The sequence below is a fragment of the Citrus clementina genome, unplaced genomic scaffold (genome assembly GCF_000493195.1).
Source record: "Citrus clementina cultivar Clemenules unplaced genomic scaffold, Citrus_clementina_v1.0 scaffold_8, whole genome shotgun sequence".
NCBI lineage: Eukaryota > Viridiplantae > Streptophyta > Magnoliopsida > Sapindales > Rutaceae > Citrus > Citrus x clementina.
This window is the reverse complement of record NW_006262022.1, coordinates 2,790,057-3,073,266: the sequence shown is the minus strand read 5'-3', so window position 1 is coordinate 3,073,266 and position 283,210 is coordinate 2,790,057. Positions and strand designations below refer to the sequence as shown.

General features: G+C 36.0%; 35 protein-coding genes, 1 non-coding gene and 2 pseudogenes across 54 annotated transcripts; 20 read left to right on the top strand and 18 right to left on the bottom strand.

Annotated features, from left to right (window-relative positions):
- Positions 1-337: 337 nt before the first annotated feature.
- LOC18033849 (ferredoxin--nitrite reductase, chloroplastic) lies at positions 338-3,538 on the bottom strand. The gene is made up of 4 exons (XM_006422956.2): positions 2,867-3,538; positions 2,236-2,590; positions 1,432-1,720; positions 338-1,342 (listed from the first exon to the last, which is right to left on the bottom strand). Exons 1-4 carry the CDS (start codon positions 3,270-3,272, stop codon positions 605-607), a joined length of 1,788 nt encoding a protein of 595 aa, XP_006423019.1. The 5' UTR covers positions 3,273-3,538; the 3' UTR covers positions 338-604.
- Positions 3,539-6,662: 3,124 nt separating this feature from the next.
- Positions 6,663-11,056, bottom strand: LOC18034233 (glycoprotein 3-alpha-L-fucosyltransferase A). Its single transcript, XM_006422955.2, has 7 exons — positions 10,394-11,056; positions 9,520-9,680; positions 8,777-9,018; positions 8,439-8,543; positions 8,001-8,157; positions 7,593-7,820; positions 6,663-7,268 (listed from the first exon to the last, which is right to left on the bottom strand). Exons 1-7 carry the CDS (start codon positions 10,805-10,807, stop codon positions 7,013-7,015), a joined length of 1,563 nt encoding a protein of 520 aa, XP_006423018.1. The 5' UTR covers positions 10,808-11,056; the 3' UTR covers positions 6,663-7,012.
- Positions 11,057-18,333: 7,277 nt separating this feature from the next.
- LOC112096144 lies at positions 18,334-20,275 on the bottom strand. The gene is made up of 3 exons (XM_024179074.1): positions 19,825-20,275; positions 19,400-19,630; positions 18,334-19,325 (listed from the first exon to the last, which is right to left on the bottom strand). Exons 1-3 carry the CDS (start codon positions 20,273-20,275, stop codon positions 18,334-18,336), a joined length of 1,674 nt encoding a protein of 557 aa, XP_024034842.1.
- A 1,810-nt stretch (positions 20,276-22,085) lies between these two features.
- LOC18033766 lies at positions 22,086-26,266 on the bottom strand. Its single transcript, XM_006422954.2, has 5 exons — positions 26,048-26,266; positions 24,649-24,798; positions 24,266-24,554; positions 22,962-23,068; positions 22,086-22,833 (listed from the first exon to the last, which is right to left on the bottom strand). The coding sequence occupies exons 1-5, from the start codon at positions 26,189-26,191 to the stop codon at positions 22,774-22,776; spliced, it is 750 nt and encodes a 249-aa protein (XP_006423017.1). The 5' UTR covers positions 26,192-26,266; the 3' UTR covers positions 22,086-22,773.
- Positions 26,267-31,819: 5,553 nt separating this feature from the next.
- Positions 31,820-32,727, bottom strand: LOC18035367. The gene is made up of 2 exons (XM_006422953.2): positions 32,237-32,727; positions 31,820-32,047 (listed from the first exon to the last, which is right to left on the bottom strand). The coding sequence occupies exons 1-2, from the start codon at positions 32,607-32,609 to the stop codon at positions 31,956-31,958; spliced, it is 465 nt and encodes a 154-aa protein (XP_006423016.1). The 5' UTR covers positions 32,610-32,727; the 3' UTR covers positions 31,820-31,955.
- A 1,320-nt stretch (positions 32,728-34,047) lies between these two features.
- On the bottom strand, positions 34,048-37,298 carry LOC18035264 (pentatricopeptide repeat-containing protein At4g33990). Its single transcript, XM_024178164.1, has 2 exons — positions 37,194-37,298; positions 34,048-36,864 (listed from the first exon to the last, which is right to left on the bottom strand). The coding sequence occupies exons 1-2, from the start codon at positions 37,199-37,201 to the stop codon at positions 34,410-34,412; spliced, it is 2,463 nt and encodes an 820-aa protein (XP_024033932.1). The 5' UTR covers positions 37,202-37,298; the 3' UTR covers positions 34,048-34,409.
- A 7,484-nt stretch (positions 37,299-44,782) lies between these two features.
- On the top strand, positions 44,783-50,257 carry LOC18033660 (bZIP transcription factor TRAB1). Of its 6 annotated transcripts, XR_002904348.1 has the most exons (8): positions 44,783-44,907; positions 45,840-47,130; positions 48,386-48,457; positions 48,550-48,579; positions 48,940-49,083; positions 49,249-49,319; positions 49,663-49,844; positions 49,946-50,257. XR_002904348.1 is itself a non-coding variant. In XM_006422947.2 (5 exons), exons 2-5 carry the CDS (start codon positions 45,964-45,966, stop codon positions 49,015-49,017), a joined length of 1,344 nt encoding a protein of 447 aa, XP_006423010.1. In that variant the 5' UTR covers positions 44,783-44,907; positions 45,840-45,963; the 3' UTR covers positions 49,018-49,600. The 6 variants fall into 6 exon arrangements, 2 of the variants coding, with proteins under 2 accessions (XP_006423010.1, XP_006423013.1); XR_002904347.1 differs by lacking the exons at positions 49,663-49,844; positions 49,946-50,257 and having other exon boundaries at positions 49,249-49,600; XR_002904349.1 differs by lacking the exons at positions 49,249-49,319; positions 49,663-49,844; positions 49,946-50,257 and adding an exon at positions 48,688-48,799 and having other exon boundaries at positions 48,943-49,032.
- A 1,922-nt stretch (positions 50,258-52,179) lies between these two features.
- Positions 52,180-56,869, bottom strand: LOC18035074 (protein DJ-1 homolog C). Its single transcript, XM_006422944.2, has 8 exons — positions 56,596-56,869; positions 56,178-56,378; positions 55,360-55,509; positions 55,095-55,274; positions 54,810-54,887; positions 53,611-53,811; positions 53,220-53,357; positions 52,180-53,138 (listed from the first exon to the last, which is right to left on the bottom strand). The coding sequence occupies exons 1-8, from the start codon at positions 56,851-56,853 to the stop codon at positions 52,926-52,928; spliced, it is 1,419 nt and encodes a 472-aa protein (XP_006423007.1). The 5' UTR covers positions 56,854-56,869; the 3' UTR covers positions 52,180-52,925.
- A 2,005-nt stretch (positions 56,870-58,874) lies between these two features.
- Positions 58,875-63,264, top strand: LOC18034112 (methylcrotonoyl-CoA carboxylase beta chain, mitochondrial). Its single transcript, XM_006422943.2, has 10 exons — positions 58,875-59,320; positions 59,437-59,556; positions 60,440-60,874; positions 61,094-61,184; positions 61,305-61,546; positions 61,637-61,801; positions 62,051-62,125; positions 62,221-62,352; positions 62,747-62,803; positions 62,872-63,264. Exons 1-10 carry the CDS (start codon positions 59,141-59,143, stop codon positions 63,073-63,075), a joined length of 1,701 nt encoding a protein of 566 aa, XP_006423006.1. The 5' UTR covers positions 58,875-59,140; the 3' UTR covers positions 63,076-63,264.
- Positions 63,265-63,426: 162 nt separating this feature from the next.
- Positions 63,427-63,499, top strand: TRNAR-UCU. Its single transcript has one exon. It is a non-coding gene; the product is annotated as a tRNA-Arg (tRNA).
- Positions 63,500-63,631: 132 nt separating this feature from the next.
- LOC18033628 (thioredoxin M3, chloroplastic) lies at positions 63,632-66,320 on the top strand. 3 transcript variants are annotated; one of them, XM_006422939.2, is made up of 2 exons: positions 63,632-64,043; positions 65,595-66,320. In XM_006422939.2, the coding sequence occupies exons 1-2, from the start codon at positions 63,845-63,847 to the stop codon at positions 65,906-65,908; spliced, it is 513 nt and encodes a 170-aa protein (XP_006423002.1). In that variant the 5' UTR covers positions 63,632-63,844; the 3' UTR covers positions 65,909-66,320. The 3 variants fall into 3 exon arrangements, with proteins under 3 accessions (XP_006423002.1, XP_006423003.1, XP_024034971.1); XM_006422940.2 differs by having other exon boundaries at positions 65,592-66,320; XM_024179203.1 differs by having other exon boundaries at positions 65,589-66,320.
- Positions 66,321-66,481: 161 nt separating this feature from the next.
- LOC18034052 lies at positions 66,482-70,812 on the top strand. Of its 3 annotated transcripts, none has more exons than XM_024179201.1 (3): positions 66,482-66,594; positions 67,230-67,275; positions 68,947-70,812. In XM_024179201.1, exon 3 carries the CDS (start codon positions 68,982-68,984, stop codon positions 70,563-70,565), a length of 1,584 nt encoding a protein of 527 aa, XP_024034969.1. In that variant the 5' UTR covers positions 66,482-66,594; positions 67,230-67,275; positions 68,947-68,981; the 3' UTR covers positions 70,566-70,812. The 3 variants fall into 3 exon arrangements, with proteins under 3 accessions (XP_024034969.1, XP_024034970.1, XP_006423000.1); XM_024179202.1 differs by lacking the exon at positions 66,482-66,594 and adding an exon at positions 66,632-67,081 and having other exon boundaries at positions 68,954-70,812; XM_006422937.2 differs by lacking the exon at positions 66,482-66,594 and adding an exon at positions 66,632-67,081.
- A 742-nt stretch (positions 70,813-71,554) lies between these two features.
- On the bottom strand, positions 71,555-74,073 carry LOC18033632 (subtilisin-like protease SBT1.7). The gene has a single exon (XM_006422936.2). It carries the CDS (start codon positions 73,979-73,981, stop codon positions 71,645-71,647), a length of 2,337 nt encoding a protein of 778 aa, XP_006422999.1. The 5' UTR covers positions 73,982-74,073; the 3' UTR covers positions 71,555-71,644.
- A 6,338-nt stretch (positions 74,074-80,411) lies between these two features.
- Positions 80,412-85,104, bottom strand: LOC112096143 (annotated as a pseudogene).
- Positions 85,105-87,560: 2,456 nt separating this feature from the next.
- LOC112096142 lies at positions 87,561-88,493 on the top strand. The gene has a single exon (XM_024179073.1). It carries the CDS (start codon positions 87,561-87,563, stop codon positions 88,491-88,493), a length of 933 nt encoding a protein of 310 aa, XP_024034841.1.
- Positions 88,494-88,651: 158 nt separating this feature from the next.
- LOC112096141 lies at positions 88,652-89,674 on the top strand. The gene has a single exon (XM_024179072.1). The coding sequence runs from the start codon at positions 88,652-88,654 to the stop codon at positions 89,672-89,674; it is 1,023 nt and encodes a 340-aa protein (XP_024034840.1).
- Positions 89,675-101,136: 11,462 nt separating this feature from the next.
- On the bottom strand, positions 101,137-104,031 carry LOC18035575 (subtilisin-like protease SBT1.7). Its single transcript, XM_006422934.2, has one exon. The coding sequence runs from the start codon at positions 103,656-103,658 to the stop codon at positions 101,277-101,279; it is 2,382 nt and encodes a 793-aa protein (XP_006422997.1). The 5' UTR covers positions 103,659-104,031; the 3' UTR covers positions 101,137-101,276.
- LOC18035446 (60S ribosomal protein L6, mitochondrial) lies at positions 103,855-104,217 on the top strand. The gene has a single exon (XM_024179068.1). It carries the CDS (start codon positions 103,855-103,857, stop codon positions 104,215-104,217), a length of 363 nt encoding a protein of 120 aa, XP_024034836.1.
- A 20,034-nt stretch (positions 104,218-124,251) lies between these two features.
- On the bottom strand, positions 124,252-127,322 carry LOC18034622 (subtilisin-like protease SBT1.7). The gene is made up of 2 exons (XM_024179067.1): positions 127,245-127,322; positions 124,252-126,621 (listed from the first exon to the last, which is right to left on the bottom strand). The coding sequence occupies exons 1-2, from the start codon at positions 127,320-127,322 to the stop codon at positions 124,252-124,254; spliced, it is 2,448 nt and encodes an 815-aa protein (XP_024034835.1).
- A 1,640-nt stretch (positions 127,323-128,962) lies between these two features.
- On the bottom strand, positions 128,963-134,044 carry LOC18035268 (probable receptor-like protein kinase At1g49730). 3 transcript variants are annotated; one of them, XM_024179460.1, is made up of 10 exons: positions 133,742-133,807; positions 133,381-133,495; positions 132,053-132,604; positions 131,350-131,643; positions 130,980-131,241; positions 130,842-130,894; positions 130,448-130,515; positions 130,228-130,317; positions 129,872-129,956; positions 128,963-129,776 (listed from the first exon to the last, which is right to left on the bottom strand). In XM_024179460.1, the coding sequence occupies exons 2-10, from the start codon at positions 133,394-133,396 to the stop codon at positions 129,232-129,234; spliced, it is 1,965 nt and encodes a 654-aa protein (XP_024035228.1). In that variant the 5' UTR covers positions 133,397-133,495; positions 133,742-133,807; the 3' UTR covers positions 128,963-129,231. The 3 variants fall into 3 exon arrangements, with proteins under 3 accessions (XP_024035228.1, XP_006422994.1, XP_024035229.1); XM_006422931.2 differs by lacking the exon at positions 133,381-133,495 and having other exon boundaries at positions 133,742-134,044; XM_024179461.1 differs by lacking the exons at positions 128,963-129,776; positions 133,381-133,495 and having other exon boundaries at positions 129,875-130,068; positions 133,742-134,044.
- Positions 134,045-140,523: 6,479 nt separating this feature from the next.
- On the top strand, positions 140,524-143,647 carry LOC18035028 (PI-PLC X domain-containing protein At5g67130). The gene is made up of 9 exons (XM_006422929.2): positions 140,524-140,625; positions 140,708-140,773; positions 140,874-140,996; positions 141,127-141,264; positions 142,197-142,295; positions 142,417-142,720; positions 142,802-143,025; positions 143,112-143,198; positions 143,338-143,647. The coding sequence occupies exons 1-9, from the start codon at positions 140,620-140,622 to the stop codon at positions 143,497-143,499; spliced, it is 1,209 nt and encodes a 402-aa protein (XP_006422992.1). The 5' UTR covers positions 140,524-140,619; the 3' UTR covers positions 143,500-143,647.
- On the top strand, positions 143,507-145,483 carry LOC18033851 (annotated as a pseudogene).
- Positions 145,484-155,848: 10,365 nt separating this feature from the next.
- LOC18035272 (U-box domain-containing protein 26) lies at positions 155,849-157,540 on the top strand. The gene has a single exon (XM_006422927.2). It carries the CDS (start codon positions 155,996-155,998, stop codon positions 157,250-157,252), a length of 1,257 nt encoding a protein of 418 aa, XP_006422990.1. The 5' UTR covers positions 155,849-155,995; the 3' UTR covers positions 157,253-157,540.
- A 5,966-nt stretch (positions 157,541-163,506) lies between these two features.
- Positions 163,507-166,296, bottom strand: LOC18034648 (transcription factor bHLH95). The gene is made up of 3 exons (XM_024179480.1): positions 165,930-166,296; positions 164,445-164,912; positions 163,507-163,849 (listed from the first exon to the last, which is right to left on the bottom strand). Exons 1-3 carry the CDS (start codon positions 166,248-166,250, stop codon positions 163,703-163,705), a joined length of 936 nt encoding a protein of 311 aa, XP_024035248.1. The 5' UTR covers positions 166,251-166,296; the 3' UTR covers positions 163,507-163,702.
- Positions 166,297-168,412: 2,116 nt separating this feature from the next.
- LOC112096103 (E3 ubiquitin-protein ligase MBR2-like) lies at positions 168,413-176,264 on the bottom strand. Its single transcript, XM_024178934.1, is given in 6 exon segments — positions 168,413-168,825; positions 168,936-169,079; positions 169,158-169,256; positions 169,927-169,977; positions 172,085-174,648; positions 175,924-176,264. Coding segments are annotated over 5 exon segments (2,871 nt in total). The 5' UTR covers positions 174,530-174,648; positions 175,924-176,264; the 3' UTR covers positions 168,413-168,693.
- Positions 176,265-177,776: 1,512 nt separating this feature from the next.
- On the bottom strand, positions 177,777-184,340 carry LOC18035006 (E3 ubiquitin-protein ligase MBR2). 3 transcript variants are annotated; one of them, XM_006422922.2, is made up of 8 exons: positions 183,886-184,028; positions 183,258-183,366; positions 180,987-182,599; positions 180,706-180,887; positions 179,835-179,885; positions 178,606-178,704; positions 178,337-178,480; positions 177,777-178,225 (listed from the first exon to the last, which is right to left on the bottom strand). In XM_006422922.2, exons 3-8 carry the CDS (start codon positions 182,470-182,472, stop codon positions 178,094-178,096), a joined length of 2,094 nt encoding a protein of 697 aa, XP_006422985.1. In that variant the 5' UTR covers positions 182,473-182,599; positions 183,258-183,366; positions 183,886-184,028; the 3' UTR covers positions 177,777-178,093. The 3 variants fall into 3 exon arrangements, with proteins under 3 accessions (XP_006422985.1, XP_006422986.1, XP_006422987.1); XM_006422923.2 differs by having other exon boundaries at positions 180,706-182,599; XM_006422924.2 differs by lacking the exon at positions 183,258-183,366 and having other exon boundaries at positions 180,706-182,599; positions 183,886-184,340.
- Positions 184,341-196,343: 12,003 nt separating this feature from the next.
- LOC18035451 (caffeoyl-CoA O-methyltransferase) lies at positions 196,344-198,206 on the top strand. The gene is made up of 5 exons (XM_006422921.2): positions 196,344-196,505; positions 196,645-196,724; positions 196,843-196,987; positions 197,153-197,284; positions 197,732-198,206. Exons 1-5 carry the CDS (start codon positions 196,413-196,415, stop codon positions 198,023-198,025), a joined length of 744 nt encoding a protein of 247 aa, XP_006422984.1. The 5' UTR covers positions 196,344-196,412; the 3' UTR covers positions 198,026-198,206.
- A 3,920-nt stretch (positions 198,207-202,126) lies between these two features.
- On the bottom strand, positions 202,127-202,876 carry LOC18035602 (40S ribosomal protein S16). The gene has a single exon (XM_006422919.2). It carries the CDS (start codon positions 202,799-202,801, stop codon positions 202,355-202,357), a length of 447 nt encoding a protein of 148 aa, XP_006422982.1. The 5' UTR covers positions 202,802-202,876; the 3' UTR covers positions 202,127-202,354.
- A 6,025-nt stretch (positions 202,877-208,901) lies between these two features.
- LOC18034424 (O-acyltransferase WSD1) lies at positions 208,902-216,318 on the top strand. Its single transcript, XM_006422917.2, has 6 exons — positions 208,902-209,777; positions 214,580-214,652; positions 214,762-214,829; positions 214,933-215,145; positions 215,250-215,387; positions 215,993-216,318. The coding sequence occupies exons 1-6, from the start codon at positions 209,079-209,081 to the stop codon at positions 216,158-216,160; spliced, it is 1,359 nt and encodes a 452-aa protein (XP_006422980.2). The 5' UTR covers positions 208,902-209,078; the 3' UTR covers positions 216,161-216,318.
- A 351-nt stretch (positions 216,319-216,669) lies between these two features.
- On the top strand, positions 216,670-219,409 carry LOC18035369. 2 transcript variants are annotated; one of them, XM_006422916.2, is made up of 11 exons: positions 216,670-216,868; positions 217,201-217,284; positions 217,517-217,591; positions 217,708-217,750; positions 217,867-217,924; positions 218,127-218,294; positions 218,374-218,436; positions 218,529-218,623; positions 218,706-218,787; positions 218,893-219,003; positions 219,078-219,409. In XM_006422916.2, exons 1-11 carry the CDS (start codon positions 216,766-216,768, stop codon positions 219,216-219,218), a joined length of 1,023 nt encoding a protein of 340 aa, XP_006422979.1. In that variant the 5' UTR covers positions 216,670-216,765; the 3' UTR covers positions 219,219-219,409. The 2 variants fall into 2 exon arrangements, with proteins under 2 accessions (XP_006422979.1, XP_024034960.1); XM_024179192.1 differs by lacking the exon at positions 216,670-216,868 and adding an exon at positions 217,041-217,118.
- A 313-nt stretch (positions 219,410-219,722) lies between these two features.
- On the bottom strand, positions 219,723-224,468 carry LOC18034348 (filament-like plant protein 7). Of its 2 annotated transcripts, none has more exons than XM_006422915.2 (6): positions 224,205-224,468; positions 223,579-223,687; positions 223,234-223,381; positions 220,882-223,129; positions 220,723-220,783; positions 219,723-220,563 (listed from the first exon to the last, which is right to left on the bottom strand). In XM_006422915.2, exons 2-6 carry the CDS (start codon positions 223,675-223,677, stop codon positions 220,057-220,059), a joined length of 3,063 nt encoding a protein of 1,020 aa, XP_006422978.1. In that variant the 5' UTR covers positions 223,678-223,687; positions 224,205-224,468; the 3' UTR covers positions 219,723-220,056. The 2 variants fall into 2 exon arrangements, with proteins under 2 accessions (XP_006422978.1, XP_024035441.1); XM_024179673.1 differs by lacking the exon at positions 224,205-224,468 and adding an exon at positions 224,106-224,121.
- A 2,886-nt stretch (positions 224,469-227,354) lies between these two features.
- Positions 227,355-233,930, top strand: LOC18034554 (probable E3 ubiquitin ligase SUD1). 2 transcript variants are annotated; one of them, XM_006422913.2, is made up of 9 exons: positions 227,355-227,839; positions 228,761-229,453; positions 230,492-231,259; positions 231,347-231,558; positions 231,654-232,037; positions 232,376-232,533; positions 232,621-232,784; positions 232,899-233,045; positions 233,149-233,930. In XM_006422913.2, the coding sequence occupies exons 1-9, from the start codon at positions 227,489-227,491 to the stop codon at positions 233,641-233,643; spliced, it is 3,372 nt and encodes a 1,123-aa protein (XP_006422976.2). In that variant the 5' UTR covers positions 227,355-227,488; the 3' UTR covers positions 233,644-233,930. The 2 variants fall into 2 exon arrangements, with proteins under 2 accessions (XP_006422976.2, XP_024034532.1); XM_024178764.1 differs by having other exon boundaries at positions 232,373-232,533.
- A 2,226-nt stretch (positions 233,931-236,156) lies between these two features.
- Positions 236,157-241,058, bottom strand: LOC18034047 (polyadenylate-binding protein 2). Its single transcript, XM_006422912.2, has 9 exons — positions 240,827-241,058; positions 239,589-239,707; positions 238,399-239,055; positions 238,231-238,308; positions 238,068-238,157; positions 237,650-237,787; positions 237,271-237,444; positions 236,973-237,176; positions 236,157-236,610 (listed from the first exon to the last, which is right to left on the bottom strand). Exons 1-9 carry the CDS (start codon positions 241,056-241,058, stop codon positions 236,365-236,367), a joined length of 1,938 nt encoding a protein of 645 aa, XP_006422975.1. The 3' UTR covers positions 236,157-236,364.
- Positions 241,059-251,052: 9,994 nt separating this feature from the next.
- Positions 251,053-255,481, top strand: LOC18033959 (CBS domain-containing protein CBSX1, chloroplastic). The gene is made up of 8 exons (XM_006422911.2): positions 251,053-251,454; positions 251,617-251,704; positions 251,797-251,861; positions 252,739-252,787; positions 253,548-253,600; positions 254,375-254,490; positions 254,880-254,937; positions 255,036-255,481. Exons 1-8 carry the CDS (start codon positions 251,254-251,256, stop codon positions 255,108-255,110), a joined length of 705 nt encoding a protein of 234 aa, XP_006422974.1. The 5' UTR covers positions 251,053-251,253; the 3' UTR covers positions 255,111-255,481.
- Positions 255,482-255,579: 98 nt separating this feature from the next.
- On the top strand, positions 255,580-259,124 carry LOC18035283 (abscisate beta-glucosyltransferase). Of its 3 annotated transcripts, none has more exons than XM_024178766.1 (3): positions 255,580-256,548; positions 256,650-257,456; positions 257,632-259,124. In XM_024178766.1, the coding sequence occupies exon 3, from the start codon at positions 257,652-257,654 to the stop codon at positions 259,026-259,028; it is 1,377 nt and encodes a 458-aa protein (XP_024034534.1). In that variant the 5' UTR covers positions 255,580-256,548; positions 256,650-257,456; positions 257,632-257,651; the 3' UTR covers positions 259,029-259,124. The 3 variants fall into 3 exon arrangements, with proteins under 3 accessions (XP_024034534.1, XP_024034533.1, XP_006422972.1); XM_024178765.1 differs by having other exon boundaries at positions 256,626-257,456; XM_006422909.2 differs by lacking the exons at positions 255,580-256,548; positions 256,650-257,456 and having other exon boundaries at positions 257,566-259,124.
- An 11,822-nt stretch (positions 259,125-270,946) lies between these two features.
- On the top strand, positions 270,947-273,499 carry LOC18034594 (putative pentatricopeptide repeat-containing protein At1g12700, mitochondrial). Its single transcript, XM_006422908.2, has one exon. It carries the CDS (start codon positions 271,085-271,087, stop codon positions 272,894-272,896), a length of 1,812 nt encoding a protein of 603 aa, XP_006422971.1. The 5' UTR covers positions 270,947-271,084; the 3' UTR covers positions 272,897-273,499.
- A 353-nt stretch (positions 273,500-273,852) lies between these two features.
- LOC18035209 (scopoletin glucosyltransferase) lies at positions 273,853-275,823 on the top strand. Its single transcript, XM_024179563.1, has 2 exons — positions 273,853-274,466; positions 274,499-275,823. The coding sequence occupies exons 1-2, from the start codon at positions 273,995-273,997 to the stop codon at positions 275,545-275,547; spliced, it is 1,521 nt and encodes a 506-aa protein (XP_024035331.1). The 5' UTR covers positions 273,853-273,994; the 3' UTR covers positions 275,548-275,823.
- Positions 275,824-280,773: 4,950 nt separating this feature from the next.
- LOC18035159 (scopoletin glucosyltransferase) lies at positions 280,774-282,725 on the top strand. Its single transcript, XM_006422906.2, has one exon. The coding sequence runs from the start codon at positions 281,050-281,052 to the stop codon at positions 282,520-282,522; it is 1,473 nt and encodes a 490-aa protein (XP_006422969.1). The 5' UTR covers positions 280,774-281,049; the 3' UTR covers positions 282,523-282,725.
- Positions 282,726-283,210: the final 485 nt, after the last annotated feature.

Below are 283,210 nucleotides of genomic sequence, written 5' to 3'. Positions count from 1 at the left end.
TGTTTTTTTTATTTTGTCATAAATAGAGATGATCAAAATTGTTTTACACGATTAGACATGGATGTGGTAGTATAGTTATAATTGTGTTAGAAACTAATTGGTCGGTGAGAGGAGAAATTTTAGAATACATTAGATATACTATATCAACCATATAATAAGCAAATAATATTATAATATGTGTGCATTTACTTTGAAAAACTCTTATGCAAGTGGTGGTTATGTTAAATTTAATTATACACAATACATGCATTCATTGATTATATTACCTTTAATGTATTTTATAATTTCTATGGTGAAAGAGTGTTCCAAAGGTGAACACGAAGCACTTACATTAATTGTTACCAATATATATAAAGATAGATTATTTTTCCTACCAAAACAAAATTTCTGAATCAGCCAACGTAATACAACTATTTCTAAAATTTAATTATTGGTTTCACTAAAATTTAAATTGTAACTTGTATTCATATTACATTTGCAAACCAAGATTCTCTACTCATAGCAAACCTATAAATGAAACCAAATTGCTCAAATTGGACCTGAATTTGTAAACTAAACAACAATGAACTACTACTTAAGCTTTTATTGAATGACTCAACTCAACTCAGTCTTCTGCCTCTTCCCTCTCCCTTACTACAGCTCCAAAATGTTCGACCAAAATGTCGGCAACTAGAGGCACCAAATCCTTACAAGGGACACCTTTCTTATAAATATCTCCCAAATGTGAGTCACTGCCAATTCTCCCTCCCAGGAAAACGTCAGCTCCTTCACAAGTTTTCCCATCTTCATCTCTTGTCATGCACCCCATGAATCCAATATCCGCGACTTGAACCTGTGCACAGCTGTTGGGACACCCCGTCCAGTGCATCCTCACCGGCTTTGTCACATCCACCAGCCTCTCCACCTCCTCGGTCACCTTTAAGGCCCTAGCCTTAGTCTCGATGATTGCTTGTCCACAAAACTGATTGCCTGTGCATGCAACTAGACCTTTCATTAGAATGGATGGCTGTGGTGAAAACTTTTCTAACAAAGGCTCTTTGAGTAAGGCTTCGAGTTTTGAGTTGTCAACGTTGGGGATTATGATGTTTTGCTCAACTGTGAGGCGGAGTTCTCCTGAGCCATACGCGTCAGCCAGACGAGCTAGCTCGTCCATATCACCTGCTTGGACTCGACCAACGGGAATATGAAGACCTACATAGTTAAATCCTTCCTGTTTTTGTGGATGCACACCAAGATAGTCTCTCCTGTCCCATTGCCTCTGAACCAAGTCTTCCGAGGATGCTCTATCAAGCTCCTGTCCAGGCATTCTCCTCACTACCTCCGCCCTGAATCCTTCAATGCCCTGCATATGTAAGTTAAAAAATTCGCATGTTATTAACATGAATAAGGCTTAATAAGCATGATTAAGAAGTGAGACTGTAAATAACTCACGAGTTCATCAATTAACCACATCATTCTTGTTTTTTGCCTGTTTCCTCTGGAGCCAAGATCTCTGTATGCCTCTAGTACTGCTTTGCAAACTGGGATAACGTCATCAGCTGCGACCCAGGCGTCAAGAGGGATTGCCTCTGCACACCTCTTGGGACTAAAGAACCCGCCCACCAACAAGTTGAATCCAAACCTTCCATCCTTTGTAGCAGGCATGTAAGCAAGATCATTGATGTGAGGATGCTCATAAAGATCATGTGATCCTACTACACACACATTCCACTTCCTTGGCCTGCTCAAATGAAAAACGAAATGGGAAAGAGGGATACCGGCTAAACGGTACGTTTACATGAAAAGTTAATTCTGTATCCACGACAAAACACGCATAGACTTGATAACTTTCTGTTACCGATGCGTTTTATTCATCATTTGCTTATATTGAAGAGTTCATATGAAGCAGAGCTCATATAAAGAAAGCCAGACAACTTGTGACCCTTAAACTTTAAATCATAACCAAATAAATCTTGTTAGACTAAATCCCGGTTTCATGCCAAGCATTTGTATTGTTCTATTTAAGAATTTCTCCAATAACTTGTTTCACTCAAGATAAAAGTATAACTAAGTGTAAGTCCATTTATCCCTCAATAACAAGGCAATGACAGAACATCACCAAACAGAGTCCAAATTTCCACGATTGCATACAAATACGAAATGTATACAAAATATTGAAACAAATATCAAAAAGCTTCTATTCTAACACTTCAGAAGTGAAATGTGCTCTTTGGGAGTAATGGAAAGAAAACTTACAAGTTAGTGACGGTAGGATTGCCCTGTGCATTTGCAGTGATGAAGTGGGATAACAAGTTGGTATAAGGCCTTGTATCAACAATTTCCTCCGGATCAATTCCTGCAAGAGGGTTGCCAACAGGATTTCTCACATTGTCCATACCACTCTGCAGACTTGTCAAGCCAACTTGGGCAAGACCCTTAAGTATTTCCGGCACATCAGGCAAAACCACACCACGAATCTGCCAGTTTTGCCTCGTTGTCACATCCGCACAACCATCCTTCCCATACTTTTTTATCACACTAGCTAAATACCGTGTTTGCTCACTTGTTGTTACCCCATTTGGTAGCTTCAATCTCATCATAAATCTACCATCTGAACACCACCATTCAAAATAATAACCATTATTCTATTAGATCAAGGGAAACCAAGCAAAAAGAATCATTTGATTCCTTTCCTGTTCAAATATTTGGTGCAAAAATATTCATCCCTTAAAACTTCATTACTTTGAGATACCATCTACGCACCAATTGGAAGAATATTCCATGATGTTTCTACTTCAAGTATAATAACTACATCTATGTACATCAAAAAAGAAACAAACAAAACAAAGATAAGTGGAAAAAAAAACAAAGATAAGTGGAAACTTACAATGATGCTTTCTCCTGTGAAACAAACCAAGCCATTTGAGCCTAACATCAATATCATCTTTAGTGTTCTTGGCTTGATCAATCTCCTCCATTGACAACTTAGCTAAATCTTCAATACCATTTTCCATAAAGAGCTTCATTGGCTCTTTCTCAATCTTGACCTTTTCTTGAGGATTAATGCCTTTTCTGAATTTCTCTTTCAACACAAAGTAGCCATCTCTTTCCTCCACTCTAGGCTCCAGCCTCTCTGCATCCACCTCAGGCGCCGACGACGTCGTCACCGGTGCCACCGTAGGGGTGGTGGCATGAACCCTCCATGTCTTTGGACTAGCTGAGGTGGCTGCTGCTGGAGATGGCAAAAGGGGTGAAGCAAAACGCACTGAAAATGACGATGATGATGATGACATGATTGAAATTGCAAGATGAAAAAGATGAGAAGCCTTGTTGATGAAACTTGTAGTTGTTGTAGTAACGTTATGAGAATTACGAATGAGAGTGTGGCCATTTTTGTAAGGGACACTAAAGGGACCTTTAGATGCAGAGGAGAGGTAAGGATTTGTTCATGGGGAACTCTTGGATGGGGCTAAGGGTCAAGTTTGTTGGTGTTTTTCTACCTTTTTTTTTTTTTTTTCCCAAGTTTTTAGATTGTGAGAAGCTGACAGACAGTTGCCTATTGTTTTATTTATTTATTTACTTATTTATTTTGTCATTCAACTATATTAATTATCTCATTGTCAACTGTTGCTGTCTGTTTTAGTTTTACTTCTCTTTTGCTTTCTAAATTTGGTGGGCAGATGACAACATGCGCCGTGGGAATAACTGGTGTTCAAGCTCTAGATCAAATGAACTTGTTTTTTTCTTTTTTAAAAAAAAAAAATTGTTTCTTTTCTTCTTTTTTTTTTTCCTACTGAAAATTATCAAATTGCATTAAAACTTCAGAACGACCAATATTACAATAAGGAGAGCTTATGGCTCAAGTTCTTGTCATAATAAAGCCTAATAGGAAAAATCAAACTTGTTCACTGAAAATTTCTTATAATAAAAAAGAAAATAATTCGCACATTAAGATATAATGTAGTAGAAATTTTCTAGATATAGTTTAATCTACCCACCTTATTTATTGCAAGTGAAGATCTCGTTCAAGAAAGCACATAATTTGTCAAATTGTATAAAAAAAAAGGTCACCAATCTCTATTAAAATGACTAATTTGACAATATATATATAAATGAGGGATGCAAATGTAACTATCCCACAGCAGCAAATTCATTGAATCGTTGCAACTAAACCCAAAAGGGGCAAACAAAAAAAAAAGAAGACAGCCTTTTAGTTAATTTATTTTTTAAAATAAAAAAATGGTATTTTAGTAAGTATATTGTGTAATAATTAATTGAGGGGGAGATTTTATATCTGTACGGATATATTAATTCGTAGAGAGAAAATAAAAGAATAATTAATTAATTAGTGTTGCATGGCATTAGCCCACCAAGCGGACAAAAACAGTTTGACCATTGAGATATACTAATGGCATATTCTTAAAGTTTCACGCGTGCGATGCGCGTGTTCAATGAAAGTGACATTTGAATTTGAGCTGGTTAGAGCTTTAATCTTCTGAACCAGCCAAGAGTCACTGCACTGGCTCAACTCGCCGCCAGCACGCCACACGCCGCTTCGTCATGGACCCTCCAACGAGTTACGCCCTTTTGCCACGTTTTCCATTCAAATTAGAAGAGACCGTGACGGGCGCGCTTGGTATTCCGTTGGATGCTTCTTTTTTTTTTTTTTTTTTAAATATATATATTTGATAAGAGTATTTTGTAACTAAAAAATTTATTATAGATCAAAATATCTTCATTCTTTTAACTTTTGTTAACAAAAAGTCAAAATTAGAGAATAAAACAAAAAGACAAGAAAAAAAGTTGGAGCCTGATCCACCACTTTTATTTATTTAATTATTATTTTATTTCATTAATATTTCTTTATTCAATTACTTTTTCATCTTCTACGATTATCCATTTTATCCATTCCTTATTCAATTTTACTTTTACTATTTTACATCTTATCTCTTCACTGTAACTATTCACTGCAGCTATCTTCTTCTTCTTCTTCAACTATGAAAATTCAACAAGCCCTTTTCTCTTTAAGTGTAACCAAGATCCAGGTATACTTTTTTTTTTTATTTTAATTTTATGATTTTGTTTATTGTTCATTAAAATTTTGTATGATTTTCTATTATATCAAATTTAAAGATGAAGGCCACTATTTTTTATTTTATTTTAATTTTTTAAACTTAGTATATTATGGGAGGGTTTTCTGAAAATTATTGTTGTTGTATGAAATTTGATTTTATTTTAATTAAAACCATATGAATAAAAGATAAAATGTATAAATAAATTGAAGAAAATTATTTTATAAATAATTCTATAAAAAAATCTATATTTTCCAAAAAACAACTAAATGTATTTTTATCATTTTTTATATTTTTAGATAAACAACCAAGCGCTTTTTATTGTTTTCATTTTTATATGCTGTTTTGAAAATAAATTATCAAACACATTTTCATTTTTTTTAAATCTTACATCAAAAAACACCATTCTTCATTTTTCAGTCGATAACAATATAAAAGCCCGTTTGGTTGCAATTGATTTGATTTGATTATTTTGGTGTGAAATAATTCTAATCCAATGTTTCACGTCAAAAAGTAATTTGAGATAAGTTAATTACGGTGTGCTCACCATTTAATCTGAAATAGTTAAAAAAGTGTATCTTAGAGGGACTTTTAGGGTGCGTTTGGGATTGAGGTTGAGCAAGCTTAAAAGCTACAACACTAAAGTATTTGATAAACACTAACTGTTGTAGGTTAGAAGCTATGTTGATATGACTTTTTACTTGTATCATGAAAAATCTTTTATATCTTTAATAATTTTGTGAAAATTATTATTTAAAATTTATATTTACTACATATTACTAACATTTGTTTCACAATTACAATTTTTTTTTCACAGCAACCGTAATTTAAAATGTACAACACCTCAATCCCAAACGCATCCTTAGAAGTTAGGATTACGATTTTTAAGACTAAAATTATAATCCTAAGCTATTCACGGGATAAAAAAATTCCAAATCTTTTGTCCAGCAATTAATTGGAGATAATTATGATATTATTAGTATATAAGATACATTATTTACTAACTAACCCAACGGCATATCAAATATAAGACATGATTATTTATAATTTAATTTGATACTACACTGTTATAATATTATATCTGATCAACTCACACCTAACCTAGCATGACAAACAAACCCTAAGGGTATTTTAACCATTTAAATAAAGTTGGATCTGTATGTTACAGAATCTGTAACTTAGCCAGCTCGTATCATTCTATTAGAAAAATGAGTTTTGGATGTCGATTTCCATGTGCACCGACAATGTCCACGCAAACTGTCCGAGAGGGTCATCAGCATGATGTTATAATAATCTTGCCAGTTGCTAATGTTGATTTTAATTATCAACAGGCTCGCTTTTTGCAAGAACAACATCAGCTACTACTACACCAGAGAAGCCGCTCCCAGTCCCAGACTATACCTTATTATATTTTTTAATTTTGGTATTAAAAATCATTGAAGCTGGGTGCGCCTCTTTAAAAATAACAACAATATAACATGCAGTCACTAAACTCTTCTGGAATGGTGGATTTTAGGGGAGGACAGAGGACTTACCTGGTGCTGCTACCCTAGGTGAGCAGGCACGGCATGCCACGGCTCCCCAGGAAAATATCAGGAAACTTGAATATGATGTACTAAAAATACATGGTTCGTTCATTTAAACATCCTTTATGCCCGTGTGGGCACTAATTCGAGAAGCAAAATAAATACAGCTGTACTAGTAGCATTATAAAACACAAGTATGGCTGCATTCCTCATGTATGTGAATAATCTGTGCTACTACATACACAACTGGCTTACTCCAAGTAAGCCAATGGTACCTTAGAATTCATGTTCTTTCGGTCTTTCGTATAATCTAGTCGATCCGTACTCGTGTGCACGCATGGGAATACATGCAACAAAGCATGCATGAGATGTAAGTAATACACCCTCGTGAAATTGCCTTGTAAAAACCTTAGGGCTCAAGAGTGTAACTTAAATCTAGACAAATATGACTTCAAACTTTGCACAGGGACTGCTTTCAATGTGTCTCTTGAGGTCATCATCCCCATTGAATTTGAATTCATATAAAGCCTGTCTCTGCGTCAAGCCCACAGGATGTATTCTGTAAATTTTCAGTTCATCTTCACCTCTTATGCTTTTGGGTCTCTCCTGCTTCCAAATTGGCACGTGTTTTAGAGACTTGAACTTTGCCAGCACTGCAGATTCCAAGGCCTTTAGTGTCAAACTGCCAGACCTGCCCATCAAAGAAGGAAATGTTTGATTTGAGCACACAGTTACATGCAATAATCATGTATATGTGATGATATCTCATGCTTAAAATATATGCAGCGACTAGATTGGGAAGAAGACGCCGTGGTAATAAAAAGACCAAGCATTCTCCATTTCTCCTCTACTAGTTAATAATGTATGAAGGGACGTTCAATTTTATTTCTATTGCTTATCTATTTTAAAAGGTCTAGTGTATTACAAAATTTAACTTGGGATAATGGAAATATCATTGAAACAATGAATAAATCAACAATAAGAACACCCCTGGCCCAATTAAAACTGAGGTTACCTTAAGAAAATGGATACCATTTTGAACCTCCCTCTTTCCCTGACATACAAATGATGCACAGTTTCCGAACCTCTGGTGCACTTGCAAGGGCGTTTCCTGAAAGCAGGGTTCGTTTCTTCTCTCTCCTGAATCTTTGTTGCCAGGTAAATACAAAGACGACATGATGAGTGTACTGCAGCCATATCCACAAGTGCCTTGAAAGAATCAGAGGGCCCTTCATACTTCCAACTGTTGAATCAACATCTCATTACTAAGAAGACCCTCATAAACCAACAAGATATAAAAGAAAAAAGCAATAACTCCATGAAAGCCACCCAATTGTTTTAAAGAGCAGGGGGGCAAAAAAGGGGGACTTAAGATAAACCTCCACAACCATAGCGCAGTTAAGTTTCCTGCAGTGAAGCTCACCTTAGTGACTGATTATATGCCTCAGGATTTTCTGCAAGGTATTTCATGGTCTTCGCAACAGACTTGACATCTTCTACTCCTCGAATATGTAAAATTGACTTCAGAGAAGGAGCAAAATCTTGAATATTTGGAGCACCAACAACCACAGGGACCGATCCTACAAATATTTGACATCCATTTTATCACCCAAACCATGAAATGATTTCTGAATTTTTCTAGAATAATCAATTTTTATGTCGTTGACTTTCTGAACATAAAAAATTTAAAAATCATTCACAATACAATTAACATTTGAGAATAGCTTTCAAAAGCTAGAAAATGAACATATACTCCATTTTGTTTCGCCAGGCCAACTCAGAAAAAAAACTTCAGGAATTTATCAATCTGTAATACATCATTTGTTACAAAACAAGTACAACGGAGGTTTAATATCTATACCAGCAACAAGAGACTGGAAGAATTTTTCAGTGACATAATCCTCCTCGTTAGAGTTCTCAAAAGCCAAGCTAAATTTATAGCGCTTCAGAGTTTCCACTTTTTCCACTGCAGATATCATTGATAAGAAAAGGTTGTTAAACAATATTTATCCAGAAGAAAATAAAGCAAGCAATTTACAGGGTTTGTAGCAAATAAATGGCAAGAGGACCAAGAAGAAGCTCTGTACGGTAAAATATAAAATTCCTAAGAGATCATGTTATTGCCAATGCAATCAGATTATCAACTCATACATAATTATTATAAACATCGACAACCATTGTAAATGCACTGGTGCCCACCATTTCCATCACGATTCCGGTGGCAACCACCATATGAATCTATCTTTACATTTTCCTTTTCAAGTGCTTCAAGAGCTTGCAACCGGAAGTTGCGAGCACCACAATTGGAAATGAAAGCAGCCGCAAGGGCACTCTCAGTCTTTGGCTGCACTGGTGCCATGATATCATACTCGGCCCAGGAAAAATATCCAACAGGAACATCTGATGAGAGACTAGTTGTCATTACAATCGTATATCCCCTCCTGGCAAACAAATAAGGTTAACATTTCAGTTTTACCAACATTGTTTGGGCACATGAAGAATCTGCTACTTCAAGTAATCAATTTTAAAAAGGCAAGAAATGCAATTTAGAAAAGATGGGAGAAGGCTACCTCAAGTCTTACAAGTGAAAAATGCATCTTTAGCTCAACCACCTTAGGTTAAAGGAAATAAATTGTTCTAAAATAAATAGGCACCACAATCAATGAGTATCTCTTTCAGCCGGAAATATTTAGTATCCAGATATTCATGAAACACTCAACAAAATTTTATACCAGGAAATTCCTTGGCTGCGAATAGCTTGATAGATATTGACCAAATTTTGCAAAAATGCTTAATTCAGAGCTAAGATTGCCAACCCTTTTATTGTCTAAGTGAGAAGAAAATGTACATAGTCAATCTCTGTCCTTGAAAAATGGCAGAAGTTGGGGACATTTTAAAAGCATAAGGTTGAACTGAAGTCATTTTAGACAGTGCTTACCCACCGTCGTGCTTGAGCAATATTATTCTCAGCGTAGTACTTGGAAGATTCCATCGAACGGAGGACAGTATCTGTTCCAGGTTGTTGAGGCATACCAAATGAAGCATCAGGTTTCCTATCATCATCATATCCAAACTTGCACCGAACATCACAAACTCTCCACTCCTACATAGCATGCAACAGGAAGTTCAGAGATATAGCAAGATAAAACAAAAACATAACATTAAATTAATTGAATTCTAAAACTACTGTAAAAATCAGTAATTTCAACAAGCGATGCAGAATGATTACAGTTTTATAGATGTTCTGTCACTCTAAATGTTCATTTCCTATTTCAGTGAAAACAGACACAAAAGTTACCTGTAGGAAACTAATCAGACTCTCAGTTGTTCTAAAACTACCGTCAAAATTAAACAACTGTGATTACAAAAACGGATATCAGATGATTTGCAAGCTCTGTACAAATTAGGTCTATTCATTCTCTATCAAGATAAGACAGCCTCTTGCTCAAAATAGATAGAATTTATGTACCTATATATCATGTTTACACATGCATAAGAGCTCTTTGTTTATGTTCGGGGACTCCTATTAAAAGAAAAAACGGAGCCTCCTCCCGTCTACAAAATAAATTTTCCGGCTGCAACTTCTATGTAAGTATCAAAAGCAATACTCTTCATTCCGTAACATTATCAACAACAAAATTAAGCTCTCATGAAGCTTAAATTTTACCCCCAAAAAAAAAAAAAATGAATAACATGTCTAGACAAAAACAGTTAAAATCAACATAAATAACAAAACTTTATCACACCTAAACTAGAACACAATGAAAGAACAGAAATCCAATTAAAATATGACAAGAGTTTGAAACTTTAACTAACCTGCTCAGCCCCAGTAACCAAAATAGGATCTTTCTCAAAATCCCTTGAGTAATTCACAGCATCCACTCTCTCCAACCACTCCTCACAACTCTCTGAATCCAAAACCCGTCCTTCAATTTTCCTACCCACCAAATCACCATCAACAATCGCCTCAATTTCAGTTTGAGGAGGTTGCTTGTGGAGAAAATCAGCTAACGAATCAAACATGGCAGCGTTCTTGACCATGTCAAGCCGACCCAAAAAGGAGATCTCTAGAATAACCACAAGCGCCACAAATAAAGGCATCAAATTTGACCATTTCTTTCTGGGCAATGAAGAATTTGAAGATGACCCATTCTCAGAAATTGGTAACTCTTCTTGTTGTGAGTAGTTGTGGCCTGCTCTTGAGCCCCTTAGATTTGATATAATACCCATAAAGAAAAAAAAAAAGGTCAGAAAAATGGTTAAAGAGGGAAAAAGTCTTCTACCTTGGGTTTCAGTTTATCGGGAAAGTGATGAAAAGTGAGAATTAATTTGGGTGTTAATGAAGCTTCACAGGGGATTCGAATTTGTGTGTTGCATCAGTTTTCTGAAAATGAAAATTTCAAGTACGAGACGCAAAGACCGAAGACTCTTGTCACTGGTTCATTTCGAAAGTCCATGCTGCGTTCATTGGCTCTCTGACTAACCATAATAATATAATAAGTGTGCTTTTTAATTTTCCATAAATGCACTTTTTAATTGGTCAAAGTCTTTTGTTATGTTTAATTAAATTAAAATTCCCTATGGTGTCATGGAAAATTACTAAACTTTTGTGTTAAGTAAATACAAGCACCAGGTCGGTCATGCTATTATTTTCGTCCCAGTATAGATCACTTCAGCCAAATGGTATGAGCAAAACACGGGGATAAACATGAGTCAACCAGAGACGAATACCGGCCAGGGTAATATACCGACCAGAGTCAAATACCGAGCCGATATCAATCTCCCAAAAAGCGAGAACACGATCCCACAGAATCACGGTAGTTGCGCTTTTTCCAGAACCGTTGCGAGAGACGCTAGATCCCATGTTTGCCCACAATGTAGCAGTTAAAGTCCCATGAGGGGCTGCCACTACCTGAAAAAGGGGGGATGAAGGGTAAATGGAAACGTGGGACAGCGGCTATAAAAGAAGAAGAAATCGATGGAGAAAGAGACAGAAAAATTGAGAGAGGGAAAACGCTGCCAAATTGCAACCAGACCATTTTCTTACAAACTTCGAGTAAATTAAAAACCATTATTCAATCCAAATTGAAATGTTTTCCCGTAAACACCTTGTGCTAACTTAGGCATCGGAGGGTTTACGCCGGCAAAACCACTGGCGTCTCTGATCCGTTTTCGGTGAACGCAGGTCTAGTAAGAGAAAGGAGGGTGATTCCAACCCCAGTGGTTCGAGCAACATTTGATAACATAAACGTTAGTGAAAGAATCTGGTCGGTCAAAGGGCGAGCAGATTTCAGCATCAACATTTTGGCGCCGTCTGTGGAGAGCTGGATAAAAAGCTACCACCGAATTAGTAGTTACCGGAGGAACAACGAACGGTTAGACATGGATGTGCCAAGGAAGGACGCTTTGAGGGAGGATAACGAAGCTGGGGAGACAATCACTCTTCGGGAAATTGCAAATGAAGCCCGGGAGAGGATGATGCAAGATCGATTGGAGCGGATGGAGAAAAAAATGGAGACTCTCGCGACCACATTGTATGACCTGAGGGATAAGCGGAGAAGGGATTGTGAAACCCCCATGGGGAGAGATGATGTTGGAGCAGAACCCAGCTTCCGGAGGCGTAGAGTCGAGGAAATCCCTCCGCCGGCAGACCAACCTAACATGGTGCATCCCTACAGAAGCACTGGTCGGGTTCCAGGAGAACGAGTAGATAAAGGGAGGGACTAACTTCTCCCCGGACGGGTACTGGAACTCAATGGCCGAGGGGCCAGTGTTGACGAAGGAGAGCTCAGACAGCGGTTTCACAATGCCGAGCTGGAACGAGACCAGATAGCTGCACGTGATCCTGACCGTGCCGTAGAATTGGAGGGGGAGGTGCGCAAATTGGCGTAGGTGATAGAGGAGATACAGGACAAGAGAAAGCCCCCGAGCTTGAGGATAATGCTGGATGAAGAATCTTCGTTATCAACCGAGATCATGGGTACAGTAATCCCAAGAGATTTCCGCTTCCCCGACCTCAAATACTCCAGTCGAAGTGACCCACTGGTGCATATTGAGCGTTTCAATGACATGACGGGAGTACAGGGGTTGGCACCAGCTCAGAGGTGCAGGGTATTCCCATTGACACTCGAGGGGCGAGCCCGAGAATGGTACCGCAAGCTGCCCCGATGAGGTATAAAAGGGTACAAGCATGTGTGCCAAGAATTGGCCGAACAGTTCCGAGGAGCAGTAGCCCTAGAGGACGACATGATGGAACTGATGGGGATGAAACAGGAGGAGCATGAGTCCCTTCGGGATTTTGTAAAGCGATATCATCGAGCCGTGCTAGATTTGGGAGCTTTTAATTACCCACAGGCGTTGAGGGGATTAAAAGAAGGTGTAAGAATCAGCCGATTGTGGTATAATTTAAGAAGACCCCTAGTGCAGAATTATTCGGCGGGGTATGAATAGGCGAGGCGAGATATAGAAATCGAAGAGGAGAAATCGGCAAAGATAAAGAGTGAACAGCTGGAAGAGCTGAGGCGAAAAGAACGGAGAGCCCCGAACGGGAGCAGATCGGGAAAGCGAGCTGGGGAATCCTCAGTTATGGGCGGAACATCAGCTCGGTTCCGCCTTTACCCCATAGCTCAGAGACCACAACAGTTCCAACACAACCGGGCCCAATCTCCCCGCATCCCGTTCCCGGAGCGGCAACGAGAATTCAGGCAGATGGCTGCTCACCCTTATCACAACACTCCCAGAGCGTTACATGCAACTGGTTCCAGGGCTGGACGATCAGATCAGCTAGCGACTATACTAGCCCGAGATGACATTCATGATAGCCGAGCAGTTCAGCTAGTAGACCAGAGCTTGACATATAGACAATACACTCCATTAAAGATCTCCATGGAGGAATTGTATGAAAAGATCGAGGGACGAGACCTGCTGTACCCTCCAGCTCCTATAACAAAACCAGCTCACCGACGGGATAAGAGCATATTCTGTAAATTCCACGACACTCACGGTCACACTATCAGCCAATGTCGTGATCTGAAGATTCAGGTGGAGGATTTAGTGAGGAACTGATACTTGGATGAGTATGTAGATGGAGTGTCCCCTGTCATTGAATCACAGTACACGTGGGATGAAGGAGTTGAGAGGGGTCTGGAACGTGAACAGCCGACCATCTGTGTGATAGCAGGAGGGCCAACATTGGCCGGGGATTCGAACAGAGCACGGAAGAACTATGGGAGATACTCCATGACTAGCAAAGAGGTGCTTCTAAATTTGACAGCAGCCAAGAGGGCAAAAGTGCGGCAAGTTCCCATTATGTAGACGAAGGATGACGAAGAAGGTATTTTGTATCCTCATGAGGATGCACTGGTGATTAAAGTATTGGTAGCTAGTACAGAATTACGGCGAATACTGGTGGACACGGGCAGCTCAGTCGATATTCTGTTTAAGTCGGCCCTAGATGATATGGGGATTTCAGACTTAAAACTAGAGTGGACGAATACATCCTTGAAGGGATTTGGAGGGGGACGGTTAACTCCCATGGGGATCATTGAACTCCCAATTACTGTGGGGACAAAGCCATTTGAAAGAACGATGATGCTGGACTTTGTCGTGGTAGAGGAAAGAAGCCCTTACCAGATGATATTAGGGAGACCGTTCATGAGGATAAGCCAATGCGTTATATCAACGCATTACTTGGCACTGAAATACAGAGTAAATAGAGTGGCTGGCGTAGTAAAAAGGCGACCAGAGGATGGCAAGGAGCTGTTACGCTACAGTAGCCAAGGAGACACTACAGGTTACTTCTCTAGATAATGCTGGAGATTCTAAAAATGGTCGCCAAGAACCTGTTGAGAAACTAGAAAAGATTGTAGTAAGCAAAAGCAACCCGAGCAGAGTGATTAAGATCGGGTCAGGATTGGTCGGGACAGTAAAAGGCGAGTTGGTAAAGTGCCTACAGTCCCATGCAGATATATTCGCCTGGTCTCACGAGGACATACCAGGAATTGATCGCAGGGTAGCTTGCCACAAGTTGGCAATCAAAAAGGGGGCGCGGCAGGTGAAACAAAAAAGGAGATGCTTTAACCAGGAAAGGTATGAGGCCATAAACACCGAGATGGAGAAGCTGTTGAAAGCAGGATTTATAAGGGAAGCCAAATGTCCGAAATGGATTTCCAATGTAGTACTGGTAAAAAAGGCCAACGGGAAGTGGAGAATGTGTGTGGACTTCACGGACCTCAATAAGGCGTGCCCGAAAGACAGCTTCCCCCTACCCAAAATAGATCAGCTGGTGGACTCAACAACAGGTCACAGTCTGCTCAGTTTTATGGATGCCTTTTTCTGGATACAACCAGATACCCATGGAGGAGCAGGATAAGGAAAACACCACATTTATAACTAACATGGGTTTATTTTGCTATAGGGTAATGTCTTTCGGCCTAAAAAATGTAGGAGCCACCTATCAAAGATTGGTAAACAAGATCATCAAATTATTGATTGGACACACTATGGAAGTGTATGTGGATGATATAATTACAAAGTTCAAAGAGCCGAGGGATCATGTGAAACATCTAGAAGAAACCTTTGAATTGCTGAGGAAGTACGAAATGAAGCTGAACCCAGACAAATGTGCATTCGGGGTCAGCTCAGGCAAGTTCTTGGGATTCCTGGTAAGCCACCGAGGGATCGAGGCCAACCCGAAAAAAATACGGGCTGTGACAGAAATGAGGTCCCCACGGACAGTTAAGAAGGTGCAAAGCCTTACAGGAAAGTTGGCAGCATTGAACCGATTCATCTCGCGGGCCACAGATAAATGCCACCCTTTCTTCCAAACCATAAAGAAAGGGAGAAAGATGGAGTGGACATCATAGTGCGAGGAAGTATTTGGACAACTGAAGGAATATCTGACCCGCGCCCCGTTACTATCAACTCCGAGAGAGGGTGACCAGCTGTTTCTGTACTTGGCAATCTCTAAATGGGCTACCAGCTCGGTATTAGTCAGAGAAGAAGAAGGAAAGAAACACCCAGTATACTACACAAGCAAGGCCCTGGTAAACGCAGAAACCAGATATCCATTGATGGAGAGGTGGGTGTTGGCTCTGATAACGGCAGCACGAAAACTCCGACCATATTTTCAAGCCCACCAAATTGTTGTGATGACTAACCAGCCCTTTCGGCAAACACTTCAAAAATCAGATGCATCTGGTCGGTTAGTAAAATGGTCCGTGGAGTTAAGCGAATTTGACCTCTCCTATAGGCCCTGAGGAGCAATCAAGGCCCAAGCTCTGGCAGAATTTATGGTTGACCGAGCTGAACTAGGGGAAGAAATTCGAGAGGAGCAACCAATAGAGCAGGAGAAACCAGAGGGGGTGTGGCTGGTAATGGTTGACGGATCATGTAGTGAGCAAGGATCCGGAGCAGGAGTTGTCATACGAAGCCTAGAAGGAACCAAAATAACATATGCAGTGAAGTTCGAATTTCAGCTCACAAACAACCAAGCTGAATATGAAGCCTTTATCACCGGGCTCGGACTTGCACACGCTTTAAGAGCAGAGAGGGTAGAAATTCGAGCAGATTCTCAATTGGTATGTAATCAGCTCAATGATCAGTTCCAAGCAAGGGGAGAGAAGATGGGTCTTTATTTGAAGAAGGCGAAGCAGATGGTTGGGCTTTTCCAAGAGGTGGAGGTAAAGCAAATATCCCGGAATGAGAATTACCGAGCGGATATGTTGGCTATGATAACTGCAATTGCAGATCCGAAATTACCTAAGTCGGTTCCACTAGAGGTAAGGACATCGCCAAGTATAGGGGAGGTGGTTGAGGTGATGAGAGTAAGCACTGGTAAATTATGGATGGACCCGATTCGCACATATGTGCGCGATGAAATTTTACCAGAGGACAGAAGGCAAGCAAGAAAATTAAAATACCGAGCAACGAGGTACAAGCTACTAGATGGAGTGTTGTACCGCCGAGGGTTCACCTTGCCCCTTTTAAGATGTTTGGATGACGAGGAGGCAGATTATGTACTAAGGGAGATCCATGAAGGAATATGCGGCAATCACTCGGGAGCAAGAACTTTAGCCTTCAAGGCACTCCGGCAAGGATACTTCTCGCCGACCATGCACCAGGATGCGAAAAGGATGGCAAAGAACTGTAAAACCTGCCAAAGCTTCTCTAAGATTCCTACACAACCCCCAGAAAAGCTGACCACTATGACATCCCCGTGGCCTTTCGCTCAATGGAAAATCGACTTGATTGGTCCGTTACTTAAGGGCCGAGGAGCGGCGACACATGCAATTGTGGCAATAGACTACTTCACCAAGTGGGTAGAAGTGGGAGTTCTCAGCTAAATCACGGAGAGAAAGACAACGGATTTTATTTGGAAGAATATCATCTGCAGATACGGGATCCCCTATGCAATCATTACAGACAATGGGAGGCAATTTGACAACAGTAACTTCAGGAAATTTTACCGAAATTTGGGGGTGGACCTGAAGTTCTGCACCCCCGCATACCCCCAGGCAAACGGACAAGTGGAAGCAGCCAACAAAGTGATAAAGAAGCTCTTGAAAACTAGATTGGGAAAGACGAAGGGAGCTTGGGTTGACGAACTACCAGGAGTATTATGGGTCTACCGAACAACTCACAAAACCGCCACAGGGGAAACCCCGTTCGCTTTAACTTTTGGTCACGAGGCGGTAGTCCCAGCAAAAATTGGAGTGGGGACACATCGAACGAAATATTTCACTGAGGAGCAAAACGACGAGCAGATCTGCTTAAGCTTGGACCTGCTTGAGGAGAAAAGGGAAAGGGTCTCGCAGAAAGTGGCCCAATGTCAGCAAATGGTCATGCGTTATTACAACAAGAACGTACGCGTGAGGCAGTTCCGAGCAGGAGATTGGGTACTTAGGAAGGTGAACCAAAACACCAGGGATCCTAACCATGGCGCTCTTGGTCCGAAATGGGAAGGCCTGTACAGGGTGATACGAGCAATTGGACCAGGAACTTATAAGTTAGCGTACCAAGATGGATGAGACGTGAAGAGGTCGTGGAACGCCGAGCATTTGAAGAAGTATTTCCAGTAAGCAAAGTGCTCTACTAAATCCTCATTTTGATAAGTTATCTTTGTTAACTGCATGATGGCTTGTTGCTCATGTATATATTCTGTATTTTTGTAATACATTCAAATTTCAAATAAAGATGAATTCATCATGAAATCCCTTTGCTAGCAAGCCTAATAAAAATTTTGTTAAGGCAAGTAAGTGTCTGTTTCTGCTCGGTCAACGAAAGACCAGCAGCTAATTTTACGAGAATTTTACTAAGGCAAGTAAGTGCCTGTTTCTGCTCGGTCAACGAAAGACCAGCAGCTAATTTTATGAGAATTTTACTAAGGCAAGTAAATGCCTACTCCTGGTCAGTCCACTATGGAACCAGTAGGCAAAATCAGATAAGTTGTCCAATTATTTTGCAAAAACAATCTATAAGCAAAAACCAGACAAGAAAGCCAATAGAGAGCGCCTAAAAATTTATAAACGTTTAAATGTTTACAAAACGAATGAAAATCTAGAGTCTATACAAAAATAGACCTAAGGATTACGAGGGTCAACGGCTTCAGCAGGTGAAGGATCAACTATCTCTAGAAGTGGAAGGTCAGCAATTCCGGGAGGAGGGGGCACGGACCCTTGTCCCACCTCAAAAGCACGTCCCCTAGCTTCCCCCTCCTGCACCCCATCTAAAGAAGTCTCCACCTGATCCTGCTCACCCTACTCCTTATCTGTCTGGCCGATCTCCACCATATACCGCTGCACTCCAGCCTCCAGCTTGCTCATGTCTAGCTCGAGATATTCTTCCTTAAGCACAGACATGATGCATTTATAGGAGAAAGCAACCCCAAAGTCATACTCGGCATCCAACCGATCGTCCACATCAGCGGATTTACCTTTCTCCTCAGCCAGCTGTTCACTCAAGGATTTGATCTCTCCCTCAAGGGCGGTCTTTAGAGTATCTCTTTCACTTTGAGTAGTCTGAAGATCGGACTTCAGGTCACCCAACTCACCCTCAAGTTTAGAGGAAGTGGACTCAGCAACCGCAATTTTCTCTTCTAGCTCTGTAATCTGCCTGCTCAGCTCGGCTAGCTTCTCCTTCGAGCGATCAGTAGACTTAACCCTCTTCTTCAAGTCTTGGTTCTCAGCTTGGAGCTTCCTCTCCTGGCGCGTGATCCTATTCTTGTAACAAGATACTATGGTGGCCAACTTGAAGGAGACCCTTTGGACAGAACCAGCTAATTCATTGATATTCATGCTCTCAATGTCCTGGACCATCTTTGGTCCCACTGACTTCCCATAGTCCCTCTGATACGGGGTCAAGTAGTCACCCTGATCACGAGCCAGAAGAGGGGGGGATCGGTCCCCAGAGCCTGTGCTGACCTCAGAACTCTTGTCAGTAGTTTTCTCCCCGACACTCTTACGAAGTGGAGGAGGGGGCAGAGCAGGAACAGAAGCCTTAGAAGGGCCAACACTGACTTTCTTCGGAGGAGGAGGAGGAGGAGGGTTGCTAGAGCTGCTCGGAGCCCGACCACGCTTTCTGGTCATAGCACTGAGGATCTTGTTATCCATTCCGGCTGCTATGTCCACTAAACCTGAACCGACCAGGCTTGTTGGTGACAAGAGATCTTGACAGGTAGACGCGTTCACCAGAGCAGTCTCCACCTGAAGCAAAGGTCGATCCTCAAGCCCCCTGATCAAACCCCACGACTCTGAAATAGCAAAAAATGTTAAAGAACTCAATAAGTGGCAATTTGATTAAGAATTTAGGCAAAAAATGAACAACCTGAGGTGACAAAATGTGTTGGAAGGTAAATATCACCACCCAACGAATGAGCTGCAGGACACCAACTTCTCCCAGCAAAGAAGAATTTGTTCTTCCAATTTTTGTACGAAGAGTGGAAGCCGGTGATTGATTTCCTCTTCACAGAGCTCGACATGAAATAATACCAGCCTGCTTCCTTCGGGCTGCTCCTCAGCTGGTATAGATGCTTCACTTCAACAAGGGAGAGCTCCTCTGATCAACACCTTTTCCACAGCACATACATAGCTGAGAGAACCCTCCACCCATTGGGATGTAGCTGACCTGGGGTCAGGTGCATACCGCCAGTATCTTAGCAAAATAGCGTTGAAGGGGCAGCCGAGCTCCTAATTTGAAACTCTCCAGGTGCATCGTCACATACCCCCGCGGAGGCCGACTAGGAACATCACCTTTCCTAGGAACCACCAAGAGAACCTCCTCAGGAATGTTGTAAAGGTTCCTAAGCTTGAACATATCAGTTTGGGTGGTGGCAAAAGCTATGTAGTCAATAGGATAAGAATCCGCCTCTACCCTATGACCAAGGTTCCTTCTCCGAGCGGGTCTGCTCGGACCGAAACTGCTCCCCTCACCATCACCAACTCCTTCAGGGACCCCAACCTCACCGAAGCTATGGTTCTCACCAGAGCCCGACGCAGGTCCACCTCTATTCCCTACAAACTCTAGTTCGGGGGAGAGAGAAACAGCCGAGGGGCGTGGGTACTCAAGGGTATTCCTACCATAGGAGGGGCTTACACTACTAGAAGGACGTAAAAAATCAGTGGGTATTGACAAGTTAAGGTCTGAATCCCCTACTTCTTCGTCACTCTCATCAGCAATTAACTTCCTCTTCCGATTTGACATATCGGAATCCCAAAAGAAAACAAAGAAAACTCAAGTATACGGATACAAAAGGGGGCAACACAGAACCCAATCAACAAGAACCAGAGAAGAAATTAAAAGCAATACCTGGATTGAATTGGTACTGATAGCGCGACCGTGATAGAAGAAAAACCCAGCAAGTGGATGCTCCGGACACCAGAAATGTGAGCAAAGTTCAAAGAGGGGGTTGGTTAACGACAGAGAGACGAATAACAAAACGATGAAGATTTAAGTCTATGGATTTGAAACGAAAAGGGAAAAATGAAAGCATTTAAGTGATGGGAATGCCAGCTCACTCACCGAATATCGAGGACAGATAGCCCGTCGTTTCAAATTTCAAATACGAAGAGTCTGGAAATGCCGCGTCACTAACCGTTATAAGAAGCCAGGATAGGTGTAAGCCCAGATATGCAATGGACATGCTCATTTAGGCCCATGCTCAGGTCGAAATCTCCCCAGAAGAAAAATGGTACCTCAGGTCCGTCCCGGTAAACAGAAGACCAGATGAGAAGCTCCTCGAGTTGGTGAGATTTGACTATCAGTTTCTACTCTTAACTCATTTCACTCGCAAGACCAGAAACTGGGGGACTGGTGTTAAGTAAATACAAGCACCAGGTCGGCCATGCTACTATTTCTGCCCCGGCATGGATCACCTCAGCCAAATGGTATGAGCAGAACACAGGGATAAACATGAACCAACTAGAGACGAATACCGGTCAGGGTAATATACCGACCAGAGTCAAATACCGAGCCAATATCAATCTCCCAAAAAGCGGGAACACGATCCCACAGAATCACGGTAGTTGCGCTTTTCCCAGAACCATTGCGGGAGACGCGAGATCCCACGTTTGCCCATAATGTAGCAGTTAAAGTCCCATGAGGGGCTGCCACTACCCGAAAAAGGGGGGATGAAAGGTAAATGAAAACGTGGGACAGCGGCTATAAAAGAAGAAGAAATCGATAGAGAAAGAGACAGAAAAACTGAGAGAGGGAAAACGCTGCCAAATTGCAACCATGCCATTTTCTTACAAACTTCGAGTAAATTAGAAACCATTCTTCAATCCAAATTGAACTGTTTTCCCGTAAACACCTTGTGCTAACTTAGGCATCGGAGGGTTTACGCCGGCAAAACCACTGGCGTCTCTAATCCGTTTTCGGTGAACGCAGGTCTAGTAAGAGAAAGGAGGGTGATTCCAACCCCAGTGGTTCGAGCAACAATTGATAACATAAACGTTGGTGAAAGAATCTGGTCGGTCAAAGGGCGGGCAGATTTCAGCACCAACATTTTGTTTCTTAATTATCGACGACCTTTTTGTTTCATTGTATATGAATTAAAAATATCCTTATAATTATATGTTCTTGGAATTTTGATAGTTTAAATATATTTTAAAAAACAAAAATTAATGTCCATTCTTGTTCTTGGACAAACAGAAATGCTTATAGTTCACATACATATCGATTTCACCTAATTACAATATACTAATGTGATTTTAACTAAAATTTATAAAATCATCATTGCTTGAAAATCCCTAAGCAAAGGAGTAGTGCTTTATGCACTGTTTCTGGACAAAACCAATAATACAAAGACGAAAAAAGATAACTTCAAATCAAGGCCATAGAAAGGAGATATAGCTTAGGCTAACTTTTGGAGTTGGTGGGCAATTATAGCCAACCGGGTTGGTTATATTGATCTGGTAATTAATTGGCTGGTACAAGTACAAATAATGATCCAAAAGAAACGAATCAATCATGAGATAAGGCTTTTGATTGAAGAATGTCTTTGAGTATCCAATATGGGAAGCATTACTTGTAGATTAAAAAATAATACCGTCATAAAAATCACTGTAAAAAGAAAAGGAAAAAAAGAGAAAAGTAATTGCTTATAGCTCATTAGCTACATAGCATACAAATTTGAGTTTCCGGTCCTCTACATCTATGAAGACTTCCATACTTCTATGTACAATGCATTAAAACGTCCATATTTCTATGTACAATGCATTCAAAATACAACAATGGGATGGAAGAACATGAATATAAAAAATACTCTTTCACTCGAATTGCATGCTTGCTGCTAACTAGGCTCTTACCATCGATTGCAACTACTCTAAATCTTACCTATGGCATACATAGTAGACGCTAGCAAGTTCTGAGGCAGACGTAAATTTATTTTCTTCCGACTTGATTCTGTGTCAAAAGTCTTCTGGTAGCAACCCCCCCCCCCCCAAAACAAAAAAAAAAAGTGCTCAAGCAAATATCACCACCAATACTGTCTCGAGGCACTTATCTTGATGTTTCTTCAGCTAGGCACTTGGAGAAAACTATTAAAGATGATTACTTAAATCTTCTTTCTGGTGGTGTATACTTGTAAAAGATTATGTTTAGAACTTCAGTAAAGCATTGCAACTCAGCTTCCTCTCAAAAAGTAATCAGATCTCGGAGAGGCAAAGCTCTCAGGATGTTCTGAAAATAACTCGTGAACATTAGGAAGCTTGGTTGATGGTTGAAACATTAGGAGTATGACGCTTCTCAAACGGCACAACCTGAATGGCATGTAAATAATGAACATGAAAATCTCACAAAATGAACATTCACCACAATCATGTGAGAATTAAATTTAAGGGTATCAAAAACCAACTGACAAAAAAAAAAAAAAGGCTCTACAAATTACTTGATCATCGCGTGCATCAGCTGCAGCCGTTTTCGACCTTTTTGCCATTGGCCTAAAGCTTGAGCTATCTACTTGGTCTTCACCAACAAAATTCTGATCCGAACCCTCTGCAGCAGTTCAGAAATAAGGTCAGAAGATGAGAAACAAGTAGTAATGACTAAAGCATCAACAAAAATTACACATACACAGCTAGCAAAAAGAAGATATATGGAGCAATGACAGATTCTTGAGTCTAGCAGAAGCACTTTAAAAGGTGTCTAGTGTTGAATATGCTTGAAATTAGAACCATCGATTGCAAAGCTGCATGGTAACTTGGTTCATATTCATCTCTCAGAAGGGTATGATTCAAAGAAAGCTGCTTATAGACAGAAATAAGATAAAGGTAACCATATAGATCCGGTTGCGAAGTGGCTTAATTTCTCTTAAAAGTATTAATGGTTCATTGTTTCAGCACAATATTTAGTGCTCAAGGGGTAACAAAAATCATCAAATATTTCAAGTAAATAATTTATATTTTCTTCTTTATTTAGTTAAGTTATCTTTCGCACACCATTTATAAATCTACCAGTCACGTTTGGCAAAAGTTAATAAACTATCAATACAACAGCTTTCTACTCTGGTTAATGACAGAGTTAATTGACACTTATTATTTTGTCAATCACAGTCAACATTCCACTGCAAAATCAACTGTCTATTTGGATTAAAAAGCAGATAAGAAAAAAATAGATAAAAGAAAGTTGAATATTTGCCAAGCCGTTTCATTTGTTAGAATTCTATTCTGGGGAAGATGTATTTGTTTCTACTATTGACTCTTTTGCATAGAAAATTTCGATAAAAACTAGTTCATGCACATAGGCCTACTTTTAAAATGTATTTAAGGTAATTTTACTTAATTCTAGATTGGATCGCTACTCGCTAGGTTAATGGACTTTTTATGCGTCTAGGGTAAATATAAGCCAAATTTTAATTGGAAGTACATTGCTGAAGAATTGTTCAGTCTCCAGTATCCCATTTTACTCATTATAAATCCTACTCTTGTTTGGTCTTTTCTTTTGCCTCCCTTATGTCAGATTCCTCCCTTCAATCCTCTCTCTCATTCCCTCAAACTCTCTTCCTAATTTTCATAATTTGACGAATCCACATATCCAAGTCATTTAGTAAACCAACAAAAAAACCTTACAAGAAGGAGAAGCATGTGGGTCTTAATGGGTATTGTAAGAACTCAAAGCATACAAATGTTGAAGGTAAGTGGAAACAGCAAACATGGTAGAAATTCTACTTGATGAAAAAATAGCCAGAGTTACCTCCAGTGCTTCCAACTGAATTATGGAGGCAATCAAGGTGCCGCTGCGAAGTTCCAGCTGGTCCACAAGAGAAATCTTTATCCTCCCTGAAATAGAATCCCTCATCATAAGGCAAATCAAGCTTCTGGGGATGAAGTGATGTTGCGGTCTGGTGTTTGCCTACAGAGGTAAAACGGCGTATCCGTGGATTTTCTAGCACTGCATGAGAATTAACAGCAGCATTATCATACAAACATTTATTCCCTTTAGATTTAATCTTCTGCCAGCAGCCATCTCGTAGAACCATTAACTGAAAAAAATAATTAAGAAAAAAGTTAGTTTGAAGTATTTAAACTGAAAGCACACACAAAAAGATGGAGATATCTAACAGATAAGGCCCTTACCTGGCCGGATGAAGGAGTCTTGGCTGAGTGGCATCCAACCAAACACATGGAAGCAGAATCATGCAACTTATGCAACTGCTCAACAAATGATGCTTCTAAACAGTCAAGATAAGAATTGTGCTTTTCATTCGTCCACTCTGCAGATTGGCCCTGCAATAAAAGTGACAAAAAGAGGTGAAAGGAAAGTTTAATTACAATAGAATTGCAATGAAACATGTTTATAACAATTGAAGTGTCAACTTTTATAGCATTTGCAGGCCACAACAGCCTTAATGATTACAAGAAAAAAGCAAGTGGTTCTTAAAATACAACATGTAGAGATATCGTCATAACATCAAAATTCCCAAGGCAAAAAAAAAAAAAAAAAAGGCACCAATCAAATGTCCTCACAACCAAGAGAAACAAACAGCAGATGAAGGAAATGCGAATTTGGGCAGTACCAAAACACCCCCGATATGTTTTACTGCTTGCCCATTCTTGTCACTTTCCAAGTAATAATCACCATTCTCCCAGTAAATGTCCAAGATAAACTACAATTCTAAATTCAAAAATCACTTAGAAGTAGGAAAAAGGGAATTAATTTGAAAGTGCGACGTCGAGAATATGCACCAACAATCTCTAATAATCAGTTGAAGAAAGATCAACTAGCTTAACATGACGTGGTGAATCCAGCTGTGATAAAGGGAAAACAAGGGGCAAATTTTAAAGATCTTCTCGAATTCAGAATTGCATAATACCCAAAATTTTGTTCCCACATAAAAGGGGAAAAAAAAAAAAAAAGCCGCAAGAAACAAACAACATCTAAAAGAACCAAGCAAACCACTTGCTTGACCTGTGCCTACTCAGAATAGGTGGACATTTTGCAATAACCTAAAGGAAAGAGATCTCACCCCCAAAAACTTTCAACGAGAGGTAAGATTATATGTCCTTTATATATTGCAGGATTGGAGCCTTCTAAGTAAACATCACAAAGAATCACATGAAGCTTTGTCTCAATCTAATATGTGAAAGATCAAAGCAAAAAGCCGTGCAACTCCATCGAAAGGCTTAATTATTATTATTTTTTAAAAAAAAAAATAACAACACTAAAAGAATCCATTAAACGTTGATTCTAAAAATCAGCAGCTAACTGGCGCCAATAAAAACGAAGCAGCAATAATCTAATATCTAGTCATGTAATTAATTAAATTAACTTTAAAAAGAAAAATATCATCACTCAATTTCGAAACAGTACTTCAAAACCTAACTCAAAATCATAAAATTAACATAAAAATTAAATTTCTAAACATGCAAGCAACCTAAAAATATCCAACACAAGAACTATAAAATATCCAACACAGGAACTATAAAATATCAAAAAAGCCAAAAGATAAGATAATTAATAAAAAATAAAAATTACCGGCGTTGCATTTCCGTTAAGATGCGAGCTTTCAACTGTGACAGCAGAGGATTCCGAGTCAGTCCGAGCCAACTCAGTCCCGCAAATTCTATCCATTGTCTCTTGATCCGGTGATGGAATAATCCGTAAACTGTTCTCTCTCATTCGTTCTTCTTCTTCTTCTTCTTTTATTTTTAATTTCTCTCCAGATATTTTCTTCTTCTTCTTCTTCTTCTTCTTCTTATCGTTTTGATCGGGCGAAAAGTTAAAAATATCAAAAATGATTTTGAAAGGCAGCAAAATGCAAAAATATCGTCGCGAAAATTAAGTAGAGAGAATGAGAAGGAGAGAAAGGCGGTGGGGCTGAGAGCCAATAAAGGCTCCACATGGCGACGCTTTTTACACGTGTCGGTTACGTCAGCGGGTTGCCACGTCATCCTAGGCTGATAATATCTTCGTCTTTTGTCAGCCAGATATTTTTTCTCTCTTTTTGTTCAAATATCTCCTTTCATATCATTTGAACCAACAGATCAGCAAAAGCGCTTCGGATTGCGGAATGTTCGTTGCGGTGAGTTGGGGACGTGAAGGCACGCTCTGTGGTTGCCGCGTGGAATTGTTTGTTTAAGTGATTTTTGGTGGGCGGTTTCAGGATTGGGATAATAACGTCAGTGCCCGCTGATTGTTTTATATTTGCTTAATAGGTCCCTTTTTTAAAAATTTGCATCAAATAGGTCATTACCAAATACAAAGCTTATATGTCACAATTATCTAATTTTATATTAGATTACCGAGTTCATGAAAGTCTAAGTTAGTTATTTTTTTTTCTTACTTTATAAATTTTGATTATTAAGAAAATTATAGATAATCTAATCTCATGTTTAGTATTTTGTTCATTATATACAACATCATCACAATATTTTTATCAATAATATTTTATTAAATGCATACATTCTACTCATGAAACTCATACCACTCTTAACAACATAATCTATCAAATATTTACGTTTTTTTAAATATATATATACAAGTTGATTAATTAATTATTTATTCAACAAATAGAAGCATATTATTTTATAAAGCATATTAATTGTAACTAGCTATAACATAATCTATCAAAGAAACACTCAAGCTTCAAGGAGGAAGAATAAATCAGAGTTTTATTTATTTGTGCATAATTAACTGCATATCCGCAATATTAATGATCATAAAAAGAAACACTCAAATATCAATTGATCTAATTTAAGGCACGTTTTAAATATGTAGTTCTGTAAAGTTGATATCCATTCAATGACAGTACTTTCGAGAAGTTGCCAAGTGTGGATGGTAAGAGCATATACATATAGAAATTGGATTGATCCGGAAAGAAAGGATGCTAATGGTTTTGCTTATTATTCATGTGTGCTCTCACGTGATTGTATTATTAGTCAACGTATGAGATAAGTGCATATATAAGCAGTGCAATTGCTTGCATGTTGTGCTCTATGACAAGAAGTCTAAAGAATTGTCTGGGTGAATTTTCCTTTTGAGGTTTTGGTAAATTATTTCGTTAGTCTTTATACTTTTTAAAATTGCTTGAATATTTTTATGTATAATTACTTTCTTTGTTATTAAATTCGTGTTTTCAAGGGTAAGTATAGTGTTTTTTGTCTAATCTATTTTAAAATTCAGACACATAATTGAGTAAGAAAAATACTAAACGGCCAAAAAGAAAAAAGAAGGACAATAGAAACGGCAACATGTGCTGCCGTTTTATGCGTCATTCTCTCTCTTTTATTTGGCCGTTTAAAAGTATTAAAACAATACTTAAAAAATGATGCAAAAAAGAGAAGAAATATATGCATATCACAAACATTATCTTCTCATCTGACTGTTTCCTATCATATGACCGAACCGCAAAATCGACCATTTTCCGACAGAACTAACAATCTCTTATTGAAAAAAAGGAACAAAAGCCACAACCTTACAATCAACAGTGCCCCCATCGCCACGCTGATGCATCACAAAGCCAACAGAGCCATTGCCACCATGCCAATAATGTTGTTGTCGTCATCGGCGGCACTAAATGCAAATCTCTCTGCTTTCAAATATCAAACCGTTGGTTTTATTATTTTTTTTAAATAGCTATCACAGCACATACTGCCGTTTCTACCGTCTTTCTTTCCTCTTTATAGCTGAATAGCATAAGCCGCATAACTCTGAGTAATTGAATTCAAAGCCCTAAAGACTAAATGAACTTTTACTCAAACTGTTCTTATAAAGTAGCATTATAAGTACAATATTGTCTATTTATAAAAAATGTTTCAAACGACAACACAAAACCGGCTCGCGCCCTACAAGCTATTCATATTAATGAATGGCTCTTTGCTTTTCTTGGGATTGAAGACAAAGATCTTTTTCTGTTACAGCCATTTTGGCTTGGCCCTATACAAAAAAAAAAAACATGTGACGGCAATAACTTCGGTTTGAAAAATCTTGTCTGTTCATCGGTCTCTGGTCTCTGCTATGTCACATGGAGGTGTCATACTACCCATAAAGAATCTGACACAAGAAATTGAACCAATCCTTCCCACGTGCTAAATTCACATTAATCACACGATGAAGCCAAGTCATGGTATATTTCACGTGCCAATTCACTCGCATGTTATATACAGCAATGAAGCATGCAGTCCAAATCTTTAAAGCAAGAAATTTTTGAGAGAGCACAACTATTTGAATAAAATTCTGATAAGAACACCTTTCCAACGTTGTTGTTTCTGTTCTTTTTATTTTTTTATTTTTTTAAAAATACATCTAAAATAATGTACGTAATTTTAAGTGAGTTATTAGTATCTTTTTTTTTTATTAGGGTTTAATTCACTTCACTTAACATTTTCCTTTTAGTATTGATGTTTTTTTTTAATGAGATATTTGTCTAATCAGATTCTTGGAAATGGAATTATCAAAGCACAATTGGGGAAGCAAAAAAGAAATGTATGATTAATATTCAGCTTTCTATTGGGCAGAAATTATTCTGAGGCATAAGGTAGTTGATGCTGCACGTTGCTGATGTGACATTTCATATGATAAATTGAATCATACGTTATAACTATAATTGTTGGTGTGGAGCATGAATTCATGGCTCATTGCTGACTCATAATGATTCAGTATCTCACTAATATCGGCGCATATTAATACAAGGACTCGTGATGATTTAATATCTCACTCATAGCACGCATATTAAATAAAGAATAGGGTTTTTTTTTTTTTCTTCTTTTAAACCAATGTAAATTTTGCCACCGGGCAAATGGGGCAATATTGTGATAAGCCACCTCTATTATTAGGAAAAGGGGTTAAGGTTACGTTTAGAATTGAAGTGTTGTATCTTTTAAGGTACGACTGTCATGAAAAAAATTATAATTATGAAATAAAAATTAATAAAACGTAGTAATTATAAATTTTAAATAATAATTTTGATAAAATTATTAAAAATATAATAAATTTTTCATAATACAAGTGAAAAATAATATCAACATGATTTTTAAGTTGCATCAACTAGTGTTTACCAAACATTTTAATGCTTTAAAGTTATAACTAACTAACTTCAATCCCAAACGGATACTAATTCTCACCTACAAACTCATTTTCTTCTTTAGAGACATTAAATTTTCGAATTATATTAAATGCCAATGGTTATGCATTTTTTAAGGTGATGGTAAATATTATTAAATAAAATTTAAAATATGAATTTTTGTTTAAAAATAACAAACAAAAAAAAAACTACTGGGAGCAACAGTCTGTAAGTAGATCCCTATACTATAAAAAGGGGTAAAAGCTTGTTTAGTCCCTATATTAGGAGGTTAGTGTCCATTTAGTCCCTGTATTTTAAAAACACCTCAAAACATCCCTGCTACTAAATATTGACACTTATGCCATTATTTTTTTTATTTTTAACTTGCTTTTACAATATTACATTTTTACAATAATGTTTCTTTTTTTGATATTAATAAAAAATTAAATTATCAAATTAAACTCAAAAATAAAATAAAAACAAAAAGGTATATATTAATTTTTGTGGAAGCTCACGTATGTCTAAAAAATTAATATCGTAAAAAATTACATTATCAATTTTTTTAGAAAAATTAATATTTTAACTCAAGAGTGTGTTCCACAAAAATTAATATATTTTATTTATTTTATTTTATTTTTTGGTGTTAAAGTGGTAATTTATTATTATTTTTTAATAATGTCTAAAAAAATTATTATAATAGGGTTATTTTTTTCTTTTTAATAATGTCTAAAAAATTATTATAATAGGGTAATATTATAAAAATAAGTTAAAAGGAACAAAAGATAATGGCAAAAGTGTCAATAATTTAATTGTAGGGATGGTTTGAGATATTTTTAAAAGGGTAATTTTTAAAAAACTCCCCTGAGGTTTGGGCTTGTTGCAAGTAGATGGCGAGAATTGATTTATTTGTAAAAAACCCCCTACCGTCAGTTAAGTTTAACATTGACCGTTAGTTGACCGTGCAAAGACAATATTACCCTTAACAATAGTTTGTAAACGAAAATAACTAAAAAAAAACTAAAATTATTGGTGCAAAAAGCACAAACCCTATTTTTTGATAATTTTATCCTTGTCAATTCTAAAAATTTACAATATCATAGTTAAAGATTATGACTATTTCATTTTTAAATTTTAAATTTTAAATTTTATCTTTCTTGTAGGAATTTTAAGAAAATATCAATAATTTAAAGAGGATTTTTTAATTTTTTAATTTTAACTTTTTTATAGAAACTTTAAGAAAATATCAATAATTTAAAAAGTGTAAAATAGCTAATAATTTTGGTTTTTTTTTTAGTTATTTTCGTTTATAAACTATTGTTAAGGGTAATATTGTCTTTGCACGGTCAACTAACGGTCAATGTTAAACTTAACTGACGGTAGGGGATTTTTTACAAATAAATCAATTCTCGCCATCTACTTGCAACAAGCCCAAACCTCAGGGGAGGTTTTTAAAAATTACCCATTTTTAAAAATATAAGAACTAAACGGGCACTAACTTCAAAATATAGAAACTAAACGAGTTTTTATCCCTATAAAAAGTATTAAAGTTATTATGAATTAAAAAAAAAAAAAGAATTAGATGAATCTTTATGTACTAAAATCTAGAGTTACTCTCACGAAGAGAATCTTACTTTAACAAATATTGTGCCTACAAAAAATAAGATTTCTGGTATAGACACTTCCAAAACTCTTATGGTAAAAATCTTCAAGATTTAAAACTTAGATATGTTATGAATTTAATATTCACTCTTTTGATAACCTTTTTTTAAAATCTAAAATCTGTAATCATTCGTAATTAAATATGTTGTTTGTGTCATAAAAGATAGTCCAATTGGTTAGTCTCTCGCTTCCAAACAGAAACGTTTAACTTAAGGTCTGACATTAATCTCAATCATAGGTTATAATTCTCAAATGTACTCTCTGAATCTTTGCATTTTTACTTTTTTTAATAAGCTTCAACAAGATTTAAATAACGTAACTTGTACCATTCAAAGACTCGACCCTGTCTTCCCGGACACATCAAAATTGAATGTTTCTAAAAACAGAATAATGTATTACTTTTACCCATAAACAAAAAATAATAATAAATCTCTTCAAAAAAAAAAATAATAATAATAATAAATAAATAATATCGAATCTATATAAAATCCACATTTTAGTGTGTGTATTTATATGTAATTATATATATACACATACAAAATTCTAACCAATGAAAATGATGCAGGTGCGACTGAAATGAAGTCCTATTTGTAAAGAAAAAGAATTGTCATATTTAATTATAATCAACATGTACATCAGTAGCATCACAGAATTTTGGTATACAACAAATTTCATTTAAATTTTTTTCTTTTAAGACCAAAAAAAAATTAAAAAAATAAGAAGTTAATTTAGTTCCCCAGAAAATTGTCTAACAGAACAAGCAACCACCTGCGCCCACTGCTTCAATCTCATCTTCACCGTCTCCGGTCCATCGCCTACACCAAAATTAACGACCGTCAGATCGCGTTTCAATTATAAAGTGTCCCTAAAAAAAACAATTTTTTTTTTATAAACTCCCCTACGAAGAGTCGTATGATTTGATTAATTTCTCTCGTGAACTATGAATCAAAATTACAAACTAAGCAATAACGTACACTAGATCATTTCATTAAACAAAAGTTTACCTGGGTCGATTATGGAACTACAGCTAACGGAATCGTTATCAGAACAGATCGACGACGATGACGAGCACCGCGACAATCGATCGTTGTAGTGTTTATTCACCGCACAGTAAAACCCTAAAGCGGGCAAGGTATCCGTCAACTTCGGATCCAGTTCGGGCGAATCGGCCTGGAACCCGAACCCTAACTCGATTGACCCCTTCAGTTCTTGCAGATCCTCGTCCGTTACGCTCTGGCTACGGCGGCGCCGGATTTGATGGTTTCCTTTTCGTCTCAGCCACGCCTCCTCCCGCTCGGCGTCGGGGGCCCATGACCGCTGCTTGTATAGCGGGCGCGGCAGCGGGAGCGCTGTCGGTGGTGCGTTGGGATTCGCCATAAGCCCGCCGCCGCCTTGCGCCGCCGTGGAGGCTAGGGTTTTTTTCTCAAATGGGGATTTGGGGGATTTCTCGACGCGTACGGCGTGAGGTTTTGTTTGGTCAATTAGTGGGGGCTCTTTAATTTATACAAGGGGTTTTCTTCTGTAGCGGGAGGGGCTACTTTGAAAATTTCTACTTTTTTTTTTTAATTTTTTTTCCCCCGCCTCTTTTGGAGAGTGATTTGGCAGGTGGGGTCAACGTGAGGCAGGCTGGCCCCTGGGCCCTTCTTCTGGGTCCCGTGTGTTGAATTTCTAGTTTACTAGTCAAATTGTGCCACGTCGTTTTATCTGGAACAACCTGTCCGTTTCTAAATAGATTCCCAGTTATAATCGACATTATCTGATAAGTCGGTAAGTGATGTCATTATCACTTTTATTTTTTAATACTTACATACTGTAATTAAAAATATTTAGTGAACACTTATTAATTATTCATTTAAAATTATATGATGCACAGTTTAAGCTGTCATGGATTATTATTATTATTATGTAAATTCACATTATTTCAGGGTTTATTTAATATCATTTTATGGAAAGATCTAGAGAGAGAAAAAAAGAAGAAGATGATTTTCCACTATACGATAAAGATTGAAATAAAAAAATAGAGTTGTTTCGTATTTATTATAATTTAGATTTGTAATACTCTAATGTATCGTTAATCATTTTAATGTTGTGTGTATTAGATTGGTTGATTTTATCATCAATTATTAATCTATTATCTTTACAACCCACTCAATAAACGACACATTAGATGCTACATCATTAAGTATCTTAATGAATTATCTAAAGCGAGTAAGTATATCATTACTTATTTAATATTGAGATGTGGTAGAAACAATTCTAGTGGTAAATAATTATTGGATAAAATTACCTTAAAAGCCATGGTTACCTAACATTTTATAGTTGCTTTTAAAGACTACAACTCTCTAATTGTAGTATCAATGAAAGCTCAACTCTCCAATGGTAACACTAAATGAACCCTTAATCGCAAACCAAACGAGTAATGTGATCTCGTAAGAATAAATAAAATAGATATTAACATAATCTAATAGTAGAGAAATCACTCGAATGCAGGTTATAAATCTCAATTATTACGGGAGGAAGATGGAGGAGAGTCCAAAAGTTATTACGTGTGCTATAAATCATAATCTATGTTGGGGACATGTAGATGATGGGTTAAATTGAAAGTTGGTGCATAATTGCTTTTCCAGATAAGCACCTGAGCATCTAAAATTCTTCTTATGAGCTGCCAACTAGTTGGTGAAACAGAAAAGGGCAGCATTATAGCATATTGATAATGGCATGACACTGGAGGAATAAGGGTTTTGCACAAGCTTTTTAGTAACAGGAAGCCACCATTATAGAGACTAATTGAAAACGCTTTTTGTGAGGAGAAAAAGAGTGTGTTAACAGATATGTTTTCATATGCACTTTTGTAAAGAATACCAATTTCCGCTTGGTACACAAACATTACAGCTGTTTGAAGAATACCAATTTCTGCTTGGTACATAAACATTACAGCTCAAACAGCATTAACTTTCAAGAAATATGAACATCTTTTCTATTCTTTCTTGTGGTCTTTTTCTGATTCAGACCAGCTCTACTTTAGAAATATGCTTGACTTTGGTGAGCATTAGTTGCAGTGCCAGCTAAAGAGCATAAAATATATTCATCCAGACATGGTGCTTAACAGACCAAATCAATTCTTTATGCTGCCGAAGTTCAACATTCAGCGGGGTCTGTGTTATTTTATGGCCAAAATTACCAGTAATCTCCACAAGAGCAGATTCCATCTTTGAAGCGATGAAATCGGTTTGAATCTCTAACAATAATCTCCCTCTCAGTAATTTGTGATATGAATTTAGTCCAGTTGTGGCAATCACCACAAACCCGCAAGTTTTTGAATATCTGAATAGGACTTTTAGGAGGGGAGCTAATGATTCCAAATGCAATTGCCAGTCTCTCGCTATGACTTGTGAGGATATGCTCCTTTTCATCTTCTTCAACATCCTGCAACACAAAACTTTTGTCCGGAACATAACCAAGGCTCTTCATTTTTGCAGTCAAATTCCTCAACTCATCGTATATTTTCTCATACTTTGGATGGGTTCGATTCCCAGTGTAGAATATATCAACCTTATTGTTTACTTCAATTGAACTCCACCCAGGAGTCTTCTTCAATCCTCTGTCTCTAGCTAGTGATCTCACTTCATCCACTCCCTCCCACTTCCCTACATTTGCGTAAATATTTGACATCAGAACATAGTACCCAACATTCTCCGAATCAACTTCAAACAAACGATCGGAAGCAACTGCTCCCAACTCCATATTTCCATGAATTCTGCAAGCACCAAGAAGAGCACCCCAGATAGAAGCATCGGGCCGTACTGGCATATTTTGTATAAAGTTGTGAGCCATTCCTAAATGCCCAGCCCTACCAAACAAATCTACCATACAGCCATAATGCTTCAAATGAGGCTTGATCCCAAATTCTTCTTGCATCATATGGAAGTACCTTTGACCTTCACTAACCAAACCTGAATGGCTACAAGCCGTTAATAGAGATACAAAGGTTATATGGTCTGGTCTCACTCCCTCATCTAGCATTTGTCTAAAAAAATTCAAAGCTTTGTCACCCTGCCCGTGGATGCCATGACAGGATATTATGGCATTCCAAGGAACCGAGCTGCTCCTTGGTACTTGGTAGAATAACGACATTGCATCATCTATCCTCCCGCATTTTCCATACATGTCAACAAGGCAAGTTGCCACAAAGACATCAAAGCAGAGACAGTTCTTAATCACCCGCGCATGAATCTTAATCCCCTGTCGCAAGGCTCCTACGTGGGAATAAGCTGGTAGAATGCTTACATAAGTCCCTTGATTTGGGTTTATCTCATTGCACTCTTCCATCATCTGGAATACTTCAATTGCCTCACTTGCAAGACCATTTTGAGCATAGCCAGTGATCAAAGTATTCCATGAAATCACATCTTTTACAGGTAGCCCCTCAAAAACTGCACAAGCAGAATTTATAATGCCCAACTTGGCATACATGTCGACAACAGCATTTCCAATGATAACATCTTCCATAAACCAATCTCTCCTCATGATAAATCCATGAACTGACCTGCTATTTCTACAATCATTCAATTGAGCAACAATTGAAGTCAAACTCACTAATGTCAACAAATCAGGCTGAATTCCAGCTTGTTGCATCGTGGTAAAAAACCCATGAGCAGTAATTGGATCATTACTTTGCTCATACGCAGCAATTATTGAGTTCCAAGAGACAACATCTCTCTCCATCATTTGATCAAAAACTCTGAGTGCATGCCTCATCATACCAAATTTTGCATACATGTTAATCAAGTTATTGGACACAAACAAATTGAATTCCAATCCATGCTTTACGATATACAAATGAATTAGCAGCCCGCTTAAAATATTATCTGACCGTGCACAAACAGGAAGAATACTAGCAACAGTAATTGGATCCATGCTAACTCCTTCCAATCTCATTTCATCAAGAATATCTAAAGCCTCAACAGCATTGCCACTTTGACAGTAACCAGAAATCATTGCATTCCAAGAACCACTATCTCGGACGGGCATATCATCAAATAACTTACGAGCAACGTTTGCTAATCCGAACCGGCAATACATATGTAACAAGGAAGCAGCCACAAAAACATCCCATTCAAATCCCAGCTTTAAAACCGAGCAATGTATCTTCTTCCCATCAACTAGATTTCTACAAGCTTTCAACACGGGAGGAAAAGTATAGAAATCAGGTCGAAGGCCAGAAGTCAACGTAAACTGGTAGAAACAGTCTACAGCTTCAGAGAGTCGGCCACAGCGGACATAAACAGATATCATCGAATTCCACGTGTATACATTCCTATAAGAGATGTGATCAAACGTGTAGCGAGAAAATGAGAGATCACCCAAGTTGGCATAAAAATTAACAAGCTTGGTGGAGCTAAACACAGTCTTGATCTTCCCTGACACCACAAGAAGCGCATGCAGGCGCTTAACATGATCCAATTTAGTGCAGGATTGGAATAGAACATCGAAATCAATCTCCCTGCTCTCATTTTCAAGACAATCTGGGCTAATTTGCAAAGAATTAGCAGCTGCTGAAAACAATGGGCGATGAGCTTGAAGCAATGGCAATAACTTGCAAAGCCGCCTATCTTTGCAGCTTGGCGCCAATCTAAGTATACAAATAATAATTGAAAAAAAAAATATACAGCAAGAGTTAAAGCCCAACAATGCACAATTAACAAATAATCAAACAGAAAAACAAACATAGTTAATTCCCAAATTAAATAAATAAACAAATAAAGCATAAAAATGTGAACTTTTGCATAGTTACAGTCTCTACAGAGAAACCCCAATTTAGAAAATATGAAAAGATGAAAAATACCAAAGTGAGGGCTGTGAATTTCATTTATGTCCCGCACTTCAACAGCATTCAGAAAGCGTTTTTTTTTTTTACATTTAAAAAAATTGAGATAGAAAGAGAAAAGGGAGTATTTCTACCTGAACATACATGTAAATTTCAGTGTGATATAGTAACCCAGTATAAAATGGCTCGCATTTGATTAGATTGAGCGTGGAGGTTTTAGGGGATTAGGGTTTTACAGAGTGGAGTAGTGGACGGCTTGTTAGAAACTGTTAGATGGGCCGGGATGTGTGAAAGGCTTGATACGACAGCGTTTAGCAATTTACCCATAAGCCGTCCAGATTAGTAGATGGGCCGGGATGTATGTGAAGGCATTGATACGACAGCGTTTAGCAGTGTACCTATATAAGCCGTCCAAATCTGATTCATTCTTTGAAATAAAGGCTTCTCCAAACGCACTTTTATCATTTTCTAAATTTACCCGATTTACAAGTGCATCGAGTAATAAAAGGGTGCATTTAGGTTCACTCGATTAGAACAGAACGCGTGTGTGTATTTCTTTCTATTTGAATTTAGGGGATATCAAAATTCTCTACAGGACGGACTCGACAGATTTTTTTTTACTTGGAGATAATTTTATATTTAATTTTTTATTCAGAAAAGAGGAGAAAAATTTAATACCTAATATCTTATTTAGGCTGAAATCTCTATTCCCTCCTCATCTCTGTCATTTCTATCTTTAATTTTAATTTTATTTCTTCTAAAACTTTAGTAAATACATTTAAATTTTAAATTGTAATGGTATGGATGTAAATAATAAATATCATAATATTTATAAAAATAATAACTAATATAATATTTATAAAAATAACATAAATAATAGCTAATATAAACAATTGAAGTTTGATGAAAATAATTTTACTTATGATTTATACAATATGACTTTTATGAATTTGTTCAACTTTGAGGTTGTACTTTTGCTTAATTTTATAAACTATGACGACATTCACTCAGTTTGATGGAAATGATTTTGATTACTTTAAATATTTTTTTTTGTGTAGGTAATAGAGTCTTATACTTTTATTTTAATATGATTATATCAAATTAAAAAATAAAGAAAAATTATCTACCGTCCACCCATTTTTTCCAACTTTTTCAAAAATACACAATTTTTTTTTCTAGAATCCACCTGAAGTTACATTTTTTTCATTCGTCCACTTCCGTTTGGAGACCGTTAAGAAAAGTAATAGAATATTGCGTAAATGACTTTTTTACCCTCAAATGTAAAAGATAAATTATCCACTGACTACCTTTTTTTCATATTGTTTCAAAAATACACAATTTTTTTTTTTGCTGAACTCCACTTGAAGTTATATTCTTTTGCACTTATCCACCACTGTGTCGTTATGAAATGACAAATTTACCCTTATGATGTCAGCAAATTTCTAACGGTGTTATAACGAGAGTGGACCAATGAAAAAAAATGTTAACTTCAGATGGAGCGCTGCAAAAAAAAAAATTGTGTATTTTTAAAAAACAGTGAAATAACGGGTGGACAATGGATAATTTCCTAAAAATAAAAGTATAAGTTATTCCGACATCAGGTATGCTCAGGTATCTCCATCCCTACCGCTCAAGTAATTTTGAATAGAATGAGGATGATATCAATATATAAGCAGAGCATCGGAGATAGGCACAAGAATATTGATCTCCCTCCCATCGGCATCCCTATCTGTATTTCACCAATCATACGTTTGATATAAAGGGTGATTTGGAAAAGGTCAGGAGGTACCTTGTAATGGTGTTTTTTGTGCATGTATACCTTCGATTTAGTAAAATATGATCAACTATATATATTTATACATTGAAATGGTGTGTTGTAATCAAATTTAAAGTTCAATGTTCTAATACATATATGGTATGCTTGGGAGCTGGAACTAAGTGTGGAATCATACTAATTTTAAAATTAAATATTTATCTCATGTTTGACAAATTTCTTTGGATTGCATTAGGGGGATTAAATTCAAATTTATTCCTTATATCATGGGGATTAACGATATCAATTTAGAAGTGGGTTTAGACGGGATTAGAATTTAAAAAAAAATTATCCATTTATAATATTTCTTTCATATATATAACACCATTTTTTTATTGCTTAAATTTTAATTAATTATTTTATTTATGATTTACTTGAAATTTACTTTTTTTTTACTTACTTTTATAGTCTAATTAAGTTGGTATTTTTACTTAATAAAATTAACTATTTAATTATATATTCTTTGCTAACTTTTTGACAATATTAAATATATCTAAAATATCATATCAAACATTAATTAAATAGTTTTATTAATGTATCCTTGTTTATTATAACTATGATTACCTAATAACTAATATACCATATATTTAATGTTCTTATTAATTACCTTTAAATTAATTTTAATTATTACTCTTAAATATTCATAAATAGTGTTTTATTTAAATATAATTTAACGTTGTTCAATCTAATCGAATCTAATCCAATCTGATCATAGTATTTAGATCAAACTAATTCTGCATACCAAACACAACCATATTGAACAAATCTTATTTATGTTGATGGGAGAGAGATTAAACCTCTCGTATTAAACTTAGCCCCCATAAATTATTGAACAAAATTAAAAGCCAAACTCTTTGTTTCAATACGATTAATAAAAGAGCGATGTTAGAGTTAGAAATTCTTTGGGTACAATATTTTTAAACAAATTAAAATGTTGAATGAAAAATATAAAACATATGAAAATAAATCACGTGAGCTAGTGGCATATCAAAAAAGAAAAATATTGGATTTACGAGAGTAACATTTTTTTAACAATATAAAATGCAAATAAGGAATAAAACGTATAAAAATATTAAAAGATTTTTACTGTAACATTTTCATGTCAATATTTGATACGTCCGTAGTTGTCCACGTCATGGTTTATTAACGTCTTGAAGCCGGGCATCTAAAACCATATAAAATACTTCAAGCCCATCATCCTACAAAAGCAAAGTTTCTAATTTCAACTGAATAATAGAACTTATCTTCTAGAATTCTTTAGCCAAGTCCTTGGTGGCTCCGCCACTGATGCAAGTTACATCCATACCCTTGGGATATGTTTAAGGACATGAGTTCTAATCCTATACGGATCATTCCTTTTGAATAATGATAGATTTTTCATCAAATATCAATAACAGTGAATTTCAAACTATTGCTTTTGGATATCAACTATCTATTGCTCATGATAGATATTTCATCAAATATCAAATATCTATTGCTCATGGATATCAAATATCTATTGCTTATGATAGATATTTCATCAAATATCAATAATAGTGAATTTCAAAAAACTTATGGTTATACTACTATATAGTATATATATCTAAAATCTCGATATATTTTAATTCAAACAATATTTGTAAATGGTTAACAATTGAAAAATCAGCTTAATTATACGATGTTATCATCCAACCACTATTGTCAGTTTGAACAAAATAATTTATTACTTTTATAACGAATTTGTCGTTCTATATTAGTAACAAATATGCATAACAAGAGTTTCAATAAATAGGAGAATTTTTCTTTGATACATTCATATATTATAATCAAAATTCCACGAATAAATATGAAAAATCTATTATAATTATATTTAATAATTTTATTAAATACAATCCGAATTTTTAAACTCACGTGATACTGAAGGAATATCTATCCGAATTATAAAAAGACAATTTTTATTTTTATACAATTTCATTGGAAGGAGACTTGAATTTGTTGGGAGTTGGACACGTGCTCTTAAATAAATGCACAAATCTTGAGTCCATGGATCTACCAATGAGCTACGAGCAATTTAAATTCCGGAGCAACGCTTCCGCCTTGATGAGAGCATATTATTGGGCGTGCAATACCAGGCTACGTCGGATATCCGTATCTTTATCCCTATCCCTATCCCTATCCCTTCATGGAATTCAACAATCTCTGTACCAAACAAAAGCCGAGGCGTACCTACTCCTGACGCGTCAACAGTCAGATTGCAGAAAAAGTCTCAAGCATTGAACGCTACCAAAAAGACGGGGCCCGCGCATTGGAGGGAATCATGGGGCACCACGTGGCGCATGGTACCCCACGATGAGTGCCCTCGATTGTCTGTAGTCAAGACTGGAGAAGAAAGAAGAAGAAGAATTGCTTTATCCTGATTGGCCATTGGTGGTGTCGTGTTCTCATTTATTTATTCCTTTCATCGTGGAGATGCCATCATCATCATGATATAAAAACAAATTTTTTTTAGCGTGTGATTTTGAATTTGACGTTGATTTGGTCCACGTTGGCCACTCAACCACATGGGGTGCGGAGGTGATATTTATTATGGACTTACTGTACCGTTTTGGCATTACGCGGTGTCGTTTTAATGAGTGCTCGTACGATTACTCCCCGTTAAGAAGACAAGCAGTGAAAAAAGATAACCCCATGTGATAAAGGGCACTAAAATACAAATCATCTAGGCAACAAGAAATTACGGGGAAGAGCGTTCGTCAATGGATAAACACATCGCGTGATTTTTTTCAATGTGTTGAACGTTTTCATTTTTGTACAGGAAAATTAAGGCTAAAAGAAAATAAAATAAAGAGATTTCAATCTCAACAATAAAACAAGGGTTCGGCTACCTTGGAACTGATTCAAGATAGAACAGTGCTTAGAACTGTTAGATATACGTGGTTACAATTATGGAGAAGAGTGTTCGTCAATGGATATACACATCTCGTTATTTTTTCACTGTGTTGAACGTTTTCATGTTTGTACAAGGAAATTAAGATTAAAAATAAAATAAAATAAAGAGATTTCAATCTTAAGAATAAAATAAGTGTTCAGCTACCTTGGAGTTGATCCAAGGTAGAGCAGTGCTTAGAAGCGTTAGATACACGTAGTCACAATTATTTTAAAGTCAAGCACATAAATCCAATAATTTTGAGCGCTGCTCTATCTTAAAGTTTATCCAAGGTAGCAGCTGTCATAAAACAAATATCGATTTTATAATATATCAAGTCGAACAATTGAAAATTAAAATTGATAATAAAAAGGAGAAAAATGATCTGCGGACTTATATATTGGGTGCGTTTGGGATTGAGGTTGGGCAGCTGTAGCTTAAAAGCTATAGCACTAAAGTGTTTGGTAAACACTAACTGCTGTAGCTTTTAAGCTATATTGATATGATTTTTCACTTATATAATACAAAATTTATTATATCTTTAATAATTTTATCAAAATTATTATTTAAAATTTATATTTACTATATATTATTAACTTTTGTTTCATAATTACAGCTTTTTTTTCACAGCAGCTGTAGCTTAAAAGCTACAGCACCTCGATCCCAAACGCACCCATTATCTTTAGAATTTGGTTTTAGTGAATAGTTGTTAAAAAAAGGGGAAAAAGATAAACAACGCTTAGATTTATGCCTATTGCAATTTATAGTATTGCACATAAAATTACAAGACTCAAATTATTTTTTCACTTGTATGTGTCAATTTCACAAGGAAGATATTAGAGTACATACGCCTTCTAAGTAGAAACTTTAAAGCTTGATATAGAAAATATTAAATAAGCACAAAGAGAATCACAAATACAATTAGAGTCAATAAAATTTATAGTAAGTGAATGAATATGGAAAGACAATTAATATAGTCTTTTGATGAATTAAAAATAGAATTACCAAGGCTCCATTTGGTACATCATTTTAAATAAAGCTTATTTAAATAGAGTTTTTACTCAAAAAATTATAGTTGTTTGGTTGTTGATGAGAGCTATATATATAAGGAACGACATAATATTGTGAAATAAATAATAGAGTATTTTAGGTGATTTAACTTTTAAAAAAGCACTCTAATGTCTACTTCCAAAAGCTCAAAATTTGAGTTATTGCTAGTAGCGACATAATAACTTATTTAATTCTTAAAATCTCTACTCAAAATAAACCAAACACTAGGAAATTTTTTAAAAAGAACTTACATAATTAAATAAAATATTTATGGCCATTAAATAGGTTGTACCAATTACTACCCCACAAGGTATGATCGCTAGACTTTAACTTAAGGCTATGTTGTAAATATATTTATTCAGACTCCTAATAGAATTTAAGGGCCAGTTTCGGATTGCGGAGGTTAATAAAATAGGCTGCTTGTATTATGCAAATAAAATAAGATACTGATTAAAAAAGTAGCTTGGTGTTTGGTGAACTACACTATTGCAATTGTTGTGAGTTTAAAAAGTAATGTATATGCGTTTGGTAAATTATATTACGAAAGTACAGTTTTATTATATAATGACTAAAATAGACATAAATTTTAATTATTTTTTATTTTTAGAGTATGTTTAATAAATTGTTTAAACATATCTTTTTTTCTTAAATATGTAAAATTACATAAAAATTCAATTAAAAAAAGCTAAAGAACTTCATAATTTGAAAAAAAAAATACCACAAATTTTTCTTTTGAAAATAGATTGCCAATGGATTTGAAACAATTAATTAATGAAAATGAAAATGAAAATATACATAGATTAAGCTTTAAAAGGCATAGTTATGAAATTAGAATATGATCTTACTGGATCAAAACTGAAGAGAATGTATGTGGTTATAACAGTAACTAAATTATAACAGTAATATAATATCTAATTATTTATATATTATGGTTTATGAATAAGTAAGATACAATTATATTTTTATTAAAATATTTTAAAAAAGAGTGATAACTTATTGAATAAATTACTTATGAAAAACAACTCCCTACCTGCTTTTAAAAGCTACTAACAAAATAAAAAAAAAAGTATGAAATAAGTTACTTTTATAAAATTTATCAAATATTATTTTTATAAAAAATTATAAAATAAACAGTTTATTAAATTTCAACCGCAATCCCAAACCGACCCTTAATTATAATATAATTGTACATCATAAGAGATTGAGCGAGTGAGGATTTTTGCCATTGCATAAAACCTGATCATTGCCAACCGCTAATTTGATAAATAATAAGATACGCCACAATAGGGACAGAAAGTAGTTTTCACTTTTCAAAGATATGTTTTAGCTCATAGGCTCCATCAAATCATTGCACCAAGTTTTTGTCGTCCCAACAAGTCTCTTGAACTTTACAATATGCGACCGAAAATTGAAAAATATAATGAAATATTTTAGATATGTAACAAAAAAAAAACTTAAAAAATAAAACGAAAATTTGTTGTGACATAAGATTTATTGAGTTAATTTGACTCTTGTAGGATTCTAGTTGAAACAAGAGCCAGAGAGTTTTTTTTTTTTTTTTTTTTTTTATAAAAAAAGAAAAGAAAAGAAAAATAAAAATTCTAGGTTTATCTCAATGGGATGGACGCACGGAATCTCATCTCAACCAAACCCCAACACATGTTGCATCACATTCACGCCACGCCACTATCTCTTCAACCAATAATAAAAGCAATAGTATTCACCCATCCAATCATCCATGTCGGAGGGCGCACTTCAACGGCGCAGATCATCCCACTTTCCTTTCCCTCATTGGCTAGACGTCACATCGAGTTTTCAACACCTCCACTATTGCTCCACGTGCCGCAACCTCCGTGGCTGTCTCCTCTCTCACATCACCAATTTAATTACAGAAAATAATAAAAAAGTGAAAAAAAAACCCAAAGGCCATCTCCTTAAATTGCGACTCGTGTCGAGGCCAAGATAGACACTTGTCGCCTCCACGCTGCAAAAAGCTCAGAGAAACGACATCACACACTCTCTCTATGCTCACTGAATTTTCCACAAATTCCGAAAAAAAATAAAAAAATAATAAATTAAGGTAAAATTAAATCCCCCTCAATTTCTATTTGTATTTTGTACCGCATCTGTTTTATTTCTTTTTATTTTTGTCTTTTTCTAATTATATTTTTTAGTTTCAAAAAATGCTTTTTCTTCGCTAATATTGTTTTATTAAATAAATTATAACCAAAAAATTCTAATAATGTACTGATCGGATTAGCGGAAGATTTTCTAATAATGAAGATGAAATTATTATGCAGTTTGAATTCTAACTTGAATTTGTGTGATTTCTGTAAAGGTCTTAAATTTGGCTGAAATGGTTTTGGGGGTTTTTTTTTTTTTCTGGGGATTTTTTTAATTTTATGGCTGCTGAAGGTTTTTGATGGGGGTTTACTAATGAATCGAGATAATTGGTTAGTTTATTTATCTGGTTTGTTTGATTTTTCTGTTAAGATGTGAAGTTGCAGTATAAGGTTGAGGCTTGATGGGGTTTGGAGAAAAAGTAGAACAGTTGGATTACTTATTACTGTGTTGGGTGAAAAATTGGATCTGAACTGTAGTATGTTACATGACAAAAGAAGCTGCGACTGGTCTGGTCTAGTTCAGTTTGGATGGTTGTGAAGGACACTTTTGTTTGGTGGTTGTTAATTGAGAGCTTTGTACTATTAGTTGATAAGATTCTTAGAAATGGAATCGCTAGAAGTACACTTTGTTTTTTTTTTTCCATGGTTGTAATTTTCTTCAAGCTGTGACTGTTACATTTTTTTTTTTCCTGTTTTTGTGCTGTTTGTTCTAAAACTTGGAATAATGGGATTGATTCTTAATGGTTGTAGTATGAGGTTTATGTCATATTGTTTAATTTTTATGGCTATATGAGTTTTGAGTCTTTTGAAAGTTTTTTCTGTAATTGGTATTAATATGAGGATTATGTATGTGATTTACTAACCTTTCATTAATTTGGTTAACTTTTAGATCTTAGGTTAAAGAAAGGAAGTTAAGGGAAGTGGAGTGATATATTTTTCTGATCTACTTCACTTACATGGAAGTATAAGACCTTCTAGATTGGAGCAAGCTGTTGCCACCGCTTGAAACAAATATGGGATCTCAAATGAACTACAAGAATGTTGGTGATACATCATATGGGGATGGAAAGCAAGCTGGGAATTTCCCATTGGCTCGACAGCCTTCCGTGTACTCATTGACATTTGAAGAATTCCAGAACACCTGGGGTGGACTGGGGAAGGATTTTGGATCAATGAACATGGATGAACTACTGAAAAATATATGGACTGCTGAAGAGAGTCATGCCATGAATTCTTCAGCAGGTGCTGCTGGAGAATCAAATGCTCCTGGTGGGAATTTGCAGAGACAAGGATCATTAACTTTGCCGCGAACGTTGAGCCAAAAGACAGTCGATGAAGTTTGGAGGGACTTGATGAAAGAAGGAAGTGGTGGCGCTGCTGCTGGTGGAGGAGGAGGATCAAATGTGCCGCAAAGACAACAGACTTTGGGAGAGATGACTCTAGAGGAGTTCTTGGTGAGGGCAGGAGTAGTCAGAGAAGATGCTCAACAGATTGGTGGAAGTCTGAACAATGCTGGATTCTATGCGAATAATAATACTAGTTTAGCTCTTGGGTTTCAGCAGCCAAGCAGAAACAATGGTCTGATTGGTAATCGGATAATGGAGGATGGCAGTTCAGTTCCTAGTCAGCCCCCAAGTTTAGCATTGAATGTAAATGGCATAAGATCCTCTCAACAGCCGCAGCAGCAGCCACAACAACATCAATACCAGCTTCAGCAGCAGCAGCAGCCACAGCTGCAACAACACCCATATCAGCAGCAGCAAAGACAGCAGCAGCAGGCACCACTGTTCCCCAAGCAAGCGACTGTGGCCTTTGCCTCTCCTATGAATTTGGTGAACACAACACAGCTTTCTAGTCCTGGAGCAAGGGGTCAAGTTGTTACTGTCACTAATTCTTCTATGAATGGCAACTTAGTTCAGGCTGGTGGTTTACAAGGTGGAGGAATGGGCATGGTTGGTTTAGGAGCCGGGGGTGTTACCCTTGCAACTGGATCGCAGGTTGCTCAGGTCTCTCCTGATATGATCGCTAAGAGTACTGCTGATGTATCTTCACCATCACCAGTTCCTTATGTGTTTGGCCGGGGAAGAAAAAGCGGTGCTCTGGAGAAAGTAGTTGAGAGGAGGCATAGAAGAATGATAAAAAACAGAGAGTCGGCTGCAAGATCACGGGCACGCAAGCAGGTGAGTGTGTTGGTTGAACCATTATATATTTTTTCAGCTGCTATTTATTATTTCTTATTGTTCATTATGGAATTGATTTACCTTGTTTGCCAGAAATCTATAATTTCAAGCCTTCTTAAGGATGCATTTTATGTTTTATACAGTTAGCCTTATGAATTGCAGCTTTTATGCTCCACTCTCTATTTAGAAAACAATTTTTGGCTTTACATGCTGTAAATTATAAACTAATGTTTTGAAGAAAAGTTGTGCTTATGACAATAACAAAATTTTTGAAGCAATGGGATTGACTGAAGTCAGCATTGAGTTCCTTTTTTTTCTTTTGGTTGAATGGACTAAGTGGGAAGTCTCTGCGACAGAATTTTGCACTCTGAAACATAATGCCTGTTACCAATTCAGTTTATCTGTGAAGAATATTCCTCTTGTTCCCTGTGATTACAGTCTAAAAACAGAAGTCATGACTGTACTTGATTCTATTGTGTACCTGCGGTTGATATGTTCATGTGTCTGTTAAAGAAAATTGACCTTTCTTTACCTTTTTCTCCCTTTCAGAAAGATTTGTTTTTCTATTGGTTATGATGAATTTGCAGAATCAAGATCAAAGGAAGTTACAAATTCTCCTGTTAGATTTTTGTATTTTTGATGTTTTATGAATGTACTATAACCTGTATATTTTCATATTGGTGCTGCTAGAACTCATCATAAATTGTCATTGCTCTTATAGACAAACTATATTTAAGCACAATTTACTGAGCATGCTTGTGTTTATCTGGAAGTGTTATATTTATTTTTGAGGGGAAGTCTTCTATTTGATAACCCTAGTATTTAGAGGAAATTTTGTGCAAATCTTACAGAAATCACGCCACTAAACGAAAAAAAGGCTGCATATAAAGACTCCATTGATAACATTTCTGTGGTATCCATAATTGTGAGTCAGAAGTTGGTTTCAATAATTATTTTGTGCTGGAAAAGCTGTAGGACAATTTTTCTCAGCTATTTCTTAGAAATCCATATGACTGGTTTTGCTAGTTTCCTTGTGGCCAATCAGCACAGCATGTGTCATACTAATCAATACATAATCAGTGAGGAAAGATGTCTAAACTCTGTGCAACAGATAGCTATCTTTGAGTTATGTAAAGATTTCTTTTTGCTGAGGATCATTTATATCTTATTTACAAAACTTTATTGGCTATTGAATATTTGTGTTAAGGTAGAAAAACTGATCTGCAATTCTTACTTTCTTTCGGGATTCTGGCAGGCCTATACATTGGAACTGGAAGCAGAGGTTGCTAAACTAAAGGAGTTGAACCAAGAGTTGGAGAGGAAACAGGTTTTTTTTTCTTAACAAAGTCAAATTCTTATTTTCTTAATTAAAAATTTGGGTTGTTGCAAATGCCCTTGACTGAAGTTTTGTTGTTGCAGGCAGAGAAAATAGAAATGGAAAAGAATAAGGTATGTGCCCTTTTACTGCTTTAATGCATTCAAGTAAATTCCAGTGTTTGGTCATTTTTGAAAACTAAGATAAGCACCTCTCTTATATTTTTCATATGATCTCCGTAGCTTCTCTGATAGATGTTCAACGAAAAAGTCTGTATATTCAGTGACTGTGTACATGCCAAAAAGCAACTCATCTGCTGCTTTGGAAGTTTGATTACGTAACCATAAAGCAAGAGTTAATTAATGTTCCTTTGATAAAACTTTGTGGATTATGAATCAATTTGATAAAACTTTGTGAATTATGATAATTGATTCTTGATGAAGAAAAGGAAGTCTGTTTGCTTTTTTCCCCCCTTATTTGTTTCTCTGTTGTAGCAGATTATCGAGAAAATGAAGTACCGATGGGGAGGCAAAATACTGTGCTTGAGGAGGACACTGACGGGCCCTTGGTAGAGTCAACCAGTTGAGCTGCTGATAATAGAAAGTTTGTTTGAAAATGCAATCTTGGCTGTTGATATGGTACGAGGATTGGTGTGCACATCTTTGATCTATTTCTCATACCATGGAGTGTAGGCAGCTGCATGTATAGATACCAAGTGTTGTAAATTATTAACCGAAATTAGTTTTATACTGTGGACCAAACGTCTAATCTGTAAGACTTCTGTTTGCTTCTGGTTTGAACAGAGAAGTATTGTAGGATGGTTAAGCAGAATGTACGCTTTTAAGTGTGTTTTTACCGGCTACTTGCAGACTTGGTTAGTCTCTAACCTTCTCTTTGGAGTTGAACTTTCAATAATATAGCATCTATTTGCATTTCTTATGTTCCAAGCTTAGGTCATCACATGGGAAGCTGTCCCGTCTATTTATTTTTCGGTTTTGTCCAGTCTATTTTTTTTGTTTGTCTGCCTGCCACTCAAGAAAATCTCTGAAAGGCTGATTCATTATCTGCATCTGGAAAGTTCTGGAATTACCTTAATTTACCATGTTGTATATGGACTATTTAACTACTACTATGAATAATAAGCTTTGGTAATCAGATTTTCTGTTTTAGCCGGTGTTATAGACGTGTCATTTCGGATTTTCATTTTTCAACTTTAGGATGTAATCTAAGAGGTACGTGCATTTCTGGGGCGTTCTTCAATTTACTAGCATATATTTTTAAATCTGAGAAAATGGGAGTTCCCCAGACACTTGAGGTGTATAAGTCCAAATGAAAGGAACAATAATTGCGGAGCTTAAAACGTCAAGCCTTGACCCCTGTGAAGTCGCCGCTAAAATGGGTAAGAAAAGTCCTCCCAAGGGTTTGTGATAAAACCAATTACAGAAGGCCATATATCAAACTGGACAATAATATCCTAACACATGGTATATTTGTATTCAGATGTATTACTTACGTGGTGAGTACGGCACCTTACAAGCAAAACAGCATCGTTTTCAAAATAGTTTAATGAAGACACGTGAGAGGTACGATACTCTTAATGTCTTAAACGGCATCATTGAAAGCGTTTCGGCTTTAACTGATTTGCAGCTGTCAATGAGAATGACTCACATAAGGTGAGGTGTATATTTTGATATAAGCTAAACTACTCAAAAACTTGAGTTGAAACTCCCAACACAACTTGTTATCTGGTGAACTTGAACTTTCCACTACTATTGAGTTTAAAACTCTATTTGAGCTTTGATTTGGAAAACTAGCCAATTATGAGACCTAAAGGTGTTTGGATGTTAGGCTCGTGCTCTTATAAGTCAAGAAAAATTAGCTCCAAGGGCTTTAAAATGTATCTTCATTGGATATCTTGATGGAACCAATGGGTATAAACTTTGGTGCACTGATTTGTCTCCACCAAGGTGCATAATCAATAGAGATATAATATTCAATGAAGAAAAAATGGTTGCCAAGTTTCATAGTGACAAAAACAAGCAAGTTAGTCAAGTTCTTGATGTACAGTTTGAGGTGGAGTCATCTTCAAAGAGCAATTCAAATGATACGAATCAAATGAATTTGGTGAAAATGCAAGCAAATATATAACACTTCAAGATGATACTTTAGCTCAAATTTAAACTTAAGACTATCAATTAACTAGAGGCAGATAGAAAAGATGGATTAGAGCACCTAAAAGGCATAATTATACTAATTTGATTGCATTTACTTTCCACTCTACACATGAAATAGATGCTGAAGAACCAAAAAGCTTCAAAGATGCTGTCAACTATCAATATGTAAATGAGTGAAAAAAGGCAATGAATGGGGTGATGAAATCTTTACGCAAGTACTGTACTTAGGAGTTGGTTAAAAGGTCTGAAAATAGTAGGATTGTTAATTGCAAATGGATATACATAATCAAAAAGTGTATCACTGTGGTAGAACTAAGAAGATTCAAAGCAAGATTGGTTGCTAAAGGATTTACTCAGAAACAGGGGGTTGATTTCAAGGAAATTTTTTCACCTGTTGCAAGACATGCATCAATAAGAGTATTGTTGGCTTTGACAGTAGTTTTTATATGAAGAACTTTGAGAGAAAATCTTCATAATTCAACCTGAAGGTAATGAAGCTCCAGGCAGACAGAATCATGTATGTTTGCTAAAAAAATCCTTCTTTGGCTTGAAGCAATCCCCTAGGTAGTGATATCTCAAATTTGATGAATTCATGGTTATATAGCGATTTAAAAAGTGTAGCTATAATTGTTGTATATATTTCAAACAATTGGACCTAAATAAGCACACATATCTACTTTTATATGTAGATGACATATTTATTGCTTGCAAAGAAATGTTTAAAATTGATGCTTTGAAGACACTCCTTGGTATTGCTTTTGATATGAAGGATTTAGGAGGTGCAAAGAAGATATTGGCAATTTATATCATCAGGACAATAAGTGAAGGCTCAATTTTTTTGTCTCGATAGGAATATATACAGAAGATATTAGAGACCTCTAATATGGAAGATTTAAAGCATGTTCAAGTTCCATTGAGCTCATTTCAGGCTTTGCAACCTTTACTATCCTAAGACAGAAGATGAAAAGCTTGAGATGTTACATACTCTATATACAAATGATGTTGGTTGTCTAATGTATGCCATAATACTGCAAGGCCTGACATCTCACATATTGGAAGTGTTGTCAATAGATACATGGCATTACCAAGCAAAGAACATTGGAAGGGAGTTGAGTGGATACTTAGGTATCTCTGGGGGACTCTGAGACTTGGATTGCTGTATGGAAGGAAAGATAGAGCTGTAAATGGCTTGTGAGGTTATGAAGATTCTGATGATGCAAGAGATGAGGTTTTTTAGAGGTTATATGTTCATGCTTAATGGCTGCCTAATCAACTGGAAAGTAATCTTCTGTGACAGCTCCAGTGCACTGCATTTGTGCAAGAATTCTACTCACCATGAGAAGACAAAGCATATTGATATTAAGCTCCATTAAATTGTTCGTTTGGAAATTTCCCGAAAAGCTTATTAAAAATGAGGTTTCAAAAGGGATGATTAGGATGGTTAAAATACACATTGATTGATCATCCCGCTAACATGCTCACAAAAGTTGTCCCAGTAGCTAAGTTCAAGAAATGTCCGGACTTATTTGGTGTATGCAGTTCCTCATATGCTTGTTTTGGTGAATGAATTAGTTGCAAGAGGTTTGATTCAAAGTGGAGAATTGTTATTCATGTGGTAAATGCATACAAGCACAATACTATTAATGCCTTAAACGACATCAATGAAAGCATTTTGGCTTAAACTGATTTCCAGCTGTCACGCGAGCAAGCCCGTTGCCATCGGATGAGTAAATTTGAGCGTTCCGTACTTCCGTGACAACGTGATCACTTAAATGAAGCCGAGTTCACTACAATGGCCTCTTGTATACGTGTCAAGCACCTGTGCTTTCTCGGTTGTTAAAGCTCATATGAAGCTGGTTTATAAGCTTGAGTTTTCGTGCAGTTTGCTAGATAGTTTTAGAGAGAAATTGGAGAGAGAGAGTGTAATCTTGTTCTCTCTGATTTCATTCATATAGCTCTGTAACTCAACCCTTGAATCATCAATAAAAGCTTCCCTGATGGATATTGTCAACGTCTTGCGGCAAACCTTGAAGATGCTAATGGCAGCATTCTCTTAGAAATGGCATTAACCAATGAGCATGAGCAATAGATCTGGGCTTGCAGGCAAATGATTATGACTTTTCTGTGCTTTTTGGTACAAGGAAACAGCACTCTGTAGATGAGTGTTTGGAAATTGAACACGACTGCATGCCTGTAGAAGATTTGATCTTTTCACTGGCTGATTCAAGTTAGGAAACTTTGTTATTTATTAGATACGGCAGCTTGAACACTTGCTTTCCTCCACTAGGAATAAACAGTAGATCTCCCTAGCTCCTGGGGTACTCAAAAACTAGGCCCTCTGCAACACTTCTTGTCCTTGCATGACCAAAAAACTTGCTAACAATAGCCAAGGCAAAGTCTATAACATTTGCAAGGCCCCTACTTGTGATCACTTTTCCATCAACAACTACTTTGGTGCCATTTACTACTTCATTGGTCAGCTTGCCAATGACCGAGGGATGAGCCGTGGCTTTCTTCGCCTGTATTTGCCAGACGAAGCATGAGCTTCAACGTAAAAGTAATTTTTTTTGGAAGGAAGATACAGGATTATTATACTTTACCTTCAGTAAACCATGTTTATGGAGGACTATTGGTGAAGAACAAACTGCTCCGTATATTCTTCCAGCTACTTTTTGTTCTTTGAGCAGCTTCTTCAAAATCCTAGATTTCTGCAGCCTTTCAGCCCCAGCAACCCCTCCCTGAAAGTTGGATGCTAGTCAAAACTCTTCAAAAGTAACATAGGATGAGGCCAAAAGTAATAAACTGACATTATAATTTCTGATATTTTATTCTGTTTTCAAGCTACCCAAATATATAGTTTCTATTATGACAAACTGAAATATAAGAACTAAAGCAGGCACTAAAATCCTTTTGAAAATCTCTAGATCCTGATACTTCAATTAAGAAAGAGAGCATGAGGAAATGCTAGTACTAATATTTTGTTTGACTCACCGGAAGAATGATTAAATCATACACTGACTCAGCAGCATCACTAATTGATTTATCAGCAATAATTTTTATGCCTTGAGATGCCACAATCTGTGTGGATCTTTCAACTGAAGCAACCACAACATCCACTTTTGCTCGCCTCAAAATATCCACAATAGTCACTATTTCAATCTCTTCAGAACCATTTGCAATTGGAATCAGAACCTGCACGACATATGAACGATGGAAAACATCTCAAGGCAAAATATAAGGGTTGTAAAACATATAGCTTGGTTGTAGGTGTCAAACTGGCCCTACTTCAAAGATAAGGGAACTCAGGAAGGAGGGGCAGTACATTTGTAGTGCATAATACAAAAAATAATCAAGTTGTAAAAAAACTCCATATGTAGTTGCAGGCAAGAAAACAGGAAACTGAAACAAGTATTTGCAGATAAAAAATTTTCAACAAAGAGGACTTGATAGATAATAAATTTGAAAAAATATTTGGAGGACTTGATAGATTACAAAATTTGAAAAATATTTGACTCATCACCTATTATAACATTTCTGAGGTTCAATAAAGTGCAACACAGCTAGAAGGTAGGTGTCCAAAGAGAACTAGTTGTAAGCAGCCATAACCATATTTTAAAAACATGGATTTTAACAGAAAATAATTTTCAGAGGCCAGGAAATTCTTAGTTTTTGTTTTCTGGCTCTTAAACGGCACGTTACATCGCTCGGTAAGTTCATTATCTGATAATTATGGGAGATTAGAAAACACAGACAGCTGCTAGTCAAAAGTTCCTCTTCCTAACCACAGAAATATAATTGCGTTTGAATGTTATACAAGTAGGAAAAATAAGGTAGAAGGTGAGAAAGCTATGAATGTTGCGTACAGATACAGACTAATAGCTAACTAGTAAAGAAGTAATTATTAACAATCATCACCTTCTGACTAACTAATTTTCCGGGGAGGGTGGTTTCAGTATATTTCTAGGATCTAGCACCATTATGGACCAAGAGACTATTTTTGGAAGGTAAATGATGCCTGGACGGAGATCGTAAAAATGAAAGTGACAAGCAAATGAAGGATTTGAGTATTGTTCTTTTCAATCAACGGATGCATTCAAAATAAAACTAAGAGCTGATAACTAGACAAGCTGCTTGTCTATTGATCAAACAAATAACAATTATTTACTTAAGCTGCAAGTGAAGTCACTTACGCGAGGCATGCAGTCAAAGAACCATTCAACTTCATTGAATTCTTCCTTTTTGAGAGAATCATCAGCATTATGCATCAGCTAGCATAAAAGAATAAAATTTATGCTTACTGGCAATAAAACATATAATAAAAAGAAACATAATTATAAAAAAGAAAGAATATGGGCTTTAAAAAGAGTATGAGAAAAAAAAATTGTTAGGAAAGAAAACACAAATGATTCCTAGTTCTAGATGATAATTATAAACAAGCAATCAATGTTTTTCAACAGTAAAGTTATAGGCCTAACCAATAATTCTCCAATCTCCTTGGCAACAGACTCTCCAAACAGCTGTTCTACCAAGCACAAAGCAAATTCAAAAGAAGTTCCAGGACCACGGCTTGTTGTAACCTCTCCGGAAACATGGATATTTGATTTTACAGCCCAGAATGTTGGAAGCTTATCTGTGAATGCTGGGTGGCAAGTTATCTTGCATGACAAACTACATCAAGTTTAGCCATGAAAAATATAGAATCTTCACATTCATTGAAATTTAACAAAACCAGTGGTCCACCTGCTTTCTTCTCAGAAGGCCCCATGGCAGAAGTGTGACTGCTGGAGCAGCACATATAGCACCATAAAGCCTTTTTTCCTCCGCTTGTTTGCTTGTAATTTTCTTGAGAATTTCACAATCTCTTAACCGTACTGATCCAGGCATTCCTCCCTTAAAGCGTGCAAGTGAGATTAATCAAATGTAAATTACATTTTCATACCAACTTCCAAGAAATAATAACAATTCAGGGAAAAAAAAAAGAAGGCATCTTTTGTTGCTTCAATTGAGATTTGAGAGCATTCCATCTCAATCATTTTTTAATACTCTTATTACCCAAATCTAAATGTTCATCCATACTATATGCCCCTCTAACTTTGGAAGTAACGTTTGACATAGGAGCTTATAATTAGGATAACAATATTTTTCATGCATCAGTAGAAATTCAGTTAATAATATCAATCACTCACAATATATTGTACAAATAAAATAGTTTGCCAGTTCATTTCAGAGTGTGAAAATTTAACATTTTAATATTAATATTTTGAGCAGATCATGCCCTTGTTCACAGAACAGTTTGTATTCAAGCAAAACCCCCACCACCTGATTCCCACTTCCTTGTCTTTGCCACAAAGGTCAGTGACCCTTAGAGTACTAATATTACTCTCCGCTACCAAAGCAAATAGAACTTGTCATGCCAACTGCCAAGTCACTAAATTGACTAACCACTCTAAAGTTATCAAAATATCATGGATTTCCTAATGCATCTAACAATTTAGTAATTATTCAGAAATGGGCATGAATTTAAGCCAATATGTAACCTTGCTTATTAAAGAACTAACCGGCAAAGCAATGAGATCAAAAACTTGGTGACTACAGTTAGATATGGAGGTATCAGCCACCAATCTAGTACCACTCGAAGCCTCAACCTCAAGCTGCGGCTCCACTGATGCCATAGTCACTTGTGCACCAGCTCGACGCAAAACGTCGACTATAATCACAGCTTCCATTTCTTCGGTACCAAACCCAACTGGAACTAAAACCTGCACAAACAAAAACCCACAGACAGCAAAGTTATCAATCCCTTAGCCTCCATTTAGTTGCAAGAAAATGTATAAGAAATGAATCCAAGATAGAAACTTTAAGCTAATTTTTAATTTTATTTTTAAATCAAAATGAGCGTTCATAGAAAAAGGGTACAGGGTTTAAGCAGAAAAGGAGACATGCGTAGTATTTGACTGTTAAAAAAAAAGAAAGAACCTTTTTAGGAGGGACAGCGGAGTTAGTTGCTTCTGGTGTTGTGGGTGTTGTTAAAGTGAGGTTTTTGGTGGGTTTAGAAGAGCGTCTCCTGGTGGGTGCACTATTTTTAGGCTGTGGGGAAGCAGCGGCAACAGAAGCATTGGAAACAAATGATGAAAAAGAAGGCAGAGAGAATACAGGAGAGAGCTTCAAAGGGCATACGTTGAGAGCAAAACTTGGAGAAATAAAAGATGACACCGTCACTGACACAGACTCCATTGAAGTTTTTTCCAAATTGCAGTTCTACCAAAATCTCTTGTATCTTCTTATCCGGCTTTTGTTTAATTCTTGGGCCTTGCCTGCTTTAAACGACGCCGTTTGATCCCGAAACATGCAATGCGAGATTTGATTTGATTAATCATACAATATTAATTTTTTTTAGGAAAATTATCTACCCAACAACTGTTTTTTCAAAATTTTAAAAAAATTTATATATTTTAATTTTTTTTTGGTTGAATTCCACCCAAAGATGCATTTTTTTGCACACATCCATTATCGTCGTAACTCTGTTAAAACTTTGCTGATGTCACGGGAATAAAATTGTTATTTCACCCAAACAACAAATAAATGACATCGTTTAATGGTTGAACTTAAAAAAAAAAAGTCAAAAGCACATCATTGCCTCCAGCAAGTAACCAAAAGCACGCCATTGTTTTTCTAATTTTCATCAAAATTCATGTTTGTGAAGTGCTTGAGGACCTTTAAAATCCAGCCATTGTTTCTCCAAAAGCACGCCATTTTTTGTCCAAATTTATTTGCTATCAAGCTTATACATTTCGATTTGTATGGTAATTGTTGTTAATCATTGTTCTTAGAAACCCTAGAATATGGGTTAAGTTGATTTGTAATAAATTTTGGGAAACATCCTCCTCTTGCTCCGCTCAGGAAACGAAGAAAATATCTCTGAAGATGATGGACAACAATTATTCAAGGTGGAAGAGCAAGGGTGTTCGAGATTGTGATCATTCTTCGACGAGCGATGGCACATCAGAGGACATGGTGGTGCCGTAGCTGCCGTACACAATCAAATTTTGTAAGGCCCATGGAGTTTCGAAAGAAAATGTCACCGAAACAGGGGGTGAAGACGTTCAACTAGGAGTTTGGGAAGGGCAAGAGTAATGATGAGTTGAAAGAGATGTTATTGGTGGCGAATTATTTGAATATCACAGAGATGTTGGATTATTTGACAGAGACTTTGGCCAACAGGATCAAGAATAAGAGTGTCGAGTACATCAGGAAGTTTTTTCGAATTGAAAATAATTTCATGCCCGAGGAGGAGGAAGCAGCCAGGAAGGAGTATGAGCTTTTAAGGGTGTTGATTTAGATGATGATGATTAAGCTTACGCTTTTTAAATTTTAATCCTTATCATTATTTAATTGAAGTAGTTTTATGTTTAATGTTTTACAATAATTACCGGCTGGATATTGATTAATGTTGAATTTAATCATATCTAATCACACTTAAGCTCTTTCAATTTATTAGTGTTTTTTAAATTTTTTCTTATTTATTTATTTTTTGGCATTTATTTAGGGTAAAATAATAATTTTATATTTGTGGGTAAAAAAATCATTTGACCAATATTTTGTTAATTCTAGTAACAAAGTTAAGACAAGAAAATACATTTTTAGGTAGAGTTCGGCCAAAAAAATAAGATATGTGTATTTTTAAAAAAATTCGAAAAAATAGGTGGTCGGTGAATAATTGTTTTTTCTTTTATCTAATAAAAATTTATGTTAAGCTTATCATATTTTATATAAAATTAATTAAAATTTTTTGAATAGGATGTGAACAAATATCTTAGTTTTAGACAACAACACACTAAAAAAGTGAATTTTCTTTTAAAATATTAAACTCACATTATTAAAGGGGTAACATAACATTTAACAATTTAACATGACATGATTTATAAACATATTGAATTTAGGTTGAATTAAATTTGAACTATAAGAACACCAATATTGTCACCTCACCTCTACGTGTAATTTACATGTCATAAGTTTATGTAGTAAACTTAGGTTTGTAATTACCTGAATTATTGTATTTGAAGTAATTATTTATCATTAGGTAAATCTTAAGTTACATGTAATATAATTTACAACTACTCACATTATCAGTACGTGAAACCCCACGTATTACTATTTATATGAGTGGTTGTAAATTTCCTGTACAAGGAAGGCCCTTTTCTTATTCTTTTTTTTTTTTTTTTCCGCGTAAATGTATGAATATACAGACAAAGCTGTACTACTGGATGTATTATCTTGGTTCTATTCTAACTCCAATCTCGAGCTATTATCAGCCCATCACAGGCAAAAGTCATATATATATATATATATATATATATTTATTTATTTATTTTCACAAATTAATAATAGATATTAAAAATTTCGAAAGGAGGATATGAATTACACACAAGCAAGCAGCGGCGGCAAGCAAGGCGATAAGAGTGAAGCTAACCGAACCAAACTGTGAGAAAACAGAGGAGTCGGATAAAACACGGGTGTCAAAATGCTGGGCGCTTTAGTGAGGAGAACAGCGGCTTCAGTTCTGAAGGCAAACTCCATTCGGACAAGAGCCTTGCATCTGTCTGTCCTTCCTGATGCCGTGGACAGAAACTCGGAGGCATTTGTGAGAAACTCCCAGGTGATGCAAGGGTTGGTCTCTGAACTCCAATCCCACATCCAAAAAGTAAACATTCCCCTCTCTCTCTGTCTCTCTCTTTATTTTCTTTTTCTCTTTTTCTATTTTTATAGTGAAATGGCGTGTGTTGATGTGATCTTTGCTGGGGGTTTGTTGGGATTAAGGTTCTTGGTGGAGGTGGAGAATCGGCTGTGAAGAGGAACAGGAGCAGGAACAAGCTTTTGCCTCGAGAAAGAATTGATCGCCTCACTGACCCCGGTTCTTCATTTCTTGAGCTTTCTCAGGTTTATTATTTATTAGTCTTGTAGGTGCTGGATTGTAGTAAAAATAATCAATTCTAGAGTTTTAATTGGGCATGCCTAAGGCTTGAAGTTTGTGTTGATAACACTGCAAATTCCAATTTTGGTTGCCATCTTGGTGGGGATCTTTCCTTGGGATTGTTTTGATTGTTAAAGTGCAATTACTGTTTTGTTGGGTTGCTAGTTTTACTTTAAAAATGCAATACTTTATTAATTAGAATTGTATAATTGGTTTAAACTTGGAGACAGTCGTAAGTCTGTTGATTGAATCAATTACAGAAATTGTTAAATGAGGCATGCACTTCTGTTATCTCTGTTGTAATCTTTCTTATGCTTAATTCCTGTATTGATAGAAAAATGGATTAAAGCATACCGTATAGGTGCCTGGAACTTATAATGAATTATCTCAAACCATCTGCCTGGATCTATATAATTTCTTTTCTGAGGTGAGTGTTCAGGGAATTTGGACTAACTAATTAGCAAAGCCATTTGTTTTATCCAATTGAATGCAATTTAGAATATACATATACATGATGTGGATTTGAATAACAGAATTATGAATCGTATGAACTAGCTAATATGTATATTTCTCATGGCTAGTCAAGAGACTGAGAGACATTGGGAGCATGTGTTAATTTGATGCAAGGGCTGATTTCTGTTTTGAAACACTCTGGTCCAATTAAGTACAGCAGGCTATTAACACTATTAGCAGTGGTATGAATATTAAAACAAGCTTGCATTGTCGACTCATGCCAAGAAACAATTCGCATTAAATGAAGACTAGTTCTCACTATTAGTTGATTCAACAAGATATGTTGCTTGCTATTTGGTACATTGCAGTATCTTATCATATACACCGTATATAAAGCTTGCAGGACATGAATTATATGAAGAAACCTTACAATCTGGAGGGATAATCACTGGAATTGGCCCTGTACATGGACGGCTTTGTATGTTTGTGGCTAATGACCCTACTGTCAAGGGAGGAACATATTTTCCCATCACCATTAAGAAGCATCTTAGGGCACAAGAGATTGCTGCGCAATGCAAACTACCATGCATATATCTTGTGGATAGTGGAGGTGCTTACCTTCCCAAGCAGGCTGAAGTATTCCCTGACAAGGAAAATTTTGGGAGAATTTTTTATAATCAAGCCATAATGTCAGCTGAAGGCATCCCTCAAATTGCATTAGTACTGGGTTCCTGCACTGCTGGAGGTGCTTATATTCCTGCAATGGCTGATGAAAGTGTTATGGTAAAAGGAAATGGTACCATTTTTCTGGCCGGACCCCCCCTTGTAAAGGTTAGTTCCCTACTTTGTGATGTTTGAAATGAGTTATGCAGTAATTCATAGATCAGTTTCATGATTAATTTGTATTATTTATAGATTTGCAGTATCATGTATCATAAACATATGCAAGTCAGTTTTATGTCTGTGTGCATGCATATAAAATGAATTATTATACGTATGCCTATTAATGTTTGCAAATAGATACCATATCTAATGGAGAACTTTCAGTAGGCTGCTACCGGAGAGGAAATCTCTGCGGAGGATTTGGGGGGTGCTGCTGTGCATTGTAAGACATCAGGGGTTTCAGATTATTTTGCTCAAGGTATTACTTTGGTCATGCAGAGTTTTACACCTCTTCTGTGTGTACCACTTCTGAAGTTACTGTTGTCTTTGCAGTGTCCGTAATTCCATGACTATACATGTGTAAATTTATGTTTGATAGATGAATTGCATGGACTTTCTCTTGGAAGGAACATTATCAAGAACTTACACATGGCTGGGAGACAAGGAGAGATAAATGGATTTCAGAATATAAACCCTGAGTATAAAGAACCTTTATATGACGTAAAGGAGCTTTATTCTATTGCACCAGCAGACCTCAAGCAGTCCTTTGATATTCGATCAGTTATTGCTCGCATTGTTGATGGAAGTGAATTTGATGAATTCAAGAAATTGTATGGCACTGTGAGGACATTCAAAACACTTGAATTTTTAAGCCAGTTACATTCTAATATCAATGAGTTTGTAACTCCATTTGGATTTGTATCTGTGCAGACACTTGTGACTGGTTTTGCTAAAATCTTTGGTCAACCAGTGGGAATCATTGGAAACAATGGAATATTATTCCATGAATCTGCTCTAAAAGGGGCCCATTTCATTGAACTTTGCACTCAACGGAAAATTCCATTGGTCTTTCTTCAGAATATTACTGGATTCATGGTATTTGATCCTTCTCTTTCCATTAATTTGTTAATGAATATTTCTGACATGATTATGTCCTTAGATTATAAGAAGAGGTGAAACTAAACCTAGTAGTAAGAAATGAATGAACTTGATTGTTCAAATTTTTTCTACTTCTTTTTGTTCTTTTTAAGAAATGCCCCACTTCCTTTTAAGAAACTGTGTGAATTAATTAGGCTAGTAGTTCCTGATAGAATTCTGGAACTGTAATAGTTGTTTATCTGTTAGGTTGGCTCAAGATCTGAAGCAAATGGTATAGCAAAGGCTGGAGCAAAAATGGTGATGGCAGTTTCTTGTGCAAAGGTCGGTGATGAAAGTCTGTGCAAGTTAATTCTTTTGGTTTCAGCAAGAAAGAGAAAAACAAAACCTTCCACCTTCTCTAATCATTCCTTGTGCAGGTACCAAAAGTTACAATAATTGTTGGAGGTAGTTTTGGTGCTGGAAATTATGCGATGTGTGGGCGTGCGTATAGTCCCAATTTCATGTTTCTTTGGCCAAATGCGAGAATATCTGTAATGGGTGGTGCTCAGGTAGCCTCTCCTATCAATACTTTCTTGCACACAACTAATATGTCATCATGCATTTCCTTTGAAGTGAGGGGCATATAGATTTTATGATTCATGAATCTGAGTATTTCGATTAATACGTAGTGCTTCTTGCGAACAATCTACAATCCTAACTACAGAAGGAAGATCACATATTGCTTTCTCCTCTCAAAATAAATATCCAATGATTGTTCTTTTTATTACTTCATGAAAATTTTGGTTAATTTCCCTGGCCTCTGGACTTCCTCTCTTTACATTTTCACAATGTTTTCCCCATCCTTGAAACCTAATGAACCCGTTCATTACATAGCAATTACTTGACTCCTAAATTTATTATTTGTTTTAAGTATGATTGTTTACTTTCCTTGGCAAAACTTAGGCTGCTGGAGTGCTGTCTCAAGTAGAAAAGGACAAAAAGAAAAAGCAAGGAATTGAGGTAAGCCCTTTTTTCTCTCATTCCAAAAACTCAAATATAAGTATCCATGCCGTGAACTTGTATCACAGTGGACAAAGCAAGAGGAGGAAATGTTCAAGGCAAAGGTTGTAGAAGCTTATGAGAAAGAAGGAAATGCTTATTACTCCACAGCAAGACTCTGGGATGACGGTATCATCGACCCAGCTGACACAAGAAAAATTATAGGTTTCTGCATTTCTGCTGCCTTGAACCGCCCTGTGGAAGACACCAAATATGGTGTATTTAGAATGTAACTCACTCAACAAAGAAAGTGATTCTATAGGTTTTCTGCATACGAAGCTTTGGCAGGCCAATGCTTACTTTCAATAATCACCCCAAAGTGTATTTATTAACAATTTTTATGCAGTTATGTGAACGTTAGAAAGTTCTGATGGAATTTCAAGGTTTCAAAAAGCTATAATAACTGATGCATCTGATCCAAATTTTCTTTGAACATGTTAGTTCAATTCTATCTTTTAAAATCAACGCGATAGGGAGATTAGTTTCAAGGAAGGGGATAATGGAGGGTCTGGCGGCGGGGTGGTTGGAGTTTAAGACATTTTAGATAGAAATATTATTAAAGTACCGACGCTGACCCACCGAAGGCGCCCGTGGCCTAATGGATAAGGCGTCTGACTTCTAATCAGACGATTGTGGGTTCGAGTCCCACCGGGCGTGACCTTTTCCAATGGGGTGCTACTCTTTGATTCGATCATTAGTCATTAATCGTTATTCACAATGGAGGGGCCCGCCTCCGTCCGATTTGCCACCCTCAGCCAGATTAGATTAGATAATAAAAAACACAAAAGAAAAACGTGCCGCTTTCTATTTCCCCTGTTTTCATTACGTTTTGCTGTTGAGGGGTCGCAGGTGCTGGCCTGGTGCAGTATCAGCATTACAATTTGCAATAAAGAAATTAAGAAATAAAGGGCTGACAATTTCACTCTTCCACTTCTCCCACCTAACCAATAAAAACACACACGCACACTTATTCTCTGATCAAACAAACACTCTTCTTCAGTTATGGCTTCTGTTTCTTCTTCATCGTCATCATCTTCTTGTTTCACTTCTGCCCATTTTGCCATTCCACGCGTCTCTTCATTTCCTTCTCATACGCCCAACAAACTCTCATTTCCCTCTCATTTTTACGCCAAAAACGCTACCTTTAAGGCTCCAAACAGGTCTCTTTCACTTAAGGTTCTCTGTGTACGTGAATCTAGAGGTAAGGTTTTAATTTTTTTGATCATTTTTAATGGGTTTTTTTCTCGTTTGATTTGATTGGTTTTACTCTTTATATTTCTGGGTGCTGTATTTGTTTTTTGGGATTTGTGCTTATGTAACTTCTGTTTGGTTAGTTAGAAAGATGAATGAGGAAAAAGTAGAAGAAATAGTTTCAGAAATGGATTTGCTTGACAGAACCCATTTTCCATTATCTGTTGTTTAGTCCTGGGAATATCAAAAGATTCTAGCTGAAATGACTCGTAGAATGCTTTCGTCCAGTTTTATCTTGTGGATCAAAGTGTGAATTTTGGCTTTTATATTTTGGATTTTAATCGCTGAAAAATTTAGGTAATTGACTTGATCCTACTATTTTTAGCTTTGAAAAGAGATATCTTAAAGATTTCGCCTTGATGAGGTCATAAAGCTTCTGTTTATGTGCTTGGACGCTGGGATCTGAAACTTGTTTTCATTTTGATTTATCAGTGTCGTACATTTGTTCATTGTAAACTAGAAAAGCTTGTTAATGGTTGATGTTTCTGGGGTTTTAACATCTTGAGGGTGTAATGCCTACTCCTCTAGTTTGCAAGCATAGATATTTGCATTGTAGGTTGAGTGAAATCCTCAGAGTAGGATCTTGATCATGGTAGTTTCATGGGATATATGGAAAATGAATCTTATATAACTGTGGCATTGCCATTGTTTCGTTGATTGGCTTGTTAAACATGGAAAAAATTGCAATTATTGTATTGCTCTTTTGAAGGCATAGGTGGATTAGATTTTCTTGTTAAATTTTAAAGATAAAATTTAGATAAAACTGGTGGATGGATGAAAATTGAAAAGATTTTACCATATGTAATTTTGGAGTTAAACCCTTCAAAATACAACTTCTAGCCGGAAATGATCTCTGTTTGAACAGTCAAAGTTCTTATTATGTTAAGTTGTACTTTTGAAGAGGTCTTGTGTTCTATTGTTCTAATTGCTTTTAATTGCCTGTTAAATTCTCTGATGAAAACTACCATTTTTTTGGTATGTGCAGTTGTATATGTGTGGGGATCATTGTGTGTAAATTTTTCAATTTATATTGGGGTGTTCTTATATTGTTTAGACAACTTGCATATTGTTGTTTTTTCTGCATTCAGTTTCAACTCTTCTTTATATTTGTTGTGATGACTCACTTCCTATGCCGTATAGTTCTGCTCAAATGGTTTTGATATATGACGAATCAAAGATAAGGAAGTTTAAGTTCCACAAGCATTAAAAGCAAAACATATCTCTTATGATTCCTTAATAATATTGAAGCCTTGAGACAGTGGTGGTCTTATACTAAGAGATAGAGAGACAATCTGTAGATTACAGAGATGGAATGCTTATGAGAAAAGAGAAACAATGAACATTTTTGTTGAGAAAAGCTTCCCTAGATGATAGACTTTCTTAAAGTGTAACTAAATTGCTTCTTGGCTTGTATTCTATTGAGTACTAGGTATTCGTGAGATATGTGGGGTTTGTTAATGGGCAGTATCCTGATCATAATATGTTGCTTGTGTAGCAGCAGTGGTCACCAAAGACTCGTGGGAAAAGTCGATCCTGAACAGTGATACCCCTGTTCTCGTTGAATTTTATGCGAGTTGGTGTGGACCGTGCAGGATGGTTCATCGGGTGATTGATGAGATTGCAGGAGAGTATGCTGGGAGACTTAGATGTTTTATGGTCAATACGGACACAGACCTAACAATTGCTGAGGACTATGAAATTAAGGCTGTGCCTGTAGTTTTGCTCTTCAAGAATGGAGAGAAACGCGAAACTGTGGTTGGAACCATGCCGAAGGAGTTCTACATTGCTGCTATTGAGAGGGTTCTGAAGTCATAAACATGATCTAATGGCTTGAAGATCCATTGAAGTCGATCAATTCGTTTTAGGTGTCAAATGACCAGTATTGGCTGAATTTTCCATTGGGTCATGATTACTTTAGATGTACATCATCTAGATATTGCTTCCCAGGTACCAACACCACTGGTGCTGGACTGTTAGTGGTTTTACCTGTCTTTGTTTTTGCTATGTTATCAGCTGAGATGAAGGTTTTGTAAATGTGTGCTTACTTTTCTAGCCTATCAATTGTGTATTTAAGCTGCCTGCATCATGTCCTTGGAATAATCTTTTTTGGATCAAATCCATGGCACTAAGATTGGAATCATTTTAAGCAAACTCCCAGGTTTCTCCATCTTAAGGCGAAGTTTTATACCCTAGCATGTTGATTAGGCTTTTCCCCAATTCCAAAAAAAAATAAAAAATAAAAAAATGAAGCAAGGGCGTGTTTTTAACCACTACCGGTGCTTGGTTCCAATTTGATTCAATTTTGTATCCCCTTTCCACTAATTTTATTCTGAAACGTGGCCCCGTACTGGCTGCAGCTTTTTTCCAAAGGTGGGAAAAGGGACTATAAAAAACTGAAAATAGGAGGCAACGCAAGATATTTGAGAAGATAAGTCTACCCAAAAGAGGAATGCTAAAAATCAACCGAAAAAGAAAATCTACAGGCTCTGTTTACAGGGGCGGTGAGTAGCACAATTTTAATTTAACAAACAATTGTCTCTTTTGACAAGCAATCATGCATTGAACATTTACCTTCAAAACTACGGAAATATTCAGATAATTAAACAACAAAATAAATCCGACCGTCCATCAAGCTGGTTCCCACAGTAAGTTAGGTCTACAAATAACTGGACTTCTAGAATAAGCGCATGATCACTTTCTCAGTCGGTTTAGACTTAAGATTTGATTTGAAAATCAACCCATTCTCATACAGAGTCTCTTGGGCTCTGATCTTTATAATCTCAATAGCCCAAATTTGCACAGCACTCCCTCTCTGAGTCTCTGTCAATTGTTACTGAGCGAGCAAGGCAGAAACATGAAGTAAAAATCTTTCAGTTCAAAGCTTAAAGCTCAGGTTTTGTTAGAATAAATAAAAATCAAACTAAAATCCAATATCCCCAACAACCGTCATCAATATTCAATAAGAATAGAGCCTTCCATCATCCCTAGGTTTGGATTCTTCTCTTTTCTTCTATTATCAATAGCACAAAGAAAAGCAGTTTTCTTTTGAGTTTAATTTAATTTAAATTATGGGGTTTAAATTTGGATGTTTTTGTGTGATAATTATTAGATCTTTTGATCATGTGTTGTTGCTCAGGATCTGGGTGGATTCTAGCGAAAGGAAGTGGTGGTTTCAATATGAGGTACCCTTTATTTTTTATTTTTTGCTGGGTTTAGTAATGATTTGCGTGTTCCTGCAGTTATTTTTGGACTGTGATTTGGTTTGTTTGGTTGCTGAGAAAACGCTAGGAATTTGGATGGAAATTAAGTTTTTGATTTCTGGGTTTTTATTCCGAGTCAATGGGCAAAAGAAGAAATTTCAAATTTTTTTTATTCATATTCCCTGAACATAAACAATACAATATTTAGAATCCAAGTGAGTGATGATAGTTCAGTTAATTATCCAATAAGGATTCAAGAGAAGTGAAGTTTTTAAGTTCTGAGGCAGTGAGCAGAGGAATTGAAGATGTTCAAAACAGTTTGTATTTGTGGAGATTCTTGAATTTCTTGGCCAGTTCTTAATTTGTCAAGTCCTTCTACTTTGTGTTATATTTGAACTCAGTCAAAATGGATTTAATTATCCCCAAATATTTGCCCATATTAAAATTTATTGTGATTGATGCCTTCTCTTTGGTTTCACAACTTGTTCTGAGTTACTGGAGGGAAATTACAAATTCCATTTTATCCTGTTCTGTAGTTTGTCCGTTTTGAGGAATGGTTGTTAATGATCTTTTTTATTCTCTTTTGTTTGTAATATATGGAATCTGTTATTGATGATCTTTTTTGTTCTCCTTTGGTTGTAATAGAAGGAATTTGTTATCAACGCAAATATATAGATTTCTTTTGTGAATGTCAGTTTGTTCTGAGTTCTGTGCGTTGTAGCAGAATCATTTTGTGGCTATGTTTCCTTCTGGATGCATTGACGTGCTATCTCTGCCTATTTCGTAATTGCTGCATCCATTATGATCTCCATAAGATCGTATTGTCTACCCGTTGATTGCATAGTAATAATTCATTTGAACACTTAGCATTCCAATATCGATGGTGGCATAAATCTAGTTTTTGTTAAAAGTGTTAGCTTTTTGAATTTTTTTTTTGAATTTGTTATTCAACAGATAGAATGCACAAATGGAATTTTTAGCTCCTCAGGATTTGAACACGGGTGGTCAGCCAATGACGCTTGAAAACCACTTGGCTAAGCCCCTTGGGGCAAAGTTAAAAAAAATTGTGGGCGGAACCTCATCAGAAACCATCCGAAACATCATGTGTATAGGCAAGATCAGATATATTTGTAGCACATTCTTAGAATGTTGCAAATTCTAGGAATTAAACTCCCCTACCTCCATCTGATAAGGCAACAACAGAATAGGGGTAGAGAAAACATATATGTTGATGTTGTGTTGTTTATAGTCCTTGGCTTTTTGTATAGATGTAAATTCTTAAATTATTCTTATCTTCAGATGATCTGAAATTATAGGGTACACAATGGGCTTCTTTAGTGGATACACTTCTGTTCTCTAATGAGTCTGTCATTCTTCTTGAAAGGAAAGAAAAATAAAGTTGCACCTTCCTTATTGTCTTGGTGGTCTTCCATTACGTTTTCTTTTCCCATTTTTCCATGTCATTATGTGTTTTTCCGATTATCTTATATTTTATATTGCTGAAAAAATTAATGTCATTAAGTGCATAGTATTTTTTACTGGTCTTCTGTTTTATACACACACACACTTTTTTCTGCTTCATTTTGTTTATTATAATAGTATCAAAGAACATCCTTCTGTTATGTACTTAATACTTTTTTCTTGCTTTGGCAGCCTTTAGGATCCTTTGAGTTGGTGATGAAACAGTGATGGCTAATCTGAATAGATCAACATCAATAGTTCCTTCAGATTCCTTAGAACCGAAGGGAACTCTTATGGTCGACTCAAACGTGGATATGCATCAGACTGCAACAAACCAGCAGAACCAGAACTTCTTAGATGGTCCTGTGGCTATCCTCTGGGACATTGAAAACTGCCCTGTTCCAAGTGATGTCCGTCCTGAAGATGTGGCTGGCAATATACGAATGGCTTTGCAGGTGCACCCTGTGATTAAAGGAGCTGTTATGTTGTTCTCTGCCTATGGGGATTTTAATGCCTTCCCCAGACGACTCAGAGAGGGATGCCAGAGAACTGGTGTCAAGCTAATTGATGTTCCCAATGGGAGAAAGGATGCTGCCGACAAGGCTATCTTGGTTGACATGTTTTTGTTTGCCCTTGACAACCGTCCACCTTCTTCCATAATGCTGATATCAGGGGATGTTGATTTTGCTCCAGCGCTACACATACTTGGTCAACGTGGGTATACAGTGATTCTTGTCATCCCTTCTGGAGTAGGTGTTTCATCTGCCCTTTGCAATGCTGGTAAATTTGTCTGGGACTGGCCTAGTGTTGCTCGTGGTGAAGGCTTTGTGCCCCCCATAAAAACCTTGATGCCTACTCGTGGAGGTCCAGCTGATATTTCTGGGTATTTAATGGGGTGTAACATTAATGACAACACGGATGCCCAAAATGAAGAAGAAGCAATTGTTTATAGGGGAATCTCCCAAAGCTATTACAAATCTAGAGACTTCTCAATTGTGTCTCGATCCTTATCTGAATACACCACTACGTCTTCGATGAACATGCCTTGTTTTCCTTCGAACTTCAGGAGCCAAAGTCTGCCATCTGGTCTTAATGAAGCTTCGGCAGGTCATGTTTCTTGCAGTGATCAGAATGATTCTACCTTGTGGGTTCAGCCTGGGGACATTAATGGTCTGAGGGCACAGATGGTGAGATTGCTTGAACTGTCTGGAGGATGTCTGCCTCTCACTCGTGTTCCTGCTGAGTACCAAAAATTATTTGGAAGGACGCTGTATGTGTCAGAGTATGGGGCATACAAGCTAGTAAATCTTTTCAAGAAGTTGGGTGACATGATTTCTGTGGAAGGAAGAGGCCAAAGGAAATTTGTCTACCTAAGAAACTGGAAAGCAAATCCAACTGCCATTCTGACAAAAAAGGATAAGAGGGGAAAGGGTACTCAGGAAGAGAGTATGAATGCAGGTTGTGCATCATCAGATGAGCTCTCAGATGATGAAAGAGTGGTTGTTGAAGAAAATGAAGCGGGAAGGGAGCAAGGGAAACCTAATACTGGGATGGCAGGTCAAACTGGGATCAATGAAGAAAATCTGAGACAGTTCAAGCATGAGCTGCAAGAGATTCTAGTGAGCTATTCTTGTCGGATTTTCTTGGGTTGTTTTGAAGCGATATACAAACAACGATACAAGAGACCTTTAGACTATCACAGATTTGGCGTGGATCAGCTAGAGGATCTGTTTGACAAAGTACGGGATGTGGTTGTCTTGAATGAAGAACCAGTAAGCCAGAAAAAGTTCCTGGCTGCGGTAGGTGGCTAGAAAATCGTGGTAGTTGACGTTCTAGTAAACCTTTCAATGTTTTAACTTAAATGTAGATGAGCCGATTGAGGTATGCTTTTTGGCCTCTGAGTCGCTCAATCCATTTTCCTTTTTTCACGGAATTTCCAATTGAAAATATGTTGATACGTCCTGCATGGATTTGAAGGTTTATTTTGAAATTTCCATGTAAGACTCTTTCCCAGTCAACTTACAAATGTTGGTAATGTGAAATCTGTAAGTAAATCCAGGGTTCTGTATCTTCCAGTTTTTGCAGTTTTTTTTTTCTCTGAATGAAGGTTTATTTGTCTGGGTATGTATATTTACCTGTAATGGTAATTTAATTGAAAACGTATAGTTAATCAAATGCAGTGTATGTGTGACTGCAGCTCTGATGTTTGTATTTTCATTAATCATTTCTTCGGTCAGCAGCTTAAGATTTAGGAAACATTTTAGAGTATTTTTAAGATGTTAGGTCAGTCACACAATAAATAAATAATATTATGACATAACTAAATAGGTGTATTTATTTTGAAGAATATGTATGTAATTAATAGTTATATAAAATTCAATTATATATGTTTTATATGTATTAGTTAATCGTATTACGTGAGAGCTATTTTATCATTTTTCAGGAGTCACTAGTGTTTGATTGGATTGCAAAACAATCTGAATCTCTTTCACTTGATAAAAAAAATACACAAATAAAAGTTATAGGAAATTTATACTACCCTTCTGAGTAATAAATTAGTTTAATTATACAAGAAACTTGTTTTAGTACCGGCTAAAGCTTTTCTCAAAGTTTGTTTGGACGAAATTCTCGATGACACTCTGAAGGATGGACGCACTTAGTTAATTTTGACCAAAATTCTCAATGATACTATGAAGGATGGATACGCTGTTATTTGCTCAATGACCCGAAGAAAAGGACACTAGTACGGCAAACTCCACAACACGTTAATTTTATTATTTGATAAAAAGTCTTTCCTTGCATTAACATCCTCTTAGCATTGAGTTACTTGTTTTAATTTCCATATCCTTTTGTCTATGCCATATTCGCCACTACATGGCTACACCTGGATTCACGGCCAGTGACCGGTAGAATTAGCAAATGCAGAGACAATGGGGCTTCTCACCAGATGTTTCCCATTAACTTCATACCAGGTCAAGTACCCAAAATTGCCAAGAAAGTTACTTTTGGGACTAACCGCAGACCCAAGATTAATGTTCACTGTCAGACTGAACTCGGCTTTGCTATATTTTCCGGCAAAGGATAGTGTTGCTGGTTGCACTTTTACCGTCATGCCAGCTGGTGCCTTCACTGCTGCAGTATAAGCAGACTTGGTATCAGCTACATTCGTCAATACCCTCTTGAATGTGAAGCTTGCAGTGTTGGTGTTGTTTAAGATGATTATGAAGGATGGATAATTAAGATCGAGATTAGCATATTGACACGTATAATCTGATGTCCCTGTGAGAACTCTAATCTGTTGGCTAGTGTAGTTCAATGCACACAAGTAGTTGATATAGTCCTGGACCTCAATATCATACACAAGTCCCGGATCCATGGCCTTGTTAGGATTAATATGCCCTGCACCGAAATCGAGAGGGGTTCCTGCAACTCCGGTCGATTTGTCAGTGATCATACCATAGGCATTGTCAAGAACATCGGCAGTTGTCATCAATGCTGAACGGATGGCAGCTGAACTCCAGTCACGGTGAGTGGCTTTAACCAGTGCTGCTATGGCAGCAGCATGAGGGCATGACATTGATGTGCCTGATAAGAGAGTATAATCAGTGAGTAGATAATCATCGCGAATGGGTTGCAAAGGATTGTTGGGAACCCAGGCAGCCAAGATATCAACTCCTGGAGCCAGTATATCGGGTTTTAGAATCCAAGGTGATCGAAGAGAAGGCCCTCGGGACGAAAAATTGGCCACTTGTGGAGCTGGCTTGGTGCCCAATATTGTAATCTGGAACTTGATACTTACCGTAGCATTCTCCACATTGATTATGTACTTCTTCACTAACTCTCCATCTTTCAGGTTTACCGCCACAAAAGGCATATTAAAGACGTAGGGAGAAAGATGTTGCCTCGAGTCTGCACTGAAGATAGCCCCGGCGGCGCCAGATTTGCCCACTTCCTCTAACTGCTGATGTACCGTTACATTGCCGTTATAGTCAAATGCACAAAAGACATACTTGCCTGCAACAGCTTTAGAGTCAGTTGAGTTGGGTTCACAAATTTCTTTGGATCTATTTCCATATCCGAAGTATATAGGTTCTCTGGAGACAAACAGATTCTCTGGGTACACAGATTTTCCAATGACTGTTAGCTCTTCATTGCCAAGGGTGACGTGAGCTGCAAACTCTCTATCAACAGTTCCTGCACCAACGGCCGTAATCCACGGAGCTCCATTTCGAATGGAGTACGGACGTGGTCCTGAATTTCCAGCTGAACACGCAACAAAAATTCCTCTCTTCAAGGCTGCAAAAGCTCCAATGGCTATTGGGTTCTCATCAAATGTTGTCTCTGAGAATGCCAAGGACAACGACATTATATCCACCCCGTCAGCTATCGCTTGATCCATGCCGGCGAGAACATCAGTTTCCGCTGCAGCAAGATTGTCATTGGAGAACAGAACTTTGTACATTGCAATCCTAGCCATTGGTGCAACTCCAATTGCTGTTCCTTTAGCGTATCCAAAGTGATCAACATCTTGAACACGACTGCCACCTATTGTTGATGATGTATGAGTTCCGTGACCGAAAAAATCTCTTGGAGAGTCATAGTCATCTGTTTTTGATATGTTCAGGCCGTTCTGCCGAATCCCTTTGCTGAATGAGCGTGCCCCTATCAGCTTTCTGTTGCAGTGAGAAGTATTAAACTGAACTCCAACTTCACATGCGCCGCGCCATCGCTCAGGCACCGGCGGCATGCCTCTATCGTCATAGCTCTTACTCTCCGGCCAGATTCCGGTATCGAGGATACCGACAATTATGTCGCTGCCAAAGCCTGCAGCCGGCCATACCCCGGCATGTTTATTTAAGCCAAGAAATTGTGGGGTGCGGGTAGTATGGAGGTGGCCAAATGATTCCAGGTATGTGGCATGGTGACCTGGCATTTTCTGGAGCTGCTCGAGTTGGTTCTTGGACAACACAGCACTGAAGCCATCCATGACATGGTTGTAGGTGTAGAGATGGGTTGGGGCATCACCATCACCATCATCAGATGATGATAGGGATGAAAGTACGGACATGTACCAGTGATGGTGGTGGGAGAAGGGAGCCGGCATTGCTGCCTTGTCCATGTGGATAATGTAAGTCTTCCGATCTCCTGACATGGACAATGAGGTGGCATACGATACATAGAGGAATAGCAAGAGGATCATGAACATGAAAGGATTGAAATTTGCCATGATTTTTCTCACAAACTTGGAGTTGAGGGGATATGACAATTTGAAGTTCTTAAAGCATCAATTCTATATATACACATGTTGTGTTCTGGGTTATGGGGATGAAATCAATAGATGTCATTTCATTTTTTTCGTTAAACCTATTAGGAGGACTGATTTGCCAGGACTCTTCAATGAAAACAAGGGAAGCTTCGTCTTGCTTCTTTATTATACTGTGATATTTTGACCTTATTATATCAAGCTTCTTCACTACTAAACCGCTCTTAAAATTAAAGATTAACAAGAGGAATGACCAAGTCATATTATTAAAAGCAGGCCCTGGCCCCAAGTTGTTTGGGGAGTTGATGCTACTGTACAAAATAGCTCTTATTTTATTTTATTTTTTTAATTTTTAGCCTGAGGATCTGGTCATAGCTAGGGTGAACTTCCACATGAGTCATTCATTATTAGAACAAAGAGTAAAGCAAACAATATTTTCTAAGTTAGAATTTGAGAATGATTGTCTTCATATTACAAAGGATCTTTGAGGCATATGAAGAAGAATTGGGAATAGATCCTTAATTGCCTGTTTCTATTTGGCATCAAGACATTGTTCTTCTCTCACTTTTTGACATTTTATGGCTCGGAAGGAATCCTTTTGACTTGTTGCAATAACACGATATTTCTCAATTAAATAAGTGAAAGAAATATGGAGTTATTCTTCACATTTCTAAAGAATTTCAACGAAGCATGCATAATAAACTGAAAGAAAACTTGTAATATGGCTAAGCTTCCAAATTACTTTAATTACAAAGTAATAACCTCGAGCCATTGATGTTCTCTGTAATATGATCAATTTTGTTCACTAGTTGACTAACTATGCATACATGCCAAATTCCATTGAAAGCCCCTAAAAATTTTTAAATTCTCATGAATGCCCTTAAGAAATTTCAAATGCTTGAAAAGATCCTCAGGAAAAAAAAAATCGAAAGCTCATGAAACTCCGGGGAAAAAAAGGGATATTACGTATTTATCTTATATATACAAAAATTAATTATTACTGGTTACTGTAAAGGTTAACAATTTTTCTTTATTCAATAATATCATTGAAGCACATTGTATAAACTACAAAAAAAAAAAAAAAAGTGGCTTATGTGATCGTCCTTGGCCGTCACCAATGAGCTTTTATGACTGCTATATAACGGCAAATAATCGCAATGCTTAACTCGCTGCACGCCTGGGTATCCTTATATTTTCACCGTAATAATGTTGATTCTCAAAATGAACTACCAATTGATGAATTTTATATAGAAGTAAAGTTACATAAAGGATTTTCATAAATATTTTATTCTTATATCAAACAAATCTATGGATTTTATTGATGTTTCACACACATATCACTTATCGTTTAATAAAAAAAGAAAAATGACAAATCATTTATTACAGATGTGAAAAATGTGCAATCAGGCCGAGTGATAGAGTTATATGGGATAAGACCTAACTTAGAAATAAGGCTAGACCAGACTTGGGCTTCACTTGATAAGTCCATAGTCTGGCCTAGAAGGCCATATTTTATGAAAAAAGTATTTAAAAAAATTTATGTTATTTTGAATAATTATATTTATTTGGCCTGCCTATTATAAATATTTGAAATTTTAAACATTTAGAGCACATATTTTCAAGCCTAGTTTTGTTAAATTAAAATTTTAAAAATTATAGAATTGTAAGATAAGTTAGAGAAAGAAAATATATAAGTAAATAAAGAAATATATGTACAATTATATAAAACATAAAGAGTGGGACTATTGGCACCCTTCTAAATACCTCTTAACACCTCTTTAGTTATTTTATAATTTTAACTTTTATTAAAATTACATAATAAGATAATTTCTAATTAAACCCCACTCAAAATCAAATAATTTATTTCCCTTAAAAATTCTTTATACGACATATTTTCATTTAAGATTTTTAAATTCCTTATACGGCATATCTTTTTTCATTCTTAAACCCTAATCTAAAAGTTTCAAATTTAGAAGAAAATAATCATGCAACCAGATGAGAATGATAATAAAAAAGTAAACCAAATTAGCAGATGAGGAATTATTGGTGACAGCAGCAACTCATCATCAACAAGCTTCTGAGAAAAAACCTTGAGACCCCATGAGGGAAATTAAGATTCAGAAGCTTGTGCTCAACATCTTCTTCAGTAAACCAAATTAGAATTTTGGCCTTAGAATTACATGTATGGTGCCCGAGTGTTTGCCAGGTGTCATCATCAATTACAATGCATTGTCATGCATTGGAGTAAAGTGCTTGCCATTTAGGATACCGTCTTGTTTCGATCAGGTATGGCGTACTACTCTAGTCCTGACTTTTAATGCAAAATGACCATATATAAATAAATATGATTACTGAAAATTTTAAAAATCTAACAGCATCATGTTATTGTTTATATTACCTTTCTTAATTGCTTGGAAGTATTTGTAATTAAACATTTGAATTTGATATTTCATGTTTGTTTGTAATGCATGATTGTGTTGCTAAAGTTAAAAGCTAAAGTTATTTTAACTTTAAAAAAATGCTTTCAAATTCAAAACAAATTAATATGAAGATTTTGATCTTCTATATCAAGTAGTTGTTACCTGTATAGAGAGCGAGAATGTCAGGCACGGCCGCACGATCACAAACGCAGAGAAGGAGAAGGAGCAGGAGCAAGAGATTGCCGGTGGAAAACAAGTTGATGCTGAAAGCTGCATGCAAGATCGTGCCTGACATTTCAGTGATTTACCACATAAAAGAAGTAGTTTCGTGGAGCAAGTTTCTTTTTTTTTTTTTTAACTCTCTTTCTTTCTTTTTTAATAGATGATTAGTTATCTCAAAATCCACAATTAAAGAATAAAAAATTAAAACATGGAGTTTATATTAATAAATTTAAATTAAGGGTATTTTTGTCATTAAAGAGGTGTTAAAAGAATTTTATAATATTTTAATGAGGTTATTAAAGAAAAGAGGTGTTGAGAGATATTTAAAGGGATGCCAATAGTCCCACTTAAATATAAAATATGTATCTTTTAGACCCGAATAAAAAAGTCCAGCTCAGATGTTTAAAAAGTATGCCTGGGCTAGATCTAAGCATTACCATACCCAGAACTAGCCTATGTTTTTGCAATTCCTAGATGTAATGGCATTAAAAAATAAACAACTCATCATTTCCGTAGAGAAATTTGATAATAGTCGTTCTTTAAAATATGTTGATTGGTAAATGATATTCGTATCATTTTCATAATATTTGGCTCTCAAAAGGATTTCTTACTTTTTTTTTTCATTTTGCACTCAAAGCTAAATGAATGACTTAAATTTAAACTCAAGTGTTGGGAATTAAATTTAAACTCAAGTGTTGGAAATCAAATTAAAACTCAAGTGTTTGGATTACTTGTATTACTTTTAGTAATTACAATTGTAGTGATTATTATATCATGTAATTATTAAAAAACAAACAATCTCTTATTTTTACTAAAATCATGTGGAATTCTAAATAATAGATGATGCATCATTTGTAATGTAAAATATAAAAATGGCATGTTGGCTATGTGTTATGTTGATACAGAAATTTAGTCGAGTTGTATAGCAACCAGACGCCTGCGACAACTCTTAAATTCATTTTGGTTAGGGAGAGGTTTGCATTCGCACCTTTGACCCAAGCACTTCATGTTAAACCACCTATGTTCGTAAAGAACAATTAGGGGACATCAGAGGTTTTATTGGCATGAACCCTTCGACGTTCAAGTCAGTTATTTGAGTTTTCTAAAAAAGCTTTATCACAACTCACGTGGCTCGTCTATTATTGCCTTAAACTCAAAACTTCGAAGAAAATCACAAAAAAAAAAAAAGAATAGAAGAAAGAATTTCTAAAAAGAAAGGTAAATTCTGAGTGAGAGTAAGTTAATTCAGTGGTGGAGAGAGAAAATGATAACTTATCTTATTTGAATTTTCTGGGATTTTTATAAACAACCAAAATGACTGTCCCAAGTTTGCTACATGACTGTCCGTGGATCAACCATCTGTCCTGATTTTTCGGAGGGAATCCACGAGTTGACTTCTAACCAAGTCTTCTAGTTGACTCGGTACAAGCCTCTCCTCATGAGTCCCTTTATCAACCACACATATTCGATTATCTACTCGCACTGTCGAAGAGGTTCCTTTGTACCTTCACATCCCTAATTATTTACACACATTTGTAACAATTAAATTATATTTCACATACCAAATAAAATTTATAATAGTGGATGTAAATAATTAGGGATGTGAAAAATGCTTGGCTCTGGCTCTGGCTCGAGCAATGCGGGGTATATGGGATAAAATCGGGAGCCTTTCTTTTGTACACAATTATTTATACACATTTGTAACCATTAAATTATATTTCATCTAATGGTGAAGATTGAAACAAACCTAATTATATATTTTTTAAAGAATTGATTAATAAGCTAGTGGACCCGTTTGTAATATTTATTTATTTTTCCCTCTCCTTCCTCTCTCAACTTCTTCTTCCTTTGTTTCTGTCTCTTCCTATTTATTTATTTTTCTATCAATAAATTGGATAAAAATCTTAATTTATAATTATTTATCTCTATTTTGTCTCTTCTTGCTCTTTATGATCTATAACCTCTTTGTTTTCCTCTCCCTGCAGATCCTAAAGCATAAAACATCATAAAAGGCAGCTCGTCCACAGGAGTAAGGGATAGATTCGGAATTGGTGCAAGAATTACGTGCTGATATTGATAGTTTGGCCCTTATTTGAAATGCTCCTCCATTTGTTTCTACTAATGGATTTCTTATAGTTTTCAGAAGATTTTATTCAATTGTTCATTTCCTGAAAAATAAATTTGAAAAAAAAAGTTTGATTCAAGTTTAAATCTTGACAGGGTACTTAATATCATTGCAATATAAAAATTTTCTATATGCATTTCTTTTAACATTGATAATTATCATAGCAAGATTCGTATAGTTCTAATTTTAAAATTAATCTAATTTCAAGAAGACACAATTAAAAACAAAATAGGAACATTCTTGGAAGAGAAAAGGAACAAAGAAGTCGGAAGGAGGAAGGAGAAAAGAAAAGAAAATTAATTATTATTAGTGGGGTCAACTATTTTATGAAATAGTTCTTTAAAAATATAATTTAGTTTTAATTTTGACCGTTAAATGAGATATTGAGATGTAATCTACTGGTTAGAAATATGTGTAAATAATTATGTAAAAAAAGAAGAAATCTCAATCCTATCCCTCTATATATGCGTGTAAAAAATAATATGAAGCACAAAATCCTGATTTTATAAATAAACAAGAATTGTAGATTTAAAACATGAATGACTTGTCATTTACAAATAAAATGATAAACAACGAGTCACTTGACACCTACATGCTGACAAAAATTTAAAGTATTTAATGTAATATCATATAAAAAAAAATAGATGACTATTGTCTCTGAAACAAAATTTTGATAATGATCGCCTAACTGTTATCATTTATTAACTAAGGTATTTATTTATTTTTTGTAATCACGGTAAGTACCTGCCATAAACTATCCATATGATTTGTAAAAAATTCCAAAAAGATGAAAGAATTAGTCTGGACTAATCTTTAAAAGCTTGAAGAATAAAATGGCATTTTAACTCGAAAAATAATCTTCTTTTGATTTCCTAATTACAATAAAGGCCTATTTTATAAATTCTGCCCAACTCCTAATGCATCACCGAGCCGGCCCTGGGTTCATGTAACCTTTTTTTCTATCCTTTAACTTGTTTAGATGGGCCTATAAAGGTATGCTTTACGGACTCTGGGGTTCTTAATCAATTTTAACTTCTACATTTTCTAACAGAATTCAGAAAAGATGACATGAAAGTTTATGATTCCTGCATGGATTTGAATTTTTACTTTGAAAATTCCTAATTGTAAGACTCATCCCCAGTGAGGGTAACCGATCAAATACGTAATAAGTGGTCTTTAAGTAAACTCAGGGTTCAGTATATGCCTTTAAGTTTCATCCGAAAAGTGGAAGTTTTCTTTGCTGTGCATATATATATATGTGAATGATAATTTTGTTGTAAACACATGATAAATCATAAATCAAAGACTAATGTGACTGCTCATGGTTAGCTCTGATATTTATTTTCATTATTTCGTTTTCTGGATAACGGCGTAAGATTTTGTGTCTCTGTTGTTTGATCGGATTGAAAAGGAAGATCAAAAGAGCTTCCTATTTCAAACATAAAAGCTGCTTAGTCTCTTCTGATGTCATTTTACTGAAGAAAATGTGTGCCCAAGTTATTATTAATACTTTCCGAAGGCAAATTCTTTTTTTTTTTTTTAATAAAAAAAATGTTATCAATGTTTATTTACTCGATTCATTTTCCACATCCTATTGTCTTTGATATATTCCCAACAACACTTAAGTTTACTTGGTAGAATTAGCAAATGCAGAGACAATGGGGCTTCTCACCATATGCTTCCCAATATTTTCATGCCATGTCAGATATCCAAAATTTCCAAGATAGTTACATTTTGGACTCACCGTGATTCCCAGATCAATGCTCAGAGTCAAATTGAACTCAGCTTTGCTATATTTTCTATCAAAGGTTGCTGTTTCTGGTTGCACAACTTTCATACCTGCTGGAGCCTTCACCGCAGCTGTATTTACCGAACTAGTTCATCTACACGTCAACACCCACTTGAAGGTGAAGCTTCGGATTTGGTGTTGTTCAAAATGATCACAAAAGATGGATAGTTAAGATCCAGATTAGCATTTTCACATGTAAAATTTGATGTCCCCGTAAGAACACTAATTTGAAGACTTGTGTAGTTTAAAGCACACAAGTAGTTGATATAATCCTGGACCTCAATATCATACACAAGCCCTGGATCCATGGCTTTATTAGGATTTACATGCCCTGAACCAAAATCAAGTGGGGTTCCGCTAACTCCAATTCTTATGTCTGTGATCGTACTGTTTGCATTATCAAGCAAGTAAGCAGTTGTCATCGTTGCTGAACGGATGGCAGCAGAACTCCAGTCACGCTGCATTGCTTTAAGCAGCGCGGCTATGCCAGCTACATGAGGGCATGATATTGATGTGCCTGACATGAGAGCATAATCACTAAATAGATAATCACTCTTACGAATTGGCTTAACTGGCCTATTGGGAACCCAGGCAGCCAAGATATCAACCCCAGGAGCTAAGATATCGGGTTTCAGAATCCAAGGTGGTTGGCTATCAGGCCCTCGCGATGAAAAATAAGCCACCTGTGGAGCTCGTTTAGTGCCCAATTTTGTAATTTGGAACTTAATACTAACGCTTGCATTCTCTGTATTGATTATGTACTTCTTCACTAACTCCCAATCTTTCGGGTTTACTGTGACTAAAGGCATGCTGAAATTACTGGATGAAAGGTATTGCCTTGGATCTGAACTGAAGACAGCTCCTGCGGCTCCAATCCTCTGCACTTCCTTGAACTGCTGATATACTGTTACGTTACCATCATAGTCATATGCACAGAAGATTTACTTGCCTGCTAAAAATTTAGCGTCTAATGAATTAACATCACAAATTTCTTTAGATTTATTTCCATATCAGAAGTATATACGTTCTTTTGAGACAAAAAGATTCTCAGGGTAAACAGATTGTCCGGTAACAGTCAGCTCCCTGTTTCCTAGAGTTATTCGAACAGCCAACTCTCTGTCAATAGTTCCGGCACCAACCGTTGTAATCCAAGAGCTCCGTTGAATATAGAGTATGCGTCAGGTCCTAAATTTCCTGCTGAACATTCAGCGAAAATTCTTTCTTCAATGCGGCAAAAGCTCTTGTGGCAATTGGGCTGGTATCAAATGTCGACGCTGGGAACCCTATGGACAACGACAAGACATCTACACCGTCAGCCATGGCTTGATCCATGCCAGCCAGAATATCAGTTGCCATTGCCTTAAGACTGCCATTGGAGAAGAACACTATTTTATACATAGCAATCCTGGCCATTGGTGCAACTCCTATCGCTGTTCCTTTAGCATATCCATATTAATCAACCTTTTGAACGCAACTGCCAGGTGCTGTTGATGATGTATGAGTGCCATGACCCAAGAAATCTCTGGGAGAATCGTAGTCATCTGTTGTTGATATGTTCAAACCATACTGCTTCATCCCTTTGCTGAATGAGCGTGCCCCTATCAATTTTCTATTGCAATGAGAAGCATTAAACTCAACACCAACTTCACGCGTTCCGCGCCATCTATCAGGCACTGGGGGCATGTCTTCATCTTCAAAGCTGTCACTCTCTGGTCATAATCCAGTATCAAGAACACCAACAATTATGTCATTGCCAAAACCTGAAGCTGGCCATAACCCTGCATCTTTCTTTAGGCCAAGAAATTTTGGGGTGTAGGTGGTATGGAGGTGGCTAAATGTTTCTATGTATGTGGCATGGTGACCTGGCAATTTTTGGAGCTGATCGAGGTGGGTCTGCGACAACACGGCACTGAAGCCATCAACGACATGGTTGTAGGTGTAAAGATGGGTTGGGGTATCACCATCAGGTGATGAGAGGGATGAAAGAGTGGACATGTACTAGTGATGGTGGGCGGAAAATGGAGCTGGCATTCCCGATTTGTCCATGTGGATAATGTATGTTTGACGACCTCCTGGGATGGACAATGAGGTGGCAGAGGAGACAAAGAGAAAGAGAGAGTGGATAATCAACATGATAGTAGTGAAATTTCCCATGATTCTAAATTTCTAATCACCAACTTAAGGAGTTATGACATTTGAAGTTTAAAAGCATCTTCTATATATAGACATATTATTAACGGTGTGTTTGGGATTGCGTTCGTTTCTTTTTTTTTTTTTTTTTTGAAAGAGAAAGTAAAGCTTTCATTAAGAATCAATAGTGAGTAACAACAAAATCTCATCTGGGTAATTTCCCAGCCAAACAGCAGAACTTACATACTCTAAAGCTTTCTTTGCTAGTCCATGAGCAATACGATTGAAAGATCTTGGAACATGCTGGATTTGCACCCTACCTAGCCTCTTTAAGCTATCTTGAATTGTGGCTATCTTCCAGAAGATTTCCGTTATGCTTCCTTTTCTGGATTGCGTTCGTTTCTTAAATAATTTATTTTGTGGTAGATTTTAAAAAGTTCAATTTTTTAAATAATTTGGCCACATATTTTGGTAATGTTAGGTTATAACCTCCCCAGTTACTAAATACTTTAGCATGTATGCTTGGTAACGTATTTGTAAACAGAAATATGTAAATTGAAATTACCATAATGAATAAATTAATAATAGTTATAATTATTATCTATATCTTTCACATTTAAAACATGACAAGAAAATTTTGTTTCCTGTTGTACTATTATAATAACAGAAAATTATTAATATAAAAATGTTCATTAACAAAAATAAAATTAAATAATTGAAATGGGAAAATGTTGTTGATGTTCACAACATCGCCGGCGCAGGTGAATAATTGGTCTTATTCAAGCACTACAGCTACCAACGGATTTGAATTTCTCTGATCTATGCAAGCATGGCAGTCACACTGGCCAATTAAGGAGCTACGATAGTGGCACAAAACCAACCAAATTATGGAAGCCTCTGTAATGTTGTCGTCAAATGGCGACTCAGTAGGGTACATTGCCACTAGAATCAAACTCCACTGTTTGGGTAATTAAAAGAGCACCAGCTGTGCATGTCCTCATTACTTGGTCGAGGAAGAATCTCTTCGGCTTAACAAGCTATGAGCAGATATCTTAATCCCAGAGCACTCTTTGGGTGCAGTTTCGCCTGACCAGATACCAATTACTTGAAAGGTGGGCGTGATCCCACATCAACACGGCAATTTCGCCACGTCCAAACCGTTTGGGGAAGCACAACAACTTACGCACGGTTTTCGCAGTCCATAATGACCCACGATCACCCGAGTGTGGAGGACGTGGGGGAAGGGTCTAGATGTAGGGAACGACTGCCTATAAAACCCTAAAAAAGGTAGAAAAAAAGGGAAAAAAAGAAGGGGAGGGGGGAAACTCTGTCATTTTCAATTCAGAATTCATTTCCATTAAAACCATAAAAAAATACTCCTTTTCAATTTAGCAATTATTATCTTGCATAATCTAAGATCTAACGTTTTTCCCGAAATTCCGCATACTGACTTAAGCATCAGAAGGTTTTTGTCGGAAAAACCACCGGCCCCCTTGATTTATTTCTGTGAGTGCAGGCAAAGAAGGAGGGAGGAGGCAAATCCAAGTTGTTGGATTTGTTTAATCGGGTAAGTACGTGAAGCGTTGTGTTCCAATAAGAGTCAGTGTGAGCGTTAACGAGACAACCTGGTCAACCTCATAGACGACCAGATTTCTGCATCAAAATCCACAATTACCGCAATGCATAAAAATGATGGTGGTGCACTCAAATTACCACTGTTACGTGCAGGTGAAACGGGAGCTTTCGATATTTAGGTGGCTCGTGCACTGCCATATGACCTCTATAGCCAATTTCGTTAGTACCTTTGAAGCGATTGAAATAACTAAATTAACTGGTGTTCGTCGGGTATCTTCTAGTTCACATTTTCTTTTTCGTGGATGGCTTCTACCGGAGCAGTTACCTGGGTGGATAATAATCTTCCCTTGATGGTGCCAGAATTTTTTTTTAAATTTTAAATTATAAATAATTAACATTTGTTATTTAATTATGTTGTATGGGTATTACCAATAGCAAAACCCAAGTTCGGGCTTGGGGATGGCAATGCCCGAACTCGGTCTGGATATGTTTGTTAGACAACCGAACCGGGCTTAAAAACATTGGGCTATGTTTTTTAATCCAGATTTTTTATTTTATAATATTATATGTATATGTTTTTAATTTATTTTATATTTTTATAATTTTTAAATTTTTTTAATGAAATTGGACATAAAAATATGAACTTTAAATATTTAAGGTTTTAAATATATGTAATAGATGAGTCAAATAAATATATTATTTAAAATAATATAATATTTAATAATTTTTTTTATAAAATTCGGGTTCCAACCTGGACCTTGGGCTTATCAACTGATGGCCAGGATTGGCCAGCCTCATCCCAGGCCGAGTAGTACCTCACCCACATTGCCCCGGTCTTGCCTGGATTCAAGCCGGGTGGGTATTTTTAACAACCCTAATGGGTATTTTAAAAAATATGTATAACAAATAAGGTTATTTTTGGTATTGTATATTATAAAATTATATTATCAAAAAAATCTAATTTCTAAAAGTTATTTTGGGCTATTTTTCTTAGGGTCAGTTTGGTAATGTTGTAACTTTGAAAATAATTGATATTATCTGTGTTGTAAAAATAATCAGTTGTGAAGTTAATCAGTTAAATATTTGATAAATTTTAATTTTAAAAGTATTGTGAGTATTAAAAGCAATCATATTTGTTTGGTGAATCTTGTATATTGTTAAATTGTTGTAAAAATAAAAATGACTGAATTAGATATAATATTAAATAAAACTTATTTATACATTTATAAATAAGCATATAAAATAACTTTATGTTGTGTATCTAAAATAATTGATAACTAAAATAAATATTTTATACTATTAATTTTATTTTTATTTTGTTATCTTAATATAATTGGTAATACAAAAAATCTCTTTAAAGTTAATAAGGATAATTTTGGTTTAATAAGGATAATTTTGGATTTTTATAATATTTATGAGGATATACATGAAATCATATAAGATACAAAACTAATTCTCAAAATCAGATTTTGAAAGTTACTCATTCCATACTTTTCAAATCCATTGTAGGATGAGATACTTTTACTAAAGTGATTTAAAAAAAATACAAATATCAAAATTAGTTTTTATCTTTTTAAAGTCACTTTTGAGCCTCCTAAAAGTAATTCCCATCTACAACATTATGGGATAGGATTTGAGAGTCCTTTTTTTCCTATAAATTTTGACACAAAATCTCAACCTTTAAATCCTAATCAATTCAATGGTTAAATTTATTGTACATGTGGATTTCTTTTTTAAGAAAAATTACTAAATTTTAGCCCCACCAAAATTATATATTCCTTCTATTATATTTTCTCTCTTATTTTTGTCTTTTAGTATTTTTCCTTACTTCTCTCTTTCCTACTTATTCTTCTCTCAAGCCTTTCTTCTGTAAAAAAGGAAAAGAAAAAATAATAATAGTGTTGAACTATAAATTAAAGAACAAGGAAGGTAAAAAAGTGTTGCTCATAGTATATAAATTTGAAGAAAAGCTTAGGCATAATGTTGATGCTTAAATCTGCTCGCCTTTTGACCGACCAAATTCTTTCACCAACGTTTGTGTTATCAACTGTTGCTCGAACCACTGGGGTTGGAATCGCCCTCCTTTCTCCTACTAGACCTGCGTTCATCAAAAACGGATCAAAGACGCTGGTGGTTTTGCCGGCGTAAACCCTCCGATGCCTAAGTTAGCACAAGATGTTTACGGGAAAACAATGCAATTTGGATTCAAGAATCGTTTCTAATCTATTCGAAGTTTTTTTAAGAAAAAGGCCTGATTGCAATTTGGCAGCGTTTTCCCTCTCTCAATTTTTCTATCCCCTTCTTCATCGATTTCTCATTCTTTTATAGCCGCTGTCCCACGTTTTCATTTACCCTTCATCCCCCTTGTTGCGGGTAGTGGCAGCCTTTCATGGGATTTTAACTGTTTCATTGTGGGCAAACGTGAGATCTCGCGTTTTCCGCAACGGTTCTGAGAAAAGCGCAACTACCGTGATTCTGTGGGATCGTGTTCCTGCTTTTTGGGGGGTTGGTATCGGCTCGGTATATGACTCTGGTCGGTATATTACCCTGGCCGGTACTTGTTTCTGGTTGGCTTATGTTTATCCCCATGCCCTGCTCATACCGTTTGGCTGAGGTGATCTATGCTGGGGCGGAATTAATAGCACGGCTGACCTGGTGCTTTTATTTACTTAACACCAGTCCCCCAGTTTCTGGTCTTGCGAGTGAAATGAGTTAAGAGTAGAAACTGAGAGTCAAATCTTGCTGACCTGGGGAGCTGTTCATCTGGTCTTCTGTTTACCGGGATGGACCTGAGGTACTATTTTCCTTCTGGGAAATTCCGACTTGAGCGTGGGCCTAAATGAGCATGTCCATTGCCTATCTGGGCTTACGCCTACCCTGGCCTCTTGTAACGGTTAGTGACGTGGCATCTCCAGACTCTTCGTATTTGAAATTTGAAACGACGGGCTATCTGTCCTCGATATCCAGTGAGTGAGCTGGCATCCCCATCACTTAAATGCTTTTATTTCTCTTTTCGTTTCAAATCCCTAGACTTAAATCATCGTCGTTTCGTTCTATTCGCTTTCTCTGTTGTGAGACAACTCCTACGAATTTCGTTCATACTCTCCGCGTCTGGGACTTTCGTTTGCAGGTCTTTCCTCCATCACAGCGACGTTATCAGTGCTAGTCTATTTCAGGTACAGCCTTTAACTTCTTCTTTGGTTGTTGTTGCTTGGGTTCTGTGTTGCCCCTTTTTGTATTTGTATACTTGGATTTATTTTGGTTTCCTTTTGGGGTTTCGATATGTCAAATCGGAGAAGGAAATTGATTGCCGATGAGAGTGACGAAGAAACGGGGGATTCAAACCTTAACTTGTCGATACCCACTGATTTTTTGCGTCCTTCTAGTAGTGTAGGGCCCTCCCATGGTAGGGATACTCTTGAGTACCCACGCCCCTTGGCTGTTTCTCCCTCCCCCGAACTAGAGCTTGTAGGGAATAGAGGTGGACTTACGTCGGGCTCTGGTGAGAACCACAGCTTTGGTGGGGTTGGGGTCCATGAAGGAGTTAGTGATGGTGAGGGGAGCAGCTCTGGACCGAGCAGACCTGCTAAGAAGAGGAATCTTGGCCATAGGGTGGAGGCAGATTCTTACCATATTGATTTCACAGCTTGTGCCACCACCTCCACTGATCTATTTAAGCTTAGGAACCTCTACAACATTCCCAATGAGGTTCTCCTGGTAGTTCCTGGAAAAGGTGATGTCCCTAATCGGCCTCCGAAAGGGTATGTGACGATGCACCTGAAAAGTTTCAAATTAGGAGCTCGGCTGCCCCTTCAAAGTTATTTTGCCAGGATACTGGGCGGTATGCACCTGGCCCCAGGTCAGCTACACCCAAATGGGTGGAGGGTTCTCTCGGCGATGTTTGTATTATGGGAGAGGTGTGGATCAAAGGAGCTCTCCCTTGTTGAAGTGAAGCATTTATACCAGCTGAGGAGTAGCCCAAAGGAAGCAGGCTGGTATTATTTTATGTCAAGCTCTGCGAAGAGGAAGCCAATCACCGGCTTCCCCTCCTGGTGCAAAAATTGGAAGAATAAATTCTTCTTTGCTGGAGGAAATTGGTGTCCAGCGGCCCGTTCGTTGGGTGGTGATATTTACCTTCCAACGCATTTTGTCACCCTAGGTCGTTCATTTTTCGCCTATGTTTTTTCTCCAATTGCCACTTATTGGGTTCTTTAACCTTGTTTGTTTTTTTAGAATCGTGGGGTTTTATTAAAGATCTTGAAGACCGACCTTTACTTTAGGTGAAAACTGCTCTGGTGAACGTGTCTACTTGCCAAGACCTTCTGTCGCCAACAAACTTGGTCGGTTCGGGCTTGGTAGATATTGTTGTTGGAATGGATAACAAGATCCTCAGCGCGATGAGCAGAAAGTGTGGTTGGGCTCCAAGCAGCTCCAGCAACCCTCCTCCTCCTCCAAAGAAAGCTAGTGCCGGTCCTTTCAAGGCTCATGTTCCTGCTCTGCCCCCTCCCCCTCTACGTAAGAGTGGTGGGGAGAAAACTTCCGACAAGAGTCCTGAGGTCAGCTGGCAGTCTTGGGACCGATCTTCTCCTCTTCCATCTCGGGATCAAGGTGACTACCTGAGCCCGTATCAGAAGGATTACAGAAAATCGGTGGGGCCCAAGATGGTGAAGGACATCGAGAGTATGAACCTCTCTGAGTTAGCAGCTTCTGTTCAAAGGGTCTCCTTTAGGCTGGCCACCATGGTTTCGTGTTACAAGACCGAGTCCGCCCGCCATGAGAGGAAGCTTCAAGCTGACAACCAGGATTTGAAGAAGAAAGCTGAATCTGCTGATCGCTCAAAGGAGAAGCTGGCCGAGTTGAACAAGCAGCTTACGGAGCTTGAGGAGAAAGTTGCGGTTGCTGAGTCCACTTCCTCCAAGCTTGAGGGTGAGTTGGGTGATCTGAAGTTCGATCCTCAGGCTACTCAAAGTGAAAGAGATACTTTGAGGACCGCCCTTGAGGGAGAGATCAAATCCCTGAGTGACCAGCTGGCTGAGGAGAAAGGCAAATCCGCTGATGTGGATGATCGGCTGGATGTCGAGTATGACTTCGGGGTTGCTTTCAGTTATAAGTGCATCATATTTGTGCTAAAGGAAGAATACCTCGAGCTCAACATGAGCAAGCTGGAGGCTAGGGTGGGGAGATATATGGCTGCGGCCGGCCAGGGAGATAAGGAGCAGGGTGAGCAGGAGCAGGTGGAGGTTCCTTTGGATGGGGTGCAGGAGGGAGAAGCTGGGGAGCGTGTTTTTGAAGTGGGACAAGGGTTCGTGACTCCTCCTCCCGGTATTGCTGATCTTCCACCTCCAGAGATAGCTGATCCTTCCCCTGTTGAGGCCGTTGACCCTCTTAATCCTTAGGTCTATTTTTGTAAAGACTCTAGATTTTCATTTGCTTTGTAAACATTTGAACGTTTATAAATTTTTAAATGCTCTCTATTGGCTTTCTTGTCTGATTTTTGCTCATGGGTTGCTTCTGCAAATTAACTTGACAATTTATCTGATCTTGTCTGCTGGTTCTTCAGTGCACTGAGCAAGAATAGGCATCCGTTTGCCTTAGTAAAATTTTTGCAAGTTTGCCCGCTGGTCTTCGGTGACCGAGCAGGAGCAGACACTTATTTACCTTAGTCGAATTTCATGGAATCATCTGATGGTCTTTCGATGACCGAACAGGAACAGACACTTACTTGCCTTGGGGAAATTTTGTAAACTTGCCTACTGGTCTTTCGTTAACCGAGTAGAAGCTGACATTTTCTTACTTTAGTAGAATTTTCGTAGAATTAGCTGTTGGTCTTTCTGTGACCGAGCAGAAGCAGGCACTTACTTGCCTTAGTAGAATTTTCGTAGAATTAGCTGCTGGTCTTTCTGTGACCGAGCAGAAACAGGCACTTACTTGCCTTAGTAGAATTTTCGTAGAATTAGTTGCTGGTCTTTCTGTGATCGAGCAGAAGCAGGCATTTACTTGCCTTAGTAGAATTTTCGTATAATTAGCTGCTGGTCTTTCTGTGACAGAGCAGAAACAGGCACTTACTTGCCTTAGTAGATTTTTCCAATGGGCTTATTAGCCAGGGGATTTCATGCTGAATTCATCTTTATTGAAATTTGAATGCGTTACAAAATATATGCACGTGCACCAAGCCACCATGCATTTGACAAATATAACTTATCAAATTGAAGATTTAGTGGAGCGCTTTGCTTACTGGAAATACTTCTTTAAGTGCTTTTGTTGTAATAACGCATGACCCTTTGCTGATACTGGACCACTTTCTGCGAGACCCCTTCCCTTTTCTCCTCAAACAGGTCCGGGCTTAAGTAGATTTGCTCGTCGTTTTGCTCCTCAGCATAATATTCCGTTCGATGTGTCCCCACTCCAATTTCTGCTGGGACTACCGCCTCATGACCAAAAGTTAAAGCGAACGGGGTTTCCCCTGTGGCGGTTTTGTGAGTTGTCCGGTAGGCCCATAATACTCCTGGTAGTTCGTCAACCCAAACACATTTCTTCTCTCCCAATCTAGTTTTTAAGAGCTTCTTTATCACTTTGTTGGCTGTTTCCACTTGTCCGTTCGCCTGGGGGTGTGCGGGGGTGCAGAACTTCAGGTCTACCCCCAAATTTTGGCAAAATTCTCTGAAGTTGCTGTTGTCAAATTGCCTCCCATTGTCTGTAATGATGGCATAGGGGATCCCGTATCTGCAGATGATATTCTTCCAAATAAAATCTGTTGTCTTCCTCTCCGTGATTTGGCTGAGGACTCCCACTTCTACCCACTTGGTGAAGTAGTCTATTGCCACAATTGCATGTCGCCGCTCCTCAGCCCTTAGGTAACGGACCAATCAAGTCGATTCCCCATTGAGCGAAAGGCCACTGAGATGTCATAGTGGTCAGCTTTTCCGGAGGTTGTACAAGAACCTCAGAGAAACTTTGGCATGTTTTACAGTTTTTTACCATCTTTTTTGCATCCTGGTGCATGGTTGGCCAGAAGTATCCTTGCCGAAGTGCCTTAAAGGCTAAAGTTCTTGCTCCCGAGTGATTGCCACATATTCCTTCATGAATCTCCCTTAGTACATAATCTGCCTCCTCATCATCCAAACATCGCAAAAGGGGCAAAGTGAATCCTCGGTGGTAGAGCACCCCATCAAGTAGCGTATACCTCGCTGCTCGGCATTTTAATTTTCTTGCTTGTCTTTTGTCCCCCGGTAGAGTGTCATCGCGGATGTATGCGAGAATCGGGTCCATCCAGGATTTTTCAGTGCTTACTTTCATTACCTCTACTTCCTCCCTTTTACTCGGCGAGGTCCTCACCTCTAGTGGAACTGACTTAGGTAACTTTGGGTCTACAATTGCTGCCATTCTTGCCAACATATCTGCTCGGTAATTCTCATTCCGGGATATCTGCTTTACCTCTACCTCTTTGGAGAGTCCAACCATTTGCTTCGCCTTCTTCAAATAAAGCCTCAACTTCTCTTCCCTTACTTGGAATTGGTCACAGAGCTGATTGCAGACTAGCTGGGAATCGGCTCAGATTTCTACCCTTTCAGCTCGTAGTGTGTGTGCAAGCCCGAGCCCAGTAATGAAGGCCTCGTATTCAGCTTGGTTATTTGTAAGTTGGAAATCGAATTTTATTGCATAGGATACCTCGACCCCTTCTGGGCTTCGTATTACAACTCCTGCTCTAGATCCTTGTTCATTACGTGACCCCATTGACCATCACCAGCCATACCCCTTCTGGTTTCTCCTGCTCTATTAGTTGTGCCTCCGGAATCTCTTCCCCTGGTAGAGCACGGTCAACCATAAAATTGGCCAGGGATTAGGATTTGATTGCTCCTCGGGGCCTATAGGACATGTCAAATTCGCTCAGCTCCACGGACCATTTGACTAACCGACCAGACGCATATGATTTTTGAAGCACTTGCCGAAGGGGTTGGTCAATCATCACAACGATCTGGTGGGCTTGGAAATATGGTCGGAGTTTGCGCGCTGCCGTTATCAGAGCTAGCGCCCACTTCTCCATTAGTGGATATCTGGTTTCTGCGTCTACCAGGGCCTTGCTTGTGTAGTATACCGGGTGTTGCTTCCCTTCTTCTTCCCTGACTAAGACCGAGCTGGTAGCCCACTTAGAGATTGCCAAGTATAAAAGCAGCTGGTCACCCTCTCTCGGAGTTGATAGTAACGAGGCGCGGGCTAGGTATTCCTTCAGCTGTCCAAATGCCTCCTCGCATTCCGGTGTCCATTCTATCTTCGTCACTTTCTTTATGGTTTGGAAGAAAGGGTGGCACTTATCAGTGGCTCGCGAAATGAATCGGTTCAATGCTGCCAATTTCCCTGTAAGGCTCTGCACCTCATTAACTGTTCGTGGGGACCTCATTTCTATCACTGCCCGTATCTTTTCCAGGTTGGCCTCAATCCCTCAATGGCTCACCAGGTATCCCAAAAATTTACCCGAGCTGACCCCAAATGTGAAATACAAGTAAGCAACCCAAGAGGGGGGGTGAATTGGGATTCTAAAAAATTATTCAATATTAAAGTAAATCTTAATGCAATTATAACTCAAATTCAAAGCAATAACAATTAAGATGATCACAATATAAAAAGATAAGGGAAGAGAGATTCAAACACGAGATTTTTACGTGGTTCGACCAACCTTGCCTACGTCCACGCCTCCAAGCTTTTCGGGCTTGAGGATTCCACTAAGCAAGCCTCCAAGGCTTCAAATGCTTACACTTGACTTCCAAGGTGTCAATGGACCTTTACAGCAAGAGATTATCCCCAATCTCTTAACCCAAGTGTATCCCAACACTTACAATCACTCAAAGTAAAAGATTACAAATTGTTTTGCCTCTCACAATATATAAGATTACACAATGATGCTTAATATATGAATAGATGAAGCAAGAATGTGTTCTAAGCTCTATGAAGATTGTAATCTCGAATATTAGCTCAAATGGTCGTATTGTGATTTTTTTTTTTTTGAATTTGAATGAGCTTATTTATATTTGAAGCAGAAAATCTAGCCGTTACAAACTGTCGGACAGAAAACGGTTCGCCGTTAACAATTAACGGTTAACCGTTTAGGCTGGTCAAAGTTACCGTTGGGCCAGATTTCAAATAAACGGTTTGCCGTTTAGGGTTGCCCTTTCGCCGTTAACTTCCAGAGACCTGCAAGATGAGCATTTGTTATCCATTTACACTAAACGGTTAAGGACTTGCATGAAGTAACGTTTTTGGATATTATCAGTTAACCGTTGGAAATAAACGGTTAGCCGTTTGTCTCTAGTAACCTGCAAAATGAACATCAGTTAATTCGTTTCATTTAGCGGTTAGGGGATTGCATAAAGTTGCTTCTCTGGGTATTATCGGTTGACCGTTTAATAATAAACGGTTTGCCGTTTGGCCCCAGTAACCTGCACAACAATTCAGCCTTATCAGTTTTCGTTAATCAATGCCAAAGGAAGACAAACGTCAATTCTGGACGTTATCGGTTAACCGTTTAAAATAAACGGTTCACCGTTAGGTTCCAGTAGCCTTCCCATCTTGGGTGTTTTCCGTTAAGCATAAACGGTTAGAGCTTAGGTAATATGTTGCTCTCTGGTGTTAATCGGTTAACCGTTTAAAATAAAACGGTTTACTGTTAATTTCCAGCAACCTCCCTATCTTTTGTGTTTTCCGTTTTTCATTAAACGGTTAGAGGTTTAGGAAATGTGTTACGCTCTGCCTTTAATCGGTTCACCGTTTAAAATAAACGGTTCACCGTTTATGACCAGAATTGTAATTTTAAACAAGTTTTTGCAGAGAATTTCTTTCTAATTTGAAAATCCATCTTTTATGAAGAAATAAGGCAATGATTAAAAGGGTTTTCGTTTATTCAGAAATAGCTCCAATATTTTTGTCAAAATACATTTAAAATTTGTTATCATCAAAATCAATATTATGTTAACAATGCACATTTCTCCGGGTTAAGCTTCATTTCATACTTCCTCAGCAATTCGAAGGTCTCTTCCAAGTGCTTCACATGATCTCTCGGTTCTCTTGACTTGGCGATCATATCGTCCACGTATACTTCCATAGTGTGACCAATCAATGGTTTGAAGACCTTATTCACTAGCCTTTGATAGGTAGCTCCTGCATTTTTCAGGCCAAAGGGCATCACCCTGTAACAAAACAAACTCATGTTAGTTATAAAGGTAATGCTTTCCTCATCCTGCTCGTCCATGGGTATCTGGTTGTATTCGGAAAAGACATCCATGAAACTGAGCAGACTATGACCCGCGGTTGAGTCCACCAACTGATCTATTTTTGGTAGGGGAAAGCTGTCCTTCGGGCATGCCTTATTGAGGTTCGTGAAGTCTACACACATTCTCCACTTCCCATTGGCCTTCTTTACCAGTACTACATTGGAAATCCATTCCGGGTGCTTGGCTTCCCTTATAAATCCTACTTTCAGCAGCTTTTCCACCTCGATATTTATGGCCTCGTACCTTTCCTGGTTGAAGCACCTCCTTTTCTGCCTCACCGGCCTTGCCCCTTTCTTGACTGCCAGCTTGTGACAAGCTACCCCGCGATCAATACCTGGCATATCCTCATGAGACCAGGCAAATATGTCTGCATGGGACTGTAGACACTTCACCAGCTCGCCTTTTATTGCTTCACCCAATTCTGATCCGACCTTAACCACTCTGCTCGGGTCACTCTTGCTTACAATAACCCTTTCCTGCTTCTCAACATGTTCCTGGCGACCCTTTTTTGAATCCTCTCGGTTATCTAGAGAGGTAACCTGCAGCGTTTCCTTGGCCGCCGTAGCATAGCAGCTCCTGACCATTCTCTGGTCACCTTTTACTACACCAACAACTTCATTTATTCTGTACTTTAGCGCCAGATAATGCGTGGACATTACACATTGGCTTATCTTCATGAACGGTCTCCCCAATATCATCTGGTAAGGACTTCTTTCTTCCACCACAACAAAATCCAGCATCATCGTTCTTTTGAACGGTTTTGATCCCACGGTAATTGGGAGTTCGATGATCCCCATGAGAGTTAGCCGTCCCCCTCCAAATCCCTTCAAGGATGTATTCGTCCACTCCAGCTTCAAGTCTGAAATCCCCATATCATCTAGGGCCGACTTAAATAGAATGTCTACTAAGCTGCCCGTGTCCACCAGTATTCGCCGCAATTCTGTACTAGCCACCAATGCTTTAATCACCAGTGCATCCTCATGAGGATATAAGATGCCCTTTTCGTCGTCATCTGTCCACATAATGGGAACTTGCCGCACTTTTACCTTCTTGGTTGCTGGCAAATTGAAAAGCACTTCTTTGCTAGTCAAGGCGTATCTCCCATAGTCCTTCCGTGCCCTGTTCGAATCCCCAGCCAAAGTTGGCCCTCCTACTATCACACGGATGGTCGACTGTTCTCGTTCCAGACCCTCTCAACTCCTTCATCCCGTGTGTACTGTGATTCAATGACAGGGGACACTCCATCTACATACTCATCCCAGTATCGATTCCTCACTAAATCCTCCACTTGAACCTTCAGGTCACGACATTGGCTGATAGTGTGACCGAGAGTGTCGTGAAATTTGCAGAATCTGCTCTTATCCCGTCGATGAGCCGGTTTTGTTATTAGGGTTAGAGGGTACAGCAGGCCTCGTCCCTCGATCCTCTCATACAATTCCTCCAAGGAGATCTTTAATGGAGTGTACTGTCTATATGCCAAGCTCTAGTCTACCAGCTGAACTGCTCGGCTATCATGAATGTCATCTCGGGCTGGTATAGTCACTAGCTGATCTGGTCGTCTAGCCCTGGAACCAGTTGCATGTAACCCTCTGGGAGTGTTGTGATAAGGGTGGGCAGCCATCTGCCTAAATTCTCGTTGCCGCTCTGGGAACGGGGTGCGCGGAGGTTGGGCTCGGCTGTATTGGAACTGTTGCGGCCTCTGAGCTATGGGTTAAAGGCGGGACCGAGCTGATATTCCGCCCATAACTGATGATTCCCCAGCTCGCTTTCCCGATCTGCTCCCGGTCGGGGCTCTCCGTTCTTTTCGCCTCAGCTCTTCCAGCTGTTCACTCTTTATCCTTGCCGATTTCTCCTCTTCGATTTCTATGTCTCGCCTCGCCAGTTCATACCCCGCCGAATAATTCTGCACTAAGGGGCTTATCAAGTTATACCACAATCGGCCGATTCTTACACCTTCTTTTAATCCCCTCAGCGCCTGTGGGTGATTAAAAGCTCCCAAATCTAGCACAGCTCGGTGATATCGCTTTACAAAATTCTGAAGGGACTCATGCTCCTCCTGTTTCATCCCCATTAGTTCCATCATGTCGTCCTCTAGGGCTACTGCCCCTCGAAACTGTTCGGCCAACTCTTGGCACATCTGCTCGTACCCTTTTATACCTCCTCGGGAGAGCTTGCGGTACCATTCTCGGGCTCGCCCCTCGAGAGTCAACGGGAACACCCTACACCTCTGAGCTGGTGTCAACCCCTGCACCCCCGTCATGTCGTTGAAACGCTCAATATGCACTAGAGGGTCACTTCGACCGGAGTATTTGAGGTCGGGAAAGCGGAAATCTCTTGGGATTACTATACCCATGATCTCGGTTGATAACGGGGATTCTTCATCCAGCATTATCCTCCAGCTCGGGGGCTTTCTCTTGCCTTGTATCTCCTCCATCACCTGCGCCAATCTGCGCACCTCCCCTTCTAATTCTACAGCACGGTCAGGGTCACGTGCAGCTACCCGATCTCGTTCCAGCTTGGCATTGTGCAACCGATGTCTGAGCTCTCCTTCATTAACAATGGCCCCTCGGCCATTGACTTCCAATACCCGTCCGGGGAGAGGTGGTCCCTCCATTCATCTACTCGCTCTCCTGGAACTCGACCAGCACTTCTGTGGGGATGCACCCCGTTAGGTTGGTCTGCCGGCGGAGGGATTTCCTCGACTCTATGCCTCCGGAGGCTGGGTTCTGCTCCAACATCATCTCTCCCCACGGGGGTTTCATAATCCGTTCTCCGCTCATCCCTCAGCTCGTGCAGTATGGTCGCGAGAGTTTCCATTTATTTCTCCATCCACTCCAATCGATCTTGCATCATCCTCTCTCGGGCTTCATTTGCAATTTCCCAGAGAGTGATTGTCTCCACCGTTTCATTGTCCTCCCTTAAAGTATCCTTTCTTGACACATTCATATCCAATCGTTCGCTGCTTCTCCGATAATTACTAATTTGGTGGTAGCTTTTTATTCAGCTCCCCACAGACGGCGCCAAAATGTTGATGCTTAAATCTGCTCGCCTTTTGACCGACCAAATTATTTCACCAACGTTTGTGTTATCAACTGTTGCTCGAACCACTGGGGTTGGAATCACCCTCCTTTCTCATACTAGACCTGCATTCACCAAAAACGGATTAAAGACGCCGGTGGTTTTGCCGGCGTAAACCCTCCGATGCCTAAGTTAGAACAAGGTGTTTACGGGAAAACAATGCAATTTGGATTCAAGAATCGCTTCTAATCTATTCGAAGTTTTTTTAAGAAAAAAACCTGATTACAATTTGACAGCATTTTCCCTCTCTCAATTTTTCTATCCCCTTCTTCATCGATTTCTCATTCTTTTAAAGCCGTTGTCTCACGTTTCCATTTACCCTTCATCCCCCCTGTTGCGGGTAGTGGCAACCTTTCATGGGATTTTAACTGTTTCATTATGGGCAAACGTGGGATCTCGCGTTTTCCGCAACGGATCTGGAAAAAGCGCAACTACTGTGATTCTGTGGGATCGTGTTCCCGCTTTTTGAGGGGTTGGTATCGGCTCGGTATATGACTCTGGTCGGTATATTACCCTGGCCGGTACTCGTCTCTGGTTGGCTTATGTTTATCCCCGTGCCCTGCTCATACCGTTTGGCTGAGGTGATCCATGTTGGGCCAGAATTAATAGCATGGCCAACCTGATGCTTTTATTTACTTAACAGGCATACTCTGTAATTTTTTTTATTTCTTATTAAAAAAAACTTACTCAAAAATGTTTGCAGTCATGTACACTTGTTTGTGGAGTGATTACTCTATTAGCTAATTCTTATTATTAACAAAAAAGAAAAAAAGAAAAAACAGATAGGATTTTGCAATTTTTTTTTCTTTTAAGAGAGATCAATATACATATATCAAGGCATATCAGCGGCCGCTTAAAATTACACTGTTGTTTACACTCCTTGTGAGTTGTTAGATTATAGATAAATGAACGGTGGAGATTAATGGGACGTATTAAATATTCTATTAATTTTTTTAATCATCTTTTTCTCTTCAACGATCTTCATGGCTAGGGGTGGGCAAAATCGGGTTCGGGTCAACCCGATCGGGTTTCGGGTTATTCGGGTTGTGCAAACATTGATCCGAATACAACCCGAACTTACAACCCGACTCAATTCGATCCGATATATATTCGGATCGGTTCGGATCGGGTAAAAAATCGGGTTGAATTCGGATTGAATCGGTTCGAATTAAAAATGGATCATATTAAATTCGGGTCAAATTAAACCAATTCGGGTCGATGAAAACGGGTCAATTCAAAACATATATACCAATACACCATGAAAGCTTCAAAATTCAAAACACATAAGGGACTAAGGGAGAAACTCGGGTCGGGTTGGAGCTTGAGCCTTGGAGCAGCAGATCGGCGGCTGGGCTTTCGGCAGCAGATCGGTGGGCGTGCAGCAGCAGCTTGCGCACGGCTGGACGCGCAGCAGTTTCCTCGTGATGGCTGGACGCAGTACGGCGACAGCAGATCGTGGACGCAGCAGTAGATGGCTGGACGCAAGACGGCAGCAACATGACAACATCACGGCAACAGCAGATCGCTGACGCAGCAGCAGATGGCCGGACTCGCAACACGGCAGCAGCAGATTGCGGGAAGGAGAGAATGTTTTCTTGCTTCTTGAGGGTGGGTTCACGGGTTGGGTGTTGTGATTTTTTTGTTTGTGTGTGTTTTGTGTTTGTGTAAACTGTAAAGTGTAACCTTTTGAGTATGTGATTTCACTGATTTGTGTGATTATGTGTGGTGTGCTATGTGCCGTGTGTGTGTGTTTGGCCATAGATTTTTTTTTTTTTTAGCAACCCGATCGGGTTTTCGGATCGGATCGGGTTTTATCCGATCCGATCACAACTCGATCGGGTTTGCAATATTTCATCCGATCGGGTTATATTAACAACCCGATCCGACCCGAACCCGAAATTTTTCGGGTCGGATCGGGTCGGGTATTTTGCCCACCCCTATTCATGGCCATCTTTACATTTTTTTTTCCTCTCGCCTCTACTCATAACTCTTTCTGGGCCTGCTTAGCGTATCTAAGCCCTTAGGTGAACTTGTTTTATGGGACTTTTTTTTTGTTCAACAACTTCAAAACTCAAATAAATAAATAAAAGAGCTCAAAATTTATTTTATCTTTATTTTTAAAATTTAAAAAATAATCAAGAAGATCCTAAAAAATTTCAATAAAAAAAACCTAAAATTTACTTGCTTCAAATGTTTTACAAAAATAAACAAATAAATAAATGAGAACAATACTATTTTAAAATAAAATATTTAGAATAATAGCATATATAAAGTTAAGATGATAAATTGATGATCAGATAATGGATATGAACTTTGTATTTCAAGAATTTTTTTTTTAATGAACTAATGCATGTAATAATTTTCCTTGTAGAGTAAGAAATTTTTTCACCTATGATTTTTTTTAGATTATAAGGTTTTTAATAGAAATTAAAAGAAATGCTAAAAGTCAAAAATTCTAATGTTAAATAATTAAGCTTATTTAAGAAACCGAAAAGGTAAAAAATTTATTTATTTTTTGTAAAAACTAATAATGAATTAATTAATTGTTAGACAATATTATTAATTATATCGCTTTAACAATAAGGTTACTAAATACAATTTTTTTAATTTAAAAAAATCCTAATTACAGATTAATTATTAATTAGAGAGATATCCAATAGATTTTCCTAAAATTTGGGACCTTAAGCAATCGGCTTATTCGTTTCTACTTCAAGCCAGCCCTAATTACTCTTGATTTCCCTTAACTATATTATAGTTGCTTTGAACTTGCATAAATTTCTCTTGCACAATTTTTTACCAAACCAGAGTCATCAAATGAAATTAAAGTTTATTTCACCTTAAAAAATTAAAGAAATATGAAAATTGATTGTTCCCTCGTCGACAAACATTCAAATCACACGTCCCTTTGTCTATGGTCATGGTAAAAATTAAAGAACAGAGGGAAAGTGAGACGGAAGACCCAACAAGAAAAAAAAAGGAAGTAGAGGAGAGAAAAAAAATAAATAGAAGAAACAAATGTTACTTTTTATTTAATTAATTTAATCCTAACCATTCATTTATATATAATCTAAAGACTCACGTGAAATGTGAAAAAACATCAATCTCTTTCTTTGTCTTATCTGCAAGTAAATTCAAGTGTCTTCTAGTTTTGCAGTTTTTCCACCTGATAAGTGGGAGCTTTCTTTGCCTGCATGTGTATGTATGTACATGATGTTTCAACTGAAATACATAATAAATCAAACGCTAAATTGATTGATCATGGCTAGGTCTGATGTTTATTTTCATTAATTCATTTTGCTGGCCAGCAGCCTAAGATTTAGCTACTATTGGTTGATTCGTTTGCAAAATGATCTGAAATCGTTAATGATACAAATAGTAAAGTTAAAAAAAAAAAAAAAACTCTTTTACTGCCATTTTGACAAAAATATAAGTATATCCAAATTATTCTAAAAATATTGAATATCACAGCAACCTTCCTTAATATTTTCCTCAAACATTTCTTACTCGAAATATTTTGGACGAAATTCTCAAGATTATTATGAAGCATCTAGTCATTTCTTACAACATTAACAGGAAGTCCTAATAACAAACTCTGCATAAGATGGATTTCTATTTGCCAAGAGTCGTTTATTACTTGAATTCTTTCTACTGTTGTCTATGCTATATTTTCAACTATTGTCACTCCTCTAGAATTATTAGCAAAAGCAGCGACAATGGGGCTTCTCACCGTATGCTTTCTTTTAACTTCATACCATGTCAAATACCCAAAATTTCCAAGAAAGTTACTTTTGGGACTAAAAGCATTTCCCAGATTAATGTTCACAGTCAAACTGAACTCAGCTTTGCTAAACTTTCCGGCAAAGGATAATGTTGCTGGTTCCACAGTCACTGTCATACCCACTGGAGCCTTCACTGCTGCAGTATAAGTTGACCTGGTATCGGCTACATTTGTCAATACCCTCTTGAAGGTGAAGCTAGCAGTGTTGCTGTTGTTCAAGATGATGATAAATGATGGATAATTAAGATCCAGATTGCCATGCTCACATGTAAAATCCGATGTCCCTGTGACAACTCGAATCTGTTGACTAGTGTAGTTCATTGCACACAAGTAGTTGAGATAGTCCTGGATCTCAATATCATACACAAGTCCTGGATCCATGGCCTTGTTGGGATTTATATGCCCTGCACCGAAATCAAGAGGAGTTCCAGCAGCTCCGGTTGATATGTCAGTGATCATATCATAAGCATTATCAAGAACATCAGCTGTTGTCATCATTGCTGAACGGATGGCAGCTGAACTCCACTCACGGTGGGTGGCTTTAAGCAGCGCGGCTATACCAGCTGCATGAGGGCAAGACATTGATGTGCCGGATTTGAGAGCAAATTCGGTGAGTAGCTTACCAAGATCACGAATTGTAGCTATAGGCCTGTTGGGAACCCATGCCCCCAAGATATCAACTCCCGGAGCCAATATATCAGGTTTTAGAATCCATGGAGATCGAAGAGAAGGCCCTCGTGATGAAAAATTGGCTACTTGTGGAGATGGCTTGGTGCCCAATATCGTGATCTGGAACTTGATACTAACCGTTGCATTATCCGCATTGATTATGTACTTCTTCACTAACTCTCCGTTATTCAGGTTTACTGTAACGAAAGGCATGTCAAAGTCGTCGGGAAACAGATTTTGCCTTGAGTCTGCACTGATGATAGCTCCGGCGGCTCTAGTTCTGCGCACTTCCTCCAATTGCTGACTTACGGTTATGTTACCTTTATAGTCAAATGCACAAAAGATATATTTGCCTGCAACTGCTCTAGGGTCTGTTGAGTTACCTTCACAAATTTCTTTGGATCTATTTCCATATCCGAAGTATATAGGTTCCCTGGAGACAAACAGATTCTCCGGGTACACAGATTTTCCAAGAACTGATAGCTCTTCATTGCCAAGGGTGACGTAGGCTGCAAACTCTCTGTCAACGGTTCCTGCAGCAACTGTAGTAATCCAAGGTGCTCCATTTAGTATGGAGTATGGACGTGGTCCTGAATTTCCTGCTGAACAGGCAACAAAAATTCCTTTCTTCAATGCTGCAAAAGCTCCAATGGCTATTGGGTTCTCATCAAATGTTGTCTCTGGGAAACCCAGGGACAATGACATGACATCTACACCGTCAGCTATGGCTTGATCCATGCCAGCCAAAACATCAACAGCTGCTGCCTTAAGAGTATTATTGTAGAACGCTATTTTGTACATTGCAATCCTCGCCATTGGTGCAACTCCAATTGCAGTTCCTTCAGCGTAGCCGAAGTAATTAGCATTTTGAACACGACTGCCGGCTATTGTTGATGATGTATGAGTCCCATGACCCAAGAAATCTCTCGGAGAATCATAATCAAATGTTGTTGATATGTTCAAGCCATAGTGCTTCAGCCCTTTGCTGAATGAGCGTGCTCCTATCAGTTTTCTGTTGCAATGAGAAGCATTAAACTCAACACCCACTTCACAGGCACCGCGCCATCGCTCAGGCACTGGAGGCATGCCGTCATCTTTAAAGCTCGGACTCTCTGGCCAAACTCCAGAATCAATAACACCCACAATAACGTCACTACCAAAACCTGCAGCTGGCCATAACCCAGCTTGTTTCTTTAGGCCGAGAAATTTTGGGGTGTGGGTGGTGTGCAGGTGGCCAAATGTTTCCAGGTACGTGGCAAGGTGACCTGGCATTTTCTGGAGTTTGTCGAGGTGCGTCTGCGATAACACGCCACTGAATCCATCCATGACATGGTTGTAGGTGTAGAGATGGGTTGGGGCATCACCATCAGGTGAAGAAAGGGATGAAAGAATGGACATGTACCAGTGGTGGTGGGTGGAAAATGGAGCTGGCATTGCCGACTTGTCCATGTGGATAATATACGTTTTACGATCTCTTAACATAGATGCTGAGGCGGCAGACAAGACCAAGAGTAAAATAGAGAGGATCATCAAAATGATGCCTGTGAATGCTCCCATGATTCTTGTCACCGACTTGAATTGGTATGACATTTGAAATACATACTAAAAGCTTCTTCTATACTTATATAGACATGCTATGCATGTACATTGGCATTGAAAACATCATTGTCTTTCAATTTTTCTTTTTTTTGGTAAAGCTATTGTAAGGACTGATTTACCTGGGGTTCCGAGCACTTGCTATGACGGCTATTGAGGAAATTTACACGATAAATTTACTTTAACTGGGATGGAAGCCAATTTTTTTTGGCTTTTGAAGATTGTAGGTGTTGGCTACAAAGCCAGGGCTGAAACAGAGGGGCTCTTATATCTCAAATTGGGAGATGTACATCATGCTGAACTCACTGTTCCCCTGCGCATTTTCTGCCTAAAAAACAGTGTGGTTTGCACTCAGTTTGCTGCTTCAGTTCACAGTCGCAAGCCTAATGAACCTCTTAAACGCAAGCGTATAATGTACGCTGATGAAGTTATCAAGAGAAAAGTTGGAAGAAAAGAACAAATTGATGGTGGAGATCAAGAGAAAAATCGAAGGAAAAAAAAAGCAAAAAAAAAAGGACCGACTTGCCTGGAATGTTCGAAGAAAACAAGGTGAAAATAATCTTGCTTCCTTTTTTAATACTCTTCATTTTGGGAGCATCAATCCTGCCTCACTACTGAAATTCCAATTGGACGATGGAGATCAATAGGAGCAATTATTGACTGAATCAAACAGCAGCCTCTCAAATAATTCTGGGAAAAGTAGGCCTCTCAAATAATTCTGGGACTGAAAGCTACTCTTGAAACTTTTTTTTTATTTTTTTAACCTATGGTAGCAAGAGGATCGTCAGGTGAGAAAGAGAGCAACTTTCCAAATGCATTTATATTAAGGACAAAGCAAATATTTGCTGAATTAGAATTTGAGGATGAATGTCTTCGTATTACAAAGGATCCTTGGCTTGCTAATGCCATTTAGCATCAAGAAACTGAATATTGTTTTATTTTCTATGACTCATGTTAGATGCAAAAATCTGGTCCATGTTGTTGCGGGCAGGTGTCTACACCAATACTTAAATTTGTTTTTATGGGAGACGATACTTGCTGGCACTTCCTCTCTTCGAGCAAATGCAAGCAACCACAAGCACTTGAAATACACTTGCGTTCACAAAAACAGTTAGTGGGACATTAGATGTGTTTTCCAGCGTGAATTCTTCGACGTTCAAGTCAAAAATTAGGTCTTTTAGGAAAAAACTTATGCCACAGCTCCTGTGACTTAATTCCAAATGCTTTCGAAAATTACTTTTAAAGTAAATATGAGAAAAAGTTGGAAAAGAGAGAAAGTCCAGAGGTCCTGTGAGTAAGAGAAAACTTACTTGATTTTAAATTTTCTAGAGTTCTTATAGAGGATCGAGATGTTGTGAAAAAATTTAATATACTCGCAAGCGCACGAATCTAGGGATAGAATAATGGTAATGAGGTCGAATCCACAGAAATTGTTACGAATTGAAAAGTCTAATTTAAATTTAAAATTAATATTAATATTAATCCTAACCTAATTGGACAAATTGAGTTTGTTCAAGAAAATTGAACTAATTAAACTAAGAAAACAATTAAAGCAGATGAGAATTCAATAAGACAAAATTACAAAGATTTAAGAATCCACCACTATTCAACTAATAATTATCTAATTATTAATTAATCTCCAATTTTAGAGTGACAACTCAAAATCAATCTATATCATCTCATGGATATAATAATTAAACCCAAGTAATTAAATCTAATATAGGTTCTTTTTCTACTTAATAGTATGACATCTAAGCATCTCATGTAAACATATTGAATAACAAATAGTCAAAGTTTTCATAAGCATTATATGTAAACAATTTAATGAAAGACAAAATCAAAGATAATCATGTATAAACTTTATAGATCCAAGCATAGATTTAATCAAATATTAATCTTAACAATCAATAATGCATGACAGAATTGATGAAAAGATTTTAATAACATCCAATTAATCATGTGAAACAAGAACCATAAATATTAAAGCACATATATAGGGAATTAATTTAAATAAAAAGATAATTATTTCATTAAATATGGTTTCATCTTTAATCTCAGTATAAGAAAATTAGCTAGACATACTTGAATTGGGAGTAACAAATAAAATAAACTCAGCCATGGGAAAAATTGAACAGTTGCTGCCGCTCCTGTCTCTCCCGAATCGCGTCTGCTTCTTTTTCTTCCTGGCAGCTGCTCCCCTTCTCCAAAAGCCAAAAGCTTGCTTTTGTATTTAGGGTGTGTTTGAGATTGAGGTTTGATAGCTGTAACTTTTAAAGTACAGTACTAAAGTGTTTGGAAAACACTAGCTGCTGTAGCTTGGAAGCTATGTTAATATAATTTTTCACTTGTATAATGAAAAATCTATTATATCTTTAATAATTTTGTCAAAATTATTACTTTAAATTTATATTTACTACATATTTTTAATTTTTATTTCATAATCACAGCTTTTTTTCTACAGCAACTGTAGTTTAAAAGCTACATCACCTCAATCTCAAACGCACCCTTAGGTGGTGTTTGGTTAGGAGGAGAGAATGTAGGAGATGAAAGTAATTTAAATTCTCTTTTTATTTCCATTGTTTGGTTTGACAAAATATATAAGAACTTAATTTCCATTAGAATTTAATATCCATCATAATATAGAATTTGAATTCTACACTAAGTAGTGAAGAATTTAAATTCCTTTTATATTAGAAACTAAAGTTTTCAAAATTACCCTTCATTTTTTTAACTTATTTAATGTCATTAATAATTATTATTTATAATTTTATTTTATTGATTTAATATTATAAATAGACCTCTGCTGGAAAGTCGCTGGACCACCGCCGGTATGTCGCCGGTCCACCGCCAAATCTCGCCGGAACTCTGCCGAACTTCCGCCGCCGGCCACTGGACCACAATTTTATTATATATATATATATTTATTTATTTATTTATTTATTTATTTATTTATTTATTACTAATATAAATAATTTAATATTTAAGGTAAAAGATAAATTTGTCCAAAGAAAAAAATTACAATTCATTTTCCTATCAAATTTTATGTCAAACCAAATAATAAAATTTAATTTTACTATTCTCTTTCACTCCTCTCTTCTCATTTTCCCTCCATTCCACTCTATTCCTCTCCTCTCTTTTTTTAAAACCAAACACCACCTAGTCTTTAAAATTGGCTCACCGACTTTTCCAATTCTAAAGCCAAAAGGTTTGGCCTTTTAATTTGTTTTGGCTTCACTCACGTGCTCACCAAGCCACTTTTAAATTGTTTCCTCATTAATGTTTGAAAGCAAGCCACTTGTTTGACTTAAAAGCACAGGGCCAATTAATAATGTCTTTTAGAGCTTTAGCTTTACACGTCTTCTTGGTTTGCATGAGCATGACTCATTTAATTTATTGGCTTCGGTTTCTTCATCTTGAATATCATGCACATCTGCTTAATTGCTTCCACAAATTGATTTGATCTTTAATATTATCTAATTATTATTTTTTATGTATTTTTCATTCATAATCTCCAATTAATTTCTTATTTAAGAAAATAATTCAATTAATTAAAAATAAAAAATAAAATAACTAATAATTATATAATAAAAAATAAAATATGTATATAAATTATGTTCATCACAAAACCCTAGAATTCTCGAGTTGACTCACGATGAGTGTTTAGGTTGACTTGGTTTGAGTCTCCCCTTGTGAGATCCTTCTGCGAGCAAACCTGTAGAGCGACCTACCTGCTACGTAATGACTAAAGCAGATTGCTTAAGAGCTTCTATCAATCACAACTCGAGGAGGCCAGCTGTTAACTCTAATGTCGAGGAGAGCATGATTTGCACGAAATCGTATTCAATCATGCTGCCTCTTTTACCCCCCAAACAACTCATCCACAAATTTGAGTATGATTGTCTTCATATGTAAATTTTTCATAGGATTCTTTAAACTTGTCATGATCGTCTCTCCTAGTAGATTTGTACTATGATGAGCCTTTTTTTTTTTTCCCGCTTATCTGAATAGGAGAGAATTGGGAAAACTAAGGAAGTACTTGCTTACATCTGACAAGTTAATATCTTCTGCGCTGGACCACCAAATTAATATTATTAGAAATTTACCAAGCTCCCTCATTCGTCAGTTGATTGAAAAATTTGGTGGCAAAAGACAACGACAAGTCAGTGGCAGCAATTAATTCTCTGCGTAGACCCACCAGCAACATGCGTGTAGTTTATACATACAGACAGAGACATCCCAATCCTGCACGTCCTCGACTTTTCACCCTCATAATAGAATACAGTGGCAACAAATTGAGGTTTTTAAGCCAGCCCATCGGCGACTTTCCGTGGCATTCATTCATTTGAATCTAGATCTGTCGGTTGGACTGTTATGCCCAAACACCATCTAATAAAACTTCATAAGAACCAAATGGTAGGAAAGAAGCTTGTAGCTTGATGTTCATATGCTGCATCGGTTACTCTTTGTGTTGTTTTTAGGTATGTTGGTTTTTGTGAATGTGGATTGTCCGTACTGGCTTATATGAACTCAGGAATACAAATTCGAGATTAACGGTCCTCGGGATGAGGCCAAACTCTGTTTTGATATAACAGATTGAGAATATTTGTGCCTCTCTTTATCTGTTTAGTGACAATTTTAAGATTAACGAGTTCAATTTTGTAAACCATGGATTCATGTGAAATTGTTAGCTAATGTTTTTCGTATGGATTCATAAATTTAGGTGGATGTTATAGCTGCTGAACTTTCATTAGACTTGCCAAGTTTTTACCTTTATTTCACTAGTTAGTTGCTATTTTTCAAGCCCCTCACAGATATTTCTTCCAAGTGGATCTTTCCAAAGTACTATCGCATTCCAATATTATCAAAAATTTCTCGGGCGACACTATTTGTTGAATCTCTATGTTAATTACTGTTAGCCAAGGTTCTTTCAAGCATGAAGTGTGATATGATCATGTAGTGAAACATTTATTTATTGAATATTCCATTGACCTTAAAAATAAACAAATGATGCTTAAAGTTGCATTCAAATTTTGGTTATCTAATAATTCTCCAAGGATGAATCAGAAACATGCATAATAAGTTACTTGCAATGATGAGGATTTCATGAATTCCATAATCGAGATCTGGTGGTATAACGTAGGGTTTTCCAAAAGTAGAACGGGGAAAGGGGGGATGATAGAATAAGGCCAAAGAGGAATTTGAGGAAAAAGATCCTTTAGATCTCTTTAAAATTTTGTAAAGATGTATATGAAGGACAACATTTGTCCATGAGGTTCCTAAAAACGCAACTTTTGTGCAGTAAAATTAAAACGGATGGTGGAAGCTCTATAAACCTCGGATCGGCTTCATTCAAAAACGAAAATCAAGAGGAAAGATTGAAGTTTAATTTCCTCACTTGTAGTTTCAAAAACGACTTTGTGAAGTAGGAGAAAATAACTGAAAACAGCAAGCTACGAACACTGTCCAGAAAATAGACCTCTGCACGAACAGCTTCTGTTTTGCCACGATTTGAGATCCTTAAAGCACCCCAATTGTGATGCCTCTAGTTAGTCCACACTTAGAAATGTTCTAGGAGTTCATAGGATTTGGAATCACGAAATATCGTTTAGAAATGAGAGAGATAATGAAGAAACATGAATGCTAGTTCATGATGATTCATTCCACCAAATAAAGCCACCATTATCTTCAATAATGGCACCAAACATTATCATGTGCTAGACCCACCCACTAAGCCATTATTTATTGAATGTGATCTTATCACTTCAATAATTTATTTAATCAAATAAATAAATAAATAGCTAAATTAATTAATTTTGTCTTTAATTAATTAATCCCATTTTGATCAAATCAAATGGTTAAATGTGGGCTTCTTTTGTGACATGTTCTAATGCTTTCTCTTAATCCATATTAGGTCCAATAAAAGCCCAAAATTCTAAACCTAAAATTGGTCTAGAAGTCCATAATTATATATGAACCGGAACATGTCCAAAATAGTCATTTTACGTGCTTGATATTATACATAATGGTTAATTGAGGATTTATGAAATTTATTTTGTTCCTTAAACTATTTATGGAACATCTAAATTTCTATCTTAAATCATATTTAAGATATATATATATATTCATTCTTATGAATTATAATATAAATATCGATTTTCCTAAAATTAGGAAATTTAACTTCTCATTTTCTAGTAACTCCTTTTTCATTTCTATTTGATGTGTGACCTTTTAGGTTCTTTGTTATAAGGTAGTAGAACTATTTTAATGATAACCCTTTATTCATTAAATGATGCTAAACTCTTTAGTCATCAAATAGATATTTTCTAATGAGCTTAAGATGCATTGCTAATACGCTTTATCAATATTAATCTTAATGTTTCTACAAGTCATGAGTGACACCTAAATGTATTTCACAACCATCCAAATAACAAGAATTATTGGATCTATAAAATCATATTCCATTGTATCTCTATGTCTTGGTCTCTTCATCATCCATGTTCAGAGAAAAGCACGGCTTATGGTTTATTATGTTAAGCAGTTATGCTTTATCTCAAAATAAATCTAAATGAACTTGGCATGAAAATATAATTTGAACTCCTTCAAACATATTTCACCTTGGCCAAGGATTTCTCATGCCAATTCATATTATCTCACATGGACATCTTTTTTGTATATTACAAAGTGATGAATTCCATATTGGTCATACACTTGTCTCCATACATAGCCAACCATGACAGCTATTGCTAGATCTCTTCCTTGATTAGGAATCAATCATTATGCTTTCACATATCAGAGATGTCTATGTATAAGACATCTGTTATGCCTTGGGTCTAAAGACCATTACTAAACATAGTGTCTATCACAATGTATAATAAGCCATTAACACTCAAAACCATATGGCTTACTATATTTGGTCAAGTTCAGTAAACTTGTTCTCTCAACAAGTACCTATGTGTTTGACTTGACATCTCATGTCAATGATATGAAACTCACCATCCATTTTAGTATCACATACCATAAGGAGTCATAACACATACTATTGTTTATAGGAATTTATAATGTACAATCATAAATCCACCACTAGGAACTATTTTAGAAGTATAGTACAAAGGATGCACGTTTCATATTCTCGACAAACTCGAGAATGTGTTCCTTAACTATTTTACTTCTTGGACTATATTCATTAAATTAATTTATGAATGTTGATAACTTTACCATTTTATAAATATCAAAATGCTATTCAAATACAATAATTTCCTAAACAAACAAACACCATTTGATTGGCCTTTAGGGCATATTACTAATAGTATAATGATTGGGGCAAGCTTAATTATAGCAGCATTGAGGGGATAATCTTGGATAATTCATGTAGTGAGAACCTCTGAGAAGTTGTACTATTCAATTTATTTGTTTTAAATATTTATAATGAAAAACCATTTCCCAACCTTGATAAACAAAAATGGAACCTCAAATTTTCTAACCATTGCAAATCAAATTGTAATAGTTCAACTATCAATCACCCCAATAAATCTTCATTACTGAAGGTTCAAGACCAACATTACATTAGCATTTTTCACAAGATCGAATAGAACCAAAAGCTCATCAACACATTTAATTTTTTTAAAAAAAAATGTGTCGGCTGCAGGCACTTTTGAAGCTAAAGTGATAGAAGAGTATCCTCATCCGTTAATCATTGCTGGTTTCCAATAATTATACCATATGAGGTTATTATTATTATACGAGTATTCCACCTCCCCTGACACTTCATCCACTTTAAAGTTCTGTTCCCAAAAGAAAAAAGAATTAAGTTATCACCACAAAATCATGCATGCATCTCAGAAAATTGTAGTGTTGAGTCTGACATGACAATATAGAAACATAGACAACCAAGCATATTTCAACTTTATCCAATCAACAATAGGCCCTGCTCGCACGTTTTCAGTTGAAAATTTTCTCAAGGTGAAATGGCCAAGGCTTTGGTATCCTACACTTCTTTCTTGAGGGATTCAGAAGAAACCTCAGCTTTACCGGTAGACTGGGTTACACTAGCTTTGGCCTCGGCAAGAAATTTAGGATCTGGCTCACGTTTGTCTGAAGGTTCCCTCATTGCCATATAAATGTAAAATGCAATAACTATATTTACAGATATCACAGCAAGAAATCCACTGAACAAAGTTGCAGAGTAAACAGTCAAATTGGTTGAACCTGTTAGAAATGTGAAAACACGTCGAAATCTTATCATCAAAAAAGAAAAATGATGATGCTTCGACAAGAAGCTCTCGTTAATTGCATCAGAGCACACATCAGGCAAAGTATGATAATTGATATCAATATTCAATTCGGGTTGAAAATTTATTTTGGTTCGGTTCAGGTTTGTAATTCTGTTCAGTTTCGGGTTGTTAATTCGGGGTCAAATACCGTCTGGGTTGCAGAACAGTTTTTGTTGCTAAATTCGGGTCGGTTTGTTACTTCGGGTCAGGTTCCTAATTCCATTTACAACAACCATTATTAAAAACTCCACCTATTCAAGCAAACATCAATTGAAGCAAGGGCTAATAAATGTCAGAAGAAACAAACCATAATTATTTCTTAATATCCAACAAGCAAATGAAAATGCTTTACACACTAGAACAATTCAAAGCGATCAGTTACTATCATAATGTTTCATAAACCCAGCGATAGGGGTGGGTATTTCAATGTTCAGTTCGGTTTAACGAATTGCTACCCGTTTGGTTTAGAGAAATTATTTCGGTTTAGTTAGGCTCAGCTTCAAGTTCGGTTGCGTTTGATTCAGTTTCAAATTTGGTTCGGGTTCGTGTCATACTCAATTACAGTTTGGGTTGCAATTTCAGGTTAAAAAAACTCGTAACAGTGTAATTGTAAAATCTGCTTCTGTTTATATGAAAGCAAACATTAGTGCTATTCAACAATAATTTTATGAAAACACATAACAACAATGTTGAGTACATAAAGGCACCAGGTCGTCCATGCTACTGGTTCCGCCCCGGCACGGATCGTTTCAGCTATATGGTACGAGCAGAACACGGGGTTAAATAGGAGCCGACCCGAGATGAATGCGACCAGGAAAACATACCGACCAGAAGTATACGCCGAGCCGATACTCATCCCCAGGAAAGCGGGAACACGATCTCACAAAATCGCGGTAGTTGCGCTTCTCCCAGAACGGTTGAAGGACACGCGAGATCCACGTTTGCCCACAATCTAACAGTTAGAGTCCCATGAGGGGCTACCACCACCCGAAAAAGGAGGGATAAGGGGAAAACGAAAAACGTGGGACAAAGGGCGGCTATAAAAGAGAAAGACATCGAAGAAGACAGGACAGAAAAACTGAGAGAGGGGAAACGCTGCCAAATTGCAACCAGGCCATTTCCTTACAAATTTCTTAAATCCATATTACCATGTTTTCCCGTAAACACCTTGTGCTAACTTAGGCATCGGAGGGTTTACGCCGGCAAAACCACCGGCGTCTTTGATCCGTTTTTGCTGAACGCAGGTCTAGTGAGAGAGGGAAGGGCGATTTCAACCCCAGTGGTTCGAGTGACAGTTGATAACACAAACGTTGGTGACAGAATCTGGTCGGTCCAAGGGCGAGCAGATTTCAGCATCAACATTTTGGCGCCGTCTGTGGGGAGCTGAATAAAAAGCTACCACCAAGTTAGTAATTACCTGAGAAGTAGCGAACGATTGGATATGGATGCGTCAAGAAAGGATACTTTAAGGGAGGATAATGAAACGGTGGAAACAATCACTCTACGGGAGATTGCAAATGAAGCCCGAGAGAGGATGATGCAAGATAGACTGGAGCGGATGGAGAAACAAATGGAGACTCTCGCGGCCGTATTGTTTGAGCTGAGGGACGAGCGGAGAAGGGATTATGAAACCCCCGTGGGAAGAGATGGAGTTGGAGCAGAACCCAGTCTCCGGGGGCGTAGGGTCGGGGAAATCCCTCCACCCGCAGACCAACCTAACGGAGTGCATCCCCACCAAAGTACTGGCCGGGTCCCAGGGGAACACGTGGATGAAGGGAGAGACCAACCTCGCCCCGGACGGGTACTAAAAATAAATGGCCGAGGGGCCAGTGTTGATGAAGGAGAGCTTAGACAGCGGTTGTAGAACGTCGAGCAGGAGCGAGACCAGATAGCTGCACGTGATCCTGATCGCGCTATAGAATTGGAGGGGGAGGTGCGCAGATTGGCGCAGGTGATAGAGGAGATGCAGGGCAAGAGAAAGCCCCCGAGCTGGAGGATAATGCTAGATGAAGAATCTCCGTTATCAATTGAGATCATGAGCACCATAATCCCAAGAGATTTCCGCTTCCCTGACCTCAAATACTCCGGGCGAAGTGACCCGTTGGTGCACATTGAGCGTTTCAACGACATGACGGGTGTGCAGGGGCTGACACCAGCTCAGAGATGTAGGGTGTTCCCGTTGACACTAGAAGGACGAGCCCGAGAATGGTACCGCAAGCTGCCCCGAGGAGGAATAAAGGGGTATGAGCAGATGTGCCAGGAGTTGGCCAAGCAGTTCCGAGGGGCGGTGGCCCCAGAGGATGACATGATGGAGCTGATGGGGATGAAGCAGGAGGAGCATGAATCCCTTCGCGATTTCGTAAAACGATATCACCGAGCCGTGCTGGATTTGGGAGCTTTTAATCACCCGCAGGCGTTGAGGGGATTAAAAGAAGGTGTAAGAATCGGCCGATTGTGGTATAACTTAAGAAGCCCCCTCGTACAGAATTACTCGTCGGGGTATGAGCAAGCGAAACGAGATATAGAAATCGAAGAGGAAAAGTCAGCAAGAATTAAAAGTGAACAGCTGGAAGAGCTGAGGCGAAGAGAACGGAGAGCCCCGAAAGGGAGCGGGTCGGGAAAGCGAACTGGAGAATCTTCGGGGATGGGCGGAATATCAGCTCGGTCTCGCCCTTACCCCATAGCTCAGAGAGCACAACAGTTCCAACACAGCCGGGCTCAACTTCCGCGCCCCCCGATCCCAGAGCGGCAGCGAGAATTCAGGCAGGTGACTGCCCACCCTTACCACCGCACTCCCAGAGAGGTAAACGCGACCAATTACAGGTCTGGCCGACCAGAGCAGTTACCGGCTATACCAGCCCGAAGTGACGTCCATGACAGCCGAGCAGTTTAGTTGGTTGACCAGAGCGCGGCATATAGACGATATACTCCTTTAAAAATCTCCATGGAGGAACTATATGAAAGGATCGAGGGTCGAGGACTGCTGTATACTCCGGCCCCTATAACGAAACCCGCTCACCGGCGTGATAAGAGCAGGTTCTGCAAATTCCACAACAGTCACGGTCATACTATCAGCCAATGCCGTGACCTAAGGATTCAGGTGGAGGATTTGGTGAGGAACTAATACTTGGATGAGTACGTAGATGGAGTGTTCCCTGTCAGTGAGTCGCAATATGCACAGGATGAAGGAGTTAAAAGGGGTTTGGAACAAGAACAGCCGATTATCCAAGTTATAGCAGGAGGGCCAACATTGGCCGGGGATTCAAACAGGGCACGGAAGAACTATGGGAGATACGCCCTGACAAGTAAAGAAGTGCTTTTCAATTTGCCAGCAGCCAAGAGGGCAAAAGTGCGGCAAGTTCCTATTATGTGGACAGAGGACGACGAAGAAGGCATTTTATACCCTCACGAGGATGCGCTGGTGATTAAAGCATTGGTGGCCAGTTTAGAATTGCGGCGAATACTGGTAGATACAGGCAGCTCAGTAGACATTCTGTTTAAGTCGGCCTTAGATGATATGGGGATTTCAGATTTAAAGCTGGAGCGAACGAATACATCCTTGAAGGGATTTGGAGGGGGACGGTTAACTCCCATGGGGGTCATTGAACTCCCGATTGCTGTAGGGACAAAGCCACTTGAAAGAACGATGATGCTTGACTTTGTAGTGGTAGAGGAAAGAAGTCCTTACCAGATGATATTGGGGAGACCGTTCATGAGGATAAGCCAATGTGTAATGTCAACGCATAATCTGGCGCTAAAGTACAGAACAAATGGAGTTGTGGGTGTAGTAAAGGGCGACCAGAGAATGGCCAAGAGCTGCTATGCTACAGCGGCCAAGGAAACGCTGCAAGTTACCTCTCTAGATAACCGAGGGGATTCAAAAAATGGTCGTCAGGAACCGGTGGAGAAGCTGGAGGAAGTTGTTGTAAGCAGGAGTGACCCTAGCAGAGTTGTTAAGGTCGGATCAGAATTGGGTAGAGAAATAAAGACAGAGCTGGTGAAGTGTCTACAGTCCCATGCAGACATATTTGCTTGGTCTCATGAGGATATGCCAGGTATTGACCACGGGATAGCTTGTCACAAGCTGGCGGTCAAGAGAGGGGCAAAGCCGGTAAGGCAGAAAAGGAGGTGCTTCAACCATGAAAGGTACGAAGCCAAAAATGCCAAGGTGGAAAAGCTGCTGAAAGCAGGATTTATAAGGGAAGCTAAGTACCCGGAGTGGATTTCCAATGTGGTATTGGTAAAGAAGGCCAATGGGAAGTGGAGAATGTGTGTAGACTTCACGGACCTCAATAAGGCATGCCCGAAGGACAGCTTTCCCCTACCAAAAATAGATCAGCTGGTGGACTCAACCGCGGGTCATAGTTTGCTCAGTTTCATGGATGCCTTCTCCGGATACAACCAGATACCCATGAACGAGCAGGATGAGGAAAGCACCACATTTATAACTAACATGGGTTTGTTTTGTTACAGGGTGATGCCCTTTGGCCTGAAAAATGCAGGAGCTACCTATCAAAGGTTAGTGAACAAGATCTTCAAACCATTGATCGGTCGCACTATGGAAGTATATGTGGACGATATGATCACCAAGTCAAGAGAACCGAAAGACCATGTGAAGCACTTGGAAGAGACTTTCGAATTGCTGAGGAGGTACAAAATGAAGCTGAACCCGGAGAAATGTGCATTTGGGGTCAGCTCGGGCAAATTTTTGGGATACCTGGTGAGCCATCGAGGTATTGAAGCCAACCCAGAAAAGATACGGGCGGTGATAGAAATGAGGTCCCCACGAACAGTTAAGGAGGTGCAGAGTCTTACGGGGAAGTTGGCAGCATTGAACCGATTCATTTCGCGAGCCACTGATAAATGTCACCCTTTCTTCCAAGTCATAAAGAAAGAGAAGAAGATGGAATTGACACCGGAATGCGAGGGGGCATTTGGACAGCTGAAGGAATATCTAGCCCACGCCCCGTTACTATCAACTCCGAGAGAGGGTGACCAACTGCTCTTATACTTGGCAATCTCTAAGCAGGCTACCAGCTCGGTCTTAGTCAGGGAAGTAGAAGGGAAGCAACACCCGGTATACTACACAAGCAAGGCCCTGGTGGACGCAGAAACCAGATATCCACTAATAGAGAAGTGGGCGCTAGCTTTGATAACGGCAGCACGCAAACTCCGACCATACTTCCAAGCTCACCAGATCGTGGTGATGACTGACCAGCCACTTCGGCAAGTACTTCAAAAACCAGATGCGTCTGGTCGGTTAGTAAAATGGTCCGTGGAGCTGAGCGAATTTGACCTGTCCTACAAGCCCCGAGGAGCAATCAAGGCCCAAGCCCTGGTAGATTTTATGGTAGACCGTGTTGAACCGGGGGAAGAGGTCCAAGAGGAACAACCGGTAGAGCACGAGGATTCGAAGGAGATATGGCTGGTAATGGTTGACGGATCATGTAGTGAGCAAGGATCCGGAGCAGGAGTTGTAATACGGAGCCCAGAGGGAACCGAGGTAACATACGCGGTGAAGTTCGAATTTCAGCTCACGAACAACCAAGCTGAGTATGAAGCCTTTATCACCAGGCTCGGACTTGCACACGCTCTCAGAGCAGAGAGAGTAGAAATTCGAGCAGATTCTCAATTGGTGTGTAATCAGCTCAATGATCAGTTTCAAGCTAGGGGAGAGAAGATGGGTCTTTATTTGAAGAAGGCGAAGCAGATGGTTGGGCTTTTCCAAGCAGTGGAGGTAAAGCAGATATCCCAGAATGAGAATTTCTGAGCCGATATGCTGGCTAGGATGGCAGCCATCGCAGATCCAAAATTACCGAAGTCAGTTCCACTAGAGGTAAGGACCTCACCAAGTATTGAGGAAGAAGCAGAGGTGATGAGTGTAAATATTGGAGAATCCTGGATGGACCCGATTTGCGCATATGTCCGCGATGGAGTTTTACCGGAAGACAAAAAGCAAGCAAGAAAGTTAAAATGCCGAGCAGCGAGGTACACGCTACTAGATGGAGTGCTATACCGCCGAGGGTTCACCTTACCCCTTTTGAGATGTTTGGATGATGAGGAGGCGGATTATGTGCTGAGAGAGATTCATGAGGGAATATGCGGCAATCACTCGGGAGCAAGAACTTTAGCCTTCAAGGCACTCCGGCAAGGATACTTCTGGCCAACCATGCACCAGGATGCCAAAAGGATGGCCAAGAATTGTAAAACATGCCAAAGCTTCTCCGAGGTTCCTGCACAACCACCGGAGAAACTGACGGCCATGACATCCCCATGGCCTTTCGCTCAATGGGGAATCGACTTGATTGGTCAATTACCAAAGGGACGAGGAGCGGCGACACATGCAATCGTGGCAATAGACTACTTCACCAAGTGGGTGGAAGTAGGAGTCCTCAGCCAGATCACAGAGAGGAAGACAACAGATTTTATTTGGAAAAACATCATCTGCAGATATGGGATCCCCTACGCCATCATCATAGACAATGGGAGGCAATTTGACAACGGCAACTTCAGGGAATTTTGCCAAAACCTGGGGGTGGACCTGAAGTTCTGCACCCCCGCACACCCCCAGGCAAACGGGCAAGTGGAAGCAGCCAACAAGGTGATAAAGAAGCTCCTAAAGACTAGATTGGGGGAGAAGAAGGGAGCTTGGGTTGACGAGCTACCAGGGGTACTGTGGGCCTACAGGACAACTCACAAAACCGCCACAGGAGAAACACCGTTCGCTTTAGCTTTTGGTCATGAGGCGGTAATCCCAGCAGAGATTGGAGTGGGGACACATAGAACGGAACATTTCGTTGAGGAGCAAAATGACGAGCAGATCTGCTTAAGCCTAGACCTGCTGGAGGAGAAAAGGGAAGGGGCCTCGCAGAAAGTGGCCCAATGTCAGCAAAGGGTCATGCGTTATTACAACAAGAATGTACGCGTGAGGCAGTTCCGAGCAGGAGATTGGGTACTTAGGAAGGTGAACCAGAACACCAGGAATCCTAACCATGGCGCTCTTGGCCCAAAGTGGGAAGGCCCATACCGAGTGATACGAGCCACTAGACCAGGAGCATATAAATTAGCGTGCCAAGACGGACGAGACGTGAAGAGATCATGGAACGCCGAACACCTGAAGAAGTACTTCCAGTAAGCAAAATGCTCTATTAAATCCTCACTCTGGCAAGTTATTTCTGTTACAATGCCTGATGGCCTGTCGCACATGCATATATTCTATGTTTTTGTAATACATTCAAATTTCAATAAAGATGAATTCAGCATGAAATCCCCCTGCTAGCAAGATCAATAAAAATTTCACTAAGACAAGTGCCGCTTCTGCTCGGTCAACGAAGACCAACAGCTAAAGCTTCAAAATTTCTACTAAGGCAACAAAGTGCCAGCTTCTGCTCGGTCAACGAAGACCAGCAGCTAAAGCTTCAAAATTTCTACTAAGGCAACAAAGTGCCCGCTTCTGCTCGGTCAACGAAGACCAGCAGCTAAAGCTTCAAAATTTCTACTAAGGCAACAAAGTGCCCGCTTCTGCTCGGTCAACGAAAGACCAGCAGCTAAAGCTACGAAAACTCTACTAAGGCAAGTGCCTACTTCTGCTCGGTCAACGAATGACCAGCAGCTAAAGTTACGAAGATTCTACCAAGGCAAGTAAGTGCCTACTTCTGCTCGGTCAACGAATGACCAGCAGCTAAAGTTACGAAGATTCTACCAAGGCAAGTAAGTGCCTACTTCTGCTCGGTCAACGAATGACCAGCAGCTAAAGTTACGAAGATTCTACCAAGGCAAGTAAGTGCCTACTTCTGCCGGTCAACGCAAGACCAGCAGCTAACTCTACAAGAAATCTACTAAAGCAAATGCCTACTTCAGCTCGGTCAACGAAGGACCAGCAGTTAATCCTACGAAAATTTTACTAAGATACTATCTATGAGCAAAAACCGGACAAGAAAGCAAATAAAGAGCATTTAAAAATCTTTGTATAAATGTTCAATTGTTTACAAAACAAATGCAAATCTAGAGTCTATACAAAAATAGGCTCAAAGCTTAGCAGAGTCAACGGTTCCAGCGGCTGAAGGATCAGCGAGCCCGGGAAGTGAGGGATCAGCAACATCAGGAGGTGGGAGATCAGCAATACCGGGAGGAGGAGGCATGGACCCTTGACCCACTTTGAAAGTGCGTCCCCCAGCATCCCCCTCTTCCACCCCATCCGAAGGAACCTCCACCCGATCCTGCTCACCCTGCTCCTTATCTCTCTGGCCGGCCCCAGCCATATATCTCTCCACCCCAGTCTCCAGCTTGCTCATATCGAGCTCGGGGTATTCTTCCGCGAGCACAGACATGATGCACTTATAGCTGAAAGCAACCCCGGAGTCATACTCAGCATCCAGCCGATCGTCCACATCAGCGGATTTGCCTTTCTCTTCAGCCAGCTGGTCACTCAGGGATTTGATCTCTCCCTCAAGGGCGGTCCTCAGAGTATCTCTCTCACTTTGAGTAGCCTGAAGATTGGACTTCAGATCACTCAACTCGCCCTCAAGCTTGTAGGAAGTGGACTCAGCAACCGCAACTTTCTCCTCCAGCTCCGTAATCTGCTTGTTCAGCTCGGCTAGTTTCTCCTTGGAGCGGTCAGCAGATTCAGCTTTCCTTTTCAACTCCTGATTGTCAGCTTGAAGCTTCTTCTCATGACGCGCGGACCCGGTCTTGTAGCACGAGACCATTGTGGCCAGCCTGAAGGAGACTCTCTGAACAGAAGCAGCCAACTCGGAGAGGCTCATGCTCTCGATGTCCTTCACCATCTTAGGCCCAACCGATTTTTTATAATCCTTCTGATATGGACTCAGGTAATCACCTTGATCCCGAGATGGGAGAGGAGAAGATCGGTCCCCAGATTGCAAGCTGATCTCAAGACTCTTGTCAGAGGTTTTCTCCCCACCACTCTTACGAGGTGGAGGAGGAGGCAGAGCAGGAACAGGCGCCTTGGAAGGACCGACGGTAGGTTTCTTCGGAGGAGGAGGAGGGTTGCTGGAGCTGCTCGGGGCCCGACTACGCTTCCTGCTCATCGCGCTGAGGATCTTATTATCCATGCCAGCGGCTATATCCACTAGCCCCGAACCGACCAAGTTTGTTGGAGACAGGAGGTCTTGGCAAGTAGAAGCGTTCACCAGAGCAGTCTCCACCTGAAGCAAGGGTCGATCTTCAAGCCCCCCGATCAAACCCCATGACTCTGAAATAACAAACAAGGTTAAAGAACCCAATAAGTGGCAGTTCGAAAAAGAATACAGGCAAAAAAATGAACGACCTGGGGTGACAAACTGCGTTGGTAGGTAAAGATCACCACCCAACGAACGAAGTGCTGAACACCATTTTTCCCCAGCAAAGAAGAATTTGTTCTTCCAATTTTTGCATGAGGAGGGGAAACCGGTGATTGGCTTTCTCTTTGCAGAACTGGACATGAAGTAGTACCAGCCCGCCTCCCTTGGGCTGCTCCGCAGCTGATACAAATGCTTCACTTCAACAAGGGAAGGCTCCTCCAACCCGCACCTCTCCCACAACACAAACATAGCCGATAGAACCCTCCACCCGTTCGGGTGTAGCTGACCTGGGGCCAGGTGCATACCTCCCAGTATCTTGGCAAAATAACGCTGAAGGGGCAGCCGAACTCCTAGTTTAAAACTCTCTAGGTGCATCGTCACATACCCCCGCGGAGGCCGACTAGGAACGTCACCCTTCCCAGGGACTACAAGAAGAACATCGTTGGGGATGTTGTAGAGATTCCTAAGTTTAAATAGATCGGTGGGGGTGGTGGCACAAGCCATGAAATCAATAGGGTAGGAATCAGCCTCCACCCTATGGCCTAGGTTCCTTTTCTGAGCAGGTCTGCTCGGTCCGGAACTGCTCCCCTCACCATCACTAACTCCTTCAGGGACTCCAACCCCACCAGAACTGTTATTCTCACCAGAGCCCGACGCAGGCCCACCTCTATTCCCTACAAGCTCTAGTTCGGGGGAAGGAGAGATAACCAAAGGGCGTGGGTATTCAAGGGTATCCCTACCATGGGAAGGACCTACACTGCTGGAGGGGCCTAAGTAATCAGTGGGTATTGGCACATTGAGGCCCGAGTCCCCTGACTCTTCATCACCCTCATCAACAATTAACTTCCTCTTCCGATTTGACATACCGAAATCCCCAAAAGAAAGCAGAGAAAACTCGAGTATATGGACACAAAGAAGGCAACACAGAACCCAATCAACAACAACCAGAGGAAAAGGTTAAAGACTATACCTGGAATAGACTGACACTGATAGCGCTGCCGTGACAGAGAAAACACCCGGCGAATGGATACTCCGGACGCTGGAAGTGTGAGCAAAGTTGAGAGAAAATTTGGTTGACGGCGAAGAAACGAATAGCAAGATAAGGATGACTCCAGTCTAGGGATTTGAAACGAAAAGGGGGAAATGGAAGCATTTAAGTGATGGGATATGCCAGCTCACCCCCCCATATATCGAGGACGGATAGCCCGTCGTTTCAAATTTCAAATACGAAGAGTCTGGAGATGCCACGTCACCAACCGTTACAAGAGGCCAGGTTAGAAGTGAGGCCAGGCACGCTCAGGTCGGAGTCTCCTCAGTAGAGAAATGGTACATCAGGTCAGGCCCGTCTCAATAAAAAGAGGATCAGATGAGAAGCTCCCCGGGCTGGTGAGATTTGACCATCAGTTTCTACTCTTAACTCATTTCACTCGCCAGACCAGAAACTGGGGGACTGGTGTTGAGTACATAAAGGCACCAGGTCGGCCATGCTACTGGTTCCGCCCCGGCACGGATCGTTTCAGCTATATGGTACGAGCAGAACACGGGGTTAAACAGGAGCCGACCCGAGATGAATGTGACCAGGAAAACATACCGACCAGAAGTATACGCCGAGCCGATACTCATCCCCAGGAAAGCGGGAACACGATCTCACAAAATCGCGGTAGTTGCGCTTCTCCCAGAACGGTTGAAGGACACGCGAGATCCACGTTTGCCCACAATCTAACAGTTAGAGTCCCATGAGGGGCTACCACCACCCGAAAAAGGAGGGATAAGGGGCAAATGAAAAACGTGGGACAAAGGGCGGCTATAAAAGAGAAAGACATCGAAGAAGACATGATAGAAAAACTGAGAGAGGGGAAACGCTGCCAAATTGCAACCAGGCCATTTCCTTACAAATTTCTTAAATCCATATTACCCTGTTTTCCCGTAAACACCTTGTGCTAACTTAGGCATCGGAGGGTTTACGCCGGCAAAACTACCGGCGTCTCTGATCCGTTTTTGCTGAACGCAGGTCTAGTGAGAGAGGGAAGGGCGATTCCAACCCCAGTGGTTCGAGTGACAGTTGATAACACAAACGTTGGTGACAGAATCTGGTCGGTCCAAGGGCGAGCAGATTTTAGCATCAACAAACAATACACATTATAGACCAAAAAAGACAAAGCCCCAACAAAGAAACCCAAAACTTTGTCTAAACTGCAGCGCATAAGAAAATTAATTAATTAATTTATACATGGAAATTTGATTCATTTTTTGCATGCTTTAAAATATGCAAGACTGCTTTGCCGGCAACATCACTCTCATAATCAGCTCCATGGTGCAATTAGACATATTTTTCTTAAAATTAACCTTATTAACAGAAAGAGAAAATAAACAGAACATCCTTACCAATTACTGTCAACATTAAGTGGAGAGCTGCGAGCCTGCTACGCCGGCGATTGACCTCTGGGTGCTGCAACGCCAACGGCCGATATATGCAAATGTGCACATCTACCATTGTCGTTAGTCCAAACCGTAACTATCTTGGTAATGCTCGATTTCTCGGCTTCCATGGAAAATGATAGCCAGAAAATCATAAGAGAAATCAGAAGCGGAATGACAAGATCAAATAACCAGAAATTAGCTGATAAATCTCTTTTCTACAGTTCCATTTTATTTTATTGGTGTGACATTGAACAATGGAGCTTCTGCTTCTGTACCAAGATAAGTATTTTTTTTTCCCCAGTATTCCATTGTTGCTAATAGATGGTAAACTAACGCTGCTGAATTTGTGAATGAACTGATTATATCCTACATTTATATATTTATTTATTCTTTGATTTTCTATTGTGCTGATTTTCCATTTCTATTTCAAGGTCTAATGAAAAAAACAACACAAGTTTAATTTCATGGACGTGATTTGTGCAAATAAGTAAAGGATCCTGAACTTTACTATTCCATAAGACTCATTCCTTGAAGCTACACGCTTTCAACATTTAGCTACTAGATTTGTTATCCAATCCAAATAAAATGAATTTATCATTGCCCATTAGAAACAGAAAATGCAGAGACAATGGGGCTTCTCACCAGATGCTTCCCGTTGACTTCATACCATGTCAAATACCCAAAATTGCCAAGATAGTTACGTTTTGGACTAACATCATTCCCCAGATTAATGTTCACTGTCAAATTGAACTCGGCTTTACTATGCTTTTCATCAAAGGATAATGTTACTGGTTGCACAGCCACCGTCATACCCGCTGGAGCCTTCACTACAGCAGTATATACAGACCTCGTAACAGCTACATTTGTCAATACCCTCTTGAATGTGAAGCTTGCAGTGTTGGTGTTGTTCAAGATGATTATAAAGGATGGATAGTTTAGGTCCAGATTGTCATTTTGACATGTAAAATTTGATGTCCCTGTGAGAACTCTAATCTGTTGACTTGTGTAGTTCAACGCACACAAGTAATTGGTATAGTCCTGGACCTCAATATCATACACAAGTCCTGGATCCATGGCCTTGTTGGGATTTATATGCCCTGCACCGAAATCAAGAGGAGTTCCAGCAGCTCCGGTTGATATGTCAGTGATCATATCATAAGCATTATCAAGAACATCAGCTGTTGTCATCATTGCTGAACGGATGGCAGCTGAACTCCACTCACGGTGGGTGGCTTTAAGCAGCGCGGCTATACCAGCTGCATGAGGGCAAGACATTGATGTGCCGGATTCGAGAGCATATTCAGTGAGTAGCTTACCAATATCACGAATTGTAGCTATAGGCCTGTTGGGAACCCATGCCCCCAAGATATCAACTCCTGGAGCCAATATATCAGGCTTTAGAATCCATGGAGATCGAAGAGAAGGCCCTCGTGATGAAAATTTGGCTACTTGTGGAGATGGCTTGGTGCCCAATATTGTGATCTGGAACTTGATACTAACAGTTGCATTATCCGCATTGATTATGTACTTCTTCACTAACTCTCCGTTATTCAGGTTTACGGTAACAAAAGGCATGTCAAAGTCGTCGGGAAACATATTTTGCCTTGAGTCTGCACTAATGATAGCTCCGGCGGCTCTAGTTCTGCGCACTTCCTTCAATTGCTGACTTACGGTTATGTTACCTTTATAGTCAAATGCACAAAAGATATACTTGCCTGCAACTGCTCTAGGGTCTGTTGAGTTACCTTCACAAATTTCTTTGGATCTATTTCCATATCCGAAGTATATAGGTTCCCTGGAGACAAACAGATTCTCCGGGTACACAGATTTTCCAAGAACTGATAGCTCTTCGTTGCCAAGGGTGACGCGGGCTGCAAACTCTCTATCAACAGTTCCTGCACCAACTGTTGTAATCCAAGGCGCTCCATTTTCTATGGAGTATGGACGTGGTCCTGAATTTCCTGCTGAACAGGCAACAAAAATTCCTTTCTTCAATGCTGCAAAAGCTCCAATGGCTATTGGGTTCTCATCAAATGTTGTCTCTGGGAAACCCAGGGACAATGACATGACATCTACACCGTCAGCTATGGCTTGATCCATGCCAGCCAAAACATCAACAGCTGCTGCCTTAAGAGTATCATTGTAGAACGCTATTTTGTACATTGCAATCCTCGCCATTGGTGCAACTCCAATTGCAGTTCCTTCAGCGTAGCCGAAGTAATTAGCATTTTGAACACGACTGCCGGCTATTGTTGATGATGTATGAGTTCCATGACCCAAGAAATCTCTCGGAGAATCATAATCAAATGTTGTTGATATTTTCAAGCCATACTGCTTCAGCCCTTTGTTGAATGAACGTGCACCTATCAGTTTTCTGTTGCAATGTGAAGCGTTAAACTCAACACCCACTTCACAGGCGCCGCGCCATCGCTCAGGCACTGGGGGCATGCCGTCATCTTTAAAGCTCGGACTCTCTGGCCAAACTCCAGAATCGATAACACCCACAATAACGTCACTACCAAAACCTGCAGCTGGCCATAACCCTGCATGTTTCTTTAGGCCAACAAATTTTGGGGTGTGGGTGGTGTGGAGGTGGCCAAATGTTTCCAGGTACGTGCCATGGTGACCTGGCATTTTCTGGAGGTTTTTGAGGTGCGTCTGTGATAACACGGCACTGAATCCATCCACGACATGGTTGTAGGTGTAGAGATGGGTTGGGGCATCACCATCAGGTGATGAGAGGGATGAAAGAGTGGACATGTACCAGTGGTGGTGGGTGGAAAATGGAGCTGGCATTGCCGCCTTGTCCATGTGGACAATATATGTTTTACGATCTCCTGGCATGTATGCTGAGGTGGCAGACAAGACCAAGCATAAGATAGAGAGGATCATCAAAATGAAACCAGTGAATGAACCCATGATTCTTCTCACAGACTTGAATTGGTATGAGATTTGAAATACATACTAAAAGCTTCTTCTATGCTTATATAGACATGTTATGCATGTACAATTCATTGGCATTGAAAACATCAATGTCTTTCAATTTTCATTTTTTTGGTAAAACTATTGTAAGGACTGATTTGCCTGGAATGTTCAATGAAGACAAGGTGAAAATAATGTTGCTTCCCTATTTTACTATCCTGCCTCACTACTAGAATTCCAATTGGAGATCAATACGAGGAATGACTAAGTCAAAAAGCAGGCTTCTCAAATAATTCTGGGACTGAAAGCTACTGTTTAGCTTTTGTTTTGACCGGAGCAAGAGGATCGTCAGGTAAGAAAGTGAGTGATGATTTTCCAAATGCATTTATATTATTATTAGAATAAAGGACAAAGCAATAAACAGCTACTGAACAACTCCAAAATGATGACTAGAAAATTGGGTTTTGTTTCATATATGATCCATTTAACCCGAGGTCATTTGAAGAGAAACATACGGTTTGAGAATTACTAAAGAATGAGCACTAAAGAGGCTACTTGTTAATGAAACGCGAGGATTTATAATTAGCTCAATAACTCAGAGACGACTAATAAATGAAGTGGGTTTATACTGATATAGTAGACTTTAAATCCAATACCCCTCTTACATTGTCAAAGTAGAACTTATTAAGTGTAAAGACAGATGATAAAGGAGTCACACTCGAGAACAGAGTCAGGTTTATCATTTATGTGGGGTTTCAAAATGATCCTGTTTAGAAGCTGATGCATAGCAGATTCCAGAGACAAACAGCATGAGTATATGAGGTAAGACACCGTGAATAAGTGCTGATTTTACATTATAGGATAAGCAGTGTTTGCAGGCCGTTTATTGGAAGTAACAGCCTCCATTGAGCATTATCATTTTTCTAATTTACGTTGATGCTCTTCTCTCATTCAAGGACTAAAATTGCTAAAAAATTGCAGGCACAACCTGTAGCTAGTCTTTAGCAGATTCTTCATTCTGGCCTGAAAGGAGTCAATGCTTTCTTCGTATTAGCCTAAGCTTTGATATGATCAATGCAAGAGAGAAAATCATAGCATAAATTAGCAAATTTCAAATCTGAAAGAGAATGGCACACAACACCAGTAACATGTTTAGCTGCAAAAATGAACATCAACAGAAAGATCATTTATTTAATTGATCAATCTACTGTTGTTGAGCGACTTGTTTTCCCACCTTAGCATTTCATTTACAAGTTCGCAACAAATATGAAGGTAGCATTTGCTTCATTCCTCAAAAATTCCTTCCTTCAAGGCTGCAAAAGCTTCTATGGCTATTGGGTTTATGTCAAATATGGTTTCAGGGAAACCGAAGGACAATGACATGACATCTACACCATCAGCCACGGCTTGATCTATGCCAGCCAAAACATCAACAGCCCATGGCTGCTCCTACGTAACCGAAGTAATTAGCATCTTGAACACGAATGCCAGCTATTATTGATGATATATGAGTTCCATGACCCAAGAAATCTCTCGGAGAATCATAATCAAATATTGTTGATATGTTCAAGCCATAGTGCTTCATCCCTTTTCTGAATGATCGTGCTCCTATCAGTTCTCTGTTGCACTGAGAAGCATTAAACTCAACACCCACTTCACGGGCACCGCGCCATCACTCAGGCACTGGGGGCATGCCGTCATCTTTAAAGCTCCCACTTTCCAGCCAAATTCAAGAGTCAATGACCCCCACGATTACGTCACTACCAAAACCAGCAGCTGACCATAACCTTGCGTGTTTCTTCAGGCCAAGAAATTTTGGGGTTTGGGTGGTGTGGAGGTGACCAAAAGTTTCGAGGTACGTGGCCCTCATCACCTGGCATTTCCTGGAGTTGCTCGAGGTGGGTCTAGGACAAGTTGAACAACAGAGCACTGAAGCCATCCATTACAAGTCTAGAGGTGTAAAGATGGGTTGGGGTATCGCCATCAGGTGACGAGAGGGATGAAAGTGTGGACATGTACCAGTGATGAATGGTGGAGAAGGGAGCTGGCATTGCTGACTTGTCCATGTGGACAATGTATGTTTTACTATTTCCTGACATGGACAAAGAGGTGGCAAGCGATACAAAGAGAGAGATAGAGAGGATCATCAACATGGAAGGTGTGAAATTTCCCATGATTTTTGGTCACCAACTTAAGGTGGTATGGTAAAAAATCTAACAGCATCTTGCTTACCGGTAGAATCTTACATTGGGACCACCAAAATTCTGCTTCAGTACTAAACAATTGGAGATCAAAACAAGGAAAGGAACGTCTTCATAAAGAACAAGGCAAATATATGCTAAGTTACAATTTGAGGATGATTTCTATGAAGAATAAATGGCAATCCTTAATCGCTGATGCTAGTTAGCATCAAGGCAATTTTTTTTTTTATTAAGTGACTCAAAATTAGTCCCAGTGAGTATCATGATGTCTACCACTTGAACAGGTGAAAAAATATATATATTAATGCCTCAATTTCCAAAAGTTCAAGAAAGCATAACCAAAAACATGTGAGACAGCTATGCTTATATTCTTTTCTGCCCTGGAGCAATAACCTAGAAAAGCTCTATAATAGGAACATTTTTGCTCCATGACCGTAAAACTTGATTGACCTCAGAGCGAGAGCAAATTAGGAGGAGATTGAGGAGAGCCATTTTCGAGTAAAAAGCTTCGACTACAATATGACCTGGATGTACTTGACGAAGAGGCAAGATATCTACCATCACCACTATAAAAAGTCGGGTCACTCCTATGTGCTTTCCGTTGACTTGTTCTTGGCCTCCCATCAGTTTCTTCATACTCTTCATCTTCCACAGCTTGTACAAACCCACTATGCATTGGGTCTGAACTCTCATACAAAATCCTCAGGACCTGTTTAATTGAAGGCCTAGCCTGACCTTCTCTCTGGGTGCACCATCTCACAATAGTGACAATCGTTCGAAGCTGTTCCATATCAAAGGAGTCCTTGATACGAGGATCCACTAGCTCAGCTAGTCTAGATTCTGAGGCCATGCACACTTGGGCAGATTCTACCAAATTCTTGCCATCTTGAACTGCTCTTCTTGCAGTCACAATCTCCAGCAATACCACTCCGTAGCTGTATACATCGCTTTTCTCAGTGAGCTCTTGAGTAACCACGTATTCAGGATCCATATAACCTGAAAGCCCCTAAATTTCAGATGTCTTTGGCGCCGAAAAGGAAACAGACCATTAAAATTCCAGAATATTTATTCAATTTTTCTTATGGCCTAACCTGGAGTTCCCCGTATATCAGTATTTACTGGTTCAAAGCAAATAGAACCATCTTTTGAAGCATGTGCAAGGCCAAAATCTGCAAGCTGGAAGAGAAAAGGAAATATTTCAAGGATTCAAGCATCAGCTGTGAATCCACTAGTGCAGGAAGAGAGTACTTTGAACTTTTAATATCAACTTGTTTCTTCTCACTGAATTCTAGAAAGTTCAAGAAAATATAAGTCATGCATTTCAAAGTTACAATTTCATCTGAGCTCCAAGGAGAAAACCACACAAGTAGTCGTTAAATGCAACTACCGACAAAAGGAGATAATCTCAGATTACACAGATCAATGAGCATTTCTATCAGAAAATTACCTTGGCAACAAAATTCTCATCCAATAAAATGTTGCTGGACTTGATATCTCTGTGGCATAAAGGTGGATCACAATAAAAATGGAGGTACTCCTGCACATAAAAGACTTAAATGGGTAAGCGAAGCTAATTCTGCAAGAAATATTTCAATCATAAATAAAGTGGGAAATTCATGAAGTTGAACCAGTCAGCTCCATGGATGAGCATAATTCTACATATTTACCAAAGCATTAGCCACATCAATGGCAATTTGGATTCTTGTCTGCCAGCTCAGAGATGTTCTTCCAGGGGCTGCCAAAAAAATGACGTAAAAAATATTCAGAAAATGCAGCAATCAAATAAAGGAGCTTCAAGAAAGCAGAGAATGGTCATTTTGATTATTGTCTTCTGTAGACATATCAACTGAGTGATGCCCAGCAGATAATGCCTGCATTGAGTCCAAATGGTACCCAAGCCAGCCAGCGTGTTTAGCATGCATAGTTGCCTTTGGAATTTTAAAGTACAACTTACCAAGACCTCACCATATTTCAAAACCAACCCCCTCTTCAATTCCAACCAAAAAAAAAATGTAAAAACCAGAAAAGATTATCTAATTGAGGAGTGGAGACGCAGCATACAGTGAAGGTGGTCCTTTAAGCTTCCATTTGCCATATACTCGTACATGAGAAACCTGCTATGAAACAAGAGAAAGTATCTGATGGTGCTGATACATGAAGTCGATCACAAATGCAGACATGTGTGCATAAATGAAGTACCTCTCACGTTTTTCAATGCAAAAGCCCCTTAGGGCTACTAGATGACGATGATGCAATCTAGCAAGAAGCTCTATTTCTCTGCAGAAATCACCCTCCCCTTGCTCTGAAATTTTGTCCATCCGCTTCACTGCTATTAGAGAGCCATCACTGAACTGAGCTTTGTAGACAGTACCAAATCCCCCTTGTCCAATGATGGTGCTAAAATTGTCAGTTGCCTTCTTTGTCTCCTTGTAACTGAATTTTTGGAACATTGGCGAAGGACCTGCACTTCATCAATCCCACCATCCCCAGAACACCCCAGGGAAATAAATGTTCAGAATAATACCAGCGTTAGAAGGGAAGATGACTGTGGAAGGTATCACAAACAAACCTTCTTGAAATTTTCTTAGAGACCGAGGAGGAGGGAAGGGTTTCAGAGAGGTTTTATCCAGATTCTCAGGATCCTCCAGCCCTCTGCTTTTCCGACGGATAAGAATTATTAAAACCATCAACAATATAACAGCAACAGCTGTAACTGCAATGCCTATGCCAGGAATAAGTGTCAGATGATATGGATGGTGGTTTTCATTTTGAGGTACGGCCAACATGTGTTGGCTTGGGCTCACAGCAACCAATGGACTTGGTGATGCCTTGGGGGCCAGCATAGATGATGATGGTTCTGAAACTGTCATTTCCAATTTCCATAAACTTATTAACCAAATGATTAAATACAGGAATGAAAAGATCGAGAAAAAAATTTACTAATAAAAATAAAATCTACCATCGCATGACAAACACAATTTTATAAGGAAAAGAAGTGATGATAAACATTCTTCCAGCTTATATGTGTAGAATGTCCTTTAACATGTCATAACTGATAAGAGAAGTACTGATTTCACATAACTGATAGGCAGACATCTCCTAGAAGACGGTATAAGATTTTTTATGCAGGGATTCCAAGCACCAGATATCAAAACTTGACTCTGACAATAACCCAAAATTAAAAGAAGGGAAACAAAGATAATTTGAAGAACACATGCATACCACTTCATCAGATATTAAAATTCCTCACTTTCTTTCAAAATTATGCAAACCTGGAGGAATGTTAAGCCTTCGAACTTGAAAAAAACAGCTTGCGATCTCAATGGCTGACACATTATCAAGTTGGCTCGCAAGTGCAGCAAAAGTTGCATCACGGCAAGTACTCAATGTCATGTTATCTTCTGCTCCAACCACATGATGGAGGTATAACATGCCAGCATTTATACACTTCCTGCAATCAGTTTCCCTTGAAAGTGGTAGTTTGCAATTTTCTGTGACATTTGCAAATTGGGGAGACTGCAGCATCTGTGTCACAGTTGTTCGACCCCGACAGTCATAATTGACAGGAATTTTCGTCCCAAACCCACAGAAAGCTGTGGCATTTCGTGGAACGCCATACAGTTCCATAGTTTGTGATATGGAGTGGAGGCAGATGTCAGATAAATCCAAAGGAACCCCGAGGTTGCTTGTTGCATTTGCATACCGAGCAATAGAAACTGCAACAAAAGCATTGATATAGCGGCAGCACTTTCCTCTGTCATTTCTATCAGAGCACATAGAGGCCACTAGGGTGAAGTTTGATCCACTCAAATCTAGGGGGCAATCTGAAAAGAATTAAGAGCATTAATTAATAGTGAGATAACCTATTTTTGATAGTTAAGTGCCTGATATTTACGATATGAAAATGCTTTGGCCAACTCAGAGATCATTTCTCACTGTAGTCTGTGTTCAAAACCTAGTATCTATTTCTCAGACCAAGTGCGTTTTAAGGAAGAGCTTTAATTCTGAGAAAAATTCTTTAAGCAAAGATTTGCTATGGTAAGGAGAACTGGCATTTAGAAGGAATTTGGCACAGCTCGAGATCACATACTTGGACATGTTAACTAGGCAAGAGTAAATATTTAGAAATTAAACCAGTATATCATACATTAACAAGTGAAACTGGTTTAAGAAAATGTTCAAAAAAAAAAAAACTCTAGGCATGGAGAAGAAAGGGAACTAGTGGACGGCAACTGGGCAAGGAACCGAAGTTAAGGAGATGATGCGCGCCAACCCTTGGTGTCATTTGTTCTTGATTAGTAAATGCAAACAGAGTGCCTCAAGTGAGGTTTTAGTGCTTTATTTCTCATTTTTCTAAAGATATAAACAGGTACCAATTTCTATCGCAGTCCTAGATACCATGTTACCATAAATTTAATCATACTCATCGAGTGCCCTTAATTTTGAAGATTTTTTCCAAAACCAAACCATCACCGGATTAAAGAAGCCTTGTTTTGTTTGCATTTACCAAACGAAAAAAGAATCAAATCACACATTACAACTGGCAAAGTCAAAACTTATGCATATAATCTCAGCGCGAGTAGCATTACGAACTACCCACTACTGCAAATAGACATATTTCACTGGGAAGATTTGTCAGTTTAAAATTTAGAACCCAATAATCCAAAGAATAGTTGTTTCCATAAAATTGCAGAAGCCAGGGAGCGATGCTCATTCTGAATGCAAAATAAAAACAAAAACAAAACAAACAAAACCAATCAATCAAGGAACAACTCAGAACCGTCCAATTACAAATCAAACCCATTTCCAAAATTTCACCTTTACCACATAACAACACCTATAAAGGAAAAAAAAAGCACAACTTGATTGAAGAAGAAATAACAACACAAAAACATATAAAAGAAAAATGAATCCTTTTTCTATTATTCAAGCAAACAGCAAGAACCCAGATATGAACTGACCTGCCACTGCTAAATGAACCTGCATTCCAAGAAATGCAAACAAACCCATCAACAAAAAGGCCTGCGTCGTAACCTCCATGGCCAAAAAATGAAGAAAGAAAATGCCTTATAGTCACAAAGAGACAAGAAACAGAGATGGGCTTGTGAGTGCAGGAACAGAACAGACGTGTGCTTAGTGTTAGAACAGAAGGGACCTTGTTGTAACAACACAGTGCTGCCGAGGCACTGACTGAGAGAGACTAATGTGCGTGTGCGGCTGTTGACTGTAGTAACATTGAAACAAACAAGTCTCTCCTTCGTTGTTTCTTGAGAGTTTCTAAAAACTAATATCTGATATAGTGCTGTGCTGCACATTTGATGACAGAATGTAGGACCCACTTTGTCACACTTTCGATTTATTGTAAGATTCTATTTCTCTTTCATATTTCAGTGACTTGGATTATTCACTGATGTGATTGGGTCGTCTATCCGGTCTTTATTAGTCCATTTTGGTAGCATGGCATCAAAATTTCTGTGATTTAAAAAACATTTTTCGTTTCAGAAAAATATTATAATATAGTATAAACTAAATTCATAACCTTTTTTTTTTAATTTGTAAAGATAACTTTTCCCAATAATATTAGTATTACAACAATACAAGAGTATTGATCTATTAATAATATTGAGATTGAACAAATTCTTTAAAGTTATAAAAGAAATATGATAATCAGTTCTCAACTTTATTTAGAGTTTAAATTTTAACTTCTTTAAATATATCAAATATTTAATTCAAATAAAAATCTCATCAAACATTTTAATGGTTGGGCTAATAGTATGGATATGTAAAAATGCATCAATTTTCCTTTTGTTAAATGGGGTTTTTTTTAATGTAAAACTTTTCATATTTAAGTGAATATGAGTTAAATTATACAATCAATTTACTAAACTACGTATAAAAACAATTTTTCTTCAACTTTTACAAATGAAATTTTTAATTTTTAGTTACCTAAAAAAAGGAGAAAAAAAAAAAGAAGAAAGAAAAAGGATGGAAGGCGAGAGATTGTTTGCTATTGCACAATATGTTCTCAATTTTTTTGTCTTAACTTCTAACCAGTAGCGACATGCTTACATTTATTGACACATAAAATATCAAAAAACAAATGAAAAATAAAATTAAGAAATACAAAATGTGAAGGAGAGGAGGAATGGCCCCAAGTGGTATATAATAAGACAGGAGAAGATATAGGCCATGTAAATTTTTTTATGCTTTTTTTCTTTCAATTTGATTATCTTTATTTTAAATTTTTTCCCGTTTTAATTATTTTGTCCTACTTCAAACTAAACCCATCTTGCTTCAAAATTGGTAAATTAAGTTACAAACCGAAAATATGCAGTGGTTCATGGCTTCTTCAAGTTCCAAATCCTACAAGAATGCTTTAACATTTATAATTTTAAAAAATAAATGGGAAAAGTGTATGAGTTGATCATGAGTGTACAAACTTATTACATATTTGCAAATATTTTTAGTCACAGTTAGAAGTCATTTAATTACATTTCAGTTGGATTTATCTTTGTTCGTAAACTAGCTTTTAATATTAAAAAAAATGCTTTTAATTATATGATCATTTTATATTTTCTTTGGCATGTGCAACCCAATTTTATATTTTCATCTACATTGGAAGGAATTTAAAATTTTGCTGACATATCACTTTTTATTATTTACTGTTGCAATTTTTATTATTTTATTATCAAACTATTAAAAATAACAAAATAGTTGATGCTATTTGAATCCATTAAATTTTTCGTTGCACTTTTTTGAATTAAAAATTTTATTGTGAAAATATAATCTAATCAATTACTTATATGATCTTAATTGATATGATCTTGTTTAGTCTCCCTTCATCTCTTTTGTTTTATCGGAATCTATCATAATATATGAAGTAAATATTGCATTTAATTAAAAAAAACTATTCAAAAATTAACAAATTTAGTCTTATATACTGTATTCTAAACAAAATGAAAGAATCAATACTCATCACATAAAAATAAAAAATAAGTTTATGTACCCATTTAGATCTATTGGAATTTTTTTGGTCAAATCTCAGCAACGTAAATTCTAAATGATAATAATAAGTAAAAACTGATAATGTTATAACGAAAACTAAGAGAAAGATACAATTGATTTAGCAAAAAAGAATAAAAAAAGAAAATTTGAAAGAGATAAAAACTAGTTTAGGTTTTGACCACTATAAAATTAGAGGGAGAAAGTCACTAATCAAGGGCAATTTTGTGATTTTTTTTATAATTAATTAATTAAAATAATAGGTTATAATTTGATAACAAATTTAATTAAAAAAGTGGGTGTAGAAGGAAAATTAGTGAGTTTAAATATCCCCATCCTAACAGAAATTTTTACAAAAATGAGAATAAAAGTCTGTTTTATTCTTAAACTATGTAAATGCAATTTAATCATCTAAGTTTAAAACAATATAAAATTAATTATATAAAAAGAGATAATGCTCTTATCAATTGATTATTTGTATATTCAAAATAATCAATTGATAAAATACTGATTATACTAAAATTCTTGAAATAGAGTTAACGTTTTGGTGGTAAATGATAAAAGATAAAATATTAAGTAGAAAATTCAAGTACGATAAAATTTTGATACAAAAAGTGATATATCAAAAGAACATTAGGTTGATAAAATGATAATCCCATACTTAAAATAATCCAGTCTATTTTCAAATTCCAATCTTGCTTTAGTGTAAACTATACTAATCTTGTAAAGTTCGAAATTTTAATTAATATACCTGTTTATCAAATAATGCTCTCTCAATTCTATTTCTATTTTTTGCGTTAGAAAATTTTTAAGATGGGACAAGAGCTTTTGGCAGTTTAAACCCGGATGCATAGATTCAAAAATTCAATCGATAGACAACATTGACAGCTGCAACAAAATGACAAGAAGATTATAAGCTACTCCTCATCATGACGGGGCAGTACTTACAGTCCAATTTATGCAGTTGCAAATTGTTAAACTTTCACGCAAATTCATAAACAATAACAACGACAATCCATTCGCCACTTAGGCTCGTGGTCCAGTGATAAATCATTATTCTTAAAAGTTAATATGATTATGGGACAAATGATTCGAATTATCACGTATTTAAATTTTTTTAATTAATTATAATTTTGGAGGAAGTGTTTATAATATTTTTTTTTTTATAAAATACAAGTAAAGTAGAGATATCTTTCTTTATAAGGGGTATTTGACTGTACATATATTTCATAGGATAAAAATATAATAATGACATCCCTCTCTATGAGAGATATTTGGTTGAATATATATTTCATAGAATAAAAATGTAATAATATAAATCTCAAGTATATATTTGATACATTCCTCTTTTATAAAAAATATTTAACTGAACATATACTTTATAAAATAAAAATATAATAATATAAATGTAAGGTATATATATATATATATGATTAATCCGTTTAAAAACAACAACAACAATCCATTCAAATGGACAAAGATTTCAGGCGTAATTTTCAAGGATTTAAAAAAAAAAAAAAGTGCCTAAAAATTTCTGACATAAAAGTATCATTAAATATTGTCCTTATTAGTTGGCTTTATTCTTAACGATAAAGACACACCACTTTTGCTTCACAGTTCACAGATTATAAAGCACCGGGAGGGGGGGGCTGGGGCTACTATTGCAATCTAAAATTGAAGGTCTACACCCCCATATACATTATATAAATCACATGTCAACATCTATATCAATTTTTTTTTTTGTCCATTATTGGTCAGATACTCTTTTACCTTTGAAAATTATAAGGTTACCCCGTGAGGAGTTAGCCGCACCCATGAATATGATATAATTACTACCGTTGTTGCTTTAGGTTCGCTCCCGTCGCCACTTCGGCCTTGGTCGGAGTGGTGGGCTGCTGTCCTCACAAGCATTGTGAGGGCAGCGGTTCAAGCCCCCACAAAAGCATTTGTGGGGGCTAACGTGCTTATTTGTTTAATATTTCAAAAATTTCCTCTTCCTCGTGCAATACGAATGGAGTATGGACATCCCTCTTCTGTAAGGGATTATTTGTCTGGGCATGTACTTCACAGAATTTAATGTAATAATATAAGTCCCAATCATGTATTTCTTATTATAAATATCAGTGTAATATATCTGCTATAATAGCAGTTGTAACTATCTGTGTAATGCAGTAATATGATGATTAATCAGTATTAAAAAAAAAAAGGTTCGCTCCCGTCAATAGTGTACTTGAAAATTTCACAATATATATTTTGGGAACACTCTATTCTATTGCACAATATATATTTACTCTCATTGAAGACTGATAGTACAATCATATATATAGTACAATTTATTGCACAATTTATAGCCTGAAATGATTCCTTTAAATGAGTTTTAGTAAGTTAGATAGGGTCGAAAGTGGAGTACTAATTATGATGTACAATCATAAAAATAAATATTAAATATGCACTTACTGTTATAATATGACGGTCATCATTAATGCTCTGTAGTAAAGCTTATCCAACTTAGTCAGTGCCTCTTTAAATTTATACCAATATAAATAAAAAGAGATAACTATAGTTTTCGATTAAGTAAAAGCTTGTTTAATCCCCTTACTTTGGGCTTAATGCATATTTAGTTCCTATAGTTTTAAAAACACCTTAAAATATCCCTTGCATTAAACTATTGACACCCTTACCTTTACTTTTTTTTTTTAACTTGTTTATACAATGTTACCCTATAATAATAATGTTTTACTTTTGGACATTAATAAAAGAAAAAATTAAATTACTAATCTAATCCAAAAATAAAAGAGAAACAAATATATATATTAATTTTTTTTTGGAAGCTTACTAAGTCCAAAAAATAATATTGTTAAAAAAATAATTTTTTTGGATGTTAATAAAAAAATTAATATATTAAATCCTCAACAGAATGTTTTACAAAAATCAATATATTTTCTTTTTGTTTATATTTTATTTTTTTGGTAATTTTTTTCTAATGCCCAAAAAAAGACATTAAGAAAAAGAAACATTATTATAAGAAGATAATATTGTAAAAATAAATTAAAAGAAAAAATATCAATAATTTATAATATGTTAAATTATATATAGATTAAATGAGTTTTTATTCTTTTGAAACTATTGGATAGTTTCGCAATTATTAGCATTCAATTAGCTAGTGAGAAATGTGTTTTCTTTTCCCTTTTTTTTTAATGTGTGTATATATTATGCTTTTACATATTTAGCTTTTTTTTTTTTTTTTACTATTTATTTATTAAGCAGATTGTACCTTCCGAGCAATATATTATTATTATTCAGCAGTTGAAGTAGTAATAATGGATGGGCAGTTGAAAGCAGGATTCTGAAACGAGCCATGGGCTGACATTAGTGGCTATACGTGCCATCAAATCGAATGATCCTTTTAAGCAAATGGATTTGGGCATTTGGCAATACATTAGTTATCTTATTATATATAATATTTATCCTTAATTATACCTATCAGATTATCAAAATACAAATCGAAAAGAGTCCTGCTTTTAGAACAAGTTTATTTGCGTGGGATAATGATTCCAAACTAGAGATTTTCAATGTCATTTTCTCAATCTACGTATGAATGAATAAAGTTTCTTCAGAATTTGCCTCAAATTCTGAAGAAAAAGAAATGATAAAAAGTCGGAATGTGCTTAAAAACGTCCATATAACTCTTTGTTTTGGACATTAAGCTAATGCGACTGATGAACAAAAAGCACGAGCTCACGGGATGACTGGTCTAAACTCCTAAGAAAAATAAAGCTTATGTTATTATTGTTATTAGTTGTTGAAAATTATGTTTTAAATTATATTGATAATCACAATAAAAATATAGTAAGATTTACTTAAATAGTTTTATTTAATCATTCTCAAGAGTGAGCCATCTCATTTTTTTTTTAAAATACAGACACGTTGCTAAATTACGCAGCTTAATAAAATTAATTTTTAATATATTAACTCTATTAAATCATACAGCTTAACAGTATGTCCACGTATAAAAAAATAAAAATATTTACACTAGAGAAATACGGTAGTTTTATTATAATATAACTCAAATATCCGGTTCAAAACATTTTAGATTCGCTATTGAAAAATCTAAAAGTATCTTCCAATTCGGATGCCTAATTCAAAACACTGAAAACAAGCCGATTCGGCTTTAAGAAAAATCTAAGAGAGGACTCGAAATCCCTACTCAACATACGTGGGAAACAAAACCCAACTATAGGGAGTTCCCATGAAGCTATTACGTTTGTGTAACAAAAACTATTTCTTTTACCAAATAAGATACGCCAAGGAATTATTAAATTAATTATACATCAAACGTAACGCATTTCTTTTTTCTTTTACAAGATGACTTTCTTTGATAGTGACCCCAAAAAAACACAAAAGTCTATACGATATTCAAAATAACTTGCTTGTTATGGCAAGTAAATTTCGCAGATTAGTTTCCTTCCAACTCTTTCAAGAATTAAACACATTATATTCGGCCATAAATCTAATGCAAGACAAGACTTCCAAGCAATAAACTTTTGCTATGTCATTGTGTGCTCTTAGGAATATATATATATATATATATATATATTAGTATAATCTCATGAGAGAAGAAAATTTTATAGTATAACCTCATGAAACTTTTATTTTGTATGTGAAAACAATTTTATTTCATAAAACAACAAACAAATGGAAGTTTCTTTTAAAAAAAAAAAAAAAAAAAAAAAAACTCACCTATAAATATACCCATGATATGACAAGATACATTTATATCCTTAATAGGAGGAGTTGCAGTTATATTGTCAATCCACAACAACAAACCTAATCAACAATGCAGGCAAGTCACAACTCATCATCAATCTTCTTTCTACCCAAACATACTTTTAATACTCTCTTTAACACATTTTAATCACTTGCAGAAACTCATATGTGTTCTCACTGCAACAACTCTACTGTTCTTCTTCAGCCTTTCCTCTGCTCTCAAGGTAATTAATCAAGAATCACCAACTTTGCGTACAGTTTTATCAGTTTCTCTTTTCTGGGGGGGTTGGTGTGTGATTGTGGAATGATTGAGATTTGAAACAGGAGGGACAAACATGTGTAGCAGACAGCAGCTGTGACAATGGCTTACACTGTGAAACTTGTGTGGCTAATAAAAATTTTCGGCCAAGATGCACCAGAATCCACCCCGTGGATCCCATTTCAAAGGTTTAATTATCATAACCATATATACGTATACGCACATGTAGATATTTCAATAACTATGCACAAATCTGCATGTAATACGAGCGTCTGCACCAACTGAGAATGACTCTGTACTGATACTTATGTTGTTTAGGTGAAGGGACTGCCGTTTAATCGGTATTCATGGCTGACGACTCATAATTCATTTGCAAAACTAAGAGCCAAGTCGCCAATTGGATCTGTGATTATTGCTCCAGAATGTCAGCAGGACTCCATTACCAGCCAGCTCAACGTACGTCGTTCTTCATTTCACTCTTCTTCTCTGCTCTGATTCATAAATATTTGATACTGAAAATTGAAAAATTGAGGCGGTCTGGCGATGAGTACTGTTGGTATTTGTTAAGACACATTAATCGTGTTTTGGTATCTCATCTTAATGTTTAGGTTGCCTTGTTAAATCTTATCCGTATGGGGGATAAGACCGGTATGCCCATGGTGCTTTTAGTCTTTTTGAGTACAATAATTCCACCTCGTAGCTGAAAGTATAATAGCACCCAGAAGCATTTCTTGACTCTTTGAGTCAAGTGAAATAATATTTGTTAACTACTCCTATCTGCTAGAATATTATTTTTGGCCATGGCGTTTGGAAACACTTTTCACCCACTCTTGGTTGATCAAAATGGAATGTGTTAGAGGTGCATTGAGACTTTTATACTACCTGGTCTGCACATATTTTCTAATTGGAAATCTGTTCTTTAGCAAATGTGGTGAATGGTAATAGTGGAGTTCTGATGCAAGCCTCTGCCAATTCATGTAGAAAAGTCTCCTCTTAGTGGAAATAATTTAATAAAATTTGGCATTGCAGATTAAAATATTAATCTTGGCTTATAAAGCACTGCCAGCATGCTTTGTTTATAATATAAGCATCACATTCTTGTTCATTTCTTTACCAATAATGATAATTCTATAGGAGCTTTCTAACAATGCAACCCCATTCTGTTTTGCTTTCAGCAAATACTCTCTGAGAAAAAAAAATTATAATAAAAAGAGAAATAAGATTTTCTAACATCAAACAAGTGAAACAATCGAGCAGTACTTTTATCGCATTGGTTAGGCAATGGCAGAATGGACAGACATCATAACAAATTTTGGTTGATTAATTTGTTCTTTGATCCTCTGTTATTTTATAATAAACTCAGTTCAAAATTTTTTTCTCTCTTGCAGAATGGTGTTAGAGGTTTAATGCTCGATACATATGACTTCATGAATGATATATGGTTGTGCCACTCCTTTGGTGGGAAATGCTATAACTTTACCGCTTTTGTAAGTGAAAAGGACTCTTGCAACTTCATTAGTTTTTTCAGAATATCAAAAAATTGAGATAAAATTTTCATGCTTTCATTTCCAGAATGCAATTGCTTAATTAATAATCTGAAATTTTCAGCAACCTGCTATTAATGTTTTGAAAGAGGTTCAAGCATTTCTTGAAGCCAACCCAACAGAAATTGTCACCATTATCATTGAGGATTATGTCACATCTCCAAATGGCCTGACTAATGTATTCAATGCTGCTGGCCTGAAAAAATACTGGTTTCCAGTATCTCGCATGCCCAAAAATGGTGAAAATTGGCCAACGATTGATGACATGATCCAGAAGAATCAGCGGTTAGTGGTTTTTACTTCCAAATCAGCTAAGGAAGCGTCGGAAGGGATTGCATATCAGTGGAGATACATGGTTGAAAACCAATGTGAGTCCTACTAATAATATTCCCACTTTGAAAGACCAATTGGACTAAAAAGAATCTTATAGGAGTGTGATGATATTACAGATGGGAATGGCGGAATGAAAGATGGTTCGTGTCCAAACCGCGCAGAATCATCCCCTATGAACACAAAATCAAAGCCATTGGTTTTAGTGAATTACTTTCCTGATACACCCAATTTTGCCGAAGCTTGCAAGCATAACTCAGCTCCATTAGCTAGCATGGTGAACACTTGTTACGAAGCTGCAGGCAAAAGATGGCCTAATTTCATCGCAGTTAACTATTACAAGGTATGCACTGCATAAAGAGTCTTTTGGGCTGAAGCAACACAGTGAATGACGAAACATTGCTGAACTATTTCTATGTGAAATTTCAGAGAAGTGATGGTGGGGGAGCCCCGGAAACCGTGGACGTGGCCAACGGTCGTTTGGTTTGCGGGTGTGGAAACATTGCCTATTGCAAGGTTAGCAACTTCTAGGTCAACCTTTCTTATCCAATCTTTCATTTGCTCCATGTATTACTATACTCATTCCATTATTGCATTTACTTTTCTAGTATAATTTGTGCAATGAATGTAAGAAGTAGGAGAATTTTGCTTGCAGGCGAATATGACTTATGGAGCATGCGATCCGCCAGAGCCTGGTGTCACCCCGGCTTCACCAGCACATCAACCCAACTTTGCATTTTCAAGTAGAAAATCAGTTCAAGTATGGACACGGTGGTTGCTTTGTGCAGCCCTGGGGACAATTCTTTGGACATTGTAAATCAGTTGTGGTTTTAGTGCTCCTTAAAACAAACTCGAGGTGTTTTGCCATTTTAACCAATAGATAAGTTTTGTGGGATGGTCTGAAAGAAACACGTGATTTCTGAATTGTGTCATCTTTTATGCATTCAAGAACAACTACTAAATAACTCCCCTCACTGATAATATATAAGTATGTATTCGTATATCTTAGGATTGTGAAAGGAAAAAAAAACTATGGTTATGGACTGACAATATTATTTATTATATAATATTTGCAATAAATTTACAGTATTTAGACTTATAAGTAATATATAGTATTATTATTTAACTAAATTTTTTAATAAAACAAAATTATAAAGAAAGCTTATGTTGATTAGCATCTCTCCAAATGAAGATAGTTGGAGATCAGGTAATATCTCTCCAAATGAAGCTCTTTATTTCTTTGATTGCTTGATTAACATGAACCCATCTGTTCCCATGCCATCCTTCAATATTTTGTTTACTGTGCTCTGTAAGAATAAGCAGTATGATAGTGTTGTTTCTCTTTAGGAGAGACTAAATTAGAGTGGGTTGTTGCCTGATCTTATTGGTTCCAACATATTGATTAATTGCCTTTGCCAGATGGGCAGAGCGAGTGGTGGTTTTGTGCTTCTTGGGAGGATTCTGATGAGTTGTTTTACACCAAATATGGTTACTTTTAATTCTTTGATTAAGGGTTTGTGTACGGAGGGTCGAATTCTGGAGGCCGCCAGGTTGTTTAAGAAACTCAATGTATTTTGTTGTGACCCAAATGTAATTACATTTAATACTTTGGCGCTTGTTGCTCTTAATTTATTTGAAGAAATGGTTAATGAATTTGGTGTTATTTGTAAGCCTGATGTTGTTACTTGTACTAACATTATTGATGGTCTCTGTAAGGATGGGTTTGTAGACAAGGCAAAGGAATTGCTTTTGCAAATGATAACCCCAATGTTTTCACTTATAACTCTCTAATTCACGGTTTTTGTTGCATTGACGATTGGAAGGAGGCTAACTGTTTATTATTGAGATGATGGACCAAGGCATGCGGCCTGATGTCGTGACATTAAATGTGATGACTGATAATCTTAGCAAGGATGGGAAGATGGAAGAAGCGAATTGTTTGTTAGAAGTAATGATCCAAAGAGATGTGAATCCCAACACATGTACTTACAATACGTTGATGGATGGTTTTGCTTGGTGGGTAGAATAAGTCATGCAAGGGAACTCTTTTGTTTCTATGGAGAGTAAGGGATGTAGACATGATGTTTATAGTTACAACATCCTGATAAATGGATACTGCAAGGATCGAAACGTGGAGGATGCTGTAAGTCTCTGTAGGGAAATGCTTTCAGAAGGAATTAGGGCAGATGCTACGACATATAACACCTTGTTTGTGAGTTTCAAAGTGGTATGGTTGAGCATGCAATGAAACTTCTTCATGAGATGGCTATAAATAATGTGCCACCTGATTCACATGTATATACTACTTATATCGACGGGCTCTACAAGAATGGATTTGTCTTGGAGGCAATGAAAGTGTTTAGTGCCATTGGAAATCACAAGTGTGTACTTACTATTGAAACCTGCAACTGCCTCATTGATGGATTATGTAAAATTGGCAGACTCAAAATTGCTTGGGATATTTTTCATATGTTGATGCAGAATCCAGGCCTGACACCAGATGTTGTAACGTATAACATCATGATCCATGGGTTCTGTAAAGAAGGGCAACATCAGAAGGCAAATGGGTTATTGCTTGACATGGAGGAAACAGGTTTGGAGCCAAATGTAGTTATATTTGATACAATACACTTATGCGTGGTCTCATCCGGAATGATGAACCCTCAGTGAATGAACTCCTTCACATAATGGCTGAGAAAAAAGTTATGCCAGATGCATCTATAATTTCCCTAGTGCTAGACTTACTTGCAAAGGATCAAATCAGTTTGAAGCCGATTCCATCATTTCCTCCTCGAAAGTGAAAAGTAAGTTCATGCGTTGAATTTTGAGTAGTAGCATGTGCGATTATCCTAAAATCAGGTCTGAAGGGTGCTGCAATTGACAGCGCTGGCCACTGGAGTCATTTGTGGTTCCTTTCCCTGGCTCAATTCAAACTATGAGAACAGTCCCTGTTTCATCATAAACTTTAGACCGGCACCTATGTTTCATCACATAGAAGGCAAAAGTATGACTTATTTAATGCTCAGAAAGTATGTAAATGAGAAATTAGCTTTTCATGCAAATAATGATTCGTTAGACTATTTAGTGTACTTATGACCTGTTTCCTTTTTCTTATAGATAGTAATTTTGACAGATTATGTTTCTTGTTGGAAATGTTTATTTTTAAACTCTGTATTCGACAACATTGACGGTCTATGATACATGGAACTCTATTTGATGATCATTTGAAAGCCTGAAATGTTAGGTATATTTATGACTTAGATTTTTTTTTTTTTTAAATAGTGTACTGCAATCCCTAGCCCTTCTAGTGAACGAATTTGATTGTAAAATCTCTTGTACCACCACCAAGAGGGCCATGCTAGTTCAATTGCTGGTGGCAGACTATTGCCTAGCAACTTCCACTGTAAAATGACAGTGATAAAATAGGAGAATAGCTGTTAATGTTTCTTCTCTGTGCGTAACTCTTTTAGTTGAATTCTTGAAGTCACATTCGACTGTAGATTGAACGCCGCATCCAGGCCACATAATTTCGCGTAGCATTTTCTAAAAGCCCAACTGAGTTTTTATCATGAAGGTTGACATTTGTTTGCCTTCCCTTCTCTCGTCGAATCCTACAGGCAACCCATCCTTACTTTTCTTCTTCACCATTATTCTTGTTTTTCCTTCCCAACCCAAATGAATTTCAAGCCCCATTGCAAGCTTTTTTTGGCTGAACACAAATGAAGATGGCCGTACTTCCAAAACAAATGTGAAGAACAGAATTGCAGTTGAGCTGCTTCGATGGTGAACCAATGTAAGAGATGACGATCAAACTGGGATTTTGGATAAAGTTGGTGATATTATTATTGACCACTTTATTGGATTAGGAGATTATAACGTCTAATTATAATCTATTACCCCGACATTTTCATCTGAACTGTTAATGTTATACTCAAATACTGATGAAACTTGTAAAATCACTTAGTGCTTCGTTTTATCATTCACTAGATGCTGGTCATATTACCCAAGATCTAATTATTAGGATACCAGATGGAAAGTGTATCATTACTCTTTCTAGCAGATAATCATTTTTTTAAAAAAACAATTTTATTGCAGATTCTCTATGATAAAAAGTATGGTAAATTAAAATAAAAATAAAAATTGCATTTTGCTACGGTGACCAATTATGAGCGTGACCCTAACCTTAGCTCAAACCCAAGCCCATATCTTTCTTCATTTCTCTTTCTGTATTAATTTATTTTCCTCATCGTATATCTAATTCTACCATCTTTGGCTAAGAGTGAAGGGTTTGCAGACCTAAAAGATACATTGTGCATGAATCAAGGAGGCACCTAAGATTAAAAAAACATATCGTAGTCGGTTAATGCACAGCTCAAGAAACCTTAAATTTATTTTATTTTTGAATAGTGGTTCAAGAAAGGCCAATGGTACATTAACATGGACACAAACTCGGTTAAATTCTTGTGATTAAGTGCTTGGATCAATACAATTTCATCCAGTTATTTAATCAATCCTTCGAATATCAAGTGGGAATATACGTTTTGTAGGTTGGTAGGGGGAATCCAACCGAGTTTGTCATATGGATAGGGATAAATATTAATTAATTTTATTGTAAAAGATGCCTTATTCTTCTATACAACTCACTTGGGTAAAGTTTTCTCTTGCTGAATTGATGGAACCCATCAAAATTCGTGATCCTTATTTTATTTGCAGGTGTGTGTCTTTTGAGATTACTGATAATTTATAGCCAAATATTTGTAAAGAGACGTCTCTGTGAGTTTTACAGAGTTTTTTTTTTTAATATCATATCTTAAATTAACTGATATTATAATAAATTCTGAGTAATGATACAGCCACAAACTCTTGTACAAATTTATTTTGTACAAACTGATGTGGCATGATAAGATTGGTTGAATTAAATATCATTTGGCCCACATGATTTGTTTTTATTAATTTATATTTTTATTCAACCAATGAATTAATGCCACGTCAGTTTGTACAAGAGTTTGTGGCTGTATCATTACTCATAAAGAATTTGTCGATACCAATCTATTAGTGCATAAATAAAGAGTAGAGTGCAAAAATATTAGGAAACTACTCTAATAAATAATAGAAAAATATACTAATGTTTTTTTAACTAGCAGCTGGGATTGAACTACTATATCAAAATACCTCGTTTACAAGTAAAATTCTCATTTAGTCGAAATTTATAAAAAACCAAAAAGACCTCTCATAATTAAATAGCATAACATAAAATATAAAACCCCAATTAAGAGTCGATACTGTTACTGCACGTACAAATTTTACTATACACAATTAAAATATACACATTGCGGTCGCATATTTATGATGTTGTTGTGTAGTTTAATTATTCACAAATGACAAAAGGTGTAAAAATATTCAAAGCCAGATCTTAATTAAGACTATGACACATGAACATTATGTATTTATCCTCCATTATTAATTCTTGAACCTAACACTACTCAATCTGTGATAAACAGATAATGACATTATTAGGGTTTGAAAATTCAGTAGAGCTAACAGTCGCCAATGTTGAAAGCTACACTCCTTGTATTTATCAATGTTTTTCAAATTAAAAAAAAAAAAACTGTATGAATTGTTAGGCTATTCATAGACTTTTGACTGCTGAGATCACAAGCCACGTAATTCAATTATTGCCATCAAAATATTATCCAATATTATCTGCCACGCTCACATTCTACACATTTTTTATATTTATCCATTTACTTTGCTCTTGCATTAATTTGCACTTCAAGGGGCGTATTTGGTGATAGGGTCTATCATACCATGTAGTTGATGAGTGATTTAGAATTACATCTCTTTGCGCCTACGGTATAACTAATTATAAAAGAAAATTTATTCTATGGGGACATCAGATTACTCTTACTTAGAGAGTTATGATAGACATCTTAAATTTTTTATCTCAAATTATATGATATTTATTGATTGGTTGATAATTCTTTATAAGATTTAAGTGAATTAATTGTGTTATCATCACCAACTAATTGATGAATGTCACATCATTTGGGATAATTCAATTCTATTCTATCCTATTATATTATGCATACCAAAGATATAATTAAAGGGTGATTTGAAGTTATTTTGGTATTATAAAGAATTCTTTCAAAATCAAGTAGACGATGTCGTTACACCTTTTATATAGTTTTTCACTCAAATTGATGAAATGAAATAAAAATAGTTGGATTTTTTTTTTCATTTTAAGATATAACACTTTTAGAGCAAATTTTCAAATTAGGCTTCATCAAAATTGGTCTTCCATACATTTGATGCTATTATTAGTAGACATGTATAGTAATACTAGGTTAGGTTCATCGTTAATGGATCTAATTAGAGTCATTGGATTCAAATCCAATAGCTCTTAAAATCTACATATGATGGATTCTATGATGCGCAAGTTCTAAAATTAAATAATAATAATAATAATAATAATAATAGGAAATTTAGTGGTTCAAATTAGAACCCTGCACTTTAATTAGCTTTATTGGAATCTAACAAATCTTTTTTTGCAATGAATTGGAATGACGTGTGTATTTTTTCTGTAATTTTTTTAAGGGAAAAAAAAAGCTTAAATTATATATGGTGCTCTTAGTGACTTCATCTCTATGCTAATGCACATTCTCAAGAATATGAAATCTTCCTTTGAATAAGGAAAATGCTACTTTGACAAAAGTATTAAATTTAAAAATAAAAAAAAAACTTTTACAATTTCTTCAAAAGTTCCACGTGGAGAACTCTCCACTGCACGCACACACACAAAGTACGGTCGAAAACAATAGACGTGAGTTTATGGACCACGTCAGCAAGACAACTGGACTGCACAAGTGTGCGGCATCAGCACATCACACGTCGAAAGTGAGTCCAATTATTTGATTTGAGGACCACCCGAATAAAAAATAAAATTAAAAAAAAATAATCTTTTATGCCGAATCACAGAGCCAACTTCTAGACTTTCTTCACTTTGAGCTCCAATGGGTGCCCCCTTCATTCTTCATTCCACCAAAATAAAAAAAAAAAACAAAAAACAAAAAAATAAATTATATATTAAATAAGCAAATTGATAATTTATGTTAAGGCTTAAAAAGTAGAAAAATAAAAAGTAATTTTTACTCCACGAACAACTCACCCAGTTCAGAGACATGAATTAAAAAAAAGTCTAATATCATAGATTTGTTTTCATCCCACCAATGAAAAAAAAAAAAGAAATTAACTTTTATAAAGTACTCAAGAATTATATGCTTTTAAGGTGGATACCAAATAACCAATTTTCACCAATAACTTTACTTATAAATGACTAATTAATGAGCATCAATCCATTTAATTTAAATAGTCTACCAAATTGGTTGAGTGGAAAGATGAGGCTCAAATATTCTATGAAGATATGCCGAATAATCTTAAAAGCATATAATTCCCTCGTTATATTTAAAGATGTGCTAAGCACCATGTCAACAAAGCATTATCAAATTTTTTAATCAAACTTTCTAACCCTAAAAGATGTTAGCACGAGATTATTAATCTCCAATAAATTATTTTCAAGTTCTTTTTTTTTTTTTCCTCTCTACGAATGTCTCCACCGCATATTTAAAGAGTATGTTAATTTATTGCTCTAATCCAAAAAGATTTAGCTTAACTTTATATAACTTATATTCTTCTTACCTTTGCGACTCAGAGTTAGTTAGTTAGTTAAACATTTATACAAAACAATGTGATAAGGGCATCTTAGACTTTTATCAAACAATTATCAATTAAATTATTTTCTTTTAAAATAAAAAAAAGGGAAGATGACTTAAAAGATGATCAAAGGCATCAATGGGGTGTTGGGGATGAGTATTTAGTAGTAATTATTAGTTTAAAGCGTTGAAAATAAAAAAAAAGAAAAAAGAAAAATGCATGAAGAGTAGTAGTGGAACTAGGAATGAAATTCTTTCTTTGGATTCTAGATTGACAATTTGTTGATTGTTTTTTTTTTTTATCCACTATATGATGATGAACTATTTAAAACAAAACATCATGCTTCTTACATTGTCATCCACTTCGAAGCAATGTCATAAAGTGGACAGCATGTCAATCGAGCTAAGTGGGAATAAAACAGAGAAAATTGAAAGAACTATATATTCTTCTTAGTTGTAAGCTGATGTATGCTGTAAATTTATTTATTTGTAAGTGCTTTGAGATATGCATTTTTCTAACTAAAATTCTTTACAATGACATAATCATTCTATTTTGGCCTTAAAAAGTCTCCTAACTCTATTTTCAACATGAAAAAAATAATGTTTGAATGTGTATAACTGACTATCAAGATTATTTAATACAGACATTCATATTGTACATGATATAGTTGTCTGCGTTATTGCTTCATCATAATTCGTTGATTTTATTTTTTTTAGTTTATTCCTGTAAGATCCGAATCAATCCAAAGCTAATCTTGAAATTAAACCGATTTGTATTGAAATTTATATTTTTTTTTATCGTTTAACTTATTCATAACTTTAATATAATTAGAAATCTTCGGAAATATACACACACACACGCGATGAAAGAACAAGAATACCCCAAATGGGAAAGATTTGGTGGGGAATCCACAAATTGACTATAAGGAGACATTATGGAGAGAGTGGTGATCGTCCAAATTTGTATAACAAAGTGCTCATTTTTTGTGCAGAAACCTGAACCTTCCTGGATTGAAGCCTCCCCCAGTCAGATTCCAAAGATAATAAATAAAAGCTTAATGAAGCAGCTTTCATAAAATAATTAAATAAATAAATAAAAGGTTAATAACTTCGAAGCAATGGCATAATCCAATTATCGATTTAATACAATATGGTACTTATTTAATTAACCATTTCAAACATATGCAATGCAGCAAAGAAAGCTGTTCCAATATTTTTCATTAGATCCGGCTCAGCCAATCAAATGCAAACAAACCATTCTATTCACGTGTCTTTTTTTTTTTTTTAAAAAAAAAAAGCTAAAATACATTATTCAATGGATTTGATTTGTCCGAAATCTAATGTCTTCAAACAATAAAAGTAATAGCCGACAGTTGGTTCCACTGCTAATATCTTTTAAGATAGTAACAATAAATTTGAAACTTGTAGTAACAAAATCATGGAAGAGTATAGCTTAAGTTCATATCGACATTGAAGATAATTGTAAGAAGAGAAAACTGAAAAAAACGAATTTTTCTTTTCCAAAAATATGGAATTTATTTAGAAATACATTCATAGTGCAACTCATGGATTTACCAAGGTTAGGGCGTGTTTGGAAGTGAGGTGCTGTAATCTTTAAGTTGCAGCTGTTATATAGTAAAAATTACAGCTGTAGGGTAAAAGTTGAAAAAAAAAATTTGCTAAGTTGTCAAATCCCAACTACAAGTATTATCAAACATCTTAATCGTTGGATTTTGATAGCTCAACTATTTCACCACACTCCCAAATGAACTATTAATTAATAAAATTTATTTATATTAGTAATATTAAAAAATAAAAGTACTCATATTTTATATTCGCGGAAAAAGTCGGAATAGTGCCCCCATTATAATTATTAATAGACTATAAGCTAGATGACAAAAATGTATATAGTCTTTACAAGATACTTTCTTAAGTGGAATGAAATTTGCTTGTTTCTGTCAAAGAGCATACGAATCCTTGTACTCTCTTATCTTATAACTCGCAAGCAATTAACATTAATTTTTCGACTAATTAAATAATTAATTAATTTCTTTGGATAATGTTGAGACCTGATGCGAACAACAAAGAATTCCGTACTCGGGGGGCATAAATAATTAAAAAGAAAGACAAAGGTTAAATAGCTGGAAACACGTGCGAGTGTGGGGGAGGTTAGCAGCACGTGCATCGGGGGGAAAATACAAGCTGTAATCGGCAAGCCTTTGCCCGGTTGACCAACGACAACGCGGTCACACTCAGGCGCGGGCCCCCCACCAGCTTTTGTCTATGTACGCTACTTTAACCATGATACATTGATACAACTCTACTGCTGCTGCTACTTATACACGCACGCACGCACGCGTGGGTACGTGTGCATTTTGGCGCCGCTAAACGACATATCGTCTCTCGCTCCTTCTTTCGTTCTGTGCTGACTGCTCTGTATGTTCCAATGTGGTACAGCTCTTGTTTATCCTCTCTGACCGTGCCAGTGCCTGACTCAATTCGGTGTCTTTCGTTTTGTCAAGTAAAAGTAGAGCATTTCTTTTTTTTTTTTTCCTTTTTTTTTTTTTAGTACTATGTTTAATTTATACACATGCATATTCTTTTTTCTTTTTTTTTTCTTTTTTCCTGGGGTAATATCCAAATATCCATCAATGTATTCAAATCGTTTTCTTTTTGCTGATTATATTACATTTAAGTTAGTAAAAAAAAAAACTATACTATTATATCATTATGCTTCAAGTTATTTTATTTTTTCTCTAATAACTACAAATAAATATAAAAATAAGTAGAGAGAAATTTCAAACAATAGTAGTAGATCTGGGGCGTGCGAGTGCAACTGCAACTGCAAGGCATGTTTGTGGTACGTACAATGGGATGGTCCACACGTTAACTCTCCTCTTGTACGCTCCCATCAGCGTCAACTCACTCGTACAATCTTCGCTAAGCATGTGAGAGATTGATTCTCTGTTTCTCACTCAACATCTACAGTAGCAGATCTGGGGCGGGGTTTGCCTATTTAAGGAAAATTGGAAGAATTTTCAAAGGGGGGCCCCGCTTAATCAACAATCGCCTACTAACTCTTGTTATTATCCACGATGATTGAAAAGGGCCAAAAAAAAAATATTTAAGAATTTTTTTTTTTTTTTTTGCAGTTTTTTGGATTTTGTTCAATTAGCTCGAATAAAGAGGAGGTGGAGAGACAACCTGGACCCGCACATTCCCTCGGTTCATCTTTGACCTTTGACTCTCCCCCAACTACTGTCATAACTAGTAAGCAACCCGACGATTGAAACCTAATTATTAATTTTCATTGCTATCTTCCCACTCGTGTTCCTCAGTCCTCACCTTTTTCTTACATTTCTACCTCCACCCCTCTACTTCCTGTTTATTCTTTCTTCCACCTCCAGCATATGAAATCTTACTTTGTATATACCTTGACTGTTCTTCAATGCAACCCACTCTGACACCTTTTCTTCAAATTTCTGGAAAAAGTTATGTTCAGTCCAGACATATTTAATTTTTAATTTGTTGTAAATTTTTTAATACAATGCTAATGTTGTACAGAAAGCGTTTTCAGTGATATTATATAAATATTCATCCACCTAGTTCTTGCCACCTACACTTTCATGTTTAAAATTTAGAATTAATAAATCATAATATAGTAGCTAGGATAAATGAGATAAACATCCTACTTAAGATTCTTCTTTTATTGCCATTATGAGAATATAAAAAAGATTGACATTTGAAAGTCGAGTCAATTTAGTTATTTAATAAATGCGAAGAGTATTTTCTAAATAATTTCATTCTTAAAAAAGACAAATTAAATACAAGCAGTTTGATAGAAATAATGTCCAAATAAATAGTTTATTTGTTTGATCATCCCAATGAAAATAAAAAATTAAGGGAACAATTTCCCTTTTTATCAATTTTAACGGAAAAAAAAAACCTTAAATTCCTGGGTAGAGTGGGGTTGGCATATTTGGAAAATTTTAAAAAAAAAGTGACATAAATGTTAATTTTTTGTTCTTTTATTGATATATTAAGCAAGTATATAGGTTGAAGTCTAATTTAAGGTTCTTATGGATAAATACAAAATGAATAGCGTTTGGCACCTTTACTTGTATCTAAAGTTTTATTACCGTTCACCTAGCAAAGAATGGAAAGCTATTGTCACTTTTTTTTTTTTTTTTTTTTTTTATGCCCATGCAAAAGTTGTAAAGCAAAGATACTTTAGAGATGAAGATTAGCATCTGATCCATCGTTTACTTCCTTTTTATGAAACAAAGCAAAGATTTGACACCCCACCAGAGTGTAAAGCATGTAATAACTCCACCAGCACAATTCTGTTGTTGCTCTCACTACTCTCAGCATGTATGAAGTAACTACGACAACTATGTTGCATTTCTAACGGGTAAAAATGACACAACAACCGATCACTCCTTTTTTTTTTTTTTTATTTTAAAGGCATAGTAAACAACTAGATGTAATAAAAATCAAAATTTACAAAATCAGTCTGAAGAATGGATTTGCTTTGTATAGGATGTTTGTGAAAGCAATTATAAATTTATACCAATATATAGTACTATAAGCTGAATTATAAGAAAATAGAATGCATATATATATATATATATATATATATATATATATAGTAGTTTTTTGGTCTATGATCTTATAGTGTAGGAAAAGTTCAGAAAATCTTTAAAACTGCGGGGTTTTAAAGGTTTAAAACTTGAAGTGTTTAAACCTTATTAAGTTATTATTTATGCGTTTTCTCGCACTTTAAAATTTTGGATTTAAAAACTCATTGATAAATGTAATTAATTATGCTAAGACATTGAAGGAAATAATCATAGACTATAAAAAATATTTTTTTCATAAATGATTTGAGAATTTAGCTCTAAATAATAGAGATGAGCTATAAATCAATTAGACATAGGAGACTAATTATATATGAGTTGGTTTCAGTACAATAAAGAATAAATGTATTGATACATCCAAATGTATTTAATCTAAGATTAATAAAAAATTTCACAAATATGCATTTACTTGAGAATTACACATATAACTAAATATTGAGACATTTATATCTTGGATAATTTATTGCACAACCAATTTTGTTAAGAGTGAGGAATGACCAAGAATATTTGGATAACAATTACAAAAGGAAAGAAGAGGAGTTATAGAGTGGAAATAAAGAAAAGTTGAGGGGCAGAAATAAAAAACCTACAACCACAATTATTATTAATGATGCTTCGATCAAATCTCTAAAACAGTAATAAAGGCCAAGAAGTCACATTAGTTTGATGTAAACAGAAGTTAGATTTTTGTCTGGCGAAAACCATGGGACCCAACTCTGGTCGCAAATTTTCAATTTGACCAAACCACCTCTCCCAACTCTAGTTAGGTTCCAAGCTATAAATGCCACACGTGTGGCCCAGACTCAGATAAGCCCCCCTCTCCTCTTTCTTTCTTCATTCATTCATTCTTCCTGTTTCATTTTATAAAAACGACAGCCCCCCAAACCAAGCCACTCTCTTAAACAAAACAAAATCCTAAGAGAATTTTCAGACACCATCACAATTCACACGCACACTGACTAAAAACATGCCCGGAAGCTTAGAGCCGTTGGATTTGAGCGTTCAGATACCTTATCATTTCCGCTGTCCGATCTCCCTCGAGCTGATGTGTGACCCCGTCACGGTCTGCACCGGTCAGACCTACGACCGGCCCAGCATCGAGTCGTGGGTCGCCACCGGCAACACCACCTGCCCTGTCACCCGCTCCCCACTCACCGACTTCACTCTCATCCCCAACCACACCCTCCGCCGGCTCATCCAAGACTGGTGCGTCGCGAACCGTTCTTTCGGCGTCCAACGAATCCCGACCCCGAAGCAACCGGCCGAACCGAGTCTGGTCAGAACTCTCCTGAACCAGGCCTCCTCCGAGTCGAACACTTACGGCTCCCGCATGTCGGCCCTCCGTCGACTCAGAGGTCTCGCGCGTGACTCTGACAAGAATCGTTGTCTCATTTCATCTCACAACGTTCGAGCGATATTAAGCCAGGTCTTTTTTACGAATATAAATGTAAATACGGCGTCGTCTCCAGAGTTGGCGCACGAGTCATTAGCTTTGCTGGTCATGTTTCCGCTCACTGAGACGGAATGCATGGAGATAGCGAGTGACGCGGATAAAATTACAAGCTTGTCGAGTTTATTATTCCACTCCTCGATCGAAGTCCGGGTTAACTCAGCGGCTCTGATAGAGATTGTCTTAGCTGGCATGAGATCTCAAGAGCTTCGGGCTCAGATCAGTAATCTTGACGAAATTTTCGAAGGAGTGATCGACATTCTGAAAAATCTATCTTCGTATCCGCGTGGCCTGAAGGTCGGGATAAAGGCGCTGTTCGCCTTGTGCCTGGTGAAGCAGACGCGGCACAAGGCAGTGGCGGCCGGAGCGGCGGAGACGCTGGTGGACAGGCTGGCGGATTTCGACAAGTGCGACGCGGAGAGGGCGCTGGCGACGGTGGAGTTACTGTGCAGGATCCCGGCGGGCTGCGCAGAGTTTGCGGAGCACGCGCTGACGGTTCCGCTGCTGGTGAAGACGATACTGAAGATATCGGACAGGGCGACGGAGTACGCGGCGGGGGCGCTGGCGGCGCTGTGCTCGGCGTCGGAGAGGTGCCAGAGGGACGCGGTCAGCGCGGGGGTGTTGACCCAGCTGTTGCTGTTGGTGCAGAGCGACTGTACGGACAGGGCCAAGAGGAAGGCGCAGCTGCTGTTGAAGCTACTGAGGGATTCGTGGCCTCAGGATTCTATTGGGAATTCCGATGATTTTGCTTGCAGTGAGGTGGTGCCGTTTTGATGATTTTTTTTTTTTGAATTTTGTGGTAAATTCAAAAAGAAAAGTAGAGAGAGAGAGAGAGCAAAAAAAAAAAAAAAAAAGAATCATTGATTTTTCTGCTTGATGGTAGAAAAAGAAAAATTGGAAAATGAAAGTTGATAAAGGGTTTTTAGATTGGTATAGGGAGGGAGGATTCAGTATTGTAATTCTGTATGTAATTTTTTGTATGTAAGATTTTTTCTTTTTTAATTTTGGAAAGTTTCAGAAAATTTGAAATCAAATGAAAAGATAGTTTCTTTTTTTTTTTCATATTTATTGAGTCATTTGTTCAATTGTATGAAAAAAAAAAAACAATATTGAGAATAATTCTGTTATAATTTTGTTATTAAAAAAGTAGAAGGCATCTTAATGAAACTTTTACAGACATAAAAAGATAACATTCGTTTGATAATGATAAAGTGAAAATGCTACTCCCACCCTAGATAAACCAAATAATCCCTTTGGTTATGATGGAAAAATGGATTTTGAAGGCGAAAATAATGCATAGATTCAACGATCCTAAATTGGAGAATGTGTTTTTGAGTAATTTGATGCAAAATCGCATTGTTTATGATTTTTAGGCTCTTGCTCTACAAAACTTTTTAACCCCCAAGACCAGATTTGGATGCTGGATTTTGGGGGAAGTTGAGTAGAATTGATTCTTTGCATGAATTTTTCAAAATGAATATAGAATAGATAAGGGAACACGAAGGCCAAACTGGTTGATCAGTTTGAAGATTTGGCCCTCGACTCCGGACAAAATCCTTGGAAATCAAACGAGTCAATGACTCTCATTGGAAATTAAAAGTTGAGGATCGTTTAAATTAAAAAAAATGCCTTCACAAGCTAAGCTAGCGTCTTTGTTAATTCGTTGCATGTTTTCAGAATCGATCCCTGGGCATAAGAATCCAAACTTCTGAAGAAAATTTTGCACTGCCCAGTACTCTTTTTTTTTTTTTTTTAATTTGATTTGATGCCTAACCCAATCTTTCTTTCTTCTGCTTTTTCGGAATTTGAAAGCAACTGTGTAGGCACAAAACAAAAGCATCCAATTTTAACAGAAGTGGCTACTCCTCTGGTACAGTGAGAATGGGACAATTTATAGCTCCTCTCTTTTTCCTTTTCGTTTTTCTTTTTAATTATATTATAATCTGCTTGCATTTATAATTAGAACTTAGAAGTCAATAAAAAATTAAATCAGTTCTGTGATATCTAGGCCTGCAATGGATTGAACCTAATGAAAGAAAAAATAATTTTTATAGTACATACAGAAGAACTCAAAACACACCACATTTTATCCGCAAACAAATACACATGATAAAAATCCAAAAAGAGAGAGAGAGAGAATGTACACTAAAAATCACCGTAAAAATTTCTTAGATGGGGAGTGAAAATTGGAGTGGAAGCAACTGTTGATGAATTATGAGTCAATATCCTCTTTTTGACTGAAGAAAGATGGAGACATGAAATAGTATTGGAGATTACGTTAGAAGCATGGACGGTGGAACGTAACATCGTTTGACCACTCGATTTAGACAAGCATTTTCAGCCCAATATCGCAATGCTCGCGTGCATGCAAATAGGTCCCCACAATGGAAAGGAAAAGAAAATCATCGTGCATTGCCCTGTAAAATCTGCAACAAGAACACGAAGAAGAAGAAGAAGAAGAAGAAGAAGAAGGTGGTAGGGTTAGTATCATTTTATTATTATTTATTTCTTCCTCATAATATTATTGTGGCTTACAAATGTTGGAGCCAATATTCACATGTTGATGCATGGGAATAACGTTAAAGCATGGATCCACATGGCTTTGCTCTTTATTATTTTTTAAATGTATTATGTGCAGGTTCACATGCCCCTCAATGACAAATCAACTTTGTTTCCCACTCTTTTGGTCACGACAACAAATGGGAATTCGTCGTTTGTTTTTGTACCCCTTGATTTGGGGCACTTGGGACCCAATTCATTTATGCCCACCCTCCAACTCCACTTTTGCCTTTTCTGAATTACTCATATGCTGCGTTGTCAATTAATCTCACTTTTTAACCGTTTGCATATATCAATGAGCTGTTGAAGAATATGCATTTTTTTTACATTAAGACGATGAGTTTATTATTTCTTACTTATATTTACGTTCAAAAAGAGCCATTTCACTGAAAAAATCAATGGCATCTTTTCCAGCTCATTGAGATTTGAGTCTCTACATGATGAAAGATGGGTTGACAATATTGTTATACTTTTTTTTTTTTGATTACATGAGACTATTGCTCAAATTACAGTTCAAATTACAACTCATATTACATGAGAGTATAATTGATATGTACAATCATATATTTATACTGAGCCCTATTGATATGAATGCTGATATGACACCTCTGATATGACACCGCTCAGATTTTTAACCCTCTCAAATATTCGAGGGATGGCTGATATGACACCGCTCAGATTTTTAACCCTCTCAAATATTCGAGGGATGTCAAACTCCCATCCTGGGAGAAAGACTGTCTTCACTCGAGCTCAAGGGCTCCAAGGAAGAATATTTAAATTAAACCCCTACAATGCGACTGCGGAGGCTCGAACCCCTTCCCTCACATTTGTGAGGGAGGGGCTCTAGCCACTTGGGCTAAGCCCAAGTGGTTCAATATTGTTATACTTATATATGCTGAATTATACAAAAATCACTTGTATGCGCCGTATTAGTTGGAATACAATACAAAATTTGCATCTTAATTCAGAAAGTGTACATACTATGATTCATGAATATGAAACACGATTGGTAAGGCCTCGTTTACAGGAGTATTGAATAAATGAGTTTGAGGATGTGTGATATATATAGCTAATCCTTAATATGAATTATTGCATTTGTCACTCGTCAACTTTTAAAGCTTAATTGTTTTTGTTTTCTACATGATATTCCAATGCCCTAACGGTTGTACGTTTGAATATTACAATATAATTCTAGTAATATCATGATCAAATGTCGTCAAGCATTGATATAGTCTATTCGAAACCCAATTCAAGAATCTTCTCCAAAGAAAAATGGAGGTATTAACCACCAGAGTTGGGAATAGGTGTCCCCAAATAATTGTACTTAACAGAAAAATAACTCCATAAGCATTAAAAATTTTTTTTTTTCAATAATTCAAGGAGTTGTATCATTTCACTTGGCGCTATGGAATCGGAGAGAGACAGTCTTGTTTTAGTCAAAAGATATGAAAAAAGAAAGAAAGAAAAAGGAAGAGGAAAAGGAAAAACTTAGGAAGGGGGTAAAGACATGTTCTTGTAAGACTTTGCTTCACAACATGGGCTATAGTTGGGCATTGGCCCAAAACATTTTGGGTTGAGATTCATCCAAGTAGATTTGACTTTGAGCATAGCATACACCCAACAGAAAAGTAGAAAATTTACAAAAATAACCCAAAAATTTAAGGATATTTTAGAATTAGCTAGTTAAACTTTTTCTACCCTATGTAGCCAATTTCAACATTTTTGGATAACAATACCCTTGTCATTCCAAAACCTAAAAAATTGAACCTTCTCTCCTCTCCCAAATCCAGCAGCATGGTCTTGACTTTTTCGGCAAAAATCGACAATAGTTGGACAGGCGTTTGACGACATATTCATCTCCAGCATCACGCGACTTTATTTCCAACATTTTGTCGGTGATTGGACAAGTGATTGACGGCAGCTTCATCTCCCAAAGCAAGTTCCTTTTTTTTGTTCATTAAAATTGGACCGTCATTTAAATGTAATTAAATGTATATTTTATGATAGATGAGTATTAAGGTTAATTTTCTACGAATTTTGAAAAGTATTTAATGAAATTATGATTTGAGAAAAATGCCATATGAGATGTTTGTTGAAATGCCTATTAGACTTGGTTATCTCATTTTTGATAGATTGTGTTGTGGGTTGATTGTGGATGGTGTGAATCTGTGTTCGACAAAGTAGAACAAGTGATTTTAGTGTGATGGGTGTTGCTTTGATTTAGTGCAATGGGAGCATATCACATGGGCGATAGGCACCCTTCGCACAAAATCACAGCAACAAGCTTGTTGTGATTTTGAGTGACAAGTGCCTGTCCCTTGAAATCACAACAAGCGTGTTAATATGATTTGAAGCGACATGCACCTGTCTCCTGAGGGATAAGGGCCTGTCCCACGAAATCACAACAAGTATATTAATATGATTTTAAGTGACAAGCAACTTGTCTTTAGGGTGACAACGCCCATCGCTCAAAATCATAGCAATCATAGCAAGCAAGTTGCTATGATTTTGAGAGACAGACACTTATCTCTTAGGCGACAGGTGCCTGACACACTAAATCAAAGCAACACCCGTCGCACAAAAATCCCTTGCTATGCTTTGCTGAACATGGATTCACACCGAGCCACAATAAGCCCACAACATAATCTATCAAAAATGACATAACAAAATCTAATGTGCATTGTAGCAAACACCTCATATGCCATTTTTCTCAAATCATAATCTCATTAAATACTTTCCAAAATTCATAGAAAATTAACTCTAATACTCATCTATCATGAAATATACACTTAATTACATTCAAAAGACTATTCGATCGTAATGAAACCAAAAAAAAAAACTTGATTTTGGAGATGAAATTTCCATCAATCGCCCGTCCAACTGTTGTCTAAGTGCCGGAAATACAGCTACATGATGCCAAAGATGAGCTTTTGTCAAACGCTTGTCCAACTGTCATCAATTGTTGTTGGAAAGGTAAAGATCGTGCTGTTGAATTTAGGAGCGAAGAGAATGTTTAGGTTTTTAGGTTTTGGAGTGACAAGGGTATTGTTGTCCAAAAATGTTGAAATTGACTACATATGGTAGAAAACATTTAACTGGCTAATTTAAAAAAACCCTAAAATTTTTGGGCTAATTTTGTTAATTTCCCCAAAAAAGTTTGTCTTTCAATTGAAATTAATTCTAATAATTAATTGAAATGAATATGTGTGTGTGTGTAGAGAGTGGTCCAGGATCCTGGACTTTGTTAAAGTCCGCGAAAACTATTAAACTATACGGTTTAATAGTTAATGTCATTACATTATTGAACTATGTGGTTTAATAATTTTCCCAAATTTCAAATATATATATAGTGCAAGTACCCTCTTTTTTTTCTATGTGGACATTCTTTTAAGTCGTGTGGTTTAATAGTCAAATTTTAATGTTATTAAACCACTTGCCTTTACAGTGCATTGCAAAGTAACTCTATTACGCCACATGGCTTAACAGTGTGTCCGTATTAAAAAAAATTAGACCGCAAATTATAAAAAGGAGAAGAACTTAGCCCCAGCTGATTTGAATGTGACTTGTAGCATGCACTTTAAAGTTTATAGAACAAATAAATTAATAATCTAAAGGATGAGTTTATTTATTAAAAGTTTCTTATGAGTTTATATATTTGGACAAGGGATGAAACTTCTATAATGTGGCCCCGTTTGATATTGAGATTGGACAACTATAACTTAAAAGTTACAGTACTAAAATATTTGATAAACATTAGTTATTGTATTTTAGAAGCTAAAAGTTGGTTTGATTTTACACTTGTATGATGAAAAATCTATTATATCTTTAATAATTTTATCAAAATTTTTATTTAAAAATTACATTTACTACATACTATTAACTTTTATTTAATCATTACGGTTTTTTTTTTCACAATAACTTTAGTTTAAAAGCTATAGTACCTCAATATCAAACGGAGCCTATACAAAGATGATTATAGGAGTTCCTTTTTCGCTTGTAATTCTCTAAACAGCCACCACAAATGAGAAAACTAGCTTCATTGAAGATAAAATATTGCTTGTTCATCATCTAGTATGATAAACAAAAATTTTGCACTATCTACAAATACATTTTAGGTTCTTCTTACTTTGATCGAAGCTACACTTTCATATAAGCAAGGCAGAGCCGTACAGAGACAAGCGTTGACAACTTTTTTTTTTCTTTTTTGCATTAACAAAACTTTTTATTAATGCCAGCTGATGAGGTCAGGAAAACCACAAAACATTAAACCAAAAATTATATTTTTCCATGACATAAATTCACATTAATATATATACTCTTATATGGGGGGAAGAGAGAGAGAGAGAGGGATCTAATTATTGGGATTAGAAATAATGTACATTGAAATTTCCACTTGTAACATTCCAAAATTGAGACAAACCAAAATACAAAATTTATATTTATAGTTTAACAAACTTGGGCGCCTTAAATATCAAATGGAGCTTTAGAGAGTATATTTCAAGTTGTAAGTAAAGATATGATGATGATGATGATGATCAAGGCAAGCTTACAGGGTTCCTAGCTAGCTAGCTAGTAGCAACAAGTATATATCTTGATAAACTTGATGCAGTATACAGCGGATATATCCATTATAATGGCTCTCCTCTTGGTGGGAAAACTTCGAACTCATGATCTAAAAACACATGTTTGCTCTGGTCGATTTCCGGCCGGAGTAATGCAAGAAGAGATCCAGAACATAAGCTCACTTGCAGCTTGTTTATACATTTCTTCAACTGGAAGTGCTTCTGAGAACTGATCCGAAGCTCCATTCACCTGCTTGCATGATACATAGAATTAATTCAAGACAAGTTTTCCGAAACGTGATGGAACCTAATCTAATTAAAATTTTCTCGTATGGGAGTCATAGTATCAGTGTAACTATTTCATGCAAATTACGGCATGAATTTGTAACTATTTCATAGTATCAGTACAATTTCTAAAATGTGACGAGGCTTCTATATCTACGACTTTCACGTATAGAAATTACGGCATCAGTATTGTAACCTTTTTTCTAAGCTCTGAGCTTCATGCAAATGTAATCAGTGAAGCAAGAAAATTACTATATTGAACACTGCCAAATGAGTGTTATTAGAAACCCTAAAGCCATAATCTCCCAGTATATTCCTAGCTATCGATGTATTTCTAGTAATAAATAGAATTCCTATTTCAAGTTAAGTTTTTCGATATGCTTTCCCATTTACATTCAGCAAAAGAACTTCATAAGATATAATCCTAGCTAAATGGCCATCCAGCTTTGAAGCATCGCGATTCATGAAAGACTTCAAACTACAGAGCCAGCTTGCAACATTCTTCTCTAAATAAAAATTAATGCAATAACAATTTTTAAAGAGAATTTTATAACACTTACATGTGCTTGAATCATGTACATTCTTCGAGTTAAATCCGAAGAAACTTGAGCAGATATCACCTCTATCTTATGCTTCTCCAATAAATAGCAAATGGTGCTAAACATCCCAGGCTTCTTTGGAGAGCATATGCTTATATGTGCTTCATCTCCACAAATGTTCAAAACAACATTAGATGAAGACCACGTTTGGAAGATTACAGGATAAGTAGGCGATACCGAAAGCAAATTTGAAGAGTTATTAGTTGCATCAGTACTATTGGCACCCAGCAGGTTACTAGAAGATTCTTGTTGACGATCGTGAGCTACAATTGCTAGCTTATTTTGTGGGGTGATTGCAGCAGACGCCTCGAAGCCAAAACTTGCAACACCTTGGAGCCTTTCTAGCTTTTGCTTCTGTAGCTTTCGGAGAGTCTGCTGTAGGGTTTTGATGTAGCTCACTGCTTCATCAACAATGGAGGACTTGTCAGCCTGTACAAAATTCAATATAGAACTAAGTAAAATATATACGATATTTAAGGAAAAAACTGTTTGTCCTACAATTAACTATATTATTAAGCTGGTACATTACATTTATTATTTGTACTGAATAAAACAAAAATTTGTCGACGCATCAATCATGTTTGTTATTCTGTTATAAAATATTTCTGATTTGGAAAAAAATAATGAATTCAAACTTACCATGAATGACTATTTAACCCTAAAAAAACATTAACATCGTTTGGATACATATTATACTTATCAAGCGTTGATTTTAAGGTATTAATTAACATTATTTCAAGAAAAATGAAAAGAAAACCGAACAGAGGGACTTCATGACTTTCAATCTCATTATAAATAGGGTTTACGTATGATATCATATATTAATCAAAGGCAAGGGAGAACTGATGAATGATGATATTGTTTATGGGTAAATGATTTGAAAAAAAAAATGTTGATAATAATTTTTTTGAGGATCAAATCTTATGCATCCTAGCTACTAATTTCTACACTTTAAAAAAGAATAGAAGGGAAAAACATACTCATCATATATATTCGAATGTTTGATGGATAAAAAATTAGAAGTTCATATTTTGCTTATTTAAACATTAAATTCCTGTTAAATATTATCATAGTTTTCATGGGATCAATTTATTGGATGACATTAAGTTGAAACCTAATTATAATTTCCCCCTACTGTTGTAAAGTACTCAGAAATGAAAAGGGGGAAAAAGAATTATGAACAAATGTGAAAGGACAGAGCCAAAAATGGCAATTTGATAAACAAAAATACATGGGCATGTCTAAAAATCCGAATTTCTCACTAACTGCCCAAGAAGCAGACAGGAGAAAAAGCTTATATAGAAATATTGACATATGATATACCTCTTTTCTCCAAAGACCACTCATGAATGTATATGGCCCCCCCAAAAAAAAAAATCAACAAAACCCCATGTAATAAGAAGCTTATATATACACGTATGCTAATCATTGATACAATATGTATACCTTAGGAGGAAGCTGAGGAAGCAAAGAATGAAGATTAGCAAACATGTTTCTCATCTTCTTCCTCCTTTCTCTTTCTGTCCATATATGTATCTCATGCTCTGATTCACCTTCTTTCACTTTCACCGCCTTCTTGTCATCGCTTCCCTTTAACAAATTCCCATCTTTGCCAACTTCTCCTCCTCCTTCTCCACGGGCTCGCTTCTTACTACTTCCTTGTGATGTCTCTTGTTTCTTATTCAGCTTCGGGATTTTAGAACTCGAAGGCTGAGGTGGCGCCAGAGTTGTATCAGAAACCAACGGAGCCCATGCTGGATTTTCCATAAAGAAACCCTCATGTAATAATCCTCCCTCTCCTCCTCCTCCTCCTCCTTCGTCCTCCAGCATCGTATCAACAAATAGATAGATAGATAGATAGATAAATAGATATAGAGCAAGTTGAACAAAGAGAAGAGAAGAGAGAGTCGGTGATACAAGAAAGGGAGGGGAAGGAGGCGTTTTAAAAAAGGTGGCAAAGTGTAAGAAGAGCACAAAATACAATCATAAGGCAATGCCGTTACTATACATGAAAACAAAAACGTATGACTATATATAAGCTGGCTAGCTAGCTAGCTTAAGACCCTGTAGCTAACAAAATATATCATATGAATGATAGACCCCACCTTGTCAGTTTTGCCTACCAAAGTTATTTTTGAAACGATGTTCGCTTGAAATTACTAGAAACTCCAATGCCATCATGCCCTAATTTGGACGAGAAGTATATAACTTGTTCCTTCAAATTCTTTAATAGTGTTCTTAGGCACTTAGTTATTAATTTAAGCTTTTGGGTCAGAAGTGGCTTCTGTAATATTGTTTCAATATCAATATCAATAACAAAGTAAGGATGCGGTTACTAAAGAATAATTAAATGTATATATTAATTACATATTGGGACTATATAAGTATAATTTTTTGTTTTTTTTGTTTTTAGGGTCAATACGGACAATTTTGGCTGAATAATGCACTTACTTAAATAAGGTAAGTAAATCCGAGTATATCAATATGTTAAGCTCAATAACACTACCACTACTATTTAAGCATTTGTCAAGCAACAACAGAAGATACATTTATTCTTGGATTTAAAAGCTGATGAGATTCATTTTCTCCCAGCGAAAATTATTGATTAATAACTTGGGTATGTTTCAATGGACACTGTATCTATACGTAGACGACCAACTAAACTTTCTCTCAACTTCCGTATCTCTTTAGTTATGCTCTCCAAAATGATTATTTAGATGTCACACTTTTATTTTCTATTAAATTTTTTATAAACAATAATATCATGCTTGCTTAGTTAGGATAGTTAGTTTATATTTCAATTAATATCACAAATTACATTTCACCATCTCATTAGTTAAGTGATAATTAATTATTAAAGCTTATCGTTTCTAATTCAAACAATAAAATTCTATTAATGCATTTTCTCTTAGAGAAATTATTGATTAATTACTTGAGTGTGTTTAAATGGACCACCACTACATTCACATGTACACAAACAGCTAAACTTTCTCTTAACTCTCGTATCTCTTTAGTTATGTTCTCAAAATGATTATTTAGACGTTACACTTTTATTTTCTATTAAATTTTTTTATAAACAATTATGTCACGCTTATTTAGTTGAAATACTTAGTTTATATAATTAGAGTAATGATAGACATCCCAAATTTTTTATTCCAAATTTCATCCTAAATGATATGTTATTCATTGACTAGTTGATAATTCTTTACAAGATTTAATAAATTAATTGTATTATCCTCACTAGCCAATTAATAAATATTACATCATTTCGAATAAGTTTTTAAGATAAAAAATTCAGGACGTCTAGTACTTCTCTTTCAATTAATATGACAAATATCGTTTCACTACTTAATTAATTAAGTGATAGAAAATTATTAAGCTTTATCATTTCTAATTCAAATAATAAAATTCTATTGATTAACAGAGATACTAAATATCTTAACTAAATAAGCATGGTATCACTCTTTATCAAATGGTTGTTTTTCCATTTCTAACAATTGGAAATTAAGACCAAAAAGCATACGTTTAAGTAATGAGTACTAAAAACAAATATTTGTTGTAACCAATTCTTGGTAGTGCATGGCCTCGTATTCACAAATTCTGAACCCATAGACTTGGGGAGGTGATGAGCAAGCACCGACCAAAGGGGGAGGGGAAGAAAAAAAAAATGAAAAACTGCAAAGTGCTTCTCACGCAAGAGAAAAGCAGCTTGTATTTGGAAGTGCTTTTGATGAAAATAAAGAAAAACGTGGATTCGTCATCATATCATATCCAACAGCACAAGCCATTCTGTGGCAGTTATTTCATCAGCAGAATAATAATTATTTATTTCAAATGAAACTCTCCCTACCGAAACCGCGGGCTTCTGCTTTCAACTTTATAAACAAAGGCCACCACAGCTTCTAAAAAAATCTAGCTAACTGTTCAAGTTTTCAGATGAAATAAAAAATAAAATACTAAAAACTCTTATCATTCCAAGAGCTTTATATAATTTCAAATTTATGATTTGTCATAAAGCTTAAAGGTACTCATCTCCCGACTCATGCCACGGCTGCTTAGCAGCAGCATTTCTTAAACTAATGCCAGTACATAAGCAAGAAAAAAAAAAAAAAACTGGTTTTTGACCCAAATGAGGGTGAAAAAAAAAAAAAAGAGTATTGAAAATGATATCAAATTGAACTCCTCGCTCCAAAAATGATGGTCTTCCCTCTCATGTAGGAAGGGCTGTTGTCTTACAAATGGGACACAGGTTTTTCTGCATTAACCACAGTTTAATGCAGTCTGTATGGAAGTTGTGTCCACAGTCCAGCACCCCAAGATCATCCCCATCGGTGTATTCCTCCTGCCGCAACAAGTTATTAAGCAAGATAGACAATGTTAATATCAATATGTCAGATGAATTTTAGCTACCTAAAGCTGCTATGTATGCTTTTCCTTTTCTCTAGCTCATACCTGACAAATACAGCAAGGCTCCAAGTCTGTTGGGGATTCTGTTTCAGTGGACACGTATTTTTCCCGTTTCATTATCTTCATAATGGTTTCCTCGCTCAATCCAGTACTCACATCTCCTATACGTTCTTCAAGTGCCAACAACTCCTAACAGTCCAAAAGTTTACATAAGCAGAAAACCTTCAAAGTGAAAATGACTAACAGGGACACAACTGCTTTTCTTACCTCATAGGACATGTTATCAACATCAAGGCGCATGTCTCTGTGCCTGTCATGCATTTCGGCCAGACCATGATATACGAATGGCTCAAAAAGCATAAAATCCTAAAAGATAAATAAAGATCAAATGCTATAAAAAGTAATTATGAAAAAAAGAAGTATACATGGTTAGAAAGCCAAGATCTTCTGTAGAAGTTCACTAGGGGTATCTGCTTGCAGCTTAGTTCCATGAAACCAAGTGATGGAGAATCATTTACAATGCATTTGGAAAAGTAAAAAAGCTAGTTTTTTCTTTCCATCTAGGGTGCAGGATCATACAATGTATTTTTCCTGGTTTGAATTTTTGTTATATCCATAGGAGAAGAGTTGGCTACTCTATTGTTTTCCTTGATGAGCAACAAATTAATCATTATTTAGTTTTTATTTTCTATAAGATACAGTCCCAACGCCCTGAAATGACTAAGATTTACAAAGAAAAAACTCCATAGAATCTGAGGGATACAGCCATTACTATGGCTATTTAACAGCATGTAGAGTGAAAAAGGAAACTAATTATTTTGGGGGGGAGGGGATGTGGAATTCAGCAACAGGTGAGATAGCATAAAAATTTGTGTGTAAATCATTTGACCTTTTGTCACCATAGGTGGTGAGTTCTTATTACCCTCAATCAAACTTTAGCCAGTTAGCAGTCATCATTGAAAGTAACAAGATCACATCGCAACATGATAAAATGACAAGAATGTAAAGCATATTTCAATAAAATTCAAATGCAAACCTCAATTCGTAAGTTCTCCCCTCGACGCATGGCGGTCAAAACTTGACGAATCTGAACCACAGAGAAGAAGATCAAATTCAGTCCTCGTGATTCCTTGCTAACATTACTAGCTAATGATCATAATAGCAACCAACATAACATAAAGAGTATAATAGATACAGTAACTAGACAGTTTAAAATGCCATGAACAATAATAAACAAGCATAATGTGGACTTTTTCTCAATGCCCCTAGTCAAACGCAACTTTTCCGTTTTAGGAAATAAAATCATTATAGCTCAATAACCAAAACAAAACTCAGAAATCGGGAAAGAAAAGAAATATTCAATTTTCAAAATCAATAAATTCTTTAATCAATGGAATTTATATTCATTGCAACTTCTACTTCCAATCAACTTAATATATCACTGATATGTAGTCATAATGCCTCTAAAATACAAAAGTTGAACCTAAAATGCATGGCAAACAAAAGTTGAAAATCAAAATCAAACTAACACATACCAAACAGGGGAGAGATCAAAGTAAAGATGTTTCATGTTAAAATCCGCTCTGCATAAGCCTTGGGTGTAAAACTCAAATTCATAATGTATTGAAGCATTTATAACCCAAGTTGCATCAGCAGGAAACTTAAATGAAAAGCTACTTGAGTTCTCAATATATCCAATACTATTTCTTCCTGCATGTAATTTTATAACTGAGACGCTATTTATCATGCATGAACTATCCGCAGGTATCCATAAACAATATATTTTTATGGAATTTATGTGCTGTAATAGGTCCCATTCTTCTACTACTTGATGAATATTCAGAAAGCTATTACCTTGACACTAATGAAGAATTCGACTCAATGCTTTGCTTCTATATGAGTTGAACCTGGTTTGAAATTAGAAGTATATATATTTTCCCCAATAACCAAATACTCCTGTTCATAGATACGGCATATCATGATTCCATAAATCTAATTTTCTTCCCTATGAGTTCTAGTCTCAATAAGAATGCTAATTAATCAATTTCATAACTATTGCTAAATTTTAAAATACGACTTCCATTCAAAACATAAAGTTCATGCTACCTGTTCATTTCAATGGCAATATCAAGCACTAAAATTTACCTCATCCTTTCAAAAGGTTTTTTTCATTGATGTGAAGCCCATATCTAGGTCATATATTCTTAATCTTCAAAAGTTATCCTATCTTCAATTCAAAAATGCAAATCTAACTTCATTTGGGAAACATCTAGGCCTAGATTTATAGTATCTCTCACAGACATGAATATCACAACTAATTTTCTTTTAGTCAACAATAGCATAACCTAATTGTTAAGAGTAATAGGAAAAAATGATTAACCAATATTTTAATTGCCGACAAATCTAGGTAAGCGTGAAGTTGAGGCATTTTTCATGCACAAGCGATTAAAAGACTTCCTTCTGAGGTTTTTAATATAGGAGCATTTAAGAGGCTTCCAGAAGATAATATTGTATATGGAAATTTGTATTAGATATGACATTGAATATAAGAAATTATATCTCTTTCTTACAGCTTCTTAAATGAACTTATGTATGTGCTTTCAATGTTATTAGAAATTTTTCTTAAAATAGCTTTGAATCAGTACATCGCTTAAGGAAGTCCAATAATATGTTTCACTGCACCCTAGAAGAGATTGCTCAGTATATCCCTAAATTATATCCAAGAATATATTTTACTAAGCCCTACAACAGAGAGTTTAAAATGTTTTTGCGACCAAAAATATACCAATTGAGTCAAGTATCAGAGTGAATATTTTCACCTGCATAAAGTGCTTCATATAACAGTATACTTACCCTAATACACATTAAGCTCCCACAAAATAAACTAAAAAGATTGTTCGCTAAAATAAGGAAATTGATGACAGGAAGGTCAACTACTCAATGGTGACATGAGAACTACATTCTATACATGAGGTTAAACTCAAATCAGATATACAACACCAAAATAACTATAAAAATAACATATATATATATACTGAGTAATAGTAAGCAAGAAATCAAAGCACATTAATCCAGAAACACACAGCTCTGCCACAATGATCGAGAAAATTCCACCTCCAGTAACAAAAGTGGAAAATAGCAAATGTATAGAAACAATAAATTGACAAAGAGAAAAAAATAACTAAAACACAAACCTCAGACATCAGGCGGTGACTATGTGTTGAGGGGATTGGGTGAGGAATCCAGGCAGAACCAGGCAAAGGATGAATGCTAGAACTGGATCCAATTCGAGCAGAAGAAACATCCCCAGAGGAGCTTCTAGTGACCAAACCCCAATTTGCTGGATCTTGAACCATGTTTCTCATGCCAGCTGAAGAAACATACATAGGATGCTCTGCATTGTTTCTTGGGATGCTTCTTGCATTTCCTTCCTCTCGCAATGTAGCACCTCTCTCTCCAGAGGTAGAAGAAATTGATAAACTGCCAGCTCTTGAACTGGAAGCACCTCTCCAAGGAAAATGATGCATGTTGCGTGAAAAAGAAGAAACGTGCACAGGATGAGGCTGGATCTGGGGTGCATTTATATTTGCATCTTGTGCTGCTGCCGATCTAAATCCCAAAGAAGCACTATAGGGAAGAGGTATTGCTGGCGAATGAGGGGAAGCAATATTTGGCTGCCTGCTACTCCCCCTTGATAATAAACTGAATGGTACAGATTCCTGCCGATGTCTTGGATTCCCCCTTCTACCAAAACTTCTCAGGCAGTTTTCAGAATTTCCAGTGATCCCAGGAGGAGGAAAACCGTCTTCTACTATTCTCATACCAACCCCAAATCTAGGATTTGACTGCTCAAGAGGACAAGCAGTAGGGGAATCTCGCAAAGGCAGAGACAGACTTAAGCTGCTAGACGGGTCATTACAAGCAGAGACACCATTTTCCGCTAGTGGAAAACAACTTGAACTTCCTGCTGAACAAGACTGTGCAGACGTACCTTCAAGGGCCTTCCTCTTGCAGGATAAACCCCAACCACCCAGGGATGAACCTGCGTTACCATTGTTTTCCTCCACCATAAAACCAGAGCTTCTAGATGATGTCCCCACTTTATCAGAAGCAGCACTTGCAACAGATTCCTGCTCTGTTTCCAGTCCACTTGAGTTACATGGATTTTGGCCTAAACCTGTGCCCATACCCTGTCCACCACTTCCATTGTTGCCCGCATATCCTGCATTTAGATTCGGATTTTGAGGGGCAGATGGAAATAAAGGCCAAGAAAATTCTGATAATCTTTGCTGACTATGAGTTGAGTATTTGTGGTGAGGACTCATGGCAGGAGGGGGTGATGGTTGACTGCTTGAATTGGAACCGACTTGAGCGGTCAAATAAATGCCTCCAGAAGAGCTTCCAGTGGCCAAACCCCAACTTGTTGGATCTTGCGCCATGTTTCTCATCTCAACTGAACGAACAAACATGGGATGCTGCTCTGCATTGTTTCTTGGGATGCTGCTTGTGTTTCCTTCCTCTTGCAATGCAGCATCTCTCTCTCCAGATGTAAAAGAACTTGATAAATTGTTAGCTCTTGGACTGGAGGCACCACTCCAAGGGAAACGATGCACATTTCTTGTAAAAGCAGAAACATGCACATCTTGAGGCAGGTTCTGGGCTGCATTTGTATTTGCACCTGTCGATCTCAATTCCAGAGAATTACTAAAGGGAAGAGGTATTTGTGACGAATGAGGGGCAGCATTATTTGAGTACCCACTGGTCCCTCTTGATGACAAATGGAATGGTACAGATTCCTGCTGATGTCCGGGAACCCCTATCCTACCAAAACTTCTCGGGCAGTTCTCTGTATTTCCAATGCTACCCGAAGAAGGAAAACAATCTTCTACTGCTCTCATACCAAATCCAAGGGAGTTTTGCAAAGGTGGAGACAAACTTAAGCTGCTAGATGTGTCATAACAAGCAGATGCATGATTTTCACCTTGTTGAAAGCAACTTGAACTTCCTGCAGAACAATACTGCCCAGACGTACCTTCAAGAGCCTTCCTCTTGCAGGATAAACCCCACCCACCAAGAGTCAAACTTGCATCATCATTGTTCTCCTCCACCATAAAACCAGAGTTTCCAGATAAAGAGCCAACACTACCACTGTTACCCATATATCCTGCATTTAGATTCAAACTTTGTGGAGCATGACTAGAGCTAGAGCCTAGCAAAAGAGAAGGCCCACTTCTGTCCCGATCCCCGCTGTGGCCAAAATTACGCCTTCCAGGAAAAAGGGCACTAGTTGGTTCTAATTTCCTTTCTTCTAACCTTGGACCAACCCCAGTATGATCACCATAGGAGGTAGTCCAACCTTGTTCCATTTCCATAACATCGTCATTCATTTGATTCTGTGAACTCAATCTGGAGCTAGGTTCACCCGTATTCCAGCCGCTCAAGCTCCGAACATCATGGGTAACAGCATTTACACATGCTGCACCACCAGAAGCTACTGCATAATCTGATATACGGCTTTCCATAGGATGCAGCAAGCTATGCCAAGAAGTCTGCTAATTCATACTAGTATTATTGGACAGTCCCTGATCAATATTAACAGATTCAGGGAAGGAATCACTGGTGATCCCTTGACCTTGCATGAGGGCCAACCAGAACAAGTGTACACAATGTTAAACAGTGATCCAAATTTCAGACATGAATGCCAGGGGAATTTTCGTGCAACCAACAGAAGAAAGGATGATCATCGACTCTTTGATAGCTGGAAAACCGAAAATATGTGAGCAATGTCAAATTGCTAAATAATTAAATAATAAAAAGGACTAAAACAGTAAAAAAATAAATTAAAACTAATTCAGAATTGCAACATGCTGTCTCCCCTCATCATCATGGTTGCAACACTCCCATGATATCTAGCTTCAAATGGGATAAAAGTATGCAAAATTTTATTCCATGCAATATTTGTTCCAAACATTTCTAATTCTATCACAAAAGTTCATAACTATTCACATAATCTTGGCTGCACCATCAGGAAGACCAGCTTTCTACAGATAACTTTCTATGCATATAATTTGCATTCTATTCTTCACTCAAAGTGGGATCTATTACAAATCCTTCATATCCTTCATTTACAAACCCTCAATATCCTTCACATCAAAGACCAACTATTATGACCATTTTGGCTAACATTTTGTGTGCACTTGGCATAAAATTTCAAACAATTTGATCAAAATCTAGCTACATTAAAACTAAAGATCAGCATATAAATGAGATATTAACATGACTGAGCTATGAACTCGCCAACAAATTCCATAACACAACATTTTTATGACTCCACCACCACTTCAATTTAAGTCTAGATTGTTTTTTTCAACACAATTTGCAAGCTGCCACTATAACAATATACATGCCAATATCAAATTGTAACCGTACGAAGCTCATTATGCCAAAAATTATTTTCAACAGACAGAAGTATATAAGCTAAACATCAAAATTTAAAAAAAAAAAAAAAAAACCTGCAATAACAAATGCCTAGCAGCAAGAATATATTGTAATGTCCATTAAATTGACCTGAAACCCCAAAATATAAACATCAATATGAGCTAAATTAAACACTTACATTGTCAAGCGTGAAACTTTTGCACATTGAAACATCCACAGACATCCACAGAACAAACTCAAAACAATGAGAGATTAAAACCTCATAGAAAAAGAAATTGCCAAAAGAGTCAAAGTACCCAAAATGAAAAGGAACAAATTCACCATGTTATTGGGAAAAAAAAAAACACTCCAATAAGTTATGTATCAAATAAATTGATATAGACGTTGTTGAAATCAAAACATTACATAAAAATACGAAATTTAAAATGAAAAACCGATGAAATTCGAAAAAGCAACCTGGGTCAACTCGATTCCTCACAAAAAGGCACAAAAACTAAAATAAAATTAAAAAAAAATCCATGCAGTAACATGATCATATAAAAAAATAAAAATAATCAATAGAAGACATTAAAAAAAAAAGAAGAAGAAAAATTACCTGACAGAGAAAGAGATGATCGGTGAAACCAAGAAATGAAATGGGGTTAGAGTAAGTGATATGAACACAAACACTAGCTAGTAGTTGAAAGAATCAGAAAAACCCAGAAGCGTTTTCATTGATTTTTTTTTTTTTTTTGGTTGGATTTTTGCGGGATATTTTGTTAAAATAAAATTTGACTTGGCCTCTTCTCTCTCTCTCTTTCAGTTACTTTTTTATTTTTCATTGTCTTTTTAGCAGAGAAATAGAGGAAACATGTGATAATAGAAATGGGAAGCGGACAAGCACCTGAGCCATGGATGACATGGGAGAAGACTGACGAAATTTAATATTAAGAGAGAGAGTTTATTCGTCAATAATGTTAATTTATTTTTCATTTTCATTTAGATTTAAAATTACCATTTAAGTAATATTATTTTATTTATAAAAACACCAATAAACATAATTAATAATTATAATCGGTTCAAACAGGTAATAAGATGAGGAAAGTAATTGTTCTCTTTCTTTAAACACTACGTATATTTTCACTTTGATACATAAAGAAAATTCATTTTTCACTTTTTGTCTGTATACCATAATCGCAGTCACAGTCTATCTCTTACATAGGAATAATTTTTGGTATAACGTAAACTTTCTAAATTTTTTTTTATTATTTCCCAATAATTTAAATTTTAAAGTTTAAAAAAAGAAGAATATTTTAAAATAATTGTTTGATATTATTTTATGAAACATTACTTAAATTTTTTTTAAAAATACAATTAGTTTTTTCATTTTCATTTTTCAAAGAAAACGTCAAAAAATTGTAAATGAGCAATTAAAATTAATTGGTGGTGCGTTTACTTCTTATATTAAGGAATCAGAATCTAGAATAAAAATAATCTCGATAGTTTTTATTTATTAAAATAGAAGTAAGAATGAAAATAAAATATGTTGGGCCACATATTTATGAGATTAAGGAATAAAAACTTAATTCCCATGAAAAGAATAGGGAATCAAGTTTTTGTTTCCTGAACTCTTCATTTTATCCTACATAAGTTTTATCATTCCATTCTTTGTTCTTAAATAAAATATTATTATATTATTTTTATTGTTATTATTATTATTCTTACTTTTTAATTATTATTGTCGTTAATAATAAAAATAAATCATATGAACCAAGAGATATTTAATTTAATCAATTTTATCATATTACATCAATTTATATAAAATAAATTTGTATAAAATCATTACCCTTTCAATTCTAGTCAATTTCCGAAACCAACCCGTTCGGAGTAGTGTTTATTCAAGGATGTTTTTGCCTAGCAGCACGCTTGGTCTTTCACATTAATGGGGCCGACATTTTATGATGTTCAGCCCACAAAAGAGATGTGCTTAGCCCGCTGGGCCCAATTAACCATTTTGAGTGTAAAGAAGAAGATGCACGTTTTGTTCGACGTACAAGATCAATAAAATAACAAAAATGATGCGCGAATTTTGTGATGTTTTAATCCAATATAACTTGTAAAAAAAAAAAAAAATCAAATTCACTTAATTCACTGAATTTGAACAAGAATGCATGACTATTCTTACAAGATAAGAAACATGATGGTAAAAGGTTGAAATTCCTAACAATCTTTCATTTTTAATTCACTTGTAACCGGAGAATAGGTGAATAAATTAAGCAAATGACCTATCAAATCAACAACTAAACTGAAAATACAATGACTCAATACAATTCTTGACATATCACATTGCGAAATATAATTGGACAAAAACACTCCTGTTGCCGCCGGGACAAAGGGGATAACAAAAACAAGCCAAAAGAAATAGCAAAAATTGAAGTTTTAACTGAAATGCTTCAACATTCTAGGAGCTTGAAAATGTCATTAATATTATTTTCAAATTTGTAACTGTCATAATGCTTTAAGCATACCCTTTTTCCCACACATGCTGTAATTTCATGACACTTTATCGGCTGCTTGGCCGCTCCACTTCATAAACTAATGCAGTTCATGAACAAGAAAAAACATAAAGAGAGAAAGAGGGGGGGGAGGGGGGGTTTGGAGAAGGAAGGTTTCAGACCCAAGAAGAGAAACAGGTAGAAATATGATATCATCCACCTGACTATCTGATTTAATATTCAATAGGCATGAATTTGAACTCCTCGCTCCAAGAATGATGATCTTCCCTCTCATGTGGGAAGCCCTGTTGTCTTACAAATGGGACATAAGTTTTTCTGCATTAGCCACTGTTTGATGCAGTTCGTATGGAAGTCATGTCCGCAGTCCAGGATCCCAAGATTATCTCCATCAGTATATTCCTCCTGCCGTAAGAAAGCACGAGCAAGATAGACAAAGTTAGTACCAATTAGTCAGGTGAGTTTACATCATCTAAAGTAGAAGAAATATTTGTTTTTCTTTTCTCTAACACGTACCTGGCAAATACAGCAAGGCTCCTGGTCAGATGGGATTTCTATTTCCAAGGATGTGTACCTTTTCTGTTTCATTATGTTCATAATGGTTTCCTCATTCAGTCCAGTGCTCACATCTCCTATGCGTTCTTCAAGCGCCAACAATTCCTAACATTCCAACGTCTTATGTAAGCCAACAGCCTTCAATGAGAAATAACTAACAGCGACCGCCTGGGCGGGGGGAGATTAAAAAAAAAAAAAAAAACTAACAAGGACATAACTTCCTCTCTTACCTCATAAGACATGTTATCAACATCCAGGCGCATGTCTCTATGCCTGTCATGCATTTCTGCCAGCCCATGATATATGAACGGCTCAAAAAGCATATAATCCTGAAAGATAAATAATAGTCATTTGCTATACAAAAGCAGAAAATATGGTGAAAGCCAAGATCTTTAGAGCATCTCATATGCCCTCAAGTTTGCAATGAGTATCTGCTAGCAGCTTAGTCAAATCATGTGATGGTAGAAAAGCAGAAAAGCCAGATCTGTAAATTTTTCCTTTCTTCTAGGGGTGCCAGATGCTAAATTACAATTTTTTTTTTAATTTAACCTTAAGGATCCTTCCAAAAAAAATTCAGAAAATTAATTTATCTACATGTTCCAGGCACGAAAATAGGACACGTCACCTAGCTTTTAGCATGTTCAACAATTGAAGCAGCCAGCTGTTGGCCTTTGAAGGTAGGACAAATACACAGCACCATAAATTGATGAGACCCCGGTTTGACATTCATCTCCAAGTCATCGAAGTTATCCATAAACTCATTTCATAAATAAGAATACTGTAGATACTGCATTACTAAAAGAACTCTTTGGCCTTCATCTAACAAAAACCCCACTTAAGAGGAAAGTATAAATCATGCTCGGTAGAAGGTCGAGGAAGAGAATGACATACATCCACCAAGAGCAGGTCACATGTTTTCGCTACACAGACACATTCGTGTGTCCACTCAAAATTCATGCAAGTTATGTTTACGGCACGGAGAAATACTTTTTTGACATATTATTCAAGTCTCAGCGATAAGCTGAATAACGTCCACTTTATAATAACAAAAAACTAGATTCCTGGATCATGCCCCAAATATGATCATGTGAGATGAAAGGACTTAAATATTCAGCACTAGGGATTGTCATCACCTCTATTGTTTTCCTTACAGGGTAAGACAAATTAATCACCTTTTCCTTTTTATTTTCTATTAGAAATATAGATTTAATTGTCTGAAGCTACTAAACTTTAATTAAATTTCCACAAAAATCAGTTTCACTGCCATTTGATCTTTGATCATCATCGATGGTGAGTTCTTGCACAAGACATCGCTTTGACCTTTCATAACCATATGTCATTATGGAAGAAACATGACTCTCAACTAAATTTTAGCAAGATAGAAGCCATCATTTCACAAAAATAATGAGTTGGAGGAAGAGCATAAAATGACGACAAGAATGTTAATTCAAATGCAAACCTCAACTCGTAAGTTCTCCCCCCGACGCATGGCATTCAAGACTTGACGAATCTGGGCCACAGAAAAGAAGATTAACATTTAGTCCTTATGATACCGTGCTAAAGTTACTAACTAACAATCATTATAATAATCAGCATAATCCAAAAAGTAATTTTGATATTGGAACTTGATAGTCTAAATATACCATGTTAATAATAGACAAGAAAACAGTGGACACTTCCACAATAGCCCAATGCAATCAATGCAAAATTCATTGATCTAATCAAAATCGCACAATAACCCCCAAAAAAAAATATCAGCAATTGAGAAAGAAAATAAGTATTCTGTTTTCAGAATTTATATCTACTTATTTTGGAATTTATATCTACTTATTGCAACCTATGCTTCCAATCAATGCAATATTTCACTGATATGTAGTTACGATGCTTCTGACAATACCAAAAATGAATCTAAACACACAGCCAAACAAAAAATGAACATAAAAATCAAGTCAACACAGACTGAAATAAAAGAAGATCAAAGTAAAAGAGGATTCAGAAATCTGATGTGCATAAGACCATAAATGCAGAACCCAAGATTGCATTAAATAGTTTATATCCAAGTTGCATCTGTATGAAACTTAAATGGAAAAGCTATTTGAGTTATCAATAAGTTCAATACTATTATTTCTTCCTGCATGCAATTTCATAACACATATGAGAGCTATCTGAAGGTCTACACAAATATCTATCTTTATGGAACCTATGACTATTCAAAGAAATTGTTACAGCCAAACCACAATAGAGAAAATATTTCCTATCCAGTCCCAAAGCCTTAACACAGTATATATACAGACAATAAATTTGAAGAAGAGAAAATAAATAACACCAACCTCAGATATCAACCGGTGTCTCCCTTCAATGTCAGCAGCTAAAACCTGCAAAGAACGGGGCAAACCAAGAACATTGTCACCTTGTCTCTCCATCAGAAATGATGACCTTCGTTGTGTTTGGTGATGGACCTGGCTATTAGAACTAGATGGCATGACTGGTTCCTGTGAGGATGAGGAAGGACCTGAAGACAAAGGAGGAAAATGACCAGTACGAACTCCAGAATCAGAATTGACAGATGGAAATAAAGACCAAGGAGAATATTCTAATAATCTTTGCTGACTATGTATTGAGATGTTGTGGTGAGGAACCCAGGCAGAAGCTGGTGAAGGATGGGTACTTGAACTTGATCCAATTCGAGCAGTTGAGGAAACGCCTCCAGAAGAACTTCCAGTGGCCAAACTCCAACTAGTTGGATCCTGCACCATGTTTCTCATCTCAGCTGAAGGAACAAGCATTGGATGCTCAGCATTATTTCTTTGTATGCTTCTTGTGTTTCTTTCCTCTCGCAGTGTAGCACCTCTCTCTCCAGAGATAAATGAACTTGATAAATTGCCAGCTCTTGAACTGGAAGCACCATCCCAACGGAAAGGATGCGCGTTTCTTGAAAAGGAAGAAACAGGTGCAGAGTGAGCCTGGTTCTGGGATGCATTTGTATTTGCAGCAACTGCTGCTGCCGCCCTCAATTCCAGAGCATCACTAAAGGGAAGAGATATTGGTGGTGGATGAGGGGGAGCAATATTTGAGTGCCCGCTACCCCCTATTGATGATAAATTGTATGGCACAGATTCCTGCTGATGTCGGGGGTCCCCTCTCCTACCAAAACTTCTCAGGCGGTTTTCTGTATTTCCACTGATACCTGAAGGAAAACCATCTTCTACTATTCTCATAGCAACCCCAAACCTAGGATTTGACTGCTCAGGAGGACATACACTAGGGTAATTTTGCAAAGGTGGAGACAAACTTAAGCTACTAGACGCCTCATAACGAGCGGAGACACCACTTTCAGCTTGTGGAAAGCGACTTGAACTTCCTGCTGAACAAGACGGTGCAGACGTGCCTTCAAGGGCTTTCCTCTTGCAGGATAAACCCCAACCACCCAGAGGCGAACCTGCTTCGCCATTGTTTTCTTCCAACATAAAACCAGAGCTTCCAGATGAAGTCCCAACTTTATCAGAAGAAGCACTGGCAAGATATGCCTGCTCTGTTTCTAGTCCACCAGAGTTGCGGAGATTTGGGCCTAATCCTACTTCCATACTCTGTCCACCAAAACCACTGTTATCCACATATCCTGCATCAAGATCCAAATTTTGCGGGGAATGACTGGAGCTTGAACCTAGCGAAAACGAAGGCCCACTTCTGTCCTGATTGCCACTGTGGCCAATACCATGCCTACCAGGAAAAAGGATACTAGTTGATTCACGCTGCCTTTCTTCTGACACAGGCCCACCCCCAGTACGAGCACTACAAGAAGCAGACCAACCATGTTCCATTTTCATTTCATCATCATTCTTCTGATTCTGCAAACTCAATCTACAGCTAGGTTCACCCGAATTCCAGGTACTTAAGTTCCGAACATCATGAGTAACAGCATTTACACATGTTGCGCCACCAGAAGCTACCGTGTAATTAGACAAGCGGCTTTCGACAGGCTGAAGAATACTATCCACAGAAATCTGCTGACTCATACTGGTGTTACTGGAAACAGAATCCTGATCAATATTAACAGATTCAGGGAAAGAATCAATGGTACTCCCTTGACCTTGCATCGGGGAAAATATTCCAACCAGAACGAGTGAACACAATGCTAAACAATGATCCAAATTTCAAACACAAATGGGAGGACAAGTTACAGCACCCAAGGGATGAAAGGATGACCGTCGATTCAAATGATAGCTGAAAAACAGAAAATTGTGGGAAATGTCAAGTAGCTGTATGATTGAAGAAGAAGAAGAAAAAAAGGCCACCAAACTAGATAGACAAAATAAATAAAACTTATTTAGTAGAAAATTTCAAAAATTGCACTATCCAGTTATGGTCATTGGTCCAAGGTTTCCACGTTATCTATCTTCAACCACAACCAGTGAATAAGATGATTATTTCCATGCAAATCTTATTCCAAATGTTTCTAGTTCTATCACAAAGATTCACAATTATTTATTTACCACACTGACTCTCTATCCATGTACTTTTCACTCTATTCCTATATTAAAATGGGGCTCTATTCCAAACCGTTTATTCTCAAGTACAGCATTTGTTGCATCTAGGACCAATTGCTATCGCCGACTGGTACACTTGTGTGCACTTAGCACAAAAGTTCAAACAGTTTGATCGGAATCTCACTACACTGAAACTTAAGAACAGCGTACAAAAACTGAGATATTGCAACAAGTGAGCCATTAATTCGCCAAAAAGTTCCAGAACATAACATTTTCATTGCAAACTGCAATTATATCATAGAATAATATATGATCACTAAAAACAGCATACAATGTACTTGCGAATATTGAATTACCAGTTATCAACACAAAAAGCTCATGATACAAAGTATTACCTTTAGCTGACTGAACAATAGAAGTTAAATATCTAATTAGAGAACACCTGGCCTCTTATACCAAATGCCTGGCAGCAAGAACTATATTCATAAAGCTCAAAAATTATACCTGAAACCCCAAATCAAACAGTGAAAAACAGGATTATTAAACATCAATAAGAAATTATGAACAAAATTAGATATCTACATTGTCAACCATGAGACTTTGGAACATTGAAACATCTACAAAACAAACTCAAAACATAGAAAAAATGAAACTGTGTCTGAAAAAACATCAGAAAAATCGCCAAGGCCAGTCCTTGGACAATCAAAGTACCAATTTAACCAACTTATTTTGATTAACCACAAAAAGAAGTTCAGCATCAAATGATTTGATAATCACGATGGCCAAATCAAACTAGTACATCCACAAAAAGAAAGATTAAAGAAGAAGAAGAAGAAAGAACCAATGAAATCAAAAAACCAACATCGGTCAACTCGATCCCTCACAAACTCTTCAAAGAATAAAGATAAAAAATCAAGAAAAGAAACCCAGAAAAAATACATCAAAACAACAGCATAATCATCCAATACAATCAAAGATCAATTAAAAAAATAGAGAATTAACAAAAAAAAAAAAGATAATCACCTGAAAGAGACAGAGAGAAGATCGACGAAACCAAGAAATGAAATGGGGTCACTAATTCCTGAAAGAATTAGAAACCCAGAAGCGTTTCATTGAGTTTTGTTGGAAATTTTTGTGGGGATTTGTTTCTTTTTTTTTTTTTGGTGTGTTGGGGGGGGGGGGGGGTGTTACTCTCTTTCAGTTACTTTTTTATTGTAATTTTTTACCAAATAAAAGAGAGAAGAGATGAAGAATAATGATAATGGAAATTAAACAGAGACCAGAACAAGAAACTGGGGAGCCATCAGCCATGGACGAGATGAGAGGAAAGGAAAAGACACAGAGAGAGAAAGAAATGAAATTAAATGTAAACAAAAGTAAAATTTGTGATGGTCCAAATGAATGTAATCTGTGAAAAAATTAAAAAAAAAAAAAGAAAAAAAAGAAAATTGATTTTAAAGATTTTGTTGTGAGTTTGTGTTTAGTGGCCGTGTTTGCTTAGCTTTGGTCTTATGTCTCCTTACAGCCATGTTGTTGTACACGTAGCTTTCATGCAATGGAGCGGGTCCCATTTTCTTTTGTTTTTTCGCTTAGACTCAATTATCACTATTTTTAGTGATTATCTTTCACTTAAATATCTACACAAAGATAAAACATAATTCAGATACTCGATATGCAATTAAAAATAAGATTTTTTAAATATATATATATGGAATTGCAGTCACTTATTAATTGGGTAGTAAGCAAATCACGCTTGGATGCAAGGTTCTAATGCGGTAATGCCTATTTTAAGCTCAGATATTCAAGCCATATTGCTATACCGTATCAAATTAAACAGTTTAGGTAGATTATAATGTAATATTAAAAAAATCACTAGTCTTTTTTAGAATCTTACTCTCACAGTTCCGAGGATGGGGTTCGAGTCCTGCGATGTATGTAGAGATTTATTTCTTTCCTTAATTATGGTATATAATTAAGTGAATATAATATGAGTTGTAATCTGAATATTAGTCTCGTGTAGTCTAAAAATAAATAATATAATATTAAAAAATATAAGAAGTATTTTTTATTTACACAAAATAAATCATTATTATTTTTATATATCATAGTTCAGTACTTATTAGATTTTTTTTTTCTGAAAATCCTGAATCTTAATGAACAAATAAATTAATACATACCCATATCCATATGCAGGCAGGCGATTCAAGCTTCCGGAGGAGGGAAGGAGGTGCCCCCACACATTTCAAAGAAAAATGTGAAAAGTGACGAAATTGAATATGAGCCTTTTTTTTGGAATTGGTTGGGTGTTTTGAAGTTGATGGGCCGACTTTTTTGTGACTACAGACAGGAGACAGCCCATACAAGGAGATTATGTGAGCGCGATGTTTATTTGAGGAGTTGGGCTCCTGACGTCATTTTAAAAATTTTATGAAGTCTCATTATTATATTTTGTAACACTTGGTTTTATGAAAATTACGAAAAAGATAAAATAATATAACACAGGTAATCAAATTTTAAACATACTTTTTTATAATAAAAATTTTATCATCAGGTAACTTTTTTTTTAACTGTCTCAAAGTTATTTTGAATTAAAAAAAAAAGATGTATATATGGGAGGGCTCGTAAATTATTTATTTTAATTGTATGAATTGGAATTATAATAAACTGTATTACCATTGATATATTTACTTTATTTTGAAATCAAAATAAATTGTTACAAGTTACTAAACTAACATTTGTTGATTATTATCATTATTTATTTATAATAATAATTAAAAAATGAAAATTTCAAAAATTAAGTGGGAACGATGTGATCACTTTAGAGATTGAGATTTCTATTCCAACCTCTCCCATGAAATAAGAACTCTACTAATAATTTCAAATTTTAGATGGGGCCTATCATTTTAATTCTAAGCACGCCATCAATGTAATTTCTAAAATAATAGAACTATGATAAAAAAAAAAAAAAAAAAGAATGGAAAGGGTGGGGGTGGGGAGGATTTTATAAGGATTTTAAAGAGGTGTCAAAAGCATCCAAACAGGCTACTAGCAAGTTGGCCATGGGGAGCCAACAAGATTTGTAGGGTTTAGAGTTTAGAAAGATGAACGTTTCCGTGATGTGAATTGTATACAACATGTAAAAGTGAGGGTTAAAAGAATGAAAACAATAATTTATAAAAGGTGAAATTACCAGTGATACGTCTTTTTTGTTTCTTTAACACTAATATTTATAATTAGAACTACCGGAACCAAACTAAAGAACTATTATTATGAAACAATCCAATTTTTTTTTTTTTTAAGTTTTTGCAATATGTCTGTCCCACTAATATTTAGAAACATATTTATTTATTTCTAATTTTTCAGAAAAAAAAAAAAATTGGATTCACCCGTATGAAACATGAGTTACTCCCTCTACAATGAGAGGACATGTTGCTTTCTATTCAATCAAAAGACAGTAAGGCCAATAATTTTTTTTTGTTCACTAACAAAAAGATGGCTAGGTGAGGAAATATCAAACTCAAAATTTATTGTAGTATTTGAAGGTGGCTGGATTTTTTTACCTTCACACGTATTTGTACCTTGTGAAGAACTTGTCACGACCGTTGGCCTCGATTTCGAAGGGATGAATAATTGGAAAAGGCACTCCGACGCCTAAGTTATTGTTTGATTAAGATTAAAAAAATAAAAAAATTGGAGAATATTAGTTTCTCTCTCTAGATATGAATAATACTTTTTTTGGAGGCCAAAGACCCATTTTCTCTTAGAGATAAGTGTTTATTTATAGATGATGAGTGATGTGAATTTATGGTTTTTCTTTGAACCCTCAATCGAATGACATGTGTCACTCATCATTCTTGTACACATGGAGGTGAATATGATCTAAGGAATTATTCTGGCTCTGTATGTTTCCTTACTCATATAACTCCGAAATAACTTAAGTATTGTTTATCCTAGAATAACTCAAGTGTTATTTATCCCAAAATATCGTAGATATTATTTATCCCATAATATATTATGTTATCTGATAAGACGGACACGTTGCATGGTTATGTGCCTTTTGGAATACAACACCTACAGTATTTAAGAAATCTTAGCAAATTAATTGACTATTGCTCGCAAAAAAGGATCACGCTAGGTGTCAAACATATGGATAAAATTTAAATATATATATATAATAAATTGATGGTTTTCTTTTCCACGGATATGACAGATAAGATAGTAGTTTGGACTACTTGAAACTTTTTCGACCTCCTATAACTTCATAAATAAAGTTGTATAGGATAAAGAATTTGAGAATTTAAGTCCTTTCGTGTGACGGTAAAAATATTTTCTCCAATATTTTTCCATGTTAAGCTCATGTGAATTTCTACTTATATCTCGAAGTTTTATTATGTTGGGCTTTACTGTCTTCCATGTCGGGTTTTAAATATGAATTTTTCATATATATATATATATGGCAAAACTACGTTGCATCACGGGTTTGATACCCTTTTCTTTTGTCTTTTTCAAGGTCAATTACAATAAAGTCCTGCTGTTAGTTATAAAAACAAAAACACTAAAAACTTTTAAATTTTCACACATTAGTCATGCACCTAAAGATTTTCAATTGTATTAATGCTTCTGGAAGCCATGATTTGTTTAGAATTCAAGCACTTATTCTCTATATACACACAAACACTAGTAAATTAAAAGATTTTTTTTGAATTATTTAAATTATTTTAAATAAAAGAAAACTAAGGAAATATTTAAATTATTTTCAAATAGAGTAATTATTTAGAATTTTTTTACTAAAAGATCTCAACCATATGGACGTGTGCTAATAACTATTTAAGTTGTTGAGGTGGAGTAACAAATATTAATTTATTTAAGTGTGCAATTAAATTTATTATTTTATTTAAGGGCAAAAACTCAACCAAAAATGCAAACTCTTTTTTCAAACAAACAAAAATTATTTTACAAATTCATAAACTAACAGTTTATTATTATTAGTAAATTAACATATTTTTACTACATAATTAAATAATTGATAATATGTTAAATAAATCTTATGTTACCAAAAAAAAAAAGTAACTACATTGAATATCAAATTAAATTTATTTTCATATTTTGTACATTACATTTGCTTTAGATAGTAAAATCTCTTGTGTTGGAATAAAAAAGATTATGGGGTTTGAACCTTGGTCACATGAGTGAGAGGAAATTAGTTGCCGTTATGTTAAATTAAAAAAAATCAATTTTATATTTATCATTAATTATGGTTCGTAAATAATATACATAGTTTAACTATATAATAACTAGTTAATTCTTTAATTAATAAGTAAATTTATTAATTTAAATAGATATTAATACATGTAAGAATAAGTCATTTAATTGGAAATCTAGTTCAATAGTGTAAAATATATATATATATATATATATATATATATATATATATATATATATATATATATATATATATTGTGGACTTTTATGTCATAATTATAAAACTTTTGATTTTTCTTATTTTACATGAACAAGAGGGGCCTTGAATGTTAATATCCTAGAATCAAATCTAAGCCATTATGCAAGTCTTGCGTTGTATCCAACGGTGAGTTTGAAAAAGATAAAAAATGGGGCACCAAACCCCATAGTAGGGTTGGCAATGGGACAGGATGAGATGGGATTTACTAATTTCAGTCTCATTCCGTATATGTAAATGGGATAAAAAAAAGTCTTAATCCCGTCCCTATATTTTTTTTAGGACAAAAATATGTCACAATCCCGTCCCAAAAGAGACGGGATCCTGCGGGATCCCATTCCAATTGGAAAAATTTTCATTCTTAATCGGTAATGAGATGGGATGGGATGAAATTTATCAATCTCACTCCCGTCCCGCATATGTAATTGGGATAAAAAAATGTCTCAATCCCGTTCCTAAATTGTTTTATGAGATAAAAATATGTCACAATCTCGTCTCAAATAGAATGAGATCCCGCAAGATCCCATCCATCGAAAAAAATTACCATCCCTACCTCAGAGGCAACGTAGCTGGACCCATATATATAGATATATATATATATTTGGCAAACTGAAAGAAAAGAAAAGAAAAGAAATAAATAAAAAAGCGAAGTTGACCAAAAGCTGCAGTGAATCTGAATCCAAAATTAGAGAAAATCAAAAGTCTCCAAAATAGAATAATGCAGCAGATTACTCACGTGCGCCGCGCCCAAAAAGAAACTTCCATGATTGTAAAATTAACACAAAGACAAAAACATGGCCAGGTGCCTCTTTCTGTTTTGTCTTCACAGATTCACTCTGACAAGAAAACTCTGACACAACGCACAGCTCTTTTCCCAAGAACACAAAAATCCCAATCAGATTCAGGACAAAGATCATGGATTCCCAGAAATTGTCAGCTTTTCTCTCTTCCTTAGTCTCTCAATTATTTCTCCTCCTCCTCCTTTTGTTCCCGGATTCTGATGCCACTCAAAGGACAAACCTTTTCCCTCTAATTTCCCATTTTATTTCATCACAACAGGTCGCTGCTTCTTTGACTTTTCTTTCGATTTCCAGGAAAAGAAAGCGAACCCATTCGTCGGAAGAAGAGCTTGAGCCGACCCATGATGACAAATCCTCCAGACTCGGACATGGGCTGAGTCAACTCGGTTTTACTCGGCTACCTGACTCGTTCAGGGGCTCTTTCAAAATGAGCTCTTCCACATTCAGATGGCTATCTGGTTTGCTCGAGCCGTTACTGGACTGCCGTGACCCGGTTGGTTTGCCCTTGAATCTCTCGGCTGATATTCGCCTCGGTATTGGGCTCTTTAGGTTAGTTAATGGGTCAACTTACAGTGAAATTGCAACCAGATTTGAAGTCACTGAGTCGGTGACTCGGTTTTGTGTTAAACAGTTGTGTCGCGTCCTTTGCACCAATTTTCGATTCTGGGTTGCGTTTCCTGGACCAGAAGAGCTTGGATTGATATCAAAATCCTTTGAGGAACTCACAGGGTTGCCTAATTGTTGTGGTGTTATTGATTGTACTAGGTTCAAGATTATTAAAATTGATGGATCAAATTCTTCAAAAGACGAAGATAGCATTGCAGTGCAAATTGTTGTTGACTCATCTTCAAGAATATTGAGCATTGTTGCCGGCATTCGTGGTGATAAGGGTGATTCAAGAGTCCTGAAGTCTTCAACTTTGTATAAAGATATTGAAGAAAAGAAGTTATTGAATTCTAGTCCAATTTGCGTTAATGGGGTGGCCGTGGATCAGTATTTGATTGGTGATGGAGGGTACCCTTTGCTTCCATGGCTAATGGTGCCATTTGTTGATGCAAATCCAGGGTCAAGTGAAGAGAATTTCAATGCAGCGCATAATTTGATGCGTGTTCCAGCATTGAAAGCCATTGCTAGTTTGAAGAACTGGGGTGTTTTGAGTAGGCCAATTGATGAGGATTTTAAGACTGCAGTTGCTCTTATTGGTGCTTGTTCAATTCTACACAACGCTCTACTAATGAGAGAGGATTTCTCTGGTTTGTTTGAGGAGTTGGGAGATTACTCATTGCATGATGAAAGCTCTCAGTATTATAGTGATGCTAGCTTGGAGGAAAAGGCTTCTGCTATACGAAGTGCATTAGCTACCAGAGCAAGAGTTCAACATGACTCAAGTTATCATAGGGATCCCAGCAGTTCGGTACAATGATTGCCTTTCAAGTAAGAGATCAGACTTAATTTTAGATAGTCAATAGAGGATTATTTAACAACTATCATGAAGTCCATTTGAATTCATTAATTTTTCCCCTCCCATTACACTTATGCCCCCTTGTCCTAGCAAGTATTGTTTATACTTCAACCTATTTTTTATTTTTTATTTTTTTGAAATGTAACCATTTTAACGTCCTATTAATGTAGACACCATCAATTTAGCATCGGTTGTTCATTGCTTAATCAAGTGAAAGCTTTTTCTTTCCTTTTCTCCTGCAATTAGTCCTCAAACTTAATATCTTAACTTCCTTTCTGATAATAATATAAAATCTGGATTGTGACTAATTTCGTACCACACCAAAATGAAATTTTATCAGAATTCTTGTGTTAGTGATGCATCCATGTCATAAAGAACATAGTAAGTGATTTATTTTGTGGATTTGATGTGTTGTTCTCATATTTATATAAAGGCTATTTCCAAAAACTCCCAGTGAGACAATCTTCCTAAGAAATGGTATAACATTCATTTGGTCTGAATGAGTGTTGACAAGTATCTACACTGATTGTGTGCGGACTATAAGTGTTGAGTCTCACTTTTTAGATAAAAATAGTGAGTTTTTGGGTTGAGGTGGTGTCCACCTTTAGGTATAGAGGCCTTTTCAAAGACTCTGTAAATAAGCACCTTCCCAACAAATTCTCCTGCAACTTTTGGTTTGGGTTGTTATCCATCTGTGTATTAAGACCTTTTTCAGAGGACCTTTAAGGTGAAAATCTCTCCACCAAGTCTTCCTTGGCTGCCATTCAATCTACAAAGTGATAGATTTGTGTGTGTACTGATATATGATACTAGGAATCTCTTAAAAATTGCTTAGGATGATTATCATTGCTTATAGGTCCCTTTTGCATGGGCTTTGGCTGATCTTTGGATGACGGACATGGTTTGCTAGCTGCATTTAGTTTTTCTGACAATCAAAGAAATGTTCTTTTGGGGGTCTGGAGCAGCGATTCTTTATATGAAAAATATTGGTTCCTAACTTAAGATTCAACCTCGGATGAAATGTAAGACTAACAAAGTTTTGTAGAACCAAGTTAAACCGAGTACAATATGTTTTTGAGCAGTGGAGTTGTTCTTGTTCTCCTTTGTATGCATAAAGTATAAACATACATTTGAGTTGGTTATTGTTAATACATGGATAATATCATGTGATGTTTTCACCACCCATTCAAGGAAACGACTTGGAAGGATATACCCATTGGTCATATCGGGCACTAGAAGCATAGCATGCAATTCTAGAAGTTTGACAGCAGATATTAACATAATGTTACTTCAGTCAATAAAATCCACTTTTTTTTTCCTTTTTCCTTTTCGTTTTCTATCGATTTTGCAATGAACAGAAATATTGAAAAAAGTCTATAATAAGGTTAATAATTATTATGCTTTTTTTGGGTGGTTTTATTAGATGTTAGAAAACATTTAGATTTATTTATTTATTATTATTATTTTAATGATACTCAAGACACATTTGAGTAGTATATTTGGTTCTTGTTCTTTTATGAAGAGAAATGATCTAAATATATATGAATAGCTATCGTTACAGTTGATGGGCCTGCATTCTCAAGACCAATATACTGTATAACTGCCAAACTGAAATGTAATCAGATTTCAAGTCATCAGTGAAGCTGTGAGTTCTAGTCTCAAAGCTGATTCTGATATACTAGTGATGCAGTAAACAGGAGTAGCTTGTTGCATCAGACTCGGACCATAGAATTAGTTAATAAAAATCTAACTATTACTTGATCCATGTAATTCAGGAAGAATACTCTTGACCTTTTTTTAAAAAAAATCAAAATCAAATTCTTTAAGAGAGAAGGGTTACTTATGTTTGGTTTAATGCCCTTAATTCTGTTAAATAACTTAATTTAGAAGTTCCATATGGAATTCCAGGATAAAGAATTATACAGAAGCTCAGTGATGCTTCAGTGAATGCAGGAAGCGAACTTTCTTTTTTGAGGTGTCCGAGCTCCATTTTTATCTAACTGCATTATAGGTTCACTTGTATTCTTCTTTTGCTGCATCTTTCTGGTAAATATGACATGAGAATTTTACATTGTCGTGTCATTAACTTCTAAAAACCAACAGACTTCATTGACGGCCTAAAAACTTTATGTTTTATGGTCCTTTTTGTGAGCCTGTTGAGAAACTTGTTTTCTGATCATATGATTGTCTCAGATCTAGAAGCATATGTTTTGTTTAGACGGTAGAGTTAGCACCCATATAGGAGAAAAGCATGAGAAACTAACCAAGAGCTATTGCCAGCTGAAGGAAGAGAGCAAGGCAGGGGTGGATACAGTGGCGGAAGTTATTTTGGCCTATATTTGACCCAATTTTTTCCTCCAAAAAAGATATAAGGGTGGGCAAAGTTTAAATAATTTTTTTTTTTTTATCTCCCTACCTCCCCCATGATTCGAACTCGGGTGACTAGCCGTATAAAACTGCTTCAAAACTACTTGGCCAAGGCCCTAGGGGCATCAATTCACTGAAATATGATTGTTGATAGACTGGACAAAATAAAATGCATCATTCCCCAATTTGCTATGATATGGTCATGTTTGATATGTTTGTGTTTTTCTTTTCTTTTGTAACAAAGATGACAACTGAATGTTACAGTGTGACATTATTCAGTTTTGCAAACGATAGACTTTGTTACGGCCTAAAATTCTAAAACACTATATTTTCTATGGTATCTATTCACATTCCTGTCAAGAAACTTGTTTGCTGATTTATTATAGTTAAGTGAAACTTTGAAATGGATGAGTTTGAGACATGTACAGAAGTAGGAATGCTAGTTCTACTTATACTGTACAGGTACCAGCAATAGAGGACAATATTATATATCACTGAAAACACAGCCAAGATCAAAGAAGCCATCGGCAGATGAAGTCATGGAGTACACAGAATAGGATGTATATCAGTCCTCAAATTGCTTGGACAAGGTTACGTTGAACCGAGTTGGAGCATGCTGTGTGCATATGTTTGTTTCTCTTCTTCTCTTTCCGGCCCTTTGTTCAAGGAATAACTACCCATGGCCTCTTTCTGCTACCAAAAGATCTGTCCATTTCAGATTGGTTAGTGGTCATGCTCTTAAGTTATATGCATTCAGTGTTAAAAAATGATGTGCACATGAGACATTTCTTCAATTTTCTGAACATTTTCCAAGCACATAAGGGGCAACAGTGAACTGGGCATGTAAATGTGCAAAGGAAAATATTCTAAACAATAGATAGTGTCTGCAATTGAGTGACAGAAGGCAGTCCAAATTGTTCAATAAAGCAAAGTTACTTTAGTAGCAGCCTTTTATAGTTTTATTTCCAGGTGCACGGGGACCAAATAAAAATTACCTAGAACAAATACTAAATTATTAGAGAAAAATTATCATCTCCAATGGCCAAAAAGACACAAGAGTACTAAATTATTAGAGAAAAATTAGCATCTCCCATGACCAAAAAGACAAAAGAGTAAGTGATACTGGAAGAGTCAATGATAAGGAGGGTGGGTGAGGTTCTAGTGGATGTCGATGTGGACCAACCAACTCTGAGTAACCAAAGTGGAGAAAAATTTGGCAACAACAGTACCCACTATCACCATATTTGCACTTTCTTTTATTGGAGTTGTTAAGCTCAAAATCTCAAGGCTTTGATTCTAAGAAAATATGCTCTCTCAAACCCTCAACAAACTTTGAAGTTTCCTTCAAGAATATTTTGGGTAACCCTATGTCTCATTTCCAATGATTTATGCTACTACTTAAATCACAATCGCCCACTAAATTAATTAGTCAGAGATTTAAACATTAGTATCTATTAATAGTTATCTTCATATTCATATTTAGTTAAATCCTATTATTATCAAATAAAATCATACACCATTATACTGATTAACTCAAATAATCACACTAGTCATATAATACTAAATAGTCAAATTGAAATTTACTTAGCTACCCCTTTCTTATTTTATAAGTGAAGAGAATTAAATCCAAAAGACATGTAAGGTATCTCTTATTATCAAGAAAGGTGACGTAATGAACAAGCTTGTGGCAATAAGCTGCCTAAGAAGGCCAGCGTGGCTTGGTGACTTTGAAACATCCAGCTCCTGCTTCACCGAGTAACAGCAGCATGCTTCATCAAGTTTCCCACTAGTGAGCTTAATTCGGTGAATGAAAATTTTTAATTTTTTTTTTGGGTATTAGATAATTTTTTTTATCAAAAGCTGTTTCTTTGTTAATTGGAAGCAAACGTCAGAGCAGTATAGGAGAGTGAAAGCCAAAGTGAAGAGAGAAAGAAGAATATAAAAGAGAAAAGTAATTGAAAATGAGAAAAGAGAAAGAAGAAGAGTGAAGACAAGCCGGAGAAATTTACATACCCAAGATCCCTATTCCCTAGCAATAAATATAAATATAAATAATATTCCGTGAAATAAACATAAATAATAGAATAGCCTAGTAATATGTTATGATTATATATGTGTATGTTATATGATTAATTATGTCATGAGATGTGATTGTGAATCACCAAATATGTACCATTCTCATTAGGTATTCTGTATATACATATTAACATGTGTAATTTACTTTATTCATGCGATAATGTTAATTTTTGGAATATAAAATGATTTCGTGGTTATCATATATTATATTTAGTATAAAGTTTGTGTTGCACGATTATTTCCTATGGGCTAGGATTTATGCATGTCACTATTTAGAAGCACCCACCGTATATATCTAGTCATAATAGATTCAAATATTAATATCTATGTAGTTATATTTCTATTGGGAGTTCAATAAATCCAATTGAATCTATTCAATAGTTCTAATAAAATCAAGCACCATCATATTTATAAATTCGTCCATGTATCAACTACGCAGAAACCTTTACAAACACTAAAAAATCAATATGAATAATAATGTAGTTTACATATTATTAAGCACCCACCAAATTAATCATAGATTCAAATTCTAATCAATAGTTCGAATAAAAATCACACACCGTCGTATTTATGTACTCGTCGGCCGTATCTCACTCAACTGAGCAAAATCTCTTGTAAATACCCAAATAATCACTAAAAATAAGACCAACTGTCAAATTGAGATTTTACTGAACGAACCCCTTTCTTATTTTTTAAGGAAAAGAATTGTATTATCTAAAAGACATGAAAAGCGTCACTCTTATTTGTCAAGAAATGTGAGGTGGCCACCAACTCTGCTTTCTGCATATACCGAACCAACATGGGGCCATGTGTGAAAATTCTAATCTTCTTCCCTTCACCAACCCTTTACCAACTTTCCTTAGCCACATTTTTTTTAATTCTAATTACAAAATAATATGCCCCCCACCACCCTCAAAGAGAGCCTAATCTTCTAGCAAACGTACCTACAATCACCTAATTACCCCCAAGGTAATCTCATAACGATATACATAAATCCCAACTTAAATAAAGAAAAAGGACGACTAAAATTTTAAAAATATGCTAAGAATTTATGTTGATTAAAGAAATGAAAACATTTAATTGACGAGAAAATAAGTCTAACGCTGGCTACAATTAATTATTATAAGAGAGAGTGATGAAATAATGATGAAAAAAATGTTGGGGAACAAATATTTGAGCGTGGGCCACGAAGCCTGACGCGAACAAAAAGACTCATGCTGTCTAACTTTGGACTTCACCAACCCCCGACCGGGTTTTCCATCCAGCCCGGGCAAGCAAACCGGCCTCTCAATTTCCCATATAAACCCCATCACAGCCTTCAGATTTTCCAACTCAAGTTACTCTTTAAAACTCCAAAATCCAACATCAAAAGAAAAGACTTGCGTCAATGGCTTCCAACGCAGAAGATCAACAAAACCAACAAGGCGGACACAAGGAAGTTGGCCACAAGAGCCTGCTCCAATCCGATGCCCTCTACCAGGTGACTTTTAATATATATATATATATATAATTCATACAATAATTTAATTACCCTTTACACAAAAGGCTTTCCGTCATATTCTTGTTCCTGGTTCGAACTTCTAAATTCACCATTTTTTATATATTTTTCTTTCTTGCAGTATATTCTTGAAACCAGTGTGTACCCAAGAGAGGCTGAATCAATGAAGGAGCTTAGAGAATTGACTGCCAAACATCCATGGTTGGTATTTTTAAATTCACTATTGTTTTGTATCACTTCCAAAAATAAGAAAAAATAAAAATTTACCAGTTAAATAAATCAACAGACGGTCACAAAAGTTTTTGAGATGATGAAACAGGAACGTTATGACAACGTCGGCAGACGAAGGGCAGTTCTTGAACATGCTGTTGAAGCTGGTCAATGCAAAGAACACAATGGAGATTGGAGTCTACACAGGCTACTCTCTTTTGGCCACTGCCCTTGCCCTTCCTGATGACGGAAAGGTAATATTGATGATTTTATCATCCACCTATATGTTAATTTTAGTAACATCCCCAAAATGGGATGGATAAATGAAAAGGTGTAATAACTAGCAATAATTGTGCCATTATTTTTATTCCTTTTTTTTTTTTATTTATATACATATATTTCCTTTGCTTCGGTTGCAGATTTTGGCCATGGACATCAACAGAGAAAATTATGAATTGGGGCTGCCAGTTATCCAAAAAGCTGGTGTTGCTCACAAGATTGACTTCAGAGAAGGCCCTGCCCTGCCTGTTCTTGACCTACTGATCCAAGATGTAAAAAATCTCACCACACTCACCATTCCAAAAACACAAAATTGTTTTCCATATTTTTGCTCTCATTCTTTAATTCATTTCTTCCTCAAAAAAGAAAAAAAGAAAATTGTGAATGTGAAAATGCTACAAAACGCATTTGATAGTCTGTTAAATATATTAAAAAAAATGTGAATCATGTTTAGTAGAATTATAAAAATTGTTTTAACAAGTTTTAGGCCACCCATGACCCATCCTACCTAAAGTTGGGAGAATAATAGGAAAATTTATTATTACTACAATTAGATAAACAACCAACATGATCTTTTCTTTTTTTAAAAAAAAAAGAAAAAAAGAAGAGCACCATTTCCATTAAAACGTCTGGCAAAAATAAAACATAAAGAATGTCCTTTATTTTATTCTTTTTTATTTGATGTAAATTAATTAGTGACTGCGTGTGGTGAACCTCAGGAGAAGAACCATGGGTCCTTTGACTTCATATTTGTGGACGCTGATAAGGACAACTACCTAAACTACCACAAGAGGTTGGTTGAGTTGGTGAAGGTTGGAGGGGTGATCGGGTACGACAACACCCTATGGAACGGATCCGTCGTGGCGCCACCTGATGCTCCCCTTAGGAAGTACGTTAGGTATTACCGAGACTTCGTCTTGGAGCTCAACAAGGCCCTTGCTGCTGACCCCAGGATTGAAATCTGCATGCTCCCCGTTGGCGATGGAGTCACTATCTGCCGTCGGATCAAGTGAAATGCCTAAACCAATTCTCTGAGGGGGTCCGCCGCAGATGACCGGTACCTCGAAGATAATGCTACATGTGATTTTACCATTTTTTTCCCCTCTCTCGTGCTTTTTTCTTTTTAATGCAAATTATTGTACTTTATTTTATCGATGCAAAATGGACTATTGGCTAAGGCTAGTTTAAAAATAATCAGTTGTGAAGAAAATCAATTAAATGTTTGGTAGATTTTATTTTTAGAAATATTATGAGTTTTGAAAGCACTGTTAAACTGTCGAGAGAAACAAATAACTGAAATGTACATTATGTAGGATAAAGTTTACTTCTACATATAAAAATATGTACATACAATGTTTTTAATTGTGTATTATAATAATGTTAACCTAATTTTTTATGATATATTGATTTTTTTTGTCTTAAAACAATTGATAATTAAATTTATAATATAGTGAAACAAGTTTAATAATAATTCAACCAACAAATTGATATTAATAAATTTATATTGATGAATTATAATAAAAATTTATTAAAATATTGATTTTGTTTCCAATTTGAATAAGGATAATTTTGGGCTTATGTAATAATTTTGGAATTGTATTAAAGGATAAAATTGATTCTTGAAATCAGAATTTAAAAGTTATTTCCTTTCTTATTTTTCAAAATCAGTTGTACGAGGGATTTATTTTGACAAAAGTGATTTTAATTTTTTTTTTTTAACAAACACTCAAATTAATTTTTAAAATTTCAAAATCACTTTTAAGCCTCCAAAAAATAATCTCAAACGGGCCCTAAATCTTATATGAAATTATCCCGATTTAATATGGGATATTAAAAAAATATCACGGCTAGTGCATAGTGAGATTTGGACTCTTCTCAAGAGATTTATTTATACTGTTAGTTATTTGTGGAAGTAAATCAGAAAATTTCCGAAAATGGAGAAATTCATTTTGTGATATATTTTTATTTTAGATAAGTTCCCTGTGTGGGTAATTGAAGTTTCATTGTCAAACATGAACACATCGTTAGTTAAGTATCATCTCATTTTACCTGCATCAACTTGATAATATGCCCTTTTTCAGGGAAAAAAATGAAAAAAGAATAAAGACAGAAGAGGACATGTAACGCGCTATCATTGTATGCTTGCTTTTTATATTATACAAGTCAATTTATAGAACTACATTGTGATTGTGTTTAATTCTGAGAAAGTAAAAAGCATAGTGTTGAATACTATGTCAACAAATCCCATGATGGTGGTGGACCTCGCATGGCCCGTTCCTTGATTCTGGCACCTCACCTACCCAGCCACGTACCTTAATCTCAGGTAATTTTATCATTAATAAACGGGTTTTATATACACACCATGGAACAAGTACAAATAATGGTATGCAATGAAATGGTAAATCCGCACCACCTAAGAATGAAGAGAATGAAAAAAATACTTTCAAAGTGTCTCTATGGCTTTAAGTTTTCACTCTAATGGTTTCAAAAAGGAGTCGCTCGTTGTAAATATAGATAAAAGAAACCCACCGTCCATCCACCGAATTAGACTTTATTTGGAATTGAGATGATGTAACTTTTAAATTATAGCTGTTGTGAAAAAAAAAAGTAACTATGAAATAAAAATTAATAGTATATATAGTACATACTATTTTTAAATAATAATTTTAATAAAATTATTAAAAATATAATAAATATACTTTAATATTGTATCTTTTAAGTTATAATTGTTCAATCTCAATTCCAATGGATCTTTAATGTCGAGTGCAACCCGTTGTCCTGTCAACACGAGTACTTGTAGAAAATGTTGCTTCAAGAATGGAGTTTGGCCCACTCGCGATATCACTCATTAATAAAATTGAGAACGACGTACCGAGACTTTCCGATGTGCCCATGATTTCCATCAGTAAGAGACCTGCCTAGTACGAGCGAGACATTTGATGTCGTCATTGAATGCAAATGCTTATTATGGCCGCATTGTTTGGTATTGTGATTAGGCTATATAGCTTAAAAGCTGATAAAGCAACCACAATGCCAATTTGAAGCAATGCTTATTACGGCCGCATTGTTTGGTATTGTGATTAGGCCATATAGCTTAAAAGCTGATAAAGCAACCACAATGCCAATTTGAAGCAACGGTGGCTCTCCTTAACTCCACAACCTACAAGTGATGCCAATTTGAAGTAACGGTGGCTCTCTTCGACTCCACAAGCGATTAATGAACTAGAATGCATGCGAAGGACAAATGCATGTGGAGGATAAAACCCCTTTCACTTCAACAGCAACAACTTTACATCGACTTCAACAGCAACAACTTGACATCGATCAAACTTTCCTGGTATATATCTCATAGTTTTCACCTATGGGCCAAAGAAAAAGCGGTATCAATTTTCCGAATTGATGGAGCTTTGACTCGACTCCATTCCTGGCTTGTTTGGAGAGAAATACCGACCCAATCTAAAAATTCCCAACCCAAATACATACACTAGATAGAAATGTTGATTCTCAAGGTCAAGGAGGTACCTATTTAAATTGTGCAGAAACTTGCAAACTAAACTCAATCTACATCATTCCGCAAGGGAAATTGGAAATGCAGCACAATGGCTTATCTGTGAGACTGCGACAATGCAAACTAAACTACAATGAAACATCCAATGAGAAACAGAGCCGTGTTGGAAACTCGCAATGCATCAAGACTTCACTAGTTGAATAGTCTGCCATAACATTTTTTAACAAGCCCTTGTTGTACTTCAAAAATATTCTACTTGGCAATCTTATATGAACTTTCTTTCTACCAAGAAAGGAGCAACAATCCAAGCTAAAGTCTCAATATAAATCATAGAAGTGAATAATATAACTTCAGTATACTTGGACAAAATTAATTCACTAATAGCAATCAAATCCAATACAAGCAAAAAGCATTATTTTCAAGAAGTAAATATAAAGAAACAATAATCGATGAGGATAATATTATTACATGAACATTAACCTCCCAACAGTAATAAAACAAACAGCTGAAATACCTTCTTGAGAAGGTTTACCCAAAACACTAGACCAATGAAGCATGAGACAAAAGAAATGTGCATCAAACATACAAGCAATCGGTAACAAAATAGAAGAAAAAAACTCCGGGTCATATTTCAAGTGTTACAACATATTAGATTCTAAAGTAGAGAGCTGGGGACAGCTAAAATCTAGAAAGGTGAATCAGAACAACGAATGCAACAAACCTTCAACAATGAATAGGTTATAGCATATTCCAAAACAGATAAATTGACAACAAACGAATGTCAGACAATCAAACAAGAGTTATTAATCATACCAAGGTGGACTAACAAATATAAAAAGGCGAATCAGAAGAAAAATAAAATTTGGTCTAATGTATTAAGAGAAAAAAAATTGTCAGAAATAAAAGCACGGGGAATTTCTACTAACGCAATGGTTGCAATAAACCTTCAACAATGACTAGGCTGCAGAAACAAACAAATTCTAGAAGGTTTGATTGTTAAAACCACAATAAACCACATTATATCCAGATAAACACTTCAAGAATAAGGATTCTTGACATTGGTAAAACGGGCAAGATAGAATTCATCCACTGAATTACTTCAAATTTGAAATCACCAAAATGACGAAAATCAACTAAAATGCAAACATCACCAGACCATTCTTTTTCTTTACCCCTTTTTTTGTTCCTTTTTTCTTTTAGCAAGGAGCAAAGCAGTAGCAATCAAACTACTTGAAATTATAGCCTAATTACCATATCACTAAAGAATCACCATGATGTTCTCAAAACCATGCCAGACCAGACAAAAGCAAGAGATACAGCAACATATCAATCAAGCAAAATAAAAGTGTATTAGACATTATTTATATAAATTAGATACTAACATCGTTTGAAAAAAATTACTCTAGATGGATCTACTTCCCGTATATTGATGAAAATAACATTCAATTGACAACTCTTTAGGTCTCGTAGATAAATAAAAAACCAATATTATGCCTCACAAGATGCCTAATCTTCGACATAACAACCAGTCATCACACATTCAATAGAATTAAACCTGAACATTATAATAACAATTAAACTAAATTTAAACTAAGAACATCCCAAATGAAAATTAATTGACACTAAAACATGCATTAGACAACCATATCATCCATTACAAAATTTAACCTTCAACAGTAATTCATTACCGCCTCACCAAAGCCTTAATATCTCATAAACTACTAACATTTAATGATCCAGTCTCAAAATAACCAAAATTTCATAAAAAAGTAAAACAAACAAACTAAAATAGCAAAACGAAAAGCCGTTTCGTTTCGCTTCCTTGCATTCCCGCTCAACGGTAACTCTTCTGGAACCGAGCCCTAGCGCCACGTCCACCGAACTTCTTGGGCTCGCACCGGCGTGGGTCTGCCACAAGCAGGGTCCTGTCGTACCTAACGAGAATGTCCTTAATCTCCTTCTTGCTCTGCTCGTCAACATACTTCTGGTAGAAAGCCACGAGAGCCTTGGCGATGCTCTGACGGATGGCGTAGATCTGCGACGTGTGTCCCCCGCCCTTCACGCGGATTCTCATGTCCACGCCGGCGAATCGGTGTCGCCCGAGCAAGAGAATTGGCTCGTATGCCTTGAAGCGGAGGATCTCCGGCTCGACTAACTCGATCGGGCAGCCGTTAATCTTGATCAACCCACGACCGCGCTTGCAGTAAGTCACGGCGACCGCAGTCTTCTTGCGGCCGAAGCATTGTACAGATTCCACTGGACCTGCTTTTGCTGTCGCCATTTTCTGTTAGGGTTTGCTATGAGGGTAGCGCGCGCGCGACACACAGAGAAACCCTAAAATGACTATCAGTGGAGGAGCGCGAGGGACTACGTGGGGCTTATATAGTTAGTGTTTAGGGTTTTCTCAGTTTTTGGAAATGCCCTTAGGGTTTTGGATAATTACATTTATGCTTGAAACGGTGCGTTTCAATATAATTTTTATAATTTAAAACTAAACAACTATGAAAAATGCTAAATAAGTAAATAGCCGTAAGGACGAGGGAAGGACGACCAAAATGGTAGCACTTGCTGCTGTTTCATGCGCCATTCTCTCTCTTATTTGTGACCCACAATAACTATTAAAATTATAATTAAAAAAATAAAAAAGTAGGAAAATCGAGCTTTTTTGCTAAACCTTATCATCTTCGTTTAGCAGCACTTCTCTCCTAAAGCTCTGCACATCTATTCTGTTGGAAAAAAAAAAAAGGATTATTTTGTTAAAAAACGACTGACGATGATCAACTAATGATCTCTTATAAAAGAAGAAGAAGAAGAAGAAGAAGAAAAGCCATAACCTTGCATTCAATGGAGCTGCCACCATGATGCTGATGTATAAAGAGCCAATAAAGCCACCGCCACCATGCCAATGCATCACAGGTCTAACAAAGCCATCGCCATAATGCCAATACTGCCATTGCTAAAGGTCTCATTTATCTCTCTCTCTCTCTCTCTCTCTCTCTCTCTCTCTCTCTCTCACTTGTATACGATCAATTATCTGTCAAATAAGTAAAAATAATAGTTCTGTGGTTTATGATAATTTTGTAAAAAAATTCAATTAGGCGATTTATGATAATTTTTTATGATAACTTGATTTGGAAAATATTGTACTGATGCATAACAAGCAAATTGTAAAAGCTTGCTAATGGCCTTGACCCAAATTGCAAGATGTAAAAGTCTTTTCAATTTGCTACTGTCAAATGCACCAGTTTTAATTTTACATATATGTTGCCTTTTTGTATTGATGCAATACTTTATAATTGGGAATGCAAATATCAATTTGGGCTTATAATATCAATTTGATGCAATACTTTTAATTCTCGCACAATCACTCATTTTAGTTTGCTTTTTTACACTTTCACTAATCTACAATTGCAAAGGAAGTGTTGACATAACCATGACATTGATTTTGATAATAACAAACTAGATTAAGAAAGTTAGAGTCTTTAAGTTTGGATAATTTCTTTAGACCGTATGATGTTTTCGACAAATTCAAGTTTCTGAAAATAAATGGATAACCGTTAAGCTTAAAAAGGGTAAACCAATAACTTGTAGTTGAGTTATTAATAGCTTCTGGAAGTTAATGGTTAACTGTTAGTGAGAAAACGGTAACCAATAAAATACAAAAAAAAATTATTTGAAAACAGCAAACCGTTATTTACAAATAACAAGCCGACTTCGCAGAGGTGAGCTTCTGGAATAAAACGGTAAACTGAAAATGGCAAACGGTGATTTGACTTTGATTAGTGAACTTTTTGGAATTAAACGGTAATCCGACTATACTAAATAGTGATCCAATAATTTAAAATTCAGCATAATGGTTACTAGGAACAAGTCAGAACAACAAACCGATTGAGGTTAACAGTGATCCAATTGTGTCCAAAAGGTCTTCTCCAATTATAAAAAAAAAAAAAAGCTCAATCAAATTCAAATTATGACGGATTCAATAATTATCATTGAGCTTGTTATCGAGTACTCAATCTCTCGTGTGCTTATAACTTATGACGGATTCAATAGTGTTTGCCTTATTTCAATGTAATTGGAGAGAGAGAGAGAGAGCTACCAATTAACCAACGACAATTTCATAATTTCGTCAACTTAGAAGCCGCCTCTGTTGTTGGCGCGGTCGTCATCGGCACCGTCAGCAGATCCCGTACTTGGGGATAACGGCTGCTTTTTTATTTAATTTAATTTTTTTCATTATTTTGGCTCATTTTTAATTATTATTATTATTATAATAATAATAGTGCTAGTGGGCCATAAGTAAGAGAGAGAAGAGTGTATGAAATGACAACATGTGTTCTGTTTCCATCGTCCCTCCCTCACCCTTATGCTCATTTAAAAGCACTCAACAACTATTCACTATTATCAATACTCTTTATCAATAATATTATGTGGAGGAAAAGTTTACTTATAACAAGCGATTTATTTGTTACATGTCACATCTGTTTGTTAGATAATTATGTCAAACGATCAGCTTGTCCGATGTTAAAGGTCAAAAAAAAAAAAAAAATTTATAGGATGAGGGAAGAAGTATTCGATAATTGCTATTCCACATCTGTTTTACTTATAATTGCTATGCCTATACATGTTCATACTTCATCACTTCATATGAAGTTGTGAATTCTTGGCTCGTTTAATGGTTATTTTGAAAATTTTAATGTCAAAATCATTTAAAATACGTTGCTGAATTATCGTCGTTATTATTATTATTATTATTATGTTAATAGAAGAAGCATTTGATATAATTAGAAATACGGGAACAATATTTTTAATTTTCTTCGAACAACTTGGTAGGTATGCATTTTGGAATTCACGCATACAGTAAAGACTGAAGGTATGTTTGGGATTGCATTAACTTTCCAAATAATCAATTCTTTGTAGATAGATCCTTATAAAGTCAATTTTGTAAATAATTTAGAAAGGTGTTTGGATAATCAAGATCATTTGAAAAATCACATTTCAAATAACTTGCATTACATGTTTGGTAAACTAATGATTAGTGTGTTGACTATATATAGGTATAATGACCAAAATGATAAATAATTTATCATTACAAGCAACACTTATTATGCCAAATTTATTTATAATTGAATGAATAAAATTTATTTAATTTCATATTTATTTATAATTTAAAATAAATGAATGAACATTTCATAAATTAATAAAAAAATCCGTTAAAATTTCACAAATAAATTGAAAGATGGAGGGACTTGAGCCCCCATTATTTTTATAAATTAATAGGACTACTTTAATAGATTTAACTTAAATCAATTTCTCTTTTTTTTTTTTTTGAAATTATTTTCTCCAGCAGCAGGGACGCGCGCCCCCATTAATCACGAGGTGTATCCGCCTCTGCTAGCCCCCAACTACACTGTTCTTCTTTATATTCATATTACTAGTCTGACGTTATATGTTACAAATTTTTGTCTTATGACACTATTATATGTTATTAATTTCTATATACACAGAAGGAAAAGTGATTTGCAAATTGCACAAAATGATTGATTCGTGGTGGGTTTATGTTAACATCACACAAATGACTTTATGCCGGCCTTGATAGATGCCATTTTTGCAAGGGTCCTAGCTTTTTTTTTAATGAGAACTATTGTTCATGATATTTATAATCATACAAATACTGAGACCGTTTACATTAATTATGATATGACACCGCTCAGATTTTTAATCCTCTCAATATTCGAGGGACGTTGATATGACACCTCTAATATTTTTAACTCTCTCAAATGTTCGAGGGACGTCACCTTTCTTCTTATGAGAAAGATTACATTCACTCAAGTTATGAAACTCCGAGGAAAGAAATTTAAATTAAACTCCTACAATACATCTGCGGGGGCTCGAACCACTTTCCTCACATTTGTGAGGGAGTGGCTCTAGCCTTAGCCCAAGTGGTTGCAAGGGTCCTGGCTAGATTGAGTAATCCCTTCCCTCCATCTTATTTATGTTATTGAGCTCTAAAATCTGTGGTGGGAATTAAAGCCTTGTAATACTGGGTTATTATTTTGTCTGAATTAAGTGGTACCATGTGGAAGCATCCTTACATTTGCGTCCACAGCCTTTGACGAATCGTTTCGTATAGACATTAAACGCTTCAATTTTGTCTTCTGTTACTTTACTTCTTCGGCTTTGACTCGAAAAATGAATTTTAAGGTTCAAATGTGGCTTCGTTCTCAGCCAGTCAGGAAATATTTGTAGACTGTATCACCATATTTTGCTGAAACCGAATCATTGGTGTATTAATCAGACATTATTGGATTAAGAATCGGATTAAAGATCTCCTCACCAATCACTTCTTGTATGATTCGACTATTAAGGGTTGAAGTTTTTTCAATTTTTTTGAGAATTTGTAAATTTTAATTTTCATTTTACTTAACTTTAGTGATTGGTGCTTGAACATAATTTGAAAGTGTGTCTGATTAGTGAGTTATTTAATTAACCAGCTTGAAAATAATCTAATACAAAATATATACTACATCCTTAGGACACGTTTTGGGATTACTTTTAGGAAGTTCAAATGTGATTTCAAAAACCTAGAATTTAATTTTGATGTTTGCTAATTTTTTTTAATAAATTACTTTTGATAAAATTATCTCATCCTATAACAAATTTGAAAAGCAACAAAATTAGTAGTTTTTTAAAATCTAATTTTGAGAATTACTTTTATACATAATACAATTTCATATATATCCTCATATATTTTATAAAAATCTAAAATCATCCTTCTTAATTAGGAAATAAAATCATCAACTTTAAATAAATTATTATTATTAGTAATTATATTGAGATAAAAAAAAATTTAATATTATAAAATATTCATTTTATTCGTCAATTATTTACGTACACAATCAAAAATATTTTATATTCATACCCATAAATGTTTAAATAAATTTTATTCAACATTATCTCCAATTCAATCATTTATGTTTTAACAGTAATTTAACAGTAAAATTTACTAAATACATCTATTTTTAAAAGTTATAGTATTTTTAAAAATAAATTTGACTAAATGTTTAATTAATTCTCTTTACAGTTAATTATTTATACAGTATAATTAATAAATTAATTCAAAAACTACAATATTATCCAATTGTCCTTTCTTACTCGACGAACGTCCAAAGAAGATATACATTAATGAATACGCTAGTTAATATGACTATTGTTGAAGGAGCATCTAATGCGCTAATGACTAAAACAACCAATCAATTTAAAAAGTAATCCTCCATCTTTCAAATTTTCCATATATATATATATATATATATGTATGATGTATGTACATATGTATACACATGTGTGTATATACATACATACATACATACATACATATATAAATCATTATTTTAATCCCCTTATCAATAGAAGTTTGAAAGGAAAGCATCGGTCCTCAACAGCTAAACCCAAGTGGCATAATTAATATTCCCAACTATTTATTAATTATCTAAACAAAGTTTGTAATACTTGTTGCCTAGACCATCAATCAATTATCACCACTTTGGATAATATTTTATTCTTTACGGGTCGATCCGGTATAAGCAGGAATTAATCTAAGTTGTGATATGAATTTAAAGATACATCTCTCAGTTGGAGTCCAATTAGGACCACCTCATGATTCAAGAAAAAAAAAAGTAACAAAACAAATTCTTTGATCATCAAAATAAGACAAATTAATGGAACGTATGTTTTGTTTTGATGATAAAAAAAATTAAATCAAAAAGGAAGAAAAGTCCCCCCCCCCCCTAACTATGACTCTATGTTCATATAATAATAATTTTAAAGTTCATTCTTTTTTAATACTTTGAAAAAGTATTATATTCTTCACGGTTTAGATATTGACATTTATGACCATTTCTTTTTATCAACAATACCAACCGTCTCAAATTTACCACTACGTACTCACACATTTTTCATATTAAAAAATATTTAATATTGAAGATATCATCGAACCTTGTAAAAGCATGCAAGTATAATTGAAAATTCATGAGGATGAACTTGTGCATGCTTAAAATTGAGAGTATGAGCTACTAACAAAGTGTTGTCTCCACTGGTAATGGAGTCCCCTTAAGTGGCTTGACTGAGTTTACTCCCCAGTTTGAATCAGAGGAAAGTCATTTTTGTTGGGAGAACTTGTGCCTCTCGGTTCGAGGAGATACTTTTAATCTGGGTTGTGGTACAAGTTTAAAGGTGCCTCCCACAGTTGGAGCCCTCTCCAAAATACTTCGTGGTTAAAAAAAAAAAAATTGAAAGTATGAGTTAAATCAGCTAGTTAATCAATCATTATTTAAAATTATAATTATAGTTAGTTATTGCGATTCAATTAAAAAAAAATCCACATTCTTCCTCAGACAAAGACCCTCCGGAAAGTGGACTTTGACCTATTAAAAAAAAAAAACCGACAAAACTAAGCGGACGTGAAATAAAGGCAAAGGTTAAAGCCAGTTAGTTGGATGGAACCGGCGTCATAAAATTCTCTGTACGACATCTTCAATAAGGAACATACACAGCTACAAATGGGGTCCCACCCCGACGAGCCACTGACCCCCGCCGGCCGCCTCTTCCTCCAGCCGCACATGAACACGATAATCCACTGCGTCGTCGGGTTCGAACGCCCCATTGACGTGCCCAAATCGAAGGACGCCGTCATGAGCTCCATCATGGTCCGGCACCCGCGCTTCCGGAGCGTCCTGGTCAGAGACAAGCGCGGCCTCGAGCACTGGCGCGAAACCGGCGTCGACATCGACCGACACTTCGTCGAAGTCCACGACTCCACCTCGGTCAACGACTACGTGGCCGGCCTGTCGTTCAGCTCTCCCCTCAGCGAAGACAAGCCCCTGTGGGAGGTTCACGTGCTGGCAGAGCACAGGTGCGCCGTGTTCAGGATTCACCATGCCTTGGGCGATGGGATTTCGCTGGTGTCGATGCTGCTCGCGAGTTGCCGCCTGGCGGACGACCCGGAGGCTCTGCCGGCTGTGGCCGGCGGGAAGAGGACGGAGAGTGCGGGGAGGATCGGGAGCTTGTGGGGTTTGTTGAAGATGGTTTTGCTTAGTATCGTATTCGTTTTCGAGTTTTTGTTAAGGGCTCTGTGGGTTTCTGATCGGAAGACGGCGATTAGCGGCGGCGCTGGGGTCGAGCTCTGGCCGAGGAAGCTGGCGACGGCTACTTTCTCGATTGATGACATGAAGGCGGTCAAAAAGGCTATTGCTGGCGCGGTAAGCAAGTAAATAATAATATTACTCCTTTAAGAAAAATTAAATTCTATTATTATTACTAATATTCATTTATTTATGATTCTTAGTCCAGTAGATTGAGTTTTTTTAAATACTGATCACGCATAAAATTATTATATTATATAGATGTTTATAATTATTATTATAATAAATATTATACTGATATTTATAATTAAACATATATAATTAAAATTTATAAAATATATATCTAAATAAATAACTCTCACCGACGATAAATGTCCGTACTCTATTCACTTTTTGTAAAATAAAAAATTAAGTAGATTGAGTCGAATGTTGATGATTAGCAGTTGGTCTATTCTGAAGGCTGCGAGTTCAAATCTCCCTGACGACGTAAAACTACAACGTCTTTTTTTATTTATTTATTAAAGTGTTAGTGATATAATATACATAAAATATTATTAGTTTTGATGATATCGCATTCGACAAACTGCACGCGATCACGTGAGTGTAGTTGGACACTTGGACCGTGTACTAGTCAAGATTTTAAGAAATGGTGCAAATAAATATGGCCGTTCACCTTAGGACACGTGGCTGAGTTTGTGCACCAAGTCAACAGGAGGAGCAGAAAGTCAGTAGAACAATACTGGAACAGTCAGTTTTCATTTTTGTGGTCCACTTCATTAATTCCGGCGACTTTTCAATGGATGTATTTGAGTTATTGTTTGGTAATATTTTAAAAAATCTTCTAGAATTTTAAAGTGGGGAACGTTTTGAAAATATATATAAATTTTAAGTCTTTAAAATTTTGTGGTTTTATTTATTTTTTTGATTTTTTCTGTATTTTAAAATTTTGGATTAAGAAAGTACTCTATATTTATGTATATTTATTTATAAAAGCACTTAAAATGCTTTTTTTTTAAAAAAAAAAGGTTAAGAGTTCGTTTGGTATTATTTTTACTTTATTGTTTTTCGTTTTGTGAAAAGGAAAATGCAGAAAACTAGTATGGTAGAAAACATGAACGCTATATTAGCATTCTCCTTTTTGTTTCACTTCTTGCTCTCTGCTAATAGCCCTACCATCTTGACTATAGATTACGTTAGCCTTGTGAATAAAGAAATAATGGAAGATTCAGTTTTTATTTTTGTGGTCCATTTCATTAATTCTGTCAACTTTTAAATGGAAGTATTTGAGTTGTTGTTTGGCAATATTTTTAAAACTTTTTTCTTTTACATATATATGTGTGTATTTATAAAAGCACTTAAAATACTCTACAAAAACTCTAAGAGTGCATTTGGTATTATTTTCACTCTGTTGTTTTTCGTTTTGTGAAAAGGAAAATGCAGAAAACTAGTATGGTAGAAAACAAGGACACTATATTAGTTAGCGTTCTCCATTTTGTTTCACTTCTTACGCTCTGCCAATAGCCGTCCTGACTTTATAACATAGTGTAGTAGATTATGTTACCCTTATGAATGAAGAAATAATTTAATAAATAAACTATTATAACAAATATTTAACATAACAACAATAACAAGAATTTATTCCATACCTTATAGTCTAATCACTTAGGTAGTGTTTACTTTCTGGAGTGGGAGTGTGGAGTGTGGATTCCTCCCACTCCAGTGTTTACTTACCTTAAGGTAGCGTTTATTTTTTGGATTGGATTGGGAATCCTGGGGAGTGGGAATCCTAGGATTGGGAGTGTGGAGTGGGAGTGGGAGTATGTTGTTTACTTACACTGGAATGGAAGCATGAAATAGAGATCAGAATCCAATTTATGTGTTTACTTTGTCTTGGATTGAGAGTAAATAGTTTCAAATTACAATTTTATCCTTATTTAAAGAATTATAATTTTTAATTACAAAATTAATAAAAATATATTTAATGAATAATATTTATTTTATTATATTTGTAAATTTATTATAATTATTAATATTCTTAATTATGAACAATAAATTATTAATTGTAATTTTAATATAAAATGAAATGTTATTTTATTTTATTTAATATAATTATATTAAATTTATTATTATATAAAATAATAATATAATATTATTTAGTACAAAATTAATATTTTCTTAGAATAAAGTATTTATTATTATTATTAAATAAATATAGTACTATTATTTTTAAAATAAATATAATAATATTATATTTATTAATTCTCTATTAATGTAATAATATTATTTTAAAATAATTTTAACTTAGAATCAATGTAAATTATTATTTAGTTAAATATAATATTATTATTTAAATAAATATAATATTATTTATTTTATTTTATTAATTATAAAACATAAAATAAAATAAAAAGGGTAGAAATGGGAGAGGTGGGAGTGTATTCCCACTCTACACTCCAAAAATGGGTGGGACTCACGGAGTGGGATTCCCAATCCCTCCCCATTTTAAGTAAGTAAACACTGGAGTAGGAGGAATCCACACTCCTCACTCCCACTCCAGCAAGTAAACACAACATAAAAAAGGAGGTAGTGTGAGTGAGAATCCGTGGGTCCCACCTAATTTTGGAGTGGGGAGTGGGATTCCCACTCCCATGGGGGGAGGTGGGAGTGGGAATCCACTCCCCCCTCTTCCCATTTTAAATAATATTTAATAAAATAAATAAATAATATTTATTAAAAATAATAATTATATCATATTTATTTTATTAAATTTAATAAAATAAAAATAAATAAATATTATATTTAAATTAATAATATTAAACATTAATTTTAATAAATATTAATTATTTATTTAATTAATAATAATAAATATTTTATTCTAAAAAAAATTAATTTTGTACTATATTATCAATAATAATATTTCATTTGTGTTGCTATTATTAATAATTTTTATTCACATAATTTAAATTTAAATTAATAAAAAATTATGATTTACATAATTAAGAATATTAGTAATTATCATTAATTTAGAAATATAATAAAATATTTATTTTATTTTCCAAATATTTTTTATTAATTTTTTAATAACAAATTATAATTCTGTACATAAGGATAAAATTATAATTTAAAACAATTTACTCCCAATCCAAGACAAAGTAAACAAATAATTAGGATTTTGATTGACAATCCATACTTTCATTTAGTCTAAATAAACACCCTACTCCCACTCCCACTCCCACTCCACACTCCTAACCCAAGGATTCCCACTCCTCAGGATTCCCACTCCAATCCAAAAAGTAAACGTAGCATTAATGTATTACACAAACTGTTTTAAATAAAAAGTAATATCACATAATTATTATAGCAAATCATTATATTGTTCGACCAATATGTAGCTATTCAAAAATGACTATAAACCTTTATATATACCGATGAAAATATATCAATAAAAAATTTACATCTTTGGAACTAATATAAACAAATATGTAGACTTGGCAAAATCCGGGTCCGGTCCGGGTTTTGGTGTTGCCCGGGACCGGACCGGATGAGAGAAATGCAAGCCCGGACCCGGGTTAAAACCCGGTTTTTCCGGGTGCGGTCCGGGCTTGAGCCCGGCACCTTCCGGGTCCGGGTTTTGATCCGGGTTTTTAAAACCCGCATGTGATAACTTCAATTTTTTTTCAATTTTTTTCTTTAATTTTTTTTTTCATTTCTCTAACAATGTAAATTTTAAAAAAGAAAATAATCAAATAAACTCATTCAATCTCAAACTTTAAAAAAGAAAATAGTCAAATACAAATATATAACACATTAACAATGCAAATTTTGCACAAATGATAAATAAAAATTATTTCAATCTACTTTCTAATACCTAAATTCATCTAATTTCTAACTTAAACTCATTCAATCTATATATAAAATAAATAAATTAAATTCAACAACACAATAAATTTAAATAACATCTAACATATCATAAATTCATAATTATATATTTATATATAATATATTTATTTTTTAAATTTATTAAAAAACCGGGTCCGGTCCGGGTTCCGGGTTTTTTGTGTTGAACCCGGACCCGGGCCCGGAAATGTCCGGGTTTGAGAATTTCAAACCCGGATCCGGTTTTTATATGCATGCGGTCCGGGTTTTGCCCGGACCGGATTGGCCGGGTCCGGGCCGGGTCCGGTCCGGGCGGGCTTTTTTGACACCCCTACAAATATGTGATAATTATAAAGAAATTTAAGATTTTCTTAATTAATATTATCTTATAATTACATTTTATTTACATAATTAAAAGTTTTTAAGAAATCAGTAAAATAACCATGTACCTATATTCATCTATAGTAATATATAATTTATCTAAATAGATAAATTATTTAATGATAAAAAATATATAGTTATATTCATTGTATTATATTACTCTTTTGTAAAGGTTTGATTAAATAATCCATCTACTAAGAAAATGTTTCATTAAATAATTCTCTACTCTCTTTTCCTGTCTTCATTTTTTGAGACAAACAACTAAACACGTTTTTGCTTTTTTTTTTAAATAATTTTTAAGTACTGTACTTCAAATAAGTTACCAAATACATTTTTATTTTCAACAAAAACTAATCATTCTTATTTCATAAAACAAATTCTATAACACCATTTGAAAAATAATACCGAACGCATTAAATTCTTTCTTTTTTTAAAAAAAAAAATCAAAATATTCTTTGCTATATAAATATGTATAGTCAGAAGAATAAAAAAGAAAGACTTTTGGTTCCATATACATTTTAATTAAATATCAATCTCCTTAATTCATAAACCTTGATTAATTCGGTAGCATGCTTTTACTTACTACCATTATTTTTAATACTTAAATTATAGTTTAATTGTGTTTTGCCTATATTGATACTTCAAGTTATTCAACAATGCAGACCATTAATGATGTTCTCTTTGGGGTTGTATCATCCGGATTATCAAGGTACTTGGATCACCGATCCCCAAATGGTAAGTTTTGATACTAACACACACCTACATTTGTACATTTACATCAACATCAAACTTCAATCACATTGATCTTAAATCCTAAACTTAAGTTCAATTTTGATCACATCAGCTCTGCCCGAAGGACTTAGGATTACAGGTCTGGCCATGGTTAATATAAGACGGCAGCCAGGACTGCAGGTTAGCCACGGTGCAGTGTACATTTATTTATTTTAAACAATTTCATTTAATATGTGACCTTAGACTACACGTTACGTAGTGGGATTGAATGGTTTTGGTTCAGGATCTATCAAACTTAATGAAAAGCAATTCAGGAACGCGCTGGGGGAACAAATTTGGCATGCTTCTGCTGCCAACTTATTATCACAAAGGTGGAGATGATCCCTTATCTTATGTAAAGAGAGCTAAGAAAATGATTGACAGTAAGAAACTAACTCTAGAGGGTCACTTCTCATACAAAATTGGGAATCTTGTAATGTCCTGGTTTGGAGCAAAGGTGATTATAAAAAAGAATTTTGTCAGTTTTCTGTTAAAATTTTCAAATTTTACATTCCTCGCAGATTTGTAACTCTTTTTTTTTTCCCCTTCCCTTAATTGTAGGTAGCGTGCTTGCTTAATTACAGGATTGTTTGTAATACAACCTTCACAATCTCAAATATTGTTGGCCCTACAGAGAAGATTACCCTTGCAGACAATCCTGTGGCTTACCTCCGGGCAAACACTTCTAGCTTGCCTCATGTACAGCCTCTAGCTCCAGCTTTTTCTTCCTTGATTAATTACTCAATTAAGATTTTGTGTCTAGTTAGTAATATGTTACTATTTATTCGTGTACATATTGCATTAACACCATTCATCTTGTTACTAGTATGGTAGCATATATTTATTGTTGTGTTGTGTTCTATATTAGCTTATAAAAGGAAGATACTTGGGTTTTATAAAGAGGGTGAATCACTCCTTGGCTCCACCATGGACTAGTAGTCTTTAGAGTTATAGACTGAATCATAACAAGCTGAAGCCAGATCTTAATAGTTCGAATATGGTGGAACAACTCAAGCACATTGGATGAAAGGGTAGAGGCCGGTGATGCCTCTCCACCTGTGGAGATTTTATTTGAGGGTGGAATTTGACTTATAAGTAAGATGAGATAGTCTACTTTTATAAGCTAGTCTTTTTGGTGACCTCGTGCACAATATTTGCAATTTTCAATCTCCTACATGTCCATTGTTTACACTTAACGTTATTGGTAGATTGTGTTGTTTTTTTTTAATAGATTTTATTTTAATATCAATACACTCAGTGAAACATAAATATTCACCTTGGTTGATAACTTGATATTTATGCAGGCGCTGACAATGCACATGATGAGCTATGCAGGAAGAGCTGACATGCAAATTCTAGTAGCTAAAGACATTATCCCTGACCCGGAATTGCTTGCCAAGTGCTTTCAAGATTCATTGCTGGAAATGAAAGAGGCAGCTTTGACCTCCAAGAAAACATTGAAGGATAATTGATTTCCAAAATGTAGATTGAATCACACAAAATGATTCATTATGATGGATTTTATATACAAATCTCATTCACGCTGTAAAATTAGTGTATACTTGATTAGCTCCCACTTTTACTCCCCCATCAACAATATGCAAAAGCTAAGGCCATAGCAGATTCTGTATTTTTTCTTCTGTGTTAAAGACCAGTTTTTCTAGCATAAATTACGATTATGTGATTCAATAAATAACTAAACAAGAAAGAATGTGAATAATAAGATGTCCCTTCAAAGATAAAATGATAACTAATAATAAGGCGTTCATTTCAATATTTGAACTTGGATTTTCTTTAACCTTTTTGGCTTGTTTTTCTAAACAGCAATTTTAAATTAATTTTAGTGACTTCTTTGTGTAAAATTGTAACATATTTGGAAATTTGCCATTTCTGGGAAAAAAAGGGGGTCTTTCTTAATATTATTATTTTTGTATAATAAACAACAAAATGAGACCACGAATTGCCCTGGTTCTATCTATCAAGTATGTTTGGTTCTTATCCTCTGTTTTTAGCGTCACCTTGAGAGATACAAAGCTTAACGTAGTGTGGCTGCTGAGGTAGAAGCGGCAGCAGCAAAATGAAGATGGGTGTAATGGGAGCAATCCACAGAGCTCCTTGTGCCGCTGCACTGCCTCTTCGCCACGTCAGAGCTAGGCCCATTAGATGCTCTTCCTCTTCTGGTAACTATATATATATATATATATATATATATATATGCACACATAGCCTATGTTGTCATCACTTTAGTTAAAAAGAAAATATGTTTAATCAGTTATTTAATGAGTCTAGGCCAATAAAATTTGAATTTTTTTTAACCCATTTTCATTTCGATTGAATTGTACTAGAAGTTTGGTTGAAAATAGATGATGCATAGCTGATACCACGTCATTGTCATGCTAACCCCATTATGGAGTTTTGATCTCAATTTTGGTAAATTCATCCTCTGTGATGTTTGTCATTGAGTAGTTTTTTTACGTTGGGGTTATCTGACAGTCTGTTGGTCAAAACGCAGGCCATGTATCGTTCATCAAAGATATAGCAGTGGCGAATCCTCCTGAACATCTTGATGAGTTGCTAAAAGTGCTTCGGACTAGAGGTGGGCAGTTTCTGATTTCTTGACTTGTTAATTGAAATTTGAGATTTCTGCAATGTATAGCTCGGCCATCTTAAGTTTTTATTATGAGGTAGTGGCAGTTTTTTCATTTGCAATTTTTTTATCCAATCTGGAACAGTCACAACTTATTTAAAAATTTGAAAATTTGGAGCTGTTTCTTTTCCTCTTTTGGCATGTTCCTGAACTATTATTGTGTTTTTTCACTTGGTCACAGGTGATACCATTGTTTCTCCAGGATCCAGGCAAGGGATCATTCCCCTTGCTATACCTCTTTCAGAAAATAGCTCAGGTTTGATGACCATTTGAATACTGCATACAATTTATTAGTAGTTTATATTGGGAAAAAAAAAATTGATGTGGAGTTCCTAATATAAATGTGGCACATCTATTGTTCATTGACAATAGGTGCTGTAACAGCATTGTTGCGGTGGCCAACAGCTCCATCTGGGTTAGTGATTTGAACTTTAACAATTCATGCTATAATGATTTTTGCTGTTACAGAACACTTACCTTGGCAAATGCTTTAATACTTAAATAATCTTCCTACAACTATTGCTAACACAGAATGGAGATGCCAGTTGTGGAAGTTCGCAAGCATGGGGTGTGGCTTTTAGGCAAAAATGTAATGCATTAAACCGAAAGCATGCCGTAATGTGTGTAACTAGTTGAGTGTACTTGACATTTTAAGATCTGGAATCTCAGAAGTTTCACTTCTTTTTCTCGTTCCTTTCCCCTAGTTCGTAAAATAGAGTTGAACAAGCCCTCATAATATTTATCTTATTTTTACAAAAATGACTAATCTATTTACCGCTTTTGAAACACAGGTAGATCAATATATTCACCGGCTCCTTGTTGAAGAAGAGGCCCATCACTTGGAAGAAAATAATGGTGAATTATATGATGCATCTTCTGAGGCTGGTAAGAAACTTTATCAAAGGGGTGATTTTGCTGAATCCAATATAACGAACCTTGACAGTTATCTACTGAGTAAGGTAATTGGACAGCTGTGTGAGCTGAGGTTTAGCACTGACTCTGCTAAATCTGTGGTAACATTTTATTGTTGTCTTTCAGGTTGGGCTGTTTCCAGATGTTTTAGAGCATAAAGTGACACAACACTTTGAGCAAGGGGATCATGTAAGATTTTCTGAATTTTTATCTTTAGTTTGAGATTTTTGCTCCTTTGAGGCTTCTATTAATTTATTTTTTATTGCACCGGTAAATGGAAGGTTTCAGCTCTAGTGACTGGGGAGTTTTATGCAAAGAAGGACCTCTTTCCAGGATTTGGACGACCTTTTGTTTTCAATGCGGAGATTATGCTGAAGTTAGTTGAAAAATCCTTTTCCTGATTTGGAGATGTGCATTGCACTTTAAAATCTCTCAAGAGAATTTTTAAATCTCTGTAGAGTAGGGCGTATCTCAGAAGCTAAAGATTCTGCAAGGGTGGCTTTGAAATCACCGTGGTGGACCTTAGGCTGTGCATACGAGGCATGGGGAATTTCTTTGATCCATATGCATTTTCCTTTCAGGTTCTGTTCTTAAGTTTCTGCTGCGGTGCTGCCTTATGTGGTAACATTTGCTTTACCTGACCAGGCAGTCGCCAGCATTGCACAATGGGAGGATGAGCAAATAGAGTACATTAAGGAGAAGATAACTGAAGAGGGTAAACAAGAGGATTTAAAGAAAGGAAAGGCACCTGCCCAGGTATTATTGCAGCACAGTTCGTTTTAGAGTTTTATGCAAGGTACAAAATGTTTCATTCTGATACCTCGGTGCAGATTGCATTAGATGAGGCTGCTTTTCTGCTGGATTTGGCTTCTATTGAAGGAACCTGGGCCGGCTCTCTGGAGCGCATAGCTGATTGTTATAAAGAGGGTGGACTGGATGAAATTGCAAGATTTATCTTGTATAGAGATTGAAAACCAAGAATGAGAATAATGGTTGGAAAATTGACTGGTACCTGTGGTTCTGGGATTCTGAATTTTTCTCAGGTGGCTTTCAGAAGTAGAAGGAAAAGAGAGAATGATAGAGAGAGAGAGAGAAATAGAGAAGCAGTTCTTGTTCATTTTCTCAGGCATCTTTTAAATTTTCTTGTTAACCATAGCCTGTGTGAATTGTAGAATTTAACAGATTTGATTTTGAGAATATAATGCAATTTCATTTCATCTTCCATGACACAAGGCATCATCTTGAGGCAATAATGAATCCAGATAATTTGCTTTGATACGGTATCAGTATTTCTAGAACCAAGGAAGAGACGGGCCAATAAGATTTGTTACACCATTAAGAATGTAGAAGCTGCAGCTACAGCTGCTTTATTGGAAGAAGAAAAATGACCTCTTCACATCAAATGACACTCTAGGATTCCAATCAAGTCTTAGTCTAGAACCTTCATATTCAAGCCTTACAAATGATAAAACTCTCCACAGCCATCTTTCATTATAGGAATTATTTAAGCTCTTAAAAGTTTTAAACCCAGTTGTATTTTTACAAGCAACACTTCGGACTCACTGCACAATTGCACATTACAAAAGAACTATCTGATGATCTCTCTCGTTTAAACAAAAGCAGGAATAGCAGTCATGTTTTCACTTTATCCGATCATCAAGGTGGGAACTATAAGCACCAAATGTTAACAATCAACGCATGAAAACTCCGGGAAATTAACTCCTCCAAGATGTGTATTGCTGCTCTCATGAGACCAGGAGTTTCTCTTTAAGCTTAGGCTCTTAGCTTTGATTGTCTATCTTCTTGTACTCAGACCTTGGCTAAAGATCTAGAATTCTTGCTACTCCCTTTCTTCCTTCTCAGAAATAGTTTCAAAAGTAAACCAACTCCTCGTTTTTTACTCGGCACAACAGCCAGAGATGATCCAACTGCAGTGTTACTGGCTTTATTCTCTAAAGCAGTATGTGCTTCTGGAGTATGGACCTGGACAATAGGGGCATCTACACCATTACAATCATCGGAGTGAAGAAGTGATGGTTTTGGACCATCTTTAATACTCAAAGTAGCTTTACTATTTGAAGACTTGAAAGGGTCTGTTTTAGAGCTATCGTCAGCAAGCATTCGATCACGTAAGGAGAAGCGCTGGTTTAATCTCCTGTTATTGGTTGCAGTGATGGCAGGATTGGTGGTTGAGAAAACCTTGTCAAAAAGTACTGCTTCCCGTGGTGAAGCCAGTGCCTTCAGCTGTTTTCCCAGGTTTAGAATGGTTTCTTGGCACTCCGCCAACTTTATAGAAGCTGCTGTCATCTCCCAACCCTGAATAATCAAACAGCAGCATTTATGTCAATGCATTGTCCAACAATTATTTTCCTTTTTTTTTAAAATTTTTTTTGATGTTGTTGACTGGTAGATTTATAAGTCTGCTTCTATAAGCGAAGGCAACATGATAATAACAGATAATGATGTCTAACTTACATTCTGGGATTGCTTTTCCCCCTGATTTACACCATAGCTCGGTGGTTCCCTCTTTGCAACACTGTGAGTCAACATGATGAAAAGTGTAGACTTTTTTTAATCAAGGAACAATTTTTTAACCAGTTAATACAGTAGGAAAAGCAAAGAAATCGGTTTTACCTCTCTAACTGGAGTTGAAGCTCGAGACATGTTGCTTCCAGTTCTTCACAAAAATTATTTCTGTACTCCAATTCAACTTCCAAAGATGAGAACTTCTGAAAGCCCTCATTCAGTTTAGCTTTGGCAACTGTTAGCTGGGTATCAAGATCTTCATTGATAGATTTTTGATTTTCCATCTGATCCTCAATCATCTCCTTGGATTCTTTCAAAGCTTTGACTTCAGTTTCTAAATTTCCAATCTGTTCTTCTGATTCATGAAGTTGTGTCACCAAGGCCTCACTCCTATCAGTTGCTGACTCCAGCCTGGCTGCCATACTCTTCAACTCATCTCTTAGTCTCCTGTTTTCCTCTTGAAGATTACTTTGGGATAAGACATTTTGGCCTTGCAAAGAAGCTGAAGGTTGCTCTTCAGGGATATGAACCTCATTTGATTCCACAAGTAAACCAAAATGCTTCTTTACTTTATTCCTTGCTCTCGAAGCATCTTTGTGGGCAATGCAGTTGTTCATAATCCAATCTAAAGCACTTGAAATTTCCTCAGCAAATTTTTCGAGGTCAGCCTTCCCACCCAATAGGTCATTACAAGCACATACAAACTTTTGCAGAACAGCATGCAATTCAGAAGGATTCCACTGAAAAACATGGACAGAGTAAGGATGACTTACTGAAGATGTCACATTGACTCCTTCAATCAGTTCAATGATTTTACAGATTGACTTACTGAGATCAGATTCAAGATGTTGGCTGCTTCTTTCTTTGCCATTTCTGCAATCTCCAGGCAACGAATGTGCAACGTAAGATGTATTAGGAGATTTTGATTCTCTGGGTTGCGTTGAGGCTGCCACTGAATCAGCTGCAACACCAGTCGGATAATTTACATACCCCAAAGCAATTCTAATATCCTCAAGAAGCTTATCTAGACTTTGTTTTGAAATTCGCCTTTGCTTCAACATTGCATTCAAAACAACCTGAAGCCAATCAAAAGATTTTTCAGTTGCAACGTCTTTTGAGTGGATCTCCTGTTTCATCTCACTAAGCCTGGAATCACTTCGTACAAGTGGAACTAATTCCTTGCTAGTGACATCAGACTGATAGCCACCTCCTGAAGGTGTTTCCGCAGACACTATAGCTAACTTCTCAATCTCAACAAAATCATCCATTAAGCTCATGCCTGAAACTTCAATGCCTTTGTGTTCCAGCTGATTCTTGATTTTCCCATCTCTGAAATGTTCTAGTTCTGAAATTAGAGCGTTGGCCCAAGATCCTGATGAGCTCATCCCATCATCGCTGGCATTGTCAACTGACATTATAGAAAGTTCGCTGGATATAGGTACACAACCTGTCAGCTCCATGGATTTTTGACCTGTGCATATCTCTCTAAGCTGAGATTCAACATAAGATAATCTTGAAGCTGTTCTTGAAAACATCATCCTTGAAGCCTGAAGTTCAGTGCTCTTTGTGATCACAATATCTTTAAGAGTTCTGTTTTCCTTCTCCATATCATGCAACCGCGCAAGCAGACTGATGTCATGAGAGCTCTCCGTGGTGGCGTGTCTTACAATCAAATCTCTAGTAGGACTCAACTTTCTTCTTCTCATATCCATCTGATCTCTTCCCTGCATTTCGACTTCGCTCTTCATCTTTGCCGAAGCAGCAGACCCAGGCAGCTTTTTTCGCACCAAAAGGCGTAGCCTCTCACACTCTGCTTCTAACTTTGCGACTTTCTTCACGCTCTCCAAATGCTGTTTATGCGTTGCCTCAACAGATCTCCGGGTATATTCCATCTCCTCGTTTCGAATCTCAAGCTCTTTCTCAAGAATACGAAACTCATACTTCAAAAATGCATTTTCCTTTTCAGTGACATCTAATCTAGTCATCAGGGTACTGAATTCTGCTTCAGCCTGAGACTTGCGTTTGCTTAGATCTTCGATCATTTTCTCTTTGACTAGAAGTGCTTTACTCAGATGGCTATTCTCAGCAGCTAACTTAGTAACTCTTTCATTTGCCTCTCTTAAATTCTTTTCCAATTCCTTCTGCGCCTTCTCAAACTCACCTGATGTTTTTACGACAGCGTCATGGACCCTTTGCTCTTGTTCTGCTTGATCAAAGTTTAATTGTTTCACACATCTCATTGGTGCTGTTGCAGCACCTGCATAAGGTAAGTTTTCATTTGCAGAAAGTGGAGGCTTCAGAGCCTCATCAAGTTCTTTTTTCACCACTGCCGCTGCCACTTCTGGCTTTTCTTGGCCTAAGAGAAATATTTATCGAATCAGCCAATTGAATCATCAGAAAAACTGTGGAAGTGATAAAGAAGAGTCAGAAAAGACTGATAATCAAATAAATATAAATCACCTGCGCCAGCTTCTTGCACCAGCTTTGCTTGTTTTGCCATAAGCTCATCTTTAGGATGACAATCAAAGATCACTGAAGCTAACTTCTCATTAAGATTCTTCATGGATCTCTCTGATCCTACTCCTTTAGTCGTAGGAACTATGGGTACCTAACACAACGAAATAGCAGAAATTCTTCAAAAAGAAAAAAAAAGGACAAATGAAAAAGAAATGTAGAACGAAGATTTTAAGGTCTATGAGATGACCATGGAACCTGAAATATTTTCTCGAAGAGGTAATAATAATCAGCATACACTAGAAAACAAAAAAATGAGGGCGAGGGGAAGGAGAAGTAAATTTCCACTACCTGTTCATCAATTTGATTGAATGTAACGCCAACTTTGTCAGTTGCAACAATTGTCTTTTCTGAAGATTTTTTCCTCCAAAGCCATGCCTTCTGGTCCATCACTCAGATTCTGTAAACATGCAGCAAAAGTGGGAAATGTGGATTAATATAATTAACTTCTATCAGTGACAATTAATGAAAGCATTCAATTAAAAAAAACTGATACATGCTAATGCCTACTTAATGTGTGAACTGAAGACAGCACACAAATTAATTTGCCTCTGCTTGGAATTTTGGTGCAACTTTCAATGATTTGGTGTAACAATTATAAGTAAGTTAAAAACTTAAAAGTGGCATATCCCACATTTCCTGTAATATTACAACTCTCATGTTGGTTTTATAACCCATAAATTAGTAAAATTTTAGCATCAAAAGCATAAACAAAAGAAACTCTAAATGATAAACAAGCCGCTTCTGTATACTGATCAGTAAACAGATAAAAATTAACTAATGAACACTGCCTTAAATGCACAATAACACTGACACACCTTGATTTAGAACACAGCGTATAAGAACAAATGCAAGCTTTTGAGGCTCAACAGCAAAATCCCACTAAGAAAAAGAAGCAAATTGTTCACAGTACTGACCTGCACTACCTAGTTATTGCTTTGGCATATGCAATGGAATGAAAGCGAGAGCGAATGAGAGAGGGAGCTTTGCTTGAAGAAGTTGAAAATGCGGTGAAAGAACAACAAAGGCCACAAGATTCATGCAAACAATGCAGAAGCTGGGAAGGGCAGGCTGTAACATTGGATGCCACTATGCCACCGACAGCTCCTTAATTGCTGCGATTGATAGTAATAATTAACGATTCCACAAAAGCGAGGCACAGAAATGAAACAAAATTATTGACTCACCAACCCAATGGAGCATAAAGCAAAAGTGGAAAAAATAAATAAATAAATAAATAATGTGAATTCATGGCCATTGGCCAATGCTGTAACAAAGTGAGTGTGTGACAAATTGACAACGATCTAAAGGAGCACAAAGTAGAGAATTGTCATAAAGGAGAGTAGATTAGGCGCACTAAAGACAAAAGAGAGTTGCTTTGATCATGGAAGGAAGTGAAAGTGGCCTTTGTTAGATTCTATTGATTTAAGTATAATTTTATATATAAGTAAGTAATTTATCATTCAATTAGTGGATCTAGCAGTTCCTAATAAGCTTTTACGGATGATAATTTGTGCGTATCATTATCAGTTATCTTAATTATTCTTATGATTAGTTAATTATATATTTAGAAAACAAGACCTGAAAAAAACAAAAAAGAAAAAGAAAAAGCAGACAGATAGCCGTTACATTTTTGGTGCACGCCCGTGAAGACCGAAGAGGGAATTAAAATATGAAATAATGATTACGTGGATTAGACTATTGCATGCAGATCTTTTTTTTTTTTTTTCTTCTTTTCATCTTTATTTTCTTTTTAAGATCACGATTTTATTGGTAGATGACGTCTACTCTATGTCTCCCCTTTTTATATGTATTGAGGGGCTAAAAAAAAAAAACTAAGAAATTTTAATATATTATTAGAATTTATTTTATTTATTGGGTTAGAAACAGTAGCCTAATATAATTTAAGAAGAAAAATCCTTTATCTTCATAATATAATGTTACCGACAAAGAAATCATGTTAAAACAATGAATTAAGGGTTTCATTTTCAATACCATTAAATAATAATAGCATGGTGCTTTGAATACGATATGAAAAGATTATTTATATCGATATTTGACAAGATTATTTTATCGGGCAACGGTAATACATATAGTATCCCATTAATTATGTATCAACATTTAAATAAAAATACTTGTATGCATCAAAAATCCAGGTTAAGCGGGGCAAATGCATTAAAAAGGGCCAAGTTTTAGCAGATGGTGCCGCTACAATTGGCGAACGGTAGTATGAGATTAAAAAAAAAAGGAGTATTTTGAATTTTTCTTACCCATCGGAGGTTTATTACAATGCCACAAACCTTTTTCGTGTGGAAAGATTCTTAACAAGATTTATGATATGAAAAGTAAAAAGATTAATTTTTCTTATTTCTTTTTTATTTAAAAAAAAAACTTTGGAATTGCTAAATCACAAACGAAAAAAATATATTCACGTTGAGCTATAATGACTAGTAATGAAGGTTTTTCTGTAATCATTGGAACTGGTCCATTTAACAAGATATTATAAATTACTTACATCTATAATTAAGAGAATATAACTAATCATATTGCTCATTAGGGGTGGCAAAAAAAGCCCGGCAGTCCAGGGCTTAAAGCTTGGCCCGTAAAGGGGTGGGTTTAAATATGGGCTTAAAAATTACAAAGCCCATATATGTTAGGTCTGGACAAGGGCTTAATAAAAGCTCGGACTTAGTCCGAGTTTTTTTAATTATAAATTTAATTAAATAAAAAAGAAAAAACTCAAAATATTAAATTTGTTTAGTTTTTTATATTAGTATTTTTTATTTTATTAGGTTGTATTACTAATATTTTATGTATTAGATTATTATTCTATTATATATTAGATGATTATCTTTAATTTAAATATTATTTTTTTAATAAAAAATATTTTATAATTAATAAAAAAGCTGATGCCCCGGCCCAGCTCGTCCAATTTTGGACGGGCTTTTGAAAGGCCTGGATGATGTGGGCTTGGGACGAGCTTTTCGTAGCTCGGGCTAAGCCCATTGCTCCTTACCACTTAATACTCTTTTTTTTTTCATTTTTATAGTCGTTTTTAAGAAATTAAATTCATGTCCTCTTTGGTATTGAGGTACGCTGTACTTTTTAAATTACAACTGTTATAAAAAATTATTATTATAAATAAAAATTAATAGCGTGTTGTAAATATGACTTTTAAATAATAATCTTAACAAAAATAATAAAGATATTATAAATTTTTCATGACAAAAGATCAAATCAATTTTACTTTCAACTCACAGTATCAAATGTTTACCACACACATTAATAGTGTAATTTAAAAATTAAAATTATCTAACTTCAGTATCGACCGGTCTTAATTTTATCATTTTCAATTGTGGGTATGCACAACAAAAGGTAACGGTGTGTTGCTAGATTAGTGTATGGGTTAGCCTAGCCCAAAAAATTAAAGTCTTGTTCTTAGGCCCATAGGAATCATATATTGAAATTTTCAGCCAATGCGAATCGAAAGTAAGTAACTAAGCTTGAATTGTATTCTCTTTGACCAAAGGATATGACTTCATTTTAACTACAATAAAGCAATCCTGAGGATGAAGGAAAAAAAAAAGACCTACAATTAAAGCAAATATATATATATATATATATATATATATATATATATATATATATATTTGTTTTGCAAAGAGCTTTTTTTTTTCAACAAGTGCAAACTGCTAGGTTCAATTGATATAATTTTTTAAATAGAGGTTATTTAAATAAAATTTTTTGATAAAACTTTAATTAAAAAATTTTATTTGTTTGATTTTTAATGAAAATTTTTATTAAAAATTATAAAATTATTTTAAAAGATAATTTTTTAAATTATATTATTAAAAAATAAATTTATTAAATAAGCAAAAAATATTTTAAAATAAAAATATTTCAAAAATTTTTTTAACCTTTATTCTTAAAAACATAAAATTTTAGTAAAAAATTAAAAAACTGAAGAACCAATTCCTTACCTCCACGTCATGTCCAGTCAGCCGCATACATTGTAACCGACAAAACCGTAATAAAAATTGGAACCCGGGGCAATTCTGGACTCAAATTCTGTACCCAACAATTTCCTTCTTCCTAGCAACCCCCGTTTTAATTAAGATCCCATTCGGCATCACCATCAGTCCACCACCATTGATTCAATATTGCCTCGAATACAGAGAGACAAAAGTCAGCTCTCTTTCCTATGGACGTTTCCACGTCACCGCGGGGTGGCGCCATGGCCTCCTCCTCCTTCTCCTCCTCCTTGCCGGCCAACTCTCCCGAGCCATCTTTGTCGACGCCGTCGATGAAGAGAGGAGAGGAAGAATCGGCGTCGATGGGGGCGGAGGATGATAGAGAGAAGACTAGTTCGACCGGCTTCGATATCGAAGAGGAGGAGGAGGAGGAGGAAGAGGAGGTGTGTCGGATCTGTCGGAATCCTGGAGATCCCGAGAATCCGTTGCGGTATCCGTGTGCCTGTAGCGGAAGTATCAAGTTTGTTCATCAGGATTGCCTCCTTCAGTGGCTCAATCACAGTAACGCTCGTCAATGCGAGGTTCTTTTTCTATTTCTTTTTTTTTAATTTAAAATTTATTAATGTGTCATTTTTCTTTTAAAAAAAATTCATTTGTTGGGGATAGAAAATTAGGAGAAACATATGTAACTTTTGAGGGGATTAATGATATTTGAATTGTATGATTTTCTTGGCGAGTAGATTTTATTATTCCTCTTTGGATATGTAATTTATGGAAGAAGAGGGGGAAAAAAAGGTTTATTTCAATTAGTTGCAGTTAGGATTTTTAGTGGGTTGGTGTTGGCTGTTATTTTATTTATTCGAGTTTTGAGATTAATGCTTAATTGATATGATATAATGAAAGGGGACTGAGTACCATAATGAGAGAATGAAGATAACTGCTGGAGAAAGTATAGTGTAGAAATGTGCAGCAGCAAATTCTTTATGTTTAATTTACTATTACTGCATAACATTTTAATTGTGTTCCTACCATTGGTTCTGGCAATGTGATTTTGATGATTAGACGGGCTTTCCCTTTGGGTCTCATATCAGCTGATTATTGAGATTTTAAGATCATGATTTAGGGGTGAATAGCATCATACAGACCAGTATATTGCATGACTTTGATAAATTACATTGCAAAAGTGTGTATGATGTATGTGTGTATTTCAAGAAATTTAGCACGTTAAATGTGTCAGTAGGGAGCCTGTAATAGGTCTGTAAATGTATGCAAAAAGCCAAAGACAACAACCAGAATGAATAGAGAAGTTTTTATTTTTATTTTTAAGTCATGTTTCCTGTCACTGTGCAACCATTAATATCATTTATTTGGTTTGCAGTTTCCAAGTGCTGGAAGTTGTCTGCTGTTGCTTTTAACTCATCTTTTGATTCTGTTTATGACGAGTTCTATTTTCTAGGTGAAGATATTAATCCTGTAACTGAGTTTACTTGGTGCTTTTGTAGGTTTGTAAACATGCATTTTCCTTCTCCCCTGTTTATGCTGAGAATGCTCCAGCAAGACTTCCGTTTCAGGAGTTTATAGTTGGGATGGCGATGAAAGCTTACCATGTCCTGCAATTCTTTCTACGGCTCAGTTTTGTCCTTTCTGTTTGGCTCCTCATCATACCATTTATCACATTCTGGATATGGCGGTTGGCTTTTGTGAGGAGTTTCGGAGAAGCTCAGAGATTATTTTTGAGTCATATCTCCACTACAGTTATTCTCACTGATTGTTTGCATGGTTTCTTACTTTCTGCGAGCATTGTGTTTATTTTTCTTGGAGCGACTTCTTTAAGGGATTACTTCAGGCATTTACGAGAGATTGGGGGACAGGATGCTGAGAGAGAGGATGAAGGGGACAGAAATGTTGCTCGTGCTGCCAGGCGACCCCCTGGACAAGCTAATAGGAATTTTGCTGGTGAAGGAAATGCTGAAGATGCGGGTGGAGCACCAGGTATTGCTGGAGCTGGTCAAATGATAAGAAGGAATGCAGAAAATGTTGCTGCACGATGGGAGATGCAGGCAGCTCGTCTTGAGGCTCATGTTGAACAGATGTTTGATGGGTTGGATGATGCTGATGGCGCAGAGGATGTACCCTTTGATGAGCTTGTTGGCATGCAGGGCCCTGTTTTTCATTTGGTTGAAAATGCTTTTACTGTAAGTCTGCCATTTGTTCTTTATCATTTTCTTGTTATCATTATAGATCAGTAATTCTGTCTTCTTTTATTCTGTTGCGCAATTGATTTGTCTTGATGGTTTTTACCGTAAACTCTTTCTCCTTTTCTTTCTGTCTTTTCTTGGGTTCTTTCAAATGTCTGGGAATGCATATTATTGAAAGCATATCACGTTTGTTCTCCTATTAGAATGAATTGCCGCTGTTAGGTTTACTGTTTGATATATTTTTAGTAGGTGTTAGGCATGATGAAAGCTGCATTATTTTACTAGCTCCTTTTTCAATGTGTAAATGGCACTCAGACCTCTTATACCTGACCTAAATGTCAATTAGGTTTCTTTTTTAAGATTTTACCGTTATCACCCCTTGCCATCAGCTCTTGGTGTTATATTTGGAAGTTGACTTCTTTAGACCAACCAATATCTGCTTGACAGGCTTCTGAACTTAACGCCAAAAAAAAAAAAAAAAAGCAGTTGAAACTGGAAAAATTGGACTTAACTGACATTTACAAAGGTTTTAGCATCATTTGCTCTATTTCAAAAGTAAAACTAAATTTGATTGTGGAATTAGAGTTTTGAACTCCATTGGGAGCAAGCATTAGGATAAAGATATTGCTGAAGGATAGTCCAGTTGGTTGGCCTTTTGCAGTGGAAGCAAGAGGTCAGGCGTTCAAGTCCCAAGGGGAAACATTTAATTTACGGGTGGGGAGGGGTGTGGTGGATGGTAATTAATTAAAAGAAGAAACCTTTATAATAAAGTCACAGCAGTATCAATTAGATAGAACAAATCCCCATTATCTAATTTAATTTCTGTCTATTTTGACTTTGGTTCATTACCTCATAATTTTGTTTTCAGAAAGGTATTAATTACTTTTGCTTGGATATTCCATTTAAGATGGATTATTGCTTTCAGAACTATTTAGTACTTTTCGTATCAAGAGAAATAAAATATGTATTTAGCCTCTTTTGACTACCTGGTAGGAAAATTTTCATTATATGATGAGTGATTTTACTCCTTTGTAGGTTCTCGCAAGCAATATGATATTCCTTGGCGTTGTGATCTTTCTGCCCTTCTCATTAGGTCGGATTATTCTATACCATGTATCATGGCTTTTATCCTCTGCTAGTGGTCCAGTGCTGTCATCAGTCATGCCACTTACGGAGACGGCCCTTTCCTTAGCAAATATCACATTGAAGAATGCACTAAGTGCTGTGACAAATTTAACAGCCGAAGGGCAAGAAGGTGGTCTTCTTGGCCAAGTTGCAGATGTGTTAAAAGGAAATGCCAGTGAAATAACTGAAGCAGCAAATAGTACAAGTGCCTCACTTTCAGCAGATCTGTTGAAAGAGGCAACGATGGGAACATCACGGCTTTCTGATGTTACAACTCTTGCTATTGGATACATGTTTATATTCTCTCTAGTCTTCTTCTACCTTGGCATTGTTGCTTTGATTCGGTATACCAAGGGCGAGCCTTTGACTATGGGGAGGTTTTATGGTATTGCTTCTATAGCGGAGACAATTCCATCTCTCTTTAGGCAGTTCTTGGCTGCAATGAGACATTTAATGACCATGATTAAGGTAGCTTTCCTTTTGGTCATTGAACTTGGGGTTTTCCCTTTGATGTGTGGTTGGTGGTTGGATGTTTGCACCATAAGGATGTTTGGGAAGTCAATGTCTGAAAGAGTTCAGTTCTTCTCAGTCTCTCCTTTGGCAAGTTCATTGGTTCATTGGGTTGTAGGAATTGTTTACATGTTACAGATAAGCATATTCGTCAGCCTTCTTCGAGGGGTACTACTCCTTGCCATCTCATTTTTAGTTCTGGATTTGTTGTCTGAGTGTGTTATTCTTACGACCTTTCTTCACTTGCATTGACAGGTTCTGCGTAATGGAGTTCTGTACTTCCTACGGGATCCTGCTGATCCAAACTATAATCCATTCCGTGATCTAATTGATGATCCTGTACACAAGCATGCTCGCAGAGTTCTGCTGTCTGTTGCAGTTTATGGGAGTTTGATTGTGATGCTGGTATTTTTGCCAGTCAAACTTGCTATGCGCTTGGCTACTTCTATTTTTCCTCTTGACATATCGTAAGCAGACACTTTACAGTGGCATCTTTTGCTGCAGTTTCTTTCCTTGTTGATATATCATCTTTTATATGCTGAATGCATAACTGTTTATGCAGTGTATCCGACCCGTTTACTGAAATACCAGCTGACATGCTTCTCTTTCAAATCTGCATTCCGTTTGCCATTGAGCATTTTAAGTTGCGCACAACAATCAAGTCTCTTCTTCGCTATTGGTTTACAGCTGTTGGCTGGGCACTTGGTCTAACGGACTTTTTGTTGCCCAGACCTGAGGACAATGGTGGCCAGGAGAATGGAAATATTGACATAAGGCGTGATAGAAATATTGAGATTAGACGTGATGGACTACAGGTAATACCATTAGGACCTGATCGAGCCCTGATTGGAATGCCAGCTGTTGATGATATAAATAGAGGCGCTCTTGTATCGGGAAACTCTAATGTTTCAGAAGAGTATGATGGTGATGAGCAATCTGACTCAGAGTAAGTTTCAGGAACTTTGTTTTTTCACATTACGAGTGGGTATATGTTACAGTGAGCAACATTCGACTGAATTTCTTCCTGGCATTGGAGTTTTGTCGAGTGCACCCTTGAAAGGCATTTATAAGTGAAAATAATTTCCTAAAATTAGTTGTGTTCTTATTTTGATAATTGAAAAGTTTCACTTGTCATTGTAGGACCATGCCTGTCGCCTTGATCTGCCATAATCCAGTCCCAGACTTCTTTTTTAATTCTTTGTATTTTCAATATTCTTGTCATAACTGTATTGATTGGTTTCTGACACTTCTGCTTACCCTCTATTGTTTATTGTATTATAGCAGGTACGGCTTTGTTCTTCGCATCGTGCTCTTGTTGGTGATTGCCTGGATGACTCTGCTTGTTATTAACTCCGCCTTAATAGTTGTACCAATTTCACTTGGGCGTGCACTCTTCAATGGCATTCCCCTGCTTCCAATTACTCATGGCGTCAAATGCAATGGTAACATTGTCGATTGGGTTACTTATAGTTCCCATGCTTCATGCTTTTTGATGAAAATGCTAACATATTTTCTTGTCTTTCCATTAGATCTATATGCTTTCATCATTGGAAGCTATGTTATTTGGACTGCTGTGGCTGGAGCCAGATATTCCATTGAACATGTTAGAACAAAGAGGGCAGCAATTCTGTTTAAGCAAATATGGAAGTGGTGTGGTATTGTCGTGAAGAGCTCTGCATTATTGTCAATATGGGTAAGGGTTATTCTGGTCATTATTCTTTTAAAAGATTTTATTAATTGATTTTTTTTTTTTTTTTAATGATTGGAGTTGTAACTCTTCAATCCGTTTGCCGCTGTTATGTTCCAGATTTTTGTCATTCCGGTGTTAATTGGGCTTCTGTTTGAACTCTTGGTAATTGTACCAATGCGAGTGCCCGTGGATGAGAGCCCAGTTTTTCTCCTTTACCAGGATTGGGCTTTGGGTCTCATCTTTCTGAAGATCTGGACTAGGCTGGTGAGTCTTTTATTGCTTTTTGTTTCCATCACACTTTTGTGATACATTTTAATATGTCTTCTAAACAAGGGATTGTGGATTCTTCCCAATGTTATTTTAACAGGTTATGTTGGATCATATGATGCCGCTTGTAGATGAAAGCTGGCGAATAAAATTCGAAAGGGTGAGAGAAGATGGTTTCTCAAGGCTGCAAGGTCTTTGGGTGCTCCGTGAAATTGTGTTCCCGATCATAATGAAGCTACTGACAGCTTTATGCGTACCTTATGTCCTAGCCCGAGGTGTATTCCCCGTGCTTGGTTACCCACTAGTTGTAAATTCAGCAGTCTATCGGTTTGCATGGTTGGGATGTCTCTGCTTCAGCGTATTGTGGTTTTGCGCAAAAAGATTCCATGTCTGGTTCACTAACCTTCACAACTCCATACGCGATGACCGATATCTTATCGGCCGCAGACTCCATAATTTTGGGGAAGATCTACTAGAGAAGCAAAACGATGAAGGGACTTCCTCTGAAATGCAAAATTCAGGTTCGCACGGCACTGGTTTAATACAATCCGACCGAGAAGCTGACGTAGGATTGAGGCTGAGGCGGGCTCACTGAAGCAAATGGTGGCAGCCAGCTTGTAATAGGGTATTAAGTCTGTGCGTCCTTTTGGGGCCATGGCATTATGAGATGAATATTGGAGGATAACTTAGTTTTAAAATTATGTTGATAGCTTTGTTTACCCTCAATAGCTCTCTAGATATGGTCCATCTTGTGCATATAATACATCAATCAATTAGAAAACTATTAACTTAGAAATTAGCATATAAAACAATTGTTGTGAAATGTTCAATATTCAATGTCTGCTTATTTTTGCCTACCATAAAGATTTCTTGCAACCTTTATGAAGATTGTTTCCGTGTTCTCTCGAGCTTCTAAATATTTCTTACCAAACAGTTAGTAGTTGTGTTGACTATATATATAAAAAGAAAATAAGTCTCTGCTTTTATTGCGTCAAAATACCAAAATCAAAATTTTGAATAGAAAGCTCAAAAAGTGTACAAAATCACAATACCAAAGAACAAAAAACACAAGACACAGAAAATGAAATAAGTAATCAATGTTTTAACATCATATGCTTTCAAAGAGAAATAAATGTACATCATTTACTTTTCAAAGAAAAATGTTCTAACATCACAAAATTCTCCGACAAACATCTTTCGTTATGATGATACTGGTGGCTTTCCACCGCTTGCATGCGTGACCTCATCTTACTAGATTCATCAGCCCACTAGCTTACATTAGCTAAATTAGAACCAAAACTACCAGAACTGTTTTGCTAAATCAGGCGGCTAAGAACAATCAGATCAAGTGTTGGCGTCTCGTCCTTATCCCTACATATGTGGCTCAACTTCCATTAGTCACAAAATGATCACTCAATTTTGTACAATTATTTGGCACCCGTAAATTCAGACGAAGAACTAAAATATTATTATTCTTACGGCTTACCCTTTCCTTTAATTCAGTTATTATTTATTTTACACTTCCAATATACTCTCACCAATTATAATGCTTGTTTAATTATCTGCATATAGGTTTTATTTTAAAAAATCACTCGAGCGGAACTTCTAACTGAGGCTGCCTACTTCAATGTTGGAGCTCCTGGGTTGAAGCCACCCCACCCCTTTACCCTTTTCCTAATAGGGTCAGCTTCATCTGCTCCCACCGATACAACAAAAACGAGGTACAAGCCAAAACCAGCCGAGGGAAGGCCCGTCATATGTCAGACTCAAATTAAAAACCGAAAGGCAACTTATAAAGTAGTTAATTTGATGTCTTGCGCTTTATTTTTTTTAATTAAAAAAAATAAAAATTTCAACCTACCTCCAAATAAATGGATATTTTACACCGCATTCCTAACAAATTTAATTTGTTGTACCATGCACCCAAAAAAATTAACATTTTACACTGTGCCCCCAATTCCGTTAATTTTTCAATTATTTCTAACGGCTCCGTCTAACTTTTGATTGAATGACTAAAATACCCCTCTATGTAAAAAAATAAAATTTTTAGCTCATTTAATTTTTTAAGGTTTTTTTTCAATTGCAATAAAAAAAATTTCTTCTTACATGTTCATTGTCACCGCTATTATTTTTTCTTTAATTTTTTTAAAAATTTTTATTTTAACTGCAATAAAAAAATTTCTGATTACATGTACATTGTCATCACTATTATTTTTCTTTTAATTTTTTAAAGATTTTTTTTCAATTTTAATAAAAAAAATTCTTGTTACATGTATATTTGTCACCACTATTATTTTCCTTTAATGTTTAAAAAAATTTTATTTTAATTACAATAAAAAAAATTTCTTGTTATAGACACATTGTTACCACTATTATTTTTCCTTTAATTTTTTTAAGATTTTTATTTCAATTGCAATAAAGAGAATTCCCATTAAAATTAATTTAAGGAATAAACTTTTAATTTTACCCCTCCACAGTTAAACTTAACTAAGAAAATAATGGAGTTGGAGACTGCTGCAAAATGTCAATTGTTTTAAATGTACAGTGTAATAAGTCAAATTTATTGGGAATGCGGGACAAAATGTCAATTTATTTAGGAGTAAGTTGAAAATTTCCCTTAAAAAAAAACCAATGATTATGTTAATGAGCTAAAACACAAGTGAGATAATAATGTTAAAATATCAGAATCCACCCGATTTAGTTGGACCCAACAGCCATTTCTATCGTGTGACTCAACATCTGGCTTCTCGTTTCAAGTTTCAGTTACCAAAGGATCTTGAAACCATGATCATGTCCAAGTGAGACCAGATTACTGGCAGCTTATTGGTCTTTATCTAGACTACTGCCAATGATCCCAGCACTTGGGTTAGGTCCCAATTGATATGGCTGCAACTGCCACATCTCATATTGAGATAATAACCAGGGCAATACTATGTTGCAACAGTGGTATGGTACCACAGTTGCAACCAGCCATTAAATCTATAGTTGTACAGTTGTATTAGCAAGATCCAATGACTGAAAGCAACAATGATACCGTACCACTGTTGCAACATAGCTGGACGCTAATAACCAAAACACAGCAAATAAAATATCGCACGCGCACACAACAATCGTAAATCTTCAATGTCACAAATCCTCAAATAAATCCTGAAACTCTCAACAGTTAAACCCAAAAAAATAAAAATAAAAATAAAAACCAAAACCAAAACAGTAACCTAGCCTATAGAATCATCCACTCCCAAGTCTTATAACCGTAACCAAGCCACATCTAGAATAAATTCAAAACTAGCATTTTTGAAATACTGCAGCTCGCAACTTAAGAAACCAAGTTATCATTCAATGATAATGAGGCTAGTTGATCAGCCGGATTACCAGCCTGCTGTTGCTGAGCAACATTCCTCAGAACCTCCATTGCCTCAGCCACTTTCGCTTTCAGAGCTTCTGGTGACTCGAGCAAGTGCAAAACCTCAGTCTGATCCATCTCCAAAAGCATTCCCGTAACCTTAGCTGCAGCATCAGGCTCCAGCTGTTCTACAAGTGGGTAGAGATTCTCTCCCAGCATCTACAAAATTGGAATGCCAAACAAACCTCAGTTATTTTAGTTGGTAAAAATGAATTAAAATATTATCTAGGCTGCTCTAAAGAAGTCATAAATATCAGACTTCCCCGGACTATTACAAAGTGCCAGAGAGGATTACTCAGAAAGAAAGCAAATCCTAACATTTTTCCCATTTGGAACTTTTAGAAATAGACAATGGCAAAAAGGGCCCCCTGGTTGCAGAAAAGGTTGGAATCTTTGATCTAGAGATTTTGGCAAGCATGCTTACAGAAACTTTGAAGGCATGAGGTACAAGTTTTTTTTTTTTTTTTTTTGGGTTGAAAAAGAAAAGGGAGTAAAATCATTAAGAGAAAGTTAAGCCCTACCGTCCTCTGCTGCTCAGGAGAAGCATTTGCAAGGGCAGAAGCCAAAGCCCCAATGGGAACTGGCTGTGAAATAGGGGCATCACGCAGCGGCATAGCAGCCATGTCACCATATGGAATAGGTAGCATCCCTCCGACACCAGGCATGGAAACATCTGGCATGCCACGGCCTGACGGGTAGCGGTAGACACGCCCCCTTGGAAGCATCTGTTATTCAAACAAAACCATCATACCAAGGTAGTAGAGATGGCACACATATAAGAAATTAAAATGGAGGAACAAGTGATACAATATCACCAACCTGTGGCTGCATCATTGGAACATGCTGCTGGTTCTGCTGCATGCCTGCTGCCCGTCTGCCACTAGGACGCTGACCCTGCTGCCCTGGCTGAGCTATCGGCACAAAGAAATTTTGCATGGGACCCCCACCTGGCCTCATACCAGGAACAAGCTGCTGCTGATAACCAAATCCAGGCTAACAGAAATATAAACGCATCATAAGGAACAGCAGTTTAAATGTGATAAGTCACTTAAAAATCCAAATGATAAGAATGAAGACCTAAATTAACCTGCAGTGAAAATACCTTAAAAAAGAAAAGAAAAAGAAAGAAATCCAGCAAATAAAGCTTCCACAACTAAAATGTTGATAAAGAGAATATCCAGAGGTCAAAAAAGGTTACCTGAGGAGGAATCATAGCAGGCGGGCCTTGACCATAGAATATTTGTTGCCCAATACCTGGACCACCAGGAGGGTACATCGGCATTCGAGGAGCGACTGTAGAAGCCATTGCAACTGGCCTCATTTGTGCAAATTGAGCCTGTATAAACAGCAGATAACAATACAAAAATGCATACATGTAATTATATGACTAAGATAAAATGAGAACAAGCATGGGCACCAAAAGGATCATTATTGAAAGAAAAGAAAAAAGAAAATATATACAATGAAAAGCAAAACTCAATCTGTCATAAACACCATGAAAGGAAAAGTGGGGACAAAATCAAATATGCTATGTTTCCATCATCTGACCTATACAAGAATAGTGATAGAATCACCAACAACATTGAAAGTACTTATCGACATTGGAGTAGACATACCTGCAACCTAGCTCTTCTATCTTCCTTGCGTTGGGCAAGAGCAACATAAAGCGGTTTGGAGACAACCATCTTGCCATTCATCTCCAGAAGCTGTCAAAATTGAGAAAATTTGATCAGATTATGTTAAGGTCCTCACTTATGCGTAGAAACAAAAACAACTTACAGCTCTAGATGCCTCTTCAGGAGTTGAGAACGCAACAAACCCGGATCCTCTACTAATTCCACTTGGGTCTCGCATTACCTATTTCAAATTCAAGATAAAGCTTCAGCCATCAAAGAGAAAGAGTTAAATTATGCAAGCACTTCATCACATCATAAAGATGCTACATACCTTGCATGATGTGATGCTACCAAATGGAGAGAACAGCTGCTTAAGTTTTTCATCATCTATGCTATCATCTAAATTTTTAATATATAAGTTTGCTCCCTGAAATTTGTCAGCTGCTTCCTTCATATTCTGCTCAAATTGATGTTTCAATTCAAGTTCTCTTTCAGATTTCTTTTGGGCTTTCCCAACATACCACTCCTTATCGTCAAATTTCTTTCCATTAAGAGCCTCAACTGCTCTAGCAGCATCATCCGAATTCTCAAAGTTGACAAATCCAAAGCATTTTGATTTGCCATCCCCATCCCTCATCACAACAGCACTTGTGATTGTGCCATATTCACCAAAACTTTTCTGCAGATCTTCTTCAGTTGTTGACTCTGAGAGGTTCTTCACATAAACATTGGTGAATTTGCTCTTGTTGATCTCAGTATCTCTCTCCTGCTTGCGGAGGAAATGTCCAACATAAACTTGCTTGTCATTCAATAACATACCGTTCAACTTCTCAATAGCTTTTTGGGCAGACTCCTCATTGTCAAATTGTACAAATCCATAGCCCTTTGACTGACCATTGAGGTCTGTAGCAACCTTGCAAGAGAGAATGTTCCCAAAAGCAGAAAAGGTATCGTGCAAAGCTTTGTGATCAATGGCCTTATCTAGGTTCTGTAAGTTCAAAACACAAGAACAATCAGTAAATTACTACAACAAAAAGTGAAAAGGAGACTGCATACTAACACCAACAAAAATGATTTGCCACCAATTTGGTGGCATCTTCATTATCCGAGCTTATAAGTTAATTTCAAAATAATTGATGCAGATATACTGTAAAAACCTCTTTTGAAAACAATGGCAAAGGTTCCCCATAAGATACAGCTGATTCAGAGTTCACATCTTAACACCATGGCTGTAGAACTAACAATAACATGCACTACTCTCACATAAATAAGATTAAGATGCTCCCCCTTAATAGTTCCAATGGTTATCTATCAAATTTTTTCTTACCCTTCTGAAAGAAAAATGAGGGATTTTAAATACAAAACAATTTTCACCAGATTGCATTATGTTCAACACATATTTTTCACCAAAACCAACCAAGTATAAATGAGAAATAAAGGGTATAATTTCTCCGTTCCTTATCTTTCTGAAGGCAGGGATCGAAAAGATTCAGAAACCAGATTGTACTGACATATGAATACCTTAATGAAAATATTCCCTGCGCCACTTTTGCGAAGACTTGGGTCACGATGAGAATACATAACCCTAATGGGCTTTCCATTCAGAGGTGTGAAGTTCAGCATCTCCAATGCCCTTGCAGCTGTCAAAATTCCAGAAAACAAACGATAAGGTGCATGCACAGATATTAATTCTTTAGATTGAGAAATGATTTACATGACTGACAGACTCAATTCAATCCAGGAACTGCTTTCATGAATAATTAGAAGTTGAGAACCAAGCTAGACTTTGTCATGTTTTAAAATCATATTATATGACATTCCATCATCATGCTCTATCTACATATTCTTGTCATGACTACGGTTCTTTTAATCTGCAGCCATACCATACGGACAAAGCTTCAATTCAATAAATAAATAAAACAGATTGAGGTCAAAGATATTTTATGAAGAAACATTGGAGAGCTGCCATCACGCAAATGTAAAAGTTAATCGCATTAATGATGAACCCTTTCTCTCGCTTAGAGGAATTGACGCAACACATCTAGGTTTTTGCTTGCATTTTCAGACTCCAAACTTCTGGAACAAAAGGAAAAGTCCCTTTGCTAGCCAAATACATTTATGGCCTAAAACAATGATAGGAAACTCAGATCGGTACAATGCTTAAAAACTCAGGCTATTGGCTACACAGAACTACATGTACTCAAGCAGACGAACTCATATACAAGTACAATCTTAAATTTATATCAATATTGTGATGATAGTATGTCTAAAACGGGCAGAATACTAAGAACAAACTTTAAAATTTGCCATTTCTTGCATATAAATTGAGTGAAAAAACAAGAATAAACCGACAGCCATCTTTTCCATTTGATTGCATCTTCTGCCATGCTTGCATCAGTAACTAAACTATGCAAAAGATACCTACCAACCTAGCAAACCACTAAAAAAGACAATTTTTACCAATTTGGTGATTCTCAATAGAAGAAAATTATGTGTTCAATAAGTAAAGCTCAACAACCACCAAAAACTGAGGCTATGACTCAGCTTATATGTCATGCAAATCACTTACTGACGTCTAGTGTATACACTACCACATCTCTCACATCATCATCATCATCATCATTTACTCCATGTTTGTACATTTAGTATTATATTTTAAATAATCAATTTCACAATAAAATAATTAATTAGTAAAAAAAACAGAAAGCAATAAACCCTTGCAATATCTACAATTATTTTGATAAGGCAAAAAATCTAACCTTCCTGTGCGTTACTGAAGTTAACGTAGCCGTAACCGAGAGATCGTCGGGTCGACAAGTCCCTACAAACCCGAACCGAAACCACTTGACCCATTTGATTAAACAGATCGTACAGCTGCGAATCCGTCACGTTCGCCTCCAGATCCCCGACGTAAAGCGACGTCGTCCCGAATTGATTCGCATTGGCCCCACCTCCGTTCACGTTCTGCCCCTGAGCTTGAACCTGAGCCATCTCAAATACAGAAAGAAAAAATCCCTTTTTTTTCCCTCGAAATTTTTTCCTTTTTTCTTTTTTTCCTTTTTATGGGGATTTTTCTTCCCTCTCCTCTTGTTATTCTTCGGGACCCAAAGAAACCCTAAAATTGATAGTAATAATAAACAAAAGACGGAATTAAAAAACAACTCAAAGCTTTTTTTTTTTTTTTTGGTTTTTGCCTCTCAGATAGATAGAGAAAGGGGAGGAGAGGGAAGCGGAAAGAAGGATAATCGAATTGTTGGCGCCGGCGACGATGGCGGCGCGTGAGAGATAGGTAAACTAGTTGGTGGTCGGTTTTTTTTTTTTTTCACTTTTTTGGAAATGTAAATAAGAGAGGGCAGCTGAACTGCACTGAAAGGAAAGCCTGGGAGGCTGTCCGGCTCTTATAGCTAGTGTTTTAAAGTGCAAAACCCTAAGATGATGAAATCTACGAGATCTTCGCCGTTGGATTTGATTTGTGGGGCCCACGTGACGTGTTTTAAACTAGGTGGGGGGTTTAAAAGGTTAAAACCGATGAAGATAAGATCTGCGGTTTGGTTTGGTACAGAGAGTTGCCGTAAGCCACTCGCTGTAAGAGAGCGCGTGATGTGCACAGTAAAAGTTTAGATGAATGAGAACGCGGTGGACTGGATTAGTGACTGGACTAGAAGGGTAAAAATGATGGATTTTACTTTTACCTTACCCGCTAAAATGGGTTTGAAATGTTGACCATGAAGAATTAGGGAGCTATTGAAAGGAGATTAAAAGCTTGCCTAAGGTTGTGAAAGCATGAGTAACACAGGAGAAGAAGAGAAATTGAGAGGATTGTGAATCAGGAAAGGGTTTTATAAATGAATGTGGTGTTGATTTAAAGAAAAAATTTTGGTTAGATTTGTTTTGATTATGACATTGAATGCAGAATGACACTGTGGGCGAATGAATCACAGATTTATAAAAATTAATGGGCGGTTTAAGTAATTATGTATGTTTATTTTTAGGGTTATTCTATAATTTCGTGATTAAAATATCGCAATTAAACATAAATTGTGTAAATGAAACGTAAGTTATGTAAAATTAACATAATATACGTAAATCAACATCAAGTGTAAAATAGAACATAAGACTTATAAATGGAAAATAAAATAAGTAAATTAATATAGGAGTGGTAAATTATTGTATTACCAGTGAACAAGGCAAAAACCTATAGATGTAACAAAAAAACTTGTAAATCAATATTTAGTGTAAAATAAAACATAAATTGCGGAAATGAAACATAAGACTTGTAAATAAAAGGTAAAACAAGTAAATCAACATAAGAGTGGTAAATTGATGTATCATCGATAAATAAAACAAAAATTTATAGATATAACATAAAACTTATAGATCAACATTAAGTATAAAAATAAAACATAAATGATGTAAATAGAACACAAAACTTGTAAATGAAAGGTAAAACTTGTAAATAAACTTTAAGTATAAAATAAAACATAAACAATGTAAATAGATATAAGACTTGTAAATGAAAGGTAAAATAAGTAAAATTATAAATGAGTGGTAAATCGATATATCATTGGTAAATAAAAAAAAAAACTTATCAATATAACCTTAAACTTATAAATCAATATTAAGTATAAAATAAAACGTAAGACCTATAAATAGAATTTAAAATAGGTAAATTAACACAAGAGTGGTAAAATGATGTATTATTGGTAAATAAAACATAAACCTATAGATGGATCATAAAACTTGTAAATCAACATTAAGTATAAAATAAAACATAAATTAAGTAAATAAAATATAAGACCTGTAAATGAAGGTAAAACAAGTAAATTAACATAGGAGTGACAAAATAATGTATTATTGATAAACAAAATATAAAGTTAAAAATGTATTATAAAACTTCTAAATCAACATTAAATGTAAAATAACACATAAATTATGTAAATAAAATAGAAGACTTGTAAATGAAATATAAAACAAGTAAATATTATAAGAGTTACTAAAAAAAATTAAAAACTTACAAATGTAAAAAAAAACACTATAATATTGATTACCTTATATATTTACTATTTTTATTTCTAAGTTCAATAATTTTATGTGTATGTAACACATCTGATGAAACATGTGAAATTTAATTAAGTATAAACTTATCCTCAAAATCAAATTTTAAATTTGTTTTTATATATTTTTCAAAATTGTTTGTACGACAAGTGTTTTTGCATCCTTATAAATCTCCTCGATAGCAACCCCAAATGATCTTTTAATACAAATAAAAAGTAAAGTTTGAAACTACATAAAATATGTACAAAACTAAAAATTGGATCCACTTTTTTGATATTTCATATACGTCTAGAAATAAAAGAATGTCTTTTTATTTTGTTTGAGGTTGATCCACGTTAAGAAAATTAATTTTACTTAATTAATTTATATAGTAAACAAATACTATAATACAAAATGAGAAATAAAAGTTTTTAAATGTCCTAGCATGGATATGGAATTTATGGTTAAACCAATTTATTTGTTTTATATATTTTCAATACAAACTTTTTGTTTTCAATTGTTGAGTAATTTTTTTCTTTACTTAAATAAATTAATTATTTTTAAATTAAATATTAATATTGATTTACTAGTTGTATGTTATTCTTGCAAATATTTGTCTTATTTACAATTTTAAAATACTAATTTACCACTCTTATATTAATTTACTTATTTTGTCATTCATTTATTAATATTATGTGTAATTTACAAACTTTATATTTATCATGACATTGATGCTATAATTTTAATCACGGCATTATAGAATTTTTCTTATTTTTATTATGTCTAAGACATGCTTTTGCTGGGTATTAATTAGTTTAAATTGGGGTAGATATGAACTTTATTCAAAGGGGACAATTTTCAAGTTTAAGCACAATAATTTTTTCATAAAAATAATTTAAGAAATTATTTTTTCAAGTTCGTACCCATGATGGAGAGTTCAACATCATCAAAAAATTCTTCTAATTTAACTTTTCAAATACTTATTTAATCACTTATGTGACTCATAGAAAAGCCAAAAAAAAAATCATCTCTCAAAACTCAGAAGGTCTTCAAAAAAAAAAAGTTTGCATATATATTATTTAATCTAACTTTTTTCTCTACTAAAATAATAGCAATCACAACACTTCTCTCTTCAAAAATAATGAAAAAATAATAAAGTAGTGCTACACATTCCAAATTGTTTATTCCAAAAAATATCTCAAATAATGTAGTATTCATCAATTGGTTAATAAAGATAATACAATTAATTCATTTAAATCTTGTAAATAATTACCAACTAATCAATTAACAAACTATTATTTGGGGTTGAATTTAGGATTAAAAAAATTTGATATGTCTATCATTACTCAAAATAATATAATAGTAAAATAAAATAACAATAATTAGCATATTTTTAATATGTTAATTCCTAATATTGATAGATGTTAATTGGTCTAGCTGGTAAACAACGACAGATATGTGAATTTTGTTCAAATGGGGCAAGTTTGAACACGGAAAATTTTTATCAAAAATAATAAAATAGTGTTTTTCATTTAAGCATTATATAACCCCATGACAGCGAATCCATTCACTGCAAAATAACTTTTTAAAATGGTGCACAAAGGTATGTGGATTTAGATTTATTTAAATTATGATATGGAGTGCAGAATAATATCATGGGTGTGAATGTGGTGAATCACGCATATGTGTATAAATCAACGAGTGGTTTAGATAATAATATATGCATGTTTCTAATATGTTAATTATTGTTATTAGTGGATGCAAGTTTAATTGATAAATAGTGAAGGATATGTGAATTTTATTCTAAAGAAAAAGTACATTAACACAATAATATTTTAAAAACTGCTCAGTTAAGTATAAATTAGTTTTATTTTTAACAATTCACATAATAATGTATGAGATGTGATTTAAAAAAAAAAGTGTAAAAAGTTTAAATCTTAACATACATTTACATTTTAAATTTTATGAGCCAATCCTGAATCCTGATTCACCAACCAAACCGATTTGGTTCATAGGTATATATTCTTTAATCTTTCTCTTTTTTTGAGTACTTGAACCGTACTAAATGCTTCATAATTTCTATCTCAGTATGAACCGATTCTTGAATTGACATCGATGCGTTGGCTTCCTTTCAACTGACCTTAAGCCCTAATTGAAATTTATTGTGAATATACTTGGTATAATTCTTTCATTTCATTTTATTTTTGAAGATAAGGAACTGAGTAAAATCTAAATTTTCTTTTTAACCTCTTATTTCTCTAAGAGTTGAACTCAAATAAACAGTTAAATAAAGTTGTTTGAAAATTAGTCGGTTAAGTAAGGATGGCAAAACTCGGTTTTGGGTATGGTAATGCCCGGACTCCGCTCGGATATATTTTTTGAGTAATGATACAGTTACAAACTCTTGTACAAACTTATTTTGTACAAACTGACGTGACATTAATTCATTGGTTGAATGAAAATATAAAATAATAAAAACAAATCATGTGGGCCAAGTGATATTTAATTAAACCAATCTTATCATGCCACGTCAGTTTGTACAAAATAAATTTGTACAAGAGTTTGTGGCTGTATCATTACTCATATTTTTTTAGACACCTAGGCTGGGCTTAAAAAGGCCAGCAGCGGATTGGATTTTTTAATCGGAGTTATTATGCCCAGATTTTTTATTTTATAATATTATATATGTATATTCTTTAATTTATTTTATAATTTTTAAATTCATTTTAATGAAATTGGATATTAAAATATGAACTTTAAATATTTAAGATTTTAGATATATGTAGTAGATGGGTTAAATAAATATAATTATTACACACACACAAAATTCGAGTTTTGGGCCAGACCACATGCTTATCAAGTGATGCCTGGAATTAGTCTAGCCTCGTACCTAGCTTGGGTCCAGTCCAAGTTCGGGTTGGACGGTATTTTTGACACCCCTAAATTCAAGTTTCAGGCTGAACTCCGGGCTTATCAAGTGATTGCCGGGACCGACCTGACCACATCCTAAGCAAGGTATTGCTTGGCCCACATCATTTAGGTTCGACCCAAGTCCAGGCCAGGTAGGTCACTTGTGGAAAAGAATAGAAAAATCTAGTGGCAATTGAGAGGAAAATTAATTCAAAAAATAGTTTTTTTTTCTTATAGATTGTTTAAACAAGATAATTAACTAATTATTTGAATCGTTCTCTACGATTTCTTAAATTACAAAAATATATATTTTTTTGGATGGCACAATATCATTATCTCTTTAAAATATTTTGGACTATCCTCAAGTTTCAATCAAACACAATACAAAACGGATAATAAATTACTTTAAACTATTTGAAAGTAATTTTGACACTTCATTATAAATAATTAATCAATCAAAAAATGCGTTGGGTGCATTTGTAAATGACACCTTTGATCTTAAGATTGTAGTAGCTAGATTTCTCAATCGATTGTTGCATTTAAGCAATATTGTCAAAGTTATAAATGGCGGCACTTAGCCAACGTTAAAATTGAATGAAGATGCGTAACGCCCCCCACCCCCACCAAAGAAAACTACTACATTTTAAAAATCAGAAGTCTCTGAGATTATCAATTGAGTGGAATGAAAAATCTTCCATCTATATAATAAACTCAACAACAATTTAAAACAAATATAGCTTACAAGTTTATTGTCTGATTACAAACTATTGACACATGACAAATTTGAAAATCTTGTTTTTTTTTGCATAAATAACATTAATAATTAGCTAAAACAACTCATAACGAGTATGACCCAACATAAATAGTAAGTCAAACAATTCATTATGTGCAACTTAAATAAATGATTTTTTTTTTAGTTTGTTTATTGCGCTTGTATTTTGCAAGTGATAGTTGATTTAATAGGTAAATCTTTTTATTATTAAAATTTTCTAGAGAATGTTTGGCGACATTAAAAAAATATTTTTTATTTATTTTTTGAAAACAGAAAAAGTAAAAATTGCATTTAGCTATTGTGGCAAATTAGAACTTTAGTTTATAACTCATTTAAAAAATGCACCAAACATGTTCTAACTATTTCTATTTTAGAAAACTTTTGTAACAAATACTATCAAACGCATTTTAAACGTTGTAAAAAACACAGTTTCAAAACATCAATTTGATAAAAAAATTATTTTAAAAAATCACTAACCGTACCCCTAATCTTTAGAGTTTAATTCCCGCTCACATCATAATTGGATATGATTTATTTTGATATTAATGAATATTTAAAAAAATGATACTTGCTTATTATTTGACACTTCAATGGAGCAAAAATACTTTTGTTTCATAAAAAATACAGTAATTAGAATACTAGACATTGACAAACAAGTTATGGTTTGAATATATGAGATTAGAATATTGAAAATGAAAAATATATTAGGGATTAGTCAAGGGATTTGATTATTGAATTTGAACATTGACCAAAAATGATGGCCCAACAAAATAATAATGCCTCACCACAAAATTCTTGTTTTTTAAACCTTAAACTTTATAGATTTTTTTAGTGTAGATCAAAATTAGTTTTTCCTCCGGTTGAAATGAATTGAATATATCAACTTTATTGTCATCAAATTTTTCCCTAGTTGAAATGAATCGAATATATCAAATTTATTGTCATCAAATCTATCTCCACTCAATTATGAACTCACTATCTCCCTCAATTATATTAATTATGAACTCACGCTTTCTACTCAATTAACTAATCTTTATAATGCTTTTATGGAGGTTCGGACTCTTATTATCACACATTGTGAGTGTAAAAATTCTTCCACTAAACCAAAAGCCTATTAGTTTGTGTCATACTGAGTTGAATATATTTTACTTGGTGTTTATGAAAAAAATAAAAAATATGATGCTTGACAAGGTGGATGGTGTCTTAATTGGTTTTGAGTTTTAAAAGGCTACTTAGACAAGATGAGGGCTTGTGATATTTTTTTTTATAATTTATCGAGCATGTTGTTTTCTCAGTAAGCAAGTTTGTTAAAGCTTTCACGAATACATTTGTGGACACTGTATCTACGAGCTGTTCAAGGACCAATACAAAGTATAGGAACTTCTCTTATTAAACTAATTCCACCTCTTCACTAATACGTTTACTTCCATTAGTAATTATGTCTTGCCACCTCCTCTTTATATCAGATTCATTCAAAATTTGCTTCTTTTCTCTTCACCATATACCTTGATCTGGAGGTCTATGTGCCTGTATACTCGTGCAAGTGCACTTGCATCTCACTTTAGAACGTAACCATAGAGGTCAAGAGTCATGCCAAGTACAGTTGCATTTCCTATAGATGACACGTGTACAATTTTTCATTTTATAAAAATTTCATTTAAGTTGATCATCAAACACAAAGATTTAATCCATAATAATGAAATTACCATTTTTAAAATTAAAAAAAATTATCCTTAACGAATCAACAGAGAGAGATTCCCACTCTTCTTCTTCATCTCATTCTCACTCAGCATCTTTGCTTCGTTCATATTGGCAATTGCAAAATTTTCCACGTAGAACTAAACATGCATGAATTTGCGCAAGAGTTGCTTCAGCAGCCTCTCTCCTACTTGCATCTAGCCAATGCTGCTCTTGAGCTGATATTCATGATACTCTTCAGTATTTCACCTTTATTCAACTATTTTTTCTTGATGTATAAACATATTTTGAGATATTTTTTTCTTCCTTCTAATTTAGTTGTTTAATCATGATAGAAAATTAGAAATTATGAGCTCTGAATCTTCAAAATCAATAGTTCCATTCCAATAATTTGTTTTTCACAAAGAATGCTTTGCTTTTATTTTTTTTTTAATTCTTCTTTTTAATTTTTTCGTGAATGAGCAAAAAACTTTTGATAACTCATCAAATCAGTCATTAAGAATAAAATGAACCATAAATATATTTACTGACAATATTTATGAATACAATATTCTTGATAAAATTCAACCAAGACTGCCTACACTGTTCTTGATCACAGAATTTAACCTGTAAACTGTGAAAAGAACTTTTCGTAGGTAAACTGAAAAACAACTACAATTATTTATATGATGAAGTTTTCAAGTTTAAGCTCTTTCAAAAGAGAAACTTGTCTGATTGTTGAGTTAGTGACACTTTCATGTGGCAAATTAGTAAGCTGATCTTGTTCTAGCTACAAGAGCATTTGTCCGCGAGTCACAGCATAGGAAATTTGGCCGTATCAGCCTTATCTTATCTGCATTAATGAAACTTTCTATAAATCTTATTAACAGTGCACGAGTCATATACATTAGTACAAGAGGACTTTAGAAAAACAAAATTATGGAGATGAATAAAGTCAATATTTGTATCTTTTCCTCCATTTCATCCAGTCAAGAAGCCTCATCAACTAAAGAAAGTTGAAACTACTTTCAAATAAATAGCGAAGAGAGCAAGTTACAGTAAGAGGATCAAAGTAGAAAGCTTAATTACGAACTCACTAATTTAGAAGAAACAAACAAAGAAAAAAGTGAATAAAACTCCAACATAATTATGATTCAAAAAATAATTTACGAACTTAAAAACTAATTCAGCAACACTTAAAAGTTTCAAGAAACATGTCTTGATTAAAAAAATTATAAAAATAATCATATGACCAAGCAGAAATCTGAAATCAAGATTTCGAATATTATGTAAGGTGCTAAAATATTACTCTTGAGAAAACAAATTGAATACTTCCGTATGAACAAGATCTTGAGCATATAATTGGAGATAAAAGACTAGATCGATAATAAGCATCAAGAATCACAAATACAGAGAAATATATACTATATAAAAATATAAAAAAAAATCACAAAAAGATGCTCAAGAATAATAAAAGATCAAAGAATTGAGCACCAAAATTATATTGATTTGTGTGAAATTAAGAATTTTTTTTTACATACCATATATTACAATCAAAACTCTCTATTGATATGTTTACAATCAAACATCAATCGATACTTTCTTTTTATAATTTTAAGATGGCATAACCCGAACAACAACCTTCACTTTAATATAAGAAGAAAATCTATTTTACCTCCAAAACAGAGAACTAAATAAATTATTATTAAACGGGAGTCGAGTCCTAACAATTATTGGGATTCGAACTCATGCGCCTAATACCAATGGGCTTGTGAAATCAAGAATTGAAATACTTTTAATAACAAATCTTGAAAGATAGAGAAAATTATTAATACATGTGATTCAAATCGTCACATTTTGAACGTACTAGTTAATATGATGCCTCTCAAAGTTGATACACCATACATGCCATGTATTATGATAAAAGGCCTTGCGTGTTCAAATTTGAACAAATAATTTCCATTAATTCCCAACAACTTACGTTTTGGTTGCTTCCCAATTTTCTACCACCTTCTCTGCAAATGAGAAATGGGGTCCTTTCCATTTTTAGGCTTAACTTGTTCGGGCTACTTAATATTTTTCCAAACCTGAATTTCCATTTTTAGGCTTCAAAAATAAAAAAGTGGACCCCAGCGAAAGTTTGATTTTGAATTATGATATAGTTTTCAGGAGGTTGCTTTGTTACAGATTCTGTAACATACGCACCCAATGCATGCACCACACCTGTCCTGCATGTGGAAAAAAAGCATGCAATTGTTTTTATTTGGTAGCTAGCTAACCAATCAGGAGCTGGCTAAGTTGGATCTGTATGTTACAGAACCTGTAACTCAGTCAGCTCCTAGTTTTTTCACGTTTATTAAATGATTTTGAAGCTGTTTTCTTTGACTAATAACTCGTCTTTTACTACTAAGAGTAGAGTCGATAAAACGGATCGCCAAATTGTGAAAGAATTGTGAATTTTATATAAATAAACAAAAAAAAGTCAAACCTCTAATATCCACACGCACAACAGTCTTAAAATAACGCGAGTCCTGGCCCCGCAGGCCGCGACACAATTTGGCGCGTGTGGGGACTTGGAAGTTGTATCCGCCGACCAGTTACAGTTTTCCTCTTTACTTTTTCCTCTCGACGCTTCTTTGGCGCACGCAACTTGCAGCCCCCTTCTCTCTCTGAATCTTCTCTTCTTATAAGCCGAATCTCACTCTCTCTTAATTAGCAAACAAAAAATAAATAACTTAAATAAACCACTTTATTTCAATTATTAAAACATTGAGAAGAAAAAGAGAGAGAACAATGAGCTCGATTTCGATTCCCAGTTGTCTCGCACTCGCGCGACTCAACGCCAACGGCGTTATTAACTCCGTTCCTCACCTTCAGTTACCGATCACGGTGGCCACTCCTTCGCATCTCTCCAAACGACTACGTTTTTTCACTGTCTCTCGCGAGGTGAAGGCTTTTGCTCACAACGGCATCGGGATCACCAACTCCGTTCCTGTAAGTAGTACCGTTTCGCTTTCAGTTGATCGCTACGATGATGAGATAATATGGTCGTACGGTTTTGAATTTGATTCACGTACAGATTTGGTTAAAAACTTGTGTGTCAAGTAATTAACGAGTGCTAAATTATTGATATAAATATTTGTACGGTTATTGCAGCCGAGAAATGGAACGTACACAGTTGGTGACTTCATGACGAAGAAAGAGGATCTACACGCTGTAAAGACTACTACAACGGTCGATGAAGGTATTTGTGACACGTGGCAGCCTCTGTTCCTATCTCGTTTTATTACTAATTAATTATTTTGACTTGATTCAAATAAAAATGCGCGATTACAGCTTTAGAACGTCTTGTGGAGAAGAGAATTACCGGTTTTCCTGTGATTGATGACGACTGGAAGCTGGTAATTTTGATTACTTTCTCATTCGCTGTTTGTATACCGACATAATGTATATTTTATTGTTTATAGTATCTTTGCGTTTGAGATGCTGTGGCTTATAATTATACAGTCCACGATGACTGTGAAATGGAATCACTACGAATTGAGTATAATACTTTGGCAGAATGGTTGGTAAATGTCAATTGCCAAATAAAAGGCAGTGTTTTCACAATTAAGCAGAAACACAACAGTTGCAAACACACCCTTGGTGTAGTTCGTAGATGAGATTTTGTGATTACGATATCAACTTTCATTTTGTGTTTGCTGGAGATTTTACTTTGGAGTACCGATAAATTATACAGAGAGAATAATGGATGTACTGCTTTTTGATATTATTTGAATGTATATTGCTTTATTCTTAAATGCAAATGTGTATTTTAACAGAGGAAAAGGATGATAATGTTTGTTTCTTACCATCTCCTTAAGATCTTCACTTTTGAGCAAAACAATGAACACCTGCTTTTTTACAATTTTATATTATCTACTTGGGACCTTTAAACCCTCGGTCTTTGGTTAGATGTTAAATCAAGTGGTTGAAGACATGCCATTTTCTTGTAAGGTAGAATCCTTTTGTGACAATTTTTTTTATTTGTTAATGGAATCCAAAAATTAACTAAATACTACTGCTAATCCACCTCTATGTTTTGGTTGATATGATGTATCTGTGGTTTCCTAAATAACGTAGGTGATTGTAGTAGTTAACTCATTGATTCCAGTTAATTTTCTCTGTAGGTTGGTGTTGTTTCAGATTATGTTTTGGTTGATATGATGTATCTGTGGTTTCCTAAATAATGTTGATTGTAGTAGTTAACTCATTGATTCCAGTTAATTTTCACTGTAGGTTGGTGTTGTTTCAGATTATGACTTGCTAGCACTTGATTCCATTTCAGGTAGTATGAGAAAACTTGGCTTCCATCTTTATTTCGGTTTCAATTCTGGGAATGCTTATTTTGCTCACTGGTTGTTAAAATTTGTTGGAGGAATAAACTGTGGTTTCCTAAAAACTGTAGAAGGGCAATGACTGCTAATATAATTTCTTCCTTTTTGACATAGCAGTTCATATAATATTTTAATTTGGCCCTTGCCTTTTCCTTTGGTAGAAAATTATAAGTAATGGAGGACATGAATTTACTTGACACAGATTCTGAACATGTTTAGGTTCCTATCTAGTATCAGAAGTTTAATTTCGGAAGGACATATAAATTGTTTTTAGATCAGAGTGTCAAGAACTTCGGAGGCGTTTATGAAATATAGAAGGAGTCTGGATCAGACATTAATTTCTGCGAGATAACAATTGTCTATAATAATTTGAGATGAGTCGGTGAAGCAACTGCTCTTCTCTTTGCCTATAATTGGAATGGATATGGTTGTGTGTGGGGAGATCTGAAATGTGTGCCAAAAACAGTCTTCCTTTTCTCAATTTGCATAGCACATAAGGAAAGATATCCACATTAGAAGGGGCCAACTCGATCATGATTTGAGTATTAAGACAACAAACTAGCTGCTGCTCTGTTCTACGGTGCTTTGATACTGTTTTTTCTCATCATTGATTGACTAACTCTTGAAATTTTCCATATTGGACATTACATTTGGATCATCTTGAAATTTTTCTGTGCAACTGTCACTGATATATCTTTTTATGGCTACCAGGTGGCAATCAAAATGACACAAGCTTGTTTCCTAATGTCAATAGCAGTTGGAAAGTATGTGAGAACTGTTCAGTTTTATTTCCTTTTCTTTGGGATTTGAATTTGATGAAAAGATGTTAATTGTTGATACTGCAACTAATTGTGTTAGTTTGATCTCATTGTAATTGCATTCTTTCTCAACACTCATCCAAGAAACCATTTATTATGCTACTATTGTTGTGGCATGCCAAATCTGGGCATGTGAGCGCATACTCATATGGGTTCTTCAGTATGACTGTTAGATTTCTTAGAGGAATTAGCTTTTGTAGGGTTGTCTTCACTGAAATCGGGGGTCCGTGAACATAATGATATTGTGCTAACAATAGATTAATGTTTCAGATATTTTATCAGCATGTGGCATTGGCATAAGATGGCATCCACAGGATTAAAAGTAGGCTGAAAGTCATATTGCAGAATTGTATATCCATAAACGGAATTGGACTTATATGCCACTATATCAACACTAAAAAACTTAGGCAAATCAGAGCACCAAAATCACAAATATCATTTAGGGCAAAACTTTGGATTTATAAGTCAGCTTCTTTAGAGGTTTCTGTTATTTTGTGAAAAATGGAAACCAAAGACTTTGTACATAATCTGAACAGTCATGATTGAGAGCGTCGAAACCTTTTGCATCATCATTGCACTCCCCCTTCCTCCACAATCTCTCTTTCTCTTTTTTTTTTTTAATTTTTGTGTGTGTGTGTTTTTGTCTTTAGCTTGTGTTATGAACTATGTGAACAAATGGCTTGCATCTGCTGCTTTCTCTGATTTGTGCACTTGTGGCAGACATTCAATGAGTTACAGAGACTTCTTAGTAAGACTAATGGAAAAGTTGTTGGTGACTTGATGACGCCTGCTCCGCTCGTTGTTCATGAAAACACCAACTTAGAAGATGCTGCTAGGTATTCAATTCATCTGCTTTTTAATTATTATTTTTTTTTACAAACTGTCTATTCATTAATGGTCTAATCTATTTTCTTATCCAAAAATCCAAGTAACAAGTGTATTTTTCCAATGATTATGTTAATTGAAGGAAAGAGTTCTAGTAACGAGCATTTGATGCATTTTCTGCACCTCTTTTCAAGCTTTTGTGGTAATGGAACTAATTGTTAAATTCCTAATTTTCAAAATTATGATGCCAAACGCAAAGAGTGATTATCATATCAAATTTGGCATTCAAAATAAAAAAACAACACCTAGGCACATTTGATAACTATTATGTCATTCCCTCCTTTCTAGCCTGCAAAAGCTGAATCTCTGAAATTCGCTAAATCTAATAATTTATTGGCAGGTTGTTGCTTGAAACAAAATACCGTAGACTGCCGGTAGTAGATGGTGATGGCAAGCTGGTAAGAATTTTGGTTTTAATATCTATTACTGAAAATTTCATTAGTTGGATTGCCCATCAGTAGACGGATACTTATTGGCCCTTGTTTAAATCTTGAAGGTTGGACTCATCACAAGAGGAAATGTGGTTAGAGCTGCCCTCCAGATAAAACGGGATGGTGAAAGATCGACATAATTACAGTATCACATAAGATTCTTGGTTTTTGTACTACAACAAAGCTTTCATTCTTTTTGCACCCACTGATTATTCTGTCCAGTCTAGGTAGTTAATTGGGGTGAGTATAGTAAGGGTAGTTCTGTGTTATCCCAGACGTATGCTTTCAACCTGGTTCAAGATCCAGAGGAAGGCGGTTTATTGTTCTCGTGCCTTTTAGAGCCTTATTGATGTTGAATGCTTTGTAGCTAAGATGGCTTAGTTGAAAAAAAATGCTATATATGTATAGGTAATAGGTTTGATAAGATTCCATATCATAGGTTTATTAAGATTCCATATCATTTGCGAAGACCAGATTTCACTTGGAAGCAATCTACTTTTTATAACATAAACAACTATTCCTCTGTAAATTTGTTACGAGCATAGATTTGTTTAATTATCCATCGTTATAACTTCTCATCCTTCTTAAAAATTGGTAACCATCTACCAAACGAGGCAACTTTCATTTTTCCATTATATCAGTCTGGGCATTGTCATTATATAGCCGTGCTGCCTGTGCATTAAATTCTGTTCTGAATTTCATCTCAGTTATTGACAAAAACAAGTTTTCTTTATCTGTTGCCATCCGTTGATGGTTTTTCTAACGTATTAGCAGTCGAACGTCCTAGTACATGGAGGCTTCTTAAAACAATGAAGGGTTTATTTCCCGTGCCTTTGTTGTATCCAAAACACTATCGTGAAACCCAGACAATATTTCCAAGCTACTAGCAACTTCTTTGACATCCATGGATTCACAGGCCTCTATGCCACAAATAAGCTTCTTTCCTTAGATACCGGAAGGCCACTTGATCCCCGTAGTAAATTTGGACAGAGCTTCTGCCACTCACGGGTAAACCTTAAAAAGCCACCATTATAACAACACCCCACAATGCCCTTCTACTCCAGAAAACCATCAGCGAGACCAACAATTAGCCTCAACATCAGTTTCCATACACCCAAATTACCTGCAGAAGAATTTGGGTTATCTGATGGGTGTGAAAACCAATTAGCTATCACTTCTGATGATTTGTCTTCAAAGCTCTTCACGGCCACCATGAAGCTGCAAGACCCACTTGAGCAAGTCCTTCGTAGAAACAAAACCTGATTGCATAGTCAGCGACATGTTTCGTCCATGAAGAGCTGATATTGCTAACAGGCTTGGAATTCCAATAATAGTCTTCCATGGCACTGGTTGTTGTTCCCTTTGTGTGCTGAAGAGAGCATCAGACAGTATGTAACCCATGAGAAGGTTGTTTCGGACTTGGAAGCTTTTCAGCTACAAGGGCTGCCTGACAAGATTGAGTTAACAAGATCAATCGAGGGATCGTTATTCATGGTTGGGCACTGCAGCTTCTGATTCTTGAACATGAATCTGTGGGAGGACTTATGTCACATTTTGGATGGAACTCAACTTCAGAAGGTGTGCCTGCGAGTGTGCCAATGATCACTTGGCCTATTACATCTAAGCAATTTTATAATAAGAAAATTTTGTTACAGATGTGCTGAATATTGGCATTTCAGTAGGAAATGAGGCGAGAGTGAAGGTGAGGAGAGACGAAGTGGTTAAGGCAGTGAGTAAACTGATGAGTAGCAAAGAGCAGGAAGTTGCTGATATCAGAAAGAGAGCAAAATAATTGGGAGACAAGGCAAAGGAAGCTATTGAAAATGGTGGTTCTTCTTTATGTTAATGTGAGAAAATTCATCGGAGAGCTTAGGTCTTGCCGAAAATGCGAACAGGGGAGAATTCTGAACTAGAAAGGGATCAAATAAGTCCCTCTTGGATAGCTTCCAAGTCTTTGTTAGTTTGTAGTCGCCCTTAGGATAGACGTGTGTGATTCTTGTTTTTAAATGCTGATGTTTGTTGTTATAGAAAATCATGCATTTATTTCTCTTCTCTCCATAGTCTCTTCTTCCCAATTTCCAACAAAATCCAGACTCCTTTTGCCTCTTTAAAAGTATAAAATTTCATTTCACCTCTTAATCAATCAAAACTATACAGATTAGAGATGGCAAAAGAGCCTGAATTTTGCACATACCAAACAACTTGAACAAATTTCAGCAAATTTTTTTGAAAAGTAAACATGCCCAAAGTTTGAATTTAGAAGGGAAAAAACAGTTTCGCTAGGCTCTCATGGCATTTTTCACCTAGGCGCTTACAATTTACTTCTCGACTTCGATAATGGGCAGACATAATTCATTGCACTGGGGGTCCAATTGGCTCAAGAGGAACTACTGAAGGTTTTACATTATGACATTAGATTCTTCATATTTGACAGCACTGTGAGACTGACGGCTGTATCAAATATGCTGGATGACGTCCCTCCACAGGTAAGCTATTTTGTATAATAGCGACTCAATAATTTGAACATTCTTCTTGGTAGAATCCCTTTAAATTCCCTGCTTCTCTCTTCACAAGCCAGTCCTACTTTCAATTTGCTCATTCTCCTCGTATCCATGGACTCAAAATCTTCCCCAGTTGAAATGTTCTTCTTCCCTTATGTAGGAGGAGGTCACCAAATCCCCATGGTAGACATAGCCAGAATCTTTGCCGCTCATGGAGCCAAATCAACCATCATCACATCCCCAAAACACGCCCGTTCTTTCCAACAATCCATCAACCGGAACCAACAATCCGGCCTCCCCATCACCATCAAAACCCTCCATTTACCCGACGACATCGAGATACCAGACACGGACATGTCTGCTACACCCCGAACCGACACTTCCATGCTTCAGGAGCCTCTCAAATCACTCCTCCTCGATTCCAGACCAGACTGCATAGTCCATGATATGTTTCATCATTGGTCTGCTGATGTCATTAACAGTATGAATATTCCAAGAATTGTGTTTAATGGCAATTGCTGCTTCTCCCGTTGTGTTCTGGAAAACGTAAGGAAGTATAAGCCTCATGAGAAGGTGAGCTGTGATTATGAGCCATTTGTTGTTCCTGGTCTTCCTGATAAAATTGAATTGACCAGCTCTCAGCTTCCGGTTTGTGCCAGACAACAAGAAGCTGGGTCCGTTCATAAAATGTTTGCAAAACCGGAGGAGAAAAGTTTTGGGATTGTTGTCAACAGTTTTTACGACTTGGAGCCAGCTTATGTGGAGTATTTTAAGCAAGATTTGGGTAATGACAAAGCTTGGTTCGTCGGTCCAGTTTCTTTATGTAACAGCAACATTGAAGATAAAGCTGAAAGAGGCCATAAGACCAGTATTGATGAAGGAAAAATTCTTAGCTTCCTTGACAGTAAAGAAACCAATTCAGTTCTTTACATTAGTTTCGGAAGCTTAGCTCGTTTGGCTCCTGAACAACTCCTGGAGATTGCATACGGGCTTGAAGCTTCAAATCACTCATTCATTTGGGTTGTAGGAAAGATATTTCAATCTCCTGGAACTAGAAAGGAGAATGGTATTGAAGAGAATTGGTTGCCAAGCGGATTTGAAGAAAGGATGAGAGAATCCAAGAGAGGTCTAATAATACGAGGATGGGCACCGCAGCTTTTGATACTAGAACACGCGGCAGTGGGGGGTTTTATGACTCACTGTGGCTGGAATTCAACGCTCGAAAGTGTGAGTGCCGGGGTGCCAATGGTAACATGGCCCATAACAGCAGAGCAGTTTTCGAATGAGAAGTTGATTAGTGATGTGTTGAAGATTGGTGTGAAAGTTGGGAGTGTGAACTGGGTGTCTTGGAGCACTGAGCCTAGTGCTGCTGTGGGGAGAGACAAGGTGGAGGTGGCCGTGAAAAGGCTAATGGGTACCGGAGAGGAGGCGGCGGAGATGAGGAGGAGAGCCGGAGAGCTGGGTGAGAAAGCTAAGAATGCCGTTGAAGAAGGTGGGTCATCTTTTATTGATGCCGAGGCTTTGCTTCAGGAGCTCAAGTCTGTGTCCAGAATTTGAATATGTGAAATACTACTTATATTTAATGGCTTGAATAAGAAATGATTCGACATTAGATGATTATGACAAACAATAGGATAAGAGGACATTTATATTATTTATACTATCGTAGAATAAAAGTTATTAACTTTCTTTACTTGCAACTTAATGATCAATCATCTTTGGATTTAGTGGAAGAGTTTTTACACTCAAGAGTAAGATTTTATAAAAATATTATGAAATTAATATTAATATTAAAAAAAGACATCAAATTAAACAGTTGATGAGATTGTTTAACATACCTTTTTAAATTTTAGAAGACAACCATTAAAGATTAGGGAGATTAGGGGAAAAATGTAATGTTAAAAAATGAAGAAGTTATTCCCAAGTTCAAGAAGTGCTGTGCATATTTTTACTAACAATAATTATACACCTTCCGTTAAGGTGATAATTTGAAACAAAATTAATACGGTTAGTAAAGAGATTATATTTGTATCATTCGTTTAACAGTCGTGTTATATTTGAATCTATCAAATTGGTGCCAATTGCGCCCGGTACACCTCCATACTTTAAAAATTATTTCAATACCCTAAAATTTATTTTTGCCAAAATTTTCATCGATACCCTTTAAAAACTGATAGAAAATTACTAAGTTATCCTCATTTTAAAACATTTCAACTCAACGGACAACACCTTTCCCTTTTCTACTAAAGCAAACAAACATGTATCTGCTGCAATTCCCTCCATTATCAAACTCAAACAAACAAATACTGCAATTCCCTCATCGGCATCACCTCTACCGAAACAAACATTCATTCTCCATATATGGTAAATCGAACTTCAACACGAGCAAACTAAGCCTGAGAAGGGGAAGCTGCCACAACTGAGAAAGTGAAGCATAATTCGTCACTACATAATCGTCGGAGAGAGTTGATCATTTATTGCAAAATTGTCAGAATGTAACTAGTTGAGACAAGTAATTCCATGTAATTAGTTTTCTTGTTAATATTCAAGGGAAAAAATAAAAAGTTAGGGTTTTATATTGAAAAAATAGATTAATTAGTTGTGAGTCTCTCATAACATATTTGAAAACAAATTTCTAGTTGTTTTGCTGCATGCAAATTGTGAAAAATTAATGGATTGTGCTGATTATAATTTTGTTATGTAACACAAGATTTGGTCGTGTAAGGTTATGTAAGATTCAAGGTTGTGTATTACACGACCTTCATGTATTGCACGATTACACGACCTTCATATATTGCACGATTACACGACCTTCATGTATTGCACGATTACACGACCTTCATGTATTGCACGATTACACGACCTTCATGTATTACACGTTTACACGACCTTCATGTATTGCATGTTTATACGACCTTCATGTATTATACAATTACACGATCTTCTTGTATTACACAATTACATGACCTTCAATTCCACATTTTGTTTCTTGTCAATAGAATCTACACATTACATTTAGTTTAATTAGGCTCACAATAAATTGGAATGGTGCATATACCTTTACCTTGTGAAATGTCATTAGTTAGAGAGATTCTTAATTTCCAATTATAAGCCATGGTAAGTCATGATATGTCTAGTTATGAGTGGAAATATTTTATCACTGTGAATGGTGTTCTTATGTGTATAATATTACATTAATTTCCTATAGTTGATATTTTTTTTCTTAATTGATTTCATGGATTAATTATATGCAGGCATTCCTCATGTATGCTTGTATGCTTGGCCAGAGGAAGAAAGCATTTTGAAGATAAAAAAAAAAAAAATTTAAATGGCTGTAATATGTTTAATTGTGACTTTAAAATTACACGAATTTTTTCATTAATCATTAGATTAATTTAGTTCTTTAAAGACTTAATTTGTGCTAAGAATTTATATTTGCTGCTATGCACAAAATGTCAACGAAAATTATTAAAAAAAAGAAGTGAAATTAAATTGGAATCTAAAAAAATTCCACATCATCATTGGTTTGAATTGTAACTAGTGGCATAGGATCAAATGTCTTAAGTTTGAACTTCATTGTGATTTCGAATTCCGAAGTATCTATATCAATAACTTCAGCTATCTTCTCCACCAATTTGGCATATGTTATCGATCGTGGTATCATTATCCCTTTAGCCTTTGAACCTTTGAACTTATACTCGTCATTTTGCTCAATCCATTCACCATTAAAGAGAATAGGCACACGTACCAAAATCATATCTGATGATACAATAAAAACAATAATATTAAATTTCATATACAAGTAACTACACGACTTACATGACCTACACGACTATATTACTTACACGACTTACACGACTATATTTCTTACATGACTTACACGACTATATTTCTTACATGACCTACACGACTATATTTCTTACATGACCTACACGACTTACACGACTATATTACTTACACGACCTACATGACTAACTATATGACGTACACGGTATCAAAAGAATGCACGACTTGAAACATTTTCGCCATAAATAAGTTATATTGCTGAAAAAAATAATTAAACAATCTACATTGCATATATTTCTACGTATAAAAAAAAATGGTGAAAATAAAACATTGTAATGTGAGGAAAATTTCTAAATTTTTCTCAAAATTAAAAAATTTAAAACCCAACAACATTAACATACCTTATTGGGTTGTTTAATAAGCAATGCACCTTTAAAGAAATAGTTGAAATACTAACTAGGCAACCCAAGAGGGGGGTGAATTGGAATTTTAAAAATTATCCTAGGCAAACCACACAACAATTTAATCTAATGCCTTAATAAATTCGAAAACAATAAATTCAATAAAAGCACAACAATAAATGAGAAAGGGAAGAGAAAGCAAACTCAAGGATTTTTACGTGGTTCGGCAATCCCCGCCTACGTCCACGCCTCCAAGCACACCGGGCTTGAGGATTTCACTAAGCTAGCCTCCCAAGGCTTCAAACGCTTACAATTGACTTTCAAGGTGTCAATGGACCTTTACAACAAGAGATTATCCCCAATCTCTTAACCCAAGTGTATCCCAACACTTACAATCTTTTAACTTGATCTTACAAAAAAGATTACAAATGAATCTCTCTCACACAATGTGTTTGATCTCAAGTGAAAGCTTAATGTGTGAATGAATGAGATGAATACAAGAATTTAAAGCTCAATGAAAGTTGTATTCTCAATATTTTGCTCAATGATGATCGTTGGAATTCTCCTTGTTTGAATTGGATTGAGCTTATTTATAGTTGGAGCTGAAAAACTAGCCGTTATAGACTGTCGGACAGAAAACGGTTCGCCGTTAACCCTAAACGGTTAACCGTTTCGGTCGGTCAAAGTTACCGTTGGGCTAATTTTCAAATAAACGGTTAGCCGTTTAGGCTTACCCTTTCGCCGTTAATTTCCAGAAACCTGCAAAACAAATTTGGTTTAACCGTTCTTACTAAACGGTTCAAGGTTAGCAAACTGAAAATAATCGGTTAACCGTTTTCAATAAACGGTTCACCGTTAGTTTCCAGAATCATCATATTAACAATACTTTAAAGAACATGCTTTCTGGAAATTATCGGTTAGCCTTTTTAAATAAACGGTTAGCCGTTTTTAAATAAACGGTTAGCCGTTTGCTACAGTGATTGCTACAGTAACCTGTACAGTGCACTATTTTTTAAAATTACAGTTTGACCCCAAAACTTTACAAAACTGTACCATAGCCCAACACGTCATGAAACTTTGCAAATATGTCCAATTTCAGAATTTCTAAGTAATGCTTTGTTAATCCCAAAACTTTCTGAAATTATGTTATAGCCCAAAATGCTATGACACTTTTCAAATAAGTCCTTCACCAAAATTTCAAGCAATACTTGTTTGTTTCAAAGTTTTCAAAATGCTTTCAATTAAACCATAAACTTTGAAAAACAACCAATTTCATAAAATCATTTTTCCATTAAATATGAAACATTTATAATGTGAAAATAATGATTTATTATTTAAAAAGAATAAAAACAATCAATTTCATAAAATCATTTTTCCATTAAATACAAAACATTTATAATGTGAAAATAATGATTTATTTAAAAGAATATTAAATAATTTGAGCTTAAAAGATTAATCATTCTTAACTTTGTTTGTTATCATCAAAATCAATATTATGGAAACATATATGTTAACAATCTCCCCCTTTTTGATGATGACAAACATTTCATGTATTTAAAGAATGATTCCACAAATTGCTCCCCCTAAATATAATCTTCTTTTACAATTTGCCAATTAGCTAAATTAATGATTTAAATACATGTATTTTTCTCCCCCTCATCATCAAAAAGAAAAACTTAATTGGCAAAGACAAAAGTAGCAAATTTTTATAGATTTGAAAACATGTATTCTTCTCCCCTTTCATCATAAAAAAGAAAACGTAAAGGAAAAGAATAAAAGTAGCAAATTTGTTACCCATGTTGTTTGAGTAGAAATTTTGAAAGAATCTCCCCCTAACAACAAGCATTACCTCAAATACAAGATTAGTAATATTACTCCCAAATTATTATAGATCATGATAAAAGCCAACTCCATACACAAATCATCACACCAAAATATCATGAACCATTATTCCATTAATCATCAAATCAACAACTCATAACATGAAATTTATCATATAAAACACCCATGAAATCAAATCGTCATTATATCTCAAAATCATCACCATAATCAAATATCATCAAAATGATCACCATAATCAAATATCAATTATCAAAAGAATACTCAAAGTGCATATTATTCTCCTCCCTTTTGATAACATTGAAATGATATATTAGTTTATCTCCCCCTTTGGACAACAAAAAAATTCAAAATGCATATTATCCAAAATCATATTATATGCTCCCCCTAAATATATGGCCAATTTTAAATTTTAACCACAATGATTTTATCCAAAAATATATTATATTTGTCTCCCCCTTAAAAATGAACAAATTCTCAAATGAACAAATTCTCAAATACACAACATGGTTAAAAACACTTCCATATAAGCTTAAACAATAATAACCATCCAACAACTCCTTCAATTCATCAAGCAACGTACATATAATCATCAATTACCAAAATCATCAAGAAATCAAATCATTCCAAGTTTATGCCGAATTTTTGAAAATTCTTCTTCGCAAAGAGGTTTTGATTTCTTTACCAAATTGGCATGCATATTATCAAATATTCAAGCTCCATAATTATCAATCACATTTTATTAAAAAAAGACAACTAAACTCATCAAATATCTAATGTGACATTCAATATAACAAAAAAATCTCATATACTTAAAATTCTCGAAGTATATGTATTTCTCCCTTTTTCAATATCATTTAAAATAAGTAAGACATATTCAACAATACATCGATAAAGTATAAAAAATGTATTCATTTACTAATCATAGATTGCATAAGATCAAAGCTTCATCAAATACAATGTAATCATCAATGCACATTATTTATCATCAAAACTTAAGTAAAAACATAAGTACACAATAACAATATAAGATCATCAAAATCAACATAACTATTAAGAAAAGCCATCATTATAAGTAAAGAACAAGTGATCAAATTCATTATTACAAATGCTCACATATATTTTTAAGTGATGATCTAGTAGTTACACCTTGTGATAGATATTCTAAAATTAAGATCTTAAGGTGAGAAGAAACATACCTCCACTCTTTAGGGAGTGTTTGAGAAGTACTTTCATTTTACTCCGCATTTGTTTCTTCATGTTGCTCCTCTTGATTTTCAAGTGGTGCATTCTTTTGGCTATCATTTGATAATCTTCTTGTAGCTTTTCATCTACATTATCATCAACAACAACTTTCTCCGTAGAGGAAGAATTAGACTCATCAAATATAACATGTATAAATTCTTCCACAATCAAAGTTCTTTTGTTATATACTCTATAAGTTTTGCTTATGTTTGAATAGCCAAGAAAAATACCAACATCAAATTTTGGATCAAATTTGCCAAGATTATCTTTTGTGTTCAAAATAAAACATTTGCATCCAAAAACTTTGCAATAACTAATGTTGGATTTTCTATATTTCCAAAACTCATAGACAGTATTATTGAGATGATGTCTAATCAATGTGGTCTTAACCATTTTTTGAATAGACCTATCATTTCTCTCTATAACTCCATTTTGATGTGGAGTTATAGGTGATGAAAATTTATACTCAATGGCAAAATCATTACAAAAAAATCTCAAATGCATGATTTTCTAATTATCCACCATGATCACTTCTAATGCAAGAAATAACATATAACTCATCTATCATGCATATACATCACACAATCATGAAATATGTAAGTATTCGAAGATTGAGAATTAAAGCATATCACTTATTTATCATGCTTAGGCATTACATAATCATTAAAATAAAAACAAATCCATCAAGATGAGTTGACAAGCTATCATCATATATATATATATATAGCCATACATCATGATAAAGCATTCAATGTTAAATACAATGATAATCCCATCATGTAAACATACAAGCATACTTTCGCAAATTCATTTATCATGATTCACTCAATATAGTAAATAGCCAAGATAAACTTATCCACATCATGTTAAACTTTATCCACATCATGTTAAACTTATCCACATCATGTTAATGCACTTAATGTTATGATACGAAATGAAATGTTAAATATTTACTAAGATTAAAACATCATCACTTATAATCAATAAGGCAATAATAGTTAGCAAAACACTTAAATCATCTTGCCTCATTATTTTTGCTTAGACCATGATCAAGTGATTATCCTCATAAACTTCATCAAGGAACTCTCCATCATTCCTTGATTGTGGTACCTACAAAGAAAATATTCACATTGTGCCCTTTGGTACCCAAATACTCTTGGGTCCTTGAGTGTTAGCAATGATTCCTTTTGAAACCCAAATACATTTTGCTCCATAATACACATTTCTTTTAATTGGACATCTATTCTTCATATGACCATTTTGATTGCAATAATGACATACAATTTGATCATTAATGGAGGTAGTTTTAACAAAATAACTCTTATAATATTTTTGTTTCAAATTTAGCTTATAACCGATACCTCCTTTATCAAACACACATTTTTGTGAATTAAGCAAGTTATCTAACATCTTTTGCCCATTTGTGAACTTTAACACAATTTGATTTAGTTCATTGCTCTTTTTCTTAAGCACTTCATTTTCTTTCATTAATTCACCAACATGTGATTTTTCATGCTCATATGAAGTTCTTTGCTTGCATTTAAATGATGCAATTCTATCATGCAACATTTTATTATCCAACTCTAGTCCTTTAATCTTTTCATTTAATAAATCATTGTATTTCTGTAAAGCATCATTTTCATTTTTCAAGTCATCTACATATGATTCTAGATGCTCATGTGAAGTGCTAAGTTTCTCATTTGATAATGCAACTCTATTATGCAAGGTTTTATTCTCTAATTCTAATCCTTTAATCTTCTCATTCAATGACTCATTGCATTTTTGCATGGCATCCTTTTCATTTGTAGATTCTAGCAATTTCTTTTTAAGGCATGCATTCTTTTTACCAATTTTCATCAACTCATCATGCATTTCTTTAAAAGCATCATACAATTCATCATAGGTTGGATCACTTACCTCATCAAGTTCATCATCCGATTCATCTCCAATTGCCATAAGTGCCAAATTCGACACTTCATGAAATTCCTCCTCGTTTGTAGTCTCCTCATACACAATTTCAAGTTTTCTCCAAATTTCATAAGCATTAGAACAATTTGAAACTCTATGAAATTCATTTTTATCTAAGGCACAAAATAAAGTATTCATAGCCTTGAAATTTAAAGTCATATTTTTCTTATCCAATTCACTTGAAACATTCTTCCTAGGAATGAATGAACCATCACAAACTATTTCCCATAGTTCATAATCTAAGGCTTGTAAAAACACTCTCATCCTAGTTTTCCAATAAGGATAGTCATTACCGTCAAAGAATGGAGGTCTAGTGGTGGATTGGCCTTCCATGAAGATTGAGCTAATTTGGGTTGCTATAGATCTTTAACTCTAGACGGTTAAGTCTACAAAAGAGCACCTCTCTCTGATACCAAATGAAATACTAATTAGACAACCCAAGAGGGGGGTGAATTGGAATTTTAAAAATTATCCTAGGCAAACCACACAACAATTTAATCTAATGCCTTAATAAATTCGAAAACAATAAATTCAATAAAAGCACAATAATAAATGAGAAAGGGAAGAGAAAGCAAACTCAAGGATTTTTACGTGGTTCGGCAATCCCCGCCTACGTCCACGCCTCCAAGCACACCGGGCTTGAGGATTTCACTAAGCTAGCCTCCCAAGGCTTCAAACGCTTACAATTGACTTTCAATGTGTCAATGGACCTTTACAACAAGAGATTATCCCCAATCTCTTAACCCAAGTGTATCCCAACACTTACAATCTTTTAACTTGATCTTACAAAAAAGATTACAAATGAATCTCTCTCACACAATGTGTTTGATCTCAAGTGAAAGCTTAATGTGTGAATGAATGAGATGAATACAAGAATTTAAAGCTCAATGAAAGTTGTATTCTCAATATTTTACTCAATGATGATCGTTGGAATTCTCCTTGTTTGAATTGGATTGAGCTTATTTATAGTTGGAGCTGAAAAACTAGCCGTTATAGACTGTCGGACAGAAAACGGTTCGCCGTTAACCCTAAACGGTTAACCGTTTCGGTCGGTCAAAGTTACCGTTGGGCTAATTTTCAAATAAACGGTTAGCCGTTTAGGCTTACCCTTTCGCCGTTAATTTCCAGAGACCTGCAAAACAAATTTGGTTTAACCGTTCTTACTAAACGGTTCAAGGTTAGCAAACTGGAAATAATCGGTTAACCGTTTTCAATAAACGGTTCACCGTTAGTTTCCAGAATCATCATATTAACAATACTTTAAAGAACATGCTTTCTGGAAATTATCGGTTAGCCTTTTTAAATAAACGGTTAGCCGTTTTTAAATAAACGGTTAGCCGTTTTTAAATAAACGGTTAGCCGTTTGCTACAGTGATTGCTACAGTAACCTGTACAGTGCACTATTTTTTAAAATTACAGTTTGACCCCAAAACTTTACAAAACTGTACCATAGCCCAACACGTCATGAAACTTTGCAAATATGTCCAATTTCAGAATTTCTAAGTAATGCTTTGTTAATCCCAAAACTTTCTGAAATTATGTTATAGCCCAAAATGCTATGACACTTTTCAAATAAGTCCTTCACCAAAATTTCAAGCAATACTTGTTTGTTTCAAAGTTTTCAAAATGCTTTCAATTAAACCATAAACTTTGAAAAACAACCAATTTCATAAAATCATTTTTCCATTAAATATGAAACATTTATAATGTGAAAATAATGATTTATTATTTAAAAAGAATAAAAACAATCAATTTCATAAAATCATTTTTCCATTAAATACAAAACATTTATAATGTGAAAATAATGATTTATTTAAAAGAATATTAAATAATTTGAGCTTAAAAGATTAATCATTCTTAACTTTGTTTGTTATCATCAAAATCAATATTATGGAAACATATATGTTAACAATAGTGGGTGTTAAAGAAATGAATACATAATTGTATTTGTATAAGAAGTTATGAGAGATTTTGAGATATTCTAAGAGATTTTGAAAGAATCGGCAGCAAAAATGGAGTTGGGTGAAAGAAATGAGGAAATGAATATGAAGACAATTCATTGAATGAATTTGATGCATTCATTAAGGGTATTTCTGACTTTACTCGCATTTGTTAGGGTATCCATGAAAACTAAAAAGGGAGGGGGTATTTCAATAATTTTGAAACTATTAAAGGGTATTTAATTAAAAACCCCATCAAATTGTTTGTAGCCCATTAGTTATTCAAGTAGTGGTAATGGACTGTTATGTTAACCATCACACCAATTCAGGACCTATATTAAACAAGTTAATGGCACATATTTAATATATTTGTATGTATTGGGATTTGGGGTGACAATATAGGTTATGATTCGTTTATTCAATTCAATTATGTGCGAATTAAATTGGTTTGAGTTTGAAAAAATTGATTCGTTTAATAAATAGGTGAATTCGATTTGATTCGCTAATTAAACGAATCGAATCCGAGTTTGAAAATATTGATTCATTTATTCGTTTAATAAACGGGTCATAAAGAAATCGAATATAGGTCGATTCGTTTTAAATTCATTTATTATTCATTTAATTAAATTACTTTTTTATCCCTAAATTTATTTGAATTTTTTTAATTTAAAGGTTAATATTGTAATTTAGATGACTGTATATTTAATCTTAGAGGGTTATTTATATTTTGTCTATAGGATATTAAATTTATGGGTTTTTATCTTTTATTTTGCTTAATTTTGTTTATTAATTATATTTTTCTAAATGAATTGTAAATAAATCTTGATTCGATTTGTTATGGATTCGTAATATGATAAACGAATAATAAACAAATCTGGATTTGATTTGATTCGCGAATTAAACGAATCAAACTAAATATTCATTTAATAAACAAATGGAATTTGAATCAGTAAAATTTTGACCTAATTCGTTTACGATTCAATTCTTTATTCATTTTGGCACCCCTAATTTGTTAGCCTATATGGCTATAAATATTGATTTTGATGATAACAAACCACATGTATTTATTAAGTAAAGATTTATGAATTGTGCTTTTATAATAAGAAAAAGATGTTATGGAATTAAAGTATTTTGGACTAAAATGAAAGTAATTTCAAAATCTTTGATAGTGTTTTAAATTTCGAATTTGGACCTATTTGAAATTATTTAAATGTTTTTAGGTCATTCTATAATTTCACAAAGTTTGGGCGAAATCATAATTTCAAAAAGTTTTGGGATTAACGAAGCATTACCTAGAAATTCTGAAATTGGACATATTTGCAAAGTTTCATAACGTTTTAAGTCATACTACAGTTTTATAAAGTTTTGAGGTCAAACTAAAAATTTAAGAAAAATTTCACTGTAGCAGGTTACTGTAGCATTCGGCTTACCGGTTATAAAAACCGGAAAATCGGATTCGGGGCAGAATGTATCCAGAACGAAAACGGCTTATCGGATTCCGAATTCGGCAAGCCGGTTAGGCAAAATTGCCTTAACGGTAACATAAATCCGGCTTACCGGATTCCATAAACGGCAAACCGGATATGCCTGGAATGTGAGTAACGGCTAGTTTTCAAGCTCAAACTATAAGAACTCAAATCCAACTCATTTTGAAGCTCTCCAACAAGCAAAAATAAAAAGCACACGAGATATCTTGAGCCTTCAAACTTGCAAACTACATACATTGAATCATTCATTGTTCTTCATCTTTGAATATTTACTCATTGAGTGAGTTTCATTGTAACTTTCATTTCTTCATTTCATTTGTAAGAGTTTGAGTGTGTGAGACACTTGAGTGAAGAGATTGTGAGATAATCTCTTTGTTGTAAAGGTTTATTGACACCTCGAAGTCAATTATAATTAGTTAAAGTCTCGGAAAGGCTTGGATAGTGAAATCCTCAAGCTTGGATTGCTTGGAGGCGTGGACGTAGGTGGAAATTACCGAACTACGTAAAAATTCGTGTGTTTGTTTCTCTTCTCCCCTACTCTTTAATTATTGTACCTTTATTAAACTTATTACTTTCAATTTTTATTAAGACATTATATTGCATGTTGTGTGGATTTACTAGGTTAATTTTTAAATTTTTAATTCACCCCCTCTTGAGTTGCACTCTTATATTTCATAATTGGGATATGTTTATAATTGAAGTAAAACGAAGTGAACTTGACGTAGTAATTTTTTTTTCTCATTTTAAGTTATAAAAATGCAGTATTTTAATTATTTTAGAGAGCCCTCCCATTCTCCAGCCCCATTTGAGTACTAGAAACTTTTTTATGCGTTGCAGGCGCCTTCTTCTTAAATCTTAATCTTATAAATTGAACCTGGAGAGTAGTTTAATTGTTTCACAATTTGTACCCAGAAAGAAGAAATCATCAAAAGCCTTCTCCAATTGTAATGGTGTTCAAATCCTCACATCGTTCCTTTTCTCTCGCTTCAAAAGCAGGTTATAGATGTAATTTATGGTGTTCATTCGGTCGCCCTCCATATCCCAAAACTGACCTCTCATCTCACCATTTCAAAGACGGAACCTCAATTGCGAAATTCCTGAATGATAGACATAAATCAGGTAATATCACTTCAAATGAAGCTGTTTATTTCTTTGATTGCATGATCAAAATGAAGCCCTCTCCTGGTATGACTTCCTTTACTATTTTGTTGACTGTGCTCGCTAAGAATAAGCAATATGATACAGTTGTTTCTCTTTTCAAGAGACTAAATTCAAATGGGTTGTTTCCGGATCTTTTTGTTTTGAATTTATTAATTAATTGCCTTTGCAAGATGGGTATAACGAGCGGTGCTTTTGTAGTTTTGGGGAGGATCCTTAGGAGTTGTTTTACTCCTAATACGCTGACTTTTAATTTTTTGATTAATGGTTTGTGTGCGGAGGGTAGAATTATGGAGGCCGCCAGGTTGTTTAAGAAGCTCAATGTGTTTGCTTGTGACCCAAATGTGGTTACATTTAATACTTTGATCAATGGGCTGTGTCGGACACGCAACACTCTTGTTGCTCTCAAGTTATTTGAAGAAATGGTTAATGAATTTGGTGCTATTTGTAAGCCTGATGTTGTTACTTATAATAGTATTATTGATGGTCTTTGTAAGGATGGGTTTGTAGACAAGGCAAAGGAATTGCTTCTGCAAATGAAGGACAGGAATATTAATCCCAATGTTATCACTTATAACTCTCTGATTTGCGGTTTTTGTTGTGTTGACGATTGGAAGGAGGCTAAATGCTTATTCATTGAGATGATGGATAATGGTGTGCAGCCTGATGTGGTGACATTTAATGCAATGATTAATTATAATTGCAAGGACGGGAAGATGGACAAAGTGAATAGATTGTTAGAATTGATGATTCAGAGAGGAGTGAATCCAGATACGGTTACTTATAACTCATTGATGGATGGCTTTTGCTTAGTGGGTAGAATTAGTCGTGCAAGGGAACTGTTTGTTTCTATGGTCAGTAAGGGATGTAGACATGATGTTTATAGTTACAATATTTTAATAAATGCATACGGTAAGGATCAAAAAGTGGAGGATGCTGTATGTCTCTATAGGGAAATGCTTTCAGAACGAATTAGGCCAAGCGTTATCACATATAACACCTTGTTGAGTGGCCTTTTTCAAGTAGGCAATCTAGGAGATGCATTGAAATTGATTGACGAGATGCAACTTAATGATGTTGTACCCGATTCATTTACATTTGCTACTTATATTGATGGTCTCTGCAAGAATGGTTTTGTCTTGGAGGCAGTGCAAGTATTTCAGGCCATCAGAAACTGCAAGTGTGAACTTAGAATTGAAACCTACAACTGCCTTATTAATGGGTTATGTAAAATGGGCAGACTCAAGACTGCTTGTAAACTTTTTCACAGATTGCAACACAAAGGCCCAATACCAGATGTCGTAACATGTAGTACCATGATCCACTGGCTTTGCAAAGAAGGGCAGATGGATAAGGCAAATGATTTATTGTTAGATATGGAGGCAAAGAATTGTGTGCCCAGTGAAGTAACGTTTTGTACACTTCTTCGTGGTTTCGTCCAAAATAATAAGAAATCAAAAGTAGTTGTACTTCTTCACAAAATGGCAGCAGAGAAACTTGTAGTATCAGATGTATCTCTATCTTCCAAAGTGGTAGACTTACTTTCAAAAGATAAAAAGTATCGTGAATGTTTGAACCAGTTCCGTCATCTCCTGTTTTAGAGCCAAAAGTAAGTTGATGTGGTTAATGTTAAGATATTAGAATGTGTTGGTTATTGTTAAGATATTAGAATATGCTTTAACTGCGTGATGTATAACAGCCGAGCAGTTTTTGGATGAGAAGTTGATAACTGAGGTGTTTGAAGATTGGTGTGAAAGTGGGAAATGTGAATTTGGGTCCCTCTGGAGCACTGAACCTATTTGCTGCCGAGGTTGAGGCTGATGATTGGTGATGAGGAGGACAAGGAGGAGAGCCAGAGAGCTTTGTGAGGAGGCTAAGAGAGCTGTTGAAAAACGTGGGTTGTAGTAACAAACATAATGAATGTCCTTAATGTTTGAATTAGTGACAAACTCACCTAAAAAATCTACCTTATCAACATTTTAGAAAAATCAAATTAAAAGAGAATGTACTAAATTTGCAATCAGTTTCTCTCAAGAGTTCCAGAAGAAACAGCTCAATTTTCCCTTCTGTAATTGTGACAATTGTCGGCCTAGGGTGCTCATGTGTATTCTGATTCGTGACCCTAACAAAAACTACAACGTATGATCTCGCGTAGCAATGTAATCATGTTCTTGTCTCTATGAACTATGAATAGACATCGACAAAGCCAGTTTCTTTTTAATTTTCATTTGTCCTTTTGAACTTGCCACGATGGAAATTTCGAGGAAAACTTCTGAGCTTTCTTTCTGTGCTTTTTCAATAAATTAAATAAAAATAATAACAGGGTAGTGTGTTTTTCCTGCACGGTACAGATCATCATCTAAGTTCTTTTAAAACGTCCATTTCAGATTTTCATCCAAAACTAATTCATTTCGTTATTGTCAATACATAAAATCTGGACTAATATTACAACCAAGATTGTTGCACCCAAGGAAGGAAACAAAAATATTGACAAAGGGGGTTAAGTTTCTTTCTTTTGATTACGGTGAAAGAAGCTGACGCACAGTGCAAGGTGGGTGATGGCAAGAAAGACGCGTGTGAATCGAAGACCATTAATCGTCTTCGTCTTCTTAGAATATTTCCAAGTCTTCGTCATTTCTTGGTCTTCAATTATTGTGGTTTATATGTTTTACGGCTTTCGTGAGTCCACACATACATAGATGGTCATCGAAACACAGAAAAATAACAAAGTTGCATTCACTAATAATTCTAGTCTATCATTGTATTTGATTCGGAAGTTGAATATGGGCAGTGAAATCCCTCAGCTTCACGTTTTTTTCTTTCCATTCATGGCTCACGGCCACATGATTCCAATTGTGGACATGGCGAAGTTGTTTGCAACTCGTGGGGTGAAAGCAAGTGTCATCACAACTCCAGCCAATACTCCTTACGTCTCCAAATCAGTAGAAAGAGCCAATGAATTGGGCATCGAAATGGATGTGAAGACCGTCAAGTTCCCTTCTGTGGAGGCCGGTTTGCCAGAGGGATGTGAAAATCTTGACGCAATCACTAATGAAGTGAACAAGGAATTGATTGTCAAGTTTTTCGGGGCCACAACGAAGCTCCAAGAACCTCTCGAGCAGCTGTTGCGAGATCATAAACCAGATTGTTTGGTAGCCGATATATTCTTCCTTTCCTCCTTCACCGCCATCATTCTTGTTTTTCCTGGCTGGTGTTTCACGGCACTAGTTTCTTTTCTTTGTGTGCATCAAATTGCCTGGCGCTATATGAGCCACACAAGAAAGTTTCATCGGATTCAGAGCCATTTGTGATGCCTCATTTTCCGGGTGAGATCAAGCTGACGAGAAACCAATTGCCAGATTTTGTAAAACAGGATATGGGATATAATGACTTCAGCAGGTTGTTGAAAGCAACTAACGAGTCAGAGTCAAGGAGCTATGGTGTTGCTGTGAACAGCTTTTATGAGCTTGAGCATGCTTATGCTGATCATTACAGGAAGGCTTTGGGAAGGAGGGCATGGCATATTGGCCCTGTTTCCTTATGCAATAGGAATTTTGAAGATAAAGCTTTGAGGGGAAAGCAAGCCTCTATTGATGAACTGGAGTGCTTGAAGTGGTTGAATTCAAAGCAACCCAATTCTGTTGTTTACATTTGCTTTGGAAGCCTGGTCAACTTTACTTCTGCTCAGCTAATGGAGATTGCAACGGGCCTGGAAGCTTCAGGGAGAAATTTCATTTGGGCTGTGAGGAAAAACAAGAATGATGGCGGTGAAGGAGGAAAGGAAGATTGGTTGCCTGAAGGATTTGAGAAGAGAATGGAGGGAAAAGGGCTAATCATTAGAGGATGGGCGCCACAGGTTTTGATACTTGATCACGAAGCTGTTGGAGGATTTGTGACCCATTGCGGATGGAATTCAACTCTTGAAGCGGTGGCTGCTGGGGTACCTCTGGTGACATGGCCCGTCGCCGCGGAGCAATTTTACAATGAAAAGATGGTGAATGAAGTCCTTAAGATTGGTGTTGGTGTTGGAATCCAGAAATGGTGTAGAATTGTGGGGGATTTTGTGAAGAGAGAGAAAATAGAAAAGGCAGTGAATGAGATAATGGTGGGCGATAGGGCAGAAGAAATGAGGAGCAGAGCCAAGGTTTTGGAGAAGATGGCAAAAAGGGCTGTTGAAAATGGAGGTTCATCGTACTCTGATTTGAGTGCTCTTATTGAGGAGTTGCGTTTAAGTCGCCATCAAAGCAGCTAAACTTACACAAAGCTAGATATATCATAATAGCATGTTTGATTGTTCTTGATCCTGTCGTATTGGGGTGATTCCCAATTGGCTGGTTGGATTGAGCCTTGAACAGCTGTTAGCATTTGATTTGTTGGCGACTTTTGCAACAGAAGGAGAAAATCACGACTTGGCGAAGTCATCTGGTTGGTGACTACAAAGTATGAATCTTTCGACAGGATATATGTATGTATATGAATATATTTTCATACGTCCGGTTATGGATGAATTTTGATGTGAAATACTCTTCCCACAAGTTTGGTGAAATAATTTTCAACCATTTTTATTTAGTTTCAAGTAAATTTATTTGGCTTCCTGCTTAAAATTTTGAGAGTGGTGGAAAAATCAGTTTGGGTTTTCCCTACCTCTTAACTTTTTTCAACAATAGGCGATTGATGGCCAACCGATCCAATTACAGGTTTTTTGCAAAAAAAAAATAAAATCAACATATGAAATAATATTTAACTTATTTGCTCATGATAAATCTCTCTGTCAAATAACAGGAATACCAAGGATAATTCTGATGTGATAAGTTTCGTTCTAGGCAATTATGAATTTGTCTCATTGATACCTGAACGCGAACATGGTAGTTATTAATTGTGTCTCATATCGTATCGGAGTGGCTCACGTTGGTGCAATTCTGGAGAGTCTGCTCATATCCGTTTGTGTGAAATTGCAAATGAAGAAGGCTCTGGCGCCTACTGTGGTTCGGGCCTTTCAAATTTCGCAAAGTTTTTCTTGTCGTTTGTTTAGTAAAAACTTAAACATCTTATCGTATGTAGGTTCTAAAACCAGATGTCATGTCGTTGTAAAGTAGACGACATATCGTCCAAGAATTGGGCCGACATGTCTTTCATGAAAGTCGTTTACTTATTAAACCCTGTAAACGTCAGATCGGATACGTATTTAGAAATAGGATGGCCTGTTGTTCACCGCAGAGCAGAGACGCATCCAAGTCGCCTGCAGTGCAAGAATGAACGCCCATTGCATGGATTGATTCATCATTCAATCTCGAAGCCAAGCTAAAATAGATAGTGCTCGGTCGCGATGTGGAAATGTAAAAAGGTTCATAATTAAGAGAAATTAAGTTTTTGAATGATGAAATATTATTTGATAGTCTGAATGAACAAAATTAGATTTTTTAAATTTTTTAATACTAATTTTAAAATTTTAAATAGGTAAATTTGAAATATTATTTTACATTATAACTCTTCTAATTTAAATGAAGAAAATAAAATAAATGGCACTTAAATCTAATATTTAAAAAATTAAAAAAAATCTTAAAAGTTATAGGAAAAATAAGAAAATAACTAAAAATAGGAAAGCGAGCAAAAACGAAACAAAATTTTTGGCTCGGGCATGGAGCTAAATGACATAAGCAATTCTTGGCTTGATTTACCTCATCGCAAGCTTTGAGATAATATATTATATGCGTAGGACATTTGTAGTCCAAATTATGCCATCTAAAAGATACCGTGCTCATCCTACGCCAACCAACCTACATCACTTGTTGGAACCAAATTCATAAAGCCTTGTATATTTCATTGTTCATAGTATATGGCAGCAAGAATTAGTTTCTAGTTCGGCTTCAACGCTTTTGCAAAACCTTATCATCAACATGACCCTATACATATGGCGACACATTTGCTAGTTGAACCGGTCATGAAGCTATTAGAGGATTTGTGACACACTGTCGTTGGAATTAATCTAGGTCGGGGCGTTATAATAAAAAGATACATAAAATTAAAGTGGTTCAGCATTCATACTACATCCACGGGTAGAAAAAATAAATATTTTATTAAGATCGTAATTACAATTCAACTCTCCCTCTTTTTACTACTTTTTCAGTGCTTGTCCCCCAAGTAAGAGAGGCCTTTGATTTTATAGACTTTTATAGATAAAATCCATTTCTTATTTTAACTCTTCCTATTATCCTTTATCCTCTAAGGTTTGAATTACAAAATATTTTTTATCTTTTTATTGGTCGTATTTGTGTCAAACTTTATTTAATTTACTTCCGGACCAAGTAATATCCTTCCATTGTTGACTTTTATTTACTAAGCTTAATTCAACAATAGTTTCTTTATTTAGACTTGGCTTTTCTATGTGGTCCGTAATCCAAAATCAGGTTAATGGTCTCATGGGTCACAACTTATTTTGTTATTGTTATCCCTAGGGGCATGGTTCCTGCTCCTACTCCCTAAGGAGTATGGTTCCTACTCCTACCTCCTGGGAAGCATGGTTTCCGCTCCTTGGGGAGCATGACTCCTGCTCCCTGTTGCTCTCTACTCTTGGGGATGTGGCTTCTACTCTCCACTCTAGGGGCTTTTGCTCCTTGGGGAGCATTTTTTTTTCAACTTCTCCGCAGTTTTTATTGATTTTTTATATTTTCTACAACAGTTACTCTCTAGCTCTTAGTTTCTCGTTCCACCAGAACTAAAAGCATAAAAGATCAATTTGTTTCTCTCTCTATTCATTTCTATATAAACCACCCTTTGCACCATTCGCCCACCTCGTGGAGCTCAGGGCTTTGGCTTTCAATTTCCTTGGTGAGTGTCTTTTCTTTTCTTTTCCCTCCTTTTTTAGTTTTGGCTGAAGGACAACATTTGTCCATGAGGTTCCTAAAAATGCAACTTTTGTGCAGTAAAATTAAAACGGATGGCGGAAGCTCTAGAAACCTCGGATCAGCTTCATTCAAAAATGAAAATCAAGAGGAAAGATTGAAGTTTAATTACCTCACTTGTAGTTTCAAAAATGACTTCGTGAAGTAGGAAAAAATGACTGAAAACAGCAAGCTACGAACACTGTCCAGAAAATAGACCTCTGCACAAACAGCTTCTGTTTTGCCACGATTTGAGATCTTTAAAGTACCTCAATTGTGATGCCTTTAGTCCGTCCACACTTAGAAATGTTCTAGGAGTTCATAGGATTTGGAATCTCGAAATTGCATTTAGAAATGAGAGAGATAATGAAGAAACATGAATGCTAGTTCATGATGATTCATTCTACCAAATAAAGCCACCATTATCTTCAATAATGGCACCAAACATTATCATGTGCTAGACCCACCCACTAAGCCATTATTTTTTGAATGTGATCTTATCACTTCAATATTTTATTTAATCAAATAAATAAATAGCTAAATTAATTAATTTTGTCTTTAATTAATTAATCCCATTTTGATCAAATCAAATGGTTAAATGTGGGCTTCTTTTGTGACATGTTCTAATGCTTTCTCTTAATCCATATTAGATCCAATAAAAGCCCAAAATTCTAAACCCAAAATTAGTCTAGAAGTCTGTAATCATATATGAACTGGAACATGTCCAAAATGGTCATTTTATGTGCTCGATATTACATGATGTTTAATTGAGGATTTATGAAATTTATTTTGTTCCTTAAACTATTTATGGAACATCTAAATTTCTATCTTAAATCATATTTAAGAGATATATATATATATATATATATATATATATATATATATATATATATATATATATATATATATATATATATATATTCATTCTTAATGAATTATAATATAAATTTCGATTTTCCTAAAATTAGGAAATTTAACTTCTCATTTTCTAGTAACTCATTTTTCATTTCTATTTGGTGTGTGACATTTTAGGTTCTTAGTTATAAGGTAGTAGAACTATTTTAATGATAACTCTTTATTCATTAAATGATGCTAAACTCTTTAGTCATCAAATAGAACTTTTCTAATGACCTTAAGATGCATTGCTAATACGCTTTACCAATATTAATCTTAAGGTTTCTACAAGTCATGAGTGACACCTAGCAGTATTTCACAACTATCCAAATAACAAGAATTGTTAGATCTATAGAACCTATTCCATTGTATCTCTATGTCTTGGTCTCTTCATCATCCATGTCCAGAGAAAAGCACGGCTTATGGTTTATTATGTTAAGCAGTTATGCTTTATCTCAAAATAAATCTAAATGAACTTGGCATGAAAATATAATTTGAACTCCTTCAAATATATTTCACCTTGGCTAAGGATTTCTTATGCCAATTCATATTATCTCATAGGGACATCCTTTTTGTATATTACAAAGTGATGAATTCCATATTGGCCATACACTTGTCTTCATATATAGCCAACCATGACAACTATTGCTAGATCTCTTCCTTGATTAGGAATCAATCATTATGCTTTCACATATCAGAGATGTCTATGTATAAGACATATGTTATGCCTTAGGTCTAAAGACCATTACTAAACATAGTGTCTATTACAATGTATAATAAGCCATTAACACTCAAAACCATATGGCTTACTATATTTGGTCAAGTTCAGTAAACTCGTTCTCTCAACAAGTACCTATATGTTTGACTTGACATCTCATATCAATGATATGAAACTCACCATCCATTTTAGTATCACATACCATAAAGTGTCATAACATATACTAGTGTTTATAGGAATTTATAATGTCCAATCATAAATCCACCACTAGGAACTATTTTAGAAGTATAGTACAAAGGATGCACGTTTCATATTCTCGACAAACTCGAGAATGTGTTCCTTAACTATTTTACTTCTTGGACTCTATTCATTAAATTAATTATGAATGTTGATAACTTTGCCATTTTATAAATATCAAAATGCTATTCAAATACAATAATTCCCTAAACAAACAAACACCATTCGATTGGCCTTTAGTGCATATTACTAACAATGGCTCCTAGAGACAATGTTGCTCGGAAGAAGAAGAAAATAGACAAATATCCAGCTTCAAAAATTAGTAAGAAATTTAGGGATAAGCTAATCTTTGAAGCTGTAGAATCATCCTCCTCGGCAATCGCAACTGCTCAAGGATTGCACTAGATACTCAAACTATGCCAATTGTGACATGTGGATTCTGATTCGTGACCCTGGCAAAAAACAACAACGTATGAGCTTACGTAACAACGTAATCATGTTCTTGTCTCTATGAACTACGAAGAGACATCGACGAAGCCATTTTTTTTTATTTATTTATTTTCATTTGTCCTTTTCAACTGGGCACGATGGAAACTTCAAGGAAAACTTTTAATCTCTCTTCTGTGCTTTATCAATAAATTAAATAAAAATAACATCGATTCTTTATTGTCAATACATAAAACTTTGACTAATATGAGAACCAAGACTGTTGCGGCCAAGGGAAGAAACAAAAAATTTGACAGAGGGGTTAAGTTTCTTTCTTTTAATTACTGTGAAAGAAGCTGACGCACAATGCAAGGTGGTGACGGCAAGAAAGACGCGTGTGAATCGAAGACCATTAATCCTCTTCTTAGAATATTCCCAAGGCGTCATCATTTCTTGATCTCCAATTCTTGTGTTCTATATATTTTACGGCTTTCGTGAGTCCACACACACATAGTTGGTCATCGAAACAGAGAAAAATAACAAAGTTGCATTCATTAATAATTCTAGTCTATCGTTGTATTTGATTCGGAAGTCGAATATGGGCAGTAAAATCCCTCAGCTTCACGTTTTTTTCTTTCCATTCATGGCTCACGGCCACATGATTCCAATTGTGGACATGGCGAAGTTGTTTGCAACTCGTGGGGTGAAAGCAAGTGTCATTACAACTCCAGCCAATGCGCCTTACGTCTCCAAATCAGTAGAAAGAGCCAATGAATTGGGCATCGAATTGGATGTGAAGACCATCAAGTTCCCTTCTGTGGAGGCCGGTTTGCCAGACGGATGTGAAAATCTTGACGCAATCACAAATGAAGTGAACAAGGAATTGATTGTCAAGTTTTTGGGGGCCACAACGAAGCTCCAAGAACCTCTTGAGCAGCTGTTGCGAGATCATAAACCAGATTGTTTGGTAGCCGACATATTCTTCCCTTGGGCCACTGACGCTGCTGCCAAGTTTGGTATTCCCAGGCTGGTGTTTCACGGCACTAGTTTCTTTTCTTTGTGTGCATCAAATTGCCTGAGGCTATATGAGCCACACAAGAAGGTTTCATCGGATTCAGAGCCATTTGTGATGCCTCATTTTCCGGGTGAGATCAAGCTGACGAGAAACCAATTGCCAGATTTTGTAAAACAGGATATGGGAGATAATGACTTGAGCAGGTTGTTGAAAGCAACTAACGAGTCAGAGTCGAGGAGCTATGGTGTTGCCGTGAACAGCTTTTATGAGCTGGAGCCTGCTTATGCTGACCATTACAGGAAGGCTTTGGGAAGGAGGGCATGGCATATTGGCCCTGTTTCCTTATGCAATAGGAATTTTGAAGATAAAGCTTTGAGGGGAAAGCAAGCCTCTATTGATGAACTGGAGTGCTTGAAGTGGTTGAATTCAAAGCAACCCAATTCTGTTGTTTACATTTGCTTTGGAAGCCTGGCCAACTTTACTTCTGCTCAGCTAATGGAGATTGCAACGGGCCTGGAAGCTTCAGGGAGAAATTTCATTTGGGTTGTGAGGAAAAACAAGAATGATGGCGGTGAAGGAGGAAAGGAAGATTGGTTGCCTGAAGGATTTGAGAAGAGAATGGAGGGAAAAGGGCTAATCATTAGAGGATGGGCGCCACAGGTTTTGATACTTGATCACGAAGCTGTTGGAGGATTTGTGACCCATTGCGGATGGAATTCAACTATTGAAGCGGTGGCTGCTGGGGTACCTCTGGTGACATGGCCCGTCTCTGCGGAGCAATTTTACAATGAAAAGATGGTGAATGAAGTTCTGAAGATTGGCGTTGGTGTTGGAATCCAGAAATGGTGTAGAATTGTGGGGGATTTTGTGAAGAGAGAGAAAATAGAAAAGGCAGTGAATGAGATAATGGTGGGTGATAGGGCAGAAGAAATGAGGAGCAGAGCCAAGGCTTTGGGGAAGATGGCAAAAAGGGCTGTTGAAAATGGAGGTTCATCGTACTCTGATTTGAGTGCTCTTATTGAGGAGTTGCGTTTAAGTCGCCATCAAAGCAGCTAAACTCACACAAAGCCAGATGTATCGTAATAGCATGTTTGTTTGTCTTTGTTCTTGATCCTGTCGTATTGGGGTGATTCCCAATTGGTTGGTTGGATTGAGCCTTGAACAGCTGTTAACATTTGATTTGTTGGCGACTTTTGCAACAGAAGGAGAAAATCAGGAATTGGCGGAAATAATTTTCAACCATTTTTATTTAATTTCAATTAAATTTATTTGGCTTCCCACTTAAAATTTTGAGAGCGGTAGAAAAATCAATTTGGGTTTTCCCCTCGTTCTACCTTGTTTCAACAATAGGCGATTGATGACCAATCAATCCAATTACAGTTTAAAAAATATATAAAATAAGATTTAACTTATTTGCTCATGATAAATCTTTCTGTTAATTAACAAGAATTTTAGTGTTGGAGAAACTATATATCAATTATAATTAAGAATTATAAAATGCATTGGTAGTTAATTCTATATGAGAAGAATGATTTGTTCATATTCACTAAGTAATAATTGATAAGAATATTTTTACAGTTAATTCAATTGACTTATTTCTATGGAACAGAAAATTTGAAGATAAAAATATTCAAGTTTGTCTTTAATGAATATAATGAGGTCGGGTCTCCAGGAATACCAAGGATAATTCTGATGAGATAAAGTTTTGTTTTGGGCAATTATGAATTTGTCTCATTGATATGTG

Coding starts and splice junctions, on each gene's coding strand:
- LOC18035006 (XM_006422924.2), bottom strand. CDS start 182,472: ATGCAAGGTCAAGGGAGTACCATTGATTCTTTCCCTGAATCTGTTAAT. Junction 178,705..179,834: donor GGGAGAACTTACGAGTTGAG/GTTTGCATTTGA, acceptor TTTATCTTTCAG/GATTATATGCTTTTTGAGCC. Junction 178,226..178,336: donor AGCCTTGCTGTATTTGCCAG/GTACGTGTTAGA, acceptor TTCTTACGGCAG/GAGGAATATACTGATGGAGA.
- LOC18034052 (XM_024179201.1), top strand. CDS start 68,982: ATGGCTAATCTGAATAGATCAACATCAATAGTTCCTTCAGATTCCTTA.
- LOC18035268 (XM_006422931.2), bottom strand. CDS start 133,820: ATGGAGGTTACGACGCAGGCCTTTTTGTTGATGGGTTTGTTTGCATTT. Junction 131,644..132,052: donor AAGGCTTAACATTCCTCCAG/GTTTGCATAATT, acceptor TGGAAATGACAG/TTTCAGAACCATCATCATCT. Junction 130,895..130,979: donor TGCATTGAAAAACGTGAGAG/GTACTTCATTTA, acceptor GTTTCATAGCAG/GTTTCTCATGTACGAGTATA.
- LOC18035451 (XM_006422921.2), top strand. CDS start 196,413: ATGGCTTCCAACGCAGAAGATCAACAAAACCAACAAGGCGGACACAAG. Junction 196,506..196,644: donor AATCCGATGCCCTCTACCAG/GTGACTTTTAAT, acceptor TCTTTCTTGCAG/TATATTCTTGAAACCAGTGT. Junction 196,725..196,842: donor TTGACTGCCAAACATCCATG/GTTGGTATTTTT, acceptor ATGATGAAACAG/GAACGTTATGACAACGTCGG.
- LOC18034622 (XM_024179067.1), bottom strand. CDS start 127,322: ATGATAAACCTGACTCTGTTCTCGAGTGTGACTCCTTTATCATCTGTC. Junction 126,622..127,244: donor ATAAGTTCTACTTTGACAAT/GTAAGAGGGGTA, acceptor AGAAGCTTTTAG/TATGTATTTCAAATCTCATA.
- LOC18035028 (XM_006422929.2), top strand. Junction 142,721..142,801: donor ATACATGGTTGAAAACCAAT/GTGAGTCCTACT, acceptor ATGATATTACAG/ATGGGAATGGCGGAATGAAA. Junction 143,026..143,111: donor TCGCAGTTAACTATTACAAG/GTATGCACTGCA, acceptor GTGAAATTTCAG/AGAAGTGATGGTGGGGGAGC.
- LOC18035209 (XM_024179563.1), top strand. CDS start 273,995: ATGGTCATCGAAACACAGAAAAATAACAAAGTTGCATTCACTAATAAT. Junction 274,467..274,498: donor GGTAGCCGATATATTCTTCC/TTTCCTCCTTCA, acceptor ATTCTTGTTTTT/CCTGGCTGGTGTTTCACGGC.
- LOC18035575 (XM_006422934.2), bottom strand. CDS start 103,658: ATGTCATACCAATTCAAGTCGGTGACAAGAATCATGGGAGCATTCACA.
- LOC18033632 (XM_006422936.2), bottom strand. CDS start 73,981: ATGGCAAATTTCAATCCTTTCATGTTCATGATCCTCTTGCTATTCCTC.
- LOC112096144 (XM_024179074.1), bottom strand. CDS start 20,275: ATGTCAAATCGGAAGAGGAAGTTAATTGCTGATGAGAGTGACGAAGAA. Junction 19,631..19,824: donor CTTGGTGGTTCCTAGGAAAG/GTGATGTTCCTA, acceptor GGTGTTGATCAG/AGGAGCTCTCCCTTGTTGAA. Junction 19,326..19,399: donor AACACATTTTGTCACCTCAG/GTTGTTCATTTT, acceptor TTGCTATTTCAG/AGTCGTGGGGTTTGATCAGG.
- LOC18034233 (XM_006422955.2), bottom strand. CDS start 10,807: ATGGGTATTATATCAAATCTAAGGGGCTCAAGAGCAGGCCACAACTAC. Junction 7,821..8,000: donor GCATATAATCAGTCACTAAG/GTGAGCTTCACT, acceptor TTGATTCAACAG/TTGGAAGTATGAAGGGCCCT. Junction 7,269..7,592: donor ATGGTATCCATTTTCTTAAG/GTAACCTCAGTT, acceptor TTTGATGGGCAG/GTCTGGCAGTTTGACACTAA.
- LOC18035446 (XM_024179068.1), top strand. CDS start 103,855: ATGGAAGCCAATTTTTTTTGGCTTTTGAAGATTGTAGGTGTTGGCTAC.
- LOC18035602 (XM_006422919.2), bottom strand. CDS start 202,801: ATGGCGACAGCAAAAGCAGGTCCAGTGGAATCTGTACAATGCTTCGGC.
- LOC18034112 (XM_006422943.2), top strand. CDS start 59,141: ATGCTGGGCGCTTTAGTGAGGAGAACAGCGGCTTCAGTTCTGAAGGCA. Junction 59,557..60,439: donor CATTTCTTGAGCTTTCTCAG/GTTTATTATTTA, acceptor CCGTATATAAAG/CTTGCAGGACATGAATTATA. Junction 61,802..62,050: donor AGAATATTACTGGATTCATG/GTATTTGATCCT, acceptor TTTATCTGTTAG/GTTGGCTCAAGATCTGAAGC.
- LOC18035369 (XM_006422916.2), top strand. CDS start 216,766: ATGAAGATGGGTGTAATGGGAGCAATCCACAGAGCTCCTTGTGCCGCT. Junction 216,869..217,200: donor TAGATGCTCTTCCTCTTCTG/GTAACTATATAT, acceptor GTCAAAACGCAG/GCCATGTATCGTTCATCAAA. Junction 217,592..217,707: donor TCTTTCAGAAAATAGCTCAG/GTTTGATGACCA, acceptor CATTGACAATAG/GTGCTGTAACAGCATTGTTG.
- LOC112096141 (XM_024179072.1), top strand. CDS start 88,652: ATGGATAACAAGATCCTCAGCGCGATGAGCAGAAAGTGTGGTTGGGCT.
- LOC18035074 (XM_006422944.2), bottom strand. CDS start 56,853: ATGGAGTCTGTGTCAGTGACGGTGTCATCTTTTATTTCTCCAAGTTTT. Junction 54,888..55,094: donor AGGAGATTGGAGAATTATTG/GTTAGGCCTATA, acceptor CTTTTATGCTAG/CTGATGCATAATGCTGATGA. Junction 53,139..53,219: donor ATAAACATGGTTTACTGAAG/GTAAAGTATAAT, acceptor TGGCAAATACAG/GCGAAGAAAGCCACGGCTCA.
- LOC18034424 (XM_006422917.2), top strand. CDS start 209,079: ATGGGGTCCCACCCCGACGAGCCACTGACCCCCGCCGGCCGCCTCTTC. Junction 209,778..214,579: donor AAAAGGCTATTGCTGGCGCG/GTAAGCAAGTAA, acceptor TCAACAATGCAG/ACCATTAATGATGTTCTCTT. Junction 215,146..215,249: donor TGTCCTGGTTTGGAGCAAAG/GTGATTATAAAA, acceptor CCTTAATTGTAG/GTAGCGTGCTTGCTTAATTA.
- LOC18033959 (XM_006422911.2), top strand. CDS start 251,254: ATGAGCTCGATTTCGATTCCCAGTTGTCTCGCACTCGCGCGACTCAAC. Junction 251,862..252,738: donor TTGATGACGACTGGAAGCTG/GTAATTTTGATT, acceptor TTTTCACTGTAG/GTTGGTGTTGTTTCAGATTA. Junction 253,601..254,374: donor ATGTCAATAGCAGTTGGAAA/GTATGTGAGAAC, acceptor CACTTGTGGCAG/ACATTCAATGAGTTACAGAG.
- LOC18035367 (XM_006422953.2), bottom strand. CDS start 32,609: ATGGCGAATCCCAACGCACCACCGACAGCGCTCCCGCTGCCGCGCCCG. Junction 32,048..32,236: donor TAGTTCCATAATCGACCCAG/GTAAACTTTTGT, acceptor ATTTTGGTGTAG/GCGATGGACCGGAGACGGTG.
- LOC18035272 (XM_006422927.2), top strand. CDS start 155,996: ATGCCCGGAAGCTTAGAGCCGTTGGATTTGAGCGTTCAGATACCTTAT.
- LOC18033766 (XM_006422954.2), bottom strand. CDS start 26,191: ATGAGAGAGAACAGTTTACGGATTATTCCATCACCGGATCAAGAGACA. Junction 24,799..26,047: donor TTAACGGAAATGCAACGCCG/GTAATTTTTATT, acceptor CTTTTATTGCAG/GGCCAATCTGCAGAGTGGAC. Junction 23,069..24,265: donor TTCAGTTGGAAGCACTGGAG/GTAACTCTGGCT, acceptor GAACTGCTGCAG/AGGGTTCGGATCAGAATTTT.
- LOC18035159 (XM_006422906.2), top strand. CDS start 281,050: ATGGGCAGTAAAATCCCTCAGCTTCACGTTTTTTTCTTTCCATTCATG.
- LOC18034554 (XM_024178764.1), top strand. CDS start 227,489: ATGGACGTTTCCACGTCACCGCGGGGTGGCGCCATGGCCTCCTCCTCC. Junction 227,840..228,760: donor GTAACGCTCGTCAATGCGAG/GTTCTTTTTCTA, acceptor GTGCTTTTGTAG/GTTTGTAAACATGCATTTTC. Junction 232,038..232,372: donor GATGAGCAATCTGACTCAGA/GTAAGTTTCAGG, acceptor ATTGTATTATAG/CAGGTACGGCTTTGTTCTTC.
- LOC18034648 (XM_024179480.1), bottom strand. CDS start 166,250: ATGGAAAATCCAGCATGGGCTCCGTTGGTTTCTGATACAACTCTGGCG. Junction 164,913..165,929: donor TTCCTCAGCTTCCTCCTAAG/GTATACATATTG, acceptor AATTTTGTACAG/GCTGACAAGTCCTCCATTGT. Junction 163,850..164,444: donor TGTACATGATTCAAGCACAT/GTAAGTGTTATA, acceptor TCATGCAAGCAG/GTGAATGGAGCTTCGGATCA.
- LOC18033849 (XM_006422956.2), bottom strand. CDS start 3,272: ATGTCATCATCATCATCGTCATTTTCAGTGCGTTTTGCTTCACCCCTT. Junction 2,591..2,866: donor TCACAGGAGAAAGCATCATT/GTAAGTTTCCAC, acceptor GGTGGTGTTCAG/ATGGTAGATTTATGATGAGA. Junction 1,343..1,431: donor TGTGGTTAATTGATGAACTC/GTGAGTTATTTA, acceptor TTACATATGCAG/GGCATTGAAGGATTCAGGGC.
- LOC112096142 (XM_024179073.1), top strand. CDS start 87,561: ATGTCAAATCGGAGAAGGAAATTGATTGCCGATGAGAGTGACGAAGAA.
- LOC18035283 (XM_006422909.2), top strand. CDS start 257,583: ATGGACTCAAAATCTTCCCCAGTTGAAATGTTCTTCTTCCCTTATGTA.
- LOC18034594 (XM_006422908.2), top strand. CDS start 271,085: ATGGTGTTCAAATCCTCACATCGTTCCTTTTCTCTCGCTTCAAAAGCA.
- LOC18034047 (XM_006422912.2), bottom strand. CDS start 241,058: ATGGCTCAGGTTCAAGCTCAGGGGCAGAACGTGAACGGAGGTGGGGCC. Junction 238,309..238,398: donor GTAGCATCACATCATGCAAG/GTATGTAGCATC, acceptor AATTTGAAATAG/GTAATGCGAGACCCAAGTGG. Junction 237,445..237,649: donor CTGCTATGATTCCTCCTCAG/GTAACCTTTTTT, acceptor TATTTCTGTTAG/CCTGGATTTGGTTATCAGCA.
- LOC18033628 (XM_024179203.1), top strand. CDS start 63,845: ATGGCTTCTGTTTCTTCTTCATCGTCATCATCTTCTTGTTTCACTTCT. Junction 64,044..65,588: donor CTGTGTACGTGAATCTAGAG/GTAAGGTTTTAA, acceptor TTGCTTGTGTAG/CAGCAGTGGTCACCAAAGAC.
- LOC18034348 (XM_006422915.2), bottom strand. CDS start 223,677: ATGGACCAGAAGGCATGGCTTTGGAGGAAAAAATCTTCAGAAAAGACA. Junction 223,130..223,233: donor GGTGCAAGAAGCTGGCGCAG/GTGATTTATATT, acceptor TATTTCTCTTAG/GCCAAGAAAAGCCAGAAGTG. Junction 220,784..220,881: donor CTTCAACTCCAGTTAGAGAG/GTAAAACCGATT, acceptor GTTGACTCACAG/TGTTGCAAAGAGGGAACCAC.
- LOC18033660 (XM_006422950.2), top strand. CDS start 45,964: ATGGGATCTCAAATGAACTACAAGAATGTTGGTGATACATCATATGGG. Junction 47,131..48,385: donor GATCACGGGCACGCAAGCAG/GTGAGTGTGTTG, acceptor GGATTCTGGCAG/GCCTATACATTGGAACTGGA. Junction 48,580..48,939: donor TAGAAATGGAAAAGAATAAG/GTATGTGCCCTT, acceptor TCTCTGTTGTAG/CAGATTATCGAGAAAATGAA.